The following is a 288,358-nucleotide window of genomic DNA, read 5'->3' on the forward strand; positions in this document are numbered from 1 at the left end:
TCCAAAAGGCTTTCTGTTCTATTTTTGACAAGACCCACTTTGTACAGGGCAATTGACTTAGGTGATCTAATCAATCTATTCCAAAAGAATAGAAAGTATGCCAGTGTTTCTGATTTTATTTAGGAAAAGTACTAACTTAATCGGAAAGCACATAAAGGGAGTGTTGTGCAATGCTTTACGCATAGTTGCAGATAAGTCGGTTGTAGCTGCAGAATGCCTGATGTCCATGGGATTAGTGTGAGATCATTAGACCATCCACGTAAAAAAAGCATAAAAACAAATTGTACAAAACCACTGTCAAAACATCACAGAGATTTTCCTTTGGGTTTTTGTGTGGTCTTGAGGAGGGGATCGTGTTTGTTTTTGTAGAGTTAGTGGGTAGCTCCCAGTGCAATCTGATTTCTTTCAGTGGTAGCAAGAAAAACAGTTTCTAGCTCCTGAAAAAACAGGTAATTAATGCTAGAAGTACAATTGCTGTATGTCATGGAATGCCTCGGCTTCTGCTACAGTCCCCCAGTTTAACAGGCTGGCTGAAATAACTTCAGTCTGTTGTTGGAAAGCAGGGGATGAGGCAGTAGTTTAATATTCAGTATGCCCAAAAGCTGTTCCAGGGCCATGGCTGAACTAAATTGATACCTCAGGCTCAGCTGGGGGACAGATGTCAGCTTCTGGGAGGGGAGGGAAGGAAAAGTGGGTGATGACCACGGTAGCCTCAGACGAGACAGATTTAAGCCATCACAGAACGGTCTCTTTTTATTTCACGCTGTGTCCGCTTGCTCTGGTGGGTGTACGGCTGTGGGATCTGGCCCCATGCCATGCCTGTGCACAGACTTCCCAAAATCGGAGTTTCGAAGTTGAGAAAGGGGAAGTATCTATGAAGGAATCCTCATACAGACGTATTTGTTTGTAGGTTATTAAATAACAGCAAATGCTTTCCATTCCAGCATCACACACAGGGTCTGCATACATTTTGTTGTGGCACTTCACAGTATTTTATTTGTTGTAGTGCACGTCATACCTTACACTTTAGGAGGACAACTTTTGTTTTGATCAAAAATATTGGTCTCTGCTTTTTCAAAAACGGACATTGGATATTAATTTTCCCCGGAGCGGCTACCGGAATTCAGATCGTGGCTGTACTTGCGTTGGCATTATATAGCCACCCGTGGCTGGCAGGTACTCGGGTGAACCCGTGCGGGGTGGGGTGCTGCAGGCTGCAGTTCTGCGTTACCTTTGCGTCACAGGTAGTCACTGAAGAATCAGAGGCGGTGCAGTGACCTCTGCCATTGCAAAAAACCAGCTCGTACTGCTCTCAGGTGCTTACGGCATCACTGCATGTGTTAGAAATTACTAGATTTGCGTTGTGTTTTCCTTTACAGCCTGCCAAAATACCCAGACATAGGCACAACCGGAGCGTCACCGCCCCCTTCCCCCCTGTTGGACGGCTGGAGGGGGAAACCCAAAAGCTTTAGCAAGTCCCTGAAGACGCACGCAGCCAGCGGATACTCGCACTAAAGACCGTGACGTATTTATGACGCCACAAATACCAGGGGACGGCGCGAGCCGGGTTCGGCCGGCGGCCGGGGCGCGCTTGCGGCGGGAGAGCGCCCAGCAGGGGGCGCCAAAAGCCCGCCCGTAGGGCCCGCGCGTCGGGCGCCCCCTGCCGGCGCCAGGCGGGCTGCGCTGCCTCGGGCGCGCCGCGGCGCAGAGCCGCAGCCCCGCGAAGCCATCCCAAAAACACGTCCGTCTCCACCAGCTCCAGCGTTTGGAGGCAGGCGCTTCCCACTCAGACCCGGGGAAGGGAAGTGCGCGGGAGTGCCGGGGTTGGTGGCGCTCCCTCGCGTCCTGCAAAGCGGGCTGTCCCTGGAGGTGTTCAAAAACCGGGTCAATGTGGCACTTGGGGACATGGTTTAGCCTAGTCTACCCTTGATTGGCTTAGTGTCGACTTGGTAGTGTAGGTTAATGGTTGGACTGGATGATCTTAAAGGTCTTTTCCAACCTAAACGATTCTATGATTCTAAGAGGTAGGGCTTGAACTCGGGTCTCCTCCCGCGGGGGGCCGAGACCCTCAGGTCCATTTAAACCTTTGTGGAGACCTTCTCTGGTCGGTGAGGGAGAGGGATATGTTTGTCTAACCTCAGTTTTGCCAGCCAGTATCATACTTAGACCACGTTGCCTCGTGCCGGGTGTAGCTGAGTTCATTATACACAAAGATCTGCACAAAGCCGCTTTGTCTTCAGAAGTTTTGAGTCCGAGTGCTGCCATCTGCAAGGTACAAAAAGGGAGACTCGTAATACCTGTGCTTTTTAAAGGCCAGCTAACAGTCTTTTTCCACTTTAAAGAAGAAGAGGAGGTACAAAGATCGAGATTCAGTACTAATATGGGCTGACACTGCAAGGGTGAGTATAGAAAAGCCCATAAGTAAGCAGAGGAATAATGAGCCATTGTGCTGCTCTTACTGGCAGGTAGGAAAGAAACGAGGTCAGCTGTTTCTCTTACCTCACCTGCCCCGGCACAGCTTGCTGGCATCATTGCCTCTTCTCAGTTAAAGCTGCCGTTCCCATTTAAAACTGGGATGTTCGCAGAAAATGTTACTCCCTCCAAATCTAGACTGTGTAACTTACTGAAATGCGTAGGAAATTTTGTTTCAGTCACAAAAATGTTGAACTGCCTCATGATGTCAGCCTTATCAATACTGAATTTCAGGGGAAAAAAAAAAAGATAAGGCAGAATTCAGATGGAGTAAAGGAGAATGTCTGTAGGCAAATAGCAGATAAATACTTTTCTGACCTGACAATGGTTTAATAAAAAAATCTTGCCAAATAAGGAGATTATTTCCCTGTCTCATGGGCAGTTATAAGGACAAACTCAACAAGCAGCATCTTCCAAATCTGGTGCCTGCATTAAGCTCAAGGCTTAAAAATAACACACCTGGCCTCAGCAGGGAGATCCAGAACTCCTCCTTTATACTTAATAGACTTTAGACTCCCTTTTACTGTTAATGGAGGATAACAGGTACCTCTGAATATCTATAAGGCCCATGGGTGGGGGAACCCAAAAGGAAGAGAATAGCTGGTAGGAAATGCTCATCACATCCCCCTTCTGCAATGTAAGAATGTAAGTCTCAGTGTCCCTTTGAGGAAGGTGTCTCTCCTTCCCCCCCCCCCCCCCAAAAAAAAAAAGATAGAGAGATGCAGGTGATGGCTGAGGATGTTGTCTGACTAGTTGAAGAGTAAGCATCCATTTTAAAAAGTTTCCTTCCTGCTTAAATGCAGCACCCAGGGTTATCTGCTAATGTTCATGTTAATGCTGTTGTCTTGCTCAGCAGGGCAAAGCAAACAAGCTCAGGCCCTTCAGCTGAAAAAAGGCAGAAAAGTTTGGCTTCAGGCCAGTAATAATTTAATGACTGCTTACACACAATGTCACAGCCCCTTGCTTGGGTTGGATGTGACTGTGGTTAAAATAGCCCGCCCTCCTTAAGGTAGCCACAAGTTCCAGTAGAAATACAGTTTAAGCATCTGCCCCAGGGCAGTGTCCCTTAACTTCCTCAGGGTAAGCCACACCTTGAGTCAAAATAGTTAAAATCAGTATAAAAACTATGTGTGGAGCCGGCTGTGCTGTAGATCCAGCTTATACATTTGCCTTGGCTGAGATGCAGATGGAAAGGCAGTGGCTACAATGACGTTTTCAGGCAAATCAGAAAATGGCCATCCTTTGGTTAATCTTTGTTGCCTCGTTCATATGAACAGAGTTAGCTGAGTTCAATAAAGTAGTTAACAAACTCAGTTATGTTTTGACTGGTAAAAAAGGCACTTTTTAACAGGTTTGGTGGGAAATAAATCCACTATTCTTTCTCAGATTCATGGAAAGTAGACAGGGAAAAAGACCAGTGTGTTTATCTCTGTGTTTGTCTCACTTTCTATGACAAATTATTTCCTGTGCTGCAACTTGATTATTTACTCCAGTCTTTGTTGAATATAAGAAAGGCAGGCTATTTCTCATGCAAGATAGCACATAATCCAGCACACTTTACTGCTCTTCTTTAATGTAAATTTTTCATTCTGTAGTTTCACTTCATTGCCTCGAATTATACTTGTTTCCACCACTGAGAAATGCAAAACCATCCTGTGCTTCCATGGGATGGTGTTTGCGTGCATATGGTACATTTATTTACATGTTCGTGTGCCCTTCTAGTGACTAACCTTTGGATGGTTCAGCTGACATCTGCAGAAATGCCAAGTTGTGTGAGATGTCTAACTGAGATACATTTGGCCTAGTTTTCACAGGCTTTGCATTATCGTAGATCTCACTCATTTCAGCTGAAGCTGAGCAGTGAGAAGTCTCTGACTGTATGGGAGCTGGGCAGAGCAGGAGCGGGTGCACGCAGTGCACTGGGGTTTATGAGCTTGACCGAGCATGCTCTCCACAGTGTTGTGCCAAGATGCCCAAGCTCATTTCTCACAGAGCTGGCCTGGCTGCAATAAGGTTTATTAGCTCTGCTTTACACTAGAGCAGCTGTATGTCTTCCAGACCCAAGAACAGCTACGTTTGCAGACATTGTGCATCTAAACCAGTAAAACTGAGTGTACCTAAGCTGTTTGCTGCTTGCAATCAAGCACAGTTAATCCGTGAACCAGATAAATCACCCAGGGGTGCACAACAGCTGAGGACTTCTAGTATCGAAACTACCAGATAGATATGCACTTCTTTAGTTCAAGCTTGGTTTCATATGCAAGCTTTCATCTCCACCAGTGCCTTCTGCACCACACACTATTCAACCAACACGTTCAGTGGGCCCCAGACCATTTCCTTCCAGCTGTGACCTAAATGAACTCGTCTCCTTTTTCAGTAGTCTGTCAAGCAGCTCCTGCCTCCCCCTGCTCTTCCTGTCTGTGTCCCAACATCTCAGATCAGTCCTGTTTTAATACTTCTGAGCATAGTATTACACAGAGGAGGTCTGGGTGAGAGCTGATTCTTCTCCTCCTTCTTTCTGCTTCTCCTTCTCCTTCTTCTCCTTCTCCTTGCCATTTCCATAGGCTGCTTCAGATACAGCAGAAAGTCTTACTAGCACCTCTGGGCCTGACACTCAGGCACTTGAGCCTAAGACTGGCACGATCAAGCACGGGGTCCTCCCCCCTTATAGATGCACCAGAATAGAAACCACCGGTGCTGAATAGCCATGGGTCTTCCAGTAGGGTCTCCTTCAAAAATGCTAGGAGTCTTTTTCAAAATATGGGCTTGATTTAGGTGCTTAATTCTGCTTATTGAACTTAATTCCAGACATATGGGAATGTTGATGAGGTAACTTTGTCCTGGCAGTCTTTACATGGGGAAAGGTATTGCTTTGCTTCTGTATGATAAGACCAGCATAAATATTTAAAGATGACACGGTCCATGGTGCGTTATCTCACAAATTCAGCAAACATGCAGTGGTATGTCCATGTTTCACTGGGCATAAATTCACACTGCTGCCTGACCAAGCGGTGTACAGCTCAGTATTAATGACCAAAGAGCCTCGTACATGCTGGAATATCCAGGCCGTATTTCAGGACCCTGATGGGGGAACAGGACTGCACTTCAATGAAACAGTTCTTCAGCCACAATTTCCCTTCCCAACACCATGTCTCTCTGCCTCCTCCACTGAGCAATGCGACAGCTTGTGCGGCTGGGCTGCAAAGTGGATTATTGAAATTATTTAAGCCAAAGAATGAAATATAAAAAAGGTTTATTTTTAAACCAAGGTCATTGAACTGATCCTGTTTGCAGCACAGTCCCCAAAGCAGCTGCCTTGGCACAAGTGAGGGGAGTGTGAGCTGCAGCATGTGGGTAGGAAGGAATGGGTACAAACTTTTTTTACCAGTTTCCCACTGGCAGAGGTGGTTATCCAGACCAAGCTCCTCAGCTCCTAAGGGGTCAACTATCTGCTCTGCACTGACACCTCTAACTGATGACTCTTCCCCCACAACCTTGATTATTGTGTATTTCAGGAGACTTGCTGAATGGTGCAGCACTACCAGAACAAGCCATTGCTTTCCTTTCTGGAAGAGGAGTATTTTGAAGTGGGGCTGAGAGGAGGGTGACCTGAGCCACTGCATTCCTGTTATTCTCAGCTGTTGCAATGCCCTTGATGGGGGCTGCAAGGGGGCAGGGATGTGGCAGCTCCCTGCAGCTAAACACAAGTCATCGGAGAGCTGAAATTTTAGCTTGTGCACTGGTGACACTGGAGGCAGCCCAAGGGAGGAGAAAAAGGCCATAAAGCCCTGTCTGTTCCCTGCCTCCTGTTCTGTGCTTGACCACAATCTGATTTTAAAAACTGGACGGGCCCAGGAAGCCTTGTGTTCACATTCCTTAACTTCAGGAAAAGCAACTGCTATAATTGCACCAAATGTCTCTCAGCCTGGCCTTTTCAGAGCAGTACAAGATGCTCTCACAGCATAGAAGGGAAATGACTGAACAGGGAATTACAAATAAAGAGAGGATCAGGCTATGTGCACTAAATCCTGAATGCTGATGCTAGACACATTTTTCCTTAAATGGATCTCATCTGACTTTGCTGCCTGCAGGCACAGCTCTGAGGGTGAAATTAAGATATTAGGCAAAGTCTAGGATGCAACAATAAACTTTTCTTTCATCTTAGTGAGAATCATGTGGTTAAGCCACTCTCCAAAGTCACCCTCAGTAATTAAGAAACATACTTAGCCCATAATGGGGAGTTAATGGATTAAAGTGATGCCTTATTGCACAGTGGTTTGACTGTGCATGGTAGCTTTCATCCTAAAACACTTCAAAATCCCTGGGCTCAGACTTGCTGCTGTTGCAATCAGTGCTGAAATTATGATGACTGTCCATCAGCCTTGCAGAGAGACCTCATGCTGCGCAGCATCACTGAGGGGACCTTCAGGCATCCTCACTCTCCTCCTCCAGCCCCATCAGACCTCACGCCTGAATGAAGAGTGGTACTTGTGTGCCAGTCCTTGTTCCATAGGCAGCTTACCTGTTTTGCATTCATTTGCATAAAAAGCCTTTGAAGTAGGGATTAAACCAGTTTTCTTCTCTCCTGGGTGAGTCCCTTAGTCCTTAGACTACAGCTATGCTCATTCTTGTATGCCCTCTGTTGCTGTCCCCTTCAAGCTTTTAGTCTTTGCTGCAAAGTAGGACAGCTTCATAGAGCAAAGCTGGGTCTTCTCCCCAGGTGTGGTGGGGAGGTGTGGGTCTGAACCTCTGGCTCTGCTCCTGTTGGAAGGCGATTGGGCTCCAAATTCAGGACTGTGCTTTCTTCTCCGAGGCCCAGGCTCCTATAGACAAGGCATTGAAGCACTGAAGATCAGAGCTCCCGAGAGCCATCGTGGTTCTCACTCCAGGTTAGTAGGGGCTTTGGCATTATAGAATTGTTTAGGTTGGAAAAGGCCTCCTCATCTTCTGTCTTCTCTGAATTAATCCCCAAAGCACACTGATGTCCATTTCATCTGACAAAGAATCGAGCTGATTTCTACTTGAAGCTGTAGTTCCAAAAAATCTGCATCGTAACTGAGCCTTTCTACAAATAAAAAAAGACAAAGCTCAAAGCAACTGCTATTTTTTAGGCTAAGAAATCTGGATGTTCCAACCTTATCTGCAACTGAGCAAGTCTGTGAGAGGAAGATTTAACATGCTGCTGTCTTAAAACAAACAATGTTGTTCTATATTTATTATTCTGTCTATATTTAACATTCACGTATAAATTAATTTTATAAAGCTCTGGGTTAATAAGAGGTTTGGAATTCTGCAGTGTTCACAGAAGCCCTCGACCCCTTCTGAAAAAGAGAGTAAATTAAACTTAGCAGCTCATTTATCCTCAGAATTATCTGCCTGTTTTGAATGAGACTTAATGCAGAGACAATGGAACTATAAACTAGATGGTTACACAGGACACTCCATGATCTTTCTTTCATTTTCTAAGTTAGCTCCCAGGCCCATGTGCTTCCATCCACGTTTCTGAAGCAGAACAGAAGTGCTTGGAAGGGCCCATGGACCAAGGGCTTGCCCTGTTGAGGAGGGTGTATCACTGACGAGAAAAAATCCATAACTGATTCATGCTCAAGCACAGGCTATAGTTTCAAATGCATTTTTCTACCTAACCTGAAAGACTTCTGTGCAGCAGTTTATTGTCATTAATTAAACTCTAAAGGCTTTGATAGGTCAACAAGCCCCTCCACAGTGATACGACCCCAGTAATAGCCAAACCATATTAATAATGGAGTTTATTAATGCAGAAATGGAATAGCCAAGTCTCATTCTGATTTGCTAGTCTTCCAGTAAAGTTTTTAATCAGTTAATTTATACATTATCAGTTGAATCCTTTGAAGTTTCACTAGACACAAATGCATACGGACATACAATATGTCCTCGTCTACCAGTTTATGAATTGTGATTCTGAAATCCTAGTTTTAAAATGTCTCCTACTTCCCTTGTAGAAGAAATAGGTTTCTCACAAAGGATTTGCAAGCAGCTCAACAGCTTTTCGGGTTATTTCTCCTTCACCTTGTCTTTCACAATGAATTTAAGAAATATCACACTTCTAGGGAACAGGGTAATTTAAACTTAACCAGATTGCTTTGACTGTTTGCTGCTGCTGTCATTCATGAAAAATAGTACTTTGATGCATGGACAGTGCCTCTGAATTCAGTGGAGCTAGTGATTTTGAGCAACAAGATACTCCAGGGGAGTGTGGCAGACTTTACCCAGGGATTGTCTCTGCTTCAGGACAGAGACAATGTCTAGCTAGACAGCACATACAGTCTCCATCTCAACTAGCAACTCTGGGCACTGCTGTAGTACATATTAATAAAAATTTTGTTGAAAGGTCTTATTGTAGTCTTTGATTTGCTTTGGCCCAGCCACATGAAAGGACATCCAAGTAAGAACAAAGAGGACAGACCACGGCCAGGGATAAAGTCAGCTAGTTAGGAGCTTCTGGGGCCAAGAGCTGAGGGCCACAGTAAGCCAGTCTGGCATCTGATCTGCATGGCTCATTTGAAAAAGACTGTTAAAAACTGCAGAGAGAAGAGCCGGAAAAATTTAACTGAAAAAAACCTGCCCTGAAATAAGGCAAATGGAAGACTTCTTTTTTTTAACATCTCAAAAATAAAATTAAGAGATGAGAGCATTGCACTGCATAAGTACCTTGATTGAGAGAAAATGCAGGACTTTTTAGGAGGGCAAAGCTTAACAGAAACAAATGGCTGTAATTTAACTCATTTAAACCAACAAGTAAAGTTTAAAAATGAGGCAGGGATTTTTACACGAGGGTCTCTCACTATTGCAACAAGACATGAAGGAAAGAGATGGATGCCTTTTTGCTGGGGTCTTGAAGTGAAGTCTAAAGTGTGAATTGCTTGTCGTTTATGACACCTAAAATACTTTGCAGGATTTCAAACGTAGAGTTTAAAATGGATTCAAACAAGGGGTCTTTTATGTTTTGTGTTTTAGTGTGTTACGTGTACTAACCCACACATCTGTGGGTTATTTTACAGTGGAAGCTCTTTCTTGTTTTGCCCACAAGACCTTTCCAGAAATAAGGGTCTTCCTGACTGAAGTTTCACTGTAACAGAAAGTTTTCATGAAAATGTTAAACAAATTGACGTTTTTTGATTTAAAACCAAACCAGAACCAAAAACTTCATTGAAATATTCCCAACCAGCTCTAATGAAATAATTCTATCTCGACATCTTGGATTTTCAGTCAGGAAGCACAATGAAGCAGATTTTATCATAATTTATGTTTTGTGTGTTTTTCCACTACCATAAACTATTATTTGTATACTAAATGACATCTTGATGTATCACATTGGGTCTCTGAGTTATATTCAACAGCCTGACTTTTATAACTTTCTTGATTTAAGTTTGAAGTTTCTGCTAATTCTCCAGTGCATGAGGGTGGAATGTCAGCTGACGTCCTCTGCTTTCATTTGTGCAGAATTTGAATCAGGAAGAATATGCATTATTTTGATTACCTTTCTGAGATACAAAAAAATTCCTCTTCTTCAGAAAGACAGTATGGAAGGAGGATGTTAAGGGGCAGAAAGATGATTAATTTTGTTGGAAGAGGTATCAAGCAATGCCTACAAGAGGCGCATTGCTTTTCGGCAGCTGCAATGGCAAGGCTACACAAACCGTACAGCTGGGAGACGACTCAAATTGCAGTAATCCATCAGCTTGTCGTGGTTTCACAGACAGGCCATTTCCCACAGGATCCAGCTGATCAGCCCTGCTCTATAGCTTGTCTGCAGAGATAGAAAAGGATTCCAAACAGCCCCTGACCTCTACAGTCATGCAGGGGCCAAGCTCCAGCGATCACAGAACACGGACCCCATCGGAAAATGTCCAACTAAAAATACACAGGGAACCACAGGGAATAAACAGCTGAACTGAAGTTTGATGCTATGAATAAAACCCCTGATATATGCATGTTGTACATACGCTTAGGGCAACATTATGTAGGAGCAGGGAGGTTGTTTTCCCTTGAACTGACCCTGCTATGATCATTACCGTGCTTGGTTTGGCCCAGCCGGTAGAAGGTAAGTTGGCACTAAACTGTAAAAAAAGTTCCCATTTTGAGAAACAACAAGTCCCTAGCTGATTAAAATAGCTAGTAAATGTCAGTCTAACTGAAGACAGCTTTTGGGCTTTCCTGACTTGCTGTGGTGACAAGGAAGGTTTGTATTTTAAGTGCTTGTGCAGTGCATTTTGATCCAAGAGTGTTTGGAGCAGGGCAGTCCCAGATGCACAGTCACAGGTCTGGGGATATGAAACAAGAACCAGTCCAGGGAACTCCATGTCATTCAGAAGAAATGGTCACAGTGGTCTTAAATGTCATTAGTGCCGGGAGTTGATAACCTGTCTTTTCTGTGGGTGTTACCGTAATGCCTCCTCCTGCACATCTGTGGTGTTTCTTTGGGAAAAGGTGGTGCTGCAGCACAACCTGACCCTGTGCAGGCATCTTCCAAAACCAGGATCCCGCCCTCCCCACTATGGTGGAGCCATCTAAGACTGCACGGCTAAGAAAAGGCCAAAGCATGTTTCTGTGCTCACAGTCCTAAGAAGCATAACAACAGGTTACAAATCGTGAGGGCTATTAAAAAAAAAAAAAAGAAAAAGGAAATTGTAAATCATACCAGTTCTGCTTAAATCACTTCAAATAATTTTAGCAAGTGGAGAAACACGAGGAGGATGATGTCAGAAGCGTATTATATTTGCACTCCCTGGCTGAGGAGAGGCAACACACACATAATATGTGTAATATGTGGCCTGACAGATATAAATCTTAGATATAAATCATGTTTAGTGGGCTGCTCAGTGCAGAGCAGCCTTTCTGACAGACATGTTGATAGAGTTTATCTATAATCAGAAAGATCTCCCCAGGCAACCCCTCCACAGGTCTCTCCTTCGTTCTGAAAACAATTAAAAGAAAACAGTCCTCTCATTTTGCTAACCAAAGGAAGAGAGTCTGGGTTAAATCTTTTTTCTGAGAATATTCAGCACATCTTTGCACTTTAATGAACTTAAAAACCTCTTCTGGGTTTCTCTCAGATGGGAGGATGATGCTGCAGGTTGGAGCCAGGTGAAGAATACGAAGCACTCGGCTCCTCCATCAACATTTTATTCTGGTTCCTGGCAGTGCTCTTGAAAATGCCTTCCCTGAGCCAGAGCCTGATGGGGTGCTGCATGAGATGGCTGCACAGCTGCCTCATACCCATATAAATGTACTTAAATGTCCTAGATACCTGAGATGGTGGAAGTCCAGAAAAGCTGTTTCCAAAGCAATTCCTGCTTTCTGCTGGGTTTTCCTGATTTTTTCTTGGTGAGTTTTCTGCTGTGCTGGGGAGCTGAACTGTCTGGACTTGGGGTGAGGTGAGAGGCAGAACTATTGGAGGGATGGGACAGGCGCGTGCATTGCGTGTGGTCTGTGTGGTCTGCATCGTGTGTGTAGGCACATGTTGGTGCGTGTAGGCTCCTGGGTCTGCGAGGTGAATGGGGAGGAAGAGCGGGAGCAGCCCTTTTGGCGCTGGTGAGCCCAGCCGGCTGGTGGACACTCCCCTGGGAAGGTGCCTCTGCCAGAAGGAGCAGAGCATATCCCACCACTCCAAGTAATGCACCCAGTGTGGACTGCTGCAAGGGACTGCACTGAAGGCAGGACAACCCTGCACCCAAATCAGGATCCATATTTTATATCTTAGCCTAGCGTATAACCAAAGACCAGGCTAGCTTAACTAAGCAGGAACACCTCTTAAGTGCTCTGCACATTTTCCTACTGTATTTTACAATTGCAGCAGCTTCTGGAGCTCCAGTCACTTCAGCGCACAAAATCCAGTATTTCTGTATTTATAGTAGTGTAATTGCTGTCTATTCAAATAGCTTTCATTGAAACTTCTCCAGCCCTTTCACTGGACTGAAATATAAGACTGAGTAACATCACTGACTGTAAAATCATTTTAGCTATGGGTGTTTATAAGAGGTGCATAGCTTTCAACTTGTGTGTTTTGTGCCAGGGCTATATATGTAGCTAATTATACCAGCATTAACGCACAGAGTGACAAGCAAGTAAGACGGTAGACATTCTAGGTCCACATCAACATCCAGAACCACAGAAAACACTGCGAAAGGTGTCAGGAATATCCTGATTGATTTAAGAGTCTCATACAAACTGAATTTCCTGTGCACTTTAATTTCTCACTGTTTTTCAGGTATTTTACTGGTAGCTTGTGATACTGAAGTAGGCATACCAGCATTAGAATGATTTATATCTCCTTTGATTTTCATAGCACCCTGGTTATGTATAGATCATGCCATATAAGCAAAACTGAGAAAAAATACAAGGAAAACCACATCCTGAAATAACAGAGTTACATCAAGAAATATCACAATTATAAATAGAATGAGACATGGGGGCTTGTTTTATTGTATCAGTGCGATGTGGGCTTTTATCAGGTTTGGACTCTGAGCATTTAACCTGCCCAAGGCAAAGGCTGTTTATAAATACATGGGCAGGCATTAGCCATGAGGTGGAGGAATATTTTTCTCATATAGCACTAGCATAAACATCAGGATGACAGATCTATTTAACATCATGCCCAAAGGGGGAACTAGTTTCTTCTCCTTTGACTCACTTCAGATGGGCTGATTTCAGCCCTCAGTTTGAAATCAACAGCTCTGCTGAGGGAAATGCGAATGCATAAGTGTATCTTGGGGACGGACCACAGATCATCATCTCATCATAAAAATGGCCTGGTGAGATCACCTGGTCTGCAGAGCCACTCAGGGCAGCAGACACAGACTGCTCTTTGTCATTGCCTTTAAGAGAGGACCATCACTCTAATGAGAAAGTCCCTGCAATAAGAAATTGCTTTCCATTCTTATTGCCACTTTCTTTTTCCTTCTGGCACCACAAGTTTGTGGCTTCTCTCCTATGGTCTGGTTATGTACAATCCAACATTTTCTTGCTACTGCTGCTTTGGCCCTGAGCACAACAGATCTAGCCCAAAGCCAGGGCTGGCCCTAGCTCCTTCATCGTCCCAGGCAGCCTCCATGGGTCTAATCCCTCAGCTACAGTCCCAGGCAGGCAGCACACTGCTTGGTCAGCAAGCCTTGCATGCAAGTCTCTGTTACTGATCAGCCAGAAATGTCCCCGCTGACTTTTGGGGGAGAATCCGTGTGGTTGGCAGACAGCCATGCCACGTTGCAGCTCTGGGAATGCTTTCCTCTAATTTGTCTGTCCCAGGCAGGAGCCTAGTTTGCTCGCAGAATGGATCAAGTCCTCCTGCCCCTTTCAGTTGTATCACCCGTGGCTGCGAAGGGTCTCACATTTCCACCCTGGGGGTCTGCCAAGCCCCCTCTCCAGAGGGGACACACATCTGGCCGGAGCCCACACATCTGGCCAGTAGCACTTCTTCGCAGCTGTGTTTGTAGCCAGCAGAGCACACCCTGGCACCTCTCAGGGAGGCCAAGTAGCTGTGGACATCCTGGGTGAGCAGCCATCCACCAAGAGACCACACCAAATTTCATTCCTCTGCTGCCTGCATGCACCGAGCCTTGACAGAGCTTAAACACTCAGTCATATCTTTTGTAAATATATAAATATATATTTATATCTCAGTGGCTTTGCTGTTGGAACTATATTACAGGGTGGGATCCAGCTTGATGAAAACTAGTCATACCAAAATAACCGTGAAAGTTCCTTCTGTCAGGTTATCCTGAGGCAGTACAGGATGAAACATGTGGAACAGAAACTATGGAGGAGGCTGCCTGCTAGAGACATTGCCTGGTAAGGTGGCAGTGCTCCTCTTTTTTTCATCTGTAACCCAGGACAGAAATGGCCTGTGAGGGGTAGGGCTTTGGATGGGTCACTATGAGCTGTATAAGCAGCACATGCTTCTCCTGTGAGCACAGTGCGCGAGGTAGGGCTTTAAACCATGGTGTCAAGATACTTTTTTCTAGCATGGTCTGGAGATGTCAAAGCTGAGGTCTCAGCAGAGGTCCTGGAAATGCTCATCCATCTTCAGCAGGCAGGGGTTTGAGTGCACTGCGCCAAGAGCTCTGCGGTGCTAAGGTGGTCAGTGGAAGAATAAAGCTCCCAGATGATCCCAGCATGGGAAAACAAGCGTTTCCCTCTGAGTTTAGGGCAAGGCTTGGGTAAGGATTTTACGGGAGAACTGATATGGAAAAACCCTTCTGAAAAACTGAAGTGGGGATGCCCACAGTTCCTATGGTTTGCAGATGGAAAAAGCTAGCCTGGATAGGTAACCTCCAGGGAAAAACAAACTGAAGAACTGTGTGTACTCACTCCTTCAGCAGGACTTCTGAATAATGACCCTGACTTATCTTTGCGGGAGGCCACCTCATTTCCCCCAAACTCTCCTGTTGTAGCTCTCTGCATTTTAACTCAAACATGTTCACGTTTAAGCAGTACCTATAAAACCAAAGGGTCCTATGTTTCTTTCCAGTCTTCATAGAATCATGGAATCACAGAATAGTTTGGGTTGGAAGGGACCTTAAAGATCATCTAGTTTCAACCCTCCTACCATGGGGCAGGGGTACCTTCCACTAGATCAGGAAGGTATCCCTATTTTCTTCAAACAGAAACAATTTCAACCACGGTACAAATGTGAAAAGATCAGTTTGAAATGCATTTCCAGGAAAGCTTTAGCTAACTTGAAAGAACAGCTAATATTATCCTCCATACCCTGCCTTTTAACATCTGAAGTTAATTTATCCTGTGCAATTGTTAGGGGATAAATACTGGGCTGCATAAGGCACAACATGTGGTATTGGTCCGATATGCATAGCATATAGAGCAGATAGTGATTATAACCAGCCACAGACAGAAAGAAGACTGAGAGCAAGGAGAGCTAATCACAAGAGGAATTATTAATGGGCAAAATTCTTGAAATCTTTTTGTTGCTAGCAGTGCAGTAGCTGCTGCTGCTACTACAGCAGCATTAGCCATAGTTAACCAGGCAGATCAGTCTGTCGTGACTGCAACTGAAATAAGGTTCCAAGGTTGGCCAGGAGCTAGTATGATATATTTTGGTAGGATGTGTCCACAAATTTAAGCTTCCTTTTCAGCTGAGAAAACAGTGGAGATGTGGTTGAATGCAGCTTATTTTTCTCTATGCTTTCAACTAAAAAACATCAAATAGTTTCCCCGTAGCTATTCATTATTGCACAGATATGAAAGGGTAGTAACCCATTGTGGGTTTTATTATTTTCAAGGTAGTGATAAAACTGCACAAGGGATATCTGAAAATGCAATAACTCAAATTATTTGAACTTCGACAATGTGCCATCAATAGCCTCCGATAATGCAAGTGTTAACTTTGGAAGATGGCTCTCTAGTTACAGATTAGCAGAAAAGAAAATAGTATTTTATTCTAACTGATCCAACCTCCCATATAATACTATACAGCAAATGAATTTTATCTTAAAAGCAGTTTAACAACATTTAAAGACCTTTTCTTAGTTCCCAAGAGTTGTAGAACTGCAGGAGAGATTTAATTTTTGCTAACTTTAGACACTTGGAAATATCAAGGTGTATCTCCAGATTACAGTTATCTCCATACAGTTGCATTAAAAGAAGTTTTAAAATATTTTCTAGCTCCTTAAACAAATAAATTCTTTCTTTATCTCTTTGATGTTAGATAAAGATTTCCCAGTTGCACATTTAAATTCTTGAAGGATCACTGAGATGCGGTTGACAGAGAGGCATTATAAAAAATTTAAATTTCTTTCACAATGTGCCACAAGAGTTTTTTAATGATAACCTTAAAATTAAATGACCTTATGATGCATGTGCTGAAGTTAATTATTTCATGCATTCATTGAGAGGTAAGTCACTAGATAGAATTGGTAGTTCCTCAGTCACAAGTATAGGTTTTATCTAAAACACTTCTTAGTGAAGAAAAAAAAAAAGAATTTTGTCACATGCCCAAATACGTGACTTCACATTTTAATTTCAGTCCTCGGTCTGACTAAGATGCTTTCTCTGACAAAAGCACTGACTTTCAGGACACCGTAAGTTCTCCTGAGTGGCTTCAATCCAACGGAAAGCTGGATATGGCATATTTGCATAAGGCTTATTGTATACTGAGGGGCTTGGCGCAGCTGCTTAAATGGAGTCTTGTATTAGGAAATAGGCTGAATCCTGCTTCTCTCATGATCTTAAACCTCTCAGAACTCACGATGCCATTCCTGCTTCAGACGCAGAGCCATGATGAATATTTTTCACGTGTGAACCTGTTAAAAACTGTATTAGCATAATGCTTCAAACTACAGTAATTTCAGTTTTTCTGGGAAGAATTGCATTAACTGATTCCAAGACACAGAGGATAAGTTGAAATGTCTCAAAAGAGGTTGCTGTCAATTATGACAAAGTAAATGATGCCCTGAAGCTCATGGTAATTTAGTTGGATATTGGAGGGTATTTGAAATGAAAACTTGATCCATGATAGAAGGGAAAATATAATCTCCCTCAAGTATCCCATATTGGGCATGGTTCTCTCACAGGAGGTGACCACCTGTGCCATGAAAGACCTGCACTCATCCACCCTCCTGGTGAGCCCTGTCCCAAATGCGGCCCCAGATGTTCTGCCCCACCGTGGCCCCGTTCCCCTCGCCTGCCGCCCACAAAGCCCGTCCAACCCCCAAACCTCCTGCGAAGCCCTAATCCCTGCTCTCTGCTCACTTCCATGGCAGTTTCTCATCAGAAGGGGTTAAAGGAAGAGAAGGGTTGCAGCACGGGTTGGGTGAACCTCTCTGGCAGGATGCGGGTGGCCCAAAGCCACCGGACACTGATGTGGGACCTTGAAGTGGCTGGCGGGAGCGCGGGCTCGCTTCCTATGCCGTGCTACTCACTGAGCTGCAGCAATTCGACTGCTTGCCACTGCCAGAGCAGATCCCAAAATAAGAAGAGAAGCAAGGCTTTTTTAGTGTGCTTATGCAAGTGTAGGGTGGCACTTGGTATGCAGCCGGGTTCTCCGCTGCGTGTAGTCAGCTTCCACCCTGTGCGAGCAGATTTTTCTCATGGTGGGGGGCGGGGGGAAAGATATCAGTAAAATGCTATTTCTAAACAAAGCTTGGCAGGGGATTCAGGATAAGGTACAGTGCTGCTCTTAATCTTTTTTCCAAAAGAATGGATTTCAAGTTAATGACCCCTGAAGCACATTTATTGGCTCTGTAGGAACAACCAAAACATCTTTCCTTTTTCTTTATTTGGGGACAAGAAGGGAGGTTTGCAGCACAGACTACTTCTATTTTACAACTTGAAAGATAATTCACTGATTCATAGGCGAATATTTACATGATTTTCCTGACCTAGGATATATACTTTGGGCTGCAGGGACAGGAAGCAACTACTGTGAATATTTTAAGAGGCTGTGGGTTGTTGGCATTGCTGCAAGCACAGGTCCATCTACAGGCAAGGGCTGTGCTGTTTTCTCTATGACTTTGTCTTGATCTTGACATGTGACTTGTCCAACCAAGCCAAAGCGTGATAAGACTCGCAACGTGATTTAGCAGTGCAGGAAGAGGGAAAACAATCATTGTTTTTGAGTGTGTCAGGAAAAGAAATCATGCTCTGCTCAAGTTTTGGTGTTTTTTTTAATTGTTTTCCAGAGTAACCCAAGCTTTAGAAAAAAAGAACTTGTTCTCAGTGTGAATTTTTCCTGTGGGTGGTTATCTGGACATACATAAAACTGGGTCAGTGGTTCCCACCCTCTCCAAGCCATGTTTGCAGTTACTGGATTTCTGCCAAACTTTTCAACATCCCTCATTGCCTTCAAGCAGAAGAACTGTGGCAAATCAGACCTGTATAGCCCTGTCACTGCCAGCAGCAGTCACACTGCAAATGCAACTGTCTCGGCGACTACTCAGGTAGTTTTTACTGATCTACAGTTGCTGAGACATCGCTGAAAGCTTGGCCTCTGGTCTTCACATCTGTCAGGGTGATTTAAAAATATATGTAGTCAAAGCTCTGAATGCTGAATGATGGGTACTTACAGAACCCAAGGAACAGTCAGAACGAAGCATTGATGTCTCTTTATGCTGACAGGTCTTGTCACTCAATGACCTTGGAGTGCATTGATGAAATATTTTGAGGCTTCTACAGCGATACACTCCACTGCGGTTCAGGGACATTTTACTAATATTTCTCTGAACACAAAGAATAGTTTTTCTACCCAACACTGGTCATACTTGTTGCCAGCGGAGGTTGTGATAATTCCTGTTAAAACTCTTTGGACTCATTACACACCAGGGAAGATGGGCAACATTCACAAGAAAAAGCACTTGCCAAAGGAGAAAGTCAGCCCAGCAACAACATTATTGCAAAAACAAGTCATAAGGGTGTGTGTCTATGTGTATGTATGTATCTGTATAATGAAGAGATACCTATAATGGGTAAAAGCATTGGAGAATAACAGCAGGTATATCACAGCCTATACATCTGAACTTTGTCAGCATTTCTCCTAACAAAAACCAGTATCATTTTAGGGCAAAAAGAAAGCAGTTTGGGAAAATGTAGTTCCATGCCAGCACTCAGATATGTTCTTCCATCAGTGATACGCCATTCTCCTGTGTGCTTTCTGTTCTGGCTCATTCAATGACGTCACCCAAATAAGACCATGCACCCATATTATATCTTCTGTAACATGAAACACCCCTGGAAAGACAAAAATATTTTCCTTTTTACAACCTCCCCTGTGGCCTTTTCCCAACTCTGGCAGCCCACATGGGCTCCCCTGCAGAGGACCAGTCCCTTGTCCTGTGTGTGTGCCATTGGCTTCATCTACAGGGGAAAGCTGGATTCCCGTTGCTCCCCAATACAACACATCGCTCTTGTGCCAGTATTGGGTTCGTAGCTCTTCAGACAGACACAGAGCTTCCTATTAACCTTTGAAGTCATGATCGGAAACATAATGCTGGCAGCAAAAGCCAGGATGTGGGAAGCAGGACCATGAGACACAGGCACCCTGCTCTTCTGTTTAACCAGTAGGTCACTTCCTATTAACAGTAGGGTTACCTCCTACAGGCAAAGCCATAAATCATGCCACCCAGCGGCTGCCAAGTTGAGAAAGCCACCTCTGAATTCAGAAATTCAGTCTTGAGCTATGCCACCTATTGCTCCATGCCCTATTCATTATGCTTGAATTTGTGGAATTCATATTTTTTAAACCCAGCTCATAAATGTCCTGGATGATCAAAGCTCTACTTTGATCTGCAGACCTCTTCCTTTGTCTTGAGGCACCAGCCTCAAACACCTCAAGGACATCTGCTAATGAGCCTGAAATGAGCCTGCCCTTCTCTAAGCTGAGCAGAGCTAGATGGACGGGAACAAGCAACCCTCAAGCCAGTTTGTGCAGTAGCACACGGGACAGTTTTTCATTTGCCTTAACCACAGCAAGGGCTCTCAGGTGTTGCAAGACATCTTGTCTCCAACCTGGCCTATCTGAAACAGAACCGTTTGTTCCAGGATTTCATCAGCTGTCTTCAGTTCAGTCCTGACTGAAAATTCCAGTTACTGTGATAGGAAATGGCTCTCTGTCCAGCAAATCTTTGAGAACCATCTTTATTAGGGCCAGACTCACCTCAGACTATTCTCTTTCCCAAGAGAGACCTTGGTAGTACTGAGGCACAGATTTCTGCTAATCTTCATCTTGGTCTGATGGACAAAGCTTGGGCTTTGGCAAACCTTTAACATGGACCAGGGTGTACCCCTGCATGTACAGATGCTCTGGGAATGCTCTGTCTTAGCTAGTCATGTTCCTGTCCTAGTAGCCTGCCGCATGGTGATGGGAAAGACCCAGTGTTTCTAGGAAGCATCCTGACATTGCTTGCCAGGGATAACTAGGATTTGTGGATACCTTAATCTGAGCTCTCTTTTCCATGTGGGTCCTTGTTGCTAAGCCTGATGCACACTATGAGTGTGCATGGACTAGGTGTGAGGAAGCACTCCAGGTTTTTCTGGCTTGGCCAGCTCAACTTGAGTTTAGGTTTGCCAAAAACTACTGGGCTTTGCTGCAACCTGTCACCACCCCAGTATCTCCCTGTGATGACCTGAAGAGTACGTGGTCGTCAGGAGGAACTGAACTGGGGACTTGTCAAAGAGAAGAGTGTTGCTCTGTAGAAATGACTGGGTGAAGGAAAGAACCCAAATGAAGTGAGATTAATGCTGTAAGTAATAAGCAAACTTCTGATGTAGCTGTGTAGGGCAAGAGCAGAGGGGTGGAGAGTTGCATGACCGGTAAATTCCCAAATTTGCAACATTAATGAGTTTGAGAACCTGAATTAGGAAATAAAACTGAAGCTCAGAAGAAAACAAGAAGTATAATTCTGTGTCTATAATTTGGGGTTTTTTGGTGCACGGGCTAAAAAAAATTACCATCTTGGATCTTAGAGACTCTGAAATATCCTGAACATTCACAGGGAACAAATGCATGGTTTTATGGAAGAGTGCCCATGCACAGACATATGGCCATCAGTGTGGCAGCAAATTAGTAGGGCACATATGTCACATGAAGAGGTGAATATCAGGCAGATTCCATGATTCTTGGAGTTCCCAAACAGATCACTGTCAAGACAGTAAATGGAAAAGAAAAGATCGAGGTCAAAGTCCAAAGTCAAAGTCAAAATCAAACACCACATTATTTTGATGCACAGACAAGTATTGCAGTGCACAGCAGAGAAGCAACTGGAGATTCAGTTAGTACTCGGTCACCAAATCTAATGGGTTTCCAGTTCTTCACTCCCTGCATCTAATGTTTGCTCAGGACCAGTAAGTGGTGTTTTAAACAGAAGGAAGTGTAACATTTAGGCACAAATATCTGTAGCATATTATCAGGCTTCTGTCACTAAGGTTTACATCACCTTCTGACATTGCCCCCAGATGTTAGGGGTGCCACAGATGGAGAGTTTTGCTGAGAAGGAAAACTTGGAGTTAAGCCCAGGCTAAACATATGACTTGGATATGCACAGTATTCCTGCTAGGTTTACAAGCAATTTATTTGACTCTTTCATGGATTAAATATGATGGTTTTTGACCAATCTTTGTGGCAATCCATTAATTTAATCCTATTCATTTTGATATGAGCATATATATCTGTGTGTGTGCATTTACACTCCACTGAGTAGTGGCTTCAACTCCTGCTGGACCCTGGTTGCTTGAGTCACATCAATCCATATACAGATCCCAAGTCCAAACCTGGCTGCTGGAATCCAGTATTTTAATCTTTGAGCAGTTAGGTGGTATTAGGAAACAGATAAAAGGCCCAATAGGTATAAGCAGGTTTCCTCTAATGACATATGTAATGCTTAGAGGGGAAATTATCATAAAATGATACTTTCTCCAAGCAAACTTGGAGATACCTGAATCTGATGAATAAAAGAATATAGGACCAGTTTATACACATACATACATACATATACACGCATATACATACAGGTCCTATATTGTTAGGGGTTTATATATATATGTATATATGTATATGTCTATATATATGTATGTGCATATGTATATGTATGTATGGGGGAGTGTCTATGTATTTGTTCTGCTGATGCTATTAGGTAAGGGCTGGTGAGCAGCACAGCTTCTGCAGCATCCCACCCTGTGGGATTGGGAGGGGTTGGCGGAGTGCCCTGCTAACAAAGCTGGACCGCTCTGGCGTGGCTCCAGCCTGCAGCTGGGCAGCTGCAAGCACAAGTGGGTCAAGCCCTGTCTGTTTGATTCCGCCTCTGAGGCATGCCCTGAGCTGCAGCATCTGAAGGGCCTAGTGATCTCTGTTTCTACAAAGCTCATGGGGCAAACCCCAGATGTCTCCACTGGAGATAGGCACCCCAGGTGTCCTTTCCAGCTGGTGGAGAGCAATGGGCACTCTGATGGCACAATTTCTGACCTGTCTTAGGGGTGACATGACTCACTGTCTCAAAGCATGTGGTTCTCGCCACTGAATAAATGGGAAGTGAGGATGACTAGCTCAAGTGGTGACTACTTACATTTACTTTGGAATTGTCTACATTTAATCAGATGACGGAGAAGTCTGTGGTGTTCCCTAAACAGCTGCTGGCTTTCTGCAGAGATGTGTCTTGAGAGAACAGCTGGAGCAGAGCTTTATCGTTTGGCTGTGCACAACAGATAAAGCTAGTGTGATCATTTCATCTCTGCATCCACAAAATTACATCATTTTAACCAGCAATGAAGCATTTCATGTTTAATTTTATTCTTCATTCATATACATAATCCACTGGTAGACAGGCTCTTCTAATCCTCTTGTCAGCGAGGGCTTTGTGGGGTTTATGTTCTCTAAGATGATATATCCTGGCAACACCAGAATTAAACTAGCTGCAGTGAAACAGGGAAGCTGCAGGAATGTCCAAAACACTGGACATTCTCCGTCATCTGGTTAATACAGCTGCTCTCAGCAAAGTTTCAAACAGCTCAGTGGCCCAAAGATAAATCCTAACAGCGGCATGTTCAAATCAGGTATAGACCATTTCTTACAGTCACATTTTCAGATCCCTAAAATCCGCTTTGATGTTATGCTAATTGGTAGACACACTGTAACATGGTTACACAGGTAGCTCGCAAAGTTGGAGGGAGGGCATGTGAGTAGCTAACAGGGAGAGACGGCACCACTCCTATTTCTCTGAAGGTAAAGAGATGCTCCACTCTCCCATGCTGATTGCTGGGTATCTCTTGGCATATGAGCTCACAGAGGAAGTTTCCGTTTTAATAATGGCACTTTTCTCCATTTTTTGTTTTTCTTGATCTGATTTTATTGAAGCAGAACTATCAAAAAAGGAAAAACTAAACGGAGTCCTGCTACAAAAGCCATATCCAATACAATGCAGCAACTGGGGCAGCACTTTGATCTACAATATCCCTGGATTAGATTCTGCATATGTTCCTGTGTCCATAAAAATTTTCCTATTTTTAAACAAACAAACGAACGAACAACAACAACAAAAACAGCAGAAAAAGGTTCTTCTCACTGATGTTGAAGACTCCCTGTTGGGCTGCAGCTGGGATGGATGGCCAGCCTTCCCAGTGACTCTTAGCACTAGGCCCTGTTTTACCTTTATGTCCTGAACTTCTGGGAGGAAAAACTTCCATCCAACCACAAATGATTTAAATCTCCTTTTCCCTCCAGCCCAGGCTCATTCATGTCACTTGTTTTGGAAACAGGCCACATAGCTCAGCTACCTCCTTTACTGCCAGCCCAGTTTAAAGAAGGGCGGGCAGACTGTCACACTTCCAGGTGTGACATTCGGTCCTGTTCACAACTAACCCCCAGGCATCCCTCTAAAATCATGCATCACAGTCCCGGTCTCCTGGTACCTACTTTCTTTTGGATGTTACCAGCCCTCCCTCATCCCCAGGGTGATGTGGGAGGGAGCTTGTTCTCCCTTACCCAAAGGATTTTGGTGTGCCCCAGTTTGCCCTCCTGCTCTGCCATCCTCCCACTAATGCTGGTGGCTCCACTGGCTTTTCCCCCCCACTCTCTCTTTCCTGCCCCGCTCCCTAGCATTATTTTTTTATTCACTTGCAGTTGGTAAAAATGATGTCAACATCATCTGGGGCTGTGGCCAGGGCTGAGTTAAAGCAGAAGTATCTGTCTGCTGGGAGGCAGTAACTCCACCACTGATGAGCTGCTCAAAGCTGATAGTTAGGGTCAGCAGATATCATATCACACTGCATTTGTCTCCCACTTCTTTTCTGTCTCTCTGATTCCCCCCTAAATCAATGGGCTGTGCCCACGGTTGCCTGTAAGACACCACGTAATTCTGGAATTGATTGACTTCTTCAGCATCCTCAGATGATTTCACCAGGGCAGAGACTTGGCCTGTAGTTGAACAAAGGGGTTTGCTTTGCTTTGAAAAAAAAAGAAAATGTTTCATCTGAAAAATGAAAAAAAACCCCCAAACCTTTCAAGAATAGTTGCTTGCTTATTAGATAATATTTCCCAGAGGTCTGTAAGACATGCAGACTGAGTTCACACAACCATTCCCAATATAAACACTGCAACCCCTGCCTGATACCTTCTTATGGGGAGTCTCAAGCTGTAATGAATGAATTTAAAAAAAAGGCCATATGAGAGGTTCACCAGATCAGTGTATCTGTTCTGCAGGATATGATTAACTCCCAAATTTCAGAATACAAGGGATCTATGCATACATTAATACAGTCAATTTTCTTGATAGCATACTGCCAGATGTGCAACATTAGCAGACCACACTTACAGCCCATGTACAGCGCATACAATAGCATCCTGGTCAACAGCATATAAAAATGATTGATGAAATCACTCCGTTAATTTCTTGTTCTTTATCAAAAATTATTACTAAATTTAGCTTCCTAATTTATCACTACTGTCATAATATTTGGCATTTTGCCACTACTTGGAATGATTTGATTCTGAGAAAATCAGAGCTTTTATTTAAAAAGATCATTTTAAAAGACTTGAACCATTATGCAAGAAGACATGAAAATGAAAATTAAATAGGCTCTAAAGGCTCAGAAACTAGAAGGCAAATTGAAAGAACCTACCATGTATTAAAAAAACCCAAACCAAACCAAAGGAAAAACCCCAAACAAAACCAAACTTTTCATGGTTTTCAAGCTGGTTTCTTACTACTCAGGGATCTGATACATGTGATTTAAAATCCTAAGCCTGACAATGTTGCTAAACTCAAAAAAATGCTCAGAAGTAGAAAACTCCTGACACGCTCCTCATCAAGCCGCTGCGTGCTCCATGCTGGGCAATGTATTTTTTCCAGAAGCGTCCCAACTCCCTGTGACAGTATCATGCTTTTCTCAGTTCCTCTCCTCTTGCTACCTTCTCTTTCCCAGCAGCGTGAGATGCTGAGCACTTGCACTGCTTCTAACTCCTTCCCGTTTGCCTTGCACTTGCTTTTTCATTTCCACTGTTGTTTGCTCAGACTTCTCCCTAGGACATAGCTGCAAAGAAGCAGCCAGTTGCGGAATTACGCTAAGGCAGCCCAAAAGGGGAAGGAATGCCACCAGCCCAGAGATCCTAAGGAGATGCTGTGGCATTGCAGGCAATCCCCAGTGCTCTTACCAGCTTCTCCTTCCCTGCCGCAGCCGCTGCTTCCTCCTCTTCTTCAGCTCTTTGCAGTATTACCTGCCCCGCTGGGCCTCAGAGACAAGGTGGGCAGCCCCCTCCTAGCCCCATCTGGCTGCTGGAGGGGCCAGGGTGTTGGGGAGAAGGGCTAGGGCATTGAGGACCCCCCCGGGAAGCAGTGCTGTGGCAGCTGTCCTTCCCGTGTTGCCATTTCTGCATCCACACTGGTTATAGCGTACATCACATCTCCTCCTGCATGGCCACAGTCGCCTTCCCGCTGCCCATCCCCTCGCCCCTCCAGCAGGCAGTGCCATCTCTCCTCTCCCTGGCTCCCAAGCTTTCATGTCCTATTCTTGTTTGATCACAAAAGCAAATGCTTAGCCGGACAGAAGGACAGATGTAGGCAAGTAATGCAAGACACCTGTGCATATTTGTCTTAGCTTTCTAAGGGAGTGGCTTTGACCATATCAAGGTCCCTTTCTGTATCCAGTCAAACTGCATGGGCAAAAAAATATTCAGAGAGGTGGGAAGAGGTGCTGGCCCTGCACGACAAGCTGTCTTGCCCCCAGTGCTGCCAGAATTATAATCTGATAGACGCTGTGAGACTAATTGCTACGGCACTGCACTGGCTTCTTAAAGCCTTTTTTGCAAGTTTTACAGCAGTGTTGCTGCCAGCATATGCTTATCACCAAAATGCTGCTTTCCTCTGATTTTCTGCTTTTCAAAGGAGGGCAAGAATGTCCTGCTGTGAGTGGGAGCAGGCATGAAAAGCCCCAAATTACTTCCTGAAATGAGGTTTGAGGACAAAACCAGATCTGACTACTCATTACAGTGGAGCTGGATTCTTAGCACAAGATTTCCACAGCTAAACTTTGTAAGGCCAAGGTGAAGGTAGTATTAAAATGATATTGTTTAAAAGCACATCCCCACTGCTTCAGAAAAGTCTAGTTCAAATAAATTGCACTAACGCAGCAGTCAGCAGTAAGGGAGGCTGGAAATGCACATTCATTTCCTGTTCAAATGGAAGTCCACTGCTATTTCCATTTCAGCACTTGAAAAACATCTGAATTACTCCCTGGTATAGTCATAGAATCATAGAATAGTTTGGGTTGGAAGGGACCTTTAGAGGTCATCTAGCCCAACCCCCCTGCAGTGAGCAGGGACAGCTTTAACCAGATCAGGTTGCTCAGAGCCCCATCCAACCTGACCTTGAATGTTGCCTCTCTGGATGGCATCCAGTCCCTCAGGCATGTCAACTGTAGCCCTCAGCTTGGTGTCACCTGCAAACTTGCTGAGGGTTCACTTGATCCCACTGGCTATGTCATTGATGAAGATATCAAACAGTACTGGTCCCAGTATGGACCCCTGAGGGACACCACTTGTCACCGATCTCCATCTGGACATTGAGCCATTAACCACTATCCTCTGGATGCGACCATCCAACCAAATCCTCATCCACTGAACAGTCCACCCATCAAATCCATCTCTCTCTCCAAATTAGAGAGAAGGATGTTTTGAGGGACTGTGTCAAAGGCCTTACAGAAGTCCAGATAGATTACATCTGTAGCTGTTCCCTTGTCCACTGATGTAGTCACTCCATCATAGAAGGCCACTAGGTTGGTCAGGCAGGACTTGCCCTTGGTGAAGCCATGCTGGCTGTCTTGAATCACCTCCCTGTCTTCCATGTGCCTTAGCATAGCTTCTAGGAGGATCTGTTCTATGATCTTCCCAGGCACAGAGGTAGAGGACATGGGAGATCTAAAAAAAGACATTTGATAAATGCTTCCATGCTCATTGCCCATAATGGCAAAAAACATTCAATCATCTCTGCAAACATCTATCTGACATGAACTGTTGTCCTCTCCTCCTGCACCCTCAGCTCTCTCGCTTCACTCAGGGATGCTGCCTCTGAGCAGCCCTACCTGTTTCATCCAGACATAGAAGATCTTGTATATTTGGGTAAGACTCTAGCTCATCTGTATGGTGCTAATTTTTCTTTCCAATGTATTTTCCTGAAAGTCAGGTTGTCATTTAGCTCATCACCATACTAGGAGGAGCCTCGCTTCAGTGGTGGGAAGTTTTCTGCCTGGGCATTGAGCGGAATACTTTGCAATCAATGGAAGTTAAAGGCGCTAACCAACTACAGTGTTATTTTCTAACTAAAATGCGTGAAAGAAACTAAAATATCATCTCTCTCTGCAGTGCAGATCTATTTAATATTCCTCCCTTATCTGGAAGCAGAACTTCTACTGACATTAATTGGAGCTTTATATGCAAGTAAATAGCAGAGTCCTCAGTGCAAGCAGAAGAGGGAAACAAAGAAACATGAAACACAAGGAAAAACTTGCGTGGTAGGCACCCAAGATCAGGGGTCACCACTGACAACTTTGGATGCAATCTTTCTATGCATTGTTTTCTTCCTGTGACTAGGGTTTGCAGTACCATATGGATAAATTCATTTAAATTAGTTTGAATGTCTGGTTCATCCAGATATAATAGAGCATCATATAAAGGCTTGTGAATACACACATAAGCTCATCTTAATAGAAGATCCCAATAGATGACAGTTTTGAATGCACACCTGACACTCAAAAGAGCATCCCATGTGATTTTGCTTGCATTGACTCATGGTCTAGTCAAGTATGGCGAAAGATGTCAGGTCATGATAGTGTGCATCATGCACCCCAGCGCACAACTGGGATGACTGTTGTATGTAAAAATAGCAGGAAAATGTGAATCCGCTTGTGAGCAAGTGAATCGGGAGCTGGGGGGGGGGGGGGGAGGGGGGCGGGGGCAGGGTAGCAGCTGTGCCAGCATGCTGTGTAGGGACTGCTTTGGGGACCCCTGAACTGCACAGGAGGAGGGCTTTCAAGGCACTGATGGGGTTCCTGGAGGCAGCTCTGCAGTCGCCAGCTGTTGAACACCTCTGACATGTCAAAACACACTCTTCTGAGTGAAATGCAGACAGGTTCTGTGTCAGTCTTAGCAAAAGACGATAAGAGGTGTTCTGGTAGGTGCATTAGTGGGGAGCACCAAAACCCCTCCCTTAAATGCCAATCCTGGCCTCCTCTCTCACGCTAAGCTGGAAGGAGCAAGGCTGTTATTCCTGAGCCCTCGGCAGCATGTGTGCTGGGTAGGGGGAGGAGGAATGATGTTTATTCTTGTAGCGGATTGCCACAGGGTCATTTCTGCTCTCTGCACATCACCATCTCTCAGACTTCGCCCTTGAAATCCAGCAGCCCTTCCCACTGGGCCCCTGCCTGCCAACTGCGTGGTGAGCTGCAGTGAGGGTGGGCATCTCTTGTCCCTGTCGCCCTGTCTCTCCCACCCGGTGGTTTCTGCTGGGCATGTGTGCAGGGGAAGATGGGCTCCAACTGGGCTCCCAGGCTGAATCACGGCAGGTCTGAAGGCTACACCACGGAGAACAGCCACTCCATGGTTCAGGTGCAGCCTGGGTATACTGGAGCTATTTCTGAGATGCCATGTCCTTCCCTGAGATGGAGGAGTCATGGTAATGCAGCTACGGCCATTTGCAATGCATGTTTCTCTCTGGTTGATTATGTAGGCCATTTTACCTTCATCCCTTTTGGTGGAGGATCTATGCCATGGCTGCTGTGGGATGACACCTGCAGAGCTGATCCTTTCTGACAAACGAGCAGTGCTGCAGTTGTGGTGGCCTGTCTCCGAGAAGAGAAAATTGCCTGGAAGCGTTCCAGTATCTCCTAATCCTGCCCTCCATCCCAGCAGCCAGCACAGCCCTAATCTGATCAGGGAGGCAGGTTCTGCAACTATGGGGCACTGAGGACGTGCTTGGAGTGCTTGTGTTTTTGTCCAGGAAACCCCATGATTACTAAGGAGTCCATCCTTCTTTATTTGGGGAAAAAAAAGAGGGAGAGAAAACCAACTTTTCTTTTTTTTTTTTTTTCTGTTAGATTTAGGATTGCTCCCAAGTCCCCAGGGTAAAGAAAGCACCTTTTTTCTGGGATGAGAAGGTAGGCAGGAATGTTCTTTAGTGGGACACACAGAGTCAGTATTTCCCTAACCAGACCAGTCTGGTTCAGCCTGGGCTAGATAAAGGTTTGCTTTGAATTGGGTTGGAAAGCTATGGAAAAATCCCACTTTCTACAGGGAAAACTCCCATCAGCTTCAGACAGAGTTTTGCTTAAATGTAGCCACCAGGATATGGTCCAAAGAAGATGAAAGCTGTATGCAAACAAATTGCATAGCAGCCTTGAGACCCAGAGTGGCTTTGTCCTACCCTGCTACAGACGCAGTAGCTGCCCAGCAGGACGCGAAGACCCAGAGTTCGCTGACCTGTGTGACAGATCATGCTAAAATGCCTGCTGTGATTCTTGTGCTTCTGGTGGGAATGCAACAAAACTGGAAGAGCCAGATCAAAATCAGCTAGCACCAGGGAGCGTGCAGCACAGGAGAAGAAATTCAGAGGGAGTGTACAGCTGATAGAGGATAAGGGCAGGGAGAGCAGGGAAGTGCCCTGATTTCAGGTAGGTAGGTAGGTGCTCTCTACGCCAAGAGCAAACCTGGTCTGTGTGATGCTTGATATGTCAGCTCCAAGCTGCACCAGCTCAGGATGGTTGTGTAGATGTGTTTGTTGTGGTGAAGGACCAAGATGGTGCTCTAGCCCCTGGCATCACCCCACTGAATTCTGTACCCTGCCAGTATGGGATGCGACATGGCCGTAGGGCTGGCTCTGAAAGGTTCCTGGTAAGGGCCACATCCCTCACCCCTTGCCACGGGATATCTGTGGAACACATACAAGCCCCACACCATTGCCTTGGTGAAGACCGCAGCTCTTCCCATTGATTCACAGCTGCATCTGTAAAAGGCACTTTTTCTACCTGATCCAAGACCACACTGTGCCAGTGCTCAATAGAGGAGAAGATAAAATGTTTAAATAGCTCTGAGGATCACCTAGTGTTGATACATTTTTGGCCTTGTCAGAGGAAACACTCTTCCCTCATTTTTCCACCACCTTTCTCTCCTCCTGAGCCTCCCATCTCCCTACCCTCTCCTGCCAGAAAGCACAGACTCCCATGAAGAGGAAGAGCAGACACCCCCCCAGAAGCCCAAAGCAACCTTCCTCCCTGTCCTCTCATATGTGGTCCTCACTGCTCCTCTTCCCCTTCATCACCTTGTTTGGGAAGAAGGAGAGTAGCTGAAAACCCCTCTTAGATGCCTTCTTCAGCTTGGAAGGGGCAGCAGCTGGCTGTGACACTGTGGTTGCCCTTGTCTCCCTTCGCCAGCGCTGGGGTGGAGGGTGCAGAGCCCCGGGAGCCGTGGGGATGAGCCATGTGATGTGGGGTCAAAGGTACATCGGGGCAAAAACATTACGCAGAGCTGCTGGCTGTGTGGGAACCACCACTGGGGCTGGGGCAGAGGAGGGGGGTGCACAGCACAGGGTGATGGGAGGGCAGATTGAGGAGGGTTCGTAGAACAGAGCAGATATTGGGGCAAGGGCATTAGGTGACTAGGAAAACAGGCTCTATTTGGGCTTTGTGTCAATTCCTTACTGGTCTCTTAAAATTAATTACCAGGCGGAAGTGTGAGCCAGTGTAGGGAGAGCAATGTGCCAAGCCCTTCGCATGCATGCACACATGCATTTTTCCAGGCCACTTTAGGAACAGCCTGACAGTACCTTGGTCTTCATAGAGCACCAAACCCCTCTCATCTCTCATTTCTCATTTAGAAGTGACCCTCAATAGATGTGGTGGGCTTAACAGGCAAAGGCAAGAGCTTTTCTTGCCATTTCATCCAATACACTGCTCAAGATAGGCAATATATATGTAAGGTGGGGCAGGATAATCTGGGAAGGGAGTGACAAAAGACACCCTCACAAGATGAAAAACAGGTTATCAGCAACTGCTCAAAACACAACTGGCTCTCACTAGACATCAGCAGCTGCAGAAGGCACAAAACCCAGCAAGATAAAAAAACCGCAAAGGGTGAAGGGATGTAGGATGACAAGGATGGCGGGGTGGGATAGGTGGCACTGGAAGCTATCAATAAGTATTTGGACCTTTCTAATGGGCAGCAGGTATAAGGAGGTTGTTTCAGGAGATGTATTTCATGTTCTTACCATGATCAATATTGGGCCCTATGTGCAAGCAGGGAAAACTTGAACCTCTGGCTACCCTGCTAGGCAGAGTTAAAGGGATGGTAAAAGCTAGAGAGAGAGAGAATTGGGATGAAGCAGATGGTAGCATATAAAATGAGATCATCTGTGTCTTAGAAGTGCCTTATTTTCTCCTTTGCTTATAGAGGTGCCACTTCAGATATAGACATCTCTCCATGAAGATGTCAAATCAGGTGACATTGATTTATCCCCAGTGTTTCGCATGTTCCCAGGCACAGAGGTAGGTGTGGTCCTGGTCTTGCAACAAGGACCCACCAAAAGCTTCTGCCTTGCTTTTGGCATAAACAGAGACTTCTGGCTGCTGCTGTGTCCCTGCCATGCCCCTGCTATCACTGGACAGATAGTTTGGTTGCTTGTTTATTCACTCCCTTCCCTTTCAGGTGAAGTGTGTCAGGCTTCAACAGGAAAGGCCTATTTATGATATTTTTTAAGCTAATGCAGCTAATTTTGGCTGAATTATGTTAGGGAACAATCTCATGGGCAGTTCATCCACCTGGCTTATGCACCGGGCAGAGAAAGTGGGGAGCAAGTGCAATGAGGAGACTGGTCACTCAGGGTCCAGTTCAGTAAGGGACCTGAAATACTTAGCCAGGTTTTAAAGAAAGAGGCATCTCCATTATGTTTAGCATGGAAGGCCACCCCACAAGTTCATGCCAGCAATGGTGCAAGGAGGACTTCCAGCCCCAGCTGCTCACAAGGCTTGGGGGAAGTTCCTGCTCCAGGATGGTAGGTGCTCTCTGGCACACGTTCAGCATGGCCAAAATGCACTGCTGCTGCTCACCCACAGATGCAACACTTCAGACAGCCAAGGCAATTTTGAAATTGCAGGCAGCTTCTGTAGGCTGGGGTTGTCCCAGGATGAATGGGGACTGACCAGTTATTTCCAACATTGCCACTCTGGGTTTGGTTGACAGATTCAGCCAAAGGCCAGTTTTAGACATCCGTGTCTCTTCTGGATCTGTCACTTGGTGGATACATAATGATGCAATCAATATGAGGGAGCCCAACCTTTGCGTTCTGCTCCTATTCTCCAGCAATGGCCCAATCTGCACTTTCTGTGTGTTTGCCAAGCAGATGAGAATATGTTTCTGCAGTCGCTTGCAAAATTTAGGGGTTTTCAACAAGCAAATCTTAATTTGTACTGAGCTAAGATTAGATAAGATCAGATCTGTGCTGTTTTGCCACTTAACGAATTTAAATAAAGACCCAAATTCTTGAGCTTTAGCCCATATGCAGCTAACAGTAGGAAAAAAAAGGGAGCTCTTGATGAGTGAACTTCAGGTGCCAGTCTCTAAGTAAAACAGCCAAAAGCACCGGGATTTAAAAGAAGGGGGTTGGACAATAATTAGCTTTATCATTTATGATCTGGCATTTCTTTATATAATTTTTCACTGTATCTCATAGACTGGTGTATGTTTTCTGTGTCCTTTAAACTTGCAGGCTTCAATGGTGGAGTTTTTGAGGGTGAAGAAATAATGATGAGCAATGCAGGCTATCAGAAAGGTGGCTTTCAGTGGATGAGCTGGGACATGACCTGTTTTAACCAATAGACTCCTCTGCTAAAATGGTTATAGACCCAGTTTAGTTTACATCTATAGTAATGTAAGTTCACGGAGATCAGTGAAGTTCAGTTAGTGGAAGTGAAGGGAGAACCAAGCCCTTCAAGTATCCTACATCTAGATAGTCCTTTTATCTGACAGAGGCATAATAATATCATGGCACATTCTCACTTTTTATGTGTTTGTTGAGCAGATGATAATACGTTCCCATAGCAGCCTGCAAAATTTAGGTATGAACCCTTGATTCAGCTTCAGCTGTGATTGAAGTTGTTTCGACACGGGCATATAATGACTTAATAAGCAGATCAGTACATCTCAGCTCGTTGAATTAACTTGTGGTTGGCTTTAGAGAGGCGGGGCAAAGGGCAAGGAAAAGGCAAAATTATCTGTCATACCACATCATTCTTCACTGAACCACTGCTTTGAACCAATATCTAGATATGAGTTTTTAGTCCTGGTTTCAGTTCTGGTTCAAAAAAGACTTAATAAAAAAAAGACTAAACCATGTTCAAATGCAGTTTGAGAAAAGTTCAAGCTTTGTTTTTTGATCAAGCTACAGCTCAAGTTTCTCAGTTCTGAGATTTTATTGCTATGCGATATGTAAGTTATATGTATGATATTATAATATAGAAATCTATATTTATGTATGCCAAACACACAGTGCAAAAAGTATCCTCTTTTTGGCAGTGCCAACACATTACAAGGAACCATCTTTGATTTCCCAGCTAACGCATTGCCTATGAGGGCCAGCTCGCTGCTGGAAGTGGTCTCAGTGCTTGGAGCTGGAAACAACCTGGAGCCTGGCAAGAAATCTTCTGGTGGGAGATCCCTGAGGTTGAAGTATAGCCCTGCTTCCATGCATCACTGCTCACCCCCTCCAGCCCCACTGAGCACCGCAGGAGCTCTCGCAGGGTCGCTCCTGCCGCAGGCACGAGGCCCTGGGGAAAAGCTAGAGCCGCCGGCTGGCAGTAGATCCCACATGTAATTGTAAACCTCCTTGAGTTCAGAAACATTTCAATAAAACAAAGCAACTGGTTCTCTTTTGTTACTTTCTGCATTCTTATTTTTTTTAAAAAAGAAGGGTGAACAAGGCTCAGAAAGCCTTTCACAGACTGTCTCGGCATCCTTACTGCAGGGGAGGTGACGCTTCCTCCTGTCTGCTAGCAAATATTTACAAGGGCAGCATTCAGCCAGAGGCAGTCCTTAGCCAAAATTCAGCCAGCTGAAGCTATTCTAAGCAGAGTAATTTTTATTTGAACATAAAAGCTGGAAATTGCTTGGAAAACTGAAGCCCAACTGAAAACTAAGGATTAGATACATCTGAGGTGATGGTCGGGAATACAAATTGGTTACCAGGGGTTAAAAAGAAACACAGAAATAATTTCTTATAGCACAAGTGTACATGGCAAACCAAGAAAATTCAGAGTAAACAATCAACTTACCAGAAAACAACCTAAACAAAACATGGTACCATATGGAAACTTACAGCTAAGGCACCTAATCAATCTTACCTTTGTCCTCATAGTGGGACTTGGCACTCCCTGTGCTTATGAATTATAAATGCAGCAATTTTTACTACAGGTCAGTGCCTTTGGTCCAAGAAATGTTAAACGGGTTGTTAATCAAAAAAGACCGTTCCTCTCTTTCTTTCTATCCTGTATATGTAATGCTAAGCTAAGGCAGTTTTAACTACACATTTGGAAATTTTAGTGTGTTATAAAAATCCAGATTAGAAAAAATCCCAAACTCTGCTGATGAAATGAATCTGCCAGGGGAGCTACAAGGTGCTGGTCTTGCATGGCATCGGTGCGTGTGGAGGTGCTAAGCATATGGCAGCTTTCTCACCCAGCCTGCTAGCTCTTTGTTCTTCCCTAAACCATTTTTTCTATCTTCTCCTCCAGTCCAAACACCCAGCCTGACTTCCTTGCCTCAAAAATGAAAGGAAAAACAGATTACTATAAACTGCAGTCTGTTTTCTTGCACGGCTCACTGCATGGCTGCAGAGATAACGCTGGGGGGAAGGCAAAATAAATAGGACTGCGTAAACTGTCACTGACACTGGAAGGAGCTGCTCTTCAAGTCACTCTGTCACTGTAATGGCTTTTTTTCAGCTTTGCAGCTAAAAGCAACCATTACAGGCTTTCAAGGCTGTAAAGTAACTGGAATTCCCCTGTCCCTTGGTGATGCTTGCTGTGCCTTGCATTAAACAGAGGAGCAGATTGCATCGCATGGCTGCAGCTTTGCTGTGTGTCCATCTGAGGGTTGAACTTTGCTGCTCTTCCTCCTCATGAACTATCAAATGAGCCTTGAGAGGCTGTAGATGAGGAATACCTGGGGGAATGATTTGGGAAAACATCATTTAAACTCGAACCACCCCTAATATTGCTAGAGCCCTACAATAGTTGCTGGAAAGCTGAGGGTGGACTGGATCTTTCCTCACAAAGACGTTTTATTTGCTTCCCAATCTTGTAGCTCCTGCCTTGAGAGCTGCCCTAAGCACCCTAATCCCCAGAGGAGAGGAGATGCACCGCGGCTCAAGCTCAGCTACACAGAGGGCAAAGCGTCCTGCTTTCCTTGCAGCTGACTTGCATTATGACACTCAAAAGGTAATAAAACAGCAATCTGTTGCCACACATTGGAGACATGCAAGGTTGGCATACGGTACTGGTGTAAGAAAGACAAAGAGTTAGAAAGCTGCACACAACTGTGAGATGTAGGGAGGCGGAAGGACTTGAAGTTGCTCTTATTCTTTCTGGCAGTACTTGATTCATGTGGTGTGTGGCAAATTTTCCACACACGTATTGTATTGCAGTGGAATCTCACCAAAATTTCTACTTCATGACTAAGCCCTTTAGTTCTCTTTAAATTTATAATTTCCTTCCTTAAAGCTCTTTACTATTTGCATCTGATCCTAGTAGGGAGGTATTTTATGTACCTTGTATGTTGGCTTAACTTAAGGTTTTGAAGATCCATGAACTACTGAAACTATTTCTTCTGGGATACCTTTAACTTAAGTTTCAAGCTAATCTTTTTGTGCAATATGGAGATCATCAAAAAGCAAGTTTATGGCTGTCTTGGACCTTGAAAAAATGTGCTGAGCAATAATAAAAATAACTTTTTATGGCCTTTCCCCATCCTACAGGCTGATGTACCAAAAAAAAAAAAAAAAAAAAAAAGGAATTACATTCTTTATTAGAGAGGGTTCTTGAACCACTTGAACCAAAAAAAAAAATTTTGTATAGACAAGAATATGGAAATTATGTTCTAGGTCTCTGAGCTGAAAGCAATATTGTTGATTCTGGCCAGCAATGGTATTGACATTATTTTCTCTGTCTATTTCTTGCTTGCATGTACCAATATTTCCACTGGAGGCAAACAAAAATCGGGTATTTCTCTCAAAGCCCCTAACTCAAAGGAAATTTTTATCAACAGTAACATGTAAAGAAGAGCCTAATCAGTCCCATCTCATAACTGTGCAATAACAGCACTTATTAAAAATACATAGATCCAGTTATCCAAAGGATGATAGAAGACGACTGCTTTTAAATTGCCAATTTCTGCCAGCATTTTCGAATTCTAATGCATTCAGCTATAACCAAGTATGCGCACAATCCAGGTTTTGCAAGATGCTGAATGTTGGAATATCTATTTCTATTAGATCTTTTGAACTGCCTCATTGGAAACAAATGGGTTCTGAGTCATTTTCATTGAGGAATTAAATGCTGTGTTGTCGTCTCTGTTAAAAATTAACAACAGATTAGCAGTACCCAGGCTCACATTTTTATTTTTCCGACTCTATGTGATTCATAACCTACGTTACTGATAAAAGGCCCAGACAGTGGATTTCAGTATTATGGAAATACAAATATTAAACATTGTTTCCATGTGTTTTGGCAGTAATGACTCAGAGCTAAACTGCTATCTCTAGATGTCTCCCTGCTTGTGTGCTATAAACTGTGCCCTGCAGTTCTGCCGTGTTAAAAGTCCTGCTCTCTGACCTCTCTCTTCTGCAGAAGGCATTCAGCTCATGGACGTCCATGCTGCTGGGAAAGGGTGGGATGCTACCCTCCTCGAGAGCTCTGGAGGTGGAAGTGTAATGAGAAAGGAGTTGTTATTGCAGGGAGGGATGTTGTGGGCTACCACATCCTTGTGTTGCTGGGGTAGCCAAGTAGTGGAAGATCACCACCTGATACCAGGCGAAGTCTTGCAGTCCTGGTAGGCAGTGGGTCTGCGAGGGGGGTGATCTGTATAGACACGTTCAGCAAAACAGGGCATCGCTACAGGCTTGTCCCCGGTTATTACTATTTTTTTTCAAACTAGACAACTTGCCCTTCGCTAATAGCTGCAGATTGAATAGTTTCCTAAAGTTTTAGCTAAAAATAATTGCTCTGGGACTATATAAAGCACAAATCTCTTTGAACTGGTACTGCACAGTCTTTGCTATTATACTTGAATACCTCCTAATCGTGCTTAAAGATTCTCATTTTAAGTGTCAAAGGGCACTGAGAGACTTAGTGCAACAGATTAGATCTTGAGCATAACTGCTGTATGATTTAGCTTTCATCATCCTGCTACGACTCACTTTTGCAGCATATGCCTACACTGTGTTCAGAGCTGTAAGTGCAATGCAGATGCACCGAATTGACCTTGAATAGAAGTGCTGAAGTGCTAAGAATAGCTTAGGTGCCTGCAATCACCCAGCTACAGCAGCAGCCAGCCCAAGCCAAATGACTTTGATCCTTGAATGGGATTTGCAGATCCTACTAAGTGGCTGCAGTAGAGTGGGCAGGGAAGAGCTTTCTCCTTCCATGAAGGAGAGAATTTACTTTTGAACATACCTACATCAATGTAAGATGCTAATCAATACTGGGAATCTTCTCACTGGTGATGTGGGAGATAGGGTTGTGACTCAAGCACAATAGAATCCTAACTTGTTCCAAGCTGAGTTATTTAACCACTTTGGTCCAGCTATTCTGAAACAGCCCGAATTGCAAATTTTCTTCTTGCCACACTCTTTTTTTTCTTCCCTGAGGAAAAGTTTTTGGTTTTGACAAATCAACACTCTTTAACAAGCAAACATTCCTGAAGCTGAGCACTCTCAAACACTGTCAGTCTCCATGGAAATGCAGTGTCAGGATGCCAACAACTGCATATGCTTTAAGGGAAGCTGGTCACTACAACATTTGGGTGGGACAGCCCAGAGCTGGGTTCTGCCACTTATTCTGTGTCTTTGGACAAGTCATTTCAGGACAGGTGGAACAAAATACAGAAATGGTTGCCTAATTCCTGCTTAAGGCCTCCTATTACAGTATCTTGGTCTTGCTCTTCCAGATTCCTATCTATAAAATGAGACTTCCCAGCCTCACTGGGTTGCTGTCAAGAACTCAAATATTACGGTGCGGAGTAAAGGAAAATAATAGCTAAATTCCTAAGGTAGATAAATATAGTACATAAAATCAGGACAAGAGTAACCTGGTAAGTATTCTTGAGCTTGTGGCTGCCTGAAAAGATGCTTCAGCTTTAGTGCTGGATTTGTATTTCATATAGGAAGTAATTTGACAAGGGAGGCACAATAACATGCATGGAATCTGATACTTTTGAATAGCCAGTCTAGATCTATATTCACTGATGCTTCAGATGATGAGAGGAAACGGAGAGCCCTGTTTGATATGGTGTTAGAAAACAACAACAACAACAACAACAACAACAAGAAACCCAAACAGCAGAAGCAACCTTTACTTCAATCCCCAGTAAAACATAGTGGAAATACTACTGTGCACACTGGCAAATATCCCTGTAACCTTTACGATGCCTTGCTTAGGAGACCAAGGTGCTTTGGAAATGCAATGACAAGGCTGAATCAGGATGCTCACTATTTGCTGCTGGGCAAGCGTAAATGGTATTTCTTGTCAATAATCTTCTGGCTATTTCCAACTCAGAGACTTCCTGAGAGGGAAGGTTTTATATATTACATGCATAATAACCTTTTCAAATAAATATTACAAATATATATTTCCGAACTTCTGGTGCATTTCTCTTCCAGGAGTTTATCCAGCCATTTTCAGATAAAAATGCAGCAGAGAACTTTTTCAATAGCTCACTGTCAGATTTTCATACTGAAAGAATCTGCTGAAAGTACCTTTGTTCTTCTGGAAGAGTAACTAAGCTTCTAAGAGGAGAAAAAGTTTAAAAGAAGTAAAAAGTGTTTCCAAAGAGACAGACAGAATAACCAGTGATATTGTGTGAGTTTTTTGTTATTGCTGCTGTTTAGGATTTGGGAAGGAGGGGATCTGCAACTGGAAAAAAAGAGCCAGTTGTGCTCAGCTTGCACAAAATGGGGCCAGGGCTGTACTTGGCCATGACTGGTGCAATTCTCAGTTGGCTGAAGGAGCCCAGCTCCAACGTACTTGAGAACATAAGAGAGCTGTATTGGTGCACATCTGCTGCGACTTAATGCTCTTATTATTTAGTGATTACTGGAACATAGAAAGAGAACTTCCCATCCCTTCTTTTCTTCTCGCTGCTGGATTTCTGTCCATCTGTGTAATTACTTTAATATAAATCTTAGGGTACAATGCTTTGTCCCACATTGATAATTTCTACAAGTTTTTCTTATTCCCTATTCCCCATTTACTCTTTTTATTCATATCCTTACAGTATTTTCATTGTTACGCATTTTCTTATATGCATTAAAATAGATTCTCGGTTACCATAGTGGGGAGTGATATATACACTCAACTAAGAGGTATTGAGGTTTTACTTCTCTTAGCTTTCTGGTGCATTTTATCTTGTCTTTAAATATTTTTTTATCAGTAAGTCCCATTTAATAATATCCTCTCTGTTATTATAAAGCTGCCTCTGAAAGCTCCTCAGCTTGTATTCAACTCAGCAGTTGTTTTGCACTTTATTGGTGCTGTTAGCTCTCATTGATTCCCCAGACCGTTCAGTCAAAAGTCTCATGTAAATGCAATGGAAAATAGAAGTAAAACAAATCTTTTGCATATTTAATAAAGATTTTATAGGAAATCTAAAAATAAAAATATTTGTTTTAATAGTGGCACTGTCTATTGTTGTTTGTCCAATGCTTTCCATGATGAGCTCCTGTCCTCTTTTGCTTATAATTTTGCCAAATGGTAACAATTGGGAATGAAAATCTCCCTGCTGGGCATCTGCTCATTTAGCTGAAATTCAAGTTCATAAATAAAACAGTTCAGTCACTTCCAAGAATGGGGCTGAAAAATATGAATTGTTTTGATGATGTTAATTTCTGTCTTTCATTTGGGAACTCTAGCTGGCCCCTGTGCTTTATAGGAGGGATGTGAAACTTAACCATAGATGACACTTGTATATTTTGTATCTCCAGAAAAATGAGCCCAAATATGGCCAAGTTATAGACCTTTTAGAGGAAAAAAATGCAGTTAGGACATGCTTTGTAGATCTCTGCCACAGCTGTAAGCTAAATGCTTTGGAGACTTTATCTGAGCTGGACACCATTCCTTCTGGACTGTATAATTGCAACTCTGGGCTACCATGGCCTTTGGTCCTGTTTTTCCTGGCTTCTCAATATTCCTCTTTTTCTGGTTGGTGGTAGTGAGGAGGAAGAAATTGTTTTGTTTGAATATAGGAAAGATAGGAGCTAGAGTTTGGAGATGTGTGAGCAATTTTGGACAAGGATAGCGGAAGGGGAGAATGGGGAAATGAAGGGAGATTTGGGCTGGGTGAGAGAATGTAGGAGGCTGGGCCTGGACAAGGAGCCAGGAATGGGAAGAGATGAGGCTGGGAGGGCTGGGAGCAGAAGAGGACAAATTTAAGAAGGGCTGGGGAGGAAAACATGTGGCTGCTCACACGTGATCCCCTGCAAAGCCCAGGGGAAATCCATGAGAGGGGCCATAGACTTTGTATCCGCAGATAGTTTTGACTCTTGCCTGTCCTCTATAGGACATGGCCTCTGAGAAGACAACCGCCTGCTGAACACTCTGCGATGTCCTACAGACCTCTGCCACTTGGAGATCCAGTCACCTCCAGCCCTGGAGCTGACCCTTCCTGGTGAAGGCAAAATCAGGGGGCAGGGAATCAGTATTTTTAGGGTTTTAGAAGATGAATAATAGAGAAACAATTTCTCTTCTCTCCTACCTCCTCCCCTAAGCATTATTTTAGAACATATTTTTTTGTTGCAAAATCAGATATTCAAAAGGTAAGAACTTCTGGAGTTAATATAATCTCTGTGACTTTAATTTAGCTGTTGTCTCAGGCTTTTTGTTACAGTTTCTGTTCATAAAAAAGAATGAATGGTTACACTGGAAAGCTTCGGTTGCCTCAGGGCCAATGATTGTGATCTGATTATGTTCAATATGGGCAAGCACTGCACACTGGCCACCAATAGTGTATGTGTATTGGTTATCCTGAAAATTAGATTCCTGAAGCAGGAGTAAATTAAGAGAAAAGTGTATGGGAGGTAAAATATAGGTAGAAAAATGAAAATAAATATGGGCATTTATTCCAGAGAAGTTTATTTAGATGGAAAAATGTCAAATTTCCCCCTTTGTCAAGGAGGTACTAAATGTCAGTCATGATTCAGTGGCAGAAGGAAATCAGCTGTTGAAAAGACATAATTTCTATGATGAACAAAAAAGAACAATCCATATAAGTAAGAAATTATTAAGTGTTGAAAATTGGTAAGTAAAAATTTCAGAAAAAAACTGCAAATGACAGCCAAAGATAATATGAAAGCATTCAATTATTAAGAATAATGACATTTTAGGCCTATCACTAGAAACAGCAGGCAAAACTGATATCAGTGATGCAGAACAGAAAAATATTTTTAAAATTTTTTGGTTTTATTCAGAATGGAGCAGGATTTGTGCTTGCATCCTAGCAGAGTCATACAAAACTTTCAACACATCAGCAATTAAAGATGTTCAGAAAACACCTTGGAATCAGAAATAAATTCCAAAAGACTGGCAAAATACTGAGTCCATGCCAGAATTCAGAGGGTGTGACGAGCCACTAATTATAGGCTTGTTAACCTGACATCAGTTGTAGGCAAAATGGCAGAAAAATGACATGGGGCTTCAAAGGAACTGACATCTATGAATATAATTATTACCCATCAATAAAGATTAATGAAAAGGAGTTACTATAAAGCAAGCCTGATTCCACACTTGAGGAATTTATATACTTGGCTGATGAAAGTACTGAAATATATTTAGATTTATTAAGACTTTTGACTTCATACTGGATGGTGTTCTGTTAAAAGCATGAGCGCTAGCCAATTTTCAGAGTTTTTATCGCAGAGATGTTGCAAATGTGAGGCGCACCTGGTAATTAACCTTTAAATATATGCTTGTCTTGAAGTCCTCCTTCTTCACTTATCTGGTTAAATACCCATGGCCTGACCAAAGTCAGTATGTAGGTGAGGCACTAGGCAATTTGGAGATGCTGTGAATGAACAGTGCAGTGTTGCTGTGAATAAGTGCCTAGCATATGTAAATAAGTACCTCCAGCACAGCTGGGGAAAGGCATCTTATAACTTTTCTGAGTATTTTTTCCCCTCCCTGAATCCCAGTTTCAACAAACTGCAGTGACTGAAATCAGGCACACTTGGCATAATCATCCGCACAAAGGCATTCCAAGGAGGACGTACAGGCATGTAGGGGTTTGCGCCGTACAAGCCAAACCTACTCGGGACTGGACCAAAAGCTCCCCATGCCCCGGCGCTGATGGGCAGTGCTTGCTGAGAGAGGTGTGGAGCCACGTGGCTTGCCACGTACGAGATGCTGCTGCAGTAGGACTTGCTGGCCTGAAGGACAAGTGGCCAGAGATGAAAGGTGTCAGGAGCTTGCTGCTGGTTTGTGTGAGCTTGAACTATGTTGTATATACACAAAGAAAGGTGGTTTATGACTTCAGAACAAAACTTCTGAAATGGTTTATGAAACATGCCTCATTGATGTGGACTGTAATTACAGAGAGGGGAATCTCGTCAGAGCATTTGCAAACCGTATTTGCATTACGGTTGCAATCACCCTAACAACTTCCCAGCTTAATATGTTGGAAAAATCAATTGCTTCTTTGCAAGCACGGAGAATGCAGAATGTTTTTTGGGAAAAAAAAATCAGTGAAGTGCTGGTCACAATCTCTAATTTCTATTCCCATTTTTTTCTGTAAAAATAACCTCTATCCCCTGCTTATCTGTCATGCAAGGGCTTGAATGCTTTCCCTGACCAGCACTTTCCTTCTTCCTTTTTATTTTCTTCAGAGTACTAAGAACATTTCTTTCACTTTGTTTGCTAGCTGTTTTCATCCTTTCTAAACAGCTCCCTAGGCTCCCATGAAACAGATAAAGGATATACCCTTGCCATCTATATGCCCAGATGAATTCAAGGGAAGGTAGCAAGATCGCTGAAAGGTTTTTCTCAGGGACTTCTGTTGTTTCTCTTTCATTTATTAGAGCCACTGAGGATTAGTAATCTGCATTACTCCTGAGGTGTTTTAGTAATAGCAGTGTTTTCAGTGCTGTAGGCAGCACGTGGAAAAAACAGCCCTATTCTAACTGCTACATGTAATGTAGGCTGTGCAGGCTGCTCTGTGCTTTACATATTAACAGAGATGTACAGATCACAGATGGGGGGGATGGGTGGAAAATTGCTTTTCCTTCCCCTTCTCTCTACGTACGCTTCACTTAGCTCTGCCATTTCAGTGTTCAGCTCCTATTGTTAAAAACAGAGTGTGAGGCATTAATTCTAAGAAAGCACTTGAAGGCACAAGGTGAGGGAGATGGCTCAAACAAAACTGGGGGAGAACAGAAAATGACATTCAGGTAGGTGTCCTTAAAAGGATGCACAATATAAGGACGTGTGCCCTTACGGATGAATTATGCGTAAAGGGTCTCCCATCAGCTTCTGCAGCAAGGGAGGACCTCCCGGCACCTCCTAGGAGCCAAACTGTCATGAGAAATCGGTCAGAGCACCACGCATGCCTGGGCACCTTCCTGGCCTCCACTACATGCAGAATATGAAACTATGCAGCTAACTGGATCACCTTTATTTTGCCATGCCCAAAAGCAGGCTGTAACTCCACCTGCCAGCAAGAAGGAAATCTATCCTGCTGGGTGTGCATTGCCCAGTCTGACAGTGTTTATCTGGAGGAAGAGGAGGAGATAAAGGGAGGAGTGCTGCCTGCCCAACACTGCGATAACCTAGATTTACCCCACATCAACCATTTTTGAGCTGTATTTTGCAGTCAGTCTTACCAGAAACACTATTTCTTCCCAAAAGGAACCTATTATTTCCATTGTCCTCCTTGATATCATGCCTCCAACTTCACAGTATGCACTGTTGCCAAACATTCAAGCCTGTGTGTATGAAAAATGATTGGATATTTATCGTGCAAGAGATTCTGGCCAGTAGCTGTATTTTTGCACAGTGTAGTGCAATGAGGTCTTCATTTGATGGGGATCTCCAGCATTTTTATTGCTTTAATAAAAGTGAGAGGAACTTGCCCTAAACAATCAATTTGGTTCTCACAAGTATCTTCTTTGGCAAAGACTCTGATGCTCTCGTGTTATGGTGTGATTTGGAAAGGGACAGTGACAAATCACATGATGGGGTTTGGAGGGAGGCTGCAGAGAAAAGCGTTACCTTTCTAACAGGGCTCATCTGAGCACTGGTCCTACCTGTGGCTCCCACCCCTCTCCGGTTGTGCCTGGTCAGTGGTACCTAGCCCATGAGCTTTTGGAGTGGTGGAAAGTTCACAGCCCCATATTGCGATTGCAGGACCTAGATCTCACTAGAAGGTAGCAGGAGTCTGCTGTGTGAGGATCATGCTCATCTCCCAGGTGCTGCAAGCCTGCAATGCACTGCTGGGAAGTGCTTTCTGCTGCAGGGGGAGTAGCAAAGGCACACCTGGAAGAGCAGTTCTCACCTGCTTTTCTCAGGTCCCCCCCTCAGCATACCCTCTGCACCCCAGCCCACCCCGTGCTTGTCTCCAGTGACCCAGTTCACAAGCTGGGAACTAATGTTAAGCAACTGTTTACAGGACGGAAGCTTTTGTTATGTGCTGGAAGAAGAAAAGACTGGTCTAAACAAAGTGTTGTATTCTGTAGGTAACTGGGAGTAAAATGCCTCTAAAATATTGCATATAAACTTCATTGTTATAGAGTTATTCAAGTTATTTTAGATGTGTTAGCGACTCATGATGAAACAAGATGAGTCTTTGTTTTTCTCTCAAATAAACCAGCAAGTGCTATATTTCTTGGTAGCTATGTCAAAATTAGTGGTGTTGGGAAGTTTAGTATGAATTGCTGAATGCCTTGATCTTTATGGAAGGGGTGAGGACATAAATTGCAGTTAAATTGTAAACTTCGATCTTGATTCTTTGCTGTTCTTTTTCAAGAGCTGTCCCATAGTACTTGTGGCATATCAGATAAAGGAAAAATGTGGATTTAAGTTATTTTTGAGTAGCCCAGGATCTGCAAGACACTATCAGCTGCTCTAGCATCATGTATGAATTAGGAGAGAATTGAAGCCTGCCTGTTTGGTGGATAAGGAATTGGTTGGATGGTTGCATCCAGAGGGTAATGGTCAACGGCTTGATGTCCAAATGGAGACCGGTGACAAGTGGTGTCCCTCAGGAGTCTGTACTGGGACCAGTGCTGTTTAATATCTTCATCAATGACATAGACAGTGGGATTAAGTGCACCCTCAGCAAGTTTGCAGATGACACCAAGCTGAGGGCTGCAGTTGACATGGCTGAGGGACAGGATGCTATCCAGAGGGACCTGGACAAGCTCAAGAAGTGGGTCTGTGTGAACCTCATGAGGTTCAACAAGGCCAAGTGCAAGGTCGTGCACCTGGGGCAGGGCAACCCCCAGTATCAATACAGGCTGGGGGATAAAGGGATTGAGAGCAGCCCTGCAGAGAAGGACTTGGGGGTACTGGTGGATGAGAAGCTGGACATGAGCCAACAATGTGCACTCGCAGCCCAGAAAGCGAACTGTATCCTGAGCTGCATCAAAAGAAGCGTGGCCAGCAGGTCGAGGGGGGTGATTCTGCCCCTCTGCTCTGCTCTGGTGAGACCTCACCTGCAGGACTGCGTCCAGCTCTGGAGCCCTCAGCACAAGAAGGACATGGACCTGTTGGAGCAGGTCCAGAGGAGGGCCACAAAAATGATCCGAGGGCTGGAGCACCTCTCCTGTGAAGAAAGGCTGAGAGAGTTGGGGTTGTTCAGCCTGGAGAAGAGAAAGCTGCGATGAGACCTTATTGCAGCCTTCCAGTACTTAAAGGGGGCTTATAAGAAAGATTGGGACAGACTTTTTATCAGAGCCTGTAGCAATAGGACAAGGGGAAATGTTTTAAACTAAAGGAGGGTAGATTTAGACTGCATATAAGAAATTTTTTACGATGAGGGTGGTGAAGCACTGGCACAGGTTGCCCAGAGAGGTGGTAGATGCCCCATCCCTAGAAACATTGAAGGTCAAGTTGGATGGGGCTCTGAGCAACCTGATCTAGTTGAAGATGTCCCTGCTCACTGCAGGGGGGTTGGGCTAGATGACCTCTAAAGGTTCCTTCTGACCCAAAGCAATTCTATGATTCTAAGACATGCATTGTCTTTGTATGTCATAGAGCCCACAGTTCTTGAAATATGGAGAATACTGGGTATCTCCTTCCTAGCCCAGCACTTCCCTTGGCTGTGTACCAAGGCAGCGTTCCCCCATGGGCCAAAACCTGTTTATCTGTAAGACATACAGCTTCACTTCCATGAAAAGTGATTGAAACTAAATGATTAAAACTGAGGGTCAACGTGACTTGCTCTTCAACAAAGTGTTGTATATTGGCATCCTTGCTGACGTTTGGGGGTTGTCAGGACATCCAAGGAGGAGGTTACTCTTTGCTAGTAAAAGCCTTATTCTGCTGGTGCCGTTATTGTAAATAACCCTTGCTTCAGTGGGCCTGGATGCACGTTGAAAAGCAAAGATACCCCTTAGGGGTGAAATACCTTCTGGGTAAGGAGGTGCTGGCGGTTGCAGGGATCCATATTTGTGTGCATTATCAAAGCATTATATCTGGCAATTGACATGTTCTTGAATACAATTCCACATTTCAGGAATCACATGCATGCTTTCTTCCCTGAGTGGCGGGTATCTGAGCACCCTCTTTGCAATTTTACCTTCACATTTATTGCTGCCAGTCAACTGGTATCAGCAGCATGGTTGGACTGAGTGGGGAAAAGGCATAAACACAGTGCTGGTCAACTAAAATTAGTTACCTGACTCAAGTCAGGTGAGCGGTTTGCAACCACCAGGCTGGTGCTGCTTCATGGCTCTTACTGAGTTCCCAGGTGTCTCAAGAACTTGTTTATACCAGAGAGGTGGTTTGTGTGGTTTGCAGGGAAAATATTTGAGCTTGCATTCAGGTAGAGCTGTTCTTCCATTTCCACTGCTGCTTTTGGTTTTAGGCCTTTACTTTCTCCATATATATCACAACTGCTTACCAAGCAGTAGTTCTCTTTGGTCCCAGTGTTTTTGCTGTTCATAACAGTGATATGAAGCATTTTACCTGCCGTCTTTCCCATAATCATGAATACGGGTCTTACAAAATCTTTGCCTTGCATGCTCCACCTAGAAACCAGAGTTCAACTGCCTGGCTGATGTCTTCTATCTTCTTGAAATTTCTGGATTTTGCAATAGACTGAGGACTCTGTATTTCTGTTTAAGTTCCATGTGTCTGGGCTAATAGTCTGCTGTGGGTAGGAAATCAGATTTGCATAGTTTTTTTGCAACAGACATATAAACTTCAGTATTTCAACAACATACACTGGAGGCATTGTGGGACTGCCAACAGTGTCTCTCTGTAAATGCTGTCTCATTGCTAGTGACAATAACCAATTGTTTTCTCTGTTTTTATTAGAAGACAGGTTATTTCTTACTCTGATGGCTTCTTCCCCTACTAGATGCTGTTTCAAATTTTCTCAAGGCAAACTCCTGCAAGACATTCCTTTCCCAACTTAGGTATGTCTTTGTTCTACTGACCTGTGGTGCAAAAACCTATCTGCTTTTCCTGTTTCAAGAGCAAGGCTCTTACCCTGGTTACAGTCCCCTGAATTTCCACTGAATCTCTGTTGAAGTTGTATTTCAGCAGTGGATTCAACGTAAGTGTGGGTGTAGTTACCACTCTATCATATTGCATGTTTCAAGGTCATCTGAGAAACTTGAAAGAAACTCTGCCAGTTTACAACTGCTAATAGTCTTTGAACTAAATTAATATTTCAGGTATGGGCATGTCTTTAAATGTTTAGTCAGGTCAAGTGTTTCAGGGATACTAAGACAGTTTCATTCAGTTTTAGCTTACCCTTAGGTCTATTTTCATGACATCTGAGCTGAGAGCTGTGCTTTTGGTCAAGATCTCTCACAGCGTCTATCCTGCTGCATCTCTGTCTGTACAGCAGCATCGCTACCATGACAGTGAACCTTGCCAACGTGTCTAGTATACGTGGTGCCGTTTGGGATTGATCTTGCCACAGCTGACCCCCACCAAAAGTCACCCAGTGTGTGTTTTGAGCCTGCCCACCTGCTGGGTCTCAGGACACAGCAAGGGAGCTGTTTTCCTGAGTTCCCACTGCTTGCCATGCTCAGTCCCTGGGACCAAGAAATGCTTCTTTGTCTGTAGCAAATAATTCTGCACTGCTTCTGTGGTGAACTTGCTTGGATCTATGCGAGGATGAACCTTGTGTGTCTTCTGAGCAGTGACCATGCTGCTTACCTACCTTCTGAACTCCTGCTTTATATATCAGCTTCCCTTCATCTCCTGCTCCTATCAATTAATCGCTGTCTTCCTTTTTACCCTTTTTTTCCCCTGAGTATTCTGTGAGGCAGGTGCTATATAGATGGATTTTTCTGTGCTATTTCCTGATATAGCTTCCTCGCCGTTCAAACTCTCTTCACCAGCTTTGCTGCAAGGAAGATGCAGAGCATTGTCTGCTCTGCGTAGGCTACTCATTCTGCTGGTGTGTGCTACAAACCACTTGCCTTAGGCATAGTGTGAGCAGTTTCAGGAGTCCGTGCTTTAATTGAAAGGAACATCTTTTAACCTGTGCCACCTGAAGCTTCAGTCTGCATGCTTTTTCTCTTGGGATTCATCTAATCATTTTCCTTGTCCTGGTGCTGTTAGAGTCATGCTACCAAGGATGTATAATGTGGCTTTTCTGAGTTGTGACTGCTGTTTTGTGTTGCACCAAATGGAGGTAGCCTTGCAGGTTGAGTGATGCCCACTTGACATTTGACTTAGTGTTTGTGTGTTGCTTCTGTCTCCACACCAGACAGCTTGCCCACCTGGGATATTCGCATGACAAAAGCCTTGGTGTACCCTGTGTATGAGCTACTCCATGATAATGCCTCTTCACGATTGTCTCAGAGCACATGGAGCATGAGGTAAATGTCTGTACGTTGAAGTAAAGTGAGGGTCTCCTGCTCCACGCTGCCCAAGTCCTGCGTCTAGTACAGGGCAGGTACTCCACACCGAGGTCACACACTACCTTGTGAAGCACCAGCTCCTTGCACCTAAGCCCTCACCCAAGTCTGATCTTCACAAGCCATGTGGGCCTTGTTGTTTGCCTCTTTTCTGCCAATTTAAAGTCATAGAAATTCACTCTGAGACTCTAAGGCTCACAGTCTCCCTCAGCTATGGTACATCTCTGATAGGATTTTTCTTGTCACAGCCGTTATGTGTGACCCAGTTTGCAGAACGGTCACCTCTGCAATCTTTTCCTTCTGCTACACGCATGAGCCTTCTGCATTCCTTCTCTGCTACATTTCTGTCTGCTTGCTGAAAAGCATCCACTCTTTTCTTTTCCTTCTAGAGTTAATTTTTAAGCTGCTCTAGGACTCATTGAGGAGTCAGACAAGTGCAAATACTGTCACATAGGAACTGGCAAGATCACATAGCTGGGGGCAAGGAATGGAAGGGCTTCTTTCAATGACAGCTTGCCACTAGCTCAGCTTAGCTGCCATGCCAGGCTGTACCTGCTTTGTGATCCAACCAAAGTCAATATATGGAGCGTGACCTTTTATATACATCTGCATGGATAGCAAATCAGTGCTGCTGTGATTGAGCTTTTCTTTTTCTGTAGTGTTTTCAGTTTCTGATCCTTTGTATCTATAGGAACGGAGTTAGATCTGGCACAGCACTCAGGCAGAGAAGAGAGAAAGTCAAGGCAATACAGCTTCAGTGCTATATTTTTTCCCCCTCCACAATCTCAATAACAGTAGTAGCCTTCAAAATGCTACTTCCAGGAGTTTCTACACAGTGTCTGATAAGCACAGGTCATGCCCACATTGCACCTCAGCCACTCAGATCAAAAAGCAGTTTAAAACAGACATGCTCCCTGATTATTGGTGTGTGCCCTTGCATTGCCATAAGGGGGAACCTACATCTTTAACCCCTGTTAGACCATGTACCAGGGTAGCCCCAGCCTCTCTGTGTCCTAGCTGTCCTGATGTTGGGTGTCTTAAGGGGGAATGCTGCGCTGACTTGTCTGCCTCTGCCAGCCAGGGGACCTTCTTGTGAGCCCAACAGGGCAGTCGAGGTGGGCACGCTGTGCCTGGCTGCGTGCAGCGGAGCCTGATGGCTCCTTGGCACCTTGGGTGCCTCCTGCAAAGGAGGATGAGTTGTCCTTCGAATGGGGCTGAGACAAGTATTGCTGCTAGCCTCCCTTACGCAAGACGCTGTGAATCAAATCCCAGGATTAGCAGTAGGGTGTGAAGACAATGAAGAGAAAAAAAAAAACCCTTTTGTTTTTATCAAAATCAGCACTAGAAATCATTTTGTCTTACCAGAAGTGGGGAAGGAAGGAACAGGGTGTCCCACTGGTGAGAAAACTCACCAAACCTCACCAAAAGACAGGTCTGCTACCTGGCTGTAAAGAGCTGATGTGGAAGACGAATTCTGCAGATATGCTGTCTGAATGTTCACTTCTATATTACTAGCTCCAAAATAAAGTTCCATGATGTTGGGTAATTTAATACACGGGAAATCTCTTGTGCAAATCATTTACTGAGTTATAAAACCTATGATATTTCAGACTTCTCTAAGTGTAAAAGATATAGTACCTAGTTCATTAAACTTGCTTTTAAAAAAATGCCTATTATAGGGGAAGCCTTGCAGTTGCTTTTATTCACAGTTTACTCAACTTGAACTACTGTTCGTCAACATTTTTCTTTAAATTGCTGAGAAGATGTAGCTATTCATTTGTTTCTTTATGTTTTCCAGCAGCAATGCAAAGACTGCACGCAAGCTGGAATTAAGCCTTTTGACAAATCCAAAACATGCTGCGACTAGTGGAAATTTGTGGGAAAAACTATCTTAGAAACCCACCAACAAACTTTGCAAAAGTAATGTGATAACTGGGCACAACTGTTGATGTGGTAACTGTTGATTTCCTCCTCTTCAGGTAGGGGCTGTTCCAAGGAATGGTGTCAAGAATTGCTCTCTAGTGCACCCAAAATTTTCTCAAACGCTGAGATTGAATTTATCATGCCCAAACCATCTCCACATCAAACATGAAGAACTGACAATTGTAGGTGTGAGCTGAGTTTGGACTGGAGTTTAAACTCAGAAGCCTATATTTTAGTATATAGTATATTATATGCAGTATAAATGGACTTATGGTAAAATAATCCCCCTCCTACCCATCTAACCTTACAGCTCTTTCCTTAATGGAAGGGAGCCTCTTTAAAAATGCTGCTGTGCTGCCTGCAACACTTCTGCAGTGATGCAATGTATATAAAACTACCATGAAAAATGCTGATACCGAGAGCGTAACTTAATTATAAAGAACAAGTTTTTAATGGATATGATGATGCTGTTATGTGAAAAGATCTACCTCTAACACCCTTTCTCCCTTTTAACCAGTGCTGTTTCTTGCTGTGACTGCTAAACTTGGTATGATCGCTCCTGTCTTTCAGAAACCGAGAGTTATTTCCTTGTGGCAATTCTGTCTTCCTTGTCCCTGTAGTGCTCAGTGGTTGAACTTCCTGGAGCCGGGAAGGCTTTGGTTTAAGGTCAGCCACTGATCACAACACAGGGTAACTGAGTGAAATGTAACGGCCTGTAAAATACAGGTCATGGGTGATGACGTCCAAGTCCTTTTTTAGCTTTGAACTCTGTAAACCCTGTGGAAACATGAGGCCTCGCTCCTTTCTCCCATTCCTGGGCTTAGCTTTGCAAAGCTGCAGAAAGGGAGGGGGAAATAAACCAAAACCAACACCCTTGCCCCCTCAGAAAAGTTATTCCATTGAAAACTGAACCGATCGTGGTTCCTGCGCTTGGTTTGTCACTACAAATCACACCTTCAAGGGTCTCTCTTTGTCAGGCTGGGCCCCCGGGGCCACGCACATGTGCGAACCAGCCCCTGCGGGAGAAGCAAGTCACAGAAAAGCCTTCTGCAGGGCAGATGCTCCCCAGGGCCTAGTTCAGTGGCAACAGCCACTGCAGCTTTTAATTTTCAAATGAGGCCCGCTGCCTGAGCACACGCATGCTTGCCGGCATGCATGCGCGGTGGTTTCACGCCACCCAACCACAAATTGCTTCACATCCAGCCCCTGAGCCTGCCAGCGCACTTAGCGTGGCGAACGACTCCGGCGGATGCCGGGACAAGGGGCTACAGCACGTGACGGGCAAACCTGCCGGGCTAGCCTTTAAAAGGGAAGGCGGTGGGGATGCCATGACCGAAAAACAAGGGCGAGCTCACCCCTGCTTTTGCACTTGCATGCGGTTGCTGCACTTTGAATACTGTGTCCAGTTTTGGGCCCCTCAATACAAGAAAGACATTGAGGTGCTGGAGCGTGTTCAGAGAAGGGCAACGAAGCTGGTGAAGAGTCTGGAGCACAGGCCTTATGAGGAGCAGCTGAGGGAACTGGGGTTGTTTAGCCTGGAGAAGAGGAGGCTGAGGGGAGACCTTATCGCTCTCTACAACTCCCTGAAAGGAGGCTGTAGTGAGGTGGGTGTTGGTCTCTTCTCCCATGTAGTTAGTGATAGGACAAGAGGAAATGGGCTCAAGCTGCATTAGGGGAGGTTTAGATTGGATCTTAGGAAAAATTTCTTCACCAAAAGCATTGTCAAGCGTTGGAACAGGCTGCCCAAGGAAGTGGTTGAGGCCCCATCCCTGGAGATATTTAAAAGACGTGTAGATGTGGCACCTGGGGACATGGATTATTGGTGGACTTGGCATTGCGAGGTTAAAGGTTGGACTGGATGATCTTAAAGCTCTTTTCCAACCTAAACGATTCTATGATTCTATGATCTAAGGATTCTATGATCCTTCCAGTACTTAAAGGGGGCCTACAGGAAAGATGAGGAGAATCTTTTTAACAAGGCCTGTTGTGACAGGACAAAGAATAATGGATTTAACTAAAGAAGAATAGATTTATACTGGATATAAGGAAGAAATTTTTTACAATGAGGGTGGTGAAGCCCTGGAACAGGTTGCCCAGAGAGGTGGTGGAGGCCCCATCCCTGGCAACATTGAAGGTCAGGTTGGATGGGGCTCTGAGCAACCTGATCTGGTTAAAGCTGTCCCTGCTCACTGCAGGGGGTTGGGCTGGATGGCCTCTAAAGGTCCCTTCCAACCCAAAGCATTCTATCATTCTATGATTATATGATTTGCTGTTGCCCTTGGCAGCAGCAAGAGCGAGGGCCGGGGGGGGGGGGGGGGGGGGGGGGCGCGCCGCGCGGCGCCGCTAGGCGGCGCCGCAGTGCCCCGCCCCGCGCACGGCCCGCGGGAGCTGTGTCGGGGAGGGGAGGGGGCGGCGGTGAGGCGGAGCATGCGCAGTGGGCGCGCCTCGCCCGGGCCCTTCGCCTCCGCCTCCCTGCCTGCGCTGCCGCTCCCCCCCCCCCCCCTTCACGGCGGCGGTGCCGCTACCACAGCGAGCGGGAGGAGGAGGAGGAGGAGGAGGAGGAAGGGAGAGGCAGGTCCGGCGGCCCTCTCGGGTACCCCCAGCGGCGAGGCGGGCGAGGGGAAAGATGGCGACGCTGGGAGGAGAGTCGCAGCCCTTCCCCGCCGCTGCTCTGGCGGCGGCAACGGCCGGGGTGGGCGGTGGCGGCGGCGGCGGGGCGCTGGGTTTGCAAGCGCCGCTGAACCGCGGTTTGGAGCGGGCATTGGAGGAGGCGGCTCACTCCGGGGGGCTCAACCTGAGCGGCAGGAAGCTGAAGGAGTTCCCGCGCAGCGCTGCCGCCCTCAGCCACGACCTCTCCGATACGGTGCGGGCAGGTGAGGCCAGGCGAGGAACCGGGGGCGCGGTGAGGAGGGGGCGGCCGGCGCCGGTATCTGCCTGAGGGGGCGGGGAGGGGGGGTGTGGTGGGTCCCCCGGCGATTTAATCCGGGTTAATCCCGGTTAAAACCCCGATTAAATCGCCGGGGGACCCACCACACCCCCCCTCCCCGCCCCCTCAGGCATCCTAGTGCCCCCCAACCTCCCTGTGAGGAGAACACCCACTCCCTACCCTTCCACTCAACCTCCGTGACATGAGGCTTTCCCGCTCCCCTTGGCCCGTCCCCGCACGGAAACCGAGCCCGCTCCCAGCTCTGCTTGGACCCTGTCCTTTCTTTCTTTTTTTCACCCCTATTCCGCCTTGCTGTATGAGGTAGGTGTTTGCTCCCATATGGCTGGATAGCTGCACACTCCCCTCCACCCCCATCCCCCTGCCGCCCCGCATTTGGTGAGGCAGAGCTGATTCTCCCGTGGCACACTGTGGAAACTGTGTGTGTGGGGGGGAATTCTTGCTCGCACCTGTCTTCTTCCCCTTCTGGGGAATGTACATTTCTGTGCCACCCTTCCCTGACCGCTAAGGTTTGAGAGGGAAGCCAGCCCACCTTTGAATCAACACGTACGCGTGCCAGGTTGTATACCTGCTCCTTCAGTCCCGCTGCTTGTAGGGGGACCCACCTGGCGTGGAGGGGACGCATGTCGGTTTGTAACCACACTAGGACACTCATGTGCCTCTGAACATCTCACCTATCTGCATGTCACAGGTGGTGACATGTCTATAGGAACACTTTTACTCTGCAGCTACCCCAGGGAGCATGCTACCTTTCACAGATGCCATTTGCCTGACGCTGGGGTTGATAACCACCCTTGTATCCTTACAGTCATGTAGCCATAGTTCTAGCTCTGTATGCAATTCAGTCTTCCAAGGCAAATGTGGAGAGAAATCTCTGTCTTCACAGGCACTGTACATATTCTGCGGTGGGGGACACCATCGTTACATAAATCTGCAGAGGGGACAGGCCTGACAACCCTGCAGGCAGGAGTGGTGGTGGGGGGGTGTATCCAGTCTGTGTTCATCTTGCCCTTGCACCCTCCTTCCAACATGAAAAAAGGCTCACTTGTTTCTCACCTAAGGGGGCAGACCCCCACAAAAGGTCGTATCTGTTTTCCTGTCCCTCTTTGTGCCAGGGGTTGGAACCTAATCCGTTCTTTACACAGTGTCACTAGGTAGAACAGTACAAACCTGCACTAAAATAATATATTAGTGTATTCCTAAGATCTGTAGTGTACCACTTCTGCGTGCCCTATTGTGTCCCCGTTTGCCTGCTGAAGATAGCTGTGTTTTAACACCAAAGGAGCAGACAAGTAATCACTTGTTCTTATCCCGCAAAATAGCAGGTGCTATACCTGCATGCAAACATGTGATAACATGAACCTAAATTCTCAACTACTCCTGCACATGAGGGTATTTAAGCCTTCCTGTATGGAGAGACATATGTGCTTACTGCATACTTGTATCTATCCAAGCTATAGGGGACAGAGTAATGTCTCAGATGTGTAGTAGACATCATATGTAATTGTTATTTAGCTCTGTCCCTTGTTTCCTGTTGCTGAATGGACTTCATAGCAGTCTGTATGAACACCTATATCATCATATCAGTAAAAGAGGAATATGAAGGAAGCTTGATGAATGAAACTACCGTGAATTGCCTTGCTAACCATTAACTGACTCAGTAATAGATGTGATAGTGAAAGGGATAAGGTATGATAGTGGAACTGTATGCGGTTAGAAGAATGACTGTCAGTTTGTCTCTCTAAGCAAGATGTTTTATCTCTCAATGAAGACGTGCCATGACATGAGATAAGTAGTTTGGAAATCTAGAAAGTTAGCTTGTTTGGTTTGACCTAATACTGATCCAAACTGTTGGAAAACAAAATTATGTACTGGAAAAAAACGCTTTGATTGGCAGTGATTACATGTTAGTATTTGTATATTGTGTAAGTATGTTATGTACAAGTGTGAGCTGTATGTTGTATGTATAGGTAGTACATGCTTGTTACATGTTTTCTATTCGGAGGAGAGCTCTGGAAAAAAGTAGTCTTTGCCTTCAAGCATTAATGTGTTTTTGTTGGAGTTTACATAGAAGACATTCAATATGAAATTAAATGTAGAATGGGATTTTCATTCTCTTTTGTTTGCTATAAACAGCAGTGTAGGGCAGCCCACGTCTCAATCTTGTAACAACAGCAGCCCTTTTTTCATTGTCCCCTTGTAGGAGAACCATGCATTAATCTATAGTTACTTCATATTTTTGTTTGTAACAGCATGTTGTAACTGTTTAATGGGAATTGTTTGCCTTGTGAGTTAAGTTGTATGTTGATATATTTCCAAAAAAAAATCTGTGTTCCTTTTCACTTGTTACATTACATAAGTAGAATATATAAACAGAAGAGACACTTGGCTTAAGCCCAGATTTCTGTAGCTCTCGGCGCAAACTCTTGATGGGAATTTTCTCTCTCGCTTCCTCTCCATAAATGTGCATAGTATAAAAACAGTACTTTTTTGTCCTACTTGGAATATGTCCTTGCAATGAGTGACTTTTGCTTTTGGATTTGATGTGCTGACATATCTCCAGCCCTGAAACTTTGGTGTTTGGGGTAGGGGTAGCCTTTCACTGTTAAAGCTTTTTTGCTAAAGAGAGCCAATCTCACTGAAAAAAATAAGGACAATCGTTGATTTAGAGAAGACTAGTCTGGGGGTTTGAGTTTAGAGATCTGAGGAGCAGGGGATTTCCAGAAAACTGAAACCATGTCTGCATCCTGACAGTGTTTTAGCAATAGATACTGGCAGTATTTTTGGATTGAGAAAACAATTGTCTACAGATACTCTCAAGTAAAATATTACCAAGCTTGTTTTCTAGAAAAGTTCCGAGTGCTTTAGACAGGTCTGAGAAAGACAGAAGTTTAAAGTTTAAATTCTCTTCATTCATTTAGTTTTTTTCCTGAAGTTAGAAATCGGATTTTGTGTAGTGATTGATACACTTACAAAAGGGACATAGCTTGGTTGCCTTTAAGAGCTGGGACTGAATTGCTTGACTTTTCTAGTTCTTACTGCAGTTACATTCCATAGTAACTGTAGAGGCTTAACTATACTTGTCACTTTCTATTTGTGCTGCTTCTTGGTATGCTTTTTCTTCCGTGACTTTTCTTTGCATTGAATACACCTTGCTTATAGAGACACGACAGGACATTTCTTCCTCAGTCTTTGGAAGTTTTGCTCAAGAGCTGAGTGACCCGGTTAGATGAACTTTCAGGCAGTATCTTTGCACGCAGAAGGGTGTTTGCACAGTGTACAGTACTGTTAGAAGAAAATAAAACCTCTATGTAAAGTATCTTGAGCTAGTCAGATATTTTAAACCACATCAGTGTGGATGCATTGCAAAAACCATTTCAAAAATAATAAATGCTATTCTTATCACTTTTATTACAGGCTGGGTTATGCAGAAGACAGTAGCACAGTAATCACATAGTTCTTAAGTAATAGTATGCAATTATGTTCCTCCAAACCACTGGGAATGCTGGAAGCATGTTAGTTTATAAAGAGGAAGAAAAAGCCCCAAAGCTGTTACTTAAATGTGTAACCATGGCTGCCTCTATCACTTCAACCTTTTTCTGTAGGCTTTGGCTGTATTTATGAAGACAGATCCTTTGAACCTTTTCTGGTGAATACACGTTTCATCCATTTCTATTGTGTGGGTTAGGCACATGAGGAAGGATTACTTCCTGCTGCTTGTGATGATGTGGGAGAGAGGCAAATACTTTTTTTTTAATCAGGTGTTGGATTGGTTGAAAAGAAATACAAATTGAAGTGTTTGCTAGTTTGGACAGTATGAAATTCTGGAAGGAATATGTATTTATTTTTTGTACTTCAGAATGCTCGCTAGACAAAAGAACTCCTACCTACTGTTTTTTAAAATGTTTGTAAATGGACTGTGCTCTCCAGACAATGCTGTGTTGAAGACACCTTAGCCTGGCAGCATCTTTGAAACAGTTGTTTGGACTGTATAACTACGGATTTATTTTCAAGGTGGTCCAAAAATCACAGTGTCATCTGAACAACTATCTGAAAACCTGTAGAGTTTTAATTTTAGTTTTTGGGGCACATTAGCTTGAGTTTTGATGTCTAAGTGCTTTCTGTGGGATCATGTAAAGGAAAAAAAATAAATAATGAAGTTACAAGTTGTCTTGCATCACAGTTAAGTCCAGGAATGCATTTGTTTGTACCCAGCAGTTTGAAGTTCTTTCTGCTTGTCTTTTTGAAAGATTGATACTGGTTCAGGTGAAATATATTCCTTTCAGTCCTCTTTGCTAATAATAGTAATAATTAAAAAAACTTATTTATGATGTTTAAAAAATACACAACTATGTGTATTAAATTGCCATAATTTATTCTCACTGATTTTCTGCAGGTCCTTTATTAATGTAATTCTTCCTTCACTTCTGAGAATTCTCCTGTAGTTGGTTCCACTTACAGTGGAACACAAACAATGCAGGTTGTACTGGGAAGGATGTCACAGATACAGACTAGTTTGTTTGTACTACTGCATACTTTCATGAACCTAAAATGACCACCAAATATCCTCTTCTTTAGAATTTGGTTATTATTTGGTCACTTGGGAAGAAAAGAGATTTGCTATGCCCCTCTTGTTTTAAGAATTCTCTCTGATAATTACTGCTTTGAATAGGTTGTAATTCATCATCTTGAATTCATATTTTGATTACATTGTGGGTTTTTTTGGATGAGACTTCTTGAGAACCTTTCATTTGGCTAATTTTATCCAAACGCATATCAATAAAAATAACATCTTTAATTATAAAGCTGAAAAAAAAGAATAAAACTCTGTTTCTTCTTTATGTTCAATAGTCAGTCCTTTCTTACAACCTTCCTGTGTTTATCTGAAGATTTCTAACCTTACTTACTCTGTCTCTTACATAAATAATATCTTAACGTGTATTAGGACAGGGAGAGAGGAGGAAGTATGTTTATTCTCACAAATGAATTGAATATTACTCTGCAGCCAAAACTTATGGGATATAACTCTTTTTTGAGATTACAATATAGCGTGTTTTTATATCAAGGCTAAAAAAAGAAGGTAATTCCATTTTGTATTCATTATTATGCATCCAACAGTATAAATGCAATTTCAGACTGTAACTTCATAATGTGGTCTGTCAGGACATCTCTGTATTAACATATTCTAGGTCTTAGTTTTCTGATAAGCAATCCTTTGTGAAAGAGCTTTATCAAGCTAAATTAATTTTTTAGAAGCATAGACGTGCGTAGCAACTTATAACTGCAGAATATCCTTTAAAGCCCTTTGGTCCTTTTTTCTTCTTCTTCTCCAAATCTGAGCATGTCCTTGCTTGTGGATCATATAAACATCAAGCCTATTGACTCCTGCTGAAGAGTCTATTAGTTCTTTTGCTGTATAGAGTCTAGTCAGTTGTGCTTCTGAAAGTTACCTCTTTTGTCTGGAGATCTATGCCCCCATAGCTGAAATGCAGTCAGTGACTTTGCAGGTGCTGTTAGGCTCTTCTCAGCACAAAAATAAAGTGAATTAGCTCGGAGTGCCTTTTGTTGCATGAAACAAATTAGGAGTACTCAATTGCCTGCTTACTGTTTCAGGATGTGGCTTGAGCAGATTAATGGCTTTCTACCTTTGACTCTGTGTGTGTGTCCATCTCCTTGCTCAGTGTGGGTTTTTTTTTTTTTTTTCTTCTTCTTTGGCTAGCTAGCTTTGTTTGTAGAGAAGCTTCAAAACTAGTGCAAGGACTAAGAGGTAGGAGAGATGACAGCCTAGGAATCACATGATAGGAAGGAGAGTGAAACCTCTGAATTTCAGCATTGGTCCAGCTCAGCTGTTTATTGAACCTTTACCCTTAAAGTTAACTTCCAGTTTAGGCTGGCTGTTTAAACAGCTCTACTTAGCGGTTTGGTAACTGCCAAAGCATCGTTTGGCCATGCTGTGCATGTAAATGGATGAAAACTGATTGCTTCTGTAGAAATGTCATCACTTGGTGTGCCCTTGGCCCATCTGCCTTGGAAAGACTGACTCGGAGCTCCAAAAATGCTATTACGGTAGAAGAGGTGCTACAGGTTCCTTTCCAAATGCTTCTAGCTGAACAACTTTTGTTTTTGAAGATCCACTCACACATGATCACGGGCCTTGTGGGAGGTAGAAGCCAAATATCCCTATGTGGTTTGTGAGCCTCCTTTTCTTCCTTCCCCTGGTCTGTTTCTCTTGTGTCCTTGGCACAAAAGACATCTTGGCTTAGACATCTGTAAAACAGGAGAGAGTGCAAATCTTAATATGGTTACTATATGTAGAGTTTTGAAAACACTAAATACTTTTGTGAGGGGAAGAGACCAAGGTAGAAATGGCTACGACAAAGTAGAATGAGTATTTGCCAGTAGAACTGTGACTTGGAAGAGCAAGGGGGCAAATGCCAATGTATTATAGGTTTGAACAGGAAAATGGATAGAAAGAAGATACTATTTAAAGGCAGGAGTGCAAAGTCATGCAAAGTGAGTGAAAATTTATGAAGTACTGAGTGAAAATACATGAAGAGGTGGAAGTGAAAGAAGGGAAAGGATTATAAGCAGGGAGGTGAGCTGTATATTCTTGGTTGAGTGTAATGGCTTGGCATACTTTTCTGATATCTGTAAAACTGAGGAGAAATGGATTTCTGAAACAGTTACATTAATAATGATTAGCATTTTGTGAACAGAGAATTAGATAAACATGGAGAAAATTGACTCTAATATACATGACATTTACAGGCTTTATGCTACAAATAATAGTTTAAAATTCATACTTTAAAAGATTAACTGTTGAATTTAAGTTTGGGAAATTTAGCATCCATTTGCCTGCAGAAGGAAAACTCTGCTGCTTACAGACTTACAAGAGCAACTAAGAGGGAGGAACTGATGTTTTGCATATCAGAATGACCATTCTAGGAAGGATGAGTAACTTCCTCAGGCCACAGAGTGTTCATTCTACCTGCTGTGTTCTTGCTGGCTCTGCTAGTAAGCATCTACTAGATTTGTGAACATTCCCAAGCTGGCTAGATCCCTAATTCACAGTTAAAATCAATATGATTTAAATAATTTAAATGGCACTTCTGAAACCAGAGAGGTATCCTAATGTGTTCTGTTGAGACCAGAATTATGAAAATAGCATACCCATTTATTGTTCTTCCATGTGTAAAACTGAAAGAGCCAGAAATGTTATCACTGTGTTCAGCATGCAGATCACTGTCAAAAGTGGAAATGGGTGTTACGTCTCCTGACTTCTCGCTGCTCTCTGCTGAACATGTTTTGCAGGGTATAATACACACATCAGAGTAGTTCTTTGGAAAGGTACTGAGGAGTTAAGCTTCTGGAGGAATACTTTCCACTAAATTTGTGGGTAGATGTGTACTTGTGGGAGGAGTTAGTTCTAAAATTCTAACACTTCTCCCCAGCCTCTTTCCCCTAAGGGTGTCTTGCTGGCCAGCTTGCCTTTTTATCCCTTTCTTTCCTTGTATGGTGCAGAACACCATAATATCTGTAAACCTCCTAACTATTTAAAAATAGAAATAACAATAACAGTCTTTCGTCCTTCTATCACAGTCCGTAGGAGAAATATTTTTAAAGGAAAAAAAAAAAATCAAAACTTGGGAGTGAGACAATAATATTGGCAGAGCCAAATGAGGGTTAGTTTTGCATTTAATTTGGAGCCTGAGGTTTGCACTCCCTTTTGAAGCTGCATAAAATGTTCCACGTTTAGCTGAGCTTGTGGGAATTCTGACTTCTTTAGTTAAAAGCTAGCTGATAATTTCACAGTGCCAGTGTGAGGTAGCTCTTCTAGGTATGGTTAGAGAAGTTACTGGAAGTAGCTGGGGGTTTTGAATATCAGGATAGAGTTCTGGAATTGATCTTTATGTGAAGCAGAACAAGAGCAAAACAGCTGAGCACTGTGCTGTTAACAGTGACCTGTGCTGCTGAATGGCTAAGGTTTTTATGTTGGTTTTCTGTAGCTGGGTGATTTTATTCCTTGGTGCGAGTTGTAGTAATTGTAATATTGAATCTGGAGGATGCAAACTCGTACATGTGGTTTTCTTTTTCTTGGTTTGGAAATACTCTTTGTAGAATGGAGGGAATTATTTGTACTGAACAAATAGGAAAATATGTTGGAAGGTACTTGTTGTCTGTTATCTTTTTTGGTTTTCAATAGATTAATTTATTGAAATACACCAACTGCTTGCATATATAAATTGCAAATGTTGTAAAGCTGCTAAATATTTTGTGTCTCCCTACAATTGTTTCTGCACTTTTCTTGATAATCCTTCCTTTTTGACATTGATGTTGCCGATACCAAGGTAGACTTGAAACACCTGCTTTAAAACCAGAACTTTTATTTCCTTCCAAAACTTCAGTGCTGTAAAATGCAAGATTGGTAACAGATTTAATTTCTAGTTTTTGGATTTAACTATAGTCTCATTAGGTGTTTTCTACTAATGCAGCTCTATAAGTACTTCTTTCTGGTAGAAGGAGACACTGCTGGGACAGCTGGCATTAGTAAGTGGGTAGGGGATTTAAGGTAAATAATTTCTTGAATTAAAGAAACTAAAAAAAAAATCTTGGAAGTATATTTAAACATGGCATGTGCCTTGATTTCTTTGTACTGTAGATTATATTATAAAGTAGTATGTTTCAAAAATAGCAAAGTAACTACAAATGACAATTTCACTTTGATTTATCACGTGTATACAGACATGTCAGTTTTTTTTAAACATCTGAAGTCTGCATCTTTGGTTGTGTTACTTGCAGTAGCATCTCTCCTTCGTAGCATTACATGAAACAGGCAAAAAGTAAAAATTATAAAAACCAGATGAGAAATAAAAAAACCCTCCACATTTAAATATGAAGAGAAAAGCATAAACGACAAGTTGGATCTGTTTGGTGAATAGAAAGAAACCGTTTCATAAAATGTGTCCGCAAAGATAAATTGGTGATAGCTGAAACTGATGGAGGAGTTTTGGAAAATGGGTGAGAAATGGGGTAGGAAAAGAAAATTGAATCAGAGATTAATCCAAGGAAAGAAGTGGAGCAGAATACACCCTTGTGTGAGGCTTACAGGAAGTAAGGCAAGATACCCAAAATACAAACACAACAGTTCATGTATAGGAAGAACCTGGTGTCAGAATTTAAAGATAGTGAAATTGCTGTCATGGTAAGTGAAATAATTACTAAAATGACTTTTTTTTTTACTGTTTGAACTTTTAACTGTTTATAAATTTAGTGGCAGGAGAAATAGGGAGTAAAACTATTGAATACTTGACAGGTTGTACCATTGCCATTGTTACATTACTGTGTTTTGAGAATAGTGAGGACTAGCTGAATTTATTCAGTTCAGTCTTTTTAAAGCATGGCAAGTATAGTAACAACAAAGCTGTCTGGTGGGGAAGGAACAAGAACGTAGTGTCATTCGTATGTTATATAATTAAAAAAATAGACAGTGATGAAGATTTCTGGTCAAAGATGAAAGGAGCCTTCTCAACAGTCGGGGTGAAGATGCCCTGGTTGTTAAACAGCAGCTGTGAACTGGTTAAGGGGAGAAACTTAAACCCAGGTTTCCCATGCTTGTTGTATGTTGTGTTGCTAGGGTTTATTTTTAATTTTTTTTTTTTTTAGTTCATCCCAGTTCAAGAAAACTGTCTTTTTGCCTTCCACTATGTACAATGTAATTTCTCTGCTCAGTAATTTTTGCCTGCAATCCCTGTTCCAAGATTGGAATTTCAGTCTGGCTGAATGCGTACTCTTTGCTTGTGTTTCGTTTGCTAGCCAGTTCAGATTGCTTTGTGCTAGTGACTTGGGTTTTTTTCTCACTCACACATGTCCTGCCACTTGCAAGTTTTACCAGAGGTGGTACTTTCCCCTGCTTAGTAGTGTTTTTGAAGAAAGGTGTATGACTGAGAATTTGTTTGTGGCGTCCATCTAAAATGTTTTATGTTGCCATACTTTGTCTTATTTTAAGACCTATCCGTACCGGTACCTAGTTTGTATACAACATCAGCATACTTTGTCATTGTGTGAAGTTCTTGATTATTTTGTTTAATCTTTCATGAGCAGATGATGTAGTTTCTTAGTCAAAATGTGCAGAAACTACTAGAGTGCTTTACTGAATCTCATGAACTTTCAGATTTGATGGAAAACTATCATGTTAGTTTGACAATGTGTAGTTTCATCCATTATTTTTCTGAGGTCTTTAAGGGGAGTTGAAAGAGGCTGCCGAGTCTAAATTTGCTTGTTTTTCTTTAAAAAAAAAAGCACGTTTCTTCCCCATCTTTGGAACTGCTCTCTTTTTTTTCCCATGTGCTTATTCAAATTCAACATGAAAAGTGAAGGTGACCTATGGCAAGCTGTTCAAAGAAAATCTTTGATGCAAGTGGTATGGTTCTTACGATTTGAATGAAAAGATGAGCTAATATAAAATATTCAGTAACTTCAACTTGCTAAAATTTTTGTAAGGGAATTTAGAGGTAGGGCAGCCACTCTCTTGATGTGTTCTTTTGTGTCATGATTTTGCAGCTCTTACTACTATGTTAAAGTGTGCTTTGTGTAACTTTGATATTCAACCAGTCAGGAACTTCTAAGGGTGGAGAAAGTAAGTCTTCTGAATTTCTTGTATTTTGATTAATTTAAAAGCCTTTTAAGTAATTATATTGAGTGATAATATAATGACTTTAAGAGCTGATTTCTAGTTTTAGTTTGTCTTAGCATAGGCCTTGTTCTATGTGTCTGTTAAAAATTACCTTGCAAACTTTGCTCTTCTCTGTGAGTTATTTCATTGTTCTACAGTGATGCAGGTCATCCCTGGTTTTACAGATTGGAAAAGTTGAGTAACAGAAATTTTGAATGGCTTAATCCAGATCTCAGAACAGAGTAAAGAATCCAGCTTTGGTTCTCTGGCTTTTAATTTTACACCTCAGTCAAGGCAGTGTAAGCTATCTGGAGGAGTGGATGCTGAGGCATTTGAATTGAAGCTTTGTTCTAGAAGATATTGGGATGGTAGTAAAGATGTAAACCTTGAAGCTTTCATTATGGTTTTAAGTCCTGGGAGTGATTTTAAATGTATTAACGCAATGCAGTAACAAAGAGCTTACTTTGTGTAGCATCTAGCACAGAAGTATGGTAGTATGATTCAGAAATAGTCAGTCTCTGTAAGAATATCACTATAGATTTGCAATCAGTTAAGAATCAAGTAATACAAAGGAGTATTAACTTTACAAAAAAAAAAGTCAGTATTTTGGCAAAAAGTGCTGTATGCCCTTTGTCAGTTTTCATATCTTTGTACATTTAGCTTCCTAGAGAACTGAAAAGGTTATTTTTGGCCTAGTGCCCAAGGCTAAAAATGGCTTCTGGAATCTTATAGCTCAGTTTGGTGTTGAACAGTTCTGTGCGGTAGTAACATAACTGCAGTAATTGGTAGTCTCACTGAAGCATTTTAGTTATGCACTTAAATGTTAAGCTGTGGGAGATGTGGCTATGTGATCCTTCCAACATCCAGTTTATCAGAAAAATTTAAGCTGTGTTTATCTATGAAGCAATGGTAGCCTGGAAAAAAAGAGGCTTTTCTACAAGTACTCGTTAAAGGGAAGTAAGAATGAGTGCAAGGTTTAGCCTCTACAGGGAAAGGCTCTAAAATGAAGAAATAAATCATGGTATTGCTATGGGAATAGTGAAGCATGAGTGTTGCAGTTGAGACTATACATGTGCGGAATAGAACGAGTCTGTGAAGTTTCCTTACGCTTCTATCCAGTAGAGCAGGATTTACCTTTAAAAGTGAAACAACCCACCCTCCACTAGAAACAAGTACACCAGTTACTATATGTGAATGTGTGTTTATAATAAATGTAGGCTTCTGAATGATTTCTGAATAGTGTGGATGATTACATAACCGGGAGTTGGGAATAGTCAGGAGAATGAGAGGCTAACTATTTAAATCTGAAAAATCTTACACCAGTAAAAGGTCTGAAAAGGAGAAGACACATGAAAAGGCTGGATATTGTTTCCCTCTGCATCCCTCCCAAATATGTTAGCTTTTTCCCCAAAATTTTTATTGAAAGAAGTGGGAATAATGCGTGGTGCTGTAGGAAAGGAAAGCTTTTCTGACTAGAATTTGTATAAAAATACAGTTATATTCATTTTTTGGCTAGTGAAATCAGCATGGACAAATTCTGCATGAGAATCAGTGTTGCTCTAGACATAGGTCACGAACATCCATAAAACACTCATTCTAAAATCTCCTGAGAAACCAGTATTGTTTTTTTGTGTTCTAAATTTGCAGTGTAAGGCTTTGTTAACACAGTAGTCTGGAAACACAGCCAAAGTAAAATGAGTTCTGACCAACTTTGTGATCACACAAATTTGAGGTGGCCAGACTGGTGAATGACTCTGCAAAGACTATTAATTCTGTATCAGTGCTAATGTTTGAGACCTATGTACCTCCAAAATTGCTGTTTCTGAAATACAAATGCTTTTGTTCTAAACCATTCATGAAAAAGAATCGTTCCAGATCAGCTTCTGTAGGATACCTATGCTCAGTCAGCAGAAAGGTTGAATTTTACTTACCTGGAATAATCAGAAACCTTGCCAGTTGTCTTAAATACAGCTGTCCCTCTAAAACAGAATCTTTTGTTTCATGTTTTGATGGCTAAGTGGTCTAATCATAGAATCATAGAATTGTTTAGGTTGGAAAAGACCTTTAAGATCGTCCAGTCCAACCATTAACCTAACATTACCAAGTCCACCACTAAACCAATTAAGGGTAGAGTAGCAATTTCGTGTTTCCTGGCTTGGTGGCTGGATTACTTATAATGAAAGTAAAAACTAGGAATCATTAAGATTGGATCTGTTTACATTTCTTGCTTACAACCTCTAGCCAAATAGTTTCATAGAATGTTTGCTATTTTTAAAAATTATTTTTGATATTATACTTATTGAAGATAAATATCCTTCTCAGTTAACAGTATTTGAAGGAATTAGACTGCCTCTAAAAATTTTCCTCCCTTGTCTCTGACAAAACTGTCTTATTTTTCAATGTTCTCATCATAGAAAAATAAAAATATTTGCAATTAGAAAGTATTCTTCTGCTTGCAATTGATTCAGCTTGAAAAAGAACCAGGTGTCTTTTGTACTCAGTCTTAGTGCATATACATTATGTCATTGTATGTCTATTAAATACCTGAAGTGCATTATATAAAAAAATATATTTCACCTGCTCTACTTTATGCATGTTACAGGTGTACATTTTCATATGTTTCTAAATCCTTCCTTGATGCATGAAGTAGGTATAGCCTGAGGACAGGCCAATCAAGATGTGTGAAAAGTCGGGACATAGGGAGAAATATATTACTTTATTGGTAATTATTAGGATTAATTTATTAAATTAAGGTTATGTGAGCATAACCACTATATGTCTTTCCTGTGGAATAGTACAGTTCAGTCTATGGGAAGCAGTGCTACAGAAAAGAAGATGGTAGAGAGCAATAAGCTGTTAAGGTTTCTTGCTTTATTAACAGAAGCTGCTTTCTTTTAGAGGAATTTCTCTAATACTTCAAGAATATTTAGTCACTTCTGTCGTTCTTTACCAGATGTATCTCACCTTATTTCATGCTGCTGTTTTCATTCTGGGGCTAGTGGACTATACTTGTTGAAGCATGCAATAATTTATATGTCTTAATACTAACAGAGACTTTTATGTTGATACAGTTTGACCCTCTGCTTAATACTGGCCGTAAATTTCCCTGAGTCTTTATATCTAGATCAGAAATTTATGGCTCATATGTACTGTCTCAATTTTAAAGTATGCGTGTGATAACAGTATGATTAATTATGTATTTCCTTTGGAAATAAATAAAAGAAATTACACACACTTTTGTATTTTACCTTTAACTTCTGGTCATTTGTTCTTTTTTCTTTAACTACTAGATCAGCTAATCCACTATATCAGACATTCACTTTTCTGCAGTTGTTTATAAGTTAATTTTTACCTTTGTCCTTAATAAACTAAGAGCTTTGATTAATGAGGGGTAATTACTATTACTCTAATTTAAGATGCTACTGCAGTTGTCCATCTAGCTTCCTACTGAAAGGTACTGCCCATCTAACTAGGGTGACAAGACTAAATGGTGACGAAGGTAGATTTAAACAGGACAGGCTCTGAATTGTGTTGTCGAGGAGCTGCCACATGGTTCCACCTGCTGCCCCTGTTCTAGGGGAGGTAACTGCCAACAGAGGAGTCAGGGGCAGAGCTGAGGCTGCTAATATCTTACATTGCTGTAGTGAATGTCGCAAGGTCTTGTGAGTCAGCCCTAAACAGAAAAAACTTTGGTGTTCTGCTGTGAAATATGATTTCAGATCCCAAATTTTGTGATTTCATGAAACCTTATAGGTTTTTGGGTGCTTTAACCTTTTTATTGTCTTTCACTTAATTATTAACTCAAACACTGGACACAGCAGTTTGTGAGGTGATTTGCAAATACCGTCAGTGGGGTAATGTGTGTTCAGCTTATTTACCAATAATAATTGCTGTTAATGCACCCAACTGTCATGATAGTCATTTGTACCTTAGAGTTGGTGGGAGCTCGTGATTGTCATCACTCCAAGCTTACGCTGTCACTTCCCAAAACTATGACTGCATTCTTCCATGTTGTACTTTTAAGTTTTCATATGACAGGGTTAAATATGAGCTTGATTGTGTCTAACCTACCATATGCTCCAGGCCCTCATGTATCTATAACTTGGCCTTGCTGGTACTTAGAGCACCATTAACATCAATCACTTGCAGATTTTATCAGCAATGGCTTCATATTCTAGGGGGGAAAAGTCTAGAAAATCTTGACTGATGTTGGATTGTAAAGAAATACATCTAAAAATTTTCTGATACGCTTAAGAACTTTCTTGAAGATACTGTTCAGTTTCTCTGAGTAGATGTCGGATTAACACTCTACAACCAAATCAAAATTACTGATATTCTGGTATGAACAAATCAAAAAGGCTCTTCTAATAGACACTATATTCATATCAGATTATAGAACACAATTTGTTTCAGTAGTGTAGAAGTTTTCGCTTCTGATAGTGTTTTTTAGAGATATCAAAGGTTTTTTTTTCTTTGCAATAATTTTACACGTATGTCTCCTTTGGTGTTTTGCTATATGAATTAGGGACAAAATGAAGGTTATTTCTAATGTTGAAGAAAGTTTTAAATCAAATACAGGAAAAGTTGCTTTTTAATTAAGAATTCCTCCTTGAGTATCTGTTTTAGAACGGATTGCTTGACAATTCTGTTTATAGAAACAGGATGTTTTGGTTTTATGAAATGTGGATTTCTTGGGAACTCATTTTGAGAAAGTGTTTGTCTGCCTCCACCCTTGGTGGAATGCAGATGACATCAGATTTTTTTATGTACTGGTGCTACAGCGAGTACATAAAGACTAGCTTTAGAAGTGTCACTGACATAAAAGGAACTGCATGCTAAGCAGTCTTACTATTTAAGGTGAATTGGTGGTATTGATGTCCAGGTGACCATATGTAAGGCAATAAAAATAGAGTTGGGGGATTAATTCAGGAAAGCTTGGGAACAAACAGAAAAGGATCCAAGCATCTATGTCAGAAAAGCGTATGGGTGATGAAAGCTGGCTTGGCTTATTGTGGCACAAACTTTGGGTTAAATGCAGATGGCAGTATTTAGTAGAAGGTGACAGCTGCACCTAAACATTTTTCAGATATTTTAACTGAATAAGTATTTTTTAATGGATGAAAAGAAAGGTTGAGTGAACTAGAGAAAAGGAAAATGTAGATGAAAAGGGAGAAAGGACTCGTTTACTCCTTCCACACTTTCATGTCTATGTTCCACATTTTAGCTCTGGCAGTAGCTCAGCAACTGTACTCCAAAGATTGATACAAGACCATAATGTATTGGGTGTTTCACAGAGAAACCATGCTAACATGTGGCCCCTGCCTAGAACTCAAGAGAATTCTCTTTCCTGTGTTTTCCCCCTCTTCTGTTCTTCCGTATTTTTGTCTTCCCTTCCTTCTCCAGCTTTATGCTGTATGTTTGTACTCCAATGTGTGTACTCCTTTGTTTTTCCAACGGTCTTATGTTGGCCTTTTCCCCTCATAGGGGCTGTCTTGTTGGTAGTCTTGTCTACCCTTCTGTTTTGTGCAGTGATGACTTGGAAATGGGACATAGGTGATGAGCTAATGTCAGCTTTTACTAAACAGTTTTGAAGAACTTGTGAAAGAGGTGTTGATAACTGTCCATAAATTAGGCAAGTTTTTAATATCAAGTTTCAGAACATACTGAAATTAAAAAATGAGTGAAAGATGCTGATGGTCATTTTATATTAAATTTTTATACTAGAATGTGCTTAATTGACTTATTTTGGATTCAGATCTCTTGATTAAAAGCTACTTTAACCTGTCTTGGAATTAATAAAGAAACATCGCTCAGTACAGTAGGTTGGTTGGATTTTTACCTCTACCATTTTCAATATTCTAAATGATTGCAGTGTAGGTTCCACTTTAGATCACTTCATGATCTTTCTAAAACATACCCCTTCAATTGCCTTTCCTGGATGGCAAAGCTGTGTTGTTCACTTCCTTTGGATCTCTTATCTGTGTTTGCCTCTCACTTGTGATAATTTTGGTTCAACTGGCATTTGATTTTAGAGGTAGCTTTTCCCTCTGGAAACTTATGGTTAAGATCTAGTTACAACTTCACAAAAACAGCTTCCTTAAACAGGATGTTTGTTTGTAAATCAAAAGGCAAGTATTGGTTAAAATATGCAGTTAATTTAATAAAAGCCTATAGGCTTATTCTAACTTTGTATCTAAATTTTATGGGATTGTAGGATAACTTGGGTTGGAAGGGACCTGTAGAGGTCATCTGGCCCAACCACCTGTGCAAAGGAGGGTCATGTATGAACCTGTTTAACCTGTTCCTGCCAGCTGAAGTGTATTTCATTTAGCTGAGGCATTCCCAAGTATTTTGAATGCCCAGTATTTCATTTTGCAAGTGCAGTGTAGTAGGTCTTCTGGGGGCCTCCTTTTCAACATCTTTTTTCCTCTTTAAATCAAAGCTTTTCTATTTTATATCTTTCACAGCCTTCTTTCTGTAGCTTCAAGATGAGATTTTGAACAGGGTAGCTGGACTTTGCCAGACCACTGTTTGTGTGGAACAGGTGTGAGGTATTCCTCCTGTTGTGAATTCCCAACTTTTTCTTGGTGAAGGAGTACCTGAAGTGATTAAATTCTGTTCACAACCTTGCTTTGCATCTATGCAAAGTTTACTATACAGACACCTTTTGTCTGCTGACATATTTACCCATAAACCTACTTGTAGAATTTTGTTTCAGTTGTGTATTGACATAAATTTTGATATACTTTGCATCTATTAACCAAATGCAGACTCTCATTGTTAGTCTGTCTAGGGAATACTGAAGGAATGACTTAGGTTAAAGCATTTTGGAAGTGCTTTTACAACACTTTAAAAGTGTTGCGGTGGTCTTGGTTATTGTTTTAAACCCTATTCTGAGTACCTTGGTGGTTCTCGATTTGAAAGATGTTCGTGAGGAACTTGTAGCACTCAAGACTGAAATGCTTAGTAAGACTATTAGGAGACAGATTTGTTTGGGTTGAGATTAGTGTATTTTTTTTCCTAAGTTCTGATGGCAGCTGTGGAATGCCTGTGTTTAAAATTACTAAACTGTTTAAGGGATATGGCTGTCAATTTACTTATTCTGGGTTAACCCTGGTAGGCAGCTGAGCTCCACATAGCTTCTCGCTCACTCTTCCCCAGTGGGATGGAGAAGAGAGTTGAAGGGTAAAAGTGTGAAAACTTGTGAGTTGAGTTAAAGACAGTTTAATAGGTGAAGCAAAAGCTGCGTGCACAAGCAAATAAGTCATAGAATCATAGGATGCTTTGGGTCGGAAGGGACCTTTAGAGATCATCTAGCCCAAGCCCCCTGCAGCGAGCAGGGACAGCTTTAACCAGATCAGGTTGCTCAGAGCCCCATCCAACCTGACCTTGAATGTTGCCAGGGATGGGGCCTCTACTACCTCTCTGGGCAACCTGTGCCAGTGCTTCACCACCCTCATGGTAAATGTTTTTGTTTTGTTTTTTTTTTTTTTTTTTCCAATTTGGTGCACAAATGCAGGTAGGGTGAAAGGTAGGTGTAACTGAAGTTACTGGAAAAATCCCTTTTGACTGGTATATGTAGGATTTTCCCAATTTCTAAACCAAATGATACTTTATGGGACTTAAGTCTTGGTACTTGTAGAGTGAAAATATGTCTTGTAATGCATGCAGAAGTTTGCTTTGGTAAAAAAAATGTAATACTGCCTCAAACTTCCTTCTAACAAGGTGAGTACTCTAGTTATAGCAGTGGAAGACAGCTTATTGTCGTCTTTTATCTGCATAAATCTCAGCACAGGTTTATTCAGCCTATTATCTTGGCAAACTCTCCTGTTGCTGCTGCTGTATTTAGCTTGCTGTCACCGTCTGAGTTTGGTTAGCTCAAAATGAGTTTCGGTATGTCTGTGTCACTATGAGTGTAGTAGTATGGATCTCTGTATACAACGTGACTTTGCAATTATAGCTGTTGAAAGACAGTTATTCTTGCTCGCTAGCTAGTATGTATGATCTTGCCTTGGTTTTAGTTCTTACTTTCACACTATCTTGGGGAAACTGTAGTGCCATATCAGCAGTAATGTAAATAATAAAGTGTTAGAAGAATTTGTTCTTACATTCCAGTATCTGAGTGTTAGAAAATTGTCTTCTGATATTTATATTAACTGCAATATATTTTCATTGTATGCAGTGTCACTACTATAATAACTTCATTGTATATGGTTTTAATATGGGAAAGTTCTCCCCTCCTCTCCCCAATTAGAGGAGCAGAGTATATGATAGAGGACAAATACTTGTTTTCCTTAGGTTTGTTCTCTTTAGTTTCTTTAGCAAATCACCAGAAACTGTAGCTGTTAAAAGCAAGACAGTTAAAACCCGTTTTCTGAATTTAATCAGATTAAAATCTGCAGGAGAACTCATCTATGGCAAGATGATATCAGACTACTTTTATAATACTCTTAATATATTAGTGTACAATGGTTTAGGTAATGAAATATGCTGAGGGCTGTTGTGTTCAGTATCACTATTGTTATGTGGGATTTTGTTTCTTTTTTTTGTACAATAATATTAACTTGAAGAGCAGTAACGTATTTAATCAAGTAATATCTTAGAACGTAATTCTCACAAGACTCTCTTCCATTACTTGAATTTTCCATTCTGAAATGTGGTTACCAATATGTTTTCTACCTCATAAAATATTAATGCAACATTTCACAGTATTTATAATTTTTTTATTTATTCCCATAATACTTACCCATCCAAGGCTACAAACTTTCTGAATGGTAGATTTGAACTAGTGAGAATCTTCATGTTATAACCGGTGAAGTTGATAAGGAATGGAACAGGCAGCAGGTGTGTTGGGGAGTGATAGATTTCTAAATAATGTTTCAAAAATATTAGCCCTCAGAATGCAAAATTTTGTTGTGCTTTCTGTTAACCTTTATGGTTAAAAGATTAGAAACAAAGAATAACTGTGGTATATTAGGCCACTGGCAAAATAGTAGCAGAGTTACGGTGTTACTGTCTTGGCTGCACTGACTGGTTTTGGGTGTGATCAAATCTCCTTTAAGTGTCTCTTGTGTTGTCCTCATAAATACAGTAAATTTATAAATATAAATATAGTAAGCTGTAAGTTTTCAAGAAAAAGGAAGTACAGTGAGGACAGTAATTTAGTTTCTGTACTACTATACTTCATTTATATGGTTTGGTAGCGTCTAAGTGTTTTCCTTGGGGGATTGCTCTATGTTCCTTAATTTTAATTCAAAATGTTTGTCAGTCAGTGTACCTGGCAGTAAATTAACTGGAGGAAGTCAGTGTTTAAGTAATATAATTTGGCTGCATCATCTGAAATGTTTTTAGGGACTTTCCACTGGATTTCCACTGTGGTAATAGGTAGTTTTTAGACAGCTTTTTTTTTAAAAAGAAGCTTTGCCTCTTGGTCTTCCATAAAACTACTATGTAAACACTGAACTACAGATACACTCTTAGTTAGCCATGTTTACTACAATTTACTAATTTAACGTAGCACGAGTCTGTTGTTTTGCACAGTGTTTTAGTAGTTTGCTTGGAATGGCACAGTGACTGTATCTGTACTGTATGTGAAAGGAGAGTAAGATGGCAAGGCTAAATCTAAAGACACTTGTTGGAAATTTGCTCCTCCCCTCTTTCACTTTAACCTCCATTTTACAGTAATGAAACTAGTTAATTCACAGGAGAGTTGAGTCTTGGTGCAAATACCTCATTGCCTCCCTCTGACACTGAGGAAAAAATGAAGGGAAAAGAAGATTGAGTCCACCTTCTCTTTTTGCAGAAAAACAAATTCTGAAGTGTAACCCCCTTGAAAAGGGTGTTCTTTAAGTACTTTGCTTTCTTTTTTAGTTGTGCAAGAAAGTGGATCTGTAATTCGGAATGGTTATTTAATAAAGGAAAATTTATGAAAATGAATATATGATTACTTTGTTTTTGTCAATTTTGTTCTAAATGGCCTATGTTACTTGGCAGTGAAACTTTAAAAAACAGTTTTTAATACCAAACCAGTAACTTTCAGCTTCTAACAGATGGACATTAAGGACATTGCATTGCACACTTAAATACCTTCTTCCTTGTAACTAAACCTATTAATTTATGACTGTATGGAAAAAATCTTTTGCAACTTCTATGTATCTTTTTTGTATGGAGGGAGCCAAAGGATGTGTAAATTGCCTACCTGGTATCTTGCTTCAAGTCAATGAGATAAATATGAAAACCAAAGGTGAACTAATTCACGTTAAGAAAATAAATACAAATAGGCTTACATGGGATACCATAGACCCAGTATTTCTCTGACGAATGATTTACAGTATCATGCACTTTTAGCAAATGTCAAGAGTCATTGTGTAATTGTATTTTCCAGAATGCTAATTTTCATTTCAGAATAAATAAATTGACCTGTTTGTGCTTGGTTTTTTTGTTACAGTGAAAGCTTAATTCATGAGGGCTAGTTGAGTCAAAATTTCTGAAGGTTACCAGATCAGTCTTCCCTGTTTTGGTGACACTAGCTGACCAATGTATGTGCTTCGTATCTGCTTGTAAGACTTTGGGAAAAATCTGATTTATAGATCACTGTTACTTTTTATCCTTGTTTGATTTGTGTGTGTGTATCTCTCTCTCTCACTCAAGTAAAGCCTCTCTAAGCCTTTGTAGGGGAGGTAGGGTACTTATTTGCCAGATAAAGCCACAGTTCAGCCATGAGAATGTACTTCCTTAACAGGCTGTTCCCTGGGGTAACTATTCACATAAAAACGCATTTGTTTTTAGTTTCATAATTATATGCAGGCAAAATATTTCAAATTATACTGGCTATTGAAATTACTGCTTACCAGAGTTTTTATATAAAGCCGTTTCTCAAACAAGGATGTACTTGAATGAAGAACTGTCTCAGTCATTGTGCATTGTATTCTCTCATTTGCAGGGGTGTGCAAGCACATGTCCATAGACATGTGAGAGAATTATGTACGCACATATGCACACTTCAAGCATATGGACTTAAAATTTGTGTTTTCATTTTCTTGTAGCTAGGAGAAAAAAAGGCATGTTTTTATGACCATAATTTGAAAATTAGAGGACTTTCTAGCATACTCATGGGAGCTTTTCAGGATCAGTTTTAAGAACAAAGTTTGTGATTTACACAGAATTTATTCAAAGAAGTTGTGTATATATTTCATTCTGAACTTGGTTGCTACTTGGAGTACATACTTATGGAAGTATGTTACTTTTACAGTAATTTCTGCATGGTCATACTTTTATGTGTTTAGGTAATAATGCAGCATTAGCTATTTTGTTATATAGTTATGTAATACAGCAATCTTATGTCAAGTATGCAGCTGACTACTGGTTTAAAATCCCTATTCTCTCTTTTTACAGAAAAAGTAAATACCAGCAGAGTATGAGCACCTCAAAATTCTAACCTAATCTTTTTTATTTTGTTTGTGTTCTTGTGCAGTTGTTTTTCTAAATATGTCTGGCTACAGTTTAGCAAGCAAAAATATTTCGCTTTTCAGTTATGATTTTATGATTTCTGTAGATACTTCCATGTAGGTTGTAATGTTGTGTGTATCATTGCTTCCAAGATTCCTTAAAGTCTGAGAGGAGTTACTCGTCTTAAACATATGTGCCGAGATATTTATGACTGTCTTGTTATCTGTTTTCTGATTCCTTTTTGATATTACCATACTGTTTTTCTTAAGCAAAGGAAATATCTTTGTGTTTCAGATACTTGATTGCTTCTGTTCCTCTGTGTGATGGGGAATACTAAAAGACAGTATTTTAAGTGGATTTAATACAGTTGATTGTTTTTAATGCATATAAGCACTAATGAAAAAAATTTGTGCCTTCTCTGGGCTGTTTTTGTATCGTAATTGCATTCCTCAAAAATCAGTCTGCAGCCACTAACTCTTCCTCTTAGATGTCAGTGGATTAATGTCACTATGTTACTTGAAGCAAGATGTGTTAATCCCTTATTCAAGGTTTAAATCTAGGAATCCTATAGAAAAACTGCTTTGAAGCTGAAGCAGTTCTGTCATCTGTTAGATTTCAGGTCTAACAGAGGCAGTTTTTACTGGTTTTTTTTGTGGGGTTTTTTGTTTTTTTTAAGCAGTAAACCCTGAGGCAGGGGTAATGGATGAAATTACCAGTGAAAGTTGAGCTAGTTATACAATTACTGCTTTTTTCATTTGGATAGAACTGTATCAGTTAAAGAGATTTGTCTATGTATACATGAGCAATTAGCACAATTTGTAAGAGTGGATCTTGAAAGCAAAATAGTTGGTGCTGGGGCCCCAGTCACCTTATTGTTACAAATTTAAAGAGATCTTATTTTTGACTTGTTCTGATCTTGTAGACTGACTGCCCTTTTAGGGGAGTGTATTTTCAAGTTTAGTTGCCTCTAAAAGTTGGTGTGCTCTCTGCCGTGCAGCATAGTAAGTGGCGACTGTAAGTAGACCTGATCTTTTGGATTCCTGTTCTGAACTAAAATGCTGCTGTAGACACACTGTATTTTCAAAAATCTGAATTGTTTTCTGGCACTCTATTTGGCATAACAGGAGGATGCCTATAAAAGATGCTATGTTCAAAGTATCATGTCAAGCACACACACAAAAAATCACTTCCTATTCTGCTGAAACAGGAAATTAGTATCTCTGTTACTGGTTTGAAGGATAGAATGCCTATAGTAATTCTGACTGTATATTGCACTTCGAAAGACGACTGGATCTAGTGCTTTTAGAGCCACACTTAGGTGACTTACATTTGGCCATTGTCCAAATTTTGTTTTAATAACTAGTACTGTTTGGGTGACTTTCTCTCCTTGTTGTATATGAATTCATAAAGAGATAATAAAATAATTTTTTTCCAGTTCAGAAGACTTTAAATAAGACTGACCTTGTTTTGAAAGTTAAATTGACAGGATAAGATAAATTAACATATGATTATTTAATACGATTCACAAAATACTGTATTAGCTAGAACAGAGACTTAGATTTCTTTAATTTTTTTTTATAAATTGGACATAGGCAAAAAGCTGATGTATATTAGCTTACACGGGTGTAATGAAACCATCATGCAAAATTAAACTGTATCATAATCACCTTTTTTAAAGCTAATATTTGGAGCATAGCTGTTGCTTTAAAAAGGTAGACATACTTCTAATTCTTGTTATTTTGGAGGGATGAATATTTGGTCTGATGCTATGTGGAAATCTATGTTATGAGTTAGTTGATATGTTGAAAGAACATTTTAATTAACATCTCCCTTTCGCATAGCTGTGCCTCCTTTTTTAGGTGTTGTGATAAAAGCTCAGCTGCAGCCCCACTGAGGAGCACAGAGAGACAGTGCAAGAGGGGGAGCCCAAATAATACCCTTCCCTGACTACTACAGGTCCATCACAGGAGCCATCAGCCCATCAAAGTCCATCTCCACAAGCCCAGAGGAGCACAGAGGCACAAAGGCAGGCAAGGAACACAGATTAAGGACTTGGAGGAAAAGATATTCTCCCAGGAAGCCTCAGCCCCATTATCCAGGTCTCACACCTGGACCCATCAGGATGAGTCAAGGCTGGAGCACCTTTTAGACTGAGAGGGGTCCTGCCTTGGGGTATGGGGTACATTATGAGCTGCAGGGGAAGAGCATCTTGGAATTGCACAGGATTTATTATGGCATGCTTTGGAGGTGAACCAAAGATGGAGGGAGGGAGTGATGTAAGTGATTTGAGGAGGAACATGTATGGGAAAGTAGGGTTTTTAAGGGATAAACAAGGCCAGTCACTTGTAAGTAATTTGATGGTCAGTACGCTTGTCTGACTGTGCCTTGCACCTGATCAGTCCAGTCTGTATTATCTTATTAAATACCTTTTTAAACTCGTATCCTGGGTGAGGGACTCCCTATTCTGTGCACATGGGGGTGTGTTTGGGGAACTGAGTGCCAGCAACTGGAGTTGGACCATGAGTCAGAGGGCGCGTCTGTCTGTGGTGCCAGCAAATGGAGAGACTGGGCTGAACAAACATCAGTGCCAGCAACCGGAGTGGGATTGCAGTTACAGGGTCTGCAGTGGCAGTGACTGGAGAGACTAGGATGAGTGAAACCAAGTGCTGGCCACTGGAGCGGGACCAGGGTTCAGAGGCCCATGTGTCTGTGGTCAGTGCCTGGAGTGAGTGTGGGGGGTGTGAGCGTACAAGTGCTGGCAAAGATCAACCCTGACTAGCCAGTGAGTAGCTGAAGTGGCGAGGGAGCTCTTGTGTGTGTCTCTAAGGGCAAGGCCATGGGAGCAGCTGGCTGTTGGAAGGATCAAGGAAGTCCTGGCCAGCTGCTGAAGAGACTGTAGGTCTGGGAGTCTCTAGGGATGAGACCTGTGTATGTGTGCTGCTCTCTAAGGGTGAGACCGCAGTGGGGTTGGCTGTTAGAGGACCAGGGGAGCCCTGGCCAGCCATGTGTGTGTGCGCACACGTGCAGCCTCAGGGGCTCTTATGTCCAGATGCCAACAGCTGGGGAGACTGAGTGTCTGAACCCTGCTGCTGGATGGATCCACGTCATGCATGTGTATGTATGTGTGGATATATATTCTGTTGGTGCTGCCTGTATTTGTGTGAGTGCTCTGTGTGTATGACATTGTTATCTGTGTGGCCAGTTCTGTATATATGCATATGCGTGCGTCTGCTTACTGGGAATACATTTTCCACCTGGATATTGGTTGGACCTGGAGGCATGGAGCTGCAGTAGCTTCTCTTCTCTCAGATTATCTCATCTGACCTGATATTTTCCCCTAATACCTTTTCATGACGGTATACTGATTTTGATGTTTCAATATTAGTGCTTTTTAAGGTATCTTAATACAGGAATTAGAGAATATTTGTTATTACAGATAGTAAGTATTTGATGGATCCTCTTCTATATTAGTGTTTACTTAAAAAAGAAAGTCTTCCTCAGGAATTACTGTGTGAAAACAGTGTCTTTCATAGACCCCAAACACACTTGTTATATTAAAGTTCAGGAATAGGTGAATGTCTTGACATGGGAAATTACTGTGTGAAGAGACACTGATTTTGCTAACTTCTGTTACCCATTCACTTTGAAGTGATTCATTTTATTAAAAAAAAAGTGACGTTGAGTCTTCAGTAGTACAACACTTTTCATATCAGTAAGCAGGAAGCATGAACATGAATTGGCTGTTGTGTTTTAAAGCAGGAGAAAAACAATGTCATTTGAGTATGTGACTTCCTTTCCACCATCACTACAGTGCTTTAAAACTGGATTGTATATTTGTGACAGAATATATCAGAGAAAAATTCTGCCTTTCCAGGCCTGTCCTTTAGTTATGTAACTTCCTCTGTTTTTAAAATACCATTTAACAAAGTATAACAAGGATTACTGAAAATCAGGGTAATATAATGTTGATACAGGTGTGTCCCTAACTGTGGTGGCTGTATATGCTTAAAGTCTCTTTAGACAGTCCTGATGTTTTGGAGGTGCAGGAATGGGGATCACTGCAATAGCCAGGGTATCCCCATGGCTTTGTAAAATCAAGATGTATGTAGACTATGCAACTTCAAAGAAAAACCTTTGGTGTAGTGTAAGGTATGCAAAACATTAAACAGTCTTATCGGATATGTAACATTCAAGTGTGTGTAAAAGTTCACTCAGGTATTCCTTATAAATTCTTACTGAAACAAAGGTATGAAAAACCTTTCCATCTGAACTTGTGTTCCTGAACCTTCCATGTCAGAGAGATGCTCTGTAAGTGTTTTGGATATGTTGGAATTGGAGGCAGAAGAGATCTTTCACTGAATTTTACTTGGGACAGTTTCTCTACAACAGTAGTTTCCAAAGTGAAAAATACTAATTACATAAAAGTTTGAAAGTGCTATTCCACTCAAACTGTTTACAGATCCTTGACACGAAACCTGAGGATTTCCTGAAAGAACATCCTCTTTCCTTTATAACTACTAAAAATATGAGCAATAGCCAGAAACAAAACCAAACTCTGAGTGTTAAGCAGTTTTCCAAAGGAGAGCTAGACTGCCTGATACAGAGATTCTAGAATGAAAATTTTTGTTTAAGAACAGGACTCTTCCTTTTCTCAGTCTTGCCCATTTCAGGTGATCTTCACAGATGAATGTAAAAGCAGTAGGTGAACACTGGGTACAGGAGGATTAAGTTTATCCAGGTAGAATTGAAGAGGTGTAGAAGAATGAAGTTTTTATGAAAGTCACATGAGCAAATAGGAATGATGTCAACTTTGCAGTTTTTAAAGAAAAGTTAGACTCGATAGCTCTGCAGACTGCTACCTAAAGCATGAACTTTGTTCAGAAAATTTATGCGCTTTTTAGAGGGGCTGAAAAACTTGACTGTATACACCTTTATTCCTTCTTCCACTTGGTTTAAACCAGCTGAGTAGGAGTTCTTCCCTGTACTCATCTAGAATTGCAGTTTTCCTGTCTTACTGTACAAGGCTGATTATTGTTGCAGGGTTTTGCAAGGCTTGCTTCTTGCACAATTGCATTTGAACTTCGGAGGAGATAAGCATGTGGAAAGCATGTACAAGAGAAAGGTAGTAAGCAAGCAAATAATTTCTGGAAGATGTGAAAGACATCTGTCAATTTAAAGGTGAGAGGTAGTAATATGGACTCACTATGGTCTATGGATGAGGACCATGACACAAAACTGCCTATTTGTCGTAACTGATGAAAGAAGTCTCTCATGAAAAGAGAGTTCCTGTGAAGGATTGGTTCTCAGAATGATTGTCTCCGCAGTGGTGGTTGAACCTTCCTAAAAATGTGTCAAGCCCGTGGTAGTGTCAGCTTTAAAAAATCTGGAACATCTGTTGCTGCAGTGACTGTCTTTGCTGTCTGTTACCTTACCAATAACTGAATGTAATTTGTGTGTAAATGATGAAGTTACGTGAATTTTGTCTGGATTATTACTAATAGTGTTTGTCCTTGCTAGAATGTTACTGCTTCCTTTAAGGTCCTAACTAATAGCTAAGGATCAGTAAATATAGCTGCCTTTTGTGTATGTTGTGAGTTTGAAGATTACAGTTGTATCTTAGCTGGACCTGAGAGTTGAGAGAACTTTTCATTAACCTCAGAACTCATGTGACCTGTTTATTATTCCTAGTAACAGAAGAGGATAATTTCAGCTGTAATTTTCTCAGAATTGTTTATATAGCAGTAAGCAAGCTTGAGGGAACAAAGAAAATTGAGGAAGGCACGTGGCTTTTGTGAGAGAAGCAGGAGGAACTTGGGAGGCAGAATGTAACCAGATTAATTTAATCAAGGATGTTTTTTAAATGGGGGTAAATACATTATGTTTTCAAAGTGGAGATAAGCAAATGAAACAGATTGGTCCAACTCTTCTGTGTTGGAAGGAACTTAAACTTGCTATCCAGGACTGTGAGATGGAGTACTGAGTTGTGACTAGCTTTTGAATTGTATATGTGATCTTTTATATATGTGTATTTATACATATTGGAAGCAGTTTTATCTTACACCGTGAGGCACTATTGTTTTTTAAGAAAAGAGCAACATATTTTTATTTTGTAATTCTGAATATTTTCTTTTCACAGCTTATAAACATTTTTATTAGTGTGATTAAATATTACACATTTTGGTTTTTTCCTGTCAATTTTTGTCCACTCAAATTCTCTGCACATGTGTAAAAGCAACCAATCGTTATAAATCTTACGCTGTTTAAATGTGTTTTCAGATCATTAATTTAAGTTTATTTTGTCACTTTGGACAAAACTCAGAATATTTCTTAGGATGTTTGTCTGGAGTAATATCCTACGTGATCTTCTCATGGTTAAACAAGATGGTAAGCGGTTTTACTACTGTCTTGACTTTCTGTCATCTAAGCATATTAAAATCTGGCACCTCCTCAGTTAATTTAAATTTTGAAGTGGTTTAAAAATCCTTTCATCTTGTTGTCACCAGGGAATTTGTCATGAATGTTCCATAACTTCAGTAGTGAACTGTGGCATTTTTTAAAATATCTTTATTTTTGAGGTGGCGAAGCTTGGATAAATATGCTCGATTTCAAAACTGTATAAGACATTTTATGGCTGGTGATAATAATTGAAGCATATTGAGCAGAGTAGATATTCACCTAAAAGGTTTAGTTAGTTTGTTTTACTAGAGGTATTTTATAGTGAAAATGACTTCATTTGACTGTACAGAGGGGGGAGTGTCTTGGTACCACAGTATCGTTAATGTAACAGCTTTATCTGTCTGGGTAATTTTTTTACTCTTTATATGAATATTCTAGACTTTCCAAAAAGATACTTTATTTAAATATCTGGTTTATATTCAAGTTCAGAATTACTCTGTGTTAATTTACAAGTAGAGTATGTTTTTACAATATGTTGGGAAATATTTCAGATGGACTTTTTATCTGAGAACTGGAAACAAGTTTAAAATCCTTTTCTTGCTAGCTTTTTTTGATCGTGGCTTCTCAGGACTTCTGTGCCTTGATAGTTGAGATGCTTAGTTTGCAAGGTTTTGAACAAAAGGAAGGTAGGAAAACAAGGTAGGTTCTTAAGGGTTATGCCGAGGTCCCTGACTGGCAGTGCTTGTGGTTTCCTTGTGGAATTGTCTGAAATGAATGTGGATGAAGATGGGACCACTGGGGAAAGAGGAAAAAGCAAATAAGGGCGTACATTTAAAAAGAAAACAAAACCTTCAAATAACATAGTAAATGAGTATCCTGTGGCTAGCCATAATGAATAGACTAACCACAGTATAGAAGCAGTTTCTGGATGATGTTGATAGCTAAGGCTAAAATAAACCCATTTTTTGGACATGAAATTATTCTGTGTGATATCTGAATTCTCAGTAGAACTGAGCCTTTTTTATTATTGAATATAGTTGCTTTTTAAAAGCATACCAGAAAAGTGAAAAAAAAAAAAAAAAAAGCATTTTGACTGATTAGATGAATGCCTAGCCTTTGCTTATATATAAATGAATGCAAATGACTTTTTAATTCTGAAAGAAATAGCAAATAAAATTTAATTACCTTAAAACTTTTTGGCCTTATTTAAAAATGGGGTGAAAATTCTCTGTTGGAACTACTAATAGCGAAAGCTAAGCAAGGATGTTGCTGTTTATTCCCTAACTTTGTATATCATTAGTCGTAGCAAAAGTATCTATATTGGCACTAGTTTGTGATCTACACTGTTACTATTGTTAATGGACCTGCATCAGTACAAACTAGGAATCTGAACTTTGCCGATGTAGGCATATTTTCTGAATCGTAACGTTTACATTTAGTAAATGCTAGGCAATGTAAGTCTTGAGTCTGTAGCAAAAATAAACTGAAAGTGTCTTGGATTCTTCAGGAAAAAGCTGGCTTCCTATCCTGGTGTTTAGAACAGTGGTTTTGTTTGGTAAGGACAGGGAGATTCTCTGTCTCTCTTTTTCACCCCTTCCCTGCCACTTTCAGCAGTATTACTGTGCACTTTTTTCCTCCTCTGAATCCTTTTACAGCCTCTCTGTCTGATAATTTTCCCTTAGGAAAATAACATGTCATCTTAGAACATGGTTGCCGCTACTGAAACTTGGTTGGACGAATCCCATGACTGCAGTGTGGCTATCAATAGGGACAGGCAAGGAAGGAGGGGCCAGAGGCATTGCCCTTGACAGGCAAGGAAGGAGCGGCCAGAGGCATTGCCCTCTACATCAAGAAATGAATAGAGTGTGAAGAGCTGTCTCTGAAGAATAGCCATGAGCAGGTTGAAAGAGACCGGGGCAACAAAGGGAACCTTTTGGTTGGTGTCTACTACAGGCTGCCTGATGAAGGGGAGCCTATTGATGAAGCCTTCTTACTCCAGCTACAGGAGGCATCACATTTGCAGGCTCTTATCCTGCTGGGGGACTTCAACTACCCTGACATCTGCTGCAAAAGGAGCATGGTGAGCTCTAGGCAGTCCAGGAGACTCCTGGAATGCACTGAGGATAACTTCTTAAGCCAGGTATTAGACAGCCCTACCAGAGGGGATACAATACTGGACCTGTTGGTCATGAGCGCAAGTGAGCTAATCTGTGTTGTCAAGACTGGAGGCGGCCTGGGCTGCAGTGATCATGCACTGGTGGAGTTCGCAGTCCTGAGGGATATGGGTCAGGCGAAGAGTAAAGTCAGGACCCTGAATTTTAGGAAAGCAAACTTCCAGCTGTTCAAGGAATTAGTCAATATGACTCCCTGGGAAACTGCCCTCGGGGACAAGGGAGCAGAATAGAACTGGCAGATCTTGTAAGGACGCTTCCCATAGAGTGCAAGAGCTCTCGATCCCCTGGTGTAAGAAATCAGGAAAGGAAGGCATGGCTGAGTCAAGACCTGCTGATCAAACTAAAGGGCAAGAAGGAAATGCATAGGCAGTGGAAGCAAGAACAGGTATCCTGGGAAGACTATAGGGATGCTGCCTGGTTGTGGAGGGATGGGGTCAGGAAGGCCAGGGCGCAGCTGGCCCTGAACTTGGCAAGGGATGCAAAGAATAATAATAAGGGCTTCTACAGGTATGTCAGCCAGAAAAGGAAGGTCAAAGAAAGCATACCACCACCCCCCAATGAACAAGACTGGCAAACTGGTAACAATGAACGAGGAGAAGGCTGAGGTACTCAACTTTTTTGCCTCAGTCTTCGCTGGCAGCCTCTCTTCCCACACCTCTCAAGTGGATGTACCACAAGGCAAGGACTGGAGGAGCAAAGTCCCTCCCATTGTAAGAGGAGATCAGGTTTGTTACCACCTGAGGAACCTGAACATACATAAGTCTGTGGGACCTGACAAGATGCATCCCAGAGTCCTGAGGAATTGGCTGATGTAGTTGCCAAGCCACTCTCCATCATATTTGAAAAGTCATGGCAGTCAGGTGAAGTCCACAGTGACTGGAAAAAGGAAAACATTGCACCCATTCTTAAAAAGGGTAGAAAGGAGGACCCTGGGAACTACCGACCTGTAAGCCTCACCCCTGTGCCCGGGAAGATCATGGAACAGATCCTCCTAGAAGCTATGCTTGAGGACAGGGAGGTGATTCAAGACAGCCAGCACGGATTAACCAAGGGCAAGTCCTGCCTGACCAACCTAGTGGCCTTCTATGATGGAGTGACTACATCAGTGGACAAGGGAAGAGCTACAGATATCATCCATCTGGACTTCTGTAAGGTGTTTGACACAGTCCCTCAAAACATCCTTCTCTCTAATTTGGAGAGAGAGATGGATTTGATGGGTGGACTGTTCAGTGGATGAGGATTTGGTTGGATGGTTGCATCCAGAGGGTAGTGGTCAATGGCTCAATGTCCAGATGGGAGATCGGTGACAAGTGGTGTCCCTCAGGGGTCCATACTGGGACCAGTACTGTTTGATATCTTCATCAATGACATAGCCAGTGGGATCAAGTGAACCCTCAGCAAGTTTGCAGATGACACCAAGCTGAGGGCTGCAGTTGACATGCCTGAGGGATGGGATGCCATCCAGAGGGACCTGGACAAGCTTGAGAAGTGGGCCCGTATGAACCTGATAAGGTTCAACAAGGCCACGTGCAAGGTCCTGCACCTGAGTCGGGGCAACCCCCACTCTCAGTACAGGCTGGGGGATGAAAGGATTGAGAGCAGCCCTGCGGAGAAGGACTTGGGGGTACTGGTAGATGGAAAGCTGGACATGAGCTGGCAATGTGCGCTCTCAGCCCAGAAAGCCAACTGTATCCTGGGCTGCATCAAAAGAAGCGTGGCCAGCAGGTCGAGGGAGGTGATTCTGCCCCTCTGCTCTGCTCTGGTGAGACCTCACCTGGAGTACTGCGTCCAGCTCTGGGGCCCTCAGCACAAGAAGGACATGGACCTGTTGGAGCAGGTCCAGAGGAGGGCCACAAAAATGATCCAAGGGATGTAACACCTCTCCTATGAAGAAAGGCTGAGAGGGAGAAGAGCCTGGAGAAGAGAAAGCTGCGAGGAGACCTTATTGCGGCCTTTCAGTACTTAAAGAGGGCCTATAAGAAAGATGGGGACAGACTTTTCATCAGGGCCTATAGTGATAGAAGGGGAAACGGTTTTAAACTAAAAGAGTAGATTCAGACTAGATAGAAGGAAGAAGTTGTTTATGATGAGGGTGGTGAAACAGTGGAGCAGGTTGCTCAGAGAGGTGGTAAGATGCCCCGTTGCTGAAAACATTGAAGGTCAGGTTGGATGGAGCTCTGAGCAACGTGATCTGGTTAAAGGTGTCCCTGCTCGCTGCAGGGGGGGTTTGGACTAGGTGGCCTTTAAAGGTCCCTTCCAACCCAAACTATTCTATGATTCTAACATACATCTGGGGTAAGATAGACAAATCTGGCTTTCCACTATTAGCCTGACTTTGCTGGCTTGCGTTACTTATTAAATATGCATAGTACAACTCCCTCTGCACTTGAACTAAGTAATGTGTGGTATCTTTGACAAACTAATTTCAAGTCAGTCAGCTGCTATGTGTCTCCAATCCTTGTCTTGTAAAAGAGACATAACAGTAATTTTTACCTGCTAGAAGTATGGTAAGAGCAAGTGTGGTAAAGGGGGATACACTGGTACCTCAGGGCTCATGAAAATGTGTCAGCAAGATACAAGAACAAGTGCTGGAATGAATAGGGATAGATGGAAGAAAGGTTGGAAGCAGGAGTGGGGGAAAGATGGGTTTTATTAGAGTAGGAAAGAGTAGCATTGCCCCTCACCACCAGCTGTTTTAACAGGTTTAACAGTTCAGTATAATTTGCAGCTACATTAAGTTTTTCTTCTCACTTTTGATTTTTTTTAATGACTACAGTATACTGAATATATATTTATTTAATCATGTTTACATGCTTTTAAATAAAAAATAGAACTAAATAATACAATAAAAATGCTACAATGACTGTTAAACAATAACTGAGCTGTCTCAAAAGCTTGTTGCTTTTTGAGATCATGTGTGCAAGGATATCTGCCTAATGGCTATTCATATAGGCAGATAATGACCAGAAGAACAGTGACAGGGTGGAGAACTGAGCCAACTTGATCTGTCTGCATCAGCTGCTCCTAAAACCAGAAAAGGTGACCGATGGAGCCATTATCCCTGTTGCAAAACCTGCTGAAGTGATTCACTGGAAGAAGCTCTCTGGAATGCCAGGCAAACTGGGGAGGGGGAGCTGTTGAATAAAGACACATAGGATGTAATAAGGAGTGCTGAAGGGGTGAAATGGGGGACTGAAGAAAAGAATTTTGGGATTGTGCAGACCTGTTACGAGATGTTTAAGGCCAGGATCAGAGGTGGAGAAGAGAAGGATCAAAGTGAAGTGAGTGTTATGGTTGCTATATGCCACATCAGTGGTATTACAGTAAGAATTGCCCAGCTTAATGAAAATGAACTTTGATGAAACCGTGTTGGAATGAGAACTGGCTTCAGCATGCAACAATCCAACACTGCACACCACCTCTCCTGCTCTGACAGACTGTGATGACAGATGGCACCCAAAGTCATGGACTAAATGAACTCAATGGTCATTTTAGAGGGTTGGGCCATAGATGAAGGGAATGATATCTGTGTGTATATATCAAGATAGGGAAAGCAGTGGTGATTAATTAGAACACATTGGAAAGGGGAGGGCCTGTGCATGACGTAGATGGTATAGAATAAGGGGTGGATCCTGTCCTGGTTTTGGCTGGGATAGAGTTAATTTTCTTCCTAGTAGCAGGCATGGTGCTGTGTTTTGGATTTAGTAGGAGAAGAATGCTGATAACACACTGATGGTTTAGTTGTTGCTGAGTACTGCTTATGCTAGTCAAGGACTTTTCAGCTTCCCATGCTCTGCCAGGTGCACAGGAAGCTGGGAGGGGGCACAGCCAGGACAGCTGACCCAAACTGCCCAAAGGGCTATTCCATACCATATGATGTCATGCTCAGTATAGAAATGGGGGGCGGGGGGGGAGCAGCAATCGCTGCTCGGGAACTGTCTGGGTATCGGTTGGCGGGTGATGAGCAATTGCATTGTGCATCACTTGCTCTGTATATTATTATCATCATTATTATATTATAATCATCATTACTATTTTACTTTATTTCAATTATTAAATTGTTCTTATCTCAACCCAGGAGTGTTTCTCACTCTTACTCCTCCAATTCTCTCCCCCATTCCACTGGGGTAGGGGGAGTGAGCGAGCGGCTGCATGGTGCTTAGTTGCTGGCTGGGGCTAAACCACGACAGTGAGGAAGAACGAGTATGGGAAAAAGGAGAGAAGGAAGGGATAAAAAGGGCCAGTTTGCATTTAGGCAGGCGGCAGGTTAGTACATACGGCGAAACCCTGTTGTCTGATTGCCACGGCTTATCCTATCCTGTTGAACTTTTTCTTTCCGTCCTTCTGTCCTTCCGTCCTTCTGTCCTTCTGTCCTTCCTTCCTTCCATCCTTGAATGTCTTTCTAGGATGTGTGCATGATCTGCTAGCAGACTTCAAGCTGGACTAGCCAGCAAGCAGAATGAGGGTCTGAGAGAGAGACGGTAGAGGGACTGAAGTTCTGGGAGGTAGCTATTAGAGACGCTAGTGAAGGCTTTTTTATCTCTGAGCATTGATCCTTAGGAACAGGATTGGACCTATGTGTGCTGTCTGTGTTTGTGTGGGTGTTCAGTGCAGTACTGTCCTCTTCTATTCATCTGTGTGTTTGTGGTGACCCATATTATCTCCAATGTGTGTCTCTGTCCCTTTGGAGTTATCGTTCCACCTTGCTTCTTGTGGGACTTGGAAAGGTATTAGGGAGCAGCAGCTCTTATTGACCAGGCCAGGAGAGGAGGGAATCCATGAGTCCCTCAGTATACCATATTTGGCAACCCCTAAGAAATAAGCTTTTTGTTTTGAAGCAGCAAGTTATTAGTTATCTGTGAGGGATCCTTTGCAGTGTTTAATGCTGCCCTCAAGGTGAGTTTTCTGTATCAGGTTTGTACCCAACAGCGCAGAACAAAATTCTCCATGTTGGAGGCCGGGTATTTGAAAAATGGTTAACACCCTGAACTCTGTTGGAATTTGATATGCCCTTTGGGTGATTATCACCTCTGAAAGTTAGGGTACTTTCACTTTTGGATTTTAAGGCGTGCAAAGTCCTAACAACTTTCTCTCCATAACAATGAATAAACATGGTTACTGATTTAAGTGTACACTATATCTTTTAGCACAACAGCTAAGTATTCTGAGGGGTTTTTTGTAGTCCTCTGTTATTGCTGTAAATGTACTTAATAGAAACAAATAGAAAATTATAACAAAGGGGAGAGAGGTTGAATTATTTTTAGGCAAGAGCACATGAGAAATTATTGCAAAACTACTTTAACACGAACACTGGTAAATGTGTAAACGTGAATAGGTAAGTGTGTCTTAGGATTACTCCCATTCCTGGTTCTTATTTCCCGACTGTTTCCAGAAGTGCTGTTAATATAAAACTTGTTTTCTGATGAAAACTGCAGGTAATAAGTTTTGTCGGGTATGCATGTCTTTGTTGCACTTCCAGTTCAGTTGTCCCTTCACCATAAGGAGACCAACTGATGAACTCGGCTATCCAAAGGGACTAACCTGCTATACAGCTGATTTATGAAGCACCGTGTATGTCAGGGGAAAGAAAATCCGCAAGGTGTAATTGGATATGAGGGTTTTTTTTTATGGTTTTCATGGTTTCATAGTTGTATTCTTCAAGGGCAACTCTGAAAGTCAGTTTTCTCTGAAGAGGAGATAGCAGTGATCATTTCATATTCTTACATTTATTTCTTTGTAAACATTTCTGAAAATAGGAGAAATTCTTTGTGTGAAATTCTTCTTGTCTCCACACTACAGGATGTGATTAGTAGTAGTATAGTATGAATTTCAGAAGTTATTGCTGCTTATTTTGTTCTGGTTTTATTTTAACAAAACTTCCCTGGTAGATTTAAGGTCATGATTAGTTTTGTTTATAAACACAATGGCTGAAATAGAGAGCTTCTATAACTGTCTAGCCCAGACAGTTTGTTTTATACCAGCCTTATGTAAACCATTCTTAGAAAGCTGGTTCTAAATTCTTAGGATACTTAGTAATCTGCTCCTCCTCTAGCTTAAAATGTAATGGTCTCCTGCTCCCTTTCACTGTTTACTTTCTCTTTGTTGACCGAATGTTGGGTTGTCATGCAGTAATGAAGAGAGATTAACTCATTTGTCATCTTGGGATTCATTAAGTAACTTTCTTGTTGTGTACCATGACTGGATAGTATGCGTGGCACCAGGTTGCTTCCTCTGCTTTTAGACGCTCCTTAATAAACAAAGTGACATAACTTTGCCAAGTACTGTTGCAAAATAGACATGAGTTTTACCAGCTCTAGTTAAGACATAAAACATTGTTTGTTACGGATTTGACAGAGTGAACATGATCTGTAAACATTGTAGAAGTATCTGACTGCCAAGATACATAGCCCCTTCCTTGCACCTTACTGATTTAAGGCAACTCCTTGTAACAGTGATGGCATATTTTACAATAATTTGCCGCTTGCATCTCAAAGCAGAGATTTTCAAAAAACTTGTTTGGAACCACTCTTGATGGATGGTTGTGTTCTATTTTGTATCTATGGGAGGATCCTTCCGTACTCTTGAAGCAATTTTAAGGGGTTCGTGAAAAGAAAAAAAAAAAAAAAGCAGTAGAAGTCTTGGTGTTAGTATCAAGTTAGTATCAAGTAGGTTGAGATCATCAGTGTTCCTACAGTTCTGTATGAGATCTAACTTTGTTGTTTGGGTACATTTTTCCAGCAATAAGCATGATCATTTACTTAGGCTTGTATTGCATACTGTCCTGATTCCTGCATGATGAAGAAAAGGATGTATTACCCAGCCCTAGTAATGAGTTTGAAAAACTCTGTGTGACTGCAGATTAAAAAAAAAAAAAACAAAAACAAAAACGGGGGGGGGATTGTGTAGTGTACCACTTCTACAGTTGTTAAAATATTTCTGTTGTGTGACATCTGGACCATTTGAAGTTGTTAGGTTGAGAAGTTCAATCATTTTCTCTTAACTTGCTTTATAAAGAGTATGAAAATTTACTAGTAGCAGAAGATACAAAATTCTTAGGTCTTAAAAAACCCAATATAATAAGCCATAGGATCAACAATAAAGCAGTAGATGCAGTGGTTTTTATAGGCACCTGAAACATAAAGATTTAGGAAATGGATGATGGAAGACAAACTGTGGTGGTTCAGTTACCCTGGAAGTGACTGCTGTTGGCCAGCTGCCTGAAAAAAAGACGGCCCAAAAAGACAATGAGGAAAAAAGAAAATTTAAGTCAAGCTGACAGTTTTTGCCATATTGAGAAAAAACCTCTTAACAGAAATGAACTTGACTTTTGACTGGGTTCTCGCACAGCTGTGTTGGTTGTTGGCACTGACAGCAATGGACAATTGGAGCTGTTCCTTTTCTCTTCCTAAAGGATGCACTCATCAGAGCATGCTTTTACCCGAGACTGCAATTTAGCCTTCCTGCAGTTAATGCAGTTACAGTGCGCTTCGTGAACTCCAGTTCATGAGCATGTAATGTAGTTCATGAGTTTTAGCCTCGCCTTAGGTTTTTCCCTCTGGAATTTCTCATCTTCTAGCAGGTACGTAAGCCCCAAGTTTGATCTCGTTTGTGACTAGTACTGGCCACCCTTTTTGTAGCATTTGCTAGGTATAAAGCAGTTCTTAAACTTCATTCCATGACAGTAAGGTGCTGTTGGTTTATTCCAAAGACACTGTTAAGTTTCCAGTTCAGCCAGGTGCAGTGAATCCATGTCAGCTGAAGGAACATACTTCTGTGACTCTTTTCCTCTTTTTGGTAAGTTTAAAATATAAATCGTTTTTAGGAAAATTAGAAAAAGATTAGGAGATCCTCTTCTAGTTTTTACTGCACATATACATGCTGTTTTGAGAAGTGCATAAATGTTTTATGGATTGATGGATCTTTGTTTAGCAAAGAACAGTAAAGGTCACGTAGTATTCGAGCCTATAGTAGTTACTGACTTTTTTAATAATGTCAAAGGACAAGCTTTTAGAAGGGTTGAAATAGTGACTGTGCAGTTTTATCTAAACTCTTTTTGCTAAAAAGAATGGGAGATTCATAGAAGGGAAATTGTATGGGAACATAAATCTAACCCTTGGTTTGTGATCATTGCATCGACCTAAACTATCTTGAATATGGTATGCTTTGAATAAAGAGGGTGCGATTAAAGTATGAAAAGCCTATTTTGTTAATAAATTTATTGTTAATAACAACAGAACTATTATTAATAAGCAACTATAAAAAAGCAATGTTAAACATGCTACACAAACTTGTACTTGATCATTTGCTTTAAGCAGTTATTTACTACAGGGCTGTTACATGTCTAATAATAACACTTCATATCAAAGAAACCTAAATACAGCTTTCGGATGGATGCTTTGAGTAGGTAGTTTTTGAGGGAGAAGACAGACCAGAAATCACTAAATCTGCAGTTTATGAGAAGATCTGTGGTGATTAGCTATTTTAATTCTATATTACTTTTTTTTTTTTTTTTTTATTCTGGACTTTTTAGAGGGAAGGGGTTTACTTCCCAGTCTGATCGGCAAATTGTCTCTCAAGACCATCATCTCTTGCAAGAGCTCTGGAAGGGTCTTTTCTGGATCCAGTTCAAAGGCCACCATTAGTTCTGTTGTGGATATTGTTGTGCTGCGTGTGTGTTTGTTCTTAGCTTCCCCTGTAGTATTCCAGTTTTTCTGCGCTGCAGTTGTGCAGCATTTGTGGATTTAGGGAAACAAGGAAATATACAAAATATTCCCCCTGCCTTAGCTTGAAAACGAGTTGAGAATCCAAGTAAACCGAATTTGCTTAAAGGAAATTAATTATGGTAGTTCATAATGAAAGGACTTTTTCATAATACTTTTACATGTTTCGCATGTTCTCTGGTGGTTTCAGAATAGTAGATGTTTAAGGCTAAGGTGTTATATTTGGTCATCCTTTTCTCAATATTAGGCAATCTTGATTTTTGGTGGTGTGTTGGAATTGCAGCTAACAAAAAATAATGTAGGCACATCAGAAGCACGATGTGTGCTGTCGCTTCAAAGGAAGACACTTTTTATTCATTATGTTATGCCATTTGTGAGGTAAAGGCTGGAGGTTTTCCAAAATAAGTTTTCTCCAATTAATCATCTCATTTTGAGATGGAGAAAGGAATGCTGCAATCATATAATACTACAGATAAATGGGGAAACTCAAATTATGCTTGTGTGTTCATGAGCAAATTTGTTTGAAAATAGGTTATTTTTTAATGTGCTATCAGTTTTTATTTGGATTTTTTTTGAAGTCCACAAGCACTGAAATACCAGCATTGCCTTAGGGCCCTATGAGAGCTTCTCAAGGTTTTCATAACTGTAAAACACACACACACAAAAAGCCTATTTCTCAAGTGTAAAGTGTGATGCTTCATCAGATGGAAGAAAATTTAGGAGTCCATAGAAAGTGAATGTGGCATGTAAAATTTATTTATCCTCTGAGTTAAGTATGCTGCTTGTATTATGAGATTATTGAATAGTTTAATGCAACTAAATTATGGATATAGTGAGTATGAAGCCAGTATAGAGAGACAAGCCTGTTAGTGTAACTAGGGGAATGTGACTGATGGTTTTACTTATTTGTCTATCTTAGTTACTTAATACTACGTTTGCAGAGATAGTTGCAAAATGCCAAGAATTAGACAATTTGTTTCCCATTGGTGTTTCCTGTGGATATGTTGCATATATTGCATTTTTTCTCTGCATTATACATTTAATGGCTTCAACATATTTTCTTTATTGAATAGTTAGCAAAGACAATCAGTAATAGAACAAGCAATCCTACAGACCTTTTAAAAATAAATTTTGTGGGTGTATTGTAGCTTGTTCATTTGTACTCTGAAAACACTTAAAATTCTGATGAATGGTAGAACTCCAGTTTTACTGCCACAGTGATCCTTTGTGTAATATTCCCCATGTTTTTGGAAAAGTGATATTGTTATTATGTTACCTTTTTTACTTAGCAAAATAGAAATCTGTTGACTCAGTTGGAATTTCAGAGTCAGAATTTACTGGCACAAAAATCTAAACTTTATTTTGGTAGAATATAGTTCATTTCATTTTTGTATGCCCCAGAATTTTAAAAGTATATTTTAATTTGATCAAAACAAAGCTATAACCACTTTTTCATTAGAAATAATAATAAAAAAATCATCCACAGCCCATAGGGCACCCTAGAAACTACTGGCTTGATCTTTTTGTGCTATGTGAATAGTGCATTTCTATGGCATACCACAGATTCTTTGTGACTTTTCTCTCTAATGGGAAGATTAAACAGGGAATTTCTAAGGAATTGCAAAAAATAGTTTTCAGAATAACTACAGATCATCTCAGATTTTTAAGAAATTAATTTTAAAGAAGTTTGTTCATAACAGTAAGAGAAGTCTCAGTCTGCAGGACTGTTTTGCAATGTATAATGATTGTTAAGAGCTCCTTGTACAGTAAATCTTAGGGGGTTTGTATCTGCTTTTTGGTGTTTATTTTTTCCCTATGGAAACTCCAGGATACTGTATCTTCTGCAACTGGCAAGAGCAATTTGTCTCTAACTTCCAGCACTGAAAATGGAAATCACTACTGAATTTGATTCCTGTTTTATATTTGGCATGCAGCTATTTTTAACATAGTTTCAAAAATGCTTGCGAATCTTTGCAGTACTATAGTTTTTTTTTAAATAATTTATTCAGTTTTGTTTATAGTTCTGTTAAGTCATTCTGCTGTAGTATGAAAATTCCACAACTTAATTACATTCCTCAGGAAACGAGAATCTTACACTTGTAATGAGATCAAATACAAAAGAACTAAATAATGACTTTAATCAAGTTCTCCTTTTACCTCACACAAATCTTAGAGTTCCAATGCCTTAAGTTGTTTGGGTTGTTTTTTTTTTTTTTTTTGTACAACTATATTTGAGCATGAAGGAATGGGTTTTGCTTGGTTGGGTTTTTTTAACTAGCACTGGCACTGAGGCTGTTTGGTTTAAGTTCAAAGTTTGCAGGGAGCCAGTTGCACTGTTTGGAAAGAGTTGGAGGAAAAAGTCAAGATTTTCAGGTGTGCAAGTCATACTCCAACTATAAAACATAAAATACTGCTTATATATTTTAATGGATTATACACCTATATTTTATGTGCTTCTTACAGATTTGCAAAGTGGTTATATGTTGTCAAATTAAATATTGCACTTTTTGTACAATATAAACTACTTTCTGTGTTTTCTCTCAACTAATTGCTTACTCCAGTAGTTATTTCAAAATCAACATTTGTAACCTGTTAATAGCTTACAGTGGCTGCTCACTTTCTTTTTGTTTCTTTAGTTTAAGGAATCTGATGTAAAACTTGGAAATATCTCCTTACTTCTGCCTTGAATGATTTCATCCCCCTGCCTTTCAGTCTTCACGTTAGAAATTCAGGTATAGCCTTTTCTGAAAGGATTTTGAAACAGCTGAGCTTGTAGGATTGTAATGTTAGAAGTACCAAGAGGGAATTCAGAAGGGAGTTGGGCTGTTATTCAAGTTTCATGCATTTAAAATTTTTGCATCAGAGAAATGATTAGAGAGCTGCTTGTTAACGGAGTATGGCTCTTGACTCAGATTAGCAAAAATTGTGTGTATCAAAGAAACTGCCTTGATGGGATATGAGGTGGGGCTGAGCACTGTACTTGAACCAGAAGATACCAAGCCAATAGTTGATGACTTCTGTAATAATGTGATCACCTACGATCTCTTTCTTTAGATGAGGATTTGTTCCTATGAGTCATCATTTTTTTTGCATATAATTTGGTATAATTTTGAACTCTCTCTGTTCCTGTCAGACACTTCTGAGGTAAGGGACTGTGAGAAACAAAACCTGGTGTGATCTGGGAGGTGTGGACTGTGCACCAGTGTGCCTTGCTCGCATTGCCAGGTTTCCATTTATGAAGGTGCTAATTGGGTAAAGGTGATGCTAGGGATCATGTATCATTTTTCTACATAATTGAATTCTTTCATGCCTAATTCTGTTCTGATATTATGTGTATAATAAAGTAGCTCTTCAGGGGAGAGACATTTTGATTCAGGAGACCTGAAGTCATCTGGCCAGACTGAGGCTTTGTTTTCACAATTAAAAGAGAAAAATAGTAGCGGGAGTGGCATGGGTTGGGATTTTTTTAACCATGGTAACTGTGCGTGGGCCGTGCTGGCAAAACAGTGAGGACAAGGTATTTCTGTTTTGCTGAGGTAAACTTGCTGAAGCAAGACCTGGATCTCTGTCTGAGACTGACCTTGTGTTTAGTTTCCCTAGAGGTAAAATTTTTTTTATGTTACTCAACAGTACCAAACAAACCTGAAAACTTGTGGCTGTAAAAACAGCTTGGAACTAACTTGTTAAAATGCAAGTGTTTTTAACCTCGCCTCTTTCTTTCTTTGTATCTATAAGGTGTTACTCTGCAATGTGAAGCAAAGTTACAAGGCTGTTGTCTAGTCATTTTCAATATTTTTTTTTTCTTTCTTTTAGATCTGTTTTTCATTAACATGCATGTATGTGGGATTTCTAATTATGCTGGATTATAATGTCAGATCCTCTGAAAGCAGGCTAGCGTAAGATTTTAAAAGACTTAAATGATGGAGAGGCCCACTGTGAATTTGATCAGAGGTGAAGGAATTTGGAAAGTTCATAAAGGTATTGGATGCCTCTTTAGAGTTCTACTCCTTATCTAAAAGGTATGTGTTTTGAGTTGACTCGATGCAGCTGAATACTGAATATTCTCTAAGGAAATGCTTTTTTTTTCCTCCCTTACAAAAAAGCATGTTTGTTCTGTATTATCTGTGCACAACTAAGGAACATTAGAAATTAATGTAAAGATTGAAATATTCAAAGACTTATATTGTTGACTGCTGCATAGAAAAACTGCTCAGATCATGTAGTTTAAACTACTAAAAGAAGTGTATTGATTTATTAACGTGATGTAATTAAGCGGCAATCAGGGAACTGTATGCTTAGGATCGATACCCGCAATGCAACAGATAAACCAGAGCTTCAGACAATTAAAGACGTTAATAGAAGCCTACAAATATCTAAACACTTTTCATAACTAATCATGAAAAGTTCTAATCCTCCTCTTCCCCCACACAGCTGTTGGCACACAAACTCCATGGGCAGTTACAAGCAAGTGGGTTACAAGCAATGCCTGCTCGTTCAGGACTGTGAGTTCCCCTAATCGTACACACCTCTTCCTGGAGATGTGGATGTTCCAGCTTTATACCAGGGCCACACCATACAATCTGCTAATCTGCAGGCTAGAGGTAAAGTCCCCTCCACTAAGTCACATAGCCCACCTGAACTGTGGATGCCCCCCACCTGCCGCACCCCGAACTGGCACTGTGCTGGCTGGAGTGCGGCTGCCCCATCACCCGGTGGGGAGGCTGCTCCCCAAGGCATGGGGGAGGTCATGGTGCCGGTGGCGTGATTTCCTCATTGTCCGGTCAGGCTTTGGTGATTCCTCTGTTGCCTTTACAAGGTTCCTCTCCTCCATTATAAATGAAGCACAAATGTTTGTCCTTCTTTTCAAGCTGGCTCTGTCTTTGTTTCAAAAGCGTCTTTGTAATTCCCCTGTACAATATGATATAGTTGGTCTCGCTTTAAGCTGGAGGTTGGATCAGGTGACTCCAGAGGTCCTTTCCAATCTAAATTAGTCACTGATATGGTGCAACACATGGATGTGATAGATACAAAATCCTGTCTTTGTTTAATAATATTGCCACATTTGTAAGTGGATTTGAAAAGGTTGCGTTTCATCTAAACCCATAAGTTACTTATTTCTATAAAAGTTTATTCATACCGTCTTTATATGTGATATACTTTCTTTTTACATCGCTTAGGCAACACCTTGTATTTTGTGAGTAAAAAGACAATTGACATCTGGTTTGGAGTTATTTTTCCAGATTGATCAAGTTGCATGCCAGGTAGACTTAGTTTTACTCTGTTAAAGTGTTTTTCTTCTGTCAATCTGCGGTAAAGTCATTATGTATAAAAATAAATATTATATATACACAGTAGGGAACATTTTACCTAAAAATAGATTTGGCAACAATTGCATTTAAATTATTTCAGACCTTGTCAGTAGGTGACCTTGCAAACTGTTTCTGATTTTAATGCTTTAAATTTTTACCAACCCTTTTCTCTTGAAAAGCTTTACAAAAATTCATCAGCCTTCATAGGGCTATTGTGAAGTTTGTTTTTGTCACTTGTTGCTGAAAAAATTGCTGCAGGGGGTTGATCAACTTTGCCCAGAGTTACCAAGCAAGTAGTCCTCTGTCAAACCAATTTCTTCTATGTAGGTCATGATTCCCTCAGACATAAGAGCATCATGTGACTAAATCATCATAATGTTTGAGCCAAAGGAGGAAGCAAATGGCAGTAGTTACATTTGAGCTCTCATGTTTACAGAATGGTGAATATATCTACTAAAGTGGTCACAGTGAAATATCGTCATTGAGAGCCAAATCTCAGACATAATGAAACCAGTGCACCTTTCCTTCTTCATAGGAGCTCAGATTTCATCTGTTAAATTCATTGTGCTTGAAAAACAGTGCCCCCCAAAGTGTTAGGTGCAGGTTCGTCCTCTTCATAGGTGCAATTGCTGGATTAATTGAATAAAAAGTGTTTTGCTTTGCACATACAATTTAAGGAGAATTTTAGCAAAAGCATCTCAACCACTCAACCAGAGGTTCAAGTAATGTAAGTGCTTTTTTGTCTCAACAGCAGTCCTATACTGGAATCCCACAAATCTGGGAATTTCAGCATATGACTTTATATGTTGTCAGCTGTTTTGAACAGAAGTCCTGTCAGAAAGGTGTCTTATTTAGCACTGTTTGTTGCCTGCCCTTCGTTATTTGGTGGAAAAAAAATAGTTCTAACTAGGATCTGCCAGCTTTGTGAAGAAAGGCGGGTGGGTCACATTTCCTTCTTTTGGTATGGTTCTAGTTGTCTGCTTGTAAATCCAGTATTGTGTAACTTAGTGACATTCTGAATGGAACACTGGATGATGATGCTTATTTATTATTGGAAAGCCTGTGAACTTCTGCATGTTACACATCTGCTATGTGTAGTTGTCTACCTCTAGATTTAATAACTTTTCAGAGAAGAGATTCTTCTGTTCTTTGTGTAACACATGTTAGTTATTCATATAAAGTTAACAATTCTTCTGTATGTGGATGTAGCTTTTTTATACTGATGTGCCCCTAGAACAATACTGGTTATTATCTTAAATGAGCATATTGCTGGGATATGAAGAAGCACAATACTGTTTATTATCTTATTAAATGAGCATATTGCTGGGATATGAAGAAGCTCTTTTTCCAATCTATTTTTAGGAGACTGCATATATATTCCACTCAAACCAAAACCTATCATTATGTTGATAGAGTCGCTGCAACCATTTTCCATTAGAAGTCCTATTTCTTTTCATTTATCTGTCATCTTAAAATATCAAGCTGTCATGCATACAAAACTTAGTGTTATAAGTCTTGAAGTATATCGAGGCATATTAAAGGCCTACTTTAACCTTAAAATAACTTTGACATTGAATTAAAAAGTGCCGTGTACCAGATTTGCTGTGCAGATGGCACAGTGAAATGGCAAAAATATGATTTGTGCAATGAAATGGCAAGTAGTAGCTTTGCTTTCTGTTGTTGTGCAGCTAAGGGACTGTGGGAAATCGATGAACTTTAGTCAGTAATCGTAATGTACTACTGTCAATTGGCAGTTTTAACAAAGCCATTGCCCTGGATTTTTGCAGTCTTTAACTTCATGTGGGCTTTTTATATCCTGATGAAAGAGAAGAGCTTGTAGCAGTAACTGTTGCTTAGCCCAGTAGGCTGTCTCAGTAGCCTGGAGTGTCTGTCTAGGGAAGAGTACCATCTAGTCTAATGTGTGTTCTTACCTCCCTAAGAACACATGGCCAATTTTCAGAATTTTGCAGCTGAGGGACTTCATGAGGCGGAAGTGTTGCCTTTGTTTTTAAGTCCTCAGTAGGTATTTCTTTCAGAAAGTTTGTGTAGTTCATTTCTGAACCCCAGTAAACTCTTGTAAGGAGTTCAATGTTTTGTTTTGTTTTTTTTCCCTTGTATTACAGAGACAGTTGAATTATCATTCCCTACTGACTCTACTGGTTCCAGTTCTGACTTTGGCTCTCATATCCCTTCTACCAGGTTATCTCTAGCCTGAAGAATCTAGACAGCTCCATCTTGCTTTTTATGGAAATTGTTCCAAAGTGTTTTGTTTTGGTTTTTTTTTTTTTTTTAACTCTTCTTTGGCCTTTTTAGTTCTGGCCATATTCTTTTGGTAAAGGGGCCACTAGAACGACATGCAGTCTTCAAATAGAATGTTCCGTGGATAAACATGGTAGTATTGTTGTTTGCTATTTAGTTTGTTCATGCTTCCTTACTTGCTTGCTTTTCTGAATGTTTCAATTGCTTTTACAATTGATATTGAGCACTGTGCTGCTCTTTCATAAACATATTATAACTCAAAATCCCTATTCTCTGACGTAACATGCAGTTCAGAAAAAGGGGGGAAAAGCGTCATCCAGCTTTGCTTACTGAATGCCTCTCTTTACGGTACAGAAAAGCATTAAGCACACTGCAAACAGTGCAGATGTTCTAACAATACTTTCCGTTTTTCTGGGAACTTTATATTCCACTCTTATATCCTGCATTGTTGGATGAAGGTTTTATATTTCCATGCTGTAAACCCCATTATTTCATATGTTAAATTAGATTCTCGCCCACCATATGCATTATTTTTATGCTTCATTCATCTTCCTGCGTAGCGCTCGTTGCTCAGTGTCACAGTGTTGTTTGACAACACTTAAATTGGCCTTTGTCTTTACAGCCATGAGAAGTGTAGTATTATCAACTGTGTAGTTGTAATGCTTAACTAGGTCACGATCTAGCAGGCCACTGTTTGACTTTAAAGAATACAAACAGCATTATTGACTTACCAAGAATATAGATACAGATATATATATGCACACACGCACAGTTGAACAGCTGCTCTTGAAGTTCTCCCTTTGATCAGGGTAGAATTACTTTACTGCTTGCAAAATAAACGCTAAAAGCTGAGCTCATTTAGAAAGATAAAAGCTTCTAAAAGCTCTTCTATCTGACCCTGATAACTTTATCATACCTTCTTCTCATTCAACTAGTGCTCTTTTTTCATCTTGTAGTTCCAGAGGAATAAAGCCAAAGGCCTAGTGCTGCTCTTTTATTGACTTGCATGCATACACACACAAAATCCTCTTACCAATTTGAAAGATTTCAACTAAGGGGAATGTTAAGGCAGTCCTAACTTTTCACTGTTTTGGAACTAAATTCATGGTGGATAAATGAACTCTTTTTAATACAGTGGTAAAAGACATTGCTGGAAATGATGTAGGTGGGACTTTTAAATTGTAAGATTAGACTGCGCTGCAATGATAAGAAAAAGCAATGTTATGTGCAGTTTCTTCTCATAACGCTTTTTAAGTTTATTTCTTAATTTAGATTCTTACAGCTTTGCTGAACAATTTGTATTAGACTTCTGTGATATTATTTTTAATTTCAGTACTGTGTAAGTAAAGTTTCAGTTTTACACAGACATTATGATAACTCAAACATTCTTTTTGGGACTCCAGTTAAAGCAGTTTAGGTGGTTGGGCACATATGATGCCAATATAGTTTGAATTCATTCTGCTGGGTTCAGTTGTAATAGGTACTATGTATAAACAACTTCACACCTCCTGCCAGCAAGGGTAGGGACACTAAAGTTTGTTTTCTGTAGGGAATAAATAGTACATTACAGTTTATAGCTATGAAGTTGCTCATTCAGTGTAGAGTAAAAAGCAGTATATTTTGGATATACACAATACACTTTAGTAAACGATCTTGCGTTACTGTGGAAACAATTGTATAAAAATAAAGCTAAACTTCGCTTGCATATTACTAAGTTCCAGATGTCTTTTTCATTCGTTTTGTTAATTCTTTGCCTGTACTGAATTTAAGCAGTGTCAGGAACTTCTGTCTTCTTCTCCTGAACTGTTCATTTGCCGTAAGTGTTTGCCATAGATTATATGCTTAAGCATTCAAAGCAACAGCTGAGACAGTTCAATTGTCTGTGAATAAATGTATTTACGGTATTACTAATAATAGCACAGTTAACATTTTTCCCCTCATAAACTCACCACTTTGAATAAACTTGTACAAGAAGTTGAGAAGTTTTATAGTTGAAAACTATATACCACAACAGTCTTGTTCTCATTTTTGTGTATCAGCTACTGATTGTAATCTAAACTCCTTCTGAATTTTGTACATTGCGTTCATATGGGCAGTCACTTTGATCTGCATATGATTTAGCTATTCTTGGAGCCATCAAGTAGCACATTTGTGAAGTTTTATTTTTACTGGTGAAAGGTGAAAGAAAAGAGGCTGAAATAATTTTTTTTTTTTTTTTTTTTTTTAATTTTAGGCAACTTTCCTGGTCTTCAGACTTAGATTAGTTTGCAGTGTTCTAGGAAAATATTGATGGACCATGTTGCTCTATTGAAAATGTTTGGGTAATTGCTGATGAGTTAGAAAACTGTCATGGAGAGGAATCAGTCAGTACAGTGCTGGTATGAAATAGAAAATGGAGTGCTGTAATCTGCAGTCATGTATATATCAAAATGCAGATTTTGCTTAGACCAGGAGTGGAATGAAAGTTCTTTGACCTCTGGCCCTGGCATGTGTGTCCCTGCATGGCAGGGGGATATCAGAGTTCCAGACCAAATTACAAAGTAAGTATGAAAAATAAATCCTGTGAGCCCTACACATTGGGCTTGAAGAGGATACATTAATCTTTACAATTCCTTGGCCTTTCCAGACTTCTTCAGTCATTTGGGTTTTTCTTTTTCATTAAGGCACATGTCTAAAACTTCAGTTAAATTAAAAAAATAAATAATTCTTTTAACTCTTGAATTCAATAAAGCAAAATTTAAAAATACTATTTTTATTACTGCTAAGATGGATAATTCTCTCTTGGTAGAAAATAGGCCGAAAGTTGTATGGGAATTCATAGAATCATAGAATACCAGGTTGGAAGGGACCTCAAGGTTCATCTGGACCAACCTTTCTTGGCAAAAGCATGGTGTAGACAAGATGGCCCAGCGCCCTGTCCAGCCGAATCTTAAAAGTGTCCAGTGTTGGGGAATCCACCACTTCCCTGGGGAGATTATTCCAATGGCTGATTGTTGTCATTGTGAAAAATTTCAAATTTAATTAATTCATTGTATTAATAACAGTTCGAGTGGCTGGTAGGAAAACCTAGGGAACAAAAGTCTCTGGCTTGGTATATTTGGAAGGTTGCTATGGCGGGGATAGTACTAGGGGTCACATAACATCAGTCAAGAGGGTGCAGCCAAGGAATCTAGCCAAAGCAAACTGGAGAGGATTTGTGTAGAAATTTGGATGAGCAGATGCTGTGGAAAGTATAACTAAGTTTGAGACGAAACCTTTTTTAATTCTGAAAGACAGTGTGAAGTCACAGCACTTTTTCTGACTTGTGAAAAGTGTTCTAGATGCCTAATTAGAATGTTTTTTACCTCATCCATGTCCTGCAAAGAGGATAACCACCACCTGTCCGTATCATGCAAAAAGGATAATAATTTAGAGCCCAGTCTAAAATCAGGAGGTTTTTTCCCCTTGCTTCACGAGTTTTTAATTGAACTCTTAATCTGGGTACTGTATGGATTACCTGTCAATCTGTATGATCCTTTTCATGTTCATAGTGCCCAGATAGTGATTTGGTTAACTTTTTAGTGAACTTTACAGTTCACTGAGCATTACAGTGGAGTTAGGGAAATTTATAGTTTCACTACACTTAGGACACTGAAAAATTACATTTATGATTTATAATCAGTATATATGTTACTTGAACACCATTTTCCCAATTCAGTGCAAGATTAGTCATGTTGCAAAGTCAATGTTGGAAACCCATGTGAAAGCAAAGGGTGTAGTTAGTTGTTCAGCTGGATTTTCTTGTAAGTACTTAAGACCAGAAAGCTTCTAGAAACACGTAAAAAGTAATGTATTAAAGTCTGGAAATAAATTTTGAAGGGATCTGACAAACTTTCACCACCTGCCTTTGTAGTGCGGAGCCTTATGCATAGAAACTATAGGCATTGGAGTTCGTTTATCAGTTGTAAGTTTTTAAAATCAGTATATGACTTGCTTAAAATATGAAGGACTCATAGAAATCTTAACAGGCACTTTCCAGTCCTGCTTAATTAGTTTAGGTGAACTTAAAGGCTTGAAAGAGACTTTTAGCCTGTCCGAATTGGGCTGTGAAAGCTGAAGAACAGTGAATGAAAGCTACTGAGTTGTTTGCTTTGTTGGCTGTCAAAGGAAGGCTGTGTTTCTTATTTGTTATACCTTTTAATGACTGGAAGAGAGGTTTTGCGTGTTTAGTTGCGGTTTTGGAAGATGCTGTTGCCTAGTGGCCAAGTTTCAATAAGCTGTACTGAAAGTTGTTGTGCGTTGGTGCAAAACAGTAAGGACCAAAGAGCAGCTGGAAATGACATGAGTCTACCACATGCAAATAATTTAACAATCTGTATACAGAGAATGCAGAAACAATTTAAAAAATGTAGACTGCTTCTGCTGGCAATAAATTCCCTTGTCTGCAACTAGAAGCAGCTTGAGGCAGCTCAGTGATACGCTTTTTATCAGCTGCTTCATATTCATGTGCCAAAAGGAAAGAAGTAAATATTAACAGAGTCTTCCAAGTAATTATTTCTGTGCTTAAGGAGATTTTTTTTTCATGCAATCATTTACATACATACAATATTGCATGTGTAATAATAATGCATAGAATATTATAATCTAAAGAGTTAGTAAGTTAGTGACACTGGTGCTTTTGAGAGGGTTTTTTACCCATGTTTGTTTAAGTGTAGCATATGCAAGGACTGAGATTTCCTCCCCCCTATTTTCTTGTTCCAGTCAGTGAAGAACTGTTCCTGTAACAGTCATATAATATCTGAATTGAAATTTACTTTCTTTTAAAGAAAACCAAGGTGCATTTAGACTATGGTAATGTCTACTGTAGAAAAACTATAATAATTAAAATTATTACACCCCACCCCCCTTTTACCAACCTTTTTATAGCTATTTAAAATAATGCAGTCTTATTTGTGGAAGGAGTTCTGTTTTTTCTAAAACATATCTGTATGTTGCAATCTTAATTTGTTCAGGTTTCCCCTAAACCAGATGCAGTTTACGCTGTAATCCTAGGCCACCATATTAGTAATCCATGAGAAGAAAATACTACTTTGAGCTTTAAGTCATTGTCTTCCAGCATTCAAAACCTGAAAAATGGATGGTGCTGACTTTGTGGTTTTTTTTCCCTTCACTATCAGTAGCATGAAATAATATAGGAGGATAAACTCTTAAAAAAAACATACTGAAATGGAAGAAAGTAGTCTGTATGCATTGCACATCTGAAGTAGAACTGAATTCAGTGGAGAAAATGCTCCTGCTCTGTTATTGTCTTTAAGGCTTTTTTCCAATTTTCTCAAATGAAAAAGTGAAACTATGTTTTTATGTCCTTGGAAAAACAGACAAGTGAGTTGGTGAGTACTGGCTGCATTGAACATTCTCCTGCTGAAGGAAAAGCAGCAGAACCCCGACTCTGCCTTTCTTTCTGTCAAAGGCAGTGATCTCACAGATCTATTAATAACGCCAGTTGAGTCATTCCTTGATCCATGGCGCTGAAATCTTTTTGTCCTACATGCTGCTGAAGATCACCTATTCACTGAAACTAAGCAAATGAAGGTTTTCCACCTCTCAGTGAGTGCTGTTATTCCCTCATACTACTTTGTGTCTTTAACATATGCAAACATGGATTGCAGCAGGACTTCACTGTATTTTTTGTTATAATGTACAGTGTTCTGCAACAAGTCCTGCAGTTGCATGATGAAGGGGATGCTGGTCAGGTCTGTGTCAACCTTTTTCTGCTCCTACCAATGTAGTCTTTGACAGCCGGTATGTTCAGTGAATCGCTAGCTTGCCCACATTGCCTAGTTTCTATGCCACAGCCTCTAAAGAGGCTGCACTCATCATGTCTGAAGGAAAGGCTAAGTTCCCTTCTTTCTCTGTGCATGTTAGTATTACTTCCTCTCTTTGAAAAATATTTGCATATAAATCCAGTCTATATATATTGTTAATAAATAATGGTCTTGGAACTTGGCTACAATGTCCAGACTCATAACTTACCTTGCCTCCTTGCAGCAGTTTTTCTTGTTTCTCAGTAAAAAACAAATATTGGGATAACAAATGAGTCTTCTCTGGTGGAAGGTGTTGAAGTTGTCTGCGTGGATTCTGTTGCATTGGGAAAGGCGCAACATGAAGTGGAAATGTTAGTGTGTACCTCTGAGTTGTTGACAATTGATTGGGAGTTGTTGAAAATGACTGATGTGATTTCACATCAGAAGATTGTCCCACAAGTGTGGTGCCCACATAGTTTATTAAAGTAAGTTTAATCTGTCCATACTTGCTTCAAGAGTTTTTATGGTATAAAAGAGATTTGTTTAAATAAACCTCTTCTTAGAGGTTTTTTTTAACCTCTGAAATAAACCTTAAAATAAGCCTAACCATCCCCTCTGAAAAGAGCTTTGCTAGTGGAAAATGTAAAGAACTGTTTTTTGTGTTCATGCTTAAGATATGACTGATGTATTAGTGGGAAGGAAGGGTGTAGGCAATGTTCTCTTCAGATGCTTGACAACAACAGACCTGGGAAAACTTGGTAACAAATGGCAATAAGCATATGTTTCTAAATAATCCATTGATAAAGGTGGTCTGGTTATTGGCTTAATTTACTAACGCGTCATAGCTTTTATCTTTGGAATTACAGTTGAGAGGTGTAATGCCAGATATGCTTAAGCTTGCTTAACCTTTTACTGTTACGAACTTGTAATAGAAATTGCTGTTGCTTACAGTTTTGGTTGTGACCAAAAATTTTGATTTTTTTTTTTTTTGGTGGTTATTGTTGTTTTTCTAATTTCTTCTTTAATTTTGACTGAAGTAGGTAACTTGTTTCTGAAGCAGGAAACTTTGCTACAGAAACAAAGTATTTTCTAGTCTCAGTTTTTTTCACCCAGTGTCGTTTCTTAAGCACTCTTAATTCTTTGCAATGAGAGCACAGACTTACAACAGTCAGGGTATATTTAGTGTTGGAAACATTCACTGCTCTATGAAGAATAGTCCAGAAGAAAGGCAACTGAAAATTTAGAGTCAGTAAGCAAAGTGTCTGCTCTAAGTCATGAGTTCATCACTTGTCATTAGTAAAGGAAGAAACCTGGATGTGACACTTGTAAAGATGGTCACAACCTGCGAATGTGACCAAACCTTAAACATCTGGTTTTGTCCTGAGGCTGTCTCAGAAGGTGTATTTCAGTAGGGACTAGAAATTCTTCATGATGTTATACATGGCAATGGTGTAATGTAATCCTCCTGTGGAGGATTATGTCCCATTCATGTTCAAGGAGGATAACTTGAGACTGAAACAGGTGCAGAAAAGGTCTACTCGGACTGTCAGCAAAACTGTAACAAGAGGAAGCTAGGAGAATGTAGCTTGTTTATTAGTCTTGCAGTGGAGTGACTGGGAGAAGATATTGTTCTCACGAATGTATCACAGGAAAAAAGATGGGGGGAGGAGCTACTAAAGGGACAATCTTGGTCCTTATCCTTACATACTCATGTGGACGGTTTATATAAAGTGGGCTGCAGGATAAGAAAAAAGCCTCTTGCATGTAAGGCATTGGAGACAGCAATCAGCGAATTCATTATCGACAAATGTTTCTGGCAAAAGACTTCAGATGATAGAGCAGACCTTGACAGAATATATCTTAAGCTTGCTGGCATTCTGGCATTTTAAAATGTTGAGATGCTTGATTTAAAAGCATAAACTAACCTGTTAACAAAGTTTTGCCAACATTTTAACCTTTTCCATTTGTTAGAAGAGCATGGTATATAATAGATATTTCTGTTCTCAGGCAATGGTTAAAATTAGCTTTCTGTGAAATCAAATACTGTTGTATACAGAAAACAGATCAACTGACAATTTATAGCACAACAGTTGTGTAGTATCTTGCACAGCATATATAACTTTGCAATAACAGTCTTTTGAGTAACACCTTAAGTGCATCTGCAGGTGTGCTGGCAGAGGGTTCAGCACGAGTCACATTAGAAGCTTTTCGTCTTAGAGTTGATTTTCTGCTATCTGTGTCAATCTTGAATAAACAAACTTCAGAGATGAGACTTTCATTAAGTAAGTGTAGGAAACACATGGGGGTATGTGGTAATACCATCTTTTCAGAGGATGAATTGCTGGTTGAAATGATTTGTAATTTCTGGGTAATCAGAGACTTTTTTTCCATCGGAATTAAAATGCATTTATAATTGCATATTTGCTAGTGTATCTCTTTAGAGTTCTTCCCAAAAGAAATAATTCCTACCCAAATTTTTGAAGAGGCGGGGGGAGAGAGAAGGAACGAGGGCTGAGAAGCATATGCATCAGTCACAAGGAGTACCCAGTTTTGGAAGAAGTCCAAATGAAAATTTTAGAGGTTCTTGTGAACTCTTGGGCATTTTTTTTTTTTTGAGTAAAAAGAGGCTGAATTGGGAATAAGGTAGATAAGAATGCAAGACTGTTGCTTTTCTTATGCAGAAAAGAAATTGTTATCTGAGCAGAATGTCATGCAGTTTTTTGATTAAACCCACAGTCGTCTCATTAGGTATAACCTCTTCTTACTAGGCATGACTGAAGTACTTGACACTCAAACACTGAGTCATGAGAATGCATTTGGTAAGAATCACAGTTCTGATAGGAGTAGTTTTAATATTGTCTGAAAGGTGACAACATCAGCTAAATCACCAGTGGATCGTTTTAATACCTCTATATTAATGAACTTGTTGAGGGTACAGTTAAAAAATATCAGTTACTGAGTCAGAATGCTTAGGAGGTACAGTTAAAAGTATCAGTTATTGAATCAGTGCGTTTTGCAGTGTATTAATGACTTCAAAATTGAATTACCTTGAAATTGCTGACTTGGAGTTCATGATATCGGTGGAAGTTTAGCCACTGAGTAATAGCAGTTGGTAGTATAAGGTTAGCAGGTTCAGCATCCTGAACAACCAGGTTCAGCACCCACCCCCTCAGCCCCCACCCCCCCTGCGAGTGGAAAACTGTTGAAAACAAGCAGTTGATCTGAAAGATTTTAAAATGTATACACTGGATAAACAAACCAAGCCAAGAAGTTAAGTACTTCGTAAAATCTTTTGCAGTTTCCACTGCCACAGTTGAAGTGTACTCCCCAAATCTCCAAGTTCTAGTCCTGAAGCTTTTAGCTTGATTCCTCTTTTCACAAAACCTGACCTGGATTGCAGCAGGATGGGTATCAAACTGTTATTTGTCACTGATTTGAGCAGGTTCACAGCTTGTGCAGCAAAGACTTCTTTTTCTTCCGACAAGGGTAATTTAACCCCAATTGCTTCATTAAAGCGTTATTGAATTTTATCAGCAGGAAAAAATCAGATTGAGTAAAAAATTTTTTTTTTAAATATAACAGTAGTGTACACTGCAGTTATTGGATTTCTTAAATCTCAGATCTAATAGATGTGGCTTACACTTTCCTTCCACCCAACAGGCTATGATAACTAAATGGAAATAATTCTGTCTGTCTGCTTTTCACAGTACTCCTTATTATCTACCTGTAGGTGTCTCATTTGGGTGTGAATAAACTAGCCGTTGTAGCCTGATCAGGATTAGACCTCAGAGTAGGTAGTCCTTTACATTTTGTTTTAATTATTGTTGGCGAGGCATAGTGAATTAACACTTTCCTGTCCCTTTCTTGCTTTATATGCAACCTGTTCTGTGTCTGTGCTGACCCATTGTTACCACATTGAGAACACGTTAGCCATCAAGCAAAGAGAAAGACGCAAGGTAAGATACACATAAAAGTGGAACAGAATTCCTTCAGAAAGAGCACTCAGTCCAAAATGATTCTTACAGAAAAATATCACTGTAATACTTAGTATGCAAGATGGAAATTAGACCTCCTAAAAGGTAGTTTGAAAAGAAAATAAATAGGGAAATAGAAATGAATCTGCACCAGAAGCAGGAATTGTAGGACAGGCTCGGCAGGCTGTTTAAATGAGCATTAGTCATTTTGTGCATTTCGGAAGTTTGTGAAGTGATCGCCCTCCAAAAAAAAAAAAAAACCCCAAAACCCCAAACCAATATGAAAGAAATAAACCAGAAGGAAACATTCTTTTGTCCCTTCAAAATGCATGTTGCCATACAGTTGTTACATACCAAGAGCACTGATGTTTTCCTGTGGTTGGAGACTGACCCACAAGTGCCATCAGTGCCGGCTGGTTTATCCCCACCTGTGTCCCGCAGCAAGTGTTATGGCAAGCGTAAGGTGGTTCTGCCTGCCCAGTCACAGGCACTGGATTGTTTATAAGTAGAGGGGGTGTGTGTGTGTTTTTACTTCCCACCCAGTCTTTTTGCAGTCTGTGTATCTGATGGCTCTCATCTTATAAAGGTGTTAGATTAAAATCCTGATGTAAACTATGACTTGTTAAAACAAGTAAAAAAAAAAGAAAAGTTGCATGTGTTATCCATCAAACCCAGCCCCTGCCCTGACTGACAGGCAGCGTACTGGATGAGATACCTGTTTTGGTTTTGTCTTCTCCAAATAAGGCAAGGTTCTTTGATTCTGAAGGAAAGAAAAATAAGAAGGTTGAGAAACACTGTCTTAAACTTAAAAAAGAGCCATGGGATCAGTTAAGTAGAATAGAGATCTTGGTATAAAATTTACAGGTCTGTAGTTCTAGTGGTTCCAGCTAGGTGGGTTTTAGTTTGGGTTTTTTAAGGATAGAGACAGTACGTGCTGTACTTATTTTGTTTTCAGTTCAAGGAAGTCTTCTATTTCTTTTTTTTTTTTTTTTTTTTAATATATCTAGGAATAGCCATCCAATTTTTGGTTATTTATTACAATTGAATTTGTTTATTCGATGATTTTCTTTCTTGGTACCTCAGTCTCTGGTAATGTTTTCATGGATTCCTGTTTTGTTTAGAAGTCTGAAGTATTTCTTAGCCATTTCTTTCAAATGTTGTACCTCCTATGTAATAGCCATATAATTAGTTCATTGTTTAAGGATATGCTCAATAGTATAAGTCAGCTTTTATGGTACAAAACAGATTTGTGTTGATAAACTGTTACAATTCTGTGTGCTGACTTCAAGAACCATTGCAGTAGAAGTACATGAATAATGCAGATAAGGTAGATTAACCCTGGCAAAGATGGGAAGACAGAAAGGGAAGTGATTAGGTGAGTAATACTCTGCTTTCTGTGTCACTGTTAATTAGCATCAGGTAGCTTTTTCATGTCTTTGGCCACATGCCTTTGATATACCCAAAGACCAAATAACTTTTGTTCATTTCCCTGTTCATAGCAAATTTTCTAATGGAACATGAGACAGTTCATGTATAAAAATTAATTACAAATAAATAAGTCTAAGATTTTAGTCTGTCAGGTGTGAAAAGGAATCATCTTCAGAGTGCAGGCAAGTGAGCTACTTCACAGAAACTGGTTTATGTGCTACTTGTACCAGATGGTAACTGTGAGATAACTCCTCTTTGAGCATGTCACTGAGGCAGCTAATGTATAGCGTAAATGTGTCCTCTCTTCACAGCCTGAGGAAAAATAATAATAGCCATTAAAACAGAATGAAGTGAAAAACAAACCTTGACATTGCATTCAGCTTATTCCTTCTAGTACTATTGTCTGTGGGCTGGAAAAGGTGGTAGACTACTAGATTACATCCTGCTGGTTTTGAGTGCATCTTGTGGAATTCCTCCGTGGAAGCGGAAGGTGTTGGTTTCGAAAGTAGTCAGTTTTAAGAAAGGAGATCTTTGTGGCCAAATGAAGAGATTCATAATGGAAGACACTAGAGTACGTCCATGCAGGGATCCAGCACCATCTTTGGGATAGAACATAATTCACATTTTTGTTTCACATCTTTCCTTGTTCTCCAATAGGTGGAAGTAAGTTGCTTGACTGAAATAAGGTTGTGTGCCTGTGTGTTTATAAATATAAAGTACGCAATTTACACTTTTTTGAACTTTCGTTTTGAATTTGGTGAAAGCTCTGGTCACTATTCTTCTTTCAGAAAAGAATTTCATAATCCAAATCTTAGTCCTGTAAGAAGTCTCTAAGATACCTGGAAGTCCCCTTATAGCTCACAGTTTACCTGAGCTCACAGCATTCCATGCTAATAATTAAAGTGTATCTGTGATGGCTGAAGCTAGTCTTGAAGATTTTTCAGTATCGAGGTATACTTTCAGTTCCTGTTTCCACAGAGGAGGCAGGGAAGGTCCTGTTTTCATATGGGTGGGTGTTCACTATCAAATTTTCTTTCATGTGCCAGTATGAACAGTTGAGGCAGATGACTGAAATACAGTGTGATACAGTAAAGATGTTCAGCTGGATTGCGTATGATGTGAACTCTTCAGGTTTTGTTCCTCCAGTTCTCTCCATCAACCTACTATAAAGGCTGAAAATGAAGAACAGTTTTTAAAGTTTTTAGAGTTGGGCGAACATCTCTTCTTACTGCTACTGTGTCTGAGAAAACAGCTGAAATATTTAAGTCCTGCTGAGGCTGGCTAGTACAATACTGGGATGATAGAATCCATTGATCCTTCTTAGGGTTGGTTATTTATTAAGGAGTGAAAATTAATGACTTGTATCCTCCCTCTTGTGCGGAAGGCGTGGGAGGATGAGGAATGTTTCATGACCCATGAACTGGGTTTCATACCACATGTTATTAAAGGTCATTCTGTTGATGGAAGGTGTTTGCTGTCTGATATTTTTTTCCATCTTGTGATAGAAGTGTTTGGGTGCCTGTGTTGGGTTTACATGGCAAGATTTTGGTAATGGGGGGCTGCACGGGTGGATTCTGTGAGAAGACACCAGAAGCTGCCCCCATGTCAGAGAGAGCCAGTTCCAGCTGCCTCCAAGATGGACCCGCTGCTGGCCAAAACTGAGCCAGTCCATCAGCAATGCTGGTCATGCCTCTTTGATAACATACTTAAGAAAAGGTAAAAAATGTGTTCTCACATGACAGCTGTGTGAGAAAGGAGTGCAAAAAATGTGGGAGAAACAGTCCTGCGGACACCAGGGTCAGTAAAGAAGGAGAGGAGGAGGTGCTCCAGGTGCTGGAGCAGAGACTCCCCTGCAGCCCAAGAAGAAGACCATGGAGGAGCAAGTTGTCCCCCTGCAGCCCATGGAGGACCCCACGCTGCAGCAGATGGACGTGCACTGAAGGAAGCTGCAGCCTGTGGAGTGCCCACACTACAGACCAGGCTCCTGGCAGGAGCTGTGGCCCATGGAGAAAGGAGCCCACGCTGGAGCAGGTTTGCTGGCAGGGCTTGGGACCCCACGGGGGCCCCATGCTGCAGCATTCTGTTCCTGAAGGACTGTACCCCGTGGAGAGGACCCATGCCAGAGCAGTTCATGAAGAACTGCAGCCCATGGGAAGGACTCATGTTGGAGCAGGGAAGGAGTGTGAGGAGGAAGGAGTGTCAGAGACAAAGTGTTTATGGACTGACCACAACCCCCATTCCCTGTCCTCCTGTGCCACTGGGGGAGGCGAGGACGGGAGTGGAAGTAGGAGGGTCATGAGTGAAGTTGAGCCTGGGAAAAGGGCGATCAGGGGGAAGGTGGGTTTAGTTTTTTTTATTATTTCTTACTATCCTACTATGTTACTAATTGGCAATGAATTAATTTCCCCGAGTTGAGCCTGTATTGTGTGTGACAGTAACTGGTGAGTCATCTCCCTCTTCTTACCTCAACCCCTTGAGCTTTTTCATTGTGTTTTCTCCCCCTGTCCTGTCGGGGAGGGAGAGTGATAGTGCGGCTGGGTGGGCACCTGATGGCCAGCCAAGATCAACCCACCACAGTCTTAAATCTGTTCGTACCTGCATGGAAGTCTGCAGGAAGAATCCAGTTGTTTTACAGTATGTTTTTAGGGAGTCTCATGCACTTCCGCACTGGGTTCATCTTCTGTGTGTAAACAGCCCCCTCACAAACCATTTTTTCTGCCAATCTTAACCCTGAACAGTTGTCCTGAAGATGAAGAAATAGAAGATAAAGGAGAAATTTAAATACTTTATTTTGCCACCTAAAGGCAGGTGCAATAACAAGGCAGATTGCTATATTAACCTTCTCTTCATTCTTCCAGGCTTGTGATACTGTTTTGCGCATGTTTCTTGCAGAGACGTTTCCTTTGTCTCTTTGGAATTGGAGTGTACCACGGAGCTAATTGTGAGAATATGCTTCAATTTACTGAGTTATTGCTACCCTTTAACTCCCTCCTTACCCCACCCTTGTTTCGCACAGAGGAAGCAGAAGACCCTGCAATGACATTTGCTCAATGTTTTGGTGTCTGAGAGAGGTTTCTGGAATGCCGTTTGATTGCTTCAGGCTAGTTAGCGTACTACCTGAGAAGAAATGTAGGGTGCATGTTTCTTACCCTTGGCTGTACTTTATTGGGAGGTTAAAAGGCACTGTGGAAAAGCAAGCGATGTGGTCTGTAATGGAGTGGCGAATGAAATAGAGCAGAATGGTAGATGACGGTTGTTGGGGAGGAGTAAGTTCGTAAGCGGAGTCTCTGTCAAATCTATCTTCTAATTTCTAATGCCACTTTTGTCTGAAATAGGCCAAATGTTGCTATAACTATAGAAAGCTCAAGGATCCCTCAGATTCTTATATCATCTGAGGGAAGGTTGGGGGAAAAACTCTTGAATGTGACTTCCAGAATAGACTTTTTTTGTAAGGGCTTGACCTCATTAGAAATCAGTGTATATATTTGCTTCCTGCACTAATGGTTGCAAGTGAGTAGCCTCACCTGTCATATTTTGAAAACTGTGGTGCAAAATGGATTCACAGAAGTGCAGGGGGTTGTAAAGTGTGCCTTCCTATTTCTGTCCTTTTCATATGCTGTGGATGGTCTTTAAAAGAAGGAAACGGTTGACAAACACCATTCCAGAGTGTTGGCCAAGTCTATGAGATCAGGACCCCCTCTAGTGGTGACACCTCTGCCAGACTTCACGAGATGTTCTCAGCCTGTTGGTTTCCTTCAGTCTTTTTTTCTTTTTTTTCTGCCTCTAAACCCCACATCTAGGTACCCTCTCGTAACTGTGGTGAATATGTATGATTACTATTTGTCGTGGTTTAGCCCCAGCCAGCAACTAAGCACCACGCAGCCGCTCGCTCACTCCCCCTACCCCAGTGGAATGGGGGAGAGAATCGGAGGAGTAAGAGTGAGAAACACTCCTGGGTTGAGATAAGAACAGTTTAATAATTGAAATAAAGTAAAATAGTAATGCTAATAGTAACAGTATAATAATGATAATAATAATGATACACGAAGCAAGTGATGCATGATGCAATTGCTCACCACCCGCCGACCGATACCCAGCCAGTTCCCGAGCAGCGATCACTGCTCCCTGGCCACCCCCCCCCCCCCAGTTTATATACTGAGTATGACGTCATATGGTATGGAATAGCCCTTTGGTCAGTTTGGATCAACTATTCTGGCTGTGCCCCCTCCCAGTTTCTTTTGCGCCTGGCAGAGCATGGGAAGCTGAAAAAGTCCTTGACTAGCATAAGCAGTACTTAGCAACAACTAAAAACATCAGCATGTTATCAACATTCTTCTCCTACTAAATCCAAACCACAGCACTATGCCTGCTGCTAGGAAGAAAATTAACTCTATCCCAGCCGAAACCAGGACACTATTACAGCTTTTATTTTGATAAGTAATAAATTGGGTTCATTCTGACCATCAGTGACACAGAGGAAACACTGTTGTGTATCACTAGTGTTAGCTCTTTAACTTGCCCACGTATTATAATGCTATGTCAAGATGTGGAATAGGGAAGAATCAGAAAACTTGTGGACACAGTGGTAAAGGAGAAACTTTTAATGTGTTAAATCATAGTAATGATAACAAGAGTGGATACAGAAGTACATGTATGATCACTTTGAAATTTGCTACACCTGTAGTGTAATCTTAATTTGTCTGTGGCTTTGAGGTGGAGATTTTTAATGTTAATTCTTAAATTAACAATGGGAGACAGATGGAAAAGGAAAATATGCTGACAGTGCCCCCAAAAGTAGTGCTTTAGTAAGCGTGTGAAACAGCAGAGTTGCTTCATAATCTGTTGAAAATATTTTTCTTGTACATTTGTACATTTGTCTGTATATTTTTATGTTGAGCTGCCTGGGATAGATGCACTTTCTACATGTTTTGAGTCAGCAGTCCTATGTCTAGACTCAGTAATGTTGATCAGTGTCTAAATGTTACTGGTTTATGTTATTGCATCGGTAGTGATGACTTTCTCAGGAATCAGCATTGGAACTACTTTTTTCTTAATCTGTTACAAGTTGTAGCTTCAGAATGAAAAACCTTAAGTCCATGCACTGCTATATTTTTTTTCTTACATGGAAGCAGAATTGTTTTTACTTTATTGGGCATTCTTTGTCTTCTGTTACTTGTTCTTCTGTCTGCTAACTTAAATAGAAATGTCTCTTCCTAAAAGCCTAATAAAAATATGCATAACTTACAGTATAAAAGGTAAAGCACCATACAGTTGTGTCATGTCATATATAGACTGCTTTATGTATTTCCTAGCATTCTTATTTGCATAATTTTCCCATGAAAGTAGGGTTGAATTTACTATATTTTAGGCTCTTACAGTGAATTGCTTGAATTCTGTGTCAAATCCAATTCAGACATCTCATTTGAATACCTTGAATGGTATCTTAGAACAAATGCAAATAGCTTCTTCAAAATAATTGCTGTCTTTTATTCAGTAAGTGCTGAAGAGTACAAAAATAGGAACTTAGTGGGCTGGAGTTAAGGTTGTTTGGGTGTCTTTTTACCTTGCAATTTCTTGATTTCAGAACTCCATATCAAATACAGATATTTGCTCTGTTTCAGATGTATAAAAAAAATTAAAAAAAAATCCTGCTCAGTGGTGGGTAGATGTTTACTTGAATAATTCCAGCTTTTATCTATTGTAGGTTTGTGTGTTAGAAGTAAAAATTTATAGTGAATTTTTCTATAATCTGAAAATTGTAAATCACCGCTTTTTAAAAAAATGCTTTCATTAAAATTCTTGGATAAGATTTGTGATGTAGTGGTGCATATGCATATTTATTTAATGCATTACTGTTCTGACTTAAAGGCTTAAGTAGTTTAGCTCTCCTGTGAATAGTCTGCAATTTTTATTTAATAATGTATTAATAACTGGAAGGTAGGAAAATTGGAGCACTTTGGTAACATTACTGAAAAAAATGTAACTATATGACTCCTAGTATTATTCTGGTTATTTTGACGGTGCTATTTTGGTTTCTGCAGTAGCAGTGTTTTATACCAAGTGGATATGTACAGTGGCAGTTGGTAATCTGCCTGCAAAGCATGTCGTCAGAAGGGTCCTAGTCAGGGGCGGTACTTCATCGTGGTAGAGATATTCAGAGCTACAGGGATTGAAAGGTTTTGTCCCGAGGATGGGGGCAGTTATCATTGGTGTGATGGCAGCGTGGACCCTGACCGTGCAGTGTGCCAGTCACCAAATGAGGCTTGGAGTCTTCTGTTAAATGCTTATTTACCAGGCTGAACTTTCTGCTTTTTATTGTTTGCTCCCAGCTAAGGAAGTGCTTATTTTGTGTAGTTCCTGTCGAGCTGCCAGCATAGTAACATTTCTCATAGAAAGCCATGTCATTGTGCCAGAATTGTGCTCTTTTAAAGATCAAGATTCCATCTAATATTTTTCTAAACTGGCTTGGTTATTTTTTTGTGTTCTGTTACTTTATTTTGGAGTTTTAACAAACTTGTTCTTGGCAGAAAAGGATGAAGTGAAGCCAGACGTAGTTTGAAAACATCTTGATGTCGCAAATAATGAATGAATAGTGTATTCCATTTAAAACAAAAAGTTCACTCCAATGCATGGCCTCCCCCTCATTTGTTTATATTTGTGTCACCTATTTCATAATGGAAATTACAGGAAATATGCAGATTAAACCTACCTATACTGTGTCTTGGCAACCATGAAATGTACTTCTGCCATCATAGATTCATTAATTTGTTAGATCTCCTTTGTGTTAGATAGTATAAGCAACTCAATCAAAATTCTTTTAAACACCAGCAAATTCCATCCCTCTCTTCAGTTCTATTTCTGTAGCAAAAGCTAGTCTGTACAGTAACTTCATTATTGTTAATTACCCTGAAGCATTATTCTTCAAATTAATGAAGCAAGGGGGATGTGTAGCTTAGTGATTTGGCAAATGTAGGGTTAAAAAATTACAGTAAGAAAGTAAAGGTTTGCCAACTAATTCTTTCTGTGTTTTAAAAATACTTTCAGAAGTTGTTTAAAAATTTTAGTTTCTGCATTCTTCTTTTTCCCTCAATAAGGAACCCAAGAAAGCCTTTGCAAAATATTTTTCAGAAAGTTTGAGTTGACAGAAACAAGATACATGCGTACTTGATACATACAGCTTGTTCAAAAGGTTCTGCAGTTTCATTAAGGCTTAACCCTTGTATTTTGTTCCAGAACTTAAATATCAGAGTAAACCTGAAATACATACAGACTAATCGTGAGGTGCAGTAATTTGAGGCAAAAGTACCTTCATATAAAGCAATATCAAAATAATTATGTAAGTTTCAGAGGTTTCTGTACAGGTTTACGTATGTTTTTAAGGTACAGGATAAAATAGTTATGCAGGCTGGTTTCATTTCTGAAGGCGTGTGCTTTTCTGTATGGGATTTTCAGAGACATCTGAAAGCTGCTAGGCTTTCTTCACAGCTGCATCATGTTCAGAACCTCACATTCATTCTAGGATTGAATAAAAACCATGTCTTTTTTAAATTTTATTTTGCTTCTGTTTGATCAGGGAAGTCTGTTTTTTTGCAAAAATTATTGCCACTAGTTAAAAAATGTGACGAGCATTCTGTATGTCTGATTCCATTCCAGTACTCTGTTTCTCAAAGACATTGAGATTTGGTAGTAATGATACCTCTCATCAGTAAATTATAGTAGCAAACTTCTGCTTTTTCTATTAAGTTACGTTACAGTGGTATTAAATAAAATGTATAGCTTTTATTCCTCTGTCTTATGCTGTGAATAGAATTGTTTTTTTCTTATTTAGGAAGCAACAATAGATACAAGTGTTGAAGTGATCTTAAACTGTGATAACTAGACAATAACAAATAATTGCCTTCCTTTGTTGTAAGTTAATTCTTGAATTCTTTTATTGTGTACATAGCATGTCCTATAACCCATGGTCCTGAGGATGACAGGAAGGAATTTTTCTGTTATGATCTGTGGGCTTTTTGTTTTGTTCTTCTTCAGATTAACAGAGTTAAAGCCCTTGAGAACAAAGGATAGTAATAAAATAAAGAAAAGAATTTAAAAAGCATTTTACTGACATAGTAATGTTTGTTACAGGAGCAGGGTCAGTCTAGTTGCTGTTCCACTTTTTGAGGTACTAGGATTTTTCAAGGGTAAGTCAAATGTTGTAGCAACAGTCCCTTTTATTTGATGTGAAGGTAAATGAGAAGAGGGATGAAGATGGAGTTTAGGTGGTAGGCTGCAGTTTTAGTAGCTTGAGAAGAAGTAACATTTTTGTGTTCCCAGTTTTTGATCAGTGTATCACTTGAGAAGGATCAGATGAAGGTTGAGATGTCACTCTCCATGTACCATCCAGTGCCATGCAGGTTGTCTTCAGCCTAGGCCTACAGTTCAGTTCACGCTTCTGGATCTTAAGGAGGAAACGAGCAGTATGTACCTGACAATGTCACCACAGAAGAGCATGGTTTAAAAAAAGGGAAGGTTTTCTTTGCAATCGAATTGTAGAATAAGAAGATCCCCTGCATGATTCAAAAAGTTACAGCATGGCAGTCCTCTGTTAATAGCTGATAATAAATATAGCTAGGAAGGCAGCAGGAAAGGGAACCAGCGGTAATTTTTTTTTGGAGTGACACGTTAGTAAACAAACGCTCTCATGATAAATAGAAAACAGTAGAGTGTTAAAGCACTGAAACAGGAACACCGAAGAGCTTTCTCCCCTTTGAAACAGTAATAACATTCACTCAAATAGGGAATGCTTTAGTTTGATGGCAGAAGTGAAGGAAAGGAGAAGCTGAGGTAATGCTGCATCTAACTACCATCAAAGCCTGGTAAGAGAAAGCAGAGCAGTTCAAGCATTGCTGTTCTATAGTAACTTAGAAGTGAATAATTTTGGTTGAGGTGCTCAGTTCAACCATACTGCCATTGGGGTCAGCAGGGTGGCTGTCAGTTACTGCACTCCTAGGCCATTGCTATGTCTTGTTAGAGGATGGAATAATGAAACCAACTTTTTGTTGGAAGCAACTAAGTGAACCAAGTGGAATCTGACGAGAGGAATAGAGTGTACTGAATTGCAGCTTGCATTGCAGGAGACAAGAACAAAAATAAAAACGAGAAAACCTTCCTACTGATGGTAGTTTTGGACTCAAGCTGTGCCTCTGTGCAGCAAACTGATGAGTTTTGAACTGCAAAGGCAGTTAAAAAGATCTTCAGGCTTCTGCCTGTTTGTTCACAAAAGCAAAAAATTGCTTTATGGCCCTAAACAGAGGATTCAGATCATCGGCGCTCTGGAAATGTATCTGCTATGCTTTGGCTGGTTTTCCATTTGTGTAGTTTAAGTAAGCAAGCTTTGAAATAACCGTTGAAGGATCAGGGAGGAGGCTTAAAATAGCAACAGTGAAGAAGTGAAGAGATCATCAAGTTCCATTTTTCCTTGTTATCTTTCCCATCAGACATCTCACCTTTTGCCCAGGTACATTCCTGTTCCTTCCACTTAAAACAGGTGACTGTTCTTCAGGTCAGGTTATCCGTCTGGTGGTATGGGTAGGTGGCATTTGTGCAGTTTCTAATGATAAGAAATGTTTGTTTTTCAACACTGTTTAAACATTTCTGTGAACCCAATTAATGCTGTTGAACGCTGGCATGCATTATTATTTTATGACTTGAGTCACATCAGTATTATGATACCTCATTTTTCATACTGTGGTAGTTAAGGAACAAAGCTCAGTAACATTTCTTCCTGATGATCTTCCTTTGTGTCTGTGTGCTTAAAATGAGAAATAAAGAATGAACAACTGGTTAAAAATCAAAAGGTTTTGTTCTGTGGGTACAAGCACTCACTTGGGGGATTTGGAATCTGTCATTGTTGTCTTGTATGTTCTTATACAGTATATCAAATCCATTCCTGAAGGTCTTCAGCATTTTTTATAGGTAATATTCTTTTATAGTTGATTGAGATCTAGGAAATACAGGTCAGTTTGAAATGTTACCCAAAGAACTTTTTTTAATGTTTGGTTTTTTTAAAAAGAAATTAAAGACATAATAGTTTTTGTTTGTTTTCTCTAAACACTGTCATTATTGCAGATGTCTAGCTATGTATCAGTTAGATCTCTGGGTATATTATATGAGTTTTGGAATCTGTACTTGGTTCTGTTTGCAAGTATTTCCTCAGCATATTGAGTCCTGCAAATGATTATTTTTATTAGACCAAGTAAATTTTAATTGAATGTTTGCTCTTTTTACACAGTCTGTTCCATTTCAAGATTGTAAAGATTAGCACTAGTTTTATTTTGCATAATAAAAACATTGGCTTAATTTGCTGTCTCACTGTAGGATTACATTTATTAATTTATTTTAAAAAAGAAGCCAAGCTTTTCAAAGCATATCTTTCTGATGGTTCAAAAATTGTACCTTCTCTTTTTCTCTTCTCAGATTTATCCAAGAATAGATTAACTGAGGTTCCTACGGAGTTGTGCCATTTTGTGTCACTGGAAACACTAAATCTATACCACAATTGTATTAAAATTATACCAGATGCCATAGTGAACTTGCAAATGCTAACTTACTTAAATTTGAGGTAAGTTTAACTTTGCCACATTTCTGTTTATTTGCAAATGTGTAAAGCTTTCTTTTGTCTGTACTTCATGTGTTTCTGGAACAACTGACTACATTTTTCATTTTATTGGTAGTGATAGTGCAAAAACTCATCACCTGTAGATACAGCTCTATATAAAGGCAAAAATGAAAGGCCAAATGTAAAGGCCAAAATGAGAGACTAGTTAAGGAAAGACCAAGTAATATTAATCCTTTTCTTTCGTTTATTCTTCTAGCAAATTCAGAATTCTAATCACATCAGCACAGTCAGTTTCTTTTAATTCCCCTCTGATGATAAACTTTGTGAAGCTTGACATGCTTTTTGTAGTTAAAAAGATGGAAGGACAGAGACAGAGGGTTAATATTTTTTTCATGGGGAATGGAGAGGAAAAGCATGGTACTTTGTCACTAGTGTCCTCTTATTATGCAAGAAGTATAGTTATGCCTTTTTAGGAGGAAAGGGCAAAGAATTAGTGACCTTTGTGTCTTTTTTGTGAGAAGTATGTGTGAATATTAATTGGTATAGAGAATTGCTACTGGTTAAAGTGCAGGTGAATGCATATTTACTTTTGAGAGAGGGAATGTCATCACTTTCTCAGTTGGGACAAGATGTGGAGGTTTATTTTGCAGTTGAGTATGTAAAAACTGTAATAGCGAAGATGTAATCTGTTCCTTGCGAGAATGAGGTTTGGGGAGAGGGCAAAGTGGCTCTTGGGCTTTACAAGGTATGAAGGCTTAGTCATCAGTTTTGTAAACACTGAGGATGTTTCTCGAGCCTTGCTGTAGTCACAGAATCATAGAATTGTTTAGGTTGGAAAAGACCTTTAAGATCATCAAGTCCAACCGTTAACCTAGCACTGCCAAGTCCATCACTAAACCATGTCCCTAAGCACCACATCTACACGTCTTTTAAATACCTCCAGGGATGGGCACTCAACCACTTCCCTGGGAAGCCTGTTCCAATGCTTGGCAACCCTTTTGGTGAAGAAATTTTTCCTAATACCCAATCTAAACCTCCCCTGATGTAACTTGAGGCTGCTTCTTCTCGTCCTATCGCTTGTTACTTGGGAGAAGAGACCAACACCCACCAGGCTACAGCCTCCTTTCAGGTAGTTGTAGAGAGCGATAAGGTCTCCCCTGATTGTCCTTTTCTCCAGGCTAAACAACCCCAGTTTCCTCAGCTGCTCCTCATAAGACTTGTGCTCCAGACCCTTCTCCAGCTTCGTTGCCCTTCTTTGGACAATTAATTTTGGCTATAAAAATTGAAACAGAACAATGTGTCCTGATACCTGCACACATGGAAAGAATAGGATTTGAAATTTTGAAATAGTGTTTGTTAGATATATATAAAGAAATTAAGACTGGATGAAACTATCAAGTTTACTTAAAACTTCTTAGTAAATTTAGGAATTAGAATGAGCCCAATTAGAACTCGATGTAGTGAACTAGTGAATTAGAACTCCATGTAGTGATGGAATTTGTGTGAACGATGACAAACCCAGAATAGTTACAGAGTTAATAGCACATATCACAGTAAGTTAGACAATCAAAATGAAAGGAAATTTTTCAAGTTTTACTAAGTGAGGTCATTTCCCTCAGTTTAAAATCTCCTCTTCACTTGGATGTGCCCTTCCCCTCTGTTAGTTGAACACAGTAAGAAATCTGTTGAAGAAGGAAAGATATCCTTGATTTGCTAACCATGTTGCTTCTTGGCAAGAAAAATATTATAGATTTAAAATGAATACTTTTCTGCCTGTTACCAGCAGAGCCCATATGTTAAATAGAATTAGAAAGTGATGCCAAGAGATATACATAGTCTTTGGGCCTTGGTGGATACTGTTCATGTTTTATTTAAAGAAATTCCTTTTAAACTAATGATGATTTATTACTCACTTGCCCTGGCTATGTGCTGTTCCTTGTCTCTTAGTGGGTTGCTTCTGAGTTCTATAGAACTTAAAAATTATTTTTACTTTTTTTTTTTTGGTGTCTGATCTGCTGCATGGTGTAACTTCTTTAGATTCTAGGCTTTCTTCATTTGAGTTCTTTAGAACTTAGAAAATTATTTCTGCTTATTTTTTAGAATAAGTTATGTCTTGGTCTTATAAAGACACTAGAATTGAGAATCCTGACTCCACAATAAGCATTGATTCCTTTTTTTTTAACTGGTTGGACTTGTCATTTTTAATATCCTTGGGTTTGTTATTTGATACCTGTCTGTCTCCCAGCCTGTGTAACAGAGATATGATGATAGTTTGCTTTGTAAAACACTTTGAGCCTGTTGTGTGAAGCATGAATATACATCTTTATATGCAGTTTTGTAGCAGACCACTGGATTGGCAGTTGAAGAAGAAATGTTTTGAGACTTGTGGAATTTTGATTTTTGTTTCCTTTTGTTTCAATTCAATGTTGCAACTCTTACTGAAATTACACAGGACAATTTTTGCCATCTGTTTTCAGAGTTCAGTCATGCATATTTGTTCTCTGGAGCCTTAACAGTCATGCAGAAGCTAACTAAAATGGTTCTCACTGGGATGCCACCTTAAGTTACTGTTCATTGTTTTCCTACAGGTTAATATCCATAAAAAAGAAAAAGTTACTTTTTAAGAAAACTTTCAAATATTCTAGGAAAGCTATTCTGTCTGGCTTAGTTTCTTCTGGGAATTGATCCACAAATCACAAGAAATTAATATTTTTTAATCATCTGGAGATCACAAAGGGTCATGGCATTTGTCATCTTTAAGTTCTAGCTTCTTGAGTAATTATACTAGAATGAAAACCTAAATCTTTTGAAAATTTTGCCCTTCCTTGCAACTCCTCTTTATGAAAATCTTCTGTTCACTTCCCGCTCTGCCCCCCCCCCCCCCCCCCCCCCCCCCCCCCCAAATATGGTATGAAGAATAAAATGACATATGTCAGTCACTTAAAAAACTTGTTATAAAATGGCTTAACATGGGTCTTGGAAAGAAATGAACCATTGATGGTCACAGAATTTTTCACTGTATTTACCCAGGTTAATATTGAATCATAGAACAAGTACGAAGTAATCTTCAACTATACATGTGCTTTAAAGTAATTGAGAAAATAACCATTTTATCTGTAATTTATTTATTTGTCTTTCAGCTGGAGCAAAAGACATCCACTATACTGTCACATAAAACCACAGGAATGTTTAAATACTTGCAAAATACTGTCTCAGTTGACTTTCTTGTATTCATTAGGAAGGGAAGCAGCTGTTCTAGGTGACAACCAGGCTTGATACAGTATTATTAAACTGATAGAATGCATTTTTTCCAGAGTGGTAGTATTCCACAGTACTGTTTAGTCAATAATGCAGATATTTTTGATGTGCAAGTGTTTTCTTAATGATTGCCATTCAAAATTTAAATTTTATCTCCATAAAAATAAAGGAATTTTAAAACTCTCAGACTTTATGTGAGTATACAGTAGAACGTCACTAGTGTTTTTAATGGTTGTTGTTTTTGTTTTGTTGCAGTCGAAATCAGCTTTCTTCTTTGCCAGCTTGCCTGTGTGGTCTTCCTCTAAAAGTCTTAATTGCAAGTAACAATAAGCTAGGTTCCCTTCCAGAAGAGATAGGTCAGCTAAAACAGTTAATGGAACTGGTATGTTACTGATCTTTTTTTAAATTTTTTTTATTTTGACTTCATTTGTATTTAACTAGAAACAGTAAAATTCACTTTGCAAATATATTTCAACAAATGCCTAATATTATAATGCAGGGTAAAAAAATTAACTTTTGAACTTCTCAAGTGCGTTGGGCAGTAACACAGTAATAGTTTCCTTTATGTTCTTCAGGACCCTTCTAAGCAACATCAGCGCCCTTGGTTCATTCAAAACTCAGCTTCTAAGTTCATCATCTTTAGCAGTTTTAGTCACCACCTGCACTGGCTCCCTGTTTTGCTGGCTCCCTAGTTCTGGCATCAGGCTCTGCAAAGCTGTTATCCCCTGCTGTAGCACCCTCCCCTTCTGCTTCCTTTCTCTCTGTTATTACTATCTGCTTACCACATTGCATTCCACTAGTGATACTGGTCTTCTCAGTCTATTTTCATTTTATTTCACTATTTTTTTTGTCCTTTCCTGGAACACCCATCTAAACAGATTTACAAAAGGATTATATTCCTCTTGTTTTCAAAGCTGTCCACATGACTACTGTTTCTGCAAGCAGTAGATCATCTATAACGTATTGTCTAATAAGTGAGAATCTGAAAAGGGAAAAATTATTTGGTACCTTAATTTGATTGCAGGTTTTTTTTTTTTTCAAAGTTTTGTATTTGGAAAATATAGATAAGAGAATGCTTCCCTTTCTCTCCTTTATCTTTCTTTTTTGTGTATTGTAGGCTGACTCTGAATTCTCTGTGGCATATGCATTAGGTCTGTCCTGGTTTCGGCTGGGATAGAGTTAATTTTCTTCCTAGTAGCAGGCATGGTGCTGTGTTTTGGATTTAGTAGGAGAAGAATGTTGATAACACACTGATGTTTTTAGTTGTTGCTGAGTACTGCTTATGCTAGTCAAGGACTTTTTCAGCTTCCCATGCTCTGCCAGGTGCACAAGAAACTGGGAGGGGGCACAGCCAGAATAGTTGATCCAAACTGCCCAAAGGGCTATTCCATACCATGTGACGTCATGCTCAGTATATAAACTGGGGCGGGGGGGGGGGGTTGGCCGGGGAGCAGGGATCGCTGCTCGGGAACTGTCTGGGTATCGGTCATCGGGTGGTGAGCAATTGCATTGTGCATCACTTGCTTCGTGTATCATTATTATTATTATCATTATTATACTGTTACTATTAGCATTACTATTTTACTTTATTTCAGTTATTAAACTGTTCTTATCTCAACCCAGGAGTGTTTCTCACTCCTACTCCTCCAATTCTCTCCCCCATTCCACTGGGGTAGGGGGAGTGAGCGAGCGGCTGCGTGGTGCTTAGTTGCTGGCTGGGGCTAAACCACGACACATGCCAAAAGGCACCTTATTTTAGACTTTTGAAAAGTTAAAAACTAAAATCTTGAAAATCAACGTAGATTATACTCAGAGGAGATAGGGATTGTTTGGGTTTTTTAAAACAAATTATATGTTTAAATTACCTTCTGGAATACTGGATTTTCATATTGCTTTGCTGTTACAGTATAATTTCAGTGTTGTTCTTTGTCATGAAGAACACAATGATTCCTGCTCTAAAAATATTTCAAATGAGAGTCTATAGCAACATGTCACTTTGGTAGCCTAGAAGAATTATGCAAGCTGAAGAAGGTCAGATGCTAGTTCTTTGTGATTAGAAGTGGGGGGCGAGTGAATAACAAGGTTTTAAATTGGGCATGGGTCTGTTCAGATCACCTGATTACTTAGTTTGATGCCACCATAGGTGTTTGGTACATTTCCAGTGAAGTGAGTTGCATTATTTAGCTGAATATGACTAAACTGTGATGTACTGGGAGAAGCAAATAGTGGTAGGATTGAGAGCCAGTATCTCTATTGGCATATATAATATAATGCAGTTTAGAGAATAAGGTGATCATTGCTCTAAAACAAGTTAAAAAAAAAAAAAAGAAAGTTTAAGTCATGCTGCAGTTGTTGCACAAAACATTCAGCTGTGCGAGAGCAATGCCAGCCTGAACAGCATGTGGCCTTCAAGTGACACCACCACCCAGCCCTCTGGCTGGGCATGCTCCTGTTTTGGGACATATGCAGTGCTGGTGCTGAGCTGACCCACGGGATCGGTCCTGAGAAGTGACAGATGCCACCTGACTGCATTCATTTCTTGTATTACTAGGACTTTGCCAAGTACCCTTAGGTTTTCAAAGTGTTTCACAGCTTTTCACAGGCTGCATGCAGTAAAAATCTGTGTGTATGTAGCGAATGGATTTTTTTTTTTTTTTTGATCTAACTTTTTGAAACAAATTTTACCTCTGTAGTTACTCTTGAATGATACAAGCGTATTTGGCTGCAAATTGGGTCAGATCTTTCCAACTAACTGCTTTCTTCCCTCTCTCCTCCAAAATGGAGTAGGCGATTCTTTTTCTATTACGTGTATATATTGATATAAATTTCATACTTGTGGCAAAGAATGGCTTAGATACTACATGCAGTAAATTTTCAGGTATTCTCCTAAATTTTAGGGTTCTGGGTTATATAGATCTGACAGCTATCTTACAAGCATCAAAATAACATATAAATTATTCTCCCTGCAAGTTATATTAACATTATTTGCAAAATTTGGTTGGGAAACTTACTTTTATTTGCAGCTGAATAACTCAATCATACCTCTACTGCCAGCCAGGAAGATGAGTGCAAAACTGGTGTGAAGATAATCTGAACCTTACTTTCCATCAAAGAAAAGTAATTGGGCAGAGATGACTCATTAATTGCACCCAAAACCATGAGATGTACAGTAAAATTCTGTTCTCCATCTTATCAGGCAGTATTGCACTTCTGCCTTCTTCAGGGAGCAGCCTTCCCCATCTCTGGGACACTCCTGTCTCACGTTGGAAGCCTTTAAATCTCTCAGTTGGGATTTAGGTCCTTCACCTCATTCATCTAATCTGGGCCAGCAGCCTGACCAAGTGGGACCTGCTGCCTTCTGTTTCCTAAAAGGATCCACGTGCTCATGCACTGTGTAACTTCTTTTTACCATTCAGTAAGGCTTGTATGTCAGAAGCTCTGACAGTATCCACGTGCTTTTTAGGAATAACAGCTCAGTCAGGAGTCCCAAGTTCTAAAACGGATGTAAAGAGGAAGTTTACCTCAATTTGGATGGTTTGGATAAACTTCTGTGTGTCAATAAGTATGTTAATAGGGAGCCAGAGTACCATATTTGCTTTTATGTTTATATTATGCTGAATTTTATTGGTTTAAGACTGTTTAAACTTTACCATAAGCAAAAGAAAAATGTTGATGGTTTTTATTTGTTTTCACACCATTAAGCTTCATGCCACAGAAAGCAATGTTAAGTTTAAATACGCCTTTCTGTAATCTTGAGAAATTGTGTCTGTGCTGTCATGGCAGGATGAAATAGAATTAATGCAAGAAGTCTGACCTTCAGCAGATGCTAGTCCCTGGGACTTCAGTAGGTGTTTGGACTTCACTTCAGTTGTCTGCAGATGTCCATGAAGCAAAGTTCCAAACTGCTGGTTATCGAGTTTCTTTAAAAAATTATTAGCCTGAAAACCATAGGCATTTGACTTTGATAGTATTGCTTCCATTACTGCCAAAGTAATGGGAAAGATAAACACTGTCTCTGTCACATACATACTCATGAATTCTGATGATAGTCAAGACCATAAGTATAACTAGAAATACTGTTATATGTCTTTGTTTTCCACAGCTATTGAAATAAAGTAATAAAAATAGTTGCATTGCAGTGTTTAGTAAGATAAAGGATACTACTGTCTCAAGAGATCTTGTAAATGCTGACATGCTGTCACAACAGATCAGTCTTATTGAGGATGTTTTGAAAGGTTATAACTGGACTTTGTTTTTGAGGCTACGCACTGCCAGGCTTCCCACCCCCCGTGCTTCCTTTAAAATTCTCTTTCCCTGACTTGTTCTGATGTGTGTGTATAAATAAATACACTTGGTCTAGAGTTTCTCTGCCACAAGGTGACTTTAAATTTAAATTCCATGCTCTAAAAGTTGAGTATCTAATTATGCAGTTGTTGAAAGTCTGTAAATTAAAAATAGGACAGTAAATCTTTAAAAATAAATGACCTGGAAACAGTACAATTAATCTACTTTGCGCAACTTGGGCAAAAAATGCACTCATTAACTAGAATTTTTAATTTCCTTGTCTAAAAGCTAGAATAATTTCCTGACTCTGTTTTGACAAGGGAAGGATGCTTTGGCAGCAGTGAGATTCTGTTACAAGAAGAAACTTGTCTGATACAGCGAGCAGCATTGCCGGATCATATTTCACTTTTAATACCATTTTTTGTTAACTAGTTTTTAGGCTTGAAGATAGAGAGTTAATGTAACACTTTTGGCTAGTATTACAGCAACTATCTTCAAAGATAGTTTGACTTGGAAATCTGACTGACTTTTAGAAATTTTGTAGTCTAAGGGCTCCCAGATACTGTATAAATCCATTTGAAACAATCAAGAGAGTAGGAGTGAACGTCCTAGTAGTATTCTGTTGGCTATTCAGGAAAATTTGGCATTACCCCACTTAGCTCTCATAGTATGAAATACTGCTTCCTTTTTTTAATGCAGAAATAGAAGCATAATCGGGACATTACACAAATTTACAGGTTGCCTGGGATATAAGTGGAGGTTTCAATGTCCTTTTGATTTCACATTGAGTACAGATGGTTTGGCAGTAAAAATGATAGCTAGTATCTAAAAACTATCTCGTTTTAGACTGACTTAATCCAAGAAGTTGGTCTTTAGTACAGATTCGTAGCAGTTTCTTGTTAGCAATAGTGTTAAGTATTTATTACAGTAATACTACTGTATAAAAACTTGTTGCTTGAAATTATGCTCATACTAGCCAGACCCTATACTTTCAACTAAACTTTACAGCAGTTACTCCTTTATGAATGCCGAAATGAGGATGGGTTCCAGTTTCATCCAGAATATTAAACCAGTTGTATTTAGTCGTCAAAATCAGACCTACTTAGAACCTGTCTAGGCAGTTAAGAAGTATCTTTTACAAGAATATGTTGAATATCTGTATAATACTAAACAAGACCTGTCCTATTTTATTATGTCCTACTGTGTGATGTGATAATCAAATATATGTCTTTCCTGATCATCATTACAGAATGTTATTGCTGTTTGCTCTCTCTCTCTCTTTTTTTTAAATTTTCCTTAAATATTCCCTCCAGAAGAACAAGAACCTTTTTAAAAAATCAGATCCACACACTAACAATTTTACATTCCATCCAAACATTTTTGGCTGTATAATCATGGTAGAGTTCTTCATATGAATAGAAATTAAGAACAAAATGGTAGAACATCTTAAGCAAATGTTTTTGAATGTTCCTACAGAAATTAAATTAACTTTCATAATTAACTTGTTCTCCAAATAAGACTTCACTCTGGCTTTTAAGTAATATGTAAACATTTTCTCATGTATCTAGTTTTGCATTGTGAAGACAGGACATAGATGGTTGCCTGTTTTCAGGTTAATAAAATGTTACAACGGTAATAGCAAATTAGCTACAATTTCACATCTGTATTATTTAACATTTAGAAACCAAAAGTTCATTATTTCTATTACTGCTATTTTGCTGTAGGATGTCAGCTGTAATGAAATCACAGCTTTGCCACAGCAGATAGGCCAGCTGAAATCTTTAAAAGAACTGAATGTCAGAAGAAATTACCTCGAAGTTTTACCCCAAGGTAAAAACAAACAAACAAACAAATCCTAATACCTTTACGGTAGCTCTCTTGTTAGCATGTTGAAAGTATTTTTTAATCATGTAAGTAAATATTATTAAAAAGTAGTAATTACTTTGTGTTCAAATTTATTCCGTTTGAGTTTGCAGAATATAGCATTCAGTGGTACTCACTAAATAACAGTGCGTGAAGTTTTTTTAATGCATTATTTTTATGATCCTAGGCATCTTTTAAATTGCACAAGTACTTGTCTGTGAATGTAGTATGGGAACTGTCAGCTGAATTTCAGGGGAAAAAAAATGTCATTAAAATTTATTGTCACTTGTATAACAATAACACTGTTTTCATTTCCCAGTATAGAATGGAGTAAATGTTGATCATATTCCTGCCTGAGGTTGTATTTTTCCTGAATGCAGAAGAAGGTTTATTCAAAAATATTTTATTATTTTATGGCAAAAATAAATATGGATATAATACCTTCTCTCTTTTTTATTACTTTTAGAACTAGTACAGCTTCCTTTGGTAAAGTTCGACTTTTCCTGCAATAAGGTGCTTGTGATTCCAATTTGTTTTAGAAAGATGGTGCAGTTACAAGTATTACTGCTTGAGAACAATCCTTTGCAGTCTCCACCAGCCCAAGTAAGTAATGTCTGTCATTTAAATTGTGCCTTAATATTGGGTGGATGATAACAAATTGTAGTTTATAAAATGTTACCTTCAGCAATTGCAAGCTTCTGAATGTCAGTCATCACAGACATTAGTTGTTGATGTATAAGAAAGACTCAAAAAGTATGCTATGTTCTGTGTATGAGTCTGCACAATTTGAACCAGCATGAGTCTAGATTTCCATTCAGTTAGCTACTTGTTTACTTTTGCCATTCCTATCTGTATATGAAACTTAATGTTGGAATGCGTATATAATTTTGAAAAAGAGAATTGAGAAACTTCCTGGATAATTTTTCTGTCTGTTAATAAGAACCCAGTTCTAGAAGGTTCTACAGTGATTTACTATTAACTTAAAAAATATGCAGATTGTCTAGAACGTAATCCACATGAAATTTATTTTACTTCATAGTGTAAGTTTATAGATTGTGATACACAAAGAAAGCAAACTCCTGTTATGAACTGTAGAAATTATGATAATAAATGAATGGAACCTGTACTTGCTGCTTAAGGACAGCTTCGTTGTTGGTGACTTACTGGACAGTAGATTAAAACTACATCTCTGAAAGCTACAATTGTTCTAGATCAACAACTGTTGAAATACTTGAGAATTTTTATTACATTGGAGAAACGCTTTTCATAACCAATGGTGATGTCGCTACTAAACTCAAAAAATACAGAGCAAGTTTCAGCAAGCACTTGAGCTAGAAGTGTGCAGTTAAAAAAATTCTAAAATGCAGGTGAAATGCATCATAAAGATGCTTGGACACTAGTAAAAACAATGTGGCTAAGAGTATAAAGGACACACTGATTAATTAAATGTCATTATTGACTAATATTGGAAAATAACTACTCAATTTGCAGTTAATAATAGGCCATATGATATATATTTTATGGTAATTCTTTTTGACTGAAAAGCTTATTTGGATTTTTTTAAAGTAGAATACCTTCTTTTCTTGTTTTCTGTCTTACTTTCTGAGGGTATTTATACTAGTACACACAGATAATTGATTGGGTAATGGAAGTAGTTCTTAGTAATTTAAAAAAAATGAATAAAATCCATTTTCCTTTATGTGATATCTGTTGTGACTATATAAGTTGGTTTTCAGGGAGTTTTATGCTAAGTGACATTTGGAATAAATGGTGTCTTTCATTCTAGTTATAAACCTAAGTTTTTTTTCTTGTCTAACAGATTTGTACAAAGGGTAAGGTGCACATATTCAAATATCTGACTGTACAGGCCTGTCAGATTAAAACAGCAGACTCACTGTATCTTAATGCCATAGAACAACAGCATTTGCCCCAACCTGTGGAAGAAAGGTGTGTATTAAAATCTCACTTAGTTTTTTCATGTAACACGAACAAAGTAAAATATATTTAATTTTTATAACTTTAGCTTCCAGAGTTTCCTTTGTTTAGATGCTATTTAGAGTGTACTTTTTTGAACAGACATTTGTTTTGCTTTTATGTATTTTATTCTAGTGAAATCCCTATAAGAGTTTAGAACAAAATACTTTTAACAATCAGTTCTGATTAAAGTTAGCAGCACATTAGGTAAGAGCCTAGAAGTGAACCTTAGTTTAAATCTAGCCTCTTACTAGTAGACTACTGGAATATATTGAAAATAATTGAGATGGTAGTATCATTAAGTGTTGGAACTTTCTTGCAAATCTATTAACACATTAAATAAGTTTTAATTTCCTGTGTTGTTTTGTGGTTTATATGTTGTTATACACTTGTTATGTAGTTGTTTTAAGCTTTTTTTATTCATCCAGAGGCTTATCCATCCAGCAGAGAGAAGTGCATGAATGTTGAGACCCTTTAAAGTGAAATGTGCTAATTTGTTAGCAAAATGAAAGACTAGATCTTTAATGTCTCACGTCAGACATCTAGGAAATGTCATCTTTTATGGTGGTTTAAGGACAGGAACTAGATACAAAGCAGCTCCTTTTTATGAGAATCTCCATAGCTAATTGGAAACCAGTTTTTAGCCAGCTCTTTCTATGCTAACATAGGAAGTATAATATAACCAGTCAGAGAAAGTATGATAATGCCTTATTTGTGAAGTACTCAATAAAAACAAAGTGTTGAGGTAAATAAAAATAAAGACGTTGCTGCTAACACCATGGGGAAAAAAAAACAAACCCTGTTCTAGAATCTCCCTGTCAGCCATCTAGATAAGGTTTCAAGCAAATTGCTTTCCTCCGTGTATGTTTGGTTACACCTTTGTGGATTTCTATCAGATAAATGGCAAAGGTGGGAAGAATCCAGGATGAAGAGTTGGAAAACACCTACTGGTTTTCTGCTTTGTTCTTTTAGTATACAAGAAAATTGATGGGAATGTCATGTCCTGTATGACATTTTGGTCATATAGAATCATACAGGTTAGGGTAAGGGGATAGTACAGAGTAGGTCCCAGTTGTTAACCAACAGCCTAATGGCCTATCACATAATCATTACCAAATTTTTATTTTAGAGAATAACTTCACACCTCTAAAGAAAAACGTGGTTAGGATTTCCATATGCAGTTTCTACACAAAATCCTTAGTGTTTACTGATAAGAGAAAATTTAAGATTAGGATTAATCAGATATCTTATTCATGTGAAGACTGATAAAGTTCTCTTTTAAATTGCTGTGTCAATCTGAATGCAGGATTACAGCTTTCAGGATTGCAAATGAGAGGATAAGTGTATTTAAAAAAAAAGTTAGGTGATGAGTGTATTGCATCTAGCAGTGTACTTCAGAATGAGTAGAGGTCATACTAGGTAATGAAACCAGAAGAGAGAGCAGATGCTGTTACTATAGTAGTTTTCTTAAAAACCTAAATTTCAAAGTCTATTTTAAGGCACCGAAAGAAGGTTTCTGTGCTAATAGCTACTTCAAGCCGCAGGGAAATATCAGTTCATTTTTAATTGCATCAATGATTACAATTAAATCAGTTGACTCCAGTTTGAGTTCAACTAGTTTAGTTGCTTTTCCCATGGCTAAATGACTTCAGTTGGACTCCTGTGCCACTTAGCTAGTAATTAAGTGTTTTTACCTAGTGTATAGACAAAAGCAAGCTTTATAGCAGATTATTTCTGTTGTTTTCAGTAATCATTAGGCTAACCAGCCATTACATCTGATCTATTTTACTATCACCAGACTGCAAATGTGTAGTTTTTAACCATACTAGACTATTTCACCCTCTACCATTAAGACTGGTTGGAATTTTGCTTTGGTTTAAGTGAAACCGGGACAGAATTCTAATGCTAAATGCTACAATAGCTTTTTATGTTTGTTTTTGTGTTTTGGTTTTTTTTAATTACTCTTCACATCTAGCATTGATGACATCTACCCAAGTAAAAAGGACTCAGATTCAGGTGTCGGTAGTGATAATGGCGATAAACGTTTGTCAGCAACAGAGGTAAGTTGCCTGAATTTTGTGTCCAGCTGCCCTTCCCTCCACACCCATATTTTGACTATACTTTAAGTTGAGTAACAATGTGAATATGTTTTTAGCCATCAGAACTGTGCAACCACATCCTTGGCATGAATTTCTTGCTAAGAAATGGCTGAAACACAGATAAAAGGAGACTGGGATTTTGGGGTGGGTTTTTTTTTGTTTGGTTTGGTATGGTTTTGTCCGTACACTTTCTGGAGAGGGCAGTGAGATACTTGCTTACAAATGGTCAACAACCTATCAATAGCGAAAATTCACTACATTTTTCAGACAGTTTACATAATCTAGAGAATGAGGATCAAGCTAGAATCCACATCTGCTCTTTCTAATGAAGTAAATGTCCTAACAGGTTACAAGCCTGGTGGCTTCTCATTTCTTTTCCCTCTGACTCATGACTCACTCCTGTTGGAAATTAACAGGAGTTCAGTGTGCCCAGTCCCAGTGTGTTCTGTGGTGTCATGCTTATGGCAGTTTGCTGTAGTGTAGGAACTTCAGAAACTCAGATCTTAACGTGTTTACGTGCTCTGGCAGTTAGGCAGTGCTGGAAATAAGCCTTCAGAATTTTTTCTGAACTATGTTGTCTGAGTGAACAAAGAGAAAGGATGGCTTTCTGAGACTAGCATTGTCCTAAGCAGTTAGAACTGACTTTCCTAGACCTTTTTTCTGAGGCACTGTTCAGCTGAACAGGGCACTAAATCTAGTTGGAGTTGAACTGAGTAAGTAATGATAAATAAGTAAATAATTTGCAATAGAATTCAGTGATGATCTTTCTGAAATGTACAAATAATGGGATTTGTGGTCTGACCTAGTGGGAAATATTCAGGTCACAATAAAAGAATAGGCTTCTTGCTACTTAGAATAATTTTACACTGATTCTTTAGTGTTTCTCTCCTCCTTTGAGGAAAAGAGATTCTGTTGCTTTTGAAACAAATGCATAAAGAATCAAGCTTTGGTACTGAATTTGTAGTTACTAAAAAGCAAATTGAAAATTAATCCACTAATTAATCCACTTACACACTGATTGGTGTTTTAAATACAAAAGCACTTAAAAAAAGAAACCCACAGGGATTTCCAAGTATTTGGACAAATTTCTTGCTACAAATTTCTTGCTAGGTGGAATTGAAGCAGAATTATTGTGACTTCTAGCCACACTTCTAATGGTTTCCCTCTAGTTGTAAGAGCATGTAGCCATTCAGAGACACTTACAAACTGTTTTGCCATTCTTACACTTCCTGAAGCTGAGTTAGCTTGTTAATGAAACTGTTATTCCAGAATTCCCTATTTAGCTATAAATAATACCTTTAGAAAATAGATCATCTTTCCTGTAATCAAAATGTAGCAATTGGAATGCTGAAAAAAGTTGTTTTAAGGACAACCACCAGTGAACCAATACATTTTTATTAGCACAAAGGCTTTTCATATGAGTGCTATTTAACCATTCCATCCCTGCCTGACTATTGCTCTGCTATTAAGGAGAAAATAGATGCTGAGATCAGTAATCCCAAATGTATTTGGTAGTAAACTCACCACTTGCTTTTCCTTTTGAGCTGACCTTTAATACCTGTGTTACACATGAGAACTGTGCAAGAAATATTAGCATGCTCCAAATACAGATTCATGTACATTCTTAATTACAATCAGGAATCTACATACCAATTTTATATTATTGAAAGCTGCTTTGGATAGTTTCTACTTCATAGTATACTGGCAGGAAACACCTGGAAAATCAATTGCAGAATTCTGTAGACCCTGAAAGTGAGATATAGTCTGTTAAATGAATGATCTTCTGTTTCCAAATTTAGTGGCCTGTGGCTTTTTTTTTTTTAATACCAACACTCCAAAATATTTTCCTAAAAGCTGTGTATTCCTCTGCTGAGGATAAAATCTTGCCTGTTTTAGCATTCAGAACTTGTAGTAATGCATATAAGAACATTTTACTGTAACATTTTCAAATGATAGTTGTGAAATTAGCAAAACATGAATCTGTGAACTAGAATAACTAAATTTAGTGCTTAAATGTCACATGAGATATAACCTGAAAGAAAGAGAAGAAACTTCACTGTAACCGTGGTTGTCTGAATGAATTTATATTGTGCATGTCTGTCTGGGGGTTTTTTTGGTTTGTTTGGGTTTTTTTTTTTAAGCTGTTGGATTGTCATTGTTTCAGGTGTAAAAGAACTAATGAATTTTGTGCTTAGAATACTTGGAGTGTGGTTTGTTTATTTTCTGTCTGAGATACTAATTTGTTTCATTTTAAAATAAAATTTATTTTAAAACTTAAAATTTATTTTAAAAATTGACAAATAGGAACAGTACTGCAATGTTAGTTCACTTCATTATAAAGCTGCATCGTTTTGATAAGATTTTATCAAGTCCCTGAATATCCTTTTGAATTTTTTTCTCTTTCAGCAGAAGAATACAGCTAGTGAACTCATACAGTTAATAACATACTTTTTTTTCATAAAGAAGCACATTTATGGTGGTCCACATTTACAGAATGCATTAAGTCCAGGGTATTCTTGGCAAATAGGAATAACCATGTGTATCTTGGATATAGTTTTTTAAGAGCAAAGCAGATTTGCTCCATTCCTTATCACAAACCTTAGCTTCAGGATTTAAAAAAAAATACTTTCTGTATGGAGTATCAACATCTGAAGGTGGCAAGAATGTCATAATTCTACTGTGTCCTGGTTTTGGCTGGGATAGAGTTCATTTTCTTCCTAGTAGCTGGCATAGTGCTGTCTTTTGGATTTAGTAGGAGAAGAATGCTGATAACACACTGATGTTTTAGTTGTTGCTAAGTACTGCTTATGCTAGTCAAAGACTTCTTTAGCTTCCCATGCTCTGCCAGGTACACAAGAAACTGGGAGGGGGCACAGCCAGGATAGTTGATCCAACTTGACCAAAGGGCTATTCCATACCATATGACATCATGCTCAGTATGTAAACTGGGGGGAGTTGGCTGGGGGGCAGTGATCACTGCTCGGGGACTGTCTGGGTATCGGTTGGCGGGTGGTGAGCAATTGCATTGTGCATCACTTGCTTTGTATATTATTATTACTATTATTATTATATTGTTGTTATTATTATTACTACTATTTTACTTTATTTCAATTATTAAACTGTTCTTATCTCAGTCCAGGAGTGTTTCTCACTCCTACTCTTCCGATTCTCTCCCCCATTCCACTGGGGTAGGGGGAGTGAGTGAGCGGCTGTGTGGTGCTTAGTTGCTGGCTGGGGCTAAACCACGACAGTCCTTTTTGGTGCCCAATGTGGGGCATGAAGGGTTTGAGGTAATAACAGATTACCCAGAGTGTATTAAGGAATCTGTTAACAGTCGCCGGTCATGATATTAGTTCATCTGATCTGCACCATGTTCTTTTTTTATTTTTATGCTGTAAATGTTAAAGATTGGTGTTGGTCTTTGCAGTTTGCTATACTTTGCAGTGATTAATGAAGCTAGCAACTATTGAATTGAATAACTGGTTGTATGTAATAATCTCCCATTCCACTGCAGTTCTTGTGTTACAATTGGCTGAAATGATAAACAGAGAAATACCATTTTCTTAAAACACATGTTCTTAAATGATACGGAGAAAACTACTATATATGTATTATAGCAGTTATAATTAAAGAATACCTGTATGGAATATGTGTGCACAGAGCAGCGAGTTACAGAAACACAGAGCATCTAAAGAATGAGCAACACCAATGGGTTTGTTGGGAAATACATTTGAAAAGCTCTGAGAGACTGTTTTAGTGGTAAGCTCTCTGTCTTGGGAGAGCAAGAATAAAAACTTGGCCTCTTCTGGAAACTGTTTTTCATAGAATCATGGAATCATTTAGGTTGGAAAGAACCTTTAAGATCATTGAGTCCAACCATTAACCTAGCACTGCCAAGTCCACCACTAAACCACGTCCCAAAGCACCACATCTACATGTCTTTTAAATACCTCCAGGGATGGGCATTCAACCACTTCCCTGGGAAGCCTGTTCCAATGCTCGACAACCCTTTTGGTGAAGAAATTTTTCCTAATATCCAATCTAAACCTCCCCCCGACACAACTTGAGGCCATTTCCTCTTGTCCTATTGCTTGTTACTTGGGAGAAGAGACCAACGCCCACCTCACTACAGCCTCCTTTCAGGTAGTTGTAGAGAGCGATAAGGTCTCCCCTGATTGTCCTTTTCTCCAGGCTAAACAACCCCAGTTTCCTCAGCTGCTCCTCATAAGTCTTGCGCTCCCCAGACCCTTCTCCAGCTTCGTTGCCCTTGTCTGGACATGCTCCTGCACCTTAATCATAGAATCATAGAATCATTTAGGTTGGAAAAGAGCTTTAAGATCATCCAGTCCAACCATTAACCTACACTACCAAGTCTACTCTAAGCCCATCAAGGGTAGACTAGACTAAACCATGTCCCGAAGTGCCACATCTACCCGTTTTTTGAACACTTCCAGGGATGGGGACTCCACCACCTCTCTGGGCAGCCTGTTCCAATTCTTGACCACCCTTTCCGTAAAGAAATTTTTCCTAATTTCCAACCTAAACCTCCCCTGGTGCAGCTTAAGCCCATTTCCTCTCGTCCTATCACTAACTACTTGGGAGAAGTCTGTCTTGTAGTGAGGGGCCCAAAACCGAACACAATACTTGAGGTGCAGCCTCACCAGCGCCGAGTACAGGGGGACAATCACCTCCCTACTCCTGCTGGCCACACTATTCCTGATACAAACCAGGATGCTGTTGGCCTTCTTGGCCACCTGGGCACACTGCTGGCTCATGTTCAGCCAGATGTCAACCAACACCCCCAGGTCCTTTTCGGCCAGGCAGCTTTCCAGCCACTCTTCCCCAAGCCTGTAGTGTTGCATGGGGTTGTTGTGACCCAAGTGCAGGACCCGGCACTTGGCCTTGTTGGGCCTTGGCCCATCGATCCAGCCTGTCCCGGTCCCTCTGTAGAGCCTTCCTACCCTCAAGCAGTGAACATTCCCACCCAACTTGGTGTCACCTGAAAACTTACTGAGGGTGCACTCAATCCCCTTGTCCAGGTAGTTGATAAAAATATTAAACAGAACTGGCCCCAATACTGAGCCGTGGGGAACACCACTTGTGACTGGTCACCAACTGGATTTAACTCCATTCACCACAACTCTTTGGGCCTGCCCATCCAGCCAGTGTTTTACCCAGCAAAGTGTATACCCATCCAAGCCATGAGTGGCCAGTTTCTCCAGGAAATGGAGGGAAATGGTATGAGAGGCTTACTAGTTTTTGCTGTAGTTCACCTTGGGGGAGAATGTGAGCAGGTCCCACTGTGGGCACGTTGCTGCCAGTTGTACAGAACAGCAGAGTCCTAGTGGCATGGGACAGAAGTTAAGGTTAGTGTGTCAGCGCTTCTTTGTGTAGCCACTATCTGTAAAAGTCATAGACAGGATAAGCTTGCAGATAAAAGTAATGTGTTTTAGTGTACTGGCTAATACAGCTGAAAAAAAATGGATGAGCTTTTAAGCCAATGAAAAAAAGCTAGTGTACTTGAGAGTTTATGCTTTTTTTCAGCTCTACCAGTTAATCTAATAAAAGATACTGCCTCAGCCTACAAAGCTCATCTTGCTTGCTTTAGGCATTAAATTAACAAGCTGCATGGTAATGCAGGGGAGAAGAATACTGTGAGGGATCAAAAAAAGGACTGTGATAGGAGGCTCAGTTTTTCTACAGACTTTGATGGCTACAAGGAGCCCCTGTTTTCAGCTGCCCCAGGAAGGCACCCAGAGAGCATCACAGTGCAACTGTCACTGCAGGGAGAGGACTAGTGCAGTGAGGAAGATAGGAAAAGACAACAAATGAATTGTGCTGCTTGGCAAGCCTACTGTGAGGATGTATTCAGCATGACTACAGCTTCCTACAGCAGGATTTGGTCTTGTTAGATGCTCTGGTATCCTCTGCCATATTAGTTTGCTGCTCTTTAGTGAGCACTCTTCTTAATACATACATTTTTATCAGTCTTGGTTTGAGCTGAAACAAGTGTTTCTCTTATTTCTTCTTAGCCATCTGATGAAGATACTATCAGCTTTAATGTTCCAATGTCAGACATCGTGGAAGAAGATCAGGTTGTAAAGGAGGATTCAGGTCACCATGCTAACTCAAGAAAAGGTTGGAATGTAAAAAAAGTGGAAGTTAAATATGGGGAAATTCTGTCAATAATTCTATGTATAAGAGTAAATTCAGTTCGCAAAAATCACAGCCCAACAAGCATAAGTCTTGTACAAAAGCAGGGTGCATTTGTGTACTTGATGCATATATAAAGCTTTATTATTCAAAGTAAGCATTTCTCCTGGAAAGAAAGAAATCTTTTCAGATTTTGAAAGAAGGTGTAATTTTAGCTAAATTTCATTAAAGTAACTTACATTTTTCTAAATTATATCTACATACTGATAAACAATGTTTCTCCAAGGTCTCCACATACTAATGATAAATGGCAGGATGAACTCAGTCAGTTGTATATGTAAACTACATAAACGTAAGATCAGCCTTTGCCCAGTGTTACTTACTAGATTAAATGAACTTCAGTTGAGATACTCATCAGAATTTAGTAGAATACTAAGTGAGATAGTAAAAGCATTACATCCTACCTACAGTGTTTGTTGGTACACTAGAGAGGGTGAGTTATAGGATCAGACCACTTCAAGCAGAGGAAAAAATTATTACTGCCTCTTGAGTAAGCAAGAGATTGGTATAGGCTCTGAAGGCTCTCAGTCATTTGGTTTGAGTTCTGCTGAGAGAGTTTGAGCGTTTGTTATAGTACAATAACTCTGAAGTTGCATTAAACTGCAAGTTGCTGTCTGAGACATCTGAATGTCCTAAAATACTGTCTAGCTGTCCAACTGTGTTGTTGTACTGGTACTGGCAGGACATATTTGGTGTAGTTCAAAACTGACTCGGTCAATGTCTGTTGTGGTGCTTCTGAGCTACAACTGTACGAGCTCAAGGTATTGGTTTATTACAACTTTGAAATTAATTGGCATCACTCCTTAGAATGCAGAAGTCTTAACTTGTTTGAGGCTTTTAATATGCTTTGAATTTAAACTTTGCTTGTTTCTGAACTCTACAATTTAGTACACTTAAATTGCATTAACAAATGCTGAACCAGAAATCATTCATCTATCTTTTTTTATTGTTGTTATTAGTGGGATTCCATCAGGGATCTTCTCATTTGATTGTCAATGATAAGTCAAGAGAAACAGGAAACCAGTTTGATGAATCGGATACTCTTACTACTGAATTCATGAGTTACATTAAGGCAAGTTTATGACAATTTTAAATGGGGGAAATATCTTCACTACTTTCATTAAGTACAGAGCAAGCAGGAATGACAAACTGCAGACATTTTAATGAGTAAGAGACTGCAATTGATATTCATTGTCATAAAAAATACAGAAGGCAAATATAAGCAGGTAGGTTTGAAGTGATTATAATTAATCTAGGAGGTTAATTTACCCATAACTCTTTTTCTAGTATATGTGAGAGTTATCCTTCAACTATGTTTAAGGCTTTAAGAAAAAGTGGCAGAAATGTTCTGTACTATTTGCTTTATTTTGAATTGAGCAACTTCTGCATTTGTTACAGTAATAAAATGTAAGAAGACTTTCTGAGTTAGCTGTGGTGGCTAAAGTTATGAAATAATGTTATAGTATTGAAATAAATTTTCTTAAATGTTTTAAAATTATAGTAGAAATTGAGAGATCTTCAAAGACAAATTACATCAAATCTAAAATAAAATCTGTTGTTCTAGGAACGTACCTCTTACAAGATTTATCAGCTTCCTTTCCTGATGGATTTTGGGAGTATGCACTGACTCTGTTATGAACTTTGTAATGCTATAGGTGATAGGAAAGTGCATTTGAATAATTGTGTGTATAACAAAATATATATGTGTGTGTGTATAATGAAGTATGTAAGAAAACACAGGTTACCCACAATAAGAAAGTTTGAGATTATACCTGTCAGTCTTTTTTGTATGTAAAGGGCTGGGTGCCACTTTAGTTTCCTTAAAGTGTTCGTACTGAACACTGGTGCTCCAGATTGCTGGTTACACGTCATAAGTAGTTGCTTAATCCGTTTGAAAGTATTACTTTTGTCTTTCTGTCATGGTTAATGAGTACTTGTTTATCAGTCATGTGGCATCTTTCTGGCACGTGGCTTCTTGTCGAGGAGCTATCAAATGTGCTTTATTTTTGAACTGTTTTTCATAATGAATGACCTTTTAGAAATTGTTCTGTTGTGCCTTTTTGTCTGTTTTAATTTGTATTTTCACCATTCATACTGTCATTTACTCACTTTTTTTTCTATTTGTGCATTAGGTGTAGTGGAATATGTCTAGACATACATGTCTGAGAATTCTGCAATAGAATCCTTAGAAATGTACTACAAATCATTAGTTATTGCTGTTGTGTGGTAACTCATGACATTCACTTGCTTTCTTCTATAGCAAGAAGTGCGTGATGAATTTACAAATTAAATGTAGTTAGGTAGACTAAGGAGTTTTTGAAAGATTCTAGAGAAATTTTGAGCAAGTGGGTGTTTTTTCTGTGAAAATTCATTTGCTGGATACTTTTGCTAGATCCTTTGTAATGCAAAGATATTTGAGAAATAGTATTTCATAGCATTCCTGTGGACATGATGTCTGCTCTTGATTTATAGGCCAGAAGGGATTATCTAGTATGGATATTTTTAGACTAGTTTTTTCCTTCTATGGAGTTTCCTAAGGGGTGCAAAGAGGGATTGTATCACTTCCATCTTCCATTGCTTATAGGAAAAAATGTGCTGGGAAGTAATAGTGGAAAGAGAAAGGATATGGCCTTTCAGCTTCTTGGAAACAGACTTCTGGTTCTGCAAAAGATCTCTTTATTTAAGCAACCTTTTTGTTCCTTCTAGCAAGAAAACTCTTGCAGATCATCTTCAGCTAGTGGCAGAGTCTCTGAGGTGGCAGCCACAGAGGACTAGCATTTAAAAACAAAGGAAATAAAACCCTTTTCCCTTTCATAGTTAATGAAGACAGGTAGTTATCAGAAAACATTATTTACATAGTAATACATGTTGCTTATTATGTTTTGTTATTTACAAATACAAATGTGAATTCAGTGGTGTTTAAAATAGCAATAGTGTATTGTCTAAAATGTCATTGATTCTTCGGAAGAGTTATTTGTAGTTGCTGGATGTTTAGGACATTATGGGTTATCTTGTATTGGCTTGTACTTTTGTGACTTCTATACTAAAAACTTATTTTTAGGTAGTTAAAATGTTAACAAATTATCATAGTTCTTCTGCATACAAATTCTCAGCAAGTGCGCACATTTGAGGTGAATGAACTAAGTAAAAGGGGATAGAGTACTTTCATCCTCCTCTGACAGAGGGGTACACACATCTGAAGCTGACGGTACATTATATTATGTATATACTTTGTATTTCCTTTCCTTGTTCTTCTCACTTCATCACCTTGATTTTCAGTAGCGTACCATTTGAAGACTCTTCCCTTGGGAATGTCTTCTATCATAGTAAGACAATATTATCTGAAATAATGCGTTGCAGACACTGGTTCAGTGAAATATAGGTTGCTGTATTGAATTTCAGGATAAGAATATTGCCCAGAGTGATCAGTTTAATTTCTTTTAATATGATATCTTCTTACCATTATGGCGGTTGAGATCAGTAGTTGCAGACTTGAACAGGTAGTACATCCATTTTATTCTGAGGACTTTGAACTCAGGGCATTTTCCTTCTTGTGCAGATTTCTGAGCTCTGGTTAGCCAAACCATACATAAAATCAGTACAACTTGCAGTGCAGAAGAGGAGCTTAGGCTTGGAGGATTTTGTAATTCTTCATGTGTTAGTCCTAATTTATATGGCTTTATTTATCTTATCTGTATAATTATGCCCAGACACTGAGGATCACCTTCTAGAATAAGTGCTGCATTTTTGTCATCTTACGATATATGCCCTTCTTACAGGAAAAATCATGTACTTCATTCCTGTAAGGAGAAGAAAAAGAAAAAAGAATGGCTTTATTCATTCTACTTGGGATGGGCCATCTTTGGGGAATGTTAGGGAAGCTGGTACACTCTTCAGTGACACATCTGGCAGAGTTGGATAACATTTATTGGTACAGGGTGATGTGAGTAATGTGCCAAACACATGACACAAAAGCGGATAAGCCTCTCTGTTTTCTGCTGTTCATTCTCCACTAGTACAAATGCACATCCATTCAGAGAGCTTCTGTCTTTACTGGCAGCTGGACTACTTCAGTGTTCTTGCCTGTCTGAGATGAAAGAGAAAATTGCAAAGCACCAAATGGAAGCATAAAAGAGCGCGCCACGTTTTCTAATAAGTAGCACTTCATAGTTATAGGTAGGACAACGGGGGCTCTAATTTATGCCTAGATTGAACCCAAAATAACTGTCTGACTGATACGAATTGTTGTACGCAGTTTTTGTTCTGATTTGTTTTAAAAAAAGTTTATTCATGGCTGTTAAAGTTGTCAAGTAGGACTCCTGTTAATGATTATGGATGAAGTACATAATTGCTACTGTTTGCATGTTTGGAATTTCCTTGCTCTGTAAACAAATCTGGCTGCAGGAGGAGAGCAAGTAAGAGGAGAGTTAGGGTCATGCTTAATTGAAGCGTTGTTTGCATACACCAGAAAGGCACAAATGAAATCTGGGACATAGAATAAAGAATTCTCATGCTGCTTGACTTTCTTTTTACAGTTAAAGGAGGGTAAGGGCTGTTGACCTCAATAAAATCTGAACAGTGAATAGAAGATCTTGTAATCAGTGTCTTAAAAGGGGGTAGAGTGAGGAGTGGAGCAGAAGTGTTGGATTGCTTCAACTAGCCACCCTAAACTGTTACATAAATTAGGTCAGGGCTGAGTCTGAAAGCAAAATTTATCTGCTTACTTAATTGCAAAGTTCAGTTCTCAATATCACTTTGTCTGCTTACAGAGCAGAGCAGCAGAGTGTGATGAATTATTGAGAATAGAAGAGGACACACAATGGCAAACAGATGAAATGTAAGTATTTTTTATGTATCTATAAGTAATTAGCTTTGTCATTTAATGAGATTGACCAGAACTGGCATTTCCTTATCAGTTAATAATTTTGTAGACTTGGAGGCACGACAGAAGCACAGCCTTGCACTTTGTGTGTGCTTAGTCTTTTACACATCACTGCTGAATAGAGTGGATGTTATATTACAACTAATTAATTTGTATGCACCAATAATGCTGTAATATTCTTACCTATGTAGAATGCAAGCTTTTTAACAAGGTTTTTTGATATTTAGTCTGCTAATGGCATTGGTAAAAAAGGATTTTATCACAACTTGTAAGATCTAAATTTAATGTACATTTAAAAAAATGTAATTTAATTGGAAAAAAATGCCTCAGTCTTTTTTCTTCCTTTGTCATAATTTTAACCCTGAAGCAAGCATTAATTCATAGACATTAATTCAAGAGCAGAGAAAGTCAACATCAGTTGCTGGGGAGAGTGCATAAGAAAAGGGGATTTAGCATGACAATGTACTGTGAAGTTATCTTTAAGCGGAACAGTGGAGTCCTGTATGATTTAAAAACAAAAATTGAAGGAAGGGAAGAATAAGTACTTTCTGGAAGAGCCTTTTTGGCAGAACTAACAGGTGATTGTGTTTCTAAACCCCCAAAAGTATTGCAAATATTGAAAAGCAAAAGAAAGCATGCTGGTCCATTAAAAGAATCGTTGTATTTAGTATATATCTTAAAACAATATATGTGGTGAGTGCTGTTAATGAGTCAAATATTGGGAAATAAATTTTGAATTTTAGAAGTCTGTTTTATTGAAAGGCTAAAAGTTTTAGTTCATATTTGTTTATGTATGTATTGGGTTGGGGGCCTTTGTTAAGTACAAAGTGCTGGAGAATTTTTTCAGAAGAAACTGTTTCCATAAATTCAGCACATATTACTGTGGACAGAGGCTGGGTTTTTTCCCCTCTATAGTATTTGCATGCCAGTTGGAAGATACAGCTCACAAATTGAAATTCAGACTACCCTTGATAATTGCTGTTGTACCTCTTTTTTGAATGTTTTTGTTTTCTGTTATAGAATAAATTTATCAGAAGAACAAACTATTGATATAGCAATGATAGAACAACTAAGAGAAGCAGTAGATTTATTACAAGATCCCAACAGGTATGCTTACAGTAGCTGGTGTCTTAATGTCATGTATTTAAAATTTTTGTGAATGGCTTTAGAGTTCTTAACTGATAATTGAAAGTTCTCTGGAGTTATGAGGTGCTTTGTTAGCATACTGATGTGTTTCAGGAGGCGCTTAGATAGTTAAGAAGGAAACTTGCATTCTCTCTCTGAGTATCTAGACATGATTCCCAGTAAATTAAGAAGGATTTCAGGTTTAAAAGAAAACTAGAGGTGGAGACACCTCTTAACCATTCATCTTGTTACAATACTGTGATTTTCTCAAGTTTGTCTAGGATAGTCATATTTCTCCTAGGGACTATAAACTCTCCTCTACTTACTAATGCTTGGTGTATTTTGTGGGGATTGGAGAAGGTGTTCTCACCCAGCTTCATCCCACCTCAATGGAGCACATAAAGGAGACCTGAATTTGTGGTGGAGTTTCTGTAGTCTCAAAAGAAGAAAGAGGAAGAGGCAGCTAGAGAAAGTTATTTAGATTTCCCCTGACTACAGGAGGCAAGGTTTTATAATTTAGGTGCCTGTTGTAAGTGGCTAAAGTCAGGTTGAATGACTCTGGATCTGTGAACAAACAAAGGAATATTTAACAGAAAATTAACACTTGTCCTACTGAAGAGGACTGACAAGAGTGGTGTAGATAGTTCTGTCCAGATGCTTGCTATTGCTTTTCTTTGTGTAACCACCTTCAGAAATTGATTACGTTCAATTCAAAACTAGGTAACTCATTTTTCTTCATTACTTCTATGAGGTAGCTGGTTTAGAGCTTAATTTCTCTGAAGACTAGAAACTCCTTGTCACTTCCGGCCTGAAGTATCCTTGTTTCTCCTTCCTCCCTTGGCCAGTTCACCATAGCCATTTGTTCTTGTGACTACACTGTTCTTTAGTTTAAATGCCTATTTTGATACCACTTTTTCATCTAGCAGACCTTTGTACTTTCTAGGACAGAAATTCAGTCCTGGTAGTATTTCTAGAGAGACAATTATCTGGCTTTATTTTGAATCATTTAAAGACTACTTCAATTCTTGAATCATATACTGAATACTTGAATCACAAGTACTTTTGCTTAATAAAAAGTCATACAAATTAGGAAAGCTTTTTAGTTCCTGTGGTTTCTGTGAGGTAGTATACCATTGCTTCTGCACCTCCTATGAGGCTTATTACTTTGTGGCAGAAGTGTTGCAATTAAAAAAAGGAAAAAGTCTGGTTTGGAAAAAAGCAACATTAAAAAAATTTCAGTTGTTAGCCTTATAAATGTTGTGATTTTGGTTTTTGTCAAATATTGCCCCAGTATTTCCTGCATATTTTGGTTTTCTTATTAAATTAAAAAGGGCAATAAAATACAGAAAATCAGTCTTTTTCTCCATGCATATTCAGATGTGTTTTCATTAGTAACACTACAGAAAATTTGAAATGTGGCTTTTAAAAATGGCTAATCATGTCATGTATGTCTGTATTTTTCCTCTGGTTTTTTGCATAGTGTTGTGGGGGGTTTTTTGTGGCTATGCTTTCTTTTTCTAACCTTAAAAGATGAGTATTTATTTTTAATTTACTAAGTGCTATATAAGCTTTTCAGTGTTACATCTTCTGTATGTTAACATACAGACTTACCCAGCAAAATGCACCTGGGTGCCTAATACTTGCCAAATGATGCTGTAGACTTTCAGTCCTCTGGGCCATGGGTTCCTCATCATTGCTTTTATAATTACTGGATTACATGGCAGTTTGTTATATACTTGCATTATATAAAGCAGTGTGAGAAAATTTTGGTTTTCATACTGAATTGTTTTTGTGTCTTTATCCAGATCCACAAAGGAATTTAAATGCTTCCATTGCTCCTTAGTTTGAGATGCACAAAAGCCTTCGTGTTGTTTTAACTTAAACCTAGAGCATGTCAAAAATTACAACTTTCCCTAAAGAGGTTCCTTTGTGCATCAGTATAACTCTAATCACCCAGTCATGATAACCTAGTTGAAATAACTAACTCTAGCCAGAATTATCCTTACCTCACACTGAAGACCATTTAGGAGTTAGAAAGAGAAACCACTGTAGGGGCTGAAACAGTAGGTGATGCTGACACACCTAACATGCACTGACTATAGTTCAGTGTAGAGCATATCAACTGGAGCTATTTTTGATAATGGATATGACTATTAAACTTGTAAAACACTTGTCCAGTTACTGTTGTCCTAGTGTTCTGCAGAGTTTCAAATCTGCATACCCTATGTGCACATAAGCAGCATTTCAGTTCTGGAAAGGAAAAAGATTTCAGACTCAACCTTTTTCAGTATTTTCAGATGTTTCTTTCAGACTCCTATATTCCCTTTCCCATATTCACTGCTTTCTTTCAGATCATTGTCTGCTGTGAATTTATTGTTCCACTGCTTTATTTTCATCCACTGTAAATTAAATTTTAATATCTAACCAGGGCTGTGACTTCTATTTGAACACAGGGTGCTAGAAGTTGGATATGGAAATCTAGAGTTTCCTAGATAATGGCATGGTTGTCGATAATAAACAAGTCCTTTTGTTTTGATACAAGCCACTGCTCAGGGTGACATTTGGCAGAGGAAAGCATTAACATTGCTTTGACTGAACTGGTGATAGTGAAGCATCAGGAGGCATTCCAAAAAGTTGTTATGAGATAACACTGAGTAGGTTAGAACCATGGCTATAAAAGTATTTCGTATATCCATTTGTTTGAAACTAAATACTGAACAGAGTGGTTTTCAAAGCTATACCCCAGTGCAATGTTTTTATTTCAAACCTTGCAGATTAAGCATGGATATTTCAGAGAGCAGTGGTGTGAATCTGTATCCCATGGAACCAGCAACAGCTTTAGAATTTCAGGAGTCTACAGTAAAGTGTGTTTATCTACCTTTTTTAGAAAAAAATAATGCATTTGTTAGATTCATCATATTCAAGTTTCTACACAATGAATTACATAATTGCATTTGTTTATCTTTATACATATAGCGGTCAAATGCAGGTGGAGATGTCTTCCCTTGGTCAGGTACGTTAATGAGTGTATTACTACAAATACTGGGGGGACGGGGGGGGAAGACAGGAAATGAGCCAACAATTTCATCAATTATTAATCAACAAGTAGGGAAGGGAAAAAAATTAGTAGGTTGGAGGACAAAACTAATTCTTCTTTAACATTTTTATGGAACTGGTTTTGTTTTGGTTTGGTTTTTTATGTGTATATATAAACTTTTTCTGGGTTTATCAGTTACTTTTTCCATCTTAGGTTTTTTTTTTTTTCCCCTGTGTGCAGCTTTCATGTATGCCAGTTCATAGCTCAGCTGTGCATACTGATCTACCATCCCACCCCCCTATCTCCCTGTTCTGGTGTAGGAAAACAGTACATTCACTAAGGACAACCCAAAAATATTTTGTAAACTAAAAATTAATGTTTTCCCAGAGCACTGCTACTATAGTTACAGAGAGTATATAAAGTGTGATTTGGAGTTTTACAGTGTAATATATGCTGCCTATTATTTGATCTGTATCCTGACTGGTGAACCGGTTATTCTTTATGATGTACTTTGTTTAGATTTACACTATCTACCTGCTAGCACTGGAACTGCACTTATATAGTATCTGCTTATTTTGTTCGCTTTTCATCACAGTATTTGTAAGAAATAATTCTGAGGTAACGTTATGCAAAAAAAGATATAGTTCTATTTCCAGTGATACACAGTCTGAAGATTTGTTTGTCTTACAGAGAGAAAATGCTGAAGAGGAACTAGAATTTCAGAGGAGGAGGGAGCTGATTATGGAGAAAGCAAAGCCTGAAGTGAGAACTTGTGAACAGGTTGAAAAATGGTCGTTGAGTCAGGTATGATGGTGTCTAGATGCAAGAAGTGTGGAAACATTTGGAACTGATCATTGCATTCTGTCAATTTGTGTGTGGAGATAATAGAGGGTTTAGGCCTATTAGGGTTTTTTTTCTTGCCTTGGCATGAATCACAAGGTTTGGCTGTAAGTGGGAAGTTGATTAACACCTATCTCTCAGGAAAAAGCTGATATAATTAAATACATTATTTTTTTTTTCCCCAGTAAACACTATAGTAGTTGCAGTGGTTGCATTCCCTGGAAAAAATAAGTCGCCTCAAAGTTAGATCTTCAATAAGATGAAACGCCTGATTCCTCTTTCCCCCTCACCCCAGATTCTCTTGTAGTTATATAAGCTGCTAAGTTTTTGTAACAGCAGCATTTTTAACGTGTTTAATATTACAAACAGATTGTATATAGGTTGAGATGATAGTGTTAAAGTTTCAAAAACATTTTAAGTTTTGTGTGCATTGCAATGGTCCAGAAATGAAAAAATCTAATTTAAATATTTGGTGCGTATGTTATTACTTCAGAACTTGTTTGTATAGGGATTTTTGTGACTGTTCTTGCAAGAAGATTCTGAGAAAAAAATTACATAATGTTCTGTCTATATTGGTAGTACCTTAATACGGTCTATCTTATCCAGATATGGATTGAATCTGGTTTATCTTAATCCTTTTCAAATATTTTTATGTATAATCATCTTTACTGTCAAATAATCCTGTGATATCCTTGTGTCTTAATTTTGTCTTTATTTTTTCTTTAAAATATCAAATTCAAAAAAATTGAGTTGCTTCATCTAATCCATTATATTGTTGTACGCTGGGGTTACCACACTTCATTTGGAACAGTTCTTACTACATTGCTCAGATTAATACTTAAAGCTAATTCAGTGTGTGGTCTCTGTATTTTGATAAACTGTTTAACAAGGACACTGCTGATTCACTTTTAAGAACCTTTTAAAAAGAAGAAATAAGTCTTCCTAAACACTTGTAGAGGGCCTATCTGGACTATGTTATGCAGGTGAAAGCAGTAGGCATGTTCCATGAAATGGAAACACATCTTGCAAGAGCAAGTTTTTAATCATGCTACATTGCATCGTACAGTAAGCACTTGGATTACTACTTTTGTTATTAAATTAATTCAATTTGGCATAAATTCAGAATTCTGATTAGTAACCTGCATGCTGTGAGAGAGATTAGACCTGCAACCTAGGCATAACTAGTTGGTCTGTCACAAGAACTTAGTCCCTGAGCACAGCAGCTCAAGCATGCAAGTCCCCAGGTAGAACTGGCTGGGATCAGAGAAGTAAGATTTCTTTCTGTTTATTCTAAGTAATACAGTGGTTGAGATAACGTTATGAAAGATGTCTAAAGCTGAAGAATTTTTTTTTTAAGCTTGAAAAGTAGCCAGGAAAGGTCATGAAGCAAAATGGGTGTGTAATGTTCCTTCCCATCTTGCTAACTTTTGGAAAGCTCTGTGACTGTTGGCACTTGGAACACTTGGTCCCATCTTTTATTTTTGTTTCAATTTTTCATCGATTAAAAAAAAAAAAATTGGCCCTAAGGAAATTAATTTTAATTGAATTACAATTTGATTTTACTTATGCCAGCTGTGTTTCTGCTGACTGAGTTATGTTTGATGCAGAATTAATGATTGTATTTCATATTTATTAACGTAATTTACATGTTTCCAATTTAACTATAGCAGAAGTGGTAACAAAAGGTGTGTTATATTGCAGTTATAAAATGAATTACGGAATACTTGTCTCTTCAAATCTATATTAAAAAAATCTGTATGTGCATGATAAACTCTTGGTGATAGTTTACGTACAAAATCTGTGAGCCAAATTGGATACTGCATTTGAACCAACAAACATTAAAATCTTATAAATGCAGTTATAATCCCTTAAGATTGAAACTAAAAAATGAATGACAAATCTGTGCGAATAATTTCCACAAGGCTTTTTTAAATGTTTAATAATAAAAGTATCTATTATTCATTAAAATTAATTGTTTCAGTGAAAAATGAATTAAGTATTAATATGTATCTGAGTATCATGAGTGAAATATCCTGTTGTGGTGTATCACTAACATAGTTACTGAAATGTTTTTGTTTTGTTTTTTTTTTTTTCCTTTCCAAACACACAGAATGATCTAATTGTTTGGAATACAAGTGGGCAAACCTCTCACAATGAGGTAAGATGCTAGTGTCATTTGTTTGTCTCCTTTGTTTTATATGAATGGTTCATATACTAAATGAAACATGTAATTGAATATCACAGAAAGTATGACTGAGCTCATCAGTAATGCCTATGTGGTTTATTTGGGCTGTGGTTTATTCTTGTCGTCTTAAGGATTTACTAGAGTATAAAAATATACTTTCTGATAAACTTGTTTCTGAGTTATGTAGTTTAGTATAAAACATTTAATTTTCGTACATTTTGTTTGTTTTGCCGTGTTTTCTTTTTCTGACTTTTCCTTGTTCCACAAGAGTTTCTGTTGATTTCAGTGCAACTTCTGTTTGCACAGTTGTGTCATGTCCTTGATTAGTTTTCAGAGAGGAGTCTGATTTTATTGATCCTGTTGCTTTCACAGTGCCAGTCTCAGCAGAAGGTCAAAAAGGGAAACTGTAGGGAGCTCCTTATGGAGATTTTTTCCCTTCATATTTTCTCTGCAGAAAATGTCACTCTACGTTGCACTGTGTATGAGCATCTTGCAAATTCATGAGCACCTAGCCACCTTCCACCAGTCTTGGTAATGGGACTCCTAGAGGAATCACTTTTTAACTAGGATTCCCATTACGGAGTTCGGTTGTAGGACTCGTTCTATGTTATCAATGATGGCATGATGATTATACCTCACCTTCTCCTGTATGCTGCTACTTCATTCTTCCTGCTGCAACTGTTAGCCTAGTTTAGGGTCAAGGGCAATCCTGCTCTGAGGTGTATGCTTAACTTCCTCTTTTCTGCTTTTTAGGCAGAAATTCAGTGTTGCATGGAAAATACCATGCAGAATGGTAATTGATTGTGTGAAAGAAACAAACATATCTAAGGAAAAAACATGTCTTTGCTTTGTTTTTCTGAATGTACTGTGCCACAAAAATGTATGTTTGATGGAACCAGGTGATTACATGGGAGAAAACTGAGAAATAATTGAGCTTATTTATAGCTAGGGGGAATATCTTGCAGTCTTTGGTCAGAAACTCATCTTTTCCAGCAAAGGAATAGGATGGAATAAAAAGGGGATATTACCATAGGTTTGAGGCTATATTGTGATCAGATTATGGTGGAGTAGTTGTAACATGCAGTACCATTAACTTTTACATTTTATACAGTCAGTTGTGCTCAGATATTCTTGATGTTACTTTTACTTAGACTTATGTTCTTAAATTACACAGAACAAGGATAAAAGTCCAACAATGTCTCCTACTACAAACGCTGCAATCCCTTTTGGCCTGAAGCCACGATCAGGTAATGTGGGAAAGAAAATTAACCAATTTGTGTGTACTTTTTTTTTATTATTATTTTTATGTCTGTGTTATTAATAGATGTCTGTATTTTTTTTTTCCCTTAAGAAGGCAATGATGAAACATTTTCTGTACAACAGTCAGAAGATGGTTAGAATATTTTAAGGTTGTAGGTTTGAATCGAGATTGAATTTTTAACAAGTATGTGTTTGGCACATTATATATGAATCGATTTTCATCCCTTACTAATAAATTAGGTGTTTTATAAAATTATATGTATGTATATTTAAAATGTGTGTGTGTATATAAATACACATATTTTATACATGTATACATATATATCATTTGTGCTGACATACTAATTATGATTTTTGCTTAATTGGTATGTAGTGATACAGCTTAGATTTTGTTGAATAATATATGTGAATAATTAGGCTTATTTGGAAAACACTTATGCATTGCTCTGAAAATTGCTCATTGCAATGAGTCTTTTCAGTAGTTGTGCTTGTTGTAAGGCTCAACCATTATAGGAAGATTAGATGTTTACTTCAGCCAGCAGCTGAGTTTAATGAATTTGCAATGCACTAAATCTGCATAACCATCAATCTTTTAACAAGTAGCAGTTTATTTATTAAAAAAACAAACAAACAAACAAAAACCCCAAAAAACCCTGAAAAACTATTGATGTATTTGAGGGCTTGGATAACAGCTTCCTTTAAAAACAGGATTAGCTACAGGATTAAACTCAGTTTTTATCTTCTCTGTCCTGAGGTAGTCAATCTTGTTAAGTCATCTCACATCACCTCTAAAGAATAACCGTAGGTTTTTCAGTAGATTTCAGCATCTTAAGACTAATTCTGGTTTCTTGCATTCACCACAAATGCTTTTAATCAGATGCTGGTAAACCACTACAAGCTTGTAGTTTCCATAACAAAATATCTTGGCAATAATGGCAGCAGTTTCACATTTGAAGGTTTAAGAAATTGTACCCATAGATTTGTTTGGGGTTTTTTAAAGTTTTAAAAAGCAAAGAAAACGGTATTGAACCAACCTTGTTTCATGAAGAGGATTTTAAATTTCTCATGCAGTTATGATATAATTTGACAGATCTGTTCAGTTGCATTTCTTAGTTTGTTGGACTGTTAAACTCTGGCTCTATTCTTGTATGCTCCTGACGCTTTAGAGATGATGTTATTTCTCTGTATGTTTAAAGTATGGGTTAAATGATGAGCAAACGGGTCCTTTCAGGATTTGGAAAAAATAAGACATTGAGTAATATTGCACAGTCCAGTGGCAACATTGCGATAACACCGTTAGGAGAAAGACACGTGAAGGCAAACGGGCCCATGCTGTGTTGCTGCTGTCACGGGATGTGGCCTGTGTTCTGCTGAGCTGCCAGTGAAATCTGCTGCCAGGGACTGGAAGCAGAGAGAGAATGGGAGGGAATGCAAGACCGTGACTTCTTGTTCAAGCGTTAGTGTAACGTGCGCTTCAGAATCCTGGTATATCAGTGTGCCAAGATGTCCTATACTTAATGACTGTAACAGGTCAGGGCAAAATAGCCTAGTGCATCTTTTTTTAGAGGATTTCTAGGAAGACTGGATTGTAATGGTTGCAGTCCTTTGCAACAAATCCTCCAAGTCGCATGATGGAAGACCAGATGTGCAACACTCCTACAGTTCTTCCCCTGACCACATTGCAGCTGTGTATAGCCTCACTGAATACCAATGTCAGTTAGTTATAATTTGTTGATTTTCTGCACTGTACCAATTCAAATTCATGTATTTGAATCTCTTTGAGTATGCCAATACTATGGTGTCTTTTGGTTACAGCTATGGGTTGCAGAAAACATGATAATCTGAATTTATTTTCCTTTCCATATCACACACTACAGAGTCACCAAGCTAGAGCCATTACTGCACAATCTTTAACGTCATCGCATCCAGTTTCAGTCATGTTACCTTAAGTTTATACCATGATAAGACAGGGGAATTTGGCAATATTACAACTTCAGGTCCAACTTCAGATAAAAAGACAGTGTTAGCTATGTAGCAAAATGTAACAAAATGAAACCTTGCAAAGGAGTAGTGAAGCTGCGTATTGTTTCCTCTCCTGCTCCCACCCTAGAATTACTCTAAAAGTAATATTAAAATTTGTTTTGCTAACACATAAGAATAATTTACAGATAGAAGTGGTACATGACTGAAAATACTGGCATGTTTGTGAATCCTGCATGTTTTTCCCATTAAAGCTGGTTAGCTTGCCATGTCTCTGGTTTCTTCACTGTATTTCCTTTAAAACTTTGTGCAAGTTTTGGGTGAGTTTGAACCATCCTATCACTGTCTAAATTTGTACTTTTTAATTATATACTACTTTATTGCCCTAGAGCTGAGCTAGTCTAGGGGTCCAGCAACTCTGTGATACAGGAAAGCTTTTCAGCTCAGTTTGTAGGTTTTTTTAATAGCTTTTTTCATTTAAGTTCTTCATGGCCTTAAGAGAAACCTTAAAACTCATGAGTTTCAGCTATTTAACTTCATTAGAGCTAACATTTGATTTACTTTTATAAAACTTTTAAATCTGAGTGCAAGACTAAAAGAACATTAAAGTGTTCTAACTAAAATGTGTACATCATGCTCTGTGGAAAAAATAGTGGCAAATTTTCAATGAAAATATATGCAACCATACCTTTCTGAAATTTGAGAGTTTATTTTCGCTGTGTTTATTTTCATCTATTTTAAATGAATGTTGCCTTCTATTTGACTCCCCCCTCCCCCCCATCATTTCATAATGATTTATGTCTCTTGGAAGGGTGAAAGTAAACTGTTGAAGACTTCTGGTAAGGATTCCAGTTTTTTGAAGTACACACACAAATGGAAGTGCTTCCAGAGGATAAACCGCAGTGGCTTAAACTTCTGTGTTAGTACATACTGATATGTGTTCAGAACTGAAGGTCCTTCTATTCTTTCATTTTAAAGCTAGGCAAAACATTGGGAACATTCATATCTGATGGCTGACATGGTACCCAAAGAAAATGTTTTGAAAGGTAATGAATGTGTTTTGACTTCTTGACAGATTCTTTTCAAGGGTCAGATGTTTACATAGAAGGTAAAAAAAGGATTTTTCTTAATTTTTCAGTGTATTTCCTCCTGTATTTTAAATACATTCATAGAGTATGGGCTTCTGAAATTCACATTAATTTTGAAAACTTTAAAAAATTACTATTGAAAAGAACCAAAACCAAGTTGTCTTAGAACCGTGGTTTTGCTCTTGGGAAATGCTTTTTCTCTCTGAAAAAGAATCACTCAAAATAGTTAATAAATTTAAATTCTTTGTACTTGATTCATAAATTGATTAAAATGCTAATTGTCGAAACTGAGTGTTGCAAAGTTCATGCCACAATATCTTTAATATGCCAGCCCTTGAAACCTGAACATCTACTAATACATATTGCAGTACTCAAGAATATTTTTTGCTTTTGTTCTGTGTCATTTTGAGGTCACTATGTTTCATAGTTTCTGCTGAACAAGGTGACAGCAACACAGACAAACAAACAAAAAATTTGTACCTTCAGAGGCTAAAAGAAGCACTGACAAAACTCAAAATCACAAAGCAGTTTGTATTGTGAAGTGAAAAGTTGTTCCCTTGTTCCCTTGCAACTGTTCACTTAGCATAATCTTACTTGTGAATCCAGTGTCTTAATTTTTGGTAACTTGTAGAGTATTTGAAGCACAATGTTAGTATCTGTGGACGTGCTTGCCTTACTGTCTTTCAAGTTGGTTGGAACACATTAGGATCATTAGAACTTGACAGTATTTTTCTTTCTTTTGAGTGCTAGTTACTTTTTTCCTAAACTCTGGATATTTATTCCTTCCATTTGTTTTCTTCCCTAACTGCATTATATGTGTACTTTGGAAAAATGAGAATCCTAATTGCCAGCATAATTAAAGACTGTTTATTGTTTGCCATAAATCTCTATTCTGTTACCCCAGTGTTGACTCTGCTCAGAGTTTAAGTGGTGCTGACTCTTGTTCAGCTGACCTGGTGTCCCAATAGCCAGAAGCAGTAAACTGGATCTGGAAGAAGGCATGACTAAACAGAGAGCTCTTAAACAGTTGAGCATGAAGAGAAGTTTAAGGTGAAGTTTTATACGGCACTGTCTGAATTATCATCATATTAATGCAGATTCCAGAATTGTGGGAAGGAGAAAGTCTATGTTATGAAGTTCCTTATGATCACTGATTTGAAACGGTGTAAAACAGGGACTTTCTGTGATTACTGAAACTTTACCTTGGACTTTTTTCTAATAGTAAATGGTTTTCGCTGCTTTTTGATCTGCACAGTAATTTAAAATTGATTTAGAATTATGGTTTAGCATTTAGAGTAGAGGTAGTTTATAATCTCCAGTTTAGTTTGAGGAGTATGAATGTTGCTTCTGTGGGGGATTTAGTAGATAAAACATGGAAATATATATGTAGGAAACCAAGAAATGAAGTGAGTTCCAAATTTTTGTGGCAGAAGTGGTAAGGAACATTGTGATCAGGTACAGGAAAAGCTCATTAAGGAGTGACATCGTCGTGAAGGGCAGAGAAGAGATTTAAATTCTGTGTTGACATAGGAAACCAGTGGGAAGCTTTGAAAGGGTGGATGACATGCTAAAGGTAAGCAGGGAGGAGATATTTTAAGGATGTCAGTGTCCAGTTCTGAAACACTGTAGAATGGAGGTTTGAGGAAAGCTTGGACAGAAATCCTTGCCACAGTATCGACAGGAGACAGAAGTGCAGAGTAGATGTGGTGGGGAAGGAATAATAGTTTGCTGAAGGATTTGAGGAACAAGTAAGAGGTGTTGTCATGACTAATTGAAGGAGAGAAGGTAGAATGGATGGAGAATAGGGACTGTGTTGCCGTACAAGTTTAGCTCCGTAATGAGTTGATGGGTGGTCATGAACTGTAGGCATGACATGCTTTTATAGTCATCTGGTGAATAGTCTCCAGACTCTGTTGCAGCTTCTGTGGAAGTGTGCAATTCTGTATGCTTTAGGGAGCCCAGCTGGATCATTACTGAATTTGTGTTTGTTAGAAGACTGTCTACAGTGCAGGTTTGCCAAGGCTTGTGGTGCAAACTCAGGATCACCCTTTGGAGGTATTGTATGTCTGTTCTTGTGCCTGTGAAGTCTGTAAAAGTTGCGGAGGACCAGGACTTTCCTAGGGTGGTGGGCCCGTTGTAGGTTTGGACTTACTGCTGGGGGAGTCAGCAAGAAATAAGTAGTGTTGCATGTACTATTAAGTGAATTAAAACAAAAGGAAAACATCTGTAGTGCATGTACTTACAGAACATATTTCAACAGAAAGAGAATCCAAGGGATAATGCAGTTGCTACTTACCAAAATCAGCTAGGAAGTTGTACTGTAATATTTTCATATGGATGTGTAAATTTTCTTTGTCTTTGGGGGAGGAAGTGTTCTTATTACATAGTTACAAAAAATAGCAAAATTCTTATTCTCTGAACTTTTCATTGCTGAAATGTCACAGCTGACATTTACCTTCTTGATTGACAGTCAAGGTTTTTGTCAGGCTATAATGTAAAATCTATGGGTACTTTTTCTTAAAACTTGGTTGTAAACAAGTTGTGTGAGGCGCTATGGTTACAATGATCTTGCTAAGTTTAACAGCCTGAACTGCGCATATAATGTATGATTTGCAAGTACTAACATATAACTTTTCGTTGTTTTTATTCTGCACCATCTTTCATTCTTTTCTCAAAAATTATGCATTTTGTATTAATCACCTTTGAATTACATCTTCATCATTACCATACAAACCTAATGCCATATATGAAATGCTGCTGACTCCTTTTATCCCTGCTCCGGTCCATGTACCACCATGGCTGGGCTGGCTATCACTCCCCTCCAGCAGACCCATCCCTCAGTCTTCCTCCTATCTCCTTCAACACACTTACACAGGCACAAACATGGGACAACTTTAGCTACAGTATCCCATCTGAAGGAGACAGTGACAATGGTAGGTGTTCCATGTATAATTTACTTAATTTTGTGTTTTCAGAAACCTGAATATATGGCAAATGCCCCTTGTGGCTAAGGATGAAAGACAGTACTCTTGAGGGGATGGTTATAAGACTAAATACCTCAGAGGATGCACATTAATTTACTGTAGAATATGTAGTATCAAAAGTAAATGAGTGAAGAGCATCACTGTTTTCAAGTCTGGTGAAACAACTTTTTCCCATGACATCCACTCCAAGAACTATTTGCAATATAGGTTGTAATACTTGTACCAATACTTGCTTTACTTTCAAGGGTTTAGAAATGTTGTACTCAAACAGCAATTAATTTTGCTACTGTCTTTTCTGCATTCTTTTATTTATTATTTTTTTGATAGATACTGACTTAATAAAAATACCCTGCTCCCATCTGCAGTTATTGATGCAGGTGCATAACTAACTTAATTAGAAGAGCAATCCATGAAGAAACAAAGCAGAAACAATCAGCTAAGCAAAACCAGTGATTTCTGTCCAACAGAAACTGTTAGTAAGCTGTCAAAATTCTCTGTGCACAGTGAAGGCCAGGTACATTAGAGGATTTTGTTACTGCTGCTTTTGTTTCGTTTTTCTCTAGGGTGTTATTGTCATAGTATGTTGAGTCATGGCACTAATATGCAAAGTTGGCCATGTTATGGGCTATCAAGGTCTTATACTTCATTGATAGTTAAATGTCAAGTTGAAGAAACAGAACGTAGACAATTAAACTGTTTATAAATATTTGATAGGCAGATGTATTTTTTTTAAAGTAGGACTGTTGTTCTTCCAGTTGCTCTAAATTAGAATGGTGTTTAGGTATTAGAAAGCAGTGAAACTGTCAAAAACATCAGATTGAAACCAAGACCACAAATCTTGAATGATAAATGCCAACGTTTAGTTTAGAATGCCTACATTCTTAGTTCAGGTCATTACTTGGCAATACCCACTATTGCCACAGTGTTCATGATTACAAAACCATAAAAGACAGCATATGTAAGGAATCAGCTTCGTAAAGGGAATGAGTATGGAATATAAGAATTGTGGTAATGGTAAGTTGAAAAACTGAATGTAGTTCATGATGATATGAAGCTAACTTGACGTTTCACTGATGAATATTCTAACAGAGAATGCTGGAGGTACGGTGCAGAATTTGATCTATGTTAATCTAGATTTGTTATTGTTTTACTCTTCTAAATGAAACTAGCAGTACAGACTAGCGTGTGCGTGTCCATTTGGAACAGATAGATGTCTCATGTCATTCAACTCTTTAGCCAAATGCAAATATTAGTGTTTATTACCTTGGGCTGTTATAACAGAAGGCTTTTACAACTATATTTTTTTTCAATCAGGACTGTTGCCTTTCTGTTTGGAGTTTGTTATCTGGGGCTAAGTTTGTTATTTAAAGTGTATTTCCTATGGTAGGAAGTAAAATGGACCAGAGACCAATCTCTGGCACTGAGGTTAGTTGGCACAGCATGATTCAAATCCATACCTAAGCAGAATGGTTGCATTTAAGCTGCCTTTGAGGAATGACCTTTACCTGTGCTATTCCTTGAGCTATACCTAGACATTGTGTAGAAGAGGGGTGGATTTGCACCGACTACAACTGTACCAGGAAGCAACAACGTTAACGCTATTGATACGTGCAGGCCAGTGCTGAGGATCCATGCACTAGCCCTCTGTAGCTTGCTAGTATAGGTGTGGCCCTTAATACAGAAATGCTGTGCATCAATGTAGCATCTTAATACTTAATATCATCTTTAATGTAACTATCTGGCAACAGCTCTGTAATAGAGGAGGCTAAGTCCAGAATTTCTAGGGGTTTATGATGCTTGGAACAGGCAGGTCTCCCAAGACCAATGTCCATACCACTGTGGAGGCTTTGATTTAGCAAATGACTCTGTATAATAACTTCACTGGTACTTAAATTTGGACTGAGTAAATCAATTGAAGAGAAATCTAACTGTAAACTTTTAGCCTGACTTCATCTATGCCTGTCATTAGTCCAACCTTCTTTTTGTCTATTATTTTTAGAGTCACATGAAATCATTTTGTTGTTTACCTGAAGGATAATGTTGTCAAACAAAGTACTTGGGATGCTGAATTCCTTGATGTGCTATAAATAGTGCACTTACGTGCATTGTAACTCAGTACAAAAATGGCAGTTTTCACAAGGAATTTTGTCCTTGACTGTGGTATGGCGAATAGATATTGTGTTATTAACTATTACCCATTTAACTTGTTGAGACTTGTACAAAATACTTGTTTAAAAAATTATTGGAACAAGCATTACATAATAACCTTGGTTGACCACGGGTTCAAAAAGCAGAAACTCGCTCTTGGAAAGAATAAAAAAATAGACCTTCAGGTGTGTGTGAGGTATGGGCTCCCCTTGCTGGAAAATGTGTGTAATGCAGAGACGCAAGCAATACTCAGGACTGCCAAAACTTCCTGTATTAGAACGTTTTTCTTTAAATTCCGTATATAACTGAAAATTTTATAACTAATGCTTTTTGGGGGGGGGTGTTTTGTTTTGTTTTTTAATCAATTAAACTTATTTTATTTTATTTAGAAACTTTAAATTGTAGTTTCCCACTGCCTTGAGATTAGCCTGCCTTTTTTCTTGTGGTGGAATGTATGTCTCATTCTGGAATTGAATAAGTAATGTTGATGTTTACTTTTCGTTAACAGATGTTTGTAGTCTGAAATCAGAAGGAAGTAGGTCTTGGGACATTCACATTGACTTAGCAAAGGCCTAAACAAAGATAGCTGTGGCCAAACTGAATGAAGTCCATAATAACACTCTGATACTTGCAGAATCGAACATAAATATGAACTAATGCTTTTGTAGAGAATAGTTTGAATTGTTGCTGCTGCTAATAAAGCTACAATGGCATTTAAATACCATTTAAATATGATATTACTCTTCAAGCATGGTTCTATCTAGATAGTTCATCTGTGAGGCAGCAAAGCTCAATCATTAGAGTTGTACAACGAGCTATTCTAAAATTAAAATCTTAGAAATTGCAACTACAGTTTTTAATAAAGGTGATAGGAGGGTTTTTTTTCACCCCTTAAAAATTTAAGAGCGGTCTCCAATAAATTGTTACAGAGTTGCTAATGCAGAAATTTTAATTCAGTACAATTCTGGAGTTTAATAGAAGTCCTGGCTAAGAGTTTCTGTACTTTGAAAACTTGGGAGTTGATTTTTTTGTTGTTGTAGCCATCCTAAACTATATGATTTACTATATGATTTATTAAATAGCATTTTAGATATTTCTAATTGTTTAATTTTCACCATATGTAAGTGCTTTCATCAGAAATTTACCAATGTATTAATTAGTTTTAAATTCTCTAAATCAGTAGGTAATGCTTTTGAAATGGCATAGTTTAAATCAGGTATATGGATTGTTATACTTCCTAACAACAGTAGTTACAGCTGTTAACAGCCTTTGCAAATTTGGGTATGTGCAGTCATAGTTATACATATGCCTCTACAAAACGTTAAGAAGCATGTATCTGTTGATACACTGTGCTTTGGAAATAGTTCTATTCCGAGCTTGCAGTTTGCCTTCTACAAAGGGAAAGGTTAAATGTCAACACAACTGTGGACCTATTGCATCTGAAGGCATGGCTCTGCTACTCTCATGTTATGTGTGGGAGGTCAGCATAATGAACATTTTTATTTATGGTGTTTGCACCTGTGTGTAGATCCTTCTGAATGGTGGCACTGGTGAAGCTATGTAGTCCACCTGGAGAAGGGAACTGAACTGCAGTCAATATCTGTAGTTCTCAGTCCTGCACATTCTCTACAGGACGCTCTCCCGCTCTGCCAGTGGGATTTCTGATGACATTAAAAAGGATAGAGTTAACTAACATAAAACTGTAATATTTAGGTGTTCTATTTAAAAGCAGTTTTGTTTAACAAATAGCCTTTAATACAGCATTTCCTGAAATTACATTTAACAGCAGTGTAGCAAATATCAGTTGCCTGTGAAAAGTTAAAACTATGACTGTGTGAGTTGGGTAGTGGAAGGAAGCAAGTCTGGTAACAGGCCATAGTTTATTCTATCTTGATGGCTCAGGTAAGTAGCCTAAGGATATGTAAGGAGTTTGTTGCCTTAAGCTCCTTTTTTAGTAAGTAAGGGAAAGAACTACTGCCTGTTGGCTGAACTGCCATAGGTGGTATCTGTCCCTTCGGCTAGAGAAGTAGCTTAGGTTATTAATTTTGTTACTTAATCAACCTGAGTACAGTTAGGTGAGATTCCTGGTGACTAGACTTCCCTGAGATTTCAAGGTATTTCTCGTGCAGAAACTTTGTCTTGTTTATGTAAGCCCTAGATGTCAGAGGGTACAATTTTGTATGTTGACCCCGAACTGATTTAGGGGCTTCATTAACAGTTTACTTTTGGTCCGAATGTATATGAAATTTCCTTCTACCAAGGGTTCAATGTTTTATTTTGTTAGATATTTTTAGGAACGATTTTTAAAATTCAGCCTACTAACCAAATCACAACCTAAATAAAATGACTGACGTGCCACAATTTTTAATGGCATATCAGAATTACTGTGATTACACCCATGCCTACCTTTCTTAAGAGTAATTAATCTTTTCTTACTCCTGTAGTAGGTGCTACTGGCAATTCACACACTTCCAATTTTCTGATGTGCCTTTCAGGAAACAAAAGGCTCCTCTCTTCTGTCCTGTTACTTACTGACTCGATATTATCCTCTCTTTCTTTAATGGCCTTAAATTAACAAAATTGAGACTGAGCAGTAGCTGTATGTAAAAACTTAGGTTTCTAGGCTTTGTACTTTCACCCCATTAATTGGTACTTAGGGTTTCCTGTTGCATTCAGGAGGAGGTGGGAATGTAATAATACAAAACATTTCTTTCTTTTAAGCAGTATCATTTTCCATAATAATCAAGCTGGCCTATAATTTAGAGTGGCAAACAGGTGACAGTTGCATTTTGAACGTACATCTTCTTGTTCTTCCAAACCATTAAAAACAGTCATTGATCACAAAAAAGGAAGTGTAGAGGTGTACATATGCAGTTATTTCATGTAATTATTTCAAGGACCTGTGGGCAAAGTGATAGAGGATGGGTGGGAGGGAGTACTGTGAAACGTTTGTGCAATGCTACATTTGCAATACAACTTTTTAATATAGGCAGACTTACTGAATGGCGAAGTCTGCCTACATTAGTCTTTCTTTGGTGGGTGGCGGTTTTTTAGTATAACCTTATCTAGTAAGCAGTTTGTCCTGTGTAGGAAGATGCTTGTCACAGCTTGTTAGACAATTCAGCATCTTGTAGGAGAGGGTTCAACTCAAAAGAGTAAGAGGTGTTTCCTGCCATGTTAGATAGAAAGTTTTGTACGGATCAGAACCTGTGAAGGACAGTGCCGGTGCTTAATCATCTGACAAAACTTGCTTATTGAGATTAGGATTTGGTTGAAAAATTATCTTCTCCATTGATGGTGCATAATGCCGTTCAGAGCAATATCCAGAAAATATCCATTTATGATATTTTCATAATCCAAGATCAGATTTTTCTGTCCTCCTGAGGACAGAGAAATTTTCTAACAGCTTTTGCTGGAGGCAGTACCTAAGGATTTTGCTTTATTTAGAAATTAATAAATCAAGGTGGGTTTTTTTTAAACTAAAATCTATCTTTTTTAAAATCATAGTGTTCTTGAGACCACAAAGAAATTTGGAATCAATAGACCCACAATTTACAATTCGAAGGAAAATGGAGCAGATGAGAGAAGAGAGAGAACTTGTGGAACAGCTACGTGAGGTATGTGTTGGTAGAATTAGTTTGTGCTAATGGAATGTATTTTTTAACTTTTCTTTGGGAAAGTTGTCTAAGTAGGAGACCATAAAAAGGTTAAATGAAGCAATATTACTTCCATAAATCACATTGATGAGACTATTCCTGAAGTGCTTTATCACGGTCAGATGTCTGTACTTCAGGAAAGGTTTTGTAAAAATGGGAAATAATAACGGGAGTTACCTGAATGACATACAGTTAAACAGCATGCCTTGCACTGGTGGAATTAAGAATTTATTTAATTTCATCAGAAAGGGTGATCACTTAAGAGGTAGAGAGGTCTAGCAACTATTTCCTGACAGCTAGGGAAGTCTTCAGTCTAGCAAGTAAAAGGTGTAATGAAAACTCTTAGTTAAAGCTGAAGGTAGAAACTTTTTTTTTTTTAAAACAGATAACTAATGCTTGAAACAACTTTCTTTAGAAATGAAATGAATATTTCATCACTTGAAGATCTGAATATACAAGATGGTTTCCTGATACAGTGTCTTGAATATAGAAGCTAGAGCCTGATGCAAATATTGCTGCATGTGGTTCCATAGGGTCTGTGCTACACAGCTAATACCTAGGTAGTGCTGTTTGTGTGACACCTATTTGTGTCAAAAAAAAAAAAAAAAAAAGACAGCCTTTGCCACAAGGAATGTTGTGAGCCTGAACCTATCAAGCTTTCCAGTTATGTCATGTTACTAACAGAAGAGATGGTATTGTTGCACTCACAGTGCAAATCCTGAAAGTATGGTAGATTACTTTGATATCGCAACCAAATTACAAGATTATTTGGTTTTATGTCATTAGCTTCATGGAATGACTAATTCTAAAATTATTCATTTATTTTAAATAACATGTCTTGTATTATTTGATTTTAAAGCAAGAGGGTTCACTTTTTTTCCTACTTACCAAATAGTGTTTAAAAGGTGGATTGTTTAATGTAGAGCTATGAGGACTTTTAGGTCTTCATTCTCTTACCTCAGGCCCTCACCTGTTTTAAGTCTGGATTAATCTTACTTTGTCTTGCTGAATTTTTGAACAGAACAGATCTTGTTTGAATGTAGTATATTACTAATTCTAAACTTGGATGGTGCCAAAAGGACAAGATGCAGGAATTAGATGAGACAGACTTACTGGTAATGGAGAAGAAAATGCAAGTAGCAGTAATAAACTGCAGTAGGATGTAGTTCTTCTGAGAGTACTCTAGTCAGCAGTGTCAATGTTCCTTTTAAGAGTTACCACAAATATGTAGCAAGTCCCCAAATAATTGTTCCTAAAAATAATGTCCTCAAGGTTCCTGCCTTGTGTATTAGTTCAGCTAATCCTCGGAGTGAAAAGTAGAACAAGGTTATTCACCATATCAGGCATGATCATGGAGACTTAATAAGGATCTCTTTACACTGTATTAGTATTAGGTATTACCAGTAATACTGGTTTCATGTGTTACTGACATTCAGCTCCATGCACTATCCTTCTTTGCCCTCACCCTGAAGCATTGTGTCCTGAAACGAAAGTTCTGTTGTCTCTTGTGAGAAGTTTGATTGCAAGTCAAGGAGTAGTGATAGAAGCTAGAAGATTGGCCCTGTTTGGAAGCACACAGTGAGATTTTTTCGAATTAGTAAAGTTTACTCTGGTATACTGGGTCCTTTAGTGAGAGAAGCAACTTCCAGACCATCTCATTATGTACTGTACAAGAAAATAGCCCAGAATATGTAAGTCATTAAGCTCATACTTATTGAGTAAACATATCTGTTACTATCTTTTGCTTTTGCATTGTTTCATGGTATGTTAGTATTTAGTGAGACTCTACAGAACCTGCAGCCTTAACCAAGCTGGGCACTAAACAAGAAGAAACAACTATTACAGTACTCGGTTTCTTTATTTGGAGATCTAAATGCAGAGTTACCTTTAGCTGAATCACTTCACCTGAGCCGTGTATTGTGAGAACATTGGTGTTTCTTCCATACATTCTCCCCTTTTCTTTAGAATGGTGTGTTTTTACAGAAATTGTTCTGTTTCATAACACTTTTTCTTCAGAGACATACTTATTTTTACTCCACTTGAGCCATTTTATTTTGTAGACATCAACGGGCACTTCAGACAGCTGTCATTTTGAGAGTGATTCGCCACTTGATCGTGAGCAGTAGAGTCTAGCAAGAAATACTAGTTGATTTTTATCACTCAAAGGGGAGATACAGATTTGATGGGTGGACTGTTTGGTGGGTGAGGAATTGGTTGGATGGTTGCATCCAGAGGGTAATGGTCAACGGCTTGATGTCCAAATGGAGACCGGTGACAAGTGGTGTCCCTCAGGGGTCCATACTGGGACTGGTGCTGTTTAATATTTTCATCAATGACATAGCGAGATCGAGTGCACCCTCAGCAAGTTTGCAGATGACACCAAGCTGAGGGCTGCAGTTGACACGCCAGAAGGACAAGATGTTGTCCAAGGAGACCTGGATAAGCTGGAGAGGTGGGCCTATGTGAACCTCATGAGATTCAACAAGGCCAAGTGCAAGGTCCTGCACCTGGGTTGGGGCAACCCCCGATATCAATACAGGCTGGGGGATGAAGGGATTGAGAGCAGCCCTGTGGAGAAGGACTTGGGGGTACTGGTGGACGAAAAGCTGGACATGAGCCGGCAATGTGCGCTTGCAGCCCAGAAGGCCAACCATATCCTGGGCTGCATCAAAAGAAGTGTGGCCAGCAGGTCGAGGGAGGTGATTCTGCCCCTCTGCTCTGCTTTGGTGAGACCTCACCTGGAGTACTGCGTCCAGCTCTGGGGCCCTCAGCACAAGAAGGACACAGACCTGCTGGAGCGGGTCCAGAAGAGGGCCACAAAAATGATCCAAGGGCTGGAGCACCTCTCCTATGAGGCCAGGCTGAGAGAGCTGGGGTGGTTTAGCCTGGAGAAGAGAAGGCTGTGGCCTTTCGAGTACTTAAAGGGGGCCTATAGGAAAGACAGGGCCAGACTTTTTAGCAAGGCCTGTTGTGGCAGGACAAGGAGTAATGGTTTTATATTAAAAGAGGATAGATTTAGACTGGATATAAGGAAGAAATTTTTTACTATGAGGGTGGTGAAGCACTGGAACGGGTTGCCTAGAGAGGTGGTAGATGCCCCATTGCTGGAAACATTAAAGGTCAGGTTGGATGGGGCTCTGAGCAACCTGATGTAGTTAAAGCTGTCCCTGCTCACTGCAGGGGGGTTGGGCTAGATGACCTCTAAAGGTCCCTTCCAACCCAAAGCATTCTATGATTCTAAACTTGCAGTAGTTTTGACATGCTAAGTGGAACAAATTGTCTGCTTGCTGTAGTATGGACGATTTTGAAAAAAGAGAGTTCTTCAATGATGACAAAATTGAAAGAGAATTGATCCACTTCTTGAAGTCTTTAATTTTAATTAAATCTCGTCTCAAACCATGAACTGGCATTGAAATACTGTTGTAGGTGTGCTGTGCTACTTTAAAAAAAAAAAAAAAAAAAGCACTATACTTAGTAGTCCCCCAAGAGGCAAATCAGTTTTTTAAGAGAAGAAATTTAATTAACTTACATAACTTCTTCATTAACTCATATAAACCTGTTTGTAACAGATTTGGAAAAAAGTCTCAAAATATATTCTTAATCTATAACTTTCTATACATATTTCATATACCAAAAGTGTTTTCTAATGTATGAATTAATCCAAGATGAAAGCAAAACATATTACTACACATGATGCACTCCCTCGTTTGGCACTTGTGAGACCATATATGTGAGTACTTGAGTAGTGTGTCTAGTAAAAGAAAAACTGGGAAAACACAATGAAACCCCAGAGTGAGTTCAGTGGAGGCTACTTCATGTGAGTGCACCTAAACAAAAGATGTATGAGGAAGAAGCTAAGAGCTGGATTTCTTCTGCTTGGAGAAAAGAGTGCTGAGAGTATCATATGACTGTCCTCAGCTGCCTGAAGGGTAGTAATAGAGAAGATAAAGCCAGGCTTTTCAAAGATGCACAGTGAAAGAATAAGGGGTAGTGGCGCAAATTGCAGAGAAAGAAATTTCCAGTAGCTCTAGGGAGAAAATTCTTTGCAATAAAGGTGGTGAAATGCTGAACAAGGTTGCCTGGAGATGTTGTGGTATCTCCTTCCTTGCAGATATCCAGAACTTAACTAACCAAGGCTCTGATCTCATTTCAAATTTGTTAGACCAGGTGACCTTCAGAAATCCCTTCCAACCTATACCTTTGATTTTAAAGAGAATAATCTATTTTCATCTAAAACATGCAGCACAGATTGAGGTAATGGCATTAAGGAGGTTCAACTAGGAACAAGAAATACCTATTTTAAGGTAATGGAAGTAATTATCCTGAGAGTTAATCTAAGAGTTATTTCTAAGTATAGTGTTGGAATGTTTTCAAGATTGGAGCACAATTTGGGAAACTCATCATATGAAACAATCTTATTGTAGGGTTTTTTTTCTGGAAAATTCTCAAATATTTTCAAAGTATTTTATTTTGCAATATCAAATTCTTTTCAATGGGACTTCAGTTTTACTAACAAGTATCCAAAAATTCTCTTCTAAATCTGAATGTTTTGCCTTGCCTTACCTGTCTCTCTGATCACTCCAATGCTTCCTAAGTAATATTTAGGCTACTAGGGAAAGATTGCCTTTTACTCTCTGCCTGTACAGTGATTAACACAATGTAGTTCTGATACAAAGTGCTGCTGATGAAGAAAATTTGAGATGCATAAGATTTGACGGAATGGTGAAAGGAAGGAGCCACATGTAGTGCAATCACATGACTAATTGCATCTGTACGTGTTTTTATATGTATACGTAAAAATAAATGCATATTATGACAGCAGCATTTGAAGTGTTGAGTTCTTTTAAAGAAGTTTACATAATTCAGTGACCAACATAGGGTAGAGGGGGTTGGTTTTTCGTTTTTAAAGAATTAGTTATATAAAGGTAGTGTGTTTCTTGGTAAATCAAAACTCCAAAAGTGGCTATGTGTCTACAGCATGGGAGAAGATGAGGATATATATATTCCCTTTTTTTTTCTCTTCATCCATTTCTATAGTAAAGTGTGTGTGCATTCTTCATTTGCAGAACATTGAAACAAGACTAAAGATTTGTTTGCCTGAAGACTTGGGGTCTGCTCTGATGGATGGTGTAGTTCTCTGCCATTTAGTAAATCACGTTCGTCCTCGGTCTGTAGGAAGTATTCATGTACCTTCACCAGCAGTAGTAAGTTGAATGTTTCTTGTTACGTTAGAGTAGAGGGGAGTAATGTTTAAAAGATTACTGTTTTATTATGTATGGTATTTGGTTACATAAAACAGGTTGCTGTTCAATGAATGTTCTTTGCTGTTAGGGGCAACATTTACATTATTACAATGTTCATTAATTTTCATATATTATAACTATAGTGTGTGTATGTATATATACACACATAGGTATATATACACACACATATCTATAATTGAATAAAATTATCCCGCCTCTCTCTGATCTAGCAACAAATCAGATTTTTTTTCATAATGGCCTTTTTGTTCAGTACACTCTGAAATTCTGTGATGACAAGACTTTATTATAGGACACCCATTTTAAAAGAAAATTAGTCCCTTGTTTGTTGATTGAAGAAATATGAGGTTAACTTTAACGATGTCTGGCTTAGCAGATGTCATGTAACTAAAGCACTTGTAGCATTTATTAGGATATTCTTCCTATTGGGTTAAATGTAGAAATTATTCCTTTTACCTGCAGACAGAATGGAGTAGAAACATGTGCTGTAGTGGTTTAATATTGGCTTGCCAAACCTAAGGACCTGGAGATTTCAGGACATAAAATCTATGGAATCTCTGTGTGTGCATTTCTTGAAACGTAATTGTCTTACTATTGTCTCTGTTTATTGATGTCTTTTTCTTGGTCAGATCTTTGTTCCAGATTTCTGATACCAGTCTGGTTCTGAAGAGTGTTTGTATGTTTTTAGACTCTCTGCCTGCCCGCACCCTCCCCCCCCTTTTTTTTGGTTTTTTTTTTTTTTTAATGTACGTGTTGGTAAATATTTGCCATGTACATTGCTACTCAATTCTGAGAAAAGCATGTGGATTTCAAAGCCAATCTATAAGAACTTCTAAGAAGACAGATGTTAAGAAAAAGACATTTTCTCAGATGGTCTAGTGGAGTTTCTTTTACTGTTGCAATTTCTGAGGCAAAAACTTTTTAAGTTTTGTTGCTGGGTTGGTTGTTTTTTTTTTAAAGATAAAAATCGTGTGGTATTCTCTATAACAAAAAGCAAATATTTTAAATCTGTTTTCATTTTGTTTCAACTTTATATTGATGATGTTCTCTTGCTTGAAACAGCCTTCAAATTACTTTAGCCTAGAAAATTAGTTCTTTAAAGTCCCCGCTACTATAGTGAATTCTTGTTTTAAGTGGATATTCAGGAATTACCATTGTTTCACGTCTTGCATTGAAAAATTAAAATAGGTGTTGGTTGGTTTTTTTTTTTTTTTTGTAACGTCGTATTTCTGTAACTATTTGGTAAATAGTCCTGAGTGAGACAAATTACAGAAATATTGGAAATTGTACGGTAATAGGAAATTTATTCTTCAGAGGCATTAAAATTGTGTGTAGTTACGTATATTCCTGAGTACATAAAATATTTAAAAAGTAAGATCCTGTTAATTACAGTTAAGTCTGTTCCCCATGATGCATTTTGAAATCCTTCATCAGTTTACTTGCTGTCCAGAAGATCAGTCATCTATCGCAAATCATTGTAAAAGGCAGGTATTAGAACCTCACAAGCTGAGTGTGAACAAGTAGAGATCTAAACGTGCTGATGCATTTAATAACTAAGTAAAAGCACATAGCATCCACAGCTTACATACTCAGATCGTATTTGTAGGCATGATGTTTTTAGAGTGGTAGAAAAAGTTGAGCAGAATTTCATGCATAGTTTTCAGGAAAAATATAGAAATAGTGCCTCAGTACTAGAATAATGCAATAGATTAATGTATTGACTGAATGAATGTTATTGACTTCTTTTGTCATAAACTATTTTTTCTTGTTTTTACAGCCTAAACTTAGCATGGCCAAATGCAGGAGAAATGTGGAAAACTTTCTGGATGCATGTAGAAAACTGGGGATACCAGAGGTAATTTAATTAAGTCTGTCAGTTCTAGATCAAAAACGCAAAACACATGATTTACTTCAAAGCTGAAGGATTACTTTATGAACTACAGTTTTTCAGCCATAAAAACATGCAACTAAATAAAATTGATTTAAATAATGTGATTTAATGCTGTTTCAGTGCATTTAAGTGGCTCATGTCATAGCACTTAAGAATTGCAACTTTTGTCTTTAATTAGTAATTCAGTATTATCCCCAATACCTCCTTATCTTTGCCATGGACAATAAATCTCTTGTACTGAAACACTTCTGCAGTGATGTGAAGAAAACCACTGTGTGTTAAGTATGGAACGTACGTATGAGTAAGGTTGTTCTATAATGTAGATATAAGCGTTTCAGAAGTTGGAAGTAGAGAAATTGAGGTGCTTGGTGTTTTCTGTTTTTCATTTAAGAATGACAGCATTCATTGTGTAATTTATTCTCATATTAATACGGAAAAATACCTTTATAACTAATGTAATGAATTCTGGAGTTTCACTGGGAATATTTCAAAGACGCCCTTATGATCTAGAAGTACCTATTAAGAGAAAGTTAATTTCAAATACATGACCCTCAAAAGAAGGTAAAAGTGTTACACAAGGTCTTTTTAATCTGAAAACATGAAAAATTGATATTGTATTTTCCCTGTGTTGTTGCCTGCATATGACAATATAATTAAGACTGAGTTCTTTTTAGTATGTGTTCCAAGAATGCTGAAACAAAAGGATATTTTGTGTGTACCTCCCCCACCACCCCCTTGGGGAGCAGAGGATAATGGAAAGATTTCACACTGGGAAAGAATTCCAGTTTGAATTCTTTATATTTTATCTATATTTTAGCACTTGATCTGGAGGACAGTAAAACTAACTGCTCATTTTTGCTATTTGTAGGAATTTTGAGGGTGAGACTGTTATCTTACAACTCCAATGAATGGTTCATCATAAATGTAATTTGAGAATTCAGCGTTATGGGCTGGGCCTCTAAGTTGTAATGGTTGATTTAGTTCTTATAATTATGTAATTTATTATGTTAGAATGATTTCATATTAAAGGTAAAATTTCACTTCAGAGAAGATGAAAATCTCAGTGATGGGGACTTGTAGACATGGAGTGTTTCTTAAGCTGCCCCAAACTTCATTGTCTTCTAATGCATCATAAATTGTTCAGTGAATTAGAATACAAGTCAGGTTTTTCTGGATATAGCCTGTTGGGAAAGAAAAGGCCAAGAGCTGTTTTCTTTGTTGTCAAGAGATATTTCAGAAATGGAAATAAACCAGAAAAATTTACAAAGATCCTTGCAGTGCCATATTACAGATGGGTAAGCTAAGCTTTACTCCAAGTTTTTTTATTTTGGATTTCTGTAAGTAAGCTTTCTGGAAAAATACCATTTTCTTTTCTATGAATAGACATTTTTGTGTATTTATTACCCCTCCTCTTTAATGCTTCCACTGAAATTAGTGTAGAAGTTTTTAGGATTTTTTTTGTATTTTATTAAAGTGTATTTGTTGCAGAGTTGCACAGAGCATTAAGCACAAGGCCAGATCTTAACAATCTGATTTATAAACTAACCATCCTTATAAATATAAATAAGCATTAATGTCTCTTGATGGGAAAATCTCTCACGTAAACATTAAATTACTAGCTTGCAATTGTAAATTTGTGGTAGATTTTAAGTAGTCTGAGGATATTCTTTTTTATTAGCTGTCAGTAATTTGCAAATGTATATGTTTGCTATATATTGTGAAAATCCATTGTGTGCGGAACTAGGTGGTAGACGATAGAATTTTGCTACATGTTGGAGGGAGTATGCAAGTATGACAGTTAACTGTCAAAGTTTTTAAAGAACTACAGATGGTGTGTTTAATGCTGCTTCGGGTTGATGAGTTGTACATTGCCTAACTACCTCTAGGCACCTCTAACTCTACCTCTAACTACCTGATTTTTTTTTTTTTTTTTTGAAACAAGCATCATATGGGGAAATGATAGGTTCCACTTATGGATCCTAATACCCATTGGTATTAGGCTTTTCTGTGATATTTCTGTCCATCTTTAATTCCTGAGAATTAACTTGAAATTCTGCTGCATATGGGTTTTTTTAAGGATTTAAAGTTCTCATAGTTCCTGTTGGTTTGTTTTCAATTGTTTATGGAATAGAATAGAGTACATGCTATTTCCTGAACTCCACGGGTTTAGCATAATATCCTGTCAAATCATGGAAAATGAAAACAAGAAAACAGCTAAGTAATTACTGTGTTTTGCTGATGTGCATGGTCTCTTACTCCTGTGGCTTTCAGCATTCAGTTCTTGGGTCAAAATTGCTTTCCCCAGAATGATCCTGGGAAGCTTCATCCAAGTGTAGAAAAATGCAGTTGGCATCCATATCCAGATGTGTCATAATAAGTATCAGGAGTTGGCATCTTGACCAAAGAATCACAAATACAAAATTCAGGAACATGAGCATCTCTTTATAAAGACCTGGTGTGTGGATGATTCTGAAAGCCATTACCTGCCAGATGAGGATTTCAGTACAATGGGTGACATGTTGAAATCACTTTCTGTTAATGGCCATATGACGCTCCTGATCATATGCAGAAGGGACATGCTGAATCATACGCAAAAGGGATGTTTTAAGCATATGGTTCTGACCCTTTAATAAGAAACTAAGTAGCAAGGCTCTTACTGTATGGGTAGGCTATCAAAAGTGTGAGAATTGTAGGACAATGAACTTCTGTCCAGTTTTGCCACTAACTTTTCCTGTAAAACTTCAGCGGAAATCTTTGTAAATGATCATTTTTTGAGACAAAACAGAATTTTTGTTTGATGTGAGAAAGGGATGGTGGCAGGTAAGCATCTGAAAGCCTGAAGATTCAGAAAATGTCTGCTGTGCCCCTCAGGAGCTATATGACAGAAAAGGTACAATCTTTGTCACTTACAAAAGCACACAAGACGACTTTATTTTACACTGTTAACTAAAAACTGTCCAATTGCCTAATCTCCTCTGTAATAACGATAGAATGACAAACACTCCTACTTTTTGGCTGATACAGATTGAATAAACAAGTGGCAGTAGATGTGTGGTAAGTAGGGGGTGCCTGTCCTACGGCATTTTGCAGAATGACGTGCAGTACTTGGATGGTGCCATTCACTGGAGTAGATTGTTAATGTCATGAACCCACTACTGACACCACCTATAATGCTTACCCAGTTCACCTGTATTGCACCCACCCTCTCACACTTTTCTGAGTTTAAAAAATAAAGCTATTTTTTTGATTTGTTTCTCTGTGTGTGTAAGTGTGGCCTCCGAAGTGTCAAAAGTACCAGTTCTAATGCAGTTTTACTCTTTTTAGTGACATCTCATCCCAGGGGTATTAAAAATGATCAGGAGAGTCTGAATTATTATCACATGAGTATGTATATAAAGTTACGGAAGTATTTTGGTTTCAACTGCTCTTTCATAAAACCAGTAACAATATATGCAAGTAAAGACAAAAATACTCATATAAATTTCTTCAGCTTGTTAGTTGCCACATTAGAATCAGTATTCATACTAGTTGCAAAGTAGACTTTCCCATTTCAACCTGCAAATCAATAATTTAAGCTTTAGCTTTCATTCTTGGTAGCTGTTATTCTTGGTAATCCATATTACAGAGGATTTTTTCTTATGCACTTTCAGTAATGTTAACAAATACTCCTGTCAAAAGGAAAAAATAACTGATTTGTGGTGGGCTGAATGATACTTTATTACAAGTAAGATTTAGATCAAAACAAAACTGTAAATGCAATATATTATTTGAAAGGCAAAAGTTTTGGTCTGCATTTCTTCTGGTTCTCAATTATGAACAAATATGGCATATCAGAAGTAGGACCTTCTAAGCATTTGTCAAAAAAGAAATTGAACCAAGTATTTTCAGTGTTTGTGAGCCAAAATGCAGAAGTTATCTTTTTACAAAGACACAAATTAATTTTTATGATCTGCAACTTAGATTAATGTAATAACAGTTTAGGTGCTTGAGCATCTTTTGGCCCTTTACATGGCCTCTTCCGGCCTTTCAAAAAAAGCAAGAAAGACTTCCCACGTACATAGACACACCTTGTCAATCTTCATATAGCTTGAAAAAAGATAGATTTAAGTTATCATGATTAATACTAGAATGGTAATTTCTGTTGATAAAAGGTAGTGATAAAATGAAATCTTTCACAGGCAGTTGTTACAGCAGGTTTATGGAGCTACTTGGTGTACACATACTGAACAGAAAGGAGTGTGATGGTAAGAAATGGCTTTTTGGATCTCAGGTTATCATATGAAGATTCAGATTAAAGGGCTTAGCTGTGCCCCTGCCTGTGACTTTAGAGTCCTGCAAACAGGCGCTATTACTGCATCTCACCTCCTCTGAAAACTAGGTCCACTATGTTGCAACATCAACCAGCATTATTCTAAAAATCAATATGATTTATGTTAGTGTAGGAATTGCTAATTAAGTAAAACAGAAAAAAATGGGAGGCTTTTGCGTGCTAAAACTAGCAGAAAAAGTAAAAGAAGCAACTAAGCAGAGAGTGTCAAGTGTTTCATCTTCTATCCACCTACTAGTTGTTCAGCTGGGAATCATGTTTCTCAGTTTAATGCAAAGTGTATTTTCATTACCACTTACGTTTGTTTCCTGATCAATTCATGTAATCAGTTACTTCTCCATAGTTTCATCATGAGGCATCCATGAAGTTGCAGTAAGTTTTATCAGGTATGACGCCTTTCTCCACCCTTTCATTCTGGGCTCGGTAGTGTACGCTGTTTGGCCTACAGTATGGAGTTAAGTGGTTCAGTATGCTCTCAGTTAGAGTACTGAAAGCATAATTCTGAGGTTCCTTTCATTTGTGTTTTCAGGATAGTGCATATGCACTAGAGACTTCATTCTTTAATGCACTTCTGCAAACTTACTCTTGACTTTTTTTAACAGAGTGAAAATTTGAGGAGGTTGGTTTTGAAATGCTATCTGTTTACAAAGTCACTGCAGGAGCATGTAGAATGAGGGTGGTTTGTGCACACAAACAGCTGGTTATGCTTTTGTCGTTCCACTTCTGTCTTACTGTGTTTATTCTGCGTGCATGATTTTGGCAACTGTATGATTTAATCACGTAGCTTCAGAGACAAAGCAAGTCAATCCATAAATGTAATGATTAATTATCTTTTTAGTTCTTAATAGTAATAATTTCAGTCTCCTAAACAAGAAGGGCAGTGCTTGCGATAGATGGGTGGTTGGTTGTCTTTGGGACTTTGGGTGGGGGTCATGTACTTTTTCACTATTTCATGATGTCATGTTTTAGTTTGGTATTTTCATTTCACAGCATGTGTAAAAATTCTGGTAACTTAAGTGGAAATATGTTCACAGTTGCTGTAAAGCTATATTTTTTTTTTTTAATCTAGAGTTACATGACAGAAGTTTAAAATATATACAATATAAACATTTTACTTAATAAAGTTTGAATGTAACACCAAATTATCCATTGTCACAGAACACCAAAAAAATAAGCAGAAATGATCAGACATATCTCAGGCTTAGGAATTCACTAAAGCACAACATGGCAGTTCCCATAGGAAGTGTCTTCTGCATGTGTTGGCTGGTTTTGTACGCTTTGGCTTCTCCTGTATGCTGCTTAGTGTGTTAATCTCTAGATAGCAAGTTCTTCAGTCTCTGTAAAAATTCAACCTATTTACCAGCTCTCATTCTCTAACTCTGAAATCAGTAAGGACTGTTGGGGGGGATGTGGTGTGGACAAAAATTATAAAAAAGTCCTTGTTTTAAAGTTCTGTCAAATTTTGTATATAAATTTAAGTTCAGTGTATCTTAGATACTTATTTTTGGGATATATTTGCAACAAGTAGGAGTTAAGTCTTGTATGCTATTTTAAAATTACTCTAGCATTTGCTGGGTTTATTGGTCTTTGGTAAAAGTGCAATATATTACATAGTTGATAGTAATGAGGGAGTAGTTTGTTTGCCCTAAAACTAGTTTCTCTGGTAAGCAGGTTGTGGATGTAGATGTTCTTGAATGCAGTACTAGTCCCATCCCATTTTTAAAACAGATCAGCATGTTTTGTTCTGTCTGTGAGTTTTCATCTTTTAGAAAAAGCCAAATACAATTGCACTGAAGTTTATTATTGCACTAGAATTTTGAGTTGAAAAAATACTGAAAAATTACTGTAAATATGACAGTGTTGTTGCTAGGCAGGGTGTTTTTCGCCCTCTGTGTATCTGGTGGCCTAAATAACAAAATTAAAATTTTAAAATTTTGCAGCTTATAACTCCTGTTAAATTTAGAACCAGGCATGGTAAGCAAAAAAAAAAAAAAAAAAAAAAAAAAAAAAAAATTAGAAAAAAAAGGGGGTTTGTGTATGAATGATAGTTCTGACTTCCAGTTTTACTAGTCACTTTTCAGGATAGAAGGGCCTTTTAAATATTTTAAAGTTTAATTTATTTCCAACTAGACCTTGAAACTTTGCACTAACAGAAAACAAACATCTCAACTTCCATGTCTTAATTTATTGGGTGTATTGTCAGTTCATTAAGCAAGTGAAACTGAAAAGCTACTGAAGAAACAGTGTTCCTCTGAAACAGGGGATCTCTTTCCTACTTCCCATAATTTTATTCCATAAATATGCACCATCTTTGATAGTAAGGCCTCATGTGCAGTGTAAAATGGTGTATCTTAGATTGCGTTTTGAAAGTATTAGTTGTTGCTTTGTTTGATTTTAATGTTAAATATTGTGTGTGCATATTGATAGTATTATTACATATTACACTTCATTTTTTATAGCTAGTCTAGAGTAAATTGCTACATGAAGTCAGTGATACTTCCCAAAAAAAGTATGGGAATCTAACCTGCTAATAACTTTTAAAATACTACCTAAGGAATTTAGCGTCAAATTCTTGAGTTTAGAAACTTTATTAAAATTAAGTATAGTTAGTGCTACATTGACCTTTTCAGTTTCCATCCCAGGGTATCGCTGAAGATGATATTTGAATACCAAGTTTTAGATTATTTATTATATTAGAGAATTTTGCATACTTCTAACAATTTCTTTAAGTACTTTTTCTTGAGACTTCATATTGCTGCTGCTTGTGCTTTTAACAGCTTTCTAACCCACTGTTTCCTATCGTGTAGGTTAGATTTTACAGCTGGTTCCGTTTAAGCATTTGAACAAGGCCCAGATGGACAAGGTGTGCAGATCTCATTGGAATAAGTGGATCACATGCACCTCCTCACCCTTGTGAATCTGGGCGTAATTTTGGAAGAATTTGAAGGACTGAACTCTTCTATCTTAACTTTCTAATATTATACGATAGCTTGAGTATTTAGAGGAAATAAAAGAAAGCTGGGGTGTCTAGTGAGTAAGGCAATACTAGGAAGAAACTATTCCTACATGTTTATGCTAGAATATTGTGATAATTTATTTATCAATATCTTTCTATTTTTGTATTTTTAATTTTATGCACTGTTTTTTTCTGTTCTAATGGCTGCCCTTCGGGATAGGCTGACCTCTGCTCTCCGTATGACATCCTGCAATCGGATATTCGTCACATTCGAAAGACTGTTGACACTCTGCTCGCCCTCGGGGAGAAAACCCCACAATCAACTTCTACCTTTCGCTCCTGGGATCTAATAGGCTTTTGTCTTTTCCACATACTTTTTATAGTCTTGATGTATATAACTTATCACTGGAATGTGCTAACAGCATAACCTGTTCGCATGTGCACACAAACTTTCTGCTTTGTCTCTGACAAATTACAGGTACTTAATTTCCTTCCTTTGTCTTACAAACTTCTCCCTTTCCCTTGCTTCCCTTTCTTGTAATATCTTTATTAATCTCTTGAAATAGGGGAGAGAGGGAGTAGCATCTTGAAGGCAAGTCCCATCTCTTCTCCCCCCCTCCAGCTATAGTTTAAGAACTTATGTACCTCTTTATTTATAGTTTGTTTTCTTTTATGTTGCCTAGACTACACACTAACTGTGTTAAAGCAGTGAAGCTACTCTTATCCCACTTTTGAGCGTAGGCTAGATGTGTATCACAAGCTGAACGGAACTGAGCCTCTTACTCTTTGTGGAAATTCAAGAATGCTGCAGATACTGAAGCAACTGAGGTGGCACTTCAATAGATTATAGTATTTTCTGAGTTGGTGCCAATTATCTCAACATACATTGTGTTAAGAGCACTTAGAGAACTATCTTTCAAATTATTGTTACTTTATAATCCTTTAGATTAACAAAAGTACTGTAACTTTAAAGATTGTTGGTCATCTCTACTGTTCCAATTAAATTCCATACTGGAGTAGTTATGTTTTCCTACTTACATTTTGTTTTCCTCCAGATTCCATAGAATAATCTTTTTCTTTTGTCGCACAAAGCAGCATTGAACTGCTTTTAAACACGTGCTATGTTGCACCCCAAAGATGACTGTAAATTAGTAGTGCGTATGAGCAACCCATAATATGCCAGAGACTTTAGAATGTTTCAGGATGAAGATCGTGGAGTACAGTATGATACAATAAGAGGGTTTGAGAATAAGCTATTAGATTCTTGTATCTGCCATTCTTATGTGTGATGTCAAGCAAGTCACATCACTATCTTGTCTCTGTTTCCTCACCTGTGTAAATGCAGGTAATGTTTGTTTGTTTGTGTAACAAAGACAGTGTAGCTAGGAAAATGGAACATCTAGGAAGACTCTAGATTTTCCATCCCAGGAGGCTTTAAAGAATAGGTTAGATAAACATTAGCCAGGAGGTGTTTTGGTATGTTTGAACTCTGCCTATGGTTAGAGTGCTGGACTGATGACCTCCATTTCCCTTCTGGTTCTGTGTTCTGTTCATCTATTGTAAAACTTGAGTGTTTTACCCCTTATCAACATGAAATATACAAATGAAAACTGATTGAAAAATATAAAACCTCGAATATAAACCTATGTTGACATTGCAATGTTAGCCTAGATACTGTTGACTAAATTTGTAATTCAGTCTCAGGCTAGCTAACCAAAGGACCTCAGTTTCGTGGCTGTGAAATAAATACGTTCATTTCTCACTGCCTAGTTCATAAAAAAATTACCTGTAGATGTTTAGAGGATAACTAGCATAAGAACTTGGATGTCACTGATTATTCCGGCCATATGGTTATGATTTAGTGCTATACTATAAGTATCCCCATTCCATGGATACTTGTAAAATTTTATTAAAAAACTTCTAAATGCAGTTCTGTTCCTGGTTTCCCTGGCTTAAATGTATACATACATATATAAAGAGGATGAAATGTATAATTAGATAAGTATTTTAAGATGGAAAAATTAATTTGAGATGATGGATAAATCCAATTTTTTTAAAGGGTTTAGTGTCTAGGAGCTCCCAGTGCATACATACAGCAACTCTATTGTAAAGAGTGTCTTCTGTGACCAGACATGAGTTCAGTGACTCCTTCTAGGTTCTTTAAACTGGAGGAAAAGGTAGTAGTTATTTGGGTGCGTACATATAGTTGCGTCCTCATCCTGCACAGGCCTGTCTCTTAACTGTGTGCTTAGTGTCAGTGATTACAACAGTGGACACTTGCTTACTCAGTCAGAGCTTGACGTTTAAGCTTCCACTTCCAGCAGATCTTTGTCTTGATTTTGGTTGTCTTGTTTTAACAATGTTGCTTTTCTAGTGAACCTGGGAAAGCGACATAAAGCTTGAATCCGTTCAGAACCCATTGATTGTATGATTCTTTATAATCCAGTGTTGGTATCTGAGACAAAAGTGGTGTCTTCTCTAGGGCTGGGATTTTACTTCTGTTGCCATAAGTGGTAAACAGGTGTCCTGTCAATGCTTTGTGTTGTGTCCTCCTTACAGAGTACTGATCTACATGTATATTTTAACTTTTTTTGAAATTAGAAAATTAGGTGGTGAAAGTTGTTGCTACCATCCTATAGTACACATCTGTCTCATTGTCTCATATTATGTCTGAGTATCCACTGTGTCCAATAGCTTTGGGAAGGAGGTAAGAGATCGGTGTGTTTTGCATTGCCAGTGTGCAGAAATGGAAGTTTGTGCCCTCAGTGGTTTTGCGTGTTCTATCAGAGTAGATACTGGGGCAGAAATGGAACTATTGTTCGGTTGTTGAGTTGTGCCAATGTACGGAACATATCCCAGTGATAATGATACATAACACTCAAACTTGTCCAAAGTTTTAACTTTACGTATGCTTACCATGTAAACAGAGTTGTCTTTCAGTTAGTTAGAGTACATTTTCACACTATTCTCAACTATGAAAATATAGAGTAATTAAAGCACTTTCTTGTAGTTATGGAGTTGAAGCCATCTTGAACCAGACTGTGAAGGACGACAATACTCGCTTCATGACAAACACAGCCTTACTACCATACATGAAGCTTATCTATTTTTTTATTTTTTTCCTGTTTTTTATAGATAACACTTCAAATATACATAAATCTGACAGGGAAAGGAATAGTAAAATGTGGCCTTTCATTTCTCTAAGTGTGGATAAGGTGATGTTTCTCAAAACCTATTTCAAACATAATGCAAATGTGAAAAATACCTGTCTGCCCATCCCTGGAGCCAATAATTCTCCCACTGAAAGGGGAGGTGGAAACTAAAACATGCACGTAGCTCATTTAACAGGCTCTTTGCTAAATTCACAGTCTTGTTCCTGTGGCTTTAGTACTTGGGAAACTAACAGTTTAACTGACTGGTTCTTCACCTCTGAGGACGTCCCAATATCGAGACATTCTTGGTACTTACTGCTCACAGCCAGTCACATGATTAGGTTGATGACATTGGGTTTAAAAATAATGTACACTGTAGTTCACCCACATATTCATTGATAACGTGAATTACATTTGTTCCCCCATCTGTTTCCCCATTCAGTTTTTTCCATTGTAGTGATTTTCAAACTGTGATTTCTTCATAAATGGGTCTACTCCAATCTGTACTGTGGAGTTCCTCTCATCCCTACTGCAGTAAAGTAATAAATACAAATTATAATGAATTTAATATGCATGGGTAAAATGTGTTTGCGGTGGATTGCAAGGGGCATTTTGATACGAGGATTTGGTTTTCTTTTTCCTTGAGCCAGAAAACAGATAAATATTTTCAAGTGCAGAATAATGCAGTGTAGTAGTCCTTCAAATGCCTCTTTCTTCAAATGTATATTAACAGACTTTTACAACTGAAAGCTGTGTATGGATCCCATTGTGTTCCTAGTAAGTTTTCTGAAAGGCTACACTTATTGTCAATGGGGATTGAATTAGACCTGAGCAAATAGTCCAGTTTTCTACTCCACAGACATTAATAAGTTTCCAAATTATTGCCACGTAATTGTTTTTCACAAAAAGAAGTATTCTTGGCATTTTACTCCTGTTACAAAAAAACGCAAGCAGTCATATATGCAGGTTTAGAAAAAATGTTAGAGCAGGTTTTGCGAACTTTTGCCATTCCTTCATTTCTAGCACATAAGCTGCATTATGCAGGAAGAGCAGTATAAAAATCCTTTAAGGTAATGACCCATTCTACTTTGATACAAAACACTCTCATTCCTTCACTTTATCTCTTGGAAATTAAAGTTATGGTATAATTGACACTTCCCCTGTAAGTATACATTTTCTCTTACTGTTTCATGTGTGTCTGTCTTAAGTTTTTTGTTCCTTGAAGTTTCAGGTCACTGTTTTCTTAGCATGTTAGAATGAAACTGTGAGGTGTTTGGGCAAAATACATGTTCTACTTTTAAAATAGCTCAAGGCCAGAATTTTTTAAAGGGTCCAAAGTCCACCATCTGCAAATACAGTTTTGTAAATATTTGCAATTTATTACAAGTTCAGAAGACGCACATATTTAGACATCTAACTGGCTATGACTCCAAATACAGAATTACAGCTGCAGTATTGAAGGTCTGGGGTTTTTTTCGCTTTGTCAAATCTGGTTATAAATGTATACTTCAGAAAACATACTAATCTTTCCATTGGAAATTAAAAAAAAAAAAATTAAATATACCTATAGCCTGAATTACTGTGCTTTTTTTATCTTCTGCTCTTTTCTTTTGTACTTTAAATGGTAACTTCAGGGCATTTGGACACATACAGACATCAACAGTAATAGTAGTGGGTAAGCAAAATATATATAAAAAGACATAACTTCACATTGCCTTAGATATGTGAAAAAGTAAACATTTGCTATAGTTTTTTCAACTCTTTAGAAAGCAAGCTTGGCCTTGCCCTTGCCCTAACAAAATTTCAAGGTTTTGTATATTTGACAGAAGTTTGCTTAAATGTAAGGCCTTGATGTTTCTTTTAGTGACTTTCCATTTCAGAATAGCTGGCTCCAAATATTAAATGATGGGCATTACATGGACTTATTTTTCTAATTTGTCCTTGGAGAAACTACACATTCCAGTATTTCATTGTTTCATGAATATTTTATTTTTTCCGCTGTAGATCTGAAATCGCATATTCTACAAATACAAGGAAGAAAGAGAAAGGCACTTGCCAAATTATAGAATTCCATTTCTCTGTATTTTTGCTAATAAATACAGTTGGGCGCTGCTGTTACCATGATGTGGTCATTTCACTACTTACCTATATGATATAATGGCAACAATTACTTTTTTGATAAGTACTTACTGTACCTGAATTGCCAAGCTGCTTGCCCTAGCATAAACCAATGCAAACAGTTGTCTTGACTTTGAAGTTATCTGATATCAAAGAAAATAGATATGTATGTGTAGTGCGTCACGTATCCTTGTGGGATCAGTGTCCTTGTGTATTCCTTGTTTTCTTCTGCACCAAGTCAGACATTTTGCTTCAGGATTAGCAACTTGCTCTGGCAAGCACATGCACGCGTGTATGTTTGTGGGTACGCCTGTTGTACTGTCTTTTTGTGTTGCTTTCTGACTCGGCCTCCTGGCTGCTGCCTCCTTTTTGTGCCTTCCCCCCCCCCCCCCCCATCAAAAGGAGTTTGTTCTTGTGCTTCATGATGAGTTTGAAAACATCTTCATCCATTCAAAATGGCTATGTGTCTGTAGAAAGTGGTTTGCTTGCAACAGGTAATTAAGTTCCTCTGTGTTCCTAGGGAGAAAAAATACATAAAAAATTCAGATCTTCATTTTTGTAGTAGAGACACTCATGCTGCTATGAGCGGAGTGGCAGCCTTTCCTTGCACAATTGTTTTTAAAGATTTTTAGACTGGTCTTGAGAATTAATAGCCAGTTCTTCTGTCTGTCTTTCTGGGTTTTGTTCAGTGATGGTTTCAACAGGGGTATTTTTAGAGATTCATACTACCATATTGAGGTGTTATGGGTGTGATGCTAATGTAAAAGGGAGAGAAATCTTAGCACAGGTGGGGGGAAGTGGGTGAGGATGAGTCTTCTCAGAGTCACGGGTGAGTTCTTCTCTTTGTTGGTCAGGCATATTACCTCAAAATGCCAGGATTTAAGAAAAGTTTTGAAATCTTCATGGCTTGCAGCTTCACAGCTCTACTGTTCAGTGGTTTCCAGAGAGCAGTTGTAGTGGGTTAGAGAGTGAGGCAGAGCGTGGAAAATGGACTGTGCTGCAGGGACAGCGGCTGAACATACGGGCTGAGACACCTGGGATCTTGGCCCAAGGTAGCTAGCTGATGGTATGCAGAAAGCAGAGTTGATGATCAGTGTGCTCTGGATTCCATCCTTGGCAGGATTTGATTTTTCGTATTCTGAGAAGAGTTAAATATATTACTCTAAAGCTGTGATTTGAAAAGTATGTGAGGCAGGGTTGATGAAAGCCATTTACAAAGCCTTGAAGATAGTGATTAGGGCTTAGATAAGAGAACCGATTCGTGACACTTTAAGATGAAATTTGTAATTTTTAGGAGATGGTGTAGGTCTCATTATCAGTTTTGGAAAGTTCATCATAGCCGCATGTTTAACTGCAGAGTTATAAAATATTAACCAAGTTCCACCTTCTGCTTAATAAGAGAAGGCTGTCAGCTGTAGAATGAAGAATGATGTATAATGTAAGAAAGTAACATGCTGTGAAACTTCTCACTCCTAGGACACGGTTGTACACTCCTGTGTTTTACAGACCTCCTTAAATAGCTTTCCTTATTTGAGTGTGCATCTCATACAGCAGGGGGAGAGAGGTTGCTTTATACAAACTGGATTTAACTGGATTTTACTGTATTTAAAAGAATTAGATAATGCATTGTCTTTAGAAGGAGAAAAATTATATTGGATGGGGTTTTTATATGAAAGGGGGCATGCACTCCTTTATGCTTTTAATGAAAATGTGCTTTGCTTATAAACAATTGCAAAATTCCTAGCAAGAAAGGCTGACAGAATAGGTCTCTGAGTGCTATAAGGTGCCACAAAAATGGGAAGTTTAGAATTTAAGTTTTTCTAAAGGAAACATCCTTAACTGTGGCTTTTTCAGCAAATTTGGCTTCAATAGAAAAATTTAGAATATTCTCAAACAGAAATATCTAGCAAGGTAGGTTGTTCTGGGGCTGGTTTTGGATTCAGTCCCTACCCTTCAGCCTTGTAACGCTAATCACTTAGTTTTCAGATACTGGATTCAGCAGGCAGTATTATTTAATGCCTTTTGTTCAGCATGGAAGACTAATGAAATATTGGCATGTTGTGGGCCACCAAATCTGTGAAACAAGCCTACGGTGCAAAGGCACTGGAAAGACGTAGAAGAGAGTGGAGAGCATAACATTCACTTCAGATGTCTGATTTGCATTCTCAGTAAGAAGAATATAATTTTTTTGAAAATTACTGGAATCAGAGTACTGTAGATTTTTATATGAACTGTGTCCCGAGACTTTAGATTGGCAAAATATTTTTAGTAAAAAAAAGGTACATTTGAAGTAGAAATATTTTGGGTTTGGTTTTTTTTTTCCCTTTTATTTGATCTCACTCTCTACCTTCTTTTGTAGCTACTCCAGTGCTAATCAGGTTATCAGTTTAGGAGTTTGCATCCTAAAATATATTTATATATTTCTCTGGAAAAGACACTTTTTTCCAGAAGAATAAAAGTTGGGGAGAACTGTCTCTGACAGCTCGCAGGTCAGTATCTCAGTCAGAACAAACAAGAATGAACAGCAGAACCCAGGGTCTTACCTTAAATGGCCAATTTAGGGTAGGTTTGGAATGGAAACGTGGGTGATGAACTGGAACGGCTGCAAATGGGGATGTTCCTGGGTGCCGACTGGGCAAAGAGCTCCAGCAGAGAGGGGCGCGGTAGCAGGCAGGAATGGGAGGCAGTCGCCGCAGGTGTTTGCTCAATGTGAGTCAGAATCCACAAACTCAATGGAAGCGCAAAACCCAGCGTTAGCAGATCGCCAGAATGCTGCGGCATCTTCCGCGTGGAGAAATGTGTGCTGTCCATCTCTTGCAGAGCTGCTCAGCCAAGCTCCTTGAAAATTACCTGTTTGAAATTGTTTCTCGGATCTGTGTGTGCAGAAGGAATCCACAGTATTTGTTTGGTGTTCTGAGCTGTAACCACGAACCTTAAGAAAAAAATAATTGCAAATGAAGTTTAAAAAAATCTTTTAAACATAAAATAATAAATATTAAAACATCTTTTATAGATGTATATATATAGGTAAATTACAGTTATCAGTATCAGATGCCATGACTGTGAATAAAGTTTGGCTCTCACTTTTTAGGTTCAGTAGTTAATAGGTAACTTCTGCAGTTTTCCTCTCATTGAGGCTGGAGTGGGGTGAGAGGAACTTCACAAACAATTTAAGCAAGCTAAGTGTTGGTTGTGCATAAAGGAAATCATTAACAAAAGTAAGTCATAAACATAAGAAGCAGCGGCACAGCTGTTTAATACCGGTACTGTTCTGACAGAGCTGTGGCCCACTGGAGACTTCCTGAGCAAAGACTGGACAACAGTGGAAGCAGATAAAAGCAGTGAAACATAGGTGCATAACATGATAAAAAACTGCATTAATTGTTCTTTTATGTACCAGTTCCAGTTCCCTCATCCTGAATATTATATTTAGTTTTAAGGGATCATAGCGGTCAGGGAAGGGACTAGAGCTGAACAAAATGTGTCATGAGAAGAGAGGTTGAAGAGATAGTGATGTTTAAATTGGAGATATAATGAATGTGAATATGAGGAAGTGTGGCAGAGGACCATAAATTGGATAAAGATAAAATAAGAGACCCTTAGTTGACATTACAGAAGCAAGAAGAATATTCAGTAGAAGACAGGCAATTCATTAAAATACAGTCTCAAATGCATCGGTAGTTTTAGAAGCTAGAAGTTTATTGAACAGCTAAGAGATTCAATACTGAGAATATCAAAACAACCCTCTCTTTCTAAAAAAAATCAGTGTCCCATGTCTGCTGGTGGTCATGTACAGGTGCTGAGGGAAACAACAGAAGGTTAGATCACAGAGATGGTGCCTTTTCAAACTTAAAGCAACCTGACATGCACAGTTCAAGGACTTCATGAGCCAAGATGCTCTATCCATTGTCTTTGTGTTTAATAGCGTTGTTTGGGTTTTTTTCTATCTGTGTATTTTTGTCATCCCACTTCACTTTGGGCTTCCATGTTGTGGCAGTAAGTCTCACAGTTGTAATTATGGTTTATGTGATGTAGTCTAGCCTTTCCATTTAGTTTTTTTACAAACCTGCTGCCTGATTTCATAATTTCATGGATTTCGTTAACGGGAATACCCAGTTACATTAAGAAAAACTAATTTTTGAAGAGCGATCCAATCGTGACACAAGGCTACCTCTCTAAGCAAGGCTTTCTGTAATTATTCACTGGGGGGTTTCTTGTTACCTGTAGGAGATGTAGTACTTACTGTTTGACTGTCTTCTGGTGTAACAGCCTCTGTGGACAGCTAGTAGGTTTCCTCCTGGCCACGACTGCTGTGTCCTGATGGTGAATAAAGCCGATTCCTGGATATTTCAAAATAAGCTGCTAATTACTCAGAACAAAACGCTTCACCCATTCAATGCACAGCGTTACGCACGCTTTTCTGTAAATGCTCATGGGTGGCTTTCGAGATGCGTATCCCAGGACCAAGACCCACCTGTCAAGAGCTCAGTGGTAGAACTTTTTTTGACTGATAAAAGCAGCCGTCTGTCCCCAAACTGACTCATATGTAGTAACGGGCAAAGGCCACGTTATCTCACTTTGTAGGTGAAAGTTGAGCATGCACTTGCTGGCCCTCACTCTTAGCTAAGATGTTTACGTACTGTCATGACCACAGAACAGGTTGGTTTCTGAGGCCCAGAATATTAACAGATCCCTCACTAATTCATAGCTATAATGAGAGCAAAATCAGAGTCCTCCTGTCAAAATCACAGGAGGTTTTTTTAATTAAAAATAGGAAATGGTTCTTTCTGGTTGGGCTTTGTGTTCCAGCTGTGTTCATGTAAAGCAAAGTTTTGCAGTGAGTATTGCATATCCTAATCTTTACTCCTTTGTTTGTCTTTTTCTAGGAGAAGCTCTGCCTACCACATCACATCCTAGAAGAAAAGGGCTTGGTAAAAGTGAGCATAACAGTTCAAGCATTGCTAGATGTAACCACAGTGAAACAAGCTTTATTCACATGAAACTACTCTCTGCTGTTACCAGCTCCACTGTGCCATCACAGAATCAAAATACTGCCCAACTTTTCAAACTGCATTGAAAAAAAAAAGCCAGTGCTCCAAGAGTATTCTTATACTTCTGATTTTAAAATCATCTTTCAGACTGTACCTGTGTGTCAAACTACAAACCAGAAACTAAACAGAAACATTTTATAGAGCAAATTGGCACTTCACTGCTTTTATAGCTCACTTTGTACAGTACTTACTAAGAAACAGCCACCTCTCTGCCACTTAAAAACGTGTGGAGTACACAGCTGTCTTGCAGCAAGATACCTTCGTATTATTACACTAAGAATCATTGCAATCATTTCGGGGGGTGGGGAGGAGGGAGAGTAAATCAGACTTCTACCACCTTAGGTTTTTTTCTGCAGTTGCTTCAGGCTATTATTGCCTTTTAAAAATATCCTGACATAAAATATTTATATAAATATTATTTATTAGTGAGTTGTTATTCATCCTTTGGATGCAAAATGTAAATTAGGAAACTGTATTTTATTACTGCTTTTTTGTGGTTAAACACTTTATTTTAATATAAATATTTAGTTATTTTTTATTCTACTTGGTGTGCAGTAGCTCTAGATCTCCATAAATCGTATTTTCTAATATGTAGGATAAAAAGCAAACAAAATAGGTGCTTTTATTAAAAGAACAGCTAGCTGGAATGGCCGCCTTTATTTCTTGAATTTGTGGAACATTGGTAAAAATTTGTCTGCATTCCATTGAGTTTCCTACATTCCAGTAGCACTTTTCCCCCCACTAGACTAAATTGGCTGAAACTGAGAGCACACCCATTTTATTTGTATATAGATGTTTAAAAAAAAAAAAAGAGGAAAGATGTAAACTTGAAAAATAAATGTGAACAAATATTTTTGATTGCTTATTTTACTATGCACAAGATGTTTAACTTTTGCCACAACAAAATGAATGATGTGCATTAGGATCATGTGTCTTGAAATATAATTTTGCACTGCGACTTGATTTCCTTTAAAGACTACAGCACTACAGAACAAATAATAAAAAATAGCACAAGAACATTAACGAGAAGATTTACCAGGTAGCCAAAAAATTTTAATTGTTTTCTTCAATGATTCCTTCGAGAGGAGATAAAATTATTAAAATTGCCAAAGGCAGTCTCAAAGAACCTGATCTTCCAGATGCAACCTGCTGGGTACAGTGCTTCTCCTTACAGTCTCCATCATTTTCCCACAGAATTAAGCACAGTGTTCCGTAGCGAACGTTTGCAGGATCAGACCTCTAATCCCACGTCAGCAATAAGAAATAAGGTTCTTTTTCTTATCACTACTTTAAGTTTTCTGCAGAGGTTTTTAAAAGCGTAATTTCTTATTAAAACAGCGCACGTTTTAGATCAAAAAGTTCCAGCAGAGCAATTCTCACGATATCTGGAACATCCATTTTTCTTCCAATGTAACTTCGGCAAGCAGGAGAGGAAAGCTGCATGTGGTGAAAAGGCCAGCTGTTGGGGGTCAGTGGTGCACACAAGCAGGTAGTTCGAAACGCGTGATGACGAAAAAGAGGCAATGTGCAGTGGGAGGATTAAATACTTAAAGTGAGAGAATGTGGAGAGAACTCTTGTATAAAGACTTTTTGGAAGAATGATGCGTACTTGTCACTACTCTGTGTCTAGGCAAAGTTACACATATGTTCACAGACGCTGCATTTAAAACTACCGGTATTCCAGTAGCAGAGTTTTAATCCTTACTACAGTATTTGAATGCAGACTACACAGTTTAATACCGCAAATTGCCAATGTGCTGCTATGTATTGACAGCAACGTGGCAGGAGGAGGAAAGTGGACTCGCAGACAATGAGACGTACAGTATGCACGGAATACCCAGTTACTTCAACCAAAGCGAAAGCGTTTATTTTGTAGAGGGAACATTGACTTCAATTGTAATTTTGATTGGCAGCTAGCATATTGTTTCCTATAAAATGTACTGTGCACTTTAACACTAAATTAAAATGTATTTTAATATTTTACAGAGCTGCACAAATATCTTTGTCAAAAAGCACGAGCAATGTAAAGAAAATGAGTTTTCAAGTCAGAGTTTATCAAATTTTAAAAGCATTCAAAGATCGAGTATAAAAATAGGAATATTGATTTCTGCATCTTGAGGGATAAAATGCAGGTTTCCTGAGTATTTTTTTACAATGTATATATGGCAACATGAAGCTTTGTAATTATTATTTTGACAAATATTGTTTTTTCATAATTAAAATTTTGTTTTTCTCCTGATAGTGTCTTTCAGTATTTGCTTGAAGTTGGCTGTAAATAAATAGCTCGAAGTATTTTGTAATACAGCTTTTTTTATGCAGTCTTAACCTGTATGGCTAAAAGGAGAATCTTCATGAATCTTTGTATACTATTTATATGTGCAATAAAACATGCATGGCAAATCTATCCTACCCTAAGCAGTGAACATAATGTATATAGAAAATCCTTACTGTAGTTACAATTAAACCGTATTATTTGTAGAAACCCTTTAACGACTACGCCTGGGAGCGACAGTTTCATGTGAAAGAAATGGCGTTTGGAGACCTTAACACTGGGCATGATGGATGAGGGTTTGGGGAGGGAGAGGAGGACGACGTGACCCAAAGGGCTGGGTGACCAGGGAGGCTCGGCTCGGCTCGGCTCGGGGAGAAGGGGGACTCCACCTTCAGTTTGCTCCTGCTGACATCGCCGTACAAGAGTCGTTCTTTTCGCTGCTTCCCACGTCACTGTACAGTGCATCTTTTGTTTTTTTTAACTTCCCTGCCCTCCTGCAGAGGTTATCCTGCGGGCTTTTGCTTTAGCAAACAAAAATCTGATGATTTCTTTATCCTAGTGAATCCAAGCAATAATGCAGTAACCCTTTCTGACCTGGGGATAACCCAGCGTGACAGGGCTGTGCCAAGCTGCTTTGCTCTTCCCCTGTCTCTGCAGAAACAGGTAGTAGGGACTCCTGCTTGTGGGTCACAGCATACAGCCTTCTCTTTCCCGTGCAGGTTTCTGAAGACACCTAAGTACAGATTGTGCTATTTTCTCATTGCTCTAATGAAGCATCTTTACCTTAACCAGGTGATGTTATGGCTGTATTTGTTCACTTTTGGTAGTGGATTTTGAAAGGGAAGGCTCTTTCTCCAGTAATCGCCTGCAGAGCTCCTGCTTTTGACTGCCAAGGAAGCGTGAGCGATACAAAGCCAGGACAGACAGATTCATCAGTCTTCCACGCTAGACAAAAGGCATTAGAATTGGCATAATTTAGGCAAGACGACTCCTGCGGCGGTCCTCCAGTGCTGCTGTGTAACAGCAGGCAGCCGAGGGCTATGTCCAGCTGAGGTTTGAGCATTGCCAACAACAGCGCTCTGACAGCCTCACACCATTCTCATCACGATGGTGCAGACGCTCGGTGATTCAAGCACCCCAAGTCTTCTCACGCGTTTGCACTGTCCTGGACACGCAGCCTGCGGACAAGGGCACTCTGAGGGCCCCTTCCTTGTCAGCCCTCTGGCACCAGTTTTGTAAGAGCTAGGGGCAGTTTCTATAAAGCCTTGAGGCTACTGGTTTCCAAACTGAGTTGTCATGGACTCATGAAAGCCCATCGGAGGCTTACCTGAATCTGCTCCTGTTCACAAGCGAGGCAACTGGGGGTCCCTCTCAAGGAGGAAGGCAGCAGTGCGAGTAAATGCGCCGTTTTATCAAGAAAGGAAACAGTGCAGGACAGCAGTCAATTATTAGGAACGCTGAGTGGAAAATACAATAGGTATTTTCAGCTCCAGAATTGTAGCTGGGCAGTTGTTTGGGGAAGGTGATAGGGTAAGCGATCTCCTGCTGGACTGTAAATTAAGGATACAGGAAATAAAGCTCTCCACAACTATCCAGAGTATAATGGGGAAACTTAGAATTATGCCATATACATTTATCAAGTATGAAAGAGGGCTTTTTTCCCCACACACAGGGCAAGCTGTTTCCTACCATTAACCCAGCAGCTTTAAAATGGTGGTTTAAAGCACTTACAGTAAATTACACTGTTAAACTTGCTTTTTATCTCCTCTAGTATAACATGCAGGCACACACACTCCTGTTAGGGAATGAAAAAAAAAAAAAAAGAAAATGGCACTCCCCTTTCCCTTAAATACAATTATCAGAATGCATTAGGCAAAAAAGTACTAGCTTTGACGGCTAACAAATGGAAATGTTTATTATCAGAAGTACCTGCACCAAGCTGAACACCCTGACTCCGCTGCTACCCTGTCCGCAATACTGGGCTACGAGGCTGCAGTACGAGCACAGTGCGCTTCTGCTCCAGTCCAGTATCAGCTACAGCCCCGTAAGTCATTTGCTGGCTACGGCAGAGCAGTTGCCTGGTTGCTGGGGTCGGAGGAACAACTAGAAGAAGCTGCCACACATTAAACAAGCCTTTGAGGCAATTTTGCTATTGTGGGAGTGGAAAAATCGAAATGTTTAGTGCTTGTGGCTTAAAATTTTTATGTCAGCGCCCTGCTTCGTAAGGAAGGAGGCGTTAGTGTCTGGTGTGGAAAACACGGTGTGGAAAACTTGCGTGCAGCATTTCAGAGAACTCTCGCAATGCACACAGTCGTATCTTGCCAGCCTTCTAAGCTTACTTCACAAATAAGTAGATGCAAGATTGATAAAAGTCAATACATAATTTAAACCTGCCACCACCAACAGAAATGTTAAGTTCCCAGCATCAGCCTCCCTGCAACCTAGAATCTAGCAGGGGCCAGAGATAAGAGGAGAGCATTCAGCATTGCTGACAGAAGCAAACCGCTCCTACATCTACCCTCATATTTCCTCAGGCAAGAGCGAGTCACAGTTTCAGCAACGATGCAGGTTCAGCCGAACCACGGGAAAGCAGAGTTTCCACGTGATTGCTTGAACATAAGATAAACAGCTCACTGGAACAAGCTGTGTTCTTGCCCCACGCAAGGTAGCTGGCAGAATTATGCCACTGGGAACTATTTTAGATCTACAACTGTCAGGCCTAAATTCTGTCATCTTCTGTAAAATGAGCACACTCGTTTTCAACAATGAGATATCAAGATTGTCTATAGATAGGGACTGCTTTTTTCAGATCTATCTACCAGTTTCCTCTCAGTCCTGTTACGTCTAAGAAACCCAGAAATGCACCATAAGCCTTTCACACTCAGCAACAATCAAAGGCAAGTGGGAAGGAAAAAAAAAAAACCAAACCCAACCCCTCCTTTACTACAGACTTCTTCCTTCACATGGTTTGTAAGAGGTCTTTCTTTTCTTTAAGTATCATCCATGAAATACTCTTCAGACTATTTGTTTGATGTTAATAATGCACAGGCCAGTAAACCACTCTGCCTAGCAAGCTTCTGTCTGTGTTCTCCATCAGACTTTGTCCTTGGAATGTATTTAGACAAGACAAGGAAAAATACACCAAACACTTTGGATTAAGTAGCTTGATTGGTTGTACTGCTAACAACTTCCTTCAGCATTAAGTGATGAAGTGAACCCTGGTATTTAATTAGCTGAAGAGGCACGCTGTTGTTATTCACAGTCTCTGCGTAGTCGCTCTAGGAACTGTCCTGAGGTCCCGAGTATACACCCACGTTCATAGTCTGAAACTAACTCATCTGCTAACTTCCATTTTGACCTAGAATGCAGCATGCACCTTCATGGTGTCGAGTTTTCGAAGCATGCAAGAACATTCAAAATACTTACTCTAAAGCACACACATCAAATTAAGTGGGACTTTTATTTTTCTTAGCAGTACAATCAGATGAGCTCCATTTTACAGACACTACTTCAGCAAATGATTTTTTGTTTAGTTCACCTCTATCCCTTGATTCATATTGGACAGACGACGCTCACATCCAAATGGTTCAAGCATTGAGGTACTTTGCATGGTGTTTGATGTGGTCATTAATAAAAGTAGCAATGAAAAAATAGCTGTGATCGTAACCCTAGAAAAGAATGACAATAAAGAAATCAGCAAATAAATATAGTTCATGATAAAGCAATCATGCTACGCTCTCTTCTAGGAAAGTTAATGACTCTTCTGGTTTGATCTTTTTTAAGAAATCAAAAGTACATGTATTCTATATAAAAACTGTAAAGGATACCTAACTAGCAGGCTAAGTCTATACGAACACTAGGAAGCTAAACAAACAGAATGTACCTTAACCTGTCCTAATCTGGGCATGTAAGTTAGAGCTGGGTAACAGCAAGTGTCAGGTGCAGAGCAGGATGCGATCGGAGAGAACAGCTCCGCTCACTGGCACTGTCCTACTGGTAAGACATAGGGTATAAGGAGAACACAGCCCACAACTGAATTGCTGCTCCAGCACTATGCTAAAACGACATGTAAACCTCTGAACTATCCACTTTGTCAGCACTAACTGTATCTTTTGGTGCAGGGCTTATGCTAAATCAGAGAAGAGAATCCCTCATTTTCCACACTGGGTCTGGCTTGACGTTCCCAGTCGCTTACAGACTTTGGCGCTCTCAGGACAGTGCTGTTCTGGGTCCCTGCACTCTAGGAAAGAGCAATCCTTCCGCCTGGGTGTTTAAAGGAATCTAAGATTTCAAGCAATTCCACACCTTTCTTGATTTACAGAAACACATACAAACTAAATCACGAAGTTTTACACTGAACACAATGCCCACAGTACAGATAAGGAATTCAGCAAAAGTACATCTGTCACTTTGCTTGTGATACTTCTTAAGAATCATTAATGCTGCTTCTTCAGCCGACCACTGGCAGCTTGAGTCACCATCAACGGATCGCTTGTTGAAACCAAAATCGTGACCCCACCTAGTGGTGAAATGCAGCTGAATCTGACGGATATTGCACTCCTTGATGGCTGGTGTGACAGGAAATGTCACTTCACACCCCCTTCCTCACTTGGCCGGGGACAGACTCACAGGTAAGTGAGACCACGCCCCACTAAGAGACACTCTCTTCACTACCTGCCACATAAACCCCAAAACCAAAAAGCAACAACCCAACAATCAAGGACTGCAGAAGCAACTTGCCTGCTGTAGTCTAAAGACTACTGGGATTTTCCGCTCTGTGCAGGCAGCGATGAAGTTATCAGGCAATAACTGGCCCGCTGATAGGAACTGGTCATCTTTGCCTTGATCAATCAAGATGTCCAGATGAGAGTCTGGATAGGACTTCACAAGTTGTGTAGCATCATATGCCTGCAGAAATAAAAGAGAAACAACATTCAGTTACATACGTTAGACTGGGTCAGATTTGCCGACTGCAAGAAAAGAACGGCATATACAGAGTACTGGGTGATACTGATCAGGACAGCAAATTACACTTTGGAAGAGCAAAAAACTGGGGAAATTCCAGACAACCAGAAAGTAATAGCCATGTTTTAAAAAGGGCAAATAGTATGATCTAAGTAATTACCGAGTTGCCAGTTTGACCAAACAGAACATCCAGCCCAGGGCTAAATTCATACAGAATCAAAGAACAGCAAAATAATCTAGTACTGATTCACATGCTTGTACAGAAACTAGAGCCCAAAATAACTTGGCATCTTAATGTAACTATTTTGGCAGCTAAAGGTGAAAATGCCAGCGTAACACAACTATGCTCATGGAAGGCATTTAACCTGAAGATTACCATGATAATTTGACCAAGAAAACTTTGTATAACTGAGAAACAAAAATGGCACACGCCGCATAAATTATGACTCTTAACATACATGTATCAAAACATAATTGTGAATGGGGAACATGTTTCCTGTGCGGTCCTGTGCTTGGTACATGGTCCAAAAAAAAAAAAAAAAAAAGATCCTTTAAAAAGATAGAGAAGTGTTTAAGGCCGTGGAGAAAACTGATCACCAACAGATAGCAAAATGCGAAGTCCCACACCAAGGCATCAGAGCCATGCTTCCAGGATGCCACCAGATCCAGAAATGACACTGCAATGGAAATGGGAACTTGGACTCAGCCAAGCACTGTGGCCATGGTATAAAGTGATCCTTGCACATATTTACGTGGCAATTTTAAGCAGAAATACAGAGATCAGAGGTTGTATATCCGTGCCAAAGGCAGGTCTAAGTCTATTCCTGATGCCTGCTGTTGATCTACTGGACTGGGTTTGCAGAAGAGCTCCAAAGCAAGTTAAGGGGCCAGAAAACTTTTTTTTTTTTCTTCCAAAATAAATTCATTATGTTAAGTGTAAGCAAGTTTAACTGGTGATTTCTAAATATACAAACTACTCTATTAACAACTGTGAAAGCAGCTAGTGCTCTCCATTCCTGTAGTGCTTTAATGAGACCTGGATGTCTTCCTAAGAAATAGTTAAATCCAATTTACAAGGGATTAAACTGCAGCTTGTGTTTATTTACAAGGAAATCAGAGTACCTGGTCATGATGATCCCTTCTAACTTAATTCTAGAAATACAGTGCAGTGTTTATGCTGAGAATAAAAATACTGAAGGGCTGCCCAAATAACGCAGCAACATGCACACAGACATTTTTGTATCTTAGCCATTCACATAAGACTACTTAGAGTTCAAAATTAGGGCCTTGGAGCTAAAGTCTAACTCTGTCTGGTTTAATCCTGTTCTACAGGATTCCAATTTCCAAATATCCAATGGGCTCCTCTTCTAGCTGCGTGCAACAGGCTGCCCCTGCAGATGCCATGAGGCTCATCAGTCTCTGAACAGTTTGTAGCAGTCTCTCTTTTCAGGCCACTACAAAAACCAGCTGTTTTGTATACCGAGAACTGAGTTTTTGAGAGCCCATAGCTGAACTCTCTTTTAAACGGTTCACTGCTTTCAAGTGTTAGAGAAAGTCTCAGACGGCTCATAATTCTTCTTAGCCCAGTGTTTAAAATTGTCATGGTTTAAAATTTTAAGATCTTCATAAAACAGGGAGGAATTTAGTCAATTTGATGAAAGCCTTCTACCTCGTTACATTTGTTATAAGTGCTGTCAGGCAACAGCAAGTCATACCCACCAGAAACATAAAACGCTTATCCATGCTTAGGGGCGTAGTAAAACAGCAGTACCAGCTCAGAGGCACCCCAGCTTTTTGTTCCAGCCTCCTGCTGTGATCTATTTAAAGATCACTCATTCATGTGTTATTAAAGGACTCTGGTTGCAAAACATACCTCCCATTTGCTTACATCTGATCCCAGATATCCACCAAGGGCTTTCTTCCCCCACTGACACTGAATTGGGTTGCAGATAGGAGCAAATGCCGATACAGACTGTTCAGAAAGCAAGCATGAAAAAAAAGTATGAATTAAGGAAAGTGATTCTGGCTAACTAACAAGCAAATGAAAAGCCTTTTCAAAAACTGTTTTGAAGTTACTGCCAGAACCCAGGGCTCCCTCAACCCTCCGAGCTAGGTGTGCTAACCATTAACCTACTTCCCTCTTACTTGTTCCTTCTAGCCCCACAGTTTTGCTTTCCTTTTTGCACATCAGCCAAGCTACAAAAGGTGGAGCTAGATGCCCCATTCCTTTCCTTGTTGGGAGATGTTGGCTTGAATTCCCTTAAGCAGCAGAGAAGGATCTCAAGTCTACTGTTGGGGCAGCACGGTCAGAGTGTGGGACCATTTCACCTCCAACTGGATTTTGGCAGAGCATAACAAAAGCCTGAGGCATGGGGCTGCTCAGCCAGTCTAAGCATGCAACAGTGTCTCATGAATTTAGGTACCTCCAGGATCAGGGGTCAAGAAAAAGGCATTTCAGATCACAACTCCAGGTACAGGTGTCAGAAGTCCAAGCCCTATTCTTACATTCTTCTTTTGGATTTGGCCCCAGGACATCAATATTTCCACTCATGTCTTGCAAGAAATAGCAACAAACCATCTGAGCCATTGCCAGTTCTCCTGGATTTTCGTATTTTCAATTTAACATTTAATTCTTTTAGATAATACAATTAACAGTTAAGTGCCAACAGTTAAAATGGAAATTTCTGAACTACTGGCTCCAAAAGACAAAAAGAAGAGATAAAAATAAAGCTTTTTCTTACATTCAACTCGCTTATAATGACAAGCTAATAACACTGAGGACATGTTACACTATTTTCAAAAATGCAGTTCCATTTTTGCAGCAGCTGACCACAAAGTACAAGGCCAGGACAGCCCACAAAAGGACTGATCCTCAAAGGCAGAGCCCCTCATCTCTCAAACACCAATGCCTGGTTCTCCCTCAGAAATGCATTTTACATAAGCCTATCTCCAAGGAGAACAACAAAATTTCTTTCAACCCTCATGAGTATAAAGAAAAGGCAAATCAGTTCCAGCATGTTTGATTTAGGCTGAAGTAGAATACAAATGAACACAACTTCAGATACCTCAAATGCTCCAAAAATCAATCTTTAGGAATGCTGACATGCAAATCTCAGGGAGAAAAAAAAGGGCTGGGGGGGAAATGTCCTCCAGATACTATCCTGTGTGCAGTTCAGGTGCTTACAGTTACACATGCTATCAGTTGGAGTTAATAGACTCTGTAGTAAATTCTGAGCAAACACACATATAATGGTGGCAAAAAGGTTTTCTGGTAATAAAAGCTCCAAAATTAACAAGACAAGGTTTGAAAAGATATAGAAAATCACACAGCCAGATTTCTAGACAATACTGGCAGCATGAATTAACTCCAGAGCTAGAAGAAGCCTGTTTACATTTAAATATAATAATTGGTTTAAAAGAGCTGTAGCATCATCCAAAAGAAACGGAACTTTTCTAAACTTTTAGAATTTGCACTTTTTTTTTTTTATTTCACGGATACGCACATTCCAGAGTGGTGTGTCTGGTAATTTTCCATATTCTAATACTAGGTATCAATGAACTGCTACAACTAAAACTATACATTTAATGCTATAACAGAACTTGGTATTATGTTTTCTTTCTTCACTTCTATAGAAATCTGTATAAGCCTCAGTATACCTCATATACTAATATGCTCATATACTCATAGCATATACTCATATGCTACTCTACCCTTAATTGGTTTAGTGGTAGACTTGGTGATGTTAGGTTAATGGTTGGACTGGATGATCTTAAAGGTCTTTTCCAACCTAAACGATTCTATGATTCTGTTCTATAAGCTGTTATTATATCTTACTTTGTACTTTCCAGGATTCTTCAAAGCAAGAATAAGAGCTCCATGACCTCCCATGGAATGCCCAAAAATAGACATCCGTTCAGGGTCAGTTGGAAAATTGGCATTTATTAGTTTAGGCAGCTGAAAAGGAACAACAGTGTAATAAAAACATTAAAGCAACTTGAGTATGTTTGGGGAAAAAAGCACATAAATAACTAACACGTTTTAATGGCAGGAAGCCATTGAAACCAAAGGCACATCTTTGTTTCTAGCCTGACATTTGTGATCATGGCCTGAAAGCAATTTGAACAGGACTGTAAAATCAAAAGGAAATAATTCATCTGATAAGAAGTAACTCCAAGTATCTCTACAGAAATCTATCATAACCCTGGAATGTTGGAATTTCCTAATAAACATAGTCTTATTTCAACAGATACATAAATCTGTATGTGCTTCTGTAAGTGAACAGACTGACAAATTGTTCTTGGGAGATCATTTGCTGCCCATATTCCCATCGACTTTAATTTTAATCCCGACCACACAAACCACATGCAGAGTAAGCTGGACACTCACCTTTCTAATACAGATCTCAAGGATCTCCTTTCACACACAGTTTAAAAAACCAAACAAATGAACAAACAAACAGAAAAAACTCACAAAAAAACCCACCAGCCCACCCTCCCAAGACAGACAGTGAAAACAGTCTATATGAGCAATACAACTGAAGTACTGGGGCAGTGAAATGCAGTGGGTTGTTTCAGAAGGAGCAGAGCAGAGATTTTACAAGAGCAGAGATTGCACAACTAACGAATCAGGATTAGAGGTGTAGGCCAGCCCTGTGGCATCTCCAGCAGGAAAGCAGACTCAAGGAGTTCCCGCTCAAGCCCTGCCAGGTGTTAGCATCTCTGTGCTGCGGTTCTCTCCCTCCTCACTTCTACGACGGTATCTGTTTGGTGAGGAAAGGCCTAACAACTGGATAAATCCAATCACTGAACTAATCAAGGATTAAAAAAGAAATAATAAATTCTTTTTATAAAAGAGGAAAGCAAGAAAATGACAAACCATCCATAGGCTCTCAAGATCACCTTAGGCAAGCTTTGGTGCTACGAACAAAGAGCGTGACTGAACCACACCCCTTCTTTACCTTACCCAACACCACCAAGAGAACCCAGCAAAGTTACCTCATCCTTTATGTAGGAATACATCCTATAGTTTGTTTTCCAAGGATCTTCAGTGGCATCCACATAAAAACCAGCACCGGTGCCAAAATCCCAGCTTTCATCTTCTCCTTCAATATTGCAGCCACCTACCATGAAAGTTCTTTCTATAGTTACTGTCTTTCCTTTACTAGATGTTTAGAATTGGAGAATCTGCCATACAAATCAGACTCAGGACACGAGTTTCTCAATCAATGTGTCTCTACCCCTCCAACCATAAGACAATTCAGATTTTCATTCATTAGTACAGCATTTTCAAGTGTTATTTCAACGTTTTCAAAATGCCACTTACGTATTACCTATAGATGTATCCGACTTCTAACTTGTTTCAGTATCCCTTCATAAATAAACATAACATACAGATGTCTCCTAAACTAATTCTGTAAAGCTTCGTCCATTTTACCCAGGGACTTACTCAAAAGTTGGCACTTGTTCATTGGTCCTATCAACTTTTTTCAGTTATTTTTTCAGTTATTGGACCTCATCCTATCAAGTACAAGAAACTATGTGAGAAACAGAAACTGTAGAAAATTTTCTTTCCCCCAGAAGGACAGAACCATATATCACGAAATGGTGTGTCCAGACCAGTTTATGTGCTTCAAATAATGTCTGCTACACCTCCCTTTTTAAGATTCAACAGCATAATAACACTTACTGTTCCTATCATTTTTTAAGTACATAACTCTACCTTTTCTGCAATTCATTTCATTGCTCCCACCTATAACTACCCATAAAACTTAAGTAATTTCTTCTTCGAGTAACTGCAGGGTTGTATGCTCTTTTCCAAGGCTACCCTTTCAAGCTAAATTTGCAGATGTCTCCTTGAAAATCAATGCATCCCATCCAATCCTCTCTTGCTCTCCCTTTGATTAGCCTGTGATTTACCAGCCTGGTTTGCAGAACAGAATGTAGTATTTCAAGGTGTATGTGACAGGAAATAACGGCCTCCCTTTCTCCAAAATGTTTCTAGTTTCTGTAATCCAAAATTACATGGGCTTTCACCACTGTCAGAGTACACTGCAAACCCCTGTGTAATTTGACAGTCCCTGACAATTTGTGCAGAGATACCTGCCACCCTGTCACAGTGTGAAATCAGATTTTTACAAGGATTAAAGTTGAATTTGCTCCAGTGACGTGCCCTTGAACACTGAATGATTTTGTAACTTAACAGTTCAGCAGTCACAGGGACTAGGGGTGCTTACACAACATATTGGATATAAAAAGCCTATCTTTGGTCCCTCGGAGGTAGGCAAAAACTCAGAAAGTCCTGCCAGGCAATGAAGGCAATGCTGATTCTGCTAAAAGAAACTTAAGAGAAGCCTTGAAAAAGGAAATTTGTAAAGGAACCTGCAAAATACTGCTCAGCACACCTATCTGGAAAAGCAAACCCCTATGAAGAAGGAAAAGTAAAGTCTACCAGGGCCTGACAGAGGGTCTGTGATGACAGGTATTTCATGTTTTCATGCAGTCTTTTTCCCCATCCAGATACATCTCCTAGCTCCTGGAACGTAATTCTCATGTAGTCATAACTACACAGTTAAAAAGCACATATAAGCGTTTTCACTACATATGCTCAGATCTCTTTGAGATTACATTTGAACAGCTCTTCCCTTGTTTCTCCAGACAGCTCAAAGAGATTTAAGAACATTTCGGGTCTCCGAGCTAAAATCTAAGAGGATAATATGAAACACATACTGAAATTCATCTAAATAGCAGTGCAATCCTGATCAGTTTTTAGACTAAAAGGCAAGAGAGAAGCTGCAAAGAGGGTTTTAAAAGGAAATGGACAAAGCAATGAACTATGCAAATGTAGTCACACATTGATAGAGACAACTTACACAGACACCACTAAAAACAAGTCCCAGTATAATTACCCAATGTCAATAATGCAAAGGCTAGTTGCCATCTCTATTCTGCAGCAAACAGCAACAATGAAGTGTGAAGTTCATTAATACACAAGTTTTGCTCTTCTGTCCCTCTTTGTCATTAGAAACATGCATTTTTGTTCTTTGACCTGACACAACTTCAAAACCTAGATGTGAAAAATATTTTCTGGAAAGAACATCACTTCATTCCCATATTACCTGTGTTGAGATCTGACTCACTAAGCTTGGGAAATACTAGAAGACTGCCACCTTTGCATCCAGCACTCATGAGTATTTGGCAGAATCCAGCAAATACTAAGCATAATACACTGAATCCCCTAAAGGCTGTATTTCCAGTAACTGCAGATCCACCATTTTCAGGTTTCCCATACCACACATAAGCTCAGCCTTGTACAAATAACAGCCCATCATTTAAAAAGCCATTCATCAATAGCCTATTGCAGCTGCAGGGGGGAAGGGTTTCTGGTTTGCTTTCCTAAGTATTGGAATCCTCTGGAGACATGTATTTAATAGGCTTTAGAAGACAGAATACAATAAAGAGTAAGCATTACATCTTTGTGTGACAACAGAGTTCTGCACATTTTTTAAAAGTCTCAGAAAGCCACAAAGTGCAGGCAAGCATCTCTGATAGCACAGGCCTCTTGTTTTCCTTTTCTTCCCTCTCCTCCCGCGTGCTAAGCCCAGTGGCTCCTTTGCTTTACTTTAGTGCTATGACAATAAAAGAGTTTCAAATGTCAAACATTCACTACCAGGTTATTAAGAATATAGACAACATAATCTAGCAAACAATGCAAGATATAGAGGTGAGGTCATATTCTGACTCCGGTGGGCAACACACTTTGTAGCAAACTGCAGCACTCCATTCTTTGAGGATAAAGACTGTACTTCAGCGTAACAACTGTTATCATGTCTCTTGTTAAAACTTACGTGGGCTTGTGTCTGGCGCGACTACAATAAGGCCATGTTCAGCTGCAGCTTGTTGAAAACCAGCTTTCGTTATAAAATTCTGTTCTGTGCAAGTTAACCCTAAAGAAAGAAAAGTATCGTTGGTTACACATTGCTCACAGTATACCAGTTTCACAAACCTTTTTGGCAGAAAAGGTTTTGAAAAACGAGAGGGATTCCTATCTCCATAAACATGGAAAAGTCTTTCTTAGTAATCCACAGAAACAGACACAGCTGCACTTGCACATCTAGTCACACTAACATTTGAGCAAAACCAGGGCAATGTGTACTCTGTACCCCCTTGAGTGCCTACTCATGTGGCATATACAGTTTCCTCAAGTACTGTGTATTTAAATCCACTGACTATAGACACTGTTGCTAAGGTTAACATTGTTAACTTCTGACATCTAACGCTGCAATTATGTTTTTCTCTCTACCACCATTTCAGCTGTTTGCATTACAGAATTATATATGTGGTCAGACAAATCCTACATCCTTTAGACAGGATAAAGGCCTGTAAGCACTCTGGCTCCAAAGTCCACAGCAATCTATGTCTTTCACACTGCAGCAGGCCCAGATGAAGTCCAATTACAAATAAATAATACTGCACACCAATATTTCAGTTCTTCTTCACTGTGCCATTTGAGAGGGGTTAACAACTCTAGTTTTCTCTGAGGACAAGTTGCAAATAACCTAATTTGACTGATAAACTAGCCAAGACGGCATGGTTTAGATTCAAAAAAATATATGTGCTGCATGACTCGGAGCTCTTCACACAATTTTGATGCTTCCAACTTCAAGGGTAAGCATTTTACCCAGTCCACTGTCATTCTATAAATCCGACCTCCTAGCCATTTTGTGAAATGAATACATACAAAGAATATAGTCTCCACACTACCAGTCAATTCCCCAACAAAAGTCTCAATAAAGCAACTCCTAAAATTATAGAATAGACAGAGCTTCTGCTTTTCATTTTGAATAATAGAAAAAAAAGGATGAAAGTAATTAATCCTGGAGCCATCTCCAACATAAATCTGACCATTTTGAAAGCCATGCCTTAACATTATTTATGCACTTTTGGTGCAAGACCAAACTCTGTGGGAAATGACAGGAATAGGGCAGAGGAACAAAGCCAGGATAACTGGGAGCACATGTTCGTCCATACAGTCTCATCCCAGCTTGCCTTACATCCAGCAAGACAGCAGCTGGATAGGACACCACAGGAGCTGGAGAGACGAAGAAACAATGCTGTGGATGAGACAGCTTCATTCCTGCCACACAACCGTCTTCAGCCCCTGGCCCCTTCTCATCCCACAGGGTTACCTCACTCTAATAGCACCTCGCTTTCCAAGTTCACCAGTTGCTCCCGCAAAATAGCACTCGGAATAAAGCGGTATCCAGACGACAAATTTGCTGGCTCCCATGGGCTATATTTTGCCCCCTATCCTATTAGCTGAAGCAGTCTGTCATAGACAAAGGGAAGCAGGAGGTGTCCCAACAGGAAGGCATTCCAGCAGAACCTTTAAATAAATATGTTTTAGAACAAAAAGTATGTACATTTTAGACAAAAGGGTAGAACATTTTGAACACTGAGCATTTTAGAACACAATCTGGTAGGCTACCCCCTGAGGCCTGCTGCATCCAACTTTATCACAATACACTCAAAGTAAATGCAAGTTCCAGAAGACGATCTTTTGTAGAATGCAAGAGCTGCCACTGTGGTACCTCTACATGAGGTTTTTAGTAACTGTAGCGCAGTAGCTTAAACATGCTTAAGATTATCTTTTTTAAGTTACTAAAATTCATGTTACTTACCTGAGAGCCAATACAGCACAGGACACTTTCCAGTTTCTGCTTTTGGAGGCAAGTAGATTCCAAATTTCATTCTGCATTTTAGCTCTGCACTGTAGTAATAAAATACTCCTTGTTATCACCACTACTTAACAAGGTCACTAACATTAAAAAAAGAAAGTTGAATCGATGCATTTCATTCAAAGAGAGATTTGGTCAGTGAATTAGTTGTTATACTAAGTTAAATAAAGTGAGAAGCAATTCTAAAACTCAGCCTTAGCCTCCTGAATTGACAACAGCTAACCTTCCTACCTTGTTCTGAATATATTTAAAACCGAGACTTACAAATAAGCCACATTTTTGCAGTGCTGCTAAGTGGGAACAGTTTGAAAATTGAATTTCGAACCCCAGCAATATTTAACTTGAGCATTGTCTATTAAATTGGGAAGTAATTTTTACTGAAGAAAACATCCACAACTTGCAGAACATACACTGCACAGCATGCCACAGCAAGAGAAGTTTTCAGACTGCTAAGTCTACAGACTAACCGATTGCCCAATTAATACCAAAGCCTAAAATTGTCAAGAAAAGCTTACCTAAGCATAACTAATGATTTTTTTTTTCTTTGGATCAGAAATGAAAAACAAAGAATGTTTTTCTGTTCAACTTTATCAAACAAGAATCCATCTACTGCAACTGTCTGCTCACAGCATTTTTTAAGTGTGCATAGAAGTGAAATATCCAGTAGAGTGAATGGAACTTTGTATACACAGGGATTCTCTCTGCTGCAAACATGACAACCCAAAGTAATGGAGCTGCGTTTTCAAAGGTAAAAATACTGGCTTCCCATCTCAGATCTGCAGCACTAAGTATACTAGACATGTTAAAGATTAACACCGAAATACAATAACACAGCCAAAGCAGCAGTAGACAGCACTCCTTACTGAAATATGGATGTTAGTGAGAACGCACTATTTTCCTGCAGACTTAGAACACTGACAACAATGGTAGTATGGATTCACTGCCCTGTGCTAAACATCTAGGGTGCTTTTGGAGTGTTTACCTGTCATGTTCAAACACCTTCTGGAAACCCTCAAAGCATTTGTTGCTGGAAACCTGTTTCAGTGCCATGACTCTAACTGCAAAGAAAAGGAGTAAGTTAAATTTGAAAATAAAACATTCCTGGACTTATAGTGAGTTATGAGAACAAAAAAGTTGAATACAACTTGAAGCACCTTTGTTTAATGTCACAGTTTTCCAGAAGAAAGAATCTCCTGCAAATGCTTTCTGATTGTTCATTAACCTTCTCTTTGCCCGTAGAAATGGAGGGAAGGGGGATCTGAACTCTTGTGAGCAGAGCTGACAAAGCCTTCCTGCTTTCCTACAGACCCACATCTCCGATCACCTTTACCTCTGCAGTAACTGTAGCTCACTCTTTGTCTACCAATGCTGCTACCGGGCAAGAAATGTCACGTGCTGTGGTTAGCCTGGAGCTCCCTGTGGCAACTGGCCAGGCTGCTACCTCCACGATGACCGTGCAGGTGATAAACCTGTCCCACCTTTCCTTTGCTGTGTGTGCCAGTATCCAGCCACTAATTCACAGAATCATAGAATCATAGAATCGTCTAGGTTGGAAAAGACCTTTAAGATCATCCAGTCCAACCATTAACCTACACTACCAAGCCCACCTAAACCAATCAAGGGCAGACTAGACTAAACCATATCCCGAAGTGCCACATCTACACGTTTTTTGAACACAATACTGAGGACTGTAATCATCTTTGGTGGAAATTAATTACCTTGTTCTAAAAGTCTGGGGGACAGCAGAAACACAGGCCTCAGAAGGAAGCAGGCAGCTTACTTCCACAGGGAACAGTATGAAAAACACAAGCAAAGAGTCATGGGAGTTTTAAAACAGCAAACTTGCTAAGGGAACTCGGGAAGGTTGACTCGAATGGGGACGCCGTCTGTTTGCATGGACATTAAGGCCAACTAGGCAGCTGGAAGGGGAAGAGGCCTGAAGGGCCGGCAGACAAGAAAATCTTGAGGAGAAACCTGGACACATCAGACCAGGTAACAAATGTTAAAATGAAAGCGTTCCCTCCCTCCCTCCCTCCTGCGCGCTCCTGTGGTGCATCGGGCAAGAAAAAGAAAACGCACGCAGCACCCTCAGGGCCTGTCCCTTGTCTCCTACCACCCCCGTGGGGCTGGAGTCGAGAGGCGCCCACGCAGGAGCGCGTTACCCCCATCCCGACGGCAGCATCAAGCCCGGGGCCCCTGGAGCAGCCCGGCCGGGACGCCCACTGCTGTTTCCACACAACCAGTCCTGCCCGCTGCACCACACCGCTCTCCCGTACCTCCATTTTCACCCCCCCGCCCTCGGGTACACCCACAGGCACTCCCGTACCTCCATTTTCACCCCCCCGCCCTCGGGTACACCCACAGGCACCGATCCCTCCCCGCGGCCGCCCGCCGACTGGGCCCGCAGGGGCCTGCCGCCGCCCCGCTCCCCCCGCAGCAAGGCCCCGGCCCGGCCGCAGGCCGCCGCGCTCCCCGCCCTCAGCCGCCCACCCCGGCGCCGCCTCAGGGGCCCCCTCCCCTGCTCCCTTACCGCGCAGGAGCGGCGGGGCCGGGCGGCGGACGGAGCGGGCGAGGGGGCGGCCCCTGTGCGGGCGCGGCCTCCCCCCGCCCCGCCTGCGGCCTCGGCCCGCCCCCGGCCCTGCGGCGGGGCCCTCGGGCGGCTGCTTCCGGGCCGCCGCGGTGCGAGCTGGGCCGCGGCCTGCTCCGAGCTCAAGTACACGTCCCCTGGGGAGAGCCGGGGGGGTCTGCTGTGTCTGTGGGGGTCGTGGGTGCTGCACTGCTCCTCTTCCTCGTCTTCCTCGTCTTCCTCGTCTTCCTCGTCTTCCTCGTCTTCCTCGTCTTCCTCGTCTTCCTCGTCTTCCTCGTCTTCCTCGTCTTCCTCGTCTTCCTCGTCTTCCTCGTCTTCCTCCTCTTCCTCCTCTTCCTCCTCTTCCTCCTCTTCCTCCTCTTCCTCCTCTTCGTCGTCTTCGTCGTCTTCGTCGTCTTTCTCCTCTTCCTTGTCTTTCTCCTCTTCCTCGTCTTTCTCCTCTTCCTCCTTTTCCTCTTCCTCCTCTTCCTCAGGCGCTTCTCCAGTCCTTCCGCCCAGGGCTGGAGGGGAGCGGCTGGGCGGCCTTGGCACCTTTGTGCCCCAATGCTGCAGAGGTTGCCTTCCCAGCTCAGAAGAAGAAAATCTTGGAACTGTAAAATGAAGAAAGAAATGAAAAGTTAAGCCAGAAAATCTGGTGATGGCCAGCCGTTCAAAGCAGCAAGTACTTCTCCGAGCATTATTTTCCCTCGACCACCAAAACCTCAAGGGGAAAAAAGTTGGGGAAGTAGCCTGGGCTTGGACCGTGGCATTGTTAAGTTTTAAATGTTTTACTTCTCCTCACTATTTCAGCAATTTCATAGCAGTTGCCACCTGACAGACTCCTGATTTTATAATAAAACCAAATTCTAGTCTAGGTAGTTTTTGTCATGACAGCTCACTGGCAAGATCATAAAGGAAAGATGGTAACTGGCAGTACTTTCTTCTTATTCACAACCCAAATTCTTCTCACTTGCTGCTATTAAAGGGTCATTTTTTTTTTTTGAATTTGCAATTAAACATGCCCATCAGATACCAAAAACACGTCCTCAGCAAAGCTCACTCCCTCTTTTTAGTCTCCTAGCATGTACTGTGTTAGCAGTAACTATTTTTGCCCATAACATTTTGCAGTCTGATCATCTGTTACTTTGCTGATGCAACAATAATTTGTTTCTGTTTTGAATCCCTAATTCTAGCAAGGCACGGTACCGACAACTTTGTCCCCCCATTACTTCCTTTTCTTCCCCAGCAGATCTGTTTGGGCTGCGGCTGCCGGACCCTGGACCTGGGCCACCCATCCGACCTTCCAGAGCAGCTTTCCTCTCCTGTGTCTGTACTTGGATGTAGGTGGTACAAACAGTCTATCTCTGAGCTGTTTAAACTTTCTTCTCTCAGTTTTTCTTTTGGAAGGTTCAGTTTGCCATTAAGCAAATTAAAGTGTGTTTCTTCACTAGTATTTCTCAAACACTCTTCAGGTTGTTCCTTCCATCTCTGTGTGCATTTTGTAGCTCTCTTAATGTCCTACTCTCACTAGCAAGATATTGATTGCCCAGATAGTTTGTTATTTAATCTAAACTTTAGCCAGTCTGTTTTCTCTCTTGTATATATAGTCAGCTGTCATTATGCACATCTTGTTTTCCATGGTGTCTACAATTGTTTTTAGTTGTTTCTCTCTTGTCAGTATAAAACCTGCCTATCTCAGCACTGATGCTGGTAAGATTTTGATGTGTTCCTGTGCTTCCTGTCCAAGTCCCTTAGATAACCTCTGTCCCATTTGCTCCTGTTTCAGAGTGATATGTTCAGAAGGATCCAACTGGCAGTCTGCTGATGAGTTTATCTGGCTTCCCCACGTCTCCATGATGTCAAGATATAAGCATCATTTCGTATGTCTTTTCAGTCAAAAATGACCGAAGTAAATGCATAGGTAAATAATGTGAGAGCTGTGTCGTAACCATTTTCCTCAGCCATGCATCTGGGTACACGCTTTTCCAATGTTTTTGTTGCGATAGTCTGAATTAAGGACAGTAGTTACTAACCTCTTCTGCCTAATAGCTGTGGATTCCACCTTCTGCTAGTGCTTTTAAGTAATTTTTTCTCAACTTTTTGTATGTGATCATGTCTTCACTTTGGTTATTCAGAACACTGAAGTCACACTTCACTGTCTACTTTGCCAGGAGATTATTTGTATGTTGTTCTTTTCTGTAAAGAGCTTTTCCAGTGTTCGTTACAGTAATTGTTGATAATTTAGTAATTTATGGTTCTAATGTCATATTTGTCTAAATTGTCTTAAACTGTCCTATACCATGCTATCGGTCATTTCCAAGCAACATATATGGCTGGTAACAGTATTATCCCTCAGTATATTTCATGCTGGCTGTATTGACACAATCTGCTTCAAGTCTTTAGCTTTTGAAGGGAGAAACTTTACACAGGGAGAAGGAGAATTTTCTGCCACTTCATTATTATTGATTTCTTTTTCTATTTCCCCTTCTTTAACACATCCATCTACCTTACCTTTTGTCTTAGATGGAAATTAGATCTTCCAAAGTTTATTTTCTTTTCTTTCCTTCCACAGTGTCAAGATTTCACCTGGGTGCAACTTGTTATGTCATTAACTACCATCCCTTCAAGGCCGTTCTTTACTTTTTCCGCATCTTGCCCAAGGTGCTTCATAGCAAACAAAACCCATGGCAGAGACTAGACACTACACACCCTCACTTATTTTATCTGCCTACATTGAGGATTTTCCTGCTTTGCTCCATTTCTTCTTTCATTATTTCCTTTTTGTTTGTTAGAGACTTAGTGTGTCATTTGAGTCCATAGGTCTTTTGGGGAAGCAGCGTTGCCCTTTGGTCTTGCTTGCACTGTAATGCAAGTTACAGTGGTGTCGATGCTAGCTGTCTCCTCTTTTTGTGTTCTTTACAAGTTTTCTAATTCTATAGGAAAGAATATCCAGTCTGTAATAAGAACCTAATTTGATTAAACAGATTAGCAAATGGAGAAGTTCCCCTCAGCAGCTTTGTGAATTTGTCTTTGGTCAAGTTACACAATCTCTTGTGTGACTGAGATTGGATTTCCAGGGAAACAAACAAGCATGCTTCTTTTATTACAGTAATGTGAGTAAGAAATATTAGTAATACTTTCTTATCATTTCAGAAAAATGCAAAATTAAGTACACGTTGCAACTGATATTAAATCCAGTGAGGTATATTTGCCTCATAATTCTGACGAAAAGTATTTTCCTCTTAATGCTTTACAATTAAAAATGAAGCAGTCTTGCTTTTTTTTATAGTAAATTGACTACATGTATTTGTATTATGTCTTTTATTTTCTGTTTCTTTCTAGTACCAATTCATTTTGAACTTACAAAGGGTCTGCTTCTTTGAGAAATTTTTCCACTTACAGTTTTAAATTCCTCATGTTGGATTTACTGAGCCTTTGAAGTTGATATTTTAAATTAAGATATTCAAGTAAAATTTGAGATATAGTTGCAGCTAACGAAAGATATTGGCTGACAGGAATGTAATAGTTAAGGTCTGACTTGGAGAACACCAAAACATATATTTAAATTCCATTTCAGCCAACAAATAATTTAGTAGAACATTAGGGCTTGCCTTATTAATAGGAGCCCTAAGGAGAGATGGAGACATACATGCTATTTGTTTAGGCTTATGGTTGTCTTTCCCCAGGAGACAGGCTTTTCTTTAGGTCTGAGGGAATAAGTTAAGATCAGCAACACCAGCTGGCATTCCTAGGATTTCTTGATCCCTACAAAAGCCTTGTAGTAATACAAGTACAGTGGACTTTTTTTCTTTGTCTTGGGGTGCAGTTCAGGCCATAGACTTGAAGTGATTTGTCAAATTCAGGATCAAAATAGCAGAAAGAAGCTTTAAGTTGTGTATCATAAACTCTTCTTGTGAGGACTATTTAAATCCATTATCTATAATGATGTAAGACAAAGAGTCATGCAAAATTACAATACATGAGCTTGCATCTACTCCTTATTTAAAAGATTATTTTAAAGAGCATGGCTTTTAAAAGTGCTGAGGAAAAGGCAGTATTTTATTGCTGTCAAAGATTGAGTATGGTAACATGCCTAGATGGCTTTTGGAACAACTGACGAGATCCCCAGCAGGAAGAACATTTATTTCAATAATATGTGTGGTTCCTAGGGGGATTACAGTCAATGAAAGAGTCAGAAGATTCCAAACATCATTTAAGATGAAAAAGTAAAAGTAGATGCTCACATTGCCCCAAGAGAAATAGCAAAAAACTTGATTGATCTGAATTTTAACAAAAGATAGTGGTCTTCTGAATGTCCTCATTTAATTTGATTCAGGCTCAGTAACTGAAATCACAGAAAAGACTAAACCTTGAAGGGAACAAATTTTCACTCACTAATATGTGGGATTATTTAGTTATAGTGCCTGAAAGTGAGCAAAACAAATGGAGTCATAACCCTGAACTTCAGGAGAGCAAATAGTGGTTATTGGCCGGGTCCAATGGGAGACTACCCTGGCAGGCAAAGGAGAGCCCAGACGAGCTGGTTGATCTTCAAGGACAACTTCCTCAAAGCACAAGAAGAGTCCATTCACTTTGCAGAAAATTGAGCGTGGGCCAGCATGCTTGAAGAAAAGACTTCTTACTGTGCCAAATGCAAAAAGGAAGCCTACACAAAGTGGAAGCAGGGATGGGCTACCTGGGGAGAATATAGAAACATCTCTGAAGCATGCAAGGATGGAGTTAGGAAAGTCAAAGCCTAGCTGGGACTGAAACTGGAAGTGATGTGAAGGGCAACAAGAAAGGTTTCTTTATGTACACTGACAGCAAAAGGAAGGCTAAGGAGAATGTGGGCCCACTGCTCAGTGGAGCAGGGGAGCTACTGACAAGGAACATGGAAAAGAACGAGCTACTCAGTGGCACTTTTTTTGCCTCAGTTTTCACTGATAAAGTTGGCCTGTCAGGTGAGTATTAGCCAGAACAGAGGACAATGTTTGGGAGCACTTAACTCCTGTGGATATGCATTAGATGGTGCTGAGAGAACTGGCCAATGTCATTGCAAGGCCATTTTCTATCATTTTTAAAAGGTCGGGACAATCCAGAAGGTCTTATTGATGTTTGGGAAAAGGTAGATGTGACACCCACCTTCCAGAAGGGCATGAAGGAAGATCAAGCAAACTAAAGGCAGGTCAGCCTTACCACCATCCCTGGGAAAGTAATGGAACAAATCCTCCTGGAAGCCATTTCTGGGTACACAAAGAATAAGAAGGTGATTGGGAATAGCCAACATGGATTTACCAAGAGCACAGCACACCTGACCAGTCTAATTGCATTCTGATGGGAAGTCTGCTTCAATGGACAAAGCAAGAGCAGTGGAAGTTGCATACCTTGGCTTTAGCAAGGGCTTTGCAACAACTTCTCTTAGTCTCCTTGTCTTCTTGTAGTGAGACTGGCAAAATATGGGCTTGATTAGTGGACAATAAGGTGGGTGAAAAATATGCTAGATTGCTGGGCTTAGCAGTGCAGAATCCAACTGGCAGAGTGACACACCTCAGGGATCGATAGGAGGGACAAGACTGTTTAGTGTCTTTATTAATGACCTGGATGATGAGATGGAGTGCAATCTGAGATATATAGCTAAGAAAATAACAGTTTATTGTATCATAGTTATATGCAGCAATTCAAAATACTTTGGTGGTGTATCTATTGGACTAGACTGCTTCTAAATCCTGAGATTTTCCACCTTCATTTGACCCTGAATAGTTCCATCTCTTTCACGAGCCTATTTCTGAAGCAGATATCCTGCCTTGGATTAATTTTCAGGCCCCTGTGTGCTGCTTCCCAAATGACTACCATTTCTTTCTCATGAGAGGTGTCAAAGAGGAACTTTGGGATAATCTGTCTTTCTTTGGGTCATTCAGGGTCTCACGACTGCTGTAATTCAGCTCAGAAAGTGCCTTTATAAACTGCTTTTGCTTCCTACTTTTGCTGGTTCCTCAAACTTAAAGTAAGCAGACCCGACTCATTTCAAACACACAAATCCCAACTGCATTGCTAGGAATTTTTTTTTCATGTGTCAATAAGAACTGCAGATTCCCAGATGTCCTCTGGAAAGTTCTGTTCCCTCAGCATTGGGAAGTAGAGCCTCATAGGGAGCGGACCCTCACCCATGTCTTTTGAGTTCTGGGTTCTACTCCTGGCTCACTGAGTGGCTTCTTTTGCTGATTTTATCTCACTGTACCTCAGTTGCCCATCAGCAAATAGGTACCAGCATTAGTTGCCTTTTCCTCAAAAGAATTGTAAGGATAAATAAATATGAATGGAGTCTGACAGTGACTGCAGTAATCTGTGTAACATGTTTCTCTTTACCCCTTTTTTTTCCTTAGATGCAAGTCTGTAAGGTGAAAACTCACTTAAACTGGCACAGTGTGCTCCTCTTCCATCACCCACCTGCTTCTTGGGCAGAACAGAAGATGGCACAGTTCAATCTTTTCACCTTCTCGCAGGTGATTGTTGCTCAAAAGGCCCAGTCAGCAAATAGTCTATGTTCTCCCTCAAGGACCCCAAATGTGACTGTTAATAGTCCTCTTACAGTGGGACACTTTGTGCCCTATACCACATCTCTAGGCTTAGCCTTAGCCCCATCAGTCCCAAGTATGTAGTTTTGAAAAGCGATGTATGTGGCTACGTTATAGCTGCTGTTAGTTGTGAATGAAGCTATTTTATACTCATGGGATTTGAAAGCTGGGATTTTCTCCCGTAGGCAATTCCAAAGGGTGTTTCTTTCCACTTGCCTTAAATCCTCATTTTAGGCTGCCTCTCTTTTTCCATTGCCTTTAGGATCTTGGTCAGCTGGCTTAGACCTGGACACTTAACTAGCAGACCCCTAGCAGTTCCCAGCCTAAATGACTCAATGAAAAATGAGGTTTTCAACTCGCACCCCTTTTGCTTTTTTTGCAAAGAGGCAGGAATCACCCAAACATCTTTGTCCTTTCAAATTATTCAGCTGCAGAGACTACAGAACAAGCGTGTTGTAAATTTGCTTGGAAACTCGGCAACCATCATTTTAACTACTGTTTTCTTTGCTTCCATTTCCTGCAGCAGTTGTGTGGTTGCATGAACATGATTTTTATTACTGGGTTCCTGACAGCAGTGAAGAAGTGTTTAAGGATTTTCAGACTAGCAATCTTTTCTGTTGCTACAGAACACTCATCATATAACGGGAAGAATAACAGTGAACTCACAAAATACCAATATTTGTATTGTCAGTGAATTGTGACCTAAAAATTTACAAATTAAGTCCTTAAGATTTTTTAGGTTGATTGCAAATGCCCTTGCAGAAATATTTATGGAAGAGCAGGAACAGAATAATGGGGAATTGCTTAATTAAATTCATATACAGATCACTTTTTCATTTGAAATCTAACAAAAGCATAGCTGTAGTTGTGCAGACCAAAGGTCCATTCAGCCCAACACCCCATTTTGAAGATGCCCTGTAGCACAAGCTGGGAGAAGCAAGAGCAAAAGCATTTGGCAAGCAGCTCCAGAGAGCACCTGCTAACATCTAGCAGTCTGAGATCCCTTCAGTTCTCTGGCTAGAAATGTCTATCATCTCTATGTTAAAGAGCTCTCTTTGGATTCATGAATTTGCCCAATCTTTTAAGAGTCCTAATCTAGGTATTTACCTGTATAGAAGCCATCCTATATCCTATAATTTTGATTGTCCTTGTGGCCCTTTTCTGTACCCTTTACAGTTATCCTCAAATACTTTTTTAACTACTGCTGATCTTTTTTTTCACAGTACCATAACACAAAGATCTCATTCCCATGTAGTAATGGTCAGTTTAGAGCATATTATTCTGTATGTAAAGCTAGAGTTGATTTTTTCCCCCCCAAAATGCATCATCACCTTACTTTTTCTACTTTGAATTTCACCTCCCATTTCCAGAGCCATCACAGAGTATAATGTGGTCTTTGCAATCAGGTCTCCATGATGCATGCTGTCACTTTTGATATATCTTTTTGTAGAGACCCCCGTAGGGTTCACTGATGTCCTGCCTCCGTGGTGAAGACTGATTATTCTGCCTTGCCTGTTTCCTATCTCCCAGGTGTTCTTTCACCATGCAAGAACTTTCTGCCCTAACTTGTGGTTAGTTTCTCTTGAGCCTTTGATGAGGGACTGTGTTGATGCACATCATGCTGACTCCCTTCAGAGAATACATCTGTAGGTTGGTTTATGTCCTTTATATAATCTCTGTATAGTTTTCTCTTTTGTTTCATTATCTTTTTCCTGACAATTTGATTTGAGGCAAATCTTCTGACACATGACCATAAGGAAGTCTGCTGACATAGGATCATTTCCAAGTCTCCCCAGTGTGAATACAGATATTTTTTAATTAAAAAAAAAGAAAAAAGATAAAATTTTTCTACTTATATATTAAGATCTCATAAGGAAAGATTAGAGGTCTGATTCTCTGCACACCCTGTCCACGCCCAGGGTGGCAAAGTAGTCATATTTAAAATATAATACCTTGCACATTTTAGATAAAACCCAAACAAGTCCAGCACTTGAAGAATTACAGTGCCTGGCCATGATGAACTCTAATTTTTCTCCACAACCACCTAAAATGCTTTGTTTGCATTGGTTTTTAATTTTCCATTCTGATAGGAATTTGGTAGTTAAAATATTCACACAACTATTACCATCACCTGTTTTGCATGGCTTTGTACTGGTTACACAGAGATATAACCCAAGCAATTTAGATGCAGTTACTCCCAACTGATGTCCTGCAAACACTAAGAATATGAGTAACTTTACATATGTAAACTGACACACTGAATTTGGATAAAACCGTTGAGTTTGTCAGCTTTTCTTTATCGTAAAATGAAGATTTCAATCTGACTGAAAAATGTTAAGCTTTTGTGTAGTAAAATAACTTTGGACATAATTAATTATGTTTTGCAGGACCATTGTTAGAACTATTTTCAGGGTCAGGTAACATGGTATGTATGTGATTAAATTACATTAAACATAATAAGATTCAATCAAGGAGGCTTTTGAATTGCTGTGCCTGTTTGCCAGGTCTCACACATCAATGATGCAGGTATATCAAAGAACTTCACTGCATTATATAAAATTTTGGAAGATCCTTTTGCCATACTTCAAGGAGCATCCTCAGAAGATTATACTATAAATCTGAAGACCAAATATCTTCTTTTCCAAATACCTTTGCTTTTATGGCTTGAAGTGCCAGATGGATAAGTTAAATGTATTGTCTTTCAATGGTCAGTGCAAAGTATGTCACAGCAGGTAAAGCTGGCAAGGAGTTTTCCAAAGAACATAAGAAATTATGACACCCTGGAGCCTACGTACAGTAGTCTAGTACTACAGAGGTAAAACAGAGTGGATTTTCAATTCAGGGATCTTATCTGCCACATTTCACCCTATGGTGCCTCACAGGTTTGTAGCTAAACCAATCTGTTTCCCTTTGTTTGATAACTTGTGAAAAATATGCCTTTGTATGCTTTTCTCTACACATTATAAAGCTTGATGAAACCTTAAGATTACAGCACGGTTTGGGGGGGATTTCTTATTAGCAGCAGTACTACTTTGATATGCATTGCAGTTGTAAACAAGAGCATGTATGCTATAACATCAGTTGGAGGAATAAACTTATTTGGGTTTTAAGATGGAGAAAACAAAAAGGTAACAAAATCCATTTTGGTTTCTTATTTTAATACTGTTTGTGAAAGGAAATACTACCAATAGATGGCACTGTGTTTCTGTGATTCAGGTGTTATTTATGTCTGTGCAACTGTACAATGCTATTTATTTATGCTGCTTATTAATTTTAATCTTATAGTGCTACTTCTTAGTGAAATTAATTTAGTTGGATTATTACTATTGCAAGTACATTGCTTCTGAGACTGAAATGTTTTAAGCTATATGTACTTATCCAAAGAGTGTTCCTTTTCAGTAGGAGAATGGCTGTCCTTAGAAAAAGAGGATGATTGCAATGGCTCATTTTGGACCAGTTTACTGAGACAGTTAAATTCTGCAACATGCTCTTTCTCCTTGTCCAGCAAGATATTTAAAATTACTTTAACCTTCAGCAGACATTGTACTGTGAATATGTATGGGAGAAATTAAATGAAACCAAAAAAACTACTTAAGACAAACCTCCAGTTTATAAAACAACTGATGGCATTTAAATGTTTTAATCTGCTTTACTAGCAGTGGGATCTGACAAAACAATAAAGCATTGGAACACCATTTTACATTAACATTACAAAATACAGCAAATGTTTTTCTCTATGTATTTACATAAGCAAACATATAGGTATTCAAAATAGAATGCATCTCACTGTCTGGCAATAATTACATAAGTACAGTGCATGGTTGGCTGGATGGGATAGATACATAAGATTTTTTACCCTGAAGTGTATAAAGGATGCACACCAGCTTAGGAGATACATGGTGAGCTTCATGTCTTTGGACTTTTTTCAGATGCAGTCTTAACAGTAATAAAATATCAATCTACTTGAAAAATTGTTGATTAAAACGTTTTTTCAGACAAAGCAGGTTTTTCAGATGCAGATATGACAGACTGACTCAGCATGCTTTTCCTGTAAGGTAGGGGGAGGCCCTAACCTCTGAGCTAGTCTGTGTGAATGTCTTCTTTTTTTGCCTGGAAAATCACAAAAGTTTCCATTCCAGTCTGATGCATAATGAAAACACTCACATTTTTTTGCAAGATGGAAATGTTGCTCTGAAGCTGGTCGTACTAAACTGTAGTGTTCATCCCAAGCATGCGCCCAGTGCTATAAATTCTGGTTTAAAATGGCTGAACTTTGTCATCTGCCTGCAGTATAATGACTCTATTAATTGCTATCTACTGATGAATGACCTCCCGCAGATTTGGCATGGTGGATAGAACAAATTCAGACGCTGACTCTGTCATTCTCACTAAGGCAAACCACACAAAAATCTATTAACATTTTGGTGCAAGGTGGCAGAATCAGGCCTCACTAAACTGTCAAAGATGTCCATAAAGAGCTGGAGATACTGGTCTTTATCTGCTGTGCATTCTTGGCTTTGAGAGGCAAAATCTGCTGATCACTCAATAAAACCACCTATCTGAGTGGTCGCAGAATTAAAATGTCAGGCATAAGATATCCCTGCTTCTAAGCAAAAAATAAGTGTTCTGTTACCTCCAGCTGTCAATTAAAGAAATGCTGTCAAGTCTCTTAGGTCCAAAACATAGGTTTCATTTTAATAAGCTGGAAAAATTATTGTTCAGAGTCATCTTCTAATGAAACATCAAGCAAGTAATTGAAACCCTCCCTGTTTGTAGTGAAACATTCCCTGTCAGTATTTGCAACCTGAGCAATTTGACATTGTGAAAGAGGAACAGAAGGTGAAATGAAAGAGAAACAGGGGGGGCTGATTTGCTCTGCCACATGGGTGAAATGCAGACGGTAAGCAGAGAGCATAAGCAGAGAACGTTAAATGCTCAGTAACAGTTTATCAAGCGCAAGCTGGTGGAGGAGGCTGCGCAGACCAGCAACCGGACCCTCAGGAGTTTTGGGAGGAATTGAGCTTTGGAGAACTGCAGCATGCCATATACGTTGTACAGTATGCAGTCTGGCTCTGCTCCCTGGCACAAATGGGCAATAGGACCCGTGCCGTCTGTCCTGTTTGCTTCTTTCTCTTGCAAGGCCAGAGATGCTTGCATCAAGATGGGCACAAACTGCACAAAATGTGGCAATTCCCTCTACTGGTGGAAGCACCTGTGTTTCCCCTCACACGCAGGGTTAGAGTCCTTTGATCCTGTGTCAGTATTCATCATGTGAAGACAATCAGGTTTGGTGCCAGATCCTGAGCCTCAGACCTCTACTCACAAAAGACCTTTGGTTTTATTACTGCCTACTTCTTCCCTGGGGTGCCTGTTCCCAAGGGTGAATCCTCAAAACCATCACTCCAGTTGTGGAGTGGAGACATCTGGACAGCAGGAGATATCTCAATACCATGTTTCATGGGATGCCCTGGACCATTTGTCCTCCACCAGTGCCAGCACTTGCCTGGCTGGCCTCTGTGATATGAGCTGGCCATTGTCCTCAGCTCAAACCCCCTAATTTAGGGTCTATATCAAACTGGTCAGGAAACAGTGGAAAATCACTGCTCCCACCTACTACTACAGTGGTCCTCATGCTCAGCTGTGTTTAGCAGATTCCCCCTGAAATCCCTTCTGTGCCTGCGTGGAGGTGCAGGCTCGCACCCCTTGCACGGCGCTGTGCGTGAGTGGAGTGTGCGTAGGGAGGTGGGAGCAGCGAGCTCATTTTTCCTTCTGCTGAAGCTGTTCGGTTTGGTTGTGGTGACCGAGCGTACCTAGAGCCAGAGAGACCACATAAACCACCTCGTTGAGCACAGCATGTGTGCCACTTGATTTAACAGGTGATCCTAAATTCCCAGTTTTGGGGGGGGGGGGGGAACCATTAATGGCCACGAGCTGATGGATGATATGCATGGCATTGCTGCACTGGGGCTACAGCGCGACACTTGGACCCAGGTGTGGAGGCTGAGGCCTGTGGGGTGAGTCAGTGTCACCATGTGCACGCACAACTCCTGTGTGACCTGTGCACGGTAGCTCTGACCTATGCCACGTTGGAGGAAATGCCTCATAAACCTGGCAGATATCATACTGGCAAGAGAACAATAAAAGCAGTTTCTTGGAAATCAGCCAAATACTCAGCCAAGTTTTAAGTCGTCTTCTACCACAGATCGGTATTTTAAGCTAAAAGTCTTCCTCTTCTGAAGACCCCCAGCTGGTAGGCTAGAATCAGATTGAGTTTCTCTTTGTCTCTCTCTTTCTTTGCCTTAATGGAAATTTAATTGATCCATGAAAAGTGAACAACTTCAAGAGAAGGGCTGATGAAGGCATTGGAGTTTGGCTTCTGGGTAGGCAGTGTTTTTTTCAGAGTGGACAGGATCTGAAAATGGAATACATCCTGCTGCTGATGATTATGGCTGCAAAATTCATGGAACGAATTAAATGCTTGGATTTAGGTTTTGCAGGTGGATGCAACATTCATATTTCTGTTCTCCAGCAGAGTCCCACTGGCTTCACTGAAATTGTCTATGATGCCCGAAAGGAAACAGTTTCATGACTAGGCATTTCTGTCAAGCAATGTTTTTGATGTTCTTTATGTAATGTATTCTGCCCTTGGAGCTATGCAGGTGAAATACAGTGCCACTTTTAAGTCCTGTTATTTTTCAAGTGGGCCCCATTTGCCCATACATATTTCATTAAGGCTGAGTCCTAATAGTGCAAGCTACCTACCGTTCCTGAGCAATCTACCATAACAGCAAAACAGTGAAACCAGGGAAAACAATTTTGAGCAGCTAACAGTTTTCTAATAATTCTGGCTCTACAAGCCCTAAAACAAAACTGGAAGGACATCATCATCATGGCCTTTTTAACCAAAGAGAAATGATGAGAGAAGATCTCCTGCAACCTTTTACTGAAGGCTTTACTCTTGCAAAACTTCCACTGACGTTACTTAAATCAGACTCTCTTGGAATCGAAGAGAGGCATGGACGTGGAATCATTCCTGAAATTATTTAGCAATGTTGTGCCTGATTTTCCACTCTTCTCTCACTTCACTTCCCTGTCAACACCAGTGGGAAGGAGCAGGGAATCAAGCCCAATAGTTACTTCTGAAAAAATTACTCTCAAGTTTTAAGCTGAACAGATGAAACTTTTTGAATGGAAATAAAGTACAAGACATGAAATAAATGTTATGAATGGTGGTAGAAACAAAGGATCATTCAAGTATAATTTACCTTTGAAGATTGCTAATTTGAACTATAGAACAAATGGCAAAAAAGCCCAGTAACATTTCAGAATGGTCAGAAAAAAATAGCCATAAAAACACTGTTACCAAAATGTCCATATAATTAATCTATACAGGTTTTAATAGATTTTTCTTTAAGACTTTAAAATTTATTTTAAATATATATTAGCAAATTAACCATCATTTTATTTAAAATTTTGTAAAGTGCTCATTCAGTTAACGATAACAAAATTCCATTGCAGCAAGACAAACTAGCTGGAGCCTGCTCTGCGAGGACATCAAAGAACAGCTTAGCTTTCATTTGCAAAGAGAAAAGAAATGCGTAGGTTTCTTCACAGCCCATGTTATAATACCAGAAATTGCTTTTTTTTTCTTTAAGAAATATATCCTTTAGAATATTAAAAAAATAAGTTTAATAAAGCCTGTGCTTAAAACAGCCAAAGTACCATATGAAAAAAAATTGCACATTTGATACCATTTCAACCCTGCTTTTCATCCACAGGATAATATGAGGAGTATGTGATGTTATTGGAGCGTCTCTTGAACAGGGCTGATTCTCCTAAGCTATCAGAGCTTCTCACAGCCAGGTGAAATTTTCAGCGTACGCATGGTGGTTGTCATGGCAGCTGCCGACCGTCACACACCGCTAACCTTTTCATTTGCTGGGCTGATACTTCCCTTGGAGGTACCATCCAAATGATGTATTCCTATTGTGACCATCGAATAATCCTTAGCCATCATTTTTGCCTCTTTTTTCAAACTCTTCATTTGTGCTAGCTGGAGCTGGCTGGAATTATATGCAAGTGCTGGGATAGTGTTCACTAAAATCAGCTGGAAAGGTTTCTTCTCCTCCTTGTAGCGACACTGAATGTAACGAGAGAAAGCTGAGCGGTAGGTTTTATTGAACAACGTATATACGAGTGGGTTGACAGCTGAAGAAAGGTAGCCAATCCAGACAAATACGTTAAGTAGTCCTCCAATGACTTCTTGATTGCATGACTCCTTGCAAATTACGGCCATCACATTGGTGATGAAAAACGGGCACCACATCACAACAAACAGAAAGAAGACAATGCCAAGAACCTTGGAAGCCTTCTGCTCGTTGCTGATGGATTGCATGGTTCTCCTCCCAGAAGTCCCCAAGTCTCTGTTCAAAGAGCGCTGAAAGAGTTTCTCTGAGGACAGGGAACTCTGAGGGAGGAAGCTAAATGACGCAAACTTGGTCTTTGGGCCAATGTCATTCACGCATAGCGTAGCTTCCCTCTGCAGTGACTTGATAGTTAAAAAGTAGGTGACCACCATGATGGTTAGAGGGATGAAGAATGCCACAAAAGAGCCTACTAGGACAAAATTTTCATCTGCAAGCAAGCAGCTGCCTTTCTTAAACACTTTGGAGTCATCTTGTAGTCCAAAGACAGGTATAGGCATGGAGATACCTGAAGGTGGATTAGAGAAAGAAGTTAAACATAGTAATAAAAACCACCATTTCCAGTCTCCAAGAAAAAATAAACAAAACACTTTCAGCTATACACAGATCATTTCTCAAAGAATAAATGGTTATAGGACACAAATGAACAGTAACAGATAGAGCCTCAATTTATAGACATCTCAAAGCAAACTGAATTTACACAGGGGAAGGAAAAATACTGCATCTCATATTTCAGCAGCAGCACAATGCTTCTCATATTTCAGCAGCAGCATGATGCTAGTCCTGTCCTTGTGACATTTTACTGGGGCTACACTAGGAACAGATGCTGTGCAAAACACTGGTGTTGCCAATGTTGAATTTCAGGAACTAAGCTGTGGTCTGCCAGGCTCTGGCATTTGTGCTCTCCCTGTAATCTCCATACAGTCGACAGTCCCAATGCAAAAAAAACTTCCCATGGCAACGGCCAGAGGAACAATGGGGACAAATTAAGCACTGAGAGACACCGATATGAGGCAGCCTGAGATGTGGTTCATCCTGCAGGACTGTGAAGGTCCCTTCACGGTATTGCCAACTGCTACAGGCTGCCCTCTCAATGCACAGCTCCGAAGGCAACAGCAGCCATGCAAACTTGTCTTCCCCTGGAGCATGTGCTGTGTCCTTGCCCTGTCATGAACGACAAGGCCAGGTGATGAAGTGCATTTTCCTTGGACTGTTCTGTCTTATTCAAGCCCACTTGAATTCAAGCCCACTTCAAGCCCTCAGGGACTTCTGCAAATGCTGCTACTGTCTGAGCAAAATCAAACAGCTGCTGCTTCTTTGGTTGTTGGTTTTGGGTTTTTTTAAATATTTGTCTCCTCACCTCCCCCCAAATGGATGCTGTCTCTCCAAGAGACGCAATGTTCAGACAGTGAAAGGGATGATGTGCTGTGAAGACAGCAGAAGTGGAGCTGTGAAGCAGGGAGCGATAATGCAGCCCTGTTTGGATAAAAGCAGCTAGGAGCCTGACTCCTGTGGAAAGTTAGCATAATCTGGGAGCTACAGTCCCCTTTGCATCTTTGGACAGAAAGCCCAGACGTTGTATTTGGCTTCTGAGGAAGAAAAAAATAATTAGAGAAGAATTTCTTATGATATGAAGATGATGCTGTGCCCCACCTCATCCCCTGTGTGCCCAAGAATGTCCTCACTGGTTCACAGATGAGTCCTGAAACTTATCCTCTCAACATCAGCATTTCAATGGTACCTCCCTCTACCTCCCTTCCTTTCCCTTCTTCCCACTCTGGTGCTTAGACTGGGAGCCCTTTAGAAGCACAGTCTGTCTCTTCATTTCACACATTTCCATTCCCAGCATAACAGCTCCAGTCCTAGAGGGAGGCTGTGGAGTCCAGTACAAAACAAGAATAATAATAACAGTAATAATAATATTAGAATATTATTCTCTTAAAATGTTCCATTCTTTTGGTGCTTCTGGAGCTTCTACAAAGCTCTTTATTTTTGTAACACCACTGCTCTTTATTTTTCTAACAATGCTGTAGCTTATTTTATCTGCACAGCTTTGAACTGAGTCATGGCAATGCCTTGGGCCAGTTTACAAAAGTGCTGTTCTTATCTGCCCAAGGCAGAAGCTGGTGGAGAGCCTGCGGTATTGCCCTTTCTGTTTCTGCTGCACAAGCCCTAAATGCTTGAATTTGGGCCGTGAGAAGCCAGTGGGTGAGGTGCAAACTCATGCAGTGTGTGGCAGCTCCTGGATCGAGCTGATGGAAACCTCCAGTGACTCCAGGAAAGCTGCTGCCTAAAAAGGTCCAAGTCAGTCCAACTGGTGGCACGGAGAGAGAGGTCACCTGCAGGAGCCACATTACCCAGCCATGGCTGAGTAATCTGGGGTGCCGAACACCTCCAGGGAAAAGGGGAACGCTTCAAAGTTCCTGTTCTTTTTTGGATGAGTTGAAGGGATACTGAAGGCACCCAGTACCTCCCAGCATTACACTTCAGCTGCATGAAGACACAGCACTAGTCAGAGCAATACCACAAGTTTCCCGTCCGGTTCTGCCCTGTACTGATAACAGCAAGGCTGTTTTTTCATTTCATTCAAAGACCTAGTGTGAGCTGCAGAGATAAAATAAACAATGGTATTGAGAGAGTAAAAAGATGCCTTTCATTACTACAGACCTTATGGTTCAGCTGCATCATAAGGCATGGGAGGAGAGGCAGCAGCACTAGAAAGGGGAAAATTTTAGCATAATTGCAAGCTTTTTCAAGTAAAAGGCCAAAGTCAGTTACAACTCCTCACCCGAAATACAAGGGCAGCAATTCCCCACCTGCTTTGTTTTGTTGTTAGCAGCTTCCGGAGACTGGCATCTAAATCCAGATTTCTGGCTTTAAAAAATGGAAATGAGCTTCAGCTTGTAGCTGGAGTTTCCACATTTCCTTGTCATTCCTTTAACAAGTGCAAAAGTGCTGTTCACAGCAGAGCTGTAGCAGGCACTGCTAGTCATGTAGGTTTTTCTGAATGACAGTTCAAGGCGTCTTTCCCCTACAGCCACAGGTAACTGGCCTGTATACAGTTTGAAAATACCAGAGGTACCACAGTTTGGTAGCAGAGAATGTTAACAGCTGTAACCTGCTTCTTGTGTACACCCCAGTTGAGCTGATGTAGAGGATCCCACAAATGGTATTGTGGCATTCCTCCATGGAATAAATTAACTTCCAGCCCAACTCTCTCTTTTTATATCCCCACAGGGACGAAACTTATTGTTCCCCTCCCCAAAAGAACAGAATTTGTCCCTTTTCAACAGGTAGCTTCTGGCTTCTGTAGCATGAGGATAGCAAATCCCAGTGAGGACACAGGGATAAAATTCAAAGGCAGTCATGTTGAAAGTGTAAATAAAGGCGCTTCCATGTGCAACCCATGTCCACTATTTTGATGGGATTTTTAGGAAGCATCACACATGGCCGAGAATGTCACCCACACACCACTCGGGTTTGGTCAAGATCAAGCGTGTCCTGTAGACACATAACAAAAGTCCCGCTCTAAGCTGTATTAGTATTATTGCAGTTGACTGAATTCATTCTTTAAAGATCGAAGCTGACCAATCTATTTCTCCTTGATGATTCAGATGTATAATTTCTTGCTGGTTTTATTGTCTTTTCTTTCCAGCTCCCAGCTCTGTGGATGTTTAAGAAGACACAGGCTGTGCCTGTGTATTCGGACGTCAAGAGAAGAAAATCAGCTTCACAAGAAAAGATCACGTACAGCTACCAGGTAGGGACAAGCAGCTATTTAGGAAATGGACCATGTGCAAACAGTAGATCTGGAGGAAACAACCTGGTAGGGCTATAACAGAACAGCTATTCCAGCACCCTGCCCATTCCATGTCCCTGGGTCCCAACTAGCTCAAGGTCAGTCTGCAAAAAGTCTTGATATCCCCGAGTGCTTTTTTATGGTTTATCTTACTGTGCCTCCAAATGAAACTAAATTGAGGCACAAGGAAGCACTCAGCACAGAATGGGAGCATCCATTCAAGCACTGGAGGTACATTAGCCACTGCATTTCCAGCTGACATTCCCACTTATATCAGAACATTTTCCCTTGAGGACAAACCCTAAACATTATGTTCCTCTGGTAGAACATGGTTTATTTATATAGCTTGATTTATACACAGGGGGCTGTTTCAAACTCTATGGACTTTAATAAACCACAAAACAGAACCCAAACAATAAAGATGAGTAATAAATCCTGCATTAAACCTCAAGCATTTGGGCACAACTTCAGAATGACAAAAGACTCTTGAAAACACCAAAGGTTAAGAAGTAAAGCAATAGCATCCTTCTCTCAAAAAGCCTGGTAAAACTGACAAAGGTTGATTTAGTGGTAAACATTGCTGGCTTGCAAATCTTCAGAGGCATACAGCAGCCATAAAACCACTTTAACTGAGTGGGTAAACTGGGCTTGCAGCTGCCTTGAGCTGCTGAGACTATCAATGAATCAAAGCCAGAATTTACAATATGCCCTGCAGGGTGGCACACTTGGGCTACTTGGGATGAAGAGTGGGAGGGGGGAGTGAACTGATAAAGTCAAGATTCCTTCCGTGAATTCTCCTTCAAGCAGAAACTGTCAGTCATATGCTTTCACCTCACATATACCCATTTTGAATTATTTGAATACAAATGAGCATTACTATGTGCCTTAATAAATGTCCAAGGGATAGGAAATACCTTTTAGAAATGTTGTTAGAGTTTCTCAACAAAATTCGGCACCTTTACTCACCTTCGCATGAAAAAGAAAAAAGCCTCCCCAGCTCAAGTTTTAGCAGTCACATTGATTCAGACATGCTCAGGTTGTGGGCCAGATCATGGGCCACCGCACAGAGATGGGCTGTGCCACTGGGGCCCTCTGAAGGGGTTGCTGCTTGGAGAAGGCCAGTCTCTCCTTAAAGCAGCTCAGTGTGGCAATATTGTCTAATTTTTTTAGAAAAGCCCATGCTGGGTATCTGATGCCTTTCTGTACTTGGAGAATGCCCTTCTTTGGTACGTCTACACAGTCTAACAACAGCCATCCATCCATGTACACTTACATGCTACCTCCTGAGGCATACAGTGCATACCCTCAGTTTCATGTTGTATAAAAATAGCTTTGGTGCAACACAGCCATTACATTATTTTCAATATTTTAGACTGAACTAACCACACAATCTTTATTCCTTTGGGCTACCACGGTGCCCTGTGTGGATGTTTGCTAGCTCTAGGAACACAAACCACATTGAGCCACTTGTGGGGGGACTGTGGACCACGTCCTCCTCTGAGTTTCAAGGATGCAAACATGTCTGGGGCTTATATCAGGAACCAGAGTTTAGCAACAGCTACTTATGCGCTTTCACTTAAACATCCGCAGAAGAGACGTTCAGTTTGGCTCCGTGTCTCTGCTTGGCATGCGGCACTCACCGTTACGGGAGTCATCGCTTCCGCAGGCCTGTAAACGCTTAGCTGATTTCTGCATGCACCTGAAATGCTATTTCCCAACTGACTCATTTCCAGTCATGACAAACCTTTCATGTTACAATTGTGTTGCTACCAAATAGCACCAGCCACATTGCCAATAGCAAGGTTGTGCAGTTTGCTGATGGGTGGCAGTGCAGAAACTGAAATTTCCACCTGGGGAGATGGGATGTTGAAAAGCACTGGGTGGTTTGGGAATCACCATCTGAGGCTGCATCTAGTTAGCATGAATGTTAAAAAACTTCTGCCTTTTCTAGTCAGCATGGCAGCATCCCCAGAGTCCTAGGCTAGAATTTCTCCTCACATGAGACAAGCATGGATCTCTTCCCTAGCAGCAGGTACATGTGTTGGTGGGGGCAGGAGTGGGTGAGGAGCTTTCTCTCACAAATCCCCACCTAATATTTGCTTTCAGATGGATTTCCTTGAGACCTAAGTGAGTCACAGTGCTCATGGAGCATCGTCTCCTTTCTGCATCCCAGAGGCGCCATCCTCACAGGACTGAAGTCAGAGCAGGTCCAGGAATTTTCTTTATCACTGTCTATAGGACAAATTTAGTTTTTTATTTGAGCTGGTTTTCTGTATTTTTCCCTTAGAACCTTATTTGGTCACGCATGTTCTATTTAATACAACTGAAAGGAAAACTACTTTATATTTAATTTCACATAGGGGATACCAGGTAATACTTGGATTATTCTATAAATTTTGAAATGGCTTTGTTCTTGGCAGCTCAGAAAATCTCTAAGGAAACATATTTAGACTAGTAGGAGATATTTTTATATGAGAAAATTATTGTAAATGATCATTTATAATAATATAATGCTGTAAATAATCTATTTCACTTTAGAAAAACAAAATCAGAAAAGTCTCAGTGTCTTCCTGATATGTTTCTCATTTAAGTCCTCCGTCCTGAAGCCTATTTCTTACAAGAACAGAGATGTGTGTCTCCAAATTAATTTGTAGGGCCGTGATAATAAATTAAATAGAAACAGAATTAGAGGAGCATTATAGGGAGGACAGAGCAAGAAATGAAGGACAGTTGCGCCTTGTTGACCCAACTAATTAGAAACCCCGGGCTCCAGAGTGGGCTGATTTATGAAACTGCTGATGGATTCACTTACTGCTTTGGTATAATCCTGTTCCCTTACAAAATGTGCATGCAGCCCTGTTTCCTAGAGGCAGCAAGAATCCAACAGCAGGAAGCATTTTCTTTGCTCGCGGCTTTAAGTGCTATTCCTGCCTATACACACCTCAAATCCCCTTTCTTAGCTGTGCTGCAGGACTTGTTTACAGCAGTTCTGTGTCCTTCGTGTCTGGTCGTTCTTGTTTCCTTGTTGGATTTTCCAGTCCTTCTGAGCATCTGAGGAAAGCACAACCTTTTGCATAGCAATTTTCAGTGGAGCCTCTCCACTGATACAGCCTTTGCTTTTCAACTAGTGACATTATCTTTAGTTTGTGCAGAGGCTTTTGCCAAGATGCTTATTGGCTTCTCACAGCTATCTTGAATCAAGAGAAGTTGTTACCCCTCTGTGTAATACGATTACCCAGTCACTAAAGGGACCGACAGAGGCATATAGAAGTCTACACTTACCAAATAGCTAGAAAGAAAGAAAGATTTATAAATGTCCTGAAGAAATTTATTTTGAAAAAGGATTTAGGGACTGGGGATTTCAGATTATGCCATTCATGAAAGCAGCAAGGAGCAAACATGAACAGACCCCAGTGGTTTCAACTGAACAAGCTGAAATAGAGAATCTGGCTATTGCAACCAAACCCCCTTAGTTTGGTGCCAGCACAGGTCTGTCTGCAAGGGCTGCCTTCACCTTCTGCCGACTGCAGGGGTAAGAAACCCCTTCTTACCAAGGGATAAGAAGCTGCTGGAGAAAGCTGCTGCCTGGTCTGGAAAGCTGTGCTGCCTGGTCTGGACTTTCATAAGCAGGGAGGCAGGCACACTTCCCAAAGCTAGTCTTGGTATCCATGTGAATATTACATATTTTTAGTTATTTCCTGATGTCCTTGTAGTTATTCCCAGGTAATGACCTCCTTGGCTCTTGACTGCAAATTGCCTCATTTTAACTGAAGCTCTGCAGTGCTTCTGTCTTTGTAGAGTAAAAGTATTTCTGCTTAGAGTTAGCACACTGGTGACTTGCATTATGGGACACCCACAGGTAAAACCTTCATTTCTAGGGCCAGCAAATAGAAAGAGTATGTTCTTGATCAGTGAAAAGCTCAGAAAATTGAAAGAATTTGTGCAGAAATTTTCATTTTAGTTGATACATACACTTGAATTCCAGCTGGTTGTTTACTATAACATTTATATCTACTGAGGTAGAGAACTTTTCCTAAATAAGTAAGAAATACCAAACAGCCCAGTAAATAATTTTTTGCACAATATGGCTAAAGGAGAAAATAATGTGTACCACATGCCAGATTCTTCCACAGATCTCTCATGGATTTGATGAATCTCCCTTTTACTGTGCTTGGTTAAATCTCACAGTATGATTCTGAATATTTTAGTGATGTTAAGCCTGGAGAAAGATGTCAAAAGACTCCAGCCCTAGACTCAGTAAGCATGTCAACTTTTAGATAACAAGTAAGTCTCTGCCTTGTGTAGATTGCTGTGCAAATACAAGTCATTATAAATGCATCTACAGAGAAGAAGAGGGAGGCAAGAAGGCATCTGGGCTTGCTTTTGCAGCAGAAGGCCAGACAGCACTGTTTAGCTCCAGGTTGTCTAGGAGGTTAAAAGCCAATAATAGAGACAGCCTAAAAATCCTTTTCCACTTTACTGATCCAGAGGAACCCACTCAACCTGATCTCCAGTAAGGAGCGTGCCATTGTGCCATGGAGAGCAAACTTGTTCACCTGAGAAAGCACCATCCCTGTGTTCCCCATGTGAAAACTTAGCCCATCCTTAGAGACGGGACAAAGAAATGTTTATGGGAGTGTTTCAGCAGTGTTTTGGCACCATATTGCCATGTCACATCCAAGATGAAACTGCTCCTCCTTTGCCCTGCTCGGTCTTGTGATTCCCAGATGATGCTGAGAGTGCATGGACAACTTGCATCAGAGTGGCAATGCTGAAGGAGCACTGAGAGAAGGGCAAACCTCACTCCATACAGGCCATCTGTATAGATGTCATAACTTGCTTCTGCTGGGAGCTGGGCTAGGTTAGATTTGCATCTGGCAAGAGGCTTCTCTCTCATTAGCCCTCCCTCAGGCCAGCTACGCTCACAGGGAAGTGCCTGAAGAAGGGAAGGTCAGGAAGACCTGCCTGCAACCTCAGGTGCATTTTAAAATCTGAGAGTATGAAATACGACAAGGAGCGGAAAGGCATGGGCACTTTATATCTTCCTTGGCTCAGAGCCATGTGGATACCATAACATGTCACATTAAAAGAAGCAAGGCTGAAAATAGGCACTAATTTCACATGGACACACACTCATCTGCACGTGCACACATCCCTGCTCAACTAAGATTGCCAGCTTTTCTAAATAACTGAATTACAAGCTGTGTTTTCATGATCTGAAGTCATCACTACTTACCTCAGCCTCGTTTTGTAACTCTGTGTGTAGGTTGTTACAAACATCGGCAATCCCCTGAAGACCATCAAGGCCAGTGCTGTGAAACCTTTAGCCTGCAGTTTGGCAACGCATCAGTGCTGCTGTATCTGTTATCTCAAAGGAGACGTTCTGCCAACTCTCAAGTGCATAGAGTAGAAAGTGTACAGGGTAGCAGTGGAGATTTCTGCAAGTTCTGTAGCCCTGTAGTTTGTCAATAACATGTATGTTTTCGTTTGGGTCTGGTGAAGACTCCTGGCAGGAGTCCTCTGCCTGCACATCATCCTGGTCTCTATCCCAGCACTCCTGGCTGGGATGGTGGCATTGTCTTTCAAGTGAGGTTGATGGGGCACATGGCCCCATGTGCCATCCCTTCTACATGGGCTCCAGCTTGCTCTGCGCATCTGCCTGCACTTTAATCCCTGCTTCCCACCAGGGAAGGCCTGCCACAAGGGAGAGAGGATGGTGTGTCGCACTGCACAGTGCCTAGAGGAAATCAGACTGCAGCTGCAAAAATCTAGGGGTGGGAGGAAGTTTCTAATGTAACAATGAAAGGCTTTTAAGCCCTCCCACCCTGCAATTTAATTGCATTATTATTATTTACAATACCAATTTATTTGCAGCCTGGTCTTTGGTGAGATTGAGACTGGTCACCATCTTGGTGAGATTGATGCTGGTCACGATTCACCGAGTCTGGAAAGAGTAGAGAGTAAGGCGGTGTCTGGCTACATGTGGACAGGAGGCCGAGAAAGCAGCTTGCCTGGGGGATGCTGGCTGAGCAGAGCCCAAGTCCAAGGCAACCAGACAGCAGCTACAGTCCTGCTGTCAGCTGGGAGTCGGGAGGGAGCTGGGCTTAATGTTCTCCTCCAGGGGACGTAGGCTGATGACGGCTGTGTAACCACTTCATCCATGGTGATTAGAAGTGATTAGAAGTGACTGACCTTACGATAAAGAGCTGAACATTTAGTTTGAAAAATTGCAAGAGGTGCCACAGGCTCTCCAGCCTAGCTCTGCGCAGAGGGACGAGGTGCTACTCATTCTTATTTAAAGCTTCTGAATGGACAAACCTGCTCCTTCTGTGCCTCAGCAATATGAAGTAGAGCAGGTCAAACACCCTTTTTCCTTTCTGTTTACTCAGTTAATGTTGTTTAAATTGCATTGGTGTTTTTCATCTCCCTGTAGCAATGGTTTAATTCCTACTCAAAAGAAGTTACAACTTCACAGTTGTCACTGGCTTAGGTAAATATGTTAATTTGAAAAGGAAAAGAGCCTCTAAGTGAGATCAACTCCAGCCACTTGTGATATCCCTCCTGTTTAGCACAGGACCTTTTTGTATTCCATGTCAGATGGCTTTGCAACGTTCACTGTTCAGGCCCCTAGGAGAATAGATTTGGGGATATTTGTGCTTTGCATACATTCTTATCAGGATCTTCCCAGATCACATGTTATCAGTCTGCCTTTTTAACTATGAAGCTCTTGAAGACTCCTCAGGGCTAACTGATTATATGCTATACATTCTATGTACACAGTAATGCTTAAAAAATATATATATGGTAGCAATAAGATAGAAATTATGGAAAGATTTTAGATATTCCACTATCATAAGCAAGAAATGTGATGGTTCCTGGAGCAGTCTAAGTGAAAAGATCCTCTACTATCCCAGTTTTTACACTTCTGGGCTTTTAATTACTTTGTATAATTTGTTGAATGCTGGTAATTTACTTAACTCTGCCTTAATTCTCCACTGAACTGAATAGAGATTTCTGTTGGCATCTCTCTGATATTTCTCCAGCAGTGCTGCTTGACCTCATTGTGTAGTTTAACAGGAGACTGAATGTAACTATCAGATAAGTTGTTTAATGTGGGGTTTTTTTAGCAACAATTTTGCACTGAGCCTGAAGGGCATGGACAACCAACACTGTAATTCTTCTGGATTTTCTAGACCTCAGGGTCCCATTTTAATGCAAACCTTTGTCTTGTCTCTTTGTGTCTCCTTTTGTGGTTGCTTGCAGAGGCTGCTGATTAAGCAAATGGTCAGCTTCTTACTAGATACACAAGGAGAGTGCACAAATGGCTGGACAGTTATAGGGGTAGATGTCCTGATGTGATGGAGAGCTGCACTGGTCTGAACATCACAATTCGGGATCCTGTGCTTCATGCTTCACTGCCCAGCCAGTGGATAATGCCCTTCACCCTGACTGAACTGCTCTTTTGTCAGATCAGTCAGTGCCCTGGTCACATTTGGAAGATAGCAGGGTGCATTTGGTTTGCGTGGCAAAGTTTTGGAGTGGCGGGGGTACAGGAGTGGCTTCTGTGAGAAGCTGCTAGAAGCTTCCCCCATGTCTGACAGAGCCAACACCAGCCAGCTCCAAGATGGACCCATCGCTGGCCAAGGCTGAGCCCATCAACAATGGTGGTAGTGCCGCTGGGATAACGTGTTTAAGAAGGGGTGGGTGGGGCAAAATAGGACACAAACTGCAGCTGGAGTGAGGCGTGAGAATATGTGAGAGGAACAACCCTGCAGACCCCCAGGTCAGTGCAGAAGGAGGGGCAGGAGGTGCTCCAGGCACCGGAGCAGAGATTCCCCTGCAGCCCCTGGTGCAGCCCATGGTGAGGCAGCTGTGCCCCTGCACCCATGGATGCCCACGGGGGAGCAGAGATCCACCTGCACCCGGGGAGGACCCCACGCCGGAGCAGGGGGATGTGCCCAAAGGAGGCTGTGACCCCGTGGGAAGCCCACGCTGGAGCAGGCTCCTGGCAGGACCTGTGGACCTGTGGAGAGAGGAGCCCACGCTGGAGCAGGTTTGCTGGCAGGGCTTGGGACCCCGTGGGGGACCCACGCTGGAGCAGTTTCTGAACAACTGTAGCCCGTGGGAAGGACTCACACTGGAGAAGTTCATGGAGTTCTGTCTCCTGTGGGAGGGACCCACGCTGGAGCAGGGGAAGAGCGTGATGAGTCCTCCCCTGAAGAGGAAGGAGCGGCAGAGACAATGTGTGATGAACTGACCACAACCCCCATTCCCCATCCCCCTGCGCCACTCGGAGGGGAGAAGGTAGAGAAAATGGGGAGGCAAGTTGAGGCCGGGAAGAAGGGAGGGGTGTGGGGGAAGGTGTTTGTAAGATTTGGTTTTATTTCTCATTACCCTACTCTGATTTGATTGGTAATGAATCAAATTAATTTTCCCCAAGTCGAGTCTGGTTTTCCCATGACGGTATAATTGCTGAGTGATCTTGCTCTGTCCTTACCTCGACCCATGAGCTTTTATTTTCTCTCCCCTGTCCAGTTGAGAAGGGGACTGATAGAGCGGCTTTGGTGGGCACTTGGCATCCAGCAAGGGTCAAACCACCACACAGGGTTAAAGAGCAGATGAAAAAGTGATAGATCATATCTGCCTGTATTTCCCATCTATAGGTCGCTATGTAGGTGCTATGGCATAATACTTAGATTTATCTTTCTGCTAAAGGTCACAAACCACCTTGAAAATGAAAAATAAATACACGAACTACACTTGCAATAAGAAATGGCTACTCTTCAGGCTGGAGAGACCCTCTCATGTCCTGCAGGGGTGTGCAAGGCAGGGCTTGTTTTACCCTGGGAACATTCAATCTAAAACTTTTGGGCACTTTTACACTTACAAGGAGAAAGTTACGCTGCTCACTCAGTGCACCTGAGACCTAAAACCACACAGTATTTATCTCAGGATACTCACAGTTCAGCTCAGCCTATGATCCAAGCAATAGCGGTCAATTTGACATTTCAAAACTCAGGTCAAATACAAAATCGTAATGAGGGTTATGTTCTGCCGAAAGGAAACGAGTCTTCCCAGTGGGTGTGATTTACTTGCAACATAAATGCGGGGCTGAATACTGTAAAATACACAGCTCCAGTTTTTATCAGCCAGAAAAGAGACCCTTTATCATGATGCCTCAGCCTGCCTTCAGGACGTCATAGGAGTTTGACAGGCTGTTTTCCATCAGTGACTCTGGAGGACATCGTAGGGAAAATCAGCTGACAGGTATTTCTGAATTTGTTGTAAGTAATTAGGAATATGTTGTCTCAGCTCTGACAGAACCCCTGATTTTTATTAGCTGGCTTCTGCTTAGGAATGGTGCCAATAGCATGGGCCAGGAAATGCATGGGGAAAGTTAATTGCAGCCTGAGTGTGCAATAGGTTGCAATGTTCCTGCTAATTGGGGTAAATGTAAGGATTTAATTTTAAAGCAGAATTCTGTTATATGTTTCTCTTTCTTAACATTATAAAATGCAAAATCTGGCTTAAATAAAATTTAATTCTTTAAAATACATAAAAGAAGCTGTGAAATTGCTCTGTATAATTTTAAAATGACTGAAAATTTGTTTCTTCTTGACACCTTCTTTTATGCAATACTGTGCTACTTTAACAACACTATTTTTAATTTATAAAGCGATTAAATGCAATTACAGTGTACAGATGACAGAGCTTATAAATCCCAACATGATTCCTTGTGCACTTCTTTTCTGCTCATTTATATTGCATGTGGCTTCTGCTATGCAGAAATCCCAGTTCCTCTGATTAGCAATGCTCAAGTAATTTCTTGGTCAATATAGGATCCCCTTTTGAGCATATACTGTTGTAGAGATGTACCAGGAAAAGATCAGAGCAGACCCATGAATGCATCCTTTCTGCATTTTCATAGAATCATAGAATGCTTTGGGTTGGAAGGGACCTTTAGAGGCCACCTAGCCCACCCCCCCTGCAGTGAGCAGGGACAGCTTTAACCAGATCAGGTTGCTCAGAGCCCCGTCCAACCTGACCTTGAATGTTTCTAGGGATGGGGCCTCCACTACCTCTCTGGGCAACCTGTGCCAGTGCATTTTGCAACATCTCACATAGCACTTTCTGCAGAAAAGGTTATCCTGTGGTGGGATCTAGACTCATCCTTCCCCTTCTGGATGGGGAATCCATTCTGGATTCTTGTATGCATGGCACGCTGTGCTGAGTACACGACTGGCTGAAAAATATAGCCTCTCAGAGAAGGAGGAATACCTTATAATAGGCACTGTACTGTTACTGCCTTTTTTTCTTAAAACATTCCATTTACTCTAAATTATTCTACAAAGAGAAACTGGCTGATTATAGGTCATATTGCCAACCAGGAACAGTTACTTACTCATTCAAAGAAACCTGATAATAGGACCAGCCTGGTCCAATTGAACTTAATGCTGTTTTGCTGGTAGCTTCAAGGGGAAGAACATGGTCCTATGGTCTTCAAAGCAAAGACAAGTTTATTTTTTAAAAAAAAAGAGACAAAGAACAAATTCTGTCATCAGTACCTTGACTAACCAAGTTCTTTCCGCATAGCTCCGCTATTAAAATACAGCTCTATCATTTAAAACTTGCCCTTAAAAATAAAACCTAAGCAGAAAGAAAAGCCACGCATTAATGTTGTGACCACTCTCATTCCTTTTTTCACCTGTAAAGCAGAATGTTTCTTGCAAAAGAGGAGCTCACAGGTGTGTGCCTTTTTCACAGGGAAAAAAATTTCATCTCTTCCTGATAATCAGGTAATTACACAACAAAAATGGAAAATATATACACAATAATTATTCTTCATTTGACAGTACATATGTACTGGTATAATGTATTCTTCCCCATCCAGATGTATGCCAGGTTGCTCAATGTCTCTGCTCTGGAAATGTGGCCCTATGGATTTTTATGCTGTTTCTTTATCTCTGTGTTTCCGATTTCGGAGAATTTAGAAAGCAGTTCAATCACTACCATTCCTTTGAGCATTTTTTCATAAAGAAGAGTGTAAGGCTGGTAACACCTCCTTGTCAGATAATGAAAAAAATGTATACAAGTCCCAAATGCAAGCTTTTTTAACCTTCACAGTTATGAGAGGGAGATATGTGTGGTAAGCTGTTGGTCTGGTGGATGAGATGTGTTCATTCTTCTGGAAAGAACAAATCAAGCAAAGGAGTCTGTTACATGGGAAATATGGGAATAATTTACATCAATGAGGAAAGTAAATACAATCTTTATGTCTCTTTCTAAGAACCATCTTAAGTCATGTCTCATAACCAGAATGTACATGCTAGCCAACTCACAAATGTGCATCACAGCATTGAATGTTAACTTCCCTCAGACAACCTACGCATGAAGTGCTTATTTACTCATTAGTTGTCACTGCTGGTGGTGTCATCAGTATGGCAATGAGCTTTCTACTGGCATGACTGTTGCTGACTACAGAGCTTCATACTCTATAAAATAATACAATGAAGATCCTATTTGTGTGAGATGGTGATGAAGCTCTAATAATTTATGAAATTTTGTGCCATGACCCTTCATTATAGTTAATACAAATTTCTCTATACGTTGTGTTATGATTCTTGACAACATCTTTATGGCATTTCATTTTTATGGTGGCATCGACATCCACAAATGGGAAAGGTCCCAGGGGATTGCCCAAACACAAAAAACTATGATGTTTGCCCTTGAGATCCTCCAGCTGGAAAGAGCAGACAGAGTGTTCACTCTCTTGAAGATGATTTCATGAGTATGTGTGGTGGGTTGACCCTGGCTGGATGCCAAGTGCCCACCAAGCTGCTCTATCACTCCCCCTCCTCAACTGGACAGGGGAGAGAAAATATAATGAAAGGCTTGTGGGTCGAGGTAAGGACAGGGTGAGATCACTCACCAATTACCAACATGGGCAAAACAGACTCAACTTGGGGAAAATTAATTTGATTTATTACCAATCAAATCAGAGTAGGGTAATGAGAAATAGAGCCAAATCTTACAAACACCTTCCCCCACACCCCTCCCTTCTTCCCGACCTCAACTTCACTCCCCATTTTCTCTACCTTCTCCCCTCCGAGTGGCGCAGGGGGATGGGGAATGGGGGTTGCGGTCAGTTCATCATGCGTTGTCTCTGCCGCTCCTTCCTCCTCAGGGGAGGACTCCTCACACTCTTCCCCTGCTCCAGCATGGGGTCCCTCCCACAGGAGACAGTCCTGCAAGAACTTCTCCAGCGTGAGTGTTTCCCACGGGCTACAGTTCTTCGCAAACTGCTCCAGTGTGGGTCCCTTCCATGGGGTCCCAAGCCCTCCCAGCAAACCTGCTCCAGCGTGGGCTTCCCACGGGGTCACAGCCTCCTTTGGGCTCATCCCCCTGCTCTGGCGTGGGGTCTGTGTTTTTAACTCTTCTTAATTACCTTATCCCAGAGGCGCTACCACTCTCACTGATGGGCTCAGCCTTGGCCAGCGGTGGGTCCGTCTTGGATCCACCTGGCATTGGCTCTGCTGGACATAGGGGAAGATTCTAGCAGCTTCTCTCAGAAGCTACCCCTGTAGCCCCCCCGCTCCCAAAACCTTGCCACGCAAACCCAGTACATTCTGATTAAAAAGGAGAGATGTCAGCTAAGGAAATTGTTATAAATACTGCTAAGAATGCAAAGCCAAGTTTTCAAAAGAAGAAATGGAAGTGAAGTGAATGACTACATGGTAAAAAGAGTAGTGAAGCAGATATTTCAAGTTTAGCTCCAGCACTTCCAAATTTAGGTGCTCATCTTTATATTGTCAGAGTACAGTGCTGTGTGTAATTATTTGCAATTTTATGTATTTTGGCAGTATTTTCCATGTGGATCAGACACAGACCAGACAAATGGTCTTTTTCTACGTCAAGCCATCCCTAAAGTACACTTGAATGAACTGGCAAATGGTAAGTATGTCATGTGGAAGAAACAGAGGATGTGTTGGATCCGGAACAGGGATTCCCAACCTGCAGCCCCATGGCTATTTGTGCCTTTTGAAAACAGTAAAGGGACTTTCAAATGAAGACTGTCCTTGGCAGAAGGAGGAGTGGGCTGAAAGAGGCCAAAGCTGTCAACAAACCACAATCCAGAGACACTGATAGTTGTACTTTCCAAGTCCTAGCTGCTTCCCTGGCCCTTCACACTCTGGAACAAGAAGTCACGCAGAGAAATAGCAGGCTGCCTGAGAAGGGGATGTAAGCCTCTGTGTCAGCATAAAGCTTCCCACTGCCAAATTATCAGAGGGCTTAGTTGCACTGCGCTTTTTTCATACACCTGGAGGTAACTTTTTGCACCCTGCACTTTGGAGAATGTTGCTTCGCATGCTACAGTATTTCTGTATTTTTGAATCCTCGAAAGCAATGGCAAAATTTTAAGAGAGTTATGCAGTGGGAGCTATTTCACCAGCTTCATCCAGCTCCACTTCGGACTTTTTTTCTGCATGAAAAGTACTGAATAAATCTAAGTTGTTAGTGACTGGGGAGAGCAGAGACTGCCTGAAGGCAGTGAACAGATGTGTAGGCTGAGTGAGAAATGATAAGAGAAGAGAAAACTCAGCTAAGAGGATTTGGGCTTCATCAAACTTCGCATTACTTAGACCATTAACAAAGGAATAGAGAGAAATAAGGGCTGAGGAATGATATATATAAGGGCTTAACATTTGTGACTGTAATTCTTTTATGTGGCCCTTTCAAGGATTTTCAAAGGAGAGAATGATGCATTGTTGGCCTCTTCCAGAGCAATACGTTTCTTAGGCCCACTTAGGACTCAGAGGTGCTTTACTTGTATTTTTCAGCATAGGCTCTCATTACAATTCTATAGATTCCAGTTAAACGTTATTCAAAATTTAACCCTAATTTTTCTAGGAAGGGGAAATGCTTGGGCTTTTTACACCTGTTCTCAGTAATGACCTCTGTGCTTTAAAACAAATGGAATAATTTTCAGGGTTTAATGGGCTTTTGCCTTCAACAGCTCCAAATAATCTAATTATCTAGCCACTCTGGGTACTGGATGATATAAGAATTAAAGACACAATTAGAATCTGTTACAGTAATTAGAATCCATTTTAAACCAATTGCCTGTGGCATTACATGGTCTAGTGAAAGAAAGGCTGCTGGCTAAATGCTCTTCTTCCACTAAATGCAAAAACAAATGTTAGTACAGTTTTTTTTTTTATCTAAGAAAGTCAAGATTTCAGAAGTTGAGTAAATCAAATTATCTGTCCTTTTTTATGCTGTTTTTTAAATACTTCATATAGACTGAAGTCAGCGGAAGGAAGACTACTGGTTGACTGGTCTTTTGATCAAATTCACTGAATAAATTTGTGAATTTAGTGAATGAAAGGAAAATTACAAATTTAGTGAATGAAAGTGTAATTACTTAGGTAAATTAGAATTCATAATGAAAGAGAGGTGGGTAGATTGGGAACCACTAGGAGAACTTCTGCATGCCCCACAAATCAGCTAGAAGCCATGCCCCACAAATCACCTAGAAGGATTTGCAGGAGTCAGTGAGCAGGTGGATAAGGGTGATCCAGCTGATGTAATGTTCCTGGATTTCCAGAATGCTCTGACAACACTGTTTTGTCAAAGGCTGTTAAAGAAATTAAACTCTAATGGCAGAAGAAAAAAAGTCCTCTTGTAGAAAAAGGATGGGTTGAAAGACAGAAAATAAGGGGTGGGATTAAATGGTTTGTTTCCACAGTGAGGGCAGTAGAAGGTAGCATCCAACAGCCCTCTGTGTTCATCAGTGCTGTTCAGCCCATCTGTGACGTGTCTGTGTGGACACTGGAACTGAGTGATTGTGCTGGCAAGGTGCAGGTGTTGGCTGCAGAGAATTGCAGAAGGTCCACATAGATCTCAGCTAATGAACAGCAAAGTAGCAGACAAAATTCAGTGCTAAGAAGTGAACAGTTGTATATTAGTTGTGGGGGAACCTGATCTAGATATGCAAAACTATTTGTCGTTACTCAGGAAAGAGAGGAGGGCCATGAAAATGGTCAGAGGGCTGGAACACCGCTCCTGTGAAGAAAGACTGAAAGAGCCTGGAGGAGAGAAGGCTCCAGGTAGACCTCATTACATCCTTTCAATGTATAAGGAAGGCTTATAAGAAAGATGGAGAAAGACTTTTTACCAAGGCCTGTAGTGACAGGACAAAGGGCAATGGTTTTAAACTGAAAGAGACTAGATTTAGGTTGGACATAAGGAAGACATCTTTTACGATGAAGGTGGTGAGACACTGGAACAGGTTGCCCAGAGAAGTTGTGGATGCCCCATCATTGGAAGTGTTCAAGGTCAGGTTGGACAGGGCTTTGAGCAGCCCGATCTAGTTGAAGATGTCCCTGCCTGTGGCAGTTAGATGATCTTTAAAGGTCCCTTCCAACCCAAACCATTCTGTGATTCCATGATTTTGGAGCCACTGAAGGGATGGCTCTGAACATGAGCCAGCAGTGTGCCCAGGTGGCCACGAAGGCCAACAGCATCCTGGCTTGTATCAGGAATAGTGTGGCCAGCAGGAGCAGGGAGGTGATTGTCCCCCTGTACGCGGCGCTGGTGAGGCTGCACCTGGAATACTGTGTCCAGTTCTGGGCCCCGCAATACAAGACATTGAGGTGCTGGAGCATGTTCAGAGAAGGGCAACGAAGCTGGTGAAGGGTCTGGAGCACAGGCCTTATGAGGAGCGGCTGAGGGAACTGGGATTGTTTAGCCTGGAGAAGAGGAGGCTGAGGGGAGGCCTTATCGCTCTCTACAGCTACCTGAAAGGAGGTTGTAGTGAGGTGGGTGTTGGTCTCTTCTCCCATGTAGTTAGCGATAGGACGAGAGGAAATGGGCTCAAGCTGCGCCAGGGGAGGTTTAGGTTGGAAATTAGGAAAAATTTCTTCATGGAAAGGGTAGTCAAGCATTGGAACAGGCTGCCCAGAGAGGTGGTGGAGTCCCCATCCCTGAAAGTGTTCAAAAAACAGGTAGACATGGCACTTTGGGACATGGTTTATTCTAGTCTACCCTTGATTGGTTTAGTGTGGACTTGGTAATGTTAGATTAATGGTTGGACTGGATGATCTTGAAGGTCTTTTCTGACCTAAACGATTCTATGATTCTGTGATTCTATGATTCTATGATGTGTGCAGGGATGGTCCTAAAGACTAAAAGAAAGGCAGGACTTACTAAGGTGGGAATTTAGAACAAGGCAGAGAACATTACTGCACCACAGGAATTAATGGTGTGTCTGTGTCTTGAATATTGTGGTCTGGCCACCTGTGTCTCCAAGAGCATGTAGAAGCACTAGGAAAGATTCAGAGAAGGGTACAAAGATGACCTGGGTGTGGGATACTGCCACACAAACAGAGCCTAAATAGATTAGGACTCAGGTTGGTAAAGCAATCATTGAAGGGGGCTATGTGAGAGGATGGACTAAGGATTTTGAAAGAGAGGGAGCTATCGAGGGTCTCTGATCAGCAGGTTCCCTGCTCTTCCCCTGGTAAAACGAGCCTCTGTACAGGGGAACATGATGTCTTTCATTTCTTTCTCTTGCTTTTTACCCTCCATCTCATACATCATGAAAATTCACAGGGCACCAGCTCAGCTGCAAACTGCAGGAGCAAGGGGAAGCCAAAGGATATCTAACTGAGGCTGGAGGGCAAAAACTTGAGAAACTCCCACCTCTCCAAATTTGTCAGTGAGATGGCAGCCACACTGTGCACTGCAGAGAGTGCGCTGTGCCCAACACCAGCTCTGCCTGTGCCAGCTACAGCTATGTGAAAATGTGAAGAGTTTAGCAATTTGTGGTCCTGCCACTCTAAGTAGCACTGAGAGCCTGGAGACTGGTAAATGATACGTAGAACACCTCTTTGTTCAGAAACCATTTCCTATTAGTAAATGATATAGAAAGCACCTCATTCCCCAGAAACCAGTTCCTGTCTATTCTGAGGTGGATCATGGCAAATCAGGAGGACAGGGTCAATGACCAACTGACAGTAAGTTGCGTAGGTGATCTGGGTTCTATCAAAGTTTCTTATAATACTGGTATATTTCTTTATTCTGTTAGTATAGCAATATGACATGGTGCAAACTCAGCCCAGCCTAGCAGGGACTAGCTCAGCAGCTTCTTCATAGCTTGCTGTGTGTTTGCTTCCCTGGCTGTCCTCTGGAGCACATCACATTTGCCAGAGCTCATTCGCGACAAAGTTGTCAGGCTGGGAACCGACCTGTTTTCCTTCAGCTCATCTCCCCATGCCCCTGGCTTCCACAGGCCTAGCAAACCAGCTCAGCACTTCATTCCTGCACACCTCGGTGTGCTTGCCTGCATTCACTTGTATCTATTTAACCTACTCACTGTTTTGATGACAGGTGATTTGTGAATGAGATGGAGTGTACCCTGTCAGCACACCTATTTTCCTAACGTCCACTATTCCCTTACATGTGTCTTTATGGACTCTGTCCTCTTCCTTCATGCCACACTTGAGTGCTTTCCAATAAAATAAGGGGTTGTATTTGCCAATTCTATAAATAGGGACCTTGTTGCTATCACTTGCCGTAGTAATAACAAATAACATCTGTCTCATCTGATCATGGTTAAAAGAAAATTCTCTAGAGAGCAGAAGAGATGTTTTTACAATACGTAAGTTGTTATCAGTTATTACTGCAAAGAATAGTCCTAACTTTTGAAATTAAATGTCAAGATATCAAAGAACTAACCCCTTCTTCTAGAGGACATAAACCATGTTCTAACTAATAGGGCTTAAATAATATTTTTTTCTGGATTCATTTTAATAGTGAGCCACCATCTGAGGAAAGATGCTGAGCAGCGTGGACCACTGATTTGCCCCTGGAATGGTCATTCTGATTGTTCTGTGAATTTATTAGTGTTTAAAAAGTAAAGCACAGTAATTTCACTCACACTAAGCACAGGCACCACACACAAATGCAGACAAACACAGTAAGTACGAATTTAAGGAATGGTTGACTTTTTATGTTATGGAGAATGCACTTAGCAGTGTCCAAGATTGGAAAAACTGGACAGATTAAGTAATATGTTTTCTACTAGATCAATAAAAAAAGTGACTGTAGAGATACAAGGTATGAGTCGTCTCATCTAAATGAAGACATCTACATCTGAGTTGCTCTAGGCTTCCTTTGTAGTTGAGAACTATGTATTTTTAGGGTGGAGTTCATCTGGTCTGTGCTAGACATCTACATCTGATCAGCTGAACACACCCCAGAGCCACACATGATGCTGTTGAACCTTGACAGGTCTTGGAGGATGCAGAGCTGTCCTCCTGCTGAGAGAGGGCTTCCACTATTTCTTGCTGCGCTGCAGAAGATAGAGCTAATTCAAACCATAAATATCCTAGCCCGCTTTTTCTCAGATTCTGGGCCAAGATCAAGTGGGAGGCCAGGAGGCAATTCAGAGCAGTGGGCAGGCAGCAGTGTTAGGCACCATCTCCTTTCCTTCCACTTGGAAGAATGGTAATGGATTACAGTTACCTCTTGCAATAATTTATATTAGCCAGGGAAGCAGCTAATTACCTTTGATTGCTGGTAACACTCATCTCTTCCAGGGCAAGAGAATTTTTCCTCCTGAATAAGTGAGCTGCCAGTGCTCGGGGGGTCTACAAAACCAGATGAGCTGGAAGGGAACTGTGCTTTCAACACATTTGAGAACCATTGCCCCAGGTGTGTGCGGAAATCCCTGATGGCATCAGACACGAAGCTCTTTCCACCTCCCTTGCTGTGAAACGGCTCTGCACTGGCGGTGCTGCCACCATGGGGAGGGAAGAGTGGCACTCCCATGCCTAGTTTCAAGCCTCTGGGTTTTGCAGAGAGAGATTCATCTAGGGAGTTATTCAGGGCACCTATTTTAGGCTGCAACTCTGAACTGTCTGGTGGGGAAACTTCTCTCATTTACAGTGCACACAGAGTATATAATGTCTCCTAAATAGGATGCATAAGTACCCTACCCTATGCACCGAGAAAGGCAGAAAAGATCTGCCCATAGGAAACATCTGTAAGCAAATTACCCTGATAAGAAGTTGGAAACAACTGACTTCTTACATAAAACAGGTGAGATTGTTTTTCAGATGAGATATTTTTTTCTTTTCCTTTTCAGATATTAAGATAATGATGGATAATCAATAAGGGAAATAAACACATTTAAAACAAACTTGAACCCAGTAGTCCTATCACTGACGTATATTCTTTCAGTGACAGTGCTGCTCAGTTCTATTCCATTCCAGTTGTCATTGTTGATTTCCATTGCATAATTACTACATTACAGACTGTGGCAAGCAAAATATTGCAGGCAGAGAATACAGTTTTAGACTGCAATATATATGTCAAATCCTTTCAAAGGCTAGAAATCTGCAATTACATGCTGAAATATTGCCTCACTTACCAACTGATATGGTCCAAACAGCAATTATTTTTGCAAAAGCCTTAGTTCTTGAGTTAAACTGGCTGTGATGGATGGGGTTTCGAATGGCAATATAGCGATCCAGTGAGATGGCACAGAGGTGCATGATGGAGGCAGTGGAGAAAAGCACGTCCAAGTAGATCCAAACGGCACAGAGCTTTGTAGGTAGAGGCCATGTGTATCCTGCACAACAGAAAGTTGACATCAACTAAGAAGATGACATACATCTTTTGTTGTGACACATATGTCTTAGTGCATATATCCTTCTAGTAGAAGCTGGTAGGAAGTGATGCCTTCGATAGAAGCTGCCTGAAACTGTTTTAAGAAACCTTTTTTATTTGCTTGCAACCTTCTAACTCTGTAGGTTTTGGCATTAACTGTGCTTCTTTCCCAGGCTACAAGCAGCATATGTTTTTTTTTCTTTTTAATTCTATTTGCATAATGCTAATGCTTGATGTTATAATTAACCATTTCTCGCAGCAAATCTATGGAAAGAGAAGCAATTTTGTCATTGTAAACCTGCAAGTTCTCAATTTTGTTTTAGGGCTTTTTATCCATGTAATTACTGCATTATTAACACCTGCTGATATGCAAAGCCGCCTAAATTCTGAAACTGAAACTGTAGATATAGTGGCAGCTGAAAAAATAAATTTATTTTGTTGCATAGCAGTGATATTTATCTCACCTGCCTTTAGGTACCTACCACATACTTAAATAAGGATATTCCCTGTATCAGTGAATATTGATAGGCTCCTCCAGAGAGAGCAATCCAAAGCAAATGCATTAGTGTTTACCAATATCCAACCTACGTCTTCTTTGCTGCAAATTAAGCCTTCCCTTTTTCTTTGTTCTTTCCACTAGCCATGAAGTATAATTGATTGCTGTCCTTTCTGGAAGCTGTTGGAAGATGGCTATCGTGTCTTGCCTAGTTTTTTTCTTTTTCTCTTCCAGAGTAAGCAAAGCCAATTCCTTTATCTTTTGCTTACAGATAATGCTTTTAAAACTTTTGTGCTTCTAGTTTCTCTGCCCTGGAGTCTATTTAATTTATCCACATCTTGCTTATCGTTCAGTGACCAAAACAGGACTTGGTACTCTTGCAAAGGCCTCCCGAATGCTAAGTGAAATACAAGATTGCTTCATGGGTCTTGCAGGGAATGTCCTTACTTACACAACCTGGAACGATGAGTGCCTTTTGTATAAAAATATCATACTAGTGACGCATGCTTAGCTTATGATCCATTTTGATAGCCAGATCTTGTTCAGCATTCCTGAAACCTGGACAAATTTCCGCAGCAGTAGTTGGTTTGCTTTTTCCTAAGTGGATGTCTCTGCATTTATCCTCACTGAATGTTATTTGTTCATTTCAGACTTTCTCTTCAGGGGTCCAGATGATTGTTGATGATTTTGATCCTGTCCCTCTGAGTGCTTGTAACCTCTGCCAGCTTGGAGTTTTTGGAAAGCTGTGTAAGCTCACACTCTATATACACTGTCCAAGTTGTTAGAAGCAGTACTGAGCAGACCTAGGCTAAGCAGAACCCTGGAGGACGCCCATTTAAAGACCCTTCTAGTCCTGCAGGGAACCACTAATAACTCTCCTTGGAGCAAGTTTTGGAGTTAGCCATGTCCTTATCTTGCGGTGATTTAATTTATAGCATATTACCCGAGCTGCCCATGACAGTGCGGCATGGGGCAATGCCAAAGCCGGTATTGTGAAAACAGCTAGTGTTTCAGGGGGTGCCCATCTCCTTTGTAGACACAGTACAAGATTTGCAACAGGAGGAACAGAGGGAGAGGTGGAGGAGCTAGGTCCATGCCTAATTAAATTTAGTCTCAGTAAGCACCGAGGAGACCTATTTCTTGGTGCTTTTGGACTGCTGTAATATGAGCTGACCCTGACAAGCCATACAGCATTTATGGATATGTTTTTTCTTGTTTTCTGATCTTCCAATGGGGAATGTGGTCTCTGGAGTGTGTGAGGGCACGTCTTCCCAGCAGCATCTCTCTGTCAGGCCAGGACAGTTTACACAGTGAAAAGCAATAAAGTATTTTACACTTGACAACATGCATCTGTTCTCTTGCTTCAGTGGCCTTTGGGAACACATTTGTCATATCCTTCTAGACCTTTTGTCCTTGCTCTAAACCTGGATGGGGCAGGGATGGATGCTGATCCATGACATAAACTACCTTGGAGACTACTTTCCCCAAGAAAGGGGAAAGTATGTGAGTGGAGCCAACTGTGGATGCAAAAAGAGTCAGGAAGGGTGTAGATAACATCCTCCAGGCAGGCCTTGGGACACTTTATGCGGCACGTGGTGCAGGGCACCTTTGCCTTGTGCTGTGCTCTGTCCACCGTCCAGTTCAACTGCTGACATATCCAAGGGGAAACAAAACAAAACAAAACATGGCTGCAATTTAAAGACTGGGTAGGCAGGGAAAGTTTTACAAGGTCCTGGATTTCATGTGATCCATGAGAGCTCATGAGGTTCAGGAGCTCCAATGAGGGAGTCCCATCCAAGGGATAGGCAAGTGATGCTCGTGCATCTATACATTTTCAGGTTGAGAGGCTGAGATGGAGGACAGGTAGCCCCTAGGATGAGGTAAGATTTTCTTCCTGATGTAGCCAGATCCAGGAGAGAAGAAATGTTTTCTCACAAGGCCTTTCAGGTGAGGAGGCAAACAAGCCAAGCTGGCCAGGGTGGCTGGGCTGCTGCTTGTTGGTAACAGGAGGTATGGGAAAACTGTTTTGAGTGAAAGGCTAAGGAAGTGCTGTATGGAAAGAAGAGAGGAGAGTCTGTAGGCATGGGCAGTTGCTGAGGAGGCCCTGTGCACCATCCTGCCTTGTCAGAAGCACATCAGCCAAGGCCATGTCTGGGGTCAACACTAGGCTGGACAGGAGCCCTCTGAAATGCCTGGTCTTTCCACCGCAGCAGGGAGTTACACAGCATCTGCCAATAATCCCGACAGCTGCCCCACACTGTTACCGTCACCCCATAGTGTGGGATGAATCTCCGAGGCAGAAGCAACAGGCATCCAGCACCCTACGTGGTTTTGGGTGGGAACCAGCGCTGTTGTTCAACTCCGTGAGTTTTCTGCTCTGTGGACATGTCCACCTTGGCAGGACTTCTTTTTTTCCAGCAGAGGCTGGTGCTTCTGAGTGGATGGAGAAGCCTGCCTGGCCCAAAGGGTGCAGGCTGGGGCAAGCACATGGCTGGTGTGGCTGGGCACCCGAACAGGAATTGCCCATAGTAGCCATAAAGCTCTCAAGACGGAAATCATCTTTCTTTTGAGAAAAAAGTCACAATCCCACTTCAAGGGGCTGCAGGGCGTGCGGTGGAGCACTCTCATTCCACAGCCTCAGAGGTACCCTGGCAGAGCGAGGCAGGTGCAAAGGCCCCCTGTTTGGGCTCAGGACTGTCAACAAGAGTGATGTGGCTGATGCCAGCTGCATCCTGGCTTTTCTCTGGGCAGCTGAGGACAAGCAAATGCTCCTGCGTAAGGGGAGGTTTCCCTCTGCACTATCACTGGTTGTCCTGGAGGCTGACGGTGCACCATGCTGAGACAGTTCTTCTGGTACCTGCGTGCACCACCGGATGATTTTTCACCCCAGGTTACCCTGCAGAGGCCTCCCCTTCTTGACCTTGCACGGGAAAAAGCGAGGAGAGAGGAGGCAAAGCCAGCACGCTCCCTCCCCTATGGCTCCAGGTGCCCTGCTGCTCCTCCGTGTCGGCAATCACAAAGGAAGGCAACACTGCCTTCCCCCCTCAATGAGGGTTTCGGCTTCGCTGTTTGCAGGAAATCCCGCATCCCAACCTCCAAATCACTTCCGAGCAGTGGATTTCGGATACCTCTTTCCTCTGCAGCGGATCCTGGCCAGCAGGAGTCCCTGTTGCATGTCTCAGGGAATCACACAGGATTTAAAAAGGTTTTGCTAATCTCATGTATCGGACAATTTCTGCTCCCACGGCTCTCTCTAATGCTGTTTCTCCCACCAAAGGTAATTGCACCACTAATACAATAAATCACAATGTTACACCATCACTGATGCCAAATACAGTCTGCAAATGCTACTGAGGGCAATCTGTGTAGAAATACTGAAACTGGGAAAAAAACTTCCAGTTTTCTGGATGAAGTCTCTCTTAAGTCACAGACTCATGCTAGGACCTTTAGTCCCAAAATAGTGAAGCAATAGAAATCTTTGCAAACAACCTCACTTTCCTCCTGACGTTGTCTGGCTTCTCCTTGAACTGTAGCAATTCAGTTGTGGCACTGGAAAACTCATTTCTCGAAGTTTAGGGCTTATAACAGCCTGACAGTATTGGTACTGAACACATAGGCTGCTGCTTTTTGCTACGTGAGCTGTGCTGCAAGTGATTTTGGTGAGAATGAGAAGAGACATCTGCTATTAATCACCTACAAGGATATGAACTGTGAGTCATTATTCACTTAATTCTTAAATAACTTATCTTAAGAAATCATAGCTTTGCATTTGTAAATGTTACTAAAAATTAGGCAGAATTAATTCCCATCCATTTTTTAACTCCCACAATATTTATTCCAGCATTTGCTGGTAAGTAGATATCTAAGCAGGGTATTGTTGTTAAGAGAATTATTTATGTTTGTATTATTTCATTAAAAAAAGTGAAGGAGTTGCCTGCTTTGAATCTAAAGGTAGTCATTAGTGCTTCTGTGCATATTTGCAGAGCAAAGTAACTGGCAGGACCCTACGAATGTTCTCATTAGTTAATACTGAAATTTATAAACCAGCAAAAAAAAAACCCTGAAAGAATAGAGAGGACAAAGCATCTTCATAAACACTTTGAGACAATTCCTTCAGCAACTGAGTAATAAACTCATGTTCTGGACTGTGTTTAAAATGCCTGTTATTAGAAATACAAGGTAGGAAAAGATTCAAGTACTTCACCTATTCTTACATCCATTAACCAATTACATACATTACAACTTGTATGGAGTGATTAAAATTTTTGGTGGTAAGAGAATGAAATAATAATAACAACAACAACATGTGCATGCAATGTTTACAGCTCCTCAATTCATGCAGTATGTTATATAGCTAATACTCACCGTACAGTATGGTTAACATTGACACAGGCATGACAAGGAAACCCAGCAGCATATCAGCTATTGCAAGTGACATTAGAAAATAGTTAGTGGCATTCTGTAGTTTTTTCTCCAGTGATACAGCCATGATGACAAGAATATTTCCAGCAATGGTTAAAACAATCACTATCACTGTCAGCAAAGCTGGCCAGTTTTTCTGTGAAAGCTGAAACAGGGAAGAGTAGCACGGTGGACTCATGTTACTTTCACATGAAAGATTGGTTAGGTTTTCCGAGTCCACAGTCAAGTTAAAGAGATGCGATATATTAATCTCTCCAGCTCCATAAAGATTTCTGTAGAGTCTTTTCTCATGATTTATTTGTATTAAGGAGTTTGTAGTTGGGTTCACCGAGCTCTCCTCATCACAAAGAATATCCATTGCTAAGTCTGAAACCGGTGAGATAAATAGTGAAAAATAGGCAATTATCACCCTTTGTCACCATCAAGCTTTGTATTCTTCAGCTGTCCATGTCAGAAGTTGAGGGAGCACAATCTTTTGTCGACTGCTTTTTTGCCACTAGCGTGATGTGGAAAAACATACCAGAATTACTCCGAATGCTGAAGTGTTTTGTTTTCAGTTCCATGGGAAGTCCAGTGTAGGCATACATTGAAAATCCAGCTGAAAAGCAAAACCAAACTGTAGCATAGAGAATGTGGACTTAAGGCTTCAGAGAGCAAAAATGTTGGAGAAATGAAAGAGAAAAAACTTTTGCCACCACTAGGACTCCCCTCTGGAGCTACCTTATTGCTATTGGTAACTGTAATTGCACAATTTTAAACACAGCAGTATAAAAATAGCTTGCCATACAAAACTGCAGACCTCTCACTTCCCTATTAAGAAAGTTGATTAACGATTCCATCCAGTATCTTTCTCTTGAAATAATTAGATATGCTCTTATTTACAGTTTATCTTCCATAATATGGCTGATAGTCTCTGACTTCTGTTGTATTTCAGTATCATTTTCAGCCTCGTATCAGAGATTAAACATTCTGCTCCATGCTGATTTTTATAGCTAATTGTACTTTTTGGCCCAGCCTGGCTTCAGAATGGAAATTAAACAACTAGATACTGTGACAAAAAAATACAATTTAAGGAACACTTACATTGTACTTCAGAGCCCACTCTCAAACAGCAATTAGGTGCACTTTGTACCCTGATTTACCATATTCTTCACTGTGTTTAGCCAGTTTTGTGTCCTTTTTCTTCAGCCTCCTCCAAAATGGTGGTATTTGGAATAGTTTTTTGACTTCTAAACTGCACACTTGAGTGAAGCCAGTTCCTGTGCTGTGAGGCTTGCTTTTTTCTTCTGAGAGATAGGCTGCTTGCCGACTCTTTCCTTGTGCGTTTCCCCGCCCCAGGGCAAGCTATATTTAAAATAATAATAATATCAGAGCCCTTCTCGAAGTGACACAAAAGAATGAGCACACACACACACAAAAAAAAACCAGCCTGCATGGAGGAATTACTGATTTCAACAGGAATGGAATTTCTTGCTTGCTGCCTTGTTCGGTTTGTCAGACCTCCCACTATCTGGATGTCATAAACTGCAAGGTAGCAACAGCAGAGGAGGGCAGGGGAGGGCAGACCAAAGAGGGTCTTTTCGGTAAACTAGCAGCTTTTGCAGTGTGTATTTTGGGGGTCCTCTGCTTGGGTGCTTTTTCAATGCACACTTTCCATTTGCAGAGAATGGCTTGCAAACACAGCTGCATGCAATTACAGTGTTTTACAGGATGCAGGCTTGAAAGAGACAAAATCTAAGGCTCGTGATGGTAGATACTAGTGAAAAATGTAAGTGTGAAGCTTTTTCCATATAGAGGGGAAATTATGACACCCTTAAAAGGAAGGAGTAATATTCAGTCCCTTTCAGTTTTAACTCCAGGTCTGTGCTGACATGTTAATCAAATTGGCAGTAGATATTTATAAAAAATTGAAGTCACTCTGATGTCACACTCATTTGTCAGGAGGTGGGTGTAATAATTAAACCCAGCAACCTGTCCCAAGGAAGTGTCCCAAATAAAGCACTTCAGTAAGGCAAAATGGTATACAGCAGAGGGGGAAACAAAACAGCCTTCCACCGTTTCTGCCTCATACCTCTGCTGCCAGAACATGAATTAACAAGTAGCCAACTCTTCAATTTTCAACATAACACAAAATCTACTCCCAAATTCATTGAGACTTACAGCTGAGGGCATCCGCTGCCCATCCTGAAATATATTGCAGATTTCCCTCGTGTAGAGGACAATGGCTTTATCCAGGCAGGCTCAGGCAGTTTGGAGTGAGAGCTCAGAGAGGTGTGAGTGTCACGGGGCACCAGTGGGTCTTGGTGTGCCTGCAGGCCCACGGGAGCTGCTCCCGTAGCTCAGCTCTACGTGCAGCACCGCTAACCCCCCTGCAGATCCCAGGGGGGCTGCAAACACGTGGAGAGTTACCACAGCCCAGCTGGCACATGCGGATCTCTTCAGGGGTCAAAACCTTATCAAAGTGAGTCTCAGAGCACCCACCAAAGCCTGTCTGAATCTATGAGGCACTGTTACAGAAAGCCTTTTACAGTAAAGTTCCTTTGGGGCTGGCTGTGCTCCCAGCTGAGCCCACACCAACAGCCATCACAGCGGGACAGGGCAGCAAGGCAGTAGCTCCTACTGATGCCCACTTGGGAGTCAGAAATTAGTCATCCCAGCACTTAAGTTTCCCAGTCCCATAGGTGAGGCCAGAAGACTCTGTCAGACAACACAAGCTAGTAAAAAAGGCTGATAATGCTGAGTTTAGCAAGACATGTTTCAGCCTTGGCAGTCCTGTCCAAGAGCTGGAAGAGACTCTTTCCCTCTCTCCTTTAACATGATAACCAAATGGGTTATTGTGTTCACCAAGTGAATTCGGCATCCGTGCTCCAGAGGGTTTGGTGGCTGTCCCTGTGAAGATGCCCTCAACGTGAGAATGCAGGTCTGCTGCAGAGGTTTGTGCTCCACTTCTGTTGAACATGGCTACTGTGCAAAACGGGGCACAAGACCCCTTGGCTAGGGCTACATATAATCCTTTGTGAGGAACCCAGGTGTCCTGTTATTTTCTTAGATGGCTCCCTCCAGGCTCTAATGACTCTTTAATGTAACAGTCATGGGTGGGAGGTACTTTTTTGCAGGTGAATACCCAGACTGTGGGTCAGAGGCTGTAGCTGCCAGCACAGCTCAGTTTCACCAAGCAGAGCTGTGCACCTTTGTCCCACTCCAAGGATGAGATGGAGGTTTAGGACCTGGTCTTCTACTTTCCTGAATGAATATGCTAAGAAATAGGCTGTGTGTAAAAGGCTTGTGAATCCAGATTTCACATCTGCAGCTCCCTGTAGACCTGAAGCAGGTGCCTGAAGGACCTTCCTGTTCCTTACAGAGTAGCTTCATCTCCCCTTCACTGCAGTGAGTGACTTTCACTCAGATACTTCACCCTTCCTCTGCCCTTCCAATGACTCACTTAAGACTGCAGCTCTACTCTGGACATCAGGAACACAAAAGGTAAGTGCAAAACAGGCTGAATGTTGCCTTGTCTAAGACCTTTGCAGGTACAGTCATAAGCTCTTCAGATAAGCACTGCACCATTTCCTTTGGTCTAGCTATAGACACATCACTGTAAGGTTTGAGTGCCTTCTGAGCACTACTCTGTCCTCCCAGAAAACTATATGACGTATGTGAATCTGAGGCACAGGTTGATGAAATGTCTTTTTTAGGTTTGTACATGAAACATGGATGAGTCAGAAGCCATTTTCGTGTAGCCCAGTATGTCAGAAACAAATCCGTGATCTTACAGTGTCTTCTAGCAACGTACGTTGGATGTGCTACTGAGCACAAGTATGTTGTATTATTTGTCTCAGGGTTTTTTTGACTGCAACAACCCCCACCCCCAAGAACCTGAAAATGGCTTCCCTTCCATATAGTATTATTACAGGCATCAAGCAACAGAAAAGTATCCAACCTTCCTGGGCTGAACCCAGTGAAAGGAGGGTACCAGGGCTTCCACAGGTGCTCTCGTCTCCTTGCAGAACTGAGCATGTGCTCTGCCTTGAAAGAACAGTGAGATACTACTCCTGGATGATTTGTCATGTCTAAAGCCAGCCTTGACCATTGCTTTTCCTAAAGGTGAATAGCTCTGGAAAACTGTAGGTCCCATGGTCTTCCATTTTTAAACAAACAAGCTTGCACGCCGGTAGCGGCAGAGCCTCACATGCTGCAACCTGCAATCCCAGGCAGCGTGTCTGCACTAAAAACAAAGACAGCTGCAGTCTGTCCCAATCTATGTAAATTAAGCAAAATCTGAGCTTAAAATGGTGATAATGTGGTCTGCATTAGACATAAAGCATTCCTTAGAAACACAGCTGGCACTGGAACAGTCTACATACTGCTTTTTAATTTCTCGAACGCACCAACGTATCAGATTCATGAGAGCCCCTCATCTGTTCCCTAGCTGTGCTTGGAAATGTTGTAGGACATTAATCTGTCTTCTTGGGCAGGGTTTTTATGCTTGGCATGGTGCACATAACTGTTTCCTAGAAATGCTGCTTTTCAACAGTTTCATCTGAAAGAGGAGAAGTAAAAACCTAGTTTACCTAACTCAAACTTAGTGTTCTCAGGATTGTTTCAGGTATAAAAATCCCCAGTTTCTGAGTTTGCCATTGCCCTCCTTGATGTTTTGAGTGGATTGTGTAATCAGTAAATGTATAAACTGCAGAGGTTAATCATCCACTCTGACATCTAAAAGTGAGGCAACTGGAATGTGAGTAATTTGTGTTGTGGTCGAGACTACTACCATTTGGTATCTGTTTACATTTATCAGGGGCTGTTGGAGCAGTTAATACCGTGGTGCCTCGAGACGTGAATCAGAGCCTAGTTATTACAAACCAGAACAAATAACTAAGCAGCGCTGCATGCTCTGCAGTTGAGCTCATTCTGGATCTCTCAACCCCTGCTATTGCAGTAACGTGACAACAGGTTTACATGACCTTTCCAAAATCCATGCAGGAGCAGCGTCCCTCACCCTTGCTGTCCACAGGTGATGATCCCGAGAAAGCTGGGTGTTGCGGCACCAGCACCCTGTGTCCTCCCATGGGCCACAGGACCTGATGACTGAAAACCTGCAGTGAGTAACTGGTGTGTTGTTGTGGGGGTCTCTGCTGTGAAACTGGCTGGCTGTATTGATTTGGTCTGGACTGCTTTTGAATGAGAACTGAATATTAGCAGTTGAGGCTGAAGGAGAAGCTGGAATAACTCAATTTAACTATAATTCCTAAGTGTAGAATATACTAAGCAATCTGTAATAAGCAAATATATATCATATATATGTATATAAAAAAAACCCTGAAACTCTCTAAACTGTCATGTCTATCCCACACACAAATGTGTTTCAATCTCTGTTCAATCCCAGGTGAAGCCGTTGTTTATCTCTTACTTTTCAAAGGCTGATTGTCTCATTCATCCATGAGTCTTGGAAAGATGTGCAGTATTGCTGGTGATTTGTAAGGTGTCCTCCTTTCTAACCACATGTTATTCTTTCAGGATCTGCAAGTTCCTCTGCATACTTAGAGTACCATCAAGGAGATAAATGAGAGAAAGAACCTGGAGCACCTTAAGGCACATCTTTTATCTGCCCAAACCTGTGCATTGAGATCAGTAACATTGCACCTGCGACCCCTTTTAGGTTCATGTGATTCCAGTGGAGCTCAATGGAATTGCTGTGGCATAAAATTGATGTAATGATTAGTTGGCTGGAAATTAGAGTTGAATTTTTTTTTTTTTCTCATGTGCAATTTTGACTATTTAAACATTTCTTTTCCCATATCGAAATTTTTTCATGGGAGGAGAAGTTCTGAAGAACTCCAGTTTGGAAGTATCCAAACATTTTGCTTCAGTCTTGTTGATCTAAATGTAACATTTTAATATTGTTGAATTAACAATGTTTTCTTGTGAGCCAGCTAACTGTCTGAGATGCAAATTGTCTTATTCCCTTATTCTTCTGGACAATTTATATCCACCATAACAGCGAGCCCAGAGGTGGTTTCAAGTTGAACTGAGTTGAAATAAAATATTTTTGTTCAGTTAAAAAATAAACTGAAACATTTGATTTGGGTCAAGCCCATGTAGTGAAGGAAATATTTTGTTTTGATTTTCCCAAAGGAAACCTGAAAGCTTTGGGCAAAATTAATTTTTCCTTGCATAAACAGTTGATTTGGTGGAAACTTAATTTCCCACTAGAGGCCACGTTCCTGGGAAGTGTCCATTAAGCTTTTGTGCAGAAGCAATGAATGGCCTCTGGTGCTTTAAGGAGGAACTCTGCAGCCTTATTTAAAGAAACCTCTCTAAAAACCCCTATGCTTGATTTTAGTGAAAGCTGAAGGGACAGGGTCTTTTTCATGTCTTTCTCTCAGCTGTAAATATTAACTATTTATATATCTGACAATAGCTTTTGTATCATCGGAGGCCTCTGCAGACATGTGATTTACTAAAACACATTTGGCTTTAGATGTTTTCATTTCAGCTCTGCTAGGAAGAAGCTGGCAGGTTGGCTTGTTCTGAGACAATATTGTGCTGTGTTCCGATCATCTGAGTTACAAATTGGCCAGTTCCTCTGTAAGTTAAATTTTATTTCGTCCAGACACACATCAGTGCAAATCCCATGACATCGACCTCTATATTCCAGCATTAGTACCATAATCTCTTCCACTAATTTTTTCCTCAATTTAAACTGCCAGACAGTAGTGAGCATTTTGCACTTGATTTGCTTCAGTCTGCTACTTAAAGATGCACTGTCTCCTCTTGCTGCCCACAATTAACACTGGTCATCATCCAAAGCCTGTATCACCTCAGCTGTTATCCAGTGAAGTAATACCTTTTTAATGGGGTGATCAAAACCATACACCATATTGCAAAGGTGGCATTGTGGGAACTTTCTGCCAACTTTCTGTGGGGAGTCTTACATGCCTGTTAAAAGCTGTTTTATCCTTTCATCAGGCTATAGACACTGCAGAAGAAGGTGGGTGCACTTCATCCTTTCTTCCTTTCCCCTCCTCCAATAACTTCCATTGCTTTGTAAAAGATGACAATGTTTTAATTTTTTTTCTGTATTCACTGCTGATGCTTTCTTGTAATTTTAGATCCCACAGTGTTCCAATTAGACTTTTTTCCCCTCTCAAGGTCAGTACAATACTACAAAAGGAAAACAAAAGTTGTTTCAATTTTTTCCGTTCCAGGCACTGATTTGTCAGTATTTCTCTGGGCTTTTTTTTCCCCCTTGTTTCTCTAGTAGCACATAAGCTGAAAAGCAAGAGTAAGCTGAATCCATGAGGACCTTGCTACATTTCTACTTGGACATTGATGGATGGAGAAACATTTAAATGAAAAAAAAAAAACCAAAACCCAATACTGAATCCAAAGAGGTTGGGTCACCTCTGCTGGTTTAGCAGCATTGCATGGTGGCAGGGAGTAACCGAAATATGTTTGTACTTCCCATCTCCCCAGAATCTCATGGGTTCACCAGCATATGGCAGATGGTACCAGAGACCTGTGAAATAGGTGGGAACCTGCCAGGCCAGCAGGATTTAAGATTACAAATATTTTTTCTCTGCATACCATTTTTGCTCTTTAAATATGGCAAAACCAAACAGCTGCAGCCTGAAGTGATGATCTTAAAAAAATAAATATAGCTGCTATTTGTTACAGCTCTCTATTAAAACTGGCAGGTGACTGCTGTTATGTTTTCCCTCTCTTATTCCTGGGATAACACATTTTCCAACTTGTTAAGTTACAGTATGTAATTTATAACCATCAAAGTGGAAAACATTATGCAGCGCATGAATTAGCATCAGTATGAATGTCTGTTATTGAATATGGGCTGTATTTCTAGAAATAAGCAGTTATTCTTCCTTGGCAAGCCTAAGATTTTTGCTATCAGGTTTTGTTTAATTATATTTGACTGATTAGAACAGTTTTAATGGATGCATGCAAGAGTTCCGTAAAGGACAGTCCCCAATAGGTCTAATTTTGTATGAAATTAGGCAAAGTTGTTGTCTTTTTGCAAACATAGTCCAGCATTAAATTGAGGTTGTTTGGCCAAGATGGACGGGCAAGAAGGTGCAAACTTGTAACAGAGATACACTGGCTGATTGGGTCCTTAAATATTAGTCATGATATTGTGTCTGTGGCTAGTCAACAGTGTTAGTTAGCATTATAAGCTAGGATCCCATCTGCCTGTTTAAGACAGATATCTACCTAAATTGCAGGTGCATAGAAAAACAGTTGCCTTAATGGAAAGGCAATTGCGTCTCACCATTGAGAGTCAATAGAAAAGCTTCCATTAATTCTGTGTCAGTAAATTTAGGGGCACTCATTCACTGGACTGCTGTGCTGGATCCCACCCTTTAATCATTTCATGTAAGATATATATATGATATATATATAAAAGATATATAAGATTCATATACCAAGCTACAAATTGTATCTTCATAGTATCTGGTTCTTAAAACAGTGAAAACCAAGAGAGATCTGCAAAATATATTAAAAGAACCAGGTATGTAAATAGTTTTTTACATCTAGATGCAGTACTGGTTGACTGGTTGACTCAGCTCAACAGACTGTGCTGAGACTTTGCTGCTTACTTCCAATGTTTTAAAGGCTGTATTTCCTGCAGAATAATTTTATAATTTAAGGTGTTTCAGAGGAAATGTAGCATCCTTTTGGCTCTGTGGTGCAGCTAGTTCCCACCTTCTTTTTTAGACTCAGTTTGTGAACAGGTACTCTCTACAGAACCCATAAAATTCTGCTGTGAAGGTCCTGGGGAGACCACAAAAACTTACAACTTGATTTGTAGAAGAAGCTGTTATTATTTACTTAGCTTAATAAACACTGCTTTATCTGTGCTCTAGTTCCTGAATATCACTGGAATCCAAATGTTTTTCTTTAGAACACTTAAGGCAATCAAAACTATTTATTTAAAGCACTGAATCACTTAAGGAAACAAGTGAAATACTACTGAAAGCTAAAATATATTTCCAGTGGGGCTTGATATCTCTGTAAACATTTTGGCTTTAATTTTCTTCCTACTCATTTTTGAGTCCACCAAAGATCCAAATGTCAAGTTTTCTATCAATTTTCACCAGGGATGCAAGTACTGTAAGTTGGACTACAAGTGGAGAACCTGATCACTTTGTCTAGTGTAATTTACACCCTCCCACACTCTAATGTATGGCTGAACACCACCGTATTGTAGAGTCCAATAAAAGACTGACTTCTTATGTTATAGTCTTTTAGGAAAATCTACACTCACTGTGCATCTCCATATCTTACACACCAGTGTTGTACAAACATGGGCTACAACTGACCATCAGAGCTGTGTGGGGCAGGCATGGGAATCCCTGAGGGGACCTCTGATCTGAATGTTAAATTGGCTTTATTGAAATATCTCTTTTAAATGAACTGAGCCTGATGTCTCTTTTGTACTGGAATATGCCTTCTTAATGATGCTTCCTTGAAAGCTGTTGATGAGAGGGAGGAATGAGGGAACGGTCATTACCATTAAAGTGTTGAATGGTAAAAAGTTTCTTCCAACCACCAGTTTTTATAATGTCTATTAATACAATATAGGGCACTGCAGCTTTCTGTGGTACACACAGAGTCACTGAATTAATGCAGAGATCACCCACTTGCACACAAATAAATCGCAGTTAGCTGCTGGTCTGCTCTGGTCATCTGCAAGAAAGTGCAAAGAGACATGCTGGCATGACCCACTGCAAGGAAGATGTGTATGTGTAAAGGAGTCCCAGGACTACGGCGGATCAGAGTACTTCCCACAGCATACATATTCCTCATGAGGATGGCTGCTAGCATATTATCTAGCCTTGGCAGCTATCCTGTAGATGGCCTTGTGAGATACCATTAAGGAAAGACTTCATGAAGACTGCCAGTGCTAGTGCAGCAAGGGCAGGGAGGATGCATGAGCACCCTTGGGCTCCCCACAGGATGGATGGAAGGCAGCCAGAAGAGCCCTCCGTGGGACATGCTGGCAGAAACAGGGTGGCCATAGCCACAGCATTCCAGTGACTAACTGGGCCCTATACCACAGCTCTCAAATGGTGAACAGAGGCATGGGCAAAAAGGAAGACACTTTTAATGCAGATGTGAAAGCAGATGTTCAGGGTGATAAGGAGGAGAGATACCAGGAGCAGGGGCTGCTGCAAAGTGGCAGGACCTGCAAAACAGAAAGTGAGGGGTGTATAAAAGGGTGAAGGATTTGATGTTTGATGGGAAGAAAGGGGAGGGAAGGAAGATCTATCAGTTATGGTATGCAGATTCATAAGAGTCAGATATCAGGTATGCAGTCAGATGACTTTGACAAAAACTCCCTTCCATCTCCTGTAGCTAGCTAGATTCCTTTGTAAGCCCAGGAATGACCCTTTCCCACATCTCATGGTTTGAAGTTTGTTACTTCAAATGCAAAAACTCACAAAGGAAAAAAAACCCCAAGTTTATATCTCTGTCCAAAAGAGTCTTTAGGGTCCTGGAGGGCTTTCTTTAAAGTTTTCATCATTTCTTGGCTTTCATACACTGTCAAGTCCTTATTTATCGCCCTTTTTATCCTTCAGGATTCCTTAGACTACTTTATTTCTATGTGTTTGTCAGGCATGCTGTAGAAAGAAAAACTTCTCCAAGTAACTTAGACCCATGTCCCTGTTTGGACTAAGAGAAGGAGAGCTTGGCAGGGGAGTACAGTATCTTTCAGACCACTGGTAAATTAATGTAAATGGAAATTGTCCTGTTTTCAGTCCAGCATGTTTCCAGGTGTGGAAGGGAAACAGCTTATCTGAGCCAGGTTCTGTGTTTGGGCAGAATCTGGTCCATAGGGATCTTCTTACTGCCATTTCCCATAGTGCTGTGCCAGTATGCTTTCCTGTCTGAGACTGACTTTTAATACCTCTGGCATTGGAAATCCAGTGACAACCTGAGAGAAAACATCAGAGAACCTGCCTTAGTAAAGGAAGGCTTGGAAGGGACATGTGAGCTTTCAGTGGAAACTATATGTAGGCAAGAAGTCATAATTAGCTGCACAGGTTATTACGGGGAGCAAATTCAGAATAGGGATTTGTGATCTTTTGTTTGCAGAGGCAGGCTCCTGGTGCTACTGGAAGTCCCACCATGGACTGCTGGGCAGAGGTTAGAGGCTGAGTGTTTATATTTGTCTGGTTTTATTTATAGGGAGCTTTTGGATTGCATAATGCACGGGAGAAAAGGCAGTGGGAAAAGTGCATCTTCTTTCCTGGTAGCCTGGTAGGAAGAGTTATTATGAACCCTTTGACTTTGGAGAGACACCTCTGCTATAAGTAGGTCGTTTCTGCCATTTGTGCCTTATACCTTGTCCCCAAGAAACACACCAGGAGGGGAACAGAAATCAAACTGTTCTGTGGTGATGGAAAATTTCAAGGCTACGAGACATACCTGGCACATGCTAGATGGAATCAATACATCACACAGGAGAGCTGCAAGCATTGCACCAGATTGCTTCCTTGATGCTCCTTGTGTAGTGTTTAATGTAACGTGTGGCATTAAAATGCAAGATTCAAGCCAGAAGTTTGCCTCTGAAAGTAAATCAGGCATCCACCCAAATGCATGACAGGACATGAGCCTTGTATTTTTTTCTAATGGCTCAAACCCCTGGGCCCTGCCAGCCTGGCAGAGTCCAAGTCCTGAGTCAAGGGCTGCTCAGTGAATGCCTTTTTCCTGTAAATATGTGCTTAAATATCAAGTGCGTCCGGCTTGAATTATCCCGTGCTGGTGGTAGGTTAACAAAGAAAATAGCATGAACCAAGAAAAATAAAGGAAGACTTCATAAAAGCAAGAAGTTCTTTTTCCTAACAGTGAATTCTCTGAAACCAATAGCGTTCCTACTAATGTAAACTGAATGGAGAATCAGGCTCCCACAAAATGTAAGCTGGAGAATGTGGGGCAGAAGTTCCTGCATCAAAGTGCATGAACTGTCTCAGTGACTCCAATTACTAAAAAAAAATGATCCAGGCCTATTTTAGAGGCTGCACTCTGTAAAGTGCTTTCTGGCATGGGGACACAATACTGGCTGGGACTTGTAGGTGGTTCTCCAAAATAAACAAATCAGTGCTACCTACGTCACCGTCCAGACTATGGAAAAATTAATTATTATAGAGAGTCACAGAAACTAGAAATCAGCCTGGTGCTTTAGGAAGGCCATCCCAGGAGGCACTGAGCTCCAGGAAAATGCAAACATGAAGCTGGAGAACAGGGCATCCCTCCTGTCTGCAGCTGCCTGGGACAGGTCTCCCCATTTGCCCATTCTGCTGCTGCTGTTTAGATGTTTAGATATGTTGTTCCAAGTTCCCGCAATGTCCCTGGCATCCATGTGTGCTGGCAAGTGAGAGCAGTTAGTTCTGTAATGTCCAAATCAACTAGCAAATTACCACCTGAAGTCTGCTTTTTGTGTCGTCCCCCCTCATTTCTGGGATGAACTACTGGTCTGGGTTCACATACAGTGTATAGCCACTGACTTTTGCCAGATAAGCAGCTCAGTGCTTGCACCCTGTGTCTTTGCCTCGTGCATGCTCCCTAGTAAAGAACAGGAATGAGCCATTAGATTCAAAATTCTATGATTTGAAAATTTGAAACGCTCTGGGTTGTATCATCAGATGGAGAAAAATCCCATCATTGCACTGCTACTACAGCATCCATCTTATTTGTGCCTCCAACTCAAATGCATTAAACTTAATTACACAGTAATACAACTCCAAGACAGATTTAACATACTGGGATAGGAAAACCTTTAAAAAAACCCACTCCTTCATTAATAATTGAAACGGAGCTTGTGCTGGCAACAGAGGAAAGCAAAGTGATGCCAGCCTGTGGGACACAGCACAAAGAAGGAATCTTAAACTTCTAATAAACATGTACAAATCCTGAGTTTGTGAGCATTTCATCCAGAACATGGAGTCAACAGATGGAAAAATCCATTAGGTCATCTATTACGTGTCCCTGGCAGTGCAGGACTGCTGCAAGCAGTGTGCTTCTGTTGAATCAGTCTAGTTCTCCACACCCCAAGCAATGGGACACCCACTTCCTAGAATATCTTCCTATGTAAAGACTTTTTGGGTTTTCCCCTCCACAAGGGGCAGTTTAAATTCACCTTGTGATTTTGTCCACCATTCCTAATTGCATCCTTTCTGCTGAAGGAGGTAACTCCCCTTGGTGTTCAGACCCTTCAAATATTGATAAGAAAATCGGTGTCCCTTTTCTTTTGCAGATGTGTTTAAGCCCAGTTCTATGCATATTTAGGCTTTTAAATCTTTCTTCCTGCAGCCCTCGCATCCTTGTGCCTGCTCTGCTTTTACAATTTCTCACTGTGCATATGTCTTAACATTTCAGCTTTGATGGTAATACAGCAGTCAGGACAGGTTTGCCAAACCCTTGCATCCAAAGTGGAAGATAATTAATCCTATTGTTCTTCCATTTTACAACTGGAGATAGACAATTTGCTTTTGCTTGGACTCTTTTCCCACTGCCTTCTAGGCTGGAACAGATTGTCCCTTCCAGTGCAATTTCAGTCGCATTGAGTCCTTGAAGTTGTGTTTGCAGGTTTTTTTCCCTTAAGGGGTGGGAGGGGTGGGGGTGGGAGGGAATGGGGGGAGGAAATGAAGGGGAAGTGAATTAGGATCTTTTGCCTTTCCCATTTCACAGCTGTTTCATTCCATCATTAACCCTGTCAGTGCTAAAGGGGTTTGGGAAAAGTCAGGCATAGAGGGTGGCTGGTGGCAGGCAAAGGGGATAAAGCAAAGCAAATGCTTTGAGGACTGGTGAGCATCAGTGGGAAAAAGGCACTTTTGAGCAGCATAGCTGCAGAGGATATAGTAAGGATTACATTGGGAGGTTGAACTGGGGAGGCCAAGTAGGCAGGAGGTGGCAGGAGGAAGAGATATGGCAGTGGCAGCTGATGGGATAGAGGGATAGTGGGGGAGAAGGAAGTGGTGTAGTACCGCTGTCAACTAAATTTATCGCCTGCTGGATGTGTAGGGTGAGAAAGGCAGACTTCATGGTGCAGTAGAGAACATGGGAAAGCTGGATCTGCAACCTCAAAAAAGAGCTAATGCTCTGGGAAAACCTTCTGAACTGAGAGTAGGTCTTGATATAGGATGATGTGGTGTGGTAAGATGGAGCAGAGTGAACAGGCATTAAGACAGAGAAGTTTTCCACCACCATGTGCTTGACATAGCAGGGCACTGTAACAAAGAAGATTGGCAGAGGTAAGAGCTTTAATGATAAAACTCCCCTCAGGGGAGCAAGAGGACTCCAAACTCTAAGGGCAATCTCTGTTCAAGGATTCCTCTTTAGGATTATAGAACTAGAAGGGGAATATTCTGCTACTACAGAAACATCCCTCCAGAGGAGAAGCCCAGGGGAGTGCATCTAATGCAGTAGGAGCTACAATATTCGGATAAAGTTGTGAAAACAACTTCATCTCCGTGGATCTTGCCTGTTCCTCCAGGATGACAGGTGTTCTGAAAAATATTCGCTGTTGCAATTACCATAAGGAAGACCTGTATATCAGTTGGTTTTGGTTTTAGCTCCATGATGCTTAATGGTCACAGGAATTTCCCAGGGGGTGACAGCCAGAGAAGCATCAAACAACCTACTGGGGTTTGCAAACATCCCACTGGAACAGATTAGGATGTAAAAATAATGGTTGTTTTGTTTCTGAGCAATTTTTATACATTTCTTCAGCTGCCTTCTTATTCACAGCATTTTAGCCACATTTCTGCTTTTTTCTTGTTTAAATGTGCAATCCAGATTTTCCTGCTAGAAATAGTCTCCAGCAAACAAGTATTTAAGTGTTAAGCAAGCTTGACCCTTGCTATTTTAAGTCTTTGGCACTGCTACACCCATAAGCATCCAGGGCAAAAAGTGAATATAATTTCCCAAAGCATAATGATGGAATTTCCCAAACAATACGTCAGTTTGAGGTAGGAAGCTCCTTTTTTGTTTACTTAATGGCCTGCATTCATTAGTCATAGTGGTGTCACCATCCCTTGTTCCAGCTGCATGTGCTTGAGCAGGGTTTCGGACAGTGCAAGCAATTTTATTTTGCAAGATGTTTTGTGTTCACAGTGCAGCTGGAGGTACCATGGTATATGGCTGGGCATTTTCATATGGGTTAACTGCATGCCTGCTTGAGTGCAGGAACAAGGGATTGGGAAGTTCCTCCACGTGAAACAATTCAGCAGTCAAAGTTGAGGGTCTGTGAGTGATTGCTGTGAACCAGCAAATAACCCCCTTCTTGTTCCAGGCAGGAAAATATGTGTGGGTGCTTACCTGTTCTATACATACAAGTAAATGAACAAAAAAAGCAGGACTGCCCTGAATGTAATTCTGACAGCTTGCTTATACCCCAGCACCTCAAGAAATGTTGAATTGTTCTTGCCTTGTGGGAATAAAAATGAACCTATGCTTGGGCAGATCTACAGGGCAGATTTTGCCCAAGAGGTGGCTGGCCAGTGGCATGTTCTTATCTACATTTCATGCACCTGCTGATCTGAGCCCTATCAGTATGTTTTATAAGTTACTGAATATGTTTTTCTTGCAAAGTCTGTGCATTTGGCCACCCTAAATTTGACTCCTTTGTTCATTCATTTGCCATGTTGGTTTTCTGACCGCATGTACTCCTTGCCGCAGATGGGTCTTGAGAAATTGCTTCTGAAAACTGATCTGAAATTGCAAGGAGTCCCACTGCTCTGCTTCCCAGATTTCTTTATGAAGTATTATAGTGGATCATAGAATCATAGAATCATAGAATGCATTGGATTGGAAGGGACCTTTAAAGGTCATCTAGTCCACCTCCCCTGCAGTGAGCAGCGACATCTTCAACTAGATCAGGTTGCTCAGAGCCCCGTCCAACCTGACCTTCAATGTTTCCAGGAATGGGGCATCTACCACCTCTCTGGGCAACCTATTCCAGTGTTTCACCACCCTCATGATAAAAAATTTCTTCCTTATAGCTAGTATATCGTATATAGACTATATATCTATATAGTCTAAATCTACTCTCTTTTAGTTTAAAACCATTTCCCCTTGTCCTATCACTACAGGCCCTGATAAAAACTTTGTCCCCATCTTTCTTATAAGTCCCCTTTAAGTACTGAAAGGCTGCAATAAGATCTCCCCGCAGCCTTCTCTTCTCCAGGCTGAACAACCCCAACTCTCTCAGCCTTTCTTCACAGGAGAGGTGCTCCAGCCCTCAGATCATTTTTGTGGCCCTCCTCTGGACCTGATCGAACAAGTCTATGTCTTTCCTGTGCTGAGGGCTCCAATACTCCAGGTGAGGTCTTACCAGAGCAGAGTAGAGGGGCAGAATCACCTCCCTTGACCTGCTGGCCACACTTCTTTTAATGCAGCCCAGGATACGGTTGGTCTTCTGGGCTGCAAGTGCACATTGTTGGCTCATGTCCAGCTTTTCATCTACCACTACCCCCAAGTCCTTCTCGGCAGGGCTGCTCTCAATCCCTTCATCCCCCAGCCTGTACTGAGAGTGGGGGTTGCCCCAACTCAGGTGCAGGACCTTGCACGTGGCCTTGTTGAACCTTATCAGGTTCATACGGGCCCACTTCTCAAGCTTGTCCAGGTCCCTCTGGATGGCATCCCATCCCTCAGGCACGTCAACTGCAGCCCTCAGCTTGGTGTCATGTGCAAACTTGCTGAGGGTGCACTTGATCCTACTGTCTATGTCATTGATGAAGATATCAAACAGTACTGGTCCCAGTATGGACCCCTGAGGGACACCACTTGTCAACAATCTCCATCTGGACATTGAGCCATTGACCACTACCCTCTGGATGTGACCACCCAACCAAATCCTCATCCACTGAACAGTGCACCCATCAAATCCATCTCTCTCTCCAAATTAGAGAGAAGGATGTTGTGGGGGACTGCGTCAAGGCCTTACAGAAGTCCAGATGGATGATATCTGTAGCTCTTCCCTTGTCCACTGATGTAGTCACTCCATCATAGAAGGCCAGTAGGTTGGTCAGGCAGGACTTGCCCTTGGTGAATCTGTGCTGGCTGTCTCGAATCACCTCCATGTGCTTAAGCATAGCTTCTAGGAGGATCTGTTCCATGATCTTCCCGGGCACAGATGTGAGGCTGACAGGTCAGTAGTTCCCAGGGTCCTTCTCTCTACCCTTTTTAAAAATGGGTGCAACATTTCCTTTTTTCCAGTCACCAGGGACTTTACCTGACTGCCATGATGTTTCAAATATGATGGAGAGTGGCTTGGCAACTACATCAGCCAATTCCCTCAGGACTCTGGGGTGCATCTCATCAGGTCCCACAGACTTATGTATGTTCAGGTTCCTCAGGTGGTAACAAACCTGATCTTCTCTTACAGTGGCAGGGACTTTGCTCCTCCAGTCCTTGCCTTGTGGTACATCTATTTGAGACATGTGGGAAGAGAGGTTGCCAGTGAAGACTGAGGCAAAAAAGTTGTTGAGTACCTCAGCCTTCTCCTCGTTCATTGTTACCAGTTTGCCAGCCTTGCTCATGCGAGGTGGGTACACTAATAGACTGGGTCCGTCTGTTTCTTCTAATGTCACTGCCCACAACTGGAAGGAGAGAGGAAAAAATAACCTACTCCAGATTCCAACCATTCAAGGCCCTGAAGTTTCTTTTGATTGCCCTTGGACTACCTGTTGCGGTTTCATCACCACCCACATGGAAGAGTAGTAATGGGTAATAGTCTAAGGGCTGTACCAGGCTAAGAAGTTTTCTAGTGATGTCCTGAACCCAGGTCCCAGGGAGGTAGCAGACTTCCCTAAGAGGATGGTCCGTCTGGTGTACTGGACCCTCTGTTCCCTGCAGAAGGGAGTCACCTGCAACTATAACCCATCTTTTCTTCCTTGTGGAGCTGGGGGTAGACCTTTCTGACCCTGGCAATGCCGCTGGTGTAGATGGACCATCATCCACATCATCCATTGACTGGCCTTCCACATCCAGAGCCTCATACCTGTTGTACAGAGGCACCTGGGAAGGCAAGGTGGGCAAGGAGGGGGTTCGCATGCCTCCCTGAACATGGACTTGCCTCCATTCACTCCTTTCCTTTAAGCTACTGCCTTCAGCCTGGTGGGATTTTTTTTCCATGATCCTTCCACAGGATCTAGTGCTCTATTTTACAAGCCACATTGGAACAGCTCAATAGTTTAAACTTTGCCTTAAATAAAATAAAAAATCCCTTTTGGTTTGAAAAAAAAATCTAATTTCTCACTTAAGGTGAGGAGTAATTCTTCTGTCTGCAGTGGCAACTGTTTAAGCTACATATGTCTGATAGAAACAGAGAATGTTTTTCTGCCTAAAGTCTCTTCTAGTCCTGTGAGGAGCAGGGAGTTGGACTTGATGACCCTTATGGGTCCCTTCCAACTTGAGATATTCTATGATTCTATGATAAAGTTTTATATGGGAGGTAATCACTTTAACTGGTGTCTGCTTAAGGATTTAAAATCCCCAGTCTCTTCATTCTAGAATAACCTGATCTGAAGGATGGCAGATAGTGGGTTGGTGCGATCAGCAGAGACAGAAGCCAGGCTAGGAAGAGGCAAGACCTTCAGTTGTGACCTGTTTTGGCTGCAGCACTGTTGGAAAGAAAGGTACCACCTCCTTCTTTCCTTATAGTGGTATTAGCCAAGCAGTGGCCCACACCAGAAGCCATGTAGGGATGACAGTTGCTGTTGACGAAGCACTGAGAGGGACACAAGGCATTGAGAAAAAGCAGTGATAAAGCACCAAACATGCCCTGAGGGAGGACACGTTGAGTGGATGCAATCAGAGGAGGACTTACTGTGAGAAGAGAGGAGCTGACTGGCTTATCCTTCCTGGATATTTGATGCAAAGGCCCAGTGAGTAATTTTTTGCTAAGCAGATCCAGCATTGAGTGGTTGGGAATGAAGCGCCTAGACAGGACTGCTTTAATTTTCAGCTGTGTAAAAGGCAGGTCCACCAAAGCCTCTTCTTACTGAAAAGTGAAAGCAGGGTAGGAATCGTATATAGACTTGAGGGCTGGTAGAGTTTTTTCACCCTGGTTTGGCTGAAATAATTGGGGGTTCTTTGTTTGGTTTCCATTCCTACCCAGTGAAGCGGTGTAGAGTGAAGATGGGGTATCCCTCCACAGACATATACTACTTTGGTATTACTGTACAATGAAAACAGAACTTACCTGTCCAAAACAGCAACAAGTAAGAGTAGGGGTTTAACTCAACAGGAGAGATTCCATTTAGTTGATTATTAGTGTAGGTATCCAAGAAAGGATGATAAAGACAGGAAGTGTTTTTAGAATTCTACACAGAAGAAATGGAAGTAGCAAAGTCTAAGCAAGGATAAGGGTGAAACAGAAACAGGTTGAAGCTAAGAGGCAATTTTTCCACTGTTTTACCTCCTTCCCTTTCTGGAGAAATCCACCATGAGGAACCCTGTGAATGAAGATTTTAGAAAATACACAGATGACAGCAAATGTTTTGCATTGAATTAGACTCAATGTCCGGAGAGTTTTTTTTGTCATCTCTAGCAACCAGCTCTAACTGTGACAGTCTAGAAGATGGCAACAAAACCCTAGATCCTGCTGTAATTTTTACTTGTACAGTCACATGAAACTTGAAGAACAATATTGGTCTGAAGAAGCACAGCGAATACCAATTTCTGACATTTCTTCTTCCGTCAAAATCAGATGAAATGTTGAATTCAAAATAAAGGTACCAATTACAGCATTAAGGTATGATTTAGAAAAACTACGGTATGGTCAGTGTAATGTCATACTGACTTGGTAATGTACATACCTAAATCAGCTGTATTTTGTACAACTCCATATTCTCATTTTCAGATTAAGTTCTTCACATTTTGTAACATTTGCAGCTAAAATATCATCCCCTGGTTTAGAAGATTAAACTAATCTTCATCTTATGGCAACAGCCCTGGTTGGCATCCTAACAATGCTGTTGCCAAATGATTTTGTGATGTTACACGCTCATGTTAAGCTAAATTAGCAGTAGGAGTCATGCACTGAAGTTACAGTACATATCATCATCAGAGTGGGAAATTGTTTAATTGAAACTATTTCTTATTTAGCCACAGTGGGCAGCTCATAAGCTGTTCAGGGCTTTGCACGTGGGAAATGTGTAAAGGAATACACTGATGACCGCACCCTCATCCAGCGTATAATGGCATTGCCACTGGAGAATTCAGCCCCAATCTGAATGCGGAAGGAGATGTATAAGACTCACTGCATTAATCATTGCAGGTTCACTTGCTGGCATGGACAGAGAGAGGATGGTGTGGTGCAGTAGTACAGACTTCACAGTATCTTGGAAAATTTCCTGCCTGGCCATAACTCTTTGGTCTTCAGCAGAACTAACCTGAATTACACAAGATCATATCTTGACCTTAACTGATAATAAATTACATAATTAGTCATAATTATAATATATTATATAATTAGACATAAGGTCTACTAGAGCTGTTTGGAAAAGAAAACATTCTTTAGAAAAATATTGACATTTTGTTGGAAAAAAGGAAGATATATTTGATTAAGACAAAGAAAGGTTTTTCCTCAGAATCTGAAAGTGTTTAAAAGAGAGCAAAGCTTTCCACAGAATGCTTTTGTTTAATAAGCCCCCTAATTTTCCCACTACTGCAAAGTGTGAATGAAAAACACTAGATGAGTCCCAGTGCTTGGGAGTGGATGATCTTATCAGGCTTCTGTAGGAGTAGAACCATGAGCTCCCTTCCCTTCATGGTCTTTGCTCAGGAACAGGCAATGAGATCACAGCTGAGGACTTCAGATGCAACAGTGCACACATATTTCCACCCACCAGAAAAGACAGTATTTACCTCCATAACTGTGCTTTTGTGCATGTGGCTTAAAACAGCATTTACCTCTTTTTTCTTTTTCCTTTTTCCCACCTCTGAAGCCATTTCATTTGTGCATATTCACATCTATACTGCTTTTTGGTTTAGAGGGAAGGCTTTATCATTGTAATCCACTGGGGTCCAGGACCTCACAATAGGTATTAAAAATATTTTTTGACCTTTTTAATATTATACCAAATGCTGCTAAGCAATAAATTTGTGCAAACTGAATATATAATTCCTCTTAAGAATATAAATATGAGAAAATTAAATGTCAACATCTACCTTGGTGTTTACAAGTGCAGCCATGGAATGTGAATTCGTTGCCTTACTTGAATTCCAATTTTGTAAATATTGCTGTTAGAAGGACTTTTTGAGTTTTTTAATGAGTTCATATACGTAAGCTCTTTGGTAGCACTGAATGTCCCACCTGTGAGGGACTTTCTCTGACACTGTGTCGTGGTTTAGCCCCAGCCAGCAACTAAGCACCTCGCAGCCGCTCGCTCACTCCCCCTGCCCCGATGGGATGGGGGAGAGAATCGGAGGAGTAAGAGTGAGAAACACTCCTGGGTTGAGATAAGAACAGTTTAATAATTGAAATAAAGTAAAATAGTAATGACAATAATAGCAATATAATAATATAACAATATAATAATAACAATAATAATATACAAAGCAAGTGATGCACAATGCAATTGTTCACCACCCAACGACCGACACCCAGACAGTTCCCGAGCAGCAATCGCTGCTCCCCAGCCAACCCCCCCAGTTTATATACTGAGCATGATGTCATATGGTATGGAATAGCCCTTTGGTCAGTTTGGATCAACTATTCTGGCTATGCCCCCTCCCAGTTTCTTGTATACCTGGCAGAGCATGGGAAGCTGAAAAGTCCTTGACTAGCATAAGCAGTACTTAGCAACAACTAAAAACGTCAGCGTGTTATCAACATTCTTCTCCTACTAAATCCAAAACACAACACTATGCCTGCTACTAGGAATAAAATTAACTCTATCCCAGCCAAAACCAGGACACACTGTTTACTGCTGATCCAGTAGAAGCAGGTGTAAAAACAACTTACATGGTTTTAAGAGAAGCACAATGTCAAAGACAGGGCCTCAGGCACATGAGAGCTGATAGCAGTGGGTAGTGGGTAGCTGGCAGTGGGTAGCCTGGGCCAAGTCATTTCACCTCTTTCTGTTCTGTTTCCTTCTACAGTATTTCATGTCTTATTGGACTTAGAAACTTCTGGAGGCAAGAACTGTGTCTTATTCTGCTTTTATACCATGCCTGGTGCCACCAAGGGACCACATGCTCAGTCCCAGACTCAGTTTATACATGGTACATCAACACGAAAACTGATAATACACACTGTCCACTCCTGTCTGCCCATGCATTGGGAAGGAAAGGGGAGAGGACGCAGGAGCATTTTTTGCATTAAGGTACCATCGAGAAGCTCCTACCTACTGTTTGGAGCTGAGATGGGGATAGCTATGTGCTTCCTAATGACCCAAGAATTCACTGCAACTGAAAAAGGTAAAGAAAAATCCTTCCCTTGATATATCTTGTTCATAGAGTGCTAATTCCATCTCAAGACATCGTGTTTTTAGGTTAAAAAGTTGTTATTGAGAGTTTTTGATTTGTTTCAGTCCTGATTTTATAATGCCTCCTCAACTAGCTAGTCCTGCCAGAATACAGGAGGAGCCTCCTGTTATTTTAGTGTAGACTAGTCTGGTTGTTCACTGTTTTACTGAATTTGCTTTACTTAGCACAGCAAAGGGAACTGACAACACTTGTGTGGACATCACTTTTGTCTCATCTACCAGCCTGTGCTGAGGTGGATCAAGTGCCACAGTTGCATGATGAAGCTGAGAAGAATATTTTGTTACCAAAATGTGAATCTTTTTCCCTTTTAGTGATTTTTTTTCTTGACAGTTGATCAAGTTGGTGTCAGCCTAATTAACATTTCCATCATTTAAAAATGTGTTAAGAAGGGGAGAGTTTTATTTTAACTTTCAATATTCTTGCATTTTAATGTTACTAAAATAATAAAACTGCAGTGGATGCCACTGTCTCAAACTGACATCCTCAGAGAGAAATAACCTTGCTTCTAGTGCTAGCTGAAATGCAAGCAGGAATAGCATCTGTGAAACCAAGCCAATAACCCCTCTTTCTTGAGTTTCAGAAAAGTTGATTCACTCAAATCCAATTAAAAGAATAACTCTGTGAATTAATTAAATTGCCCTTCCACTAAAGTTGAGACTTAAATAGTTTTCTGCATTTGACAGAAAAGCAAAACAACTTTTATTGAATAGAGAGTGAACTGAAACAGAGTTTCTGCCTTTGAGGTAAGCTGGGAATTGAGTGCTCAGCTCAAATTAAATGGTAAACTTGACTATTTCCATGTAGTTCCTTAATGGATTCATCTGTACTTGCAAGTACTTGCATGATTACCTTAGTCATCACCTACAGAGATGAACTGCTTCTGAGCAGATGTACATTGATAATCACCTTGCACACTTTTGAGAGGAGACAGAATCTTTCCAGCAGACTTTCTGTTGGCCACGTGTCAAGTTTCCCAAGTCCAGCTGTGCAGTGCTGTGGTGGGTTGACCTTGGTTAAGGGCCAAACACGCACCCAGCCGCTCACTCATTCCCCCTCCTGAACAGGACAGGGAGATAAAATTGTGTGAAAAAGCTCATGGGTCAGGACAAAGACAGGGAAATTGCTTACCAGTTACCATCATGGGCACAACAGACATGACTTGGGGAAAATAAATTTAATTTATTGCCAATTAAAAATGAAATAAGATGGTAAGAAACAGAGACAAAATTGACAATACCTTCCCTGCACCCTCTCCTTCTTGCAGGCTCAACTTTACTCCTTCATTCCCAACTCCTCTACCTCCTGGTCCCCCAGGTAGCGCAGGGAAAATGGGGAATGGGGGAGCGGGTTACAGTCGGTCTGTAACAGTTCCTCTCTGCTGCTCCTTCCTCCTCATGCTTTTCCCCTACTCCAGTGTAGGTCCTTCCCACTGGCTGCAGTCCTTCAGGATAAACCTGTTCCAGATGGGCTTTCCACAGGCTGAAGCTTCCTTTAGGGCACATCTACCTGCTCTGGTGTGGGGTCCTCGGCGGGCTGCAGGTTGGGTATCTCCTCTGGCATGGGGTCCTCCATGGGCTGCAGCGTGGATATCTGCTCTGGTGTGGTCCTCTTCATCACCTGGAGTACTTCTTCCCCTCTTTCTTCTGACCTTGGTGTTCACACAGCTGCTTATCATTTTTTTTTCCCTCTCCTCTTCTCTCTGTCTGGCATTTTTTACCCTTTCTTAACTGCTTTCTCCCAGACGTGCTGCCATCTTGTCTGCTAGGCTCAGCCATGCCCTGCACTGGGCCTGTCGGAGCCGGCAGGAACCAGCTGTGTCTGCCTTGGGTCAGCCCCGGCCTCTCCTCACAGAGGCCGCCTTGCAGCCCCTGCTGCCAAAGCCAGGACACTCTGTACAAAAGCCGAGTGAAAACCTGCAATTCCAGCATTTATTCTAGCAATATCCCTGAGTTCACACTGGGCAAAGTTCGTTAGATGCCTTCCCAGCTTGACGGCCAAAGCCAGAGGTAGGTTGGTATCACATTTTCCTCACTCACAGAACATATCCCCTTCCCCATGTACAGTCTCATGAAACTGGGGACAGCCCGGTTTTGGATGTCTCTTCACTAAGGTATATTGTTTCTCTTCAGAGATGACAAAGAGTTCTGGGTTTGCTGCTGGCAGTCCCTCCTCCCAGGCATAGGGTGTCCTGTGAACGCTACCGAAAGGAAGGGCCTATAAGAATTCCATGCTGGGATAAAAGAGATACTCTTACAGTTTTAATATTCTTCTACTAGAAACTAGCGAACATTTTACAAGCAGACTTTTGAAACCTCTGTCAAGAGTTGGTAATTAATAGAGGCACTCCTGTGCACCGATATGTTGTTCCCTGTTCAAAGAACTATACTATAATTAGCTGCACTCAACACAATTTAGAGCTTCAAGTGTTGGTGAAAACAAAAATAATTCTTACCTACTTTAGGCTGATTCACACTTTGCATAATGCTGGGCAATTGCAATGACCCTTAGAGTTAAGAGCATACTTACTGTGCATCTAATCCTTCCATACTTTTTGCAACATTAACTTCTAACAGCTGTTTACATACCAGCTGGGCTGCTATGGATACTCTCTGAATCATACACAGAGTCAGAGCAAAGGTCATAACCAAAGTACTGATGTTTTATTAGTGAAATCAAAGAATATAGGGGGGTTTGGGTTGAATTGGGTTTGGGATTTTTGATTTTTGTTTTCTTTTTTTTCCCCCAAAAAACCCTCCTTGTTGAGTAAATTGTACAAAATAACCTGCATAGGTATACAGAATATGACTGAGAATAGTATCTGAGAGCAGAGGGTTGTGGTAAAGCTGGGAAATTGCAGTGACAACAAAACAAATGCTTCCTTATCTAACCACTATGTGCATTTTGCTTCAAGAAAAAAAAAATATAACGGCTGTCTAACAAAAAGGCTGGACTAGAAATTAATTCATAAGTAAGTCGAATCTCTTCAAACATTGAATTTTATGAAGTGTTGCAAATTTAATTTGACATTTCCTAGTTGCATATCAAATTAGTGCCCTACTTATATTACTACATCCTATGTAGTGTACTATATATCTATTATATATAGCATATTTGTGCATACTTCATATATATATGCAAAATATTTCTGAGTGGTTAACTTCGGAATTAATGGCTCTGGGGAGTATTTACTCTAACTTTGTAAAGGATTTCTTCCTTTTTCTGTAGAATTGAGGTAGTCTTCTGCCTTGAAGAGATATTACCCTAAAAATAGAAGACCCCAACATACATTCTATGAGAAACTTAATTTAGGAATTCATGAAGACAAAAGAAAACTACCAGAGATGCAGTATGCAGACACTGGTCAATACCAGGACACTTAGAAAGATGCTATGAAATCTTTATTTCTATGATTGAAGTCTTTATTTTAGAGCTCAGCTGAAAGATGACTATACCAGCTTCTGTACCTGCTTCTGTAAGGCAGTTGATCAGTTATGACTCATAAAGAAAAGCCATCCACTGGATCACTAGGTCACAGGTCTAGGTGAAAATCAAAGCTGTGATAGAGGCAGTTTGGAAGAGCTGGATGTTAATTGCAGCCAGTTCTCAGACTGACTGTCAGCAGGTCGAAGGGGACCTCAGACCTCACTGCTGCTGCTGCTCCACTCAAGAAATGCAGCACTAGTGTCTGGTTCAGTGGGTGGCTATTCCTCTCTGACCTGCTCAGCCTTAGACCCCAAATCCCTAATCCTGCCTGTAATCTTGTATCCTAGCATCTGGTACCAGACAGTATTTATTGGGCAGAAGATACTCCTGTTGGCAGTGGTCTAAGGTAGGTTGTTGCACAAATGCTTAAGAGAATAATAGAGTTGAAAATAAACATAAATCAAAACCTGACCCTGCAGACATGCAGTCCCACCAGCTCTTGGAAACCACAGCCAGCTCGACTGGAGCACAGAAGCTGTGGGACCAAATCGCTTCTTATTAACTCGTCACAACAGGTGCTAACAGCAGCTCATGGGACGTGTAGGTGTTTGCTCTTCTCTTTCCCTGCCAGCAGAGATTTCTGAATATAGGAAAGAATACATTTCTGAATATACCTCTGGTGCCAGGAGATAGATAGCTGAAATCCTGTTGTATCTAGGACAGCAAAAGTTCTTGGATTGCTGTTGTCTTCTCCTGGGAGGAATTACTGTGCTTTGTTACATGGTAAGCAGAAGCACATACCTTACATTTTCACTGTAAAATTTTTAGTTTGAGAAGGTTTGGTGCAATATTATAAAAAAGGAAAACCTCTCAGCTTCCAAAATATTGTTCTCAGTTCTATTTTCTGTCACAGCTAAAGAAATAACATTAGTTTTCTAATTTTTTTCCCCAAGTAAGAAGATGAATAACAACTCAGATTTAATTCTTCAGAGGGGTTGAACCTATTCATGACACTTGTTAGTTTAGCACTGTAGTCATTTGCTGTGACAAAGTCCTCTGCTTGTGTAAGGAGAAATGTGGCCATCACCACGCAGTTTGCTGACACTGGCTAACCGAACATATGCCTGTGTTTTGGCAGGGAGATGGCAGATGTCATCCTGAAGGAAGCCTGAGGCAAAAATGAAGATGTGACCTCAAACTGTACTTCTGCCTTCGGCCTGGCTCCCTCTGTCACCCACCCCACTACGTGTTGTGCCTAACACCTGGCTTGCCCAACGCTAAAGATGCTGCAGTCAATGGGGAACGTAAACAGCCAGAGTTCATTGTTCAGTGGTTTTGTGCTCCTGGTCTTCATTGTGTGCTTGTCTGGTATCGTGAGCGGCTGGCGGAGATGCAGGTTTGATAAGGAAAAGGAGAGCAGGGACTGTGTGTGGCCCTGTTGACAGGGCATTCCCTGCTTTGCGGTGTGGCCACAAGCAGGCAGCTGTGTTAGCCACCCATCCTGAGATCAGTGGAGTTAAATTTCTGCCCTGCTCGCCTAAAGATGCACTCTTTGTTGACCCTCACTCTTCCATGGCTTCAGAAGCTTTCATAGTGCAACCACTGAATGTACAGCAAATCCAGTCTCACACACGGATGTATCTTCTGATTCAGCAGGGCAGATGCAGTTTTTGTGCATGCAGGGAAGACAAATATCCCTCTGAATCACATAGGCAAACTCCTTGGGGAGATGTATTGTGCTGCAAAGAGCTGAGGGCAAACTGAATTTGAGAAGAGAGACAGGCAGAGGGTAAAAGCTGCATGAATATGTAAGGCAGGGGAATTTCTGCAGAAGACATTACTGCAGACTCAGCTGTAATTGAACTGCCCACAGCTGCTGTTTCTCTGTCACCTTTGGAAGTGGAAGATGCTTTAACCAGCAGCAAAGTCAAAGGAAAACTTTAGGTATAACCTAAGATCTCAAGTTGCTCACTGTGACCTAAGAGAAAACCATTTAATTTTACCTTGTCACCTTACAGACTGCTTTATTTTGGGAAGACTTTGGAGTAGGTTGCCTTGAAAACATGGAAAACCTCTTCATTTCATATATGCATCTTGGTGGTTTATTCTCCTTCCCAGTGGAAAGGGAGAGGGAAGATTAAAAAGAGGTTTCAGCAGTTTTCAGAGTTTCTTTTACTTTCTTGCTTTCTATTTAAAAAGAGTGCTTGTGAAAAAGGAAGGGAGAGGAAGAAAACAGAGAATGAGACTCTTTAGAAGGAGGAAACTTTGGGGAATTCTCCCATTCTTCCTATTTACTCTTTTTCCCTACCTCTTTCCAGCAGAAGGAAAGAGAGAGGGAGGGAAGGAAAACAACTAAGTGAGGAAGGTGATGGCAAGGAATCCAAATATTACAGGTTTTGCTTTTGATATGGCAACTGTATCTGCTCTTAAATTTTTGGTCAACATTTCCTATGGGAAGAATACTTCTAAAACCAGCTCTGCTTGTTACACATCATTATTTGTGTATATGGCACTCTGCATGTCTGCAAGGAGACAAAATCATTCTGAAGTGTTTGCCTCAGTGCAGGCAGATGTGGCAAGAAGTCTAGCTTTAATATACGTTAGTGGAAATGGATGCTATTCTTGTTGACACCAGATAGGTCTCTCTTTGAGGTAAGAAGATAGGCAAAGCACTGTAATGCTGCAAAAACTATTTGGGAATATACAGTCACAGAGCAAAGTGAAACTGAGGTTAACTCAGGGAAGCTCAAACTGAATTTCCAAGGTAGCAGTGAAAAAGTATATCTGAGGAACAGAGTAAGTCTGCATATGTGAAAAAAGGATCAGGGAGTGTGGGTTTGCAGGCAGGAAATAAAAAGCAAATTGATAGTGATGCCATAAAGGCTGGGGGTATAAAGGACAAGCCTAGAACAGAAGGCAAGAAAGCACAGAGTATAACAGACCATTATCTTTAAAGGCAAGAATTGCAGAGTGTGAGAAGCAACTGGCTTTTGCGTCTTTTAAGGAAGCATTAGATATAGGAAGACAAAACAATAACCCAAGGGAAAGCAATGCAGTAAGCCCTTCAGCACTCTTCCAGTTGCAAACTAGTAAGGGTTCAGAAGCAAGCTCCCAAATTGCTCTATGGTAAATGACACCAGTATAAAATACATTTGTGATATGACTATTTCTTGAAGGCAGTCACAAGAACTGCATTGCTAAATGGACACTCTCCTCTTGTAAATGTTTTGCTTTTATCTGTCCTATTCTTTCTTATGAACTTCTAAATGGGACAACTGGCATTTTCTTAATTAAAGATATCAGGTCTGAACATGATGCTTGTAGGTTATTAACTTTATATCAGACTATTCTTCAACTGCTTTACTTTGCTTCTTGAGGGATCCTGCAGCAAAGTGAGATACTATAATCTCCTTAATCAGAGACTCTAAGGCATCAGAGTTAAAGATAATTAGGATTTATGAGACTTTGGAGGGAATATAATTTCTATGCAAGCACTATAGGTGATAAGGGGTTTCAGATGATGACTATAGATCTCAGCTGAGCTCGGGTACTACGGTTTGACAGGATAAATCATTAGGAGTACATTACATGTTATTCTTCCATTTAATCATATTTTCATTCAGAACGCTAAGGCAGGGAAAGTACTGTGCATGTGACACAGTTTTGTGGCCCACCTTTTGTTAAAATCTAGGCTGGGACTGAAGCAGCAATCAACACCTCTTGCTTAGAAAGCATTTATTTTCAGTAAAGTCTCAGCCGCTGAAACAGCACCTCCCCATTCAGATGTCCATCCTGCTTTCCTCTTAACACCTGGATCACATCACATCATGAGCAGGCATGTGCTTGCTGAGCGTTCACTGGGGACTCTGACAGAGGAATACAAACCTGCTCCAGTGATTTTAGAATAAGTGCTCTTGAGAGCTCTTTGAACCATCCCACTAAATCCAATACAGCTGTTCTGTTGCAAAAGTCAGCTTAACATATGGTTTATAGTGATCATATATTTATACTATATACAGTATAAAATAAAACAAAAGGTGCTTGAATTCTATGAAGGCAGCAAATTGCTATAAGCAGAAATGGAGAGAGAACAGTGATTATATACGATCTGTACTAGACTAGCAGGAAACATTACCAGTAAAAGGAGAGGAACCATGAAAGGGAGGACTTCACGACTAGGACAGCTGTCTACTTGGCAGCTAATACCAACAGATATTTGATGAATGAAATCTCTCTAGGAGCCTCTGGTGATGACAGTAACATTATTTTGTATTTGGCATGTTGTTTCCGTTTTGGGGCAGCTTGGTGGGAGACTCTGAAAGTTGACTGTATAGGATTTCTGTTGTGCACATGTATGAGTTTATGAATTACAAAAAATTATTAATCCTGGAAGGGACTTGAAGAAGTCCTTTTAGCCATCTCCCTTCTCTGGGGAAGGATAAGTGTATGTCTTTGGCACTGCCTGTAGCCTTGTTAAAAATGCCAAATATTCCTAAGATCTGTGTCTCCACATATCACTACCTTTAGAAGGTTTTTTTCTTGTATTTGGATTATTTATCTCTTGTGGCAAAGAACTTTGTGTTCCACACCTGATGCAAAATGAAACCATAGATTGCAGTCCTCTTTATGAAAACTGTTTATATTGGAAGATGCTTGGTAGACATGGAAAACATTTGACCTCTGTTTCTCTTTTAATAGTATTTTCATTAATGAGAGGTAGGTTGTCATGTCCTTCTTCAAGTCTCTCTATTCTAGATGAAAGAAACAAAATTCTTGACAACTGTTTCTCATCACTCTGTTTTTTAAAGCTCTCAGAAATGGTGTTACTCTCTTGTGGGATTTTCCCATTATTTTTGCATTTTTGTACTCCAGACAGGTTCTCAACAGTGCTGTGTGGGGCAGAAAAATTACCTTCTTTGCCGCTTATGAAAACTCTGTTGGTACATCCCACAACTGCATTAAAGTTTCTTGCAGCAGCATGTTCTTGACTCATATTCAGCTGCTACTATAAACTCTAGAATTTTTTCTTTGCTTTTTCTGTAATGTCCTTCCTTTGTTAGCAGAGACAGTGACAGCTAGTGGAGATACAGCCTCGAGGTACCAACAAGTGGTCTGTTTACAAACTGCTCCCTAGTCTACATGGCTGTATATCCTGGTGTAATCTCCAGTCAGGATCTTAAAAGGCAAAGCTATAACAAAGTCCCTAGACTGGGAATGGGGATTCATGCCACAGGAAAGTCTAAAAGCTGCGAAGTAGCAGGGGGAAATAATTCTGGAGTCAATTTTAAAAATACAAGGCTCATCAAGACTCCTAATCATACTTCTCATAAAAGAAAACAAGTTATATTTAGGACACATATGGTCAAAAGTGGCAGCGAAGATTTTGGGGAGTGGATTTTGGAACTGTTAACAACATTTCAATCATCTATAAATTACTTGAGAAATCAAAGTCATGAGTTCAATAGTAGTAGGTACTGGCAGTGTTCTTGGCTTGTTTCTGCAGTATTTTGGAATAGATGTGGAGAAGAGGGGATACCACACACAGAGAGTCAATGCTAATACCCCATCTCCCATATGGAGCTCTATATATTTCTCCCTGATGATCTTGCATGAACCTCAAATTGACTCCAGAAAATTACAACTGCAACTCATCCGTTTAACTCAGTTTCCTGCCATGACAAGGAACTGAACAGTCATAACCAAAGGAAGAAAATTTTGAGTTATTTTGAGACGAGAACAAGACAATGTGGCTTTTTTAATGAGAAAGGCATCTTCCAGTGAAGGAAACAGACCTTTGTGACAGAGCTGTGGAACTGCTGTTTCTTCTGCAGAGAGTTTCAGGCTGCATTTCTATTTAATTGGCATCAAGCCCACTTTCAGAGATACACATTCCTCTGAGCCTCAATTTGCACTTAAAACTACACTCCACTGACTGAACACTGTCTTACTACTACTATTTTCTCACCTACAACTTTTCCTTTTAGAAGGAAACTCTGCCCTCCCCTAAGCTGTTCCTACCCTGGTCCCTCACCATTTTTAATCTGTTTAAACTGCCACCAATGTAGCTGAAGGGGTCAACCCAGACAGCAAGCAAACAAACAGTTGGCAGTGAAGGTAAAGATGGTACAAGTATAATGGAGAAACTTACTGGGAACAAGCAAAATTTAAAAAAAACTAAGCAGTGATATGTAGTGCTTTTTAATATCACCTGACTATGTTGTCCTGGAGCAGTGGGTACTTGGGGTACATGTAGTGGCAAGGGGTACATGGGTACCAAGCCACAGGCTGTGTGTGCATTCAGCGCTCTGTTCCAGGTGTCACAGATTCTTTGTTCTGATAATTTTCAGAATTTTTCCAGTTCTTCCTCTGAGGCTGATAATGCTTACCTCAGCGGCTGCTTGTCTTCCGCCAACTTTTATATTCCTTTTTTTCTCTTCTTCTGTCTTGTTTAGGGAATGGTAAATCACACTGTGTCAGGTACTCTTTGTTTTCCTTTTGAGGGTGAGGTTAAGAATAGTTATATATCTGTTGGTTTTGGATAGTAACTGGGTTTCTCACACCAGCTACAAGACGTTAGCAAACACCATTACTCTCTTGACTGTTTGCCATCCTTCACCTTACCTCTTAATTGCTCTTCAGCTGAGCAGCATTTCCTAGGTTATCATGAAGTAAATTTGGG

At 40.3% G+C, this 288,358-nt stretch overlaps 3 protein-coding genes across 3 annotated transcripts; 1 reads left to right on the forward strand and 2 right to left on the reverse strand.

The window, feature by feature from the left end:
- Positions 1–54,327: 54,327 nt before the first annotated feature.
- Positions 54,328–192,989, forward strand: LRCH1 (leucine rich repeats and calponin homology domain containing 1). Its single transcript, XM_075709224.1, has 20 exons — positions 54,328–54,574; positions 123,267–123,411; positions 126,922–127,048; positions 132,675–132,780; positions 133,280–133,416; positions 134,633–134,760; positions 136,784–136,847; positions 142,919–143,024; positions 144,059–144,171; positions 147,869–147,936; positions 149,002–149,088; positions 151,881–151,970; positions 152,083–152,123; positions 152,971–152,972; positions 155,094–155,141; positions 156,343–156,415; positions 168,136–168,245; positions 173,351–173,488; positions 175,323–175,400; positions 192,876–192,989. Exons 1-20 carry the CDS (start codon positions 54,328–54,330, stop codon positions 192,987–192,989), a joined length of 2,022 nt encoding a protein of 673 aa, XP_075565339.1.
- A 5,786-nt stretch (positions 192,990–198,775) lies between these two features.
- Positions 198,776–212,559, reverse strand: ESD (esterase D). Its single transcript, XM_075710302.1, has 10 exons — positions 212,542–212,559; positions 211,730–211,786; positions 210,994–211,069; positions 209,955–210,043; positions 208,122–208,220; positions 205,273–205,397; positions 204,113–204,232; positions 202,151–202,249; positions 200,053–200,220; positions 198,776–198,980 (listed from the first exon to the last, which is right to left on the reverse strand). The coding sequence occupies exons 3-10, from the start codon at positions 211,059–211,061 to the stop codon at positions 198,900–198,902; spliced, it is 849 nt and encodes a 282-aa protein (XP_075566417.1). The 5' UTR covers positions 211,062–211,069; positions 211,730–211,786; positions 212,542–212,559; the 3' UTR covers positions 198,776–198,899.
- Positions 212,560–227,016: 14,457 nt separating this feature from the next.
- HTR2A (5-hydroxytryptamine receptor 2A) lies at positions 227,017–256,102 on the reverse strand. Its single transcript, XM_009478427.2, has 3 exons — positions 255,688–256,102; positions 250,588–250,788; positions 227,017–227,864 (listed from the first exon to the last, which is right to left on the reverse strand). Exons 1-3 carry the CDS (start codon positions 256,100–256,102, stop codon positions 227,065–227,067), a joined length of 1,416 nt encoding a protein of 471 aa, XP_009476702.1. The 3' UTR covers positions 227,017–227,064.
- Positions 256,103–288,358: the final 32,256 nt, after the last annotated feature.

Source organism: Pelecanus crispus, chromosome 1 (assembly GCF_030463565.1).
Source record: "Pelecanus crispus isolate bPelCri1 chromosome 1, bPelCri1.pri, whole genome shotgun sequence".
NCBI lineage: Eukaryota > Metazoa > Chordata > Aves > Pelecaniformes > Pelecanidae > Pelecanus > Pelecanus crispus.

Bases quoted from the DNA above. Each gene is read 5' to 3' on its own strand.
- LRCH1 (XM_075709224.1), top strand. From the start codon at position 54,328: ATGGCGACGCTGGGAGGAGAGTCGCAGCCCTTCCCCGCCGCTGCTCTG. The intron at 144,172-147,868 runs GCAAGTTTATGA...GTCTGCTTACAG, and splicing joins AATTCATGAGTTACATTAAG to AGCAGAGCAGCAGAGTGTGA. The intron at 151,971-152,082 runs GTGTGTTTATCT...TTATACATATAG, and splicing joins TTTCAGGAGTCTACAGTAAA to CGGTCAAATGCAGGTGGAGA.
- ESD (XM_075710302.1), bottom strand. From the start codon at position 211,061: ATGGCACTGAAACAGGTTTCCAGCAACAAATGCTTTGAGGGTTTCCAG. The intron at 208,221-209,954 runs GTAAGTAACATG...TTCTTTCTTTAG, and splicing joins TGTGCTGTATTGGCTCTCAG to GGTTAACTTGCACAGAACAG. The intron at 205,398-208,121 runs GTAAGTTTTAAC...CTTTCATGGTAG, and splicing joins CGCGCCAGACACAAGCCCAC to GTGGCTGCAATATTGAAGGA.
- HTR2A (XM_009478427.2), bottom strand. From the start codon at position 256,102: ATGGATATTCTTTGTGATGAGGAGAGCTCGGTGAACCCAACTACAAAC. The intron at 250,789-255,687 runs GTGAGTATTAGC...TCTGTTGTGCAG, and splicing joins AATGTTAACCATACTGTACG to GATACACATGGCCTCTACCT. The intron at 227,865-250,587 runs GTAAGTGAGGCA...ATCCACCTTCAG, and splicing joins TGTTTGGACCATATCAGTTG to GTATCTCCATGCCTATACCT.